General features: G+C 40.5%; 4 protein-coding genes, 1 long non-coding RNA gene and 1 pseudogene across 10 annotated transcripts; 3 read left to right on the forward strand and 3 right to left on the reverse strand.

The window, feature by feature from the left end:
• Positions 1-64,370: 64,370 nt before the first annotated feature.
• On the reverse strand, positions 64,371-67,646 carry LOC148835148 (uncharacterized). The gene is made up of 4 exons (XR_016091095.1): positions 67,552-67,646; positions 65,976-66,078; positions 65,771-65,884; positions 64,371-65,028 (listed from the first exon to the last, which is right to left on the reverse strand). It is a non-coding gene; the product is annotated as an uncharacterized LOC148835148 (long non-coding RNA).
• Positions 66,067-71,990, forward strand: LOC148835149 (uncharacterized). 2 transcript variants are annotated; one of them, XM_088917214.1, is made up of 5 exons: positions 66,067-67,411; positions 67,608-67,662; positions 67,846-67,912; positions 68,078-68,163; positions 68,652-71,990. In XM_088917214.1, the coding sequence occupies exons 1-5, from the start codon at positions 67,309-67,311 to the stop codon at positions 68,671-68,673; spliced, it is 333 nt and encodes a 110-aa protein (XP_088773340.1). In that variant the 5' UTR covers positions 66,067-67,308; the 3' UTR covers positions 68,674-71,990. The 2 variants fall into 2 exon arrangements, 1 of the variants encoding a protein (XP_088773340.1); XR_016091094.1 differs by lacking the exon at positions 67,846-67,912.
• A 25,357-nt stretch (positions 71,991-97,347) lies between these two features.
• Positions 97,348-140,850, forward strand: nisch (nischarin). Of its 4 annotated transcripts, none has more exons than XM_088916994.1 (21): positions 97,348-97,613; positions 100,023-100,106; positions 101,791-101,973; positions 104,644-104,692; positions 105,131-105,294; positions 105,502-105,597; positions 105,737-105,832; positions 105,970-106,122; positions 106,420-106,488; positions 109,233-109,418; positions 110,735-110,863; positions 111,429-111,542; positions 130,834-130,942; positions 132,544-132,659; positions 132,801-132,862; positions 133,160-134,488; positions 134,983-135,166; positions 137,131-137,281; positions 137,667-137,792; positions 138,975-139,136; positions 139,217-140,850. In XM_088916994.1, the coding sequence occupies exons 1-21, from the start codon at positions 97,530-97,532 to the stop codon at positions 139,843-139,845; spliced, it is 4,275 nt and encodes a 1,424-aa protein (XP_088773120.1). In that variant the 5' UTR covers positions 97,348-97,529; the 3' UTR covers positions 139,846-140,850. The 4 variants fall into 4 exon arrangements, with proteins under 4 accessions (XP_088773120.1, XP_088773121.1, XP_088773122.1 ...); XM_088916995.1 differs by having other exon boundaries at positions 137,670-137,792; XM_088916996.1 differs by lacking the exon at positions 137,667-137,792.
• LOC148835151 (general transcription factor II-I repeat domain-containing protein 2B-like) lies at positions 122,917-126,434 on the reverse strand (annotated as a pseudogene).
• A 4,303-nt stretch (positions 140,851-145,153) lies between the features above and the next one.
• Positions 145,154-219,726, forward strand: stab1 (stabilin 1). Of its 2 annotated transcripts, XM_088917338.1 has the most exons (69): positions 145,154-145,435; positions 146,013-146,149; positions 147,151-147,266; positions 147,639-147,724; positions 149,938-150,007; positions 150,206-150,301; positions 150,532-150,648; positions 150,907-151,103; positions 151,427-151,557; positions 152,353-152,480; positions 155,469-155,545; positions 156,252-156,374; positions 157,817-157,951; positions 158,029-158,100; positions 159,064-159,177; positions 159,327-159,380; positions 159,625-159,705; positions 160,404-160,562; positions 160,852-160,914; positions 161,745-161,834; positions 164,116-164,202; positions 164,743-164,854; positions 164,938-165,124; positions 165,503-165,596; positions 165,946-166,104; positions 166,302-166,397; positions 166,635-166,730; positions 166,964-167,011; positions 168,887-169,014; positions 169,159-169,270; positions 169,571-169,648; positions 173,301-173,402; positions 173,681-173,788; positions 174,090-174,224; positions 174,354-174,482; positions 174,818-174,871; positions 176,814-176,921; positions 177,674-177,869; positions 182,969-183,064; positions 183,535-183,580; positions 184,602-184,681; positions 185,194-185,319; positions 185,808-185,881; positions 187,510-187,581; positions 187,663-187,782; positions 188,326-188,373; positions 190,914-190,994; positions 192,442-192,588; positions 192,860-192,994; positions 193,792-193,851; positions 195,167-195,343; positions 200,642-200,728; positions 201,177-201,323; positions 201,770-201,826; positions 204,527-204,737; positions 205,230-205,379; positions 209,096-209,200; positions 209,702-209,809; positions 210,017-210,210; positions 211,471-211,615; positions 211,714-211,847; positions 212,033-212,195; positions 212,907-213,013; positions 213,479-213,598; positions 214,513-214,665; positions 215,056-215,160; positions 218,452-218,610; positions 218,928-219,041; positions 219,387-219,726. In XM_088917338.1, exons 1-69 carry the CDS (start codon positions 145,361-145,363, stop codon positions 219,432-219,434), a joined length of 7,719 nt encoding a protein of 2,572 aa, XP_088773464.1. In that variant the 5' UTR covers positions 145,154-145,360; the 3' UTR covers positions 219,435-219,726. The 2 variants fall into 2 exon arrangements, with proteins under 2 accessions (XP_088773464.1, XP_088773465.1); XM_088917339.1 differs by lacking the exon at positions 160,852-160,914.
• Positions 219,727-222,496: 2,770 nt separating this feature from the next.
• Positions 222,497-242,354, reverse strand: LOC148835153 (5'-nucleotidase domain-containing protein 2-like). The gene is made up of 14 exons (XM_088917126.1): positions 241,982-242,354; positions 240,771-240,955; positions 240,559-240,633; positions 240,173-240,228; positions 238,894-238,987; positions 238,357-238,485; positions 236,603-236,663; positions 235,886-235,988; positions 235,422-235,523; positions 235,013-235,094; positions 232,845-232,931; positions 232,350-232,490; positions 223,411-223,475; positions 222,497-223,174 (listed from the first exon to the last, which is right to left on the reverse strand). Exons 1-14 carry the CDS (start codon positions 242,223-242,225, stop codon positions 222,913-222,915), a joined length of 1,686 nt encoding a protein of 561 aa, XP_088773252.1. The 5' UTR covers positions 242,226-242,354; the 3' UTR covers positions 222,497-222,912.
• Positions 242,355-243,793: the final 1,439 nt, after the last annotated feature.

Raw genomic sequence — 243,793 nt, forward strand, 5'->3', positions numbered from 1 at the left:
CTTTTAATCAAATTCTAAAAGTATGCTTGTTGACTCCGGTATCTCTTTAGTTAAAGACTTCGATGCTTAAAATGTTTAGGGAGAAATGGAATACTGGTGTGTATTTAAGTACCAAGACCAGCCATATACTGTATGTTTATGTTCCAAAATTAATATCGTTTATGGCCTTCACATGCGTTACAGTATGCTCCTATTCTTTTTATGCTCAGCTACTAAGATTTCCCTTCAGTGGTAAAATTCAATATCTACAACGGGCACAGCAAAGACGTTTACTGTAAGTCCTTCTATGACAGACCAACGGACCACGAGTGCCCCTGTCGGTCAACCAATCACGTACTGCGGTGCCGCGCGTCATCTTGCGTCACAATGCGCGACGCCACCTGCGGTACGTGTCTGTAACGCGCACTTTGAATGGCTGCATCTGTATATATCAAAAATAAGAACACAAATGATGTTTTATAGACTCATACCGGAAGGACAAAGCTGCTCTATTTTGCAAAGCTCTGTACAGCAGTACTAGATAGTACCAACAAACATGGTACTTTTAATTACTCAATGTGACGAAAACAACGGGTGCAATTTGTTTCGGTACAATCCTCTTCTCGTGAATTGCAATTGTAATCTATATTCACAACTCTAACAATATTTTCAAGTTTCACTAGCATGTGTAACGAAAATGCTTCCCATCTCACACAAGCTGAAGTTTGAGTTGTATTTACCTCAAAAAAGAAATCTATTTGTGCTTCAAGAAATTTTAAAAAGTCCGGATCTTTCAACCAAGTTGTTTGAAAACGCAACCTAGAAAGTCCTCTGAGAAAGTTTGGACATAGATAGTTAAATGAAACACATGCATGGTCTGAAATAATTATGCTATCATACCAGCATTTTGAAATTTAAGGAAATAATTCTACGGATATCAAGAAATAGTCTATTCGAGAAAAAGTGTCTGAATAACAAGAGAAAGCCTTGAGTTCAGGGTTTTTAAATCTCCAAATGTCCAGTAGGTTAAAATCTTCTATACAGTGTTGTAGCTCTTTCCTTGTTTGCTGATGAGCAGTGTTGATACCAGTTGACATTGCAGGTGTCAAAGTGGAGCTCATTTAAAGTGTTTAAAGTGTTAGAGCATGAGCCAGGATAGCCTGCTTATCACAGAGGCTTGATTAATAATCGGAAACTTTTTGTCTGCCCTGTTCAGTTATAGCTCAAGTTGTCAAGTGGCGTGTTGGTGTAAAGGCTTAGGAATACGACTTGCCTGCTGTAGTAATAGTAAATATTATGTACACTATATTAACGTTTTTTTTCGTATATATATATTATAACATGTTGCCTAAAAAACACAGAATATAAAGCTCTCTTAGCAAGGTTCAAATACTTAGCTCCAACCTGGTCTAGCTCCAACGAAATCCTAAAATTCTTGGCAGACAGGATCCAACAGCTGATTTCAAATAAGGTGAAAAATAAGGAGCTATAGCTCCTTGCTAAATTCGGGAACGAATGAAATTGGTATTGCGTTCGTACACCATCTAGCGGCAAGAATAATGAATTGTGATCTGTGATAATTTGACCCCAGCGTCAGAGTTGAACTGATTTCTGATATACAATATTTTCTGCATCTTCAGCAAAGACCTCTTTGAAAGCTTCAGTTGTCGAGAACGTTATAATGATCATTACATATGCTAAGTGAAACTTGAAAAATATTGTTGGAGTTGTGAATATAGATTACATTTACAATTCGCGAGAAGAAGATTGCACCGAAACAAATTGCACCCGTTGTTTTCGTCACACCTATAATATTTGTGTGCGTCAGCAGTGAAACTGCATGTTGATTGGTGGAGGGCTGAGCGGGAATAACGGTTACTCAGGGTCACAGGTTATAGTGAATGTAGGAGCTAACAGGTTCGGAGTTACAGGTGAAATAAAGAGTTTGTTCGAGTGTCACATCGTCGTCCTGGGTTGTTAATTTCTACACTATACGTGTACGAGAAACAAGACATGGTGTCAGAATAAATAGAATTCACGTCAGGACAAAAGATTTAAAATGAATGTCGCTGGAATTCCCGCACCACGAATGGATTGGGAGGCGAACAACCTGCCCGAGGCTTGGCGCAAATTCAAGCACCATGGGGAGCTCATGTTCTCTGGTCCGCTCAAGAAGACAGGACAGAAAGAGCAATGCAGTTATCTTCTCCTGTGGGTCGGAGAAAAGGGCAGAGACATATACAACACATGGACACTCGACGAGGAGGAGGCAAAGGTACTCAAAACCTATTATGACCGTTTTGAAGTGCACGTTAAGCCTAAAACAAATGTTATATTTGCTCGATATAAATTTCACGAGAGAGTACAGGGAGCTAACGAACCATTCGAGCAATTTGTAACAGAGCTGCGGCTCCTTGTGAAAGACTGTAATTACTCTGATAGCGAGGAGATGGTAAGGGATCGCATCGTTTTCGGAATACATTCACTGAGAGTGAGAGAAAAGCTCTTGAATGTTGGTTCTGAATTGACGCTAGACAGGGCCATAGACATCGTTAGGACTCACGACTTAGCGCAAACCCAGCTGAGAACGATGGGCAGCAGCGCGAGCAGCCCGCGCGAGAGCGCAGTACTCGCAGTTCAGCGGCAGAAACAGGCAGCCCGTGGAGTGCACCGTGTCAGGGCTGAGAAACCCGCCCGAGCAGGAGACGCTAGACCGGAGTGGGGAGCAAAGTGCCAAAAAGAGTGTGGCTACTGCAGAAATAAGGCTCACGCCGATCAGGACGTTTGCCCGGCAAAAGGCAAGCAGTGCCTAAAATGTGGAAAATTTAACCACTTTGCAAAAGCGTGCCGCTCCAAACGAGGGAAAGGAGTGCACTCCGTGGCAGAGAATAAAGCAAGTGGTGAATTCAAAAATGTTGAGCTGTACAGTACGTTGATTCAGTGTCACACGAAAAACAGACCTCTGACATTGAACAGATTTTTGTAGACATTAAAATAATCGCACAAAAGGTTATAAAGTTTAAGTTAGATACAGGTGCTCAAGTTAACGTCATTCCTCTGCATGAATATGACAAGTTTAAAAGTGACGTTGTGCTACAGCCCACATCTCGCAGACTGTCAGGTTATGGCGGTGAGCAACTTGCTGTAAAAGGCGCATGTGTTACGGATTCGACCAGTGAAACCGAAACCAAGTAATGAACCCACTTGCAGGAGCCGATAGAAACAAGTCGTGATCCATATACCGTAGACGAAGGAGAGAGCCGAGAGTCCAGGGGAAGCCAGTGATCCAAACAGGGAGAGTAACCAAAGCCAGACCGTAATCCAAAACCGTAGACGAAGGAGAGAGCCGAAAGTCCAGGGGAAGCCAGAGATCCAAACAGGGAGAGAGCAACCGTAGCAGAGCCGTAATCCAAAAAACGTAGTAAAAGGGAAGAAACCAAAGTCGAAACCAGAACAGGACGAAGAGGTAGAAGGCGTAGCACAACTAAGTAGCTTGAAAGGAAAACCAATACTGAGTGAGGAGGTAGGGAAAGACTAGTGCTTAAATACAAGATGAAACGGAGGTGTGGTGGAAAAAGTGTACACTGATAGGTAGACTAATGAACTAAGACTATGCCTTGTTCTGCCTCTTTCGTTGCCGGGAGGCAGGGATCGTAACAGCATGCACCCTGAAATGCAAGTACAAGGACAGAAAAATGTGTCTGGACTTTTATATTGTAGACACTCATGCACCTCCAGTACTCGGACTAAAAGCATGTTTAGACATGGACCTTATTAAACTGGTCTTATCTGTGACCACCCCCCCCCCCCACTGAGACAAAGCCAATCTTACAAGATTTTGCAGATGTCTTTACAGGAATTGGGGTTTTTGCAAGTGAATGCACTATCCACCTCAAACCAAATGCAGTTCCTGTAGTATACCCACCGAGACGCATACCTCTTGCACTGCGGAGCCGTCTTAAGGAGGAGTTGCACAACATGGAGAAGTCCGGCATAATTGCCAGTCACAGAGCCAACGGAATGGGTTAATGCACTTGTGGTGGTGGAGAAACCTCGCACGGGTAAACTCCGAGTATGCCTTGATCTGAGCCCTCAAGGGATCTGAACAAGGCTATCAAACGTCCACACTACCCCTTGCCAACGTTTGAGGACATTACACCAAAGTTGGCTGGAGCGCGCTATTTCAGTGTTCTGGATGCTAGGTCAGGTTATTGGGCTGTCAAGCTCACAGAAGAGTCATCAAAACTAACCATGTTCAACACGTTGTTTGGGCGCTACAGATTCCTACGCTTGCCCTTTGGGGTAATTTCAGCTCAAGACGAGTTTCAGCGGAAAATCGATGAGACATATGAAGGCCTCGAAGGCATTACAGCGATTGTTGATGACATCTTGATCTATGGGAGAACCAAGGAGGAACACGACAGGAACCTTCACACTATGCTACTACGGTCCCGAGAGCGAGGAGTCCGACTCAACCCAGAGAAAAGCACGATCTGTGCCACTGAAGTCAGCTACTTTGGACATCTCCTCACCGTGGATGGGATCAAGCCAGATCCAGCTAAAATCGCTGCTGTGAAGGACATGGAACCTCCCAAAGACAAAGGAGAGCTTGAAACAATACTAGGCATGGCAAACTACTTAACAAAATTTGCCCCTAGCCTGTCTGACATCAACACCCTAGCCTGTCTGACATCAACAGGAAAAGGCTTTCCAGAAGATGAAGGACCTTATCACAAGGGAACCAGGTCCAGTTCTGGCATACTTTGACCCCAGCAAAGAGCTCCGACTTCAAGTGGATGCATCACAGCATAGCTTGGGTGCTGTTCTGCTACAAGAAGGCAAGCCCATTAGTTATGCATCTAAATCCCTCACAGAAAGTGAAACAAATTATTCTCAGCTCAAGAAAGTTATATGCTATCCTGTTTGGATGCAAGCGTTTCCATCAGTATGTCTATGGTCGTCACGTTGTTGTGGAAAGTGATCACAAACCACTGGAATCCATCATGAGGCAACCATTAGCAGCTGTAACCCCTAGACTACAGAGGATGATACTACAGCTCCAGAGGTATGACCTCACAATCCTCCATCGCCCAGGGAAGAGCATTCCTGTCGCAGACACGCTCTCCAGGAAGTCACTATCCTGCCAGGACGACAGCCTCAGTGAAGGAATGGATGTGCCAGTGCACACAGTGTGCAGCAGTCTACCAGTGAGCGACACAAAACTGAATGAAATACGTGCAGAAACTACAAAAGATGCACAGCTCGCAAAGCTCAGAAAAACTATACAGGAAGGATGGCCTGAGGAGAGGAGAAGGTGTCCCCAGAGCATTACAGAATTTTGGAATCACAGAGATGAACTGTCATAGATGAATGGCATCCTTTTCAAAGGTGAAAAAATCATTATTCCTGCCTCACTCAGAGCAGAGATGTTGTCACGCATTCACACAGGGCATATGGATATGGAGAAGTGTAAACAGAGAGCCCGTGACATCATGTTTTGGCCTGGGATGTGTAAACAAATTGAAGAAATGATTGGTAAATGTTCCATTTGTCTTGAATACCACCCAGCACAGGTAAAAGAGCCCATGATCAGCCACAGGATACCAGACAGGCCATGGCAAGTTATAGCAACCGACCTCTTCACTTGGGACAATAAAGAGTACATGGTTACTGTGGATTACTATAGCAGGTACTTCGAGCTTGACAGACTTTACAGTACCACGTCCACAGCCATAATACATAAGCTGAAAGCAGCTTTTGCCAGACATGGCATCCCATGGATATCCGACAATGGCCCCCAATACACATCTGCCGATTTTGAAACTTTTGCTAGTGCATGGGGATTCACCCACATTACAACAAGCCCACATTATCCTCAAGGTAATGGCCTTGCAGAGAAATATGTGCAAATTGCAAAAGCCCTGATGGAAAAGGCCAGATCTGACAAAAGAGACCCTTACCTCAGTCTCTTAGAGTACCGGAACACCCCAATTGATAACTTCAAATCCCCAGCACAGCTACTGATGAGCCGTTGCCTGCGTTCAATACTCCCAAGCACCAACCAGCAACTTCAGCCCCAGACCATCCGCTACAAGGATGTACTTGCGAGGAGGACACAGAGGCAGCAGCACCTGCAAAGGTATTACAACAGGTCAACCAAACCACTCTCTCTGCTGCAGGAAAGAGACATTATCCGCATCCAGAAAACCGACCGATGGAAGCCAGCAGTCGTCATTCAGCCAGCCAAAACTGAGAGATCATATTATGTGCGTACTGCAGAAGGTCGGGTGTACAGAAGAAACTGTCGCCATCTGCTCAGCACAAAAGAAATACACAATGCGCACACTGACACAAGCTTTGACTGTGATGAGCAGTGCAACCCCCAGTACACAGACGCTGAACCACTCATCCCAGAAGTGCCAGAGACAGATTCACACTGCGCCTATTACCGCACTAAATCCGGACCCATGGTGAAGCCCAGAACCATACTGGACCTATAAATGTAAAGGGTGTAGGTGGATCGCTGCTCTAATCATAATAACAAAAAACTGTAATGCAAACGTACTGATATATTATGAAAAGTTTTGGTGGTTGTTGTTGAAAGGTTTTAAGTCATTACATAGGAGTTGAAATATTCTGATGTCAGCAAATAGCTGAGTGATAGCCATGTTAAATTATTGTAAAGAGTTGTTTGTTTTTATAGCGTTATGATCCTGATGTTAAGTGAAGAGCGGAGTAAGCATTGCTTAACCAAATTTTTGCAAAGTAACTCATTAGGACTACAATAGGTAGTTATTCTTCTGTTAGTCATTAACTCAAATTAAAAGAAAGGGGATGTAATATTTGTGTGCGTCAGCAGTGAAACTGCATGTTGATTGGTGGAGGGCTGAGCGGGAATAACAGTTACTCAGGGTCACAGGTTATAGTGAATGTAGGAGCTAACGGGTTCGGAGTTACAGGTGAAATAAAGAGTTTTTTCGAGTGTCACATCGTCGTCCTGGGTTGTTAATTTCTACACTATACGTGTACGAGAAACGACAACACCGAGTAATTAAAAATACCGAGGTTGTTGGTACCTTTAAACTTTCTTGTAGACAGTCATGTGAGCACCTTCTTGTATCGTAGCACACTGGAAGGAGCACTTAATACAACACAAAGTTGGAAGATGAGGTATTTATCGAGTAAGCTAGAGAAATGTTACACAGAGAAAAACAACTGATTCATTTTCTGTCTGTAGGTTTCTGTCATGACTAGTTATCAGAGGCAACACTGTTACTGCAACCAAAAACACATTTTCCTTCTTTTCATAATTTTCATTCATATTCAAAATGATCCTGCAGGAATAGATAGTGAAATAAAATCCAAAATTGAACAAATGAAAATGGAAGCAAGTTGCCTTGTAACATACTGTTCAACAGTAAAATATTGTATAAAATAGTCTTTACCAGCATAATCTTCGTGTTAGGTCCTGTCCGGTATTTAGTCGGAGGCTCCAACGAAAACGTATGCCTTCCTTCTTTTCTGCAATTGCAAGTTGCATAATTCATTTCTAAAAAGATCAACCATATTTAGCATATTTTGTGATGTTTCATTTGTTGTATTTAGTTTTCTCATATTCCTGCCAATAGTTCTTCCGAACATAAACATCCTGAAAGCAAACCTTGCGCAATGTTTTTTTTCTACGGACGAATCATGTTCCTACGTTATGTCACATTGTACATTTTTTGTACTTTGGAAATTTTTCTCTAGAGGCGCAAAATACAACGAAAACTCATCAGCTCACAAACTGCCAGTACATATTAAAATGTGTAAAGCTGCAGTTTGATAAGTTTGATTGCCTTTTTGAGTTGTAGTGTTTGAGCGAAAATGATGAAGCAAAGAGACCGTAAACTACCGTTACCACAAGTAATGGGAGCATGATTATTTTTTGTACTTTCGCATTCAAATCTGCAACGCTAGAGTCAACGCGAAAAAGGGACTTTGTCTTTAACTAATGAAAAGCTGCAAGAGCTCATTTTCACTTGTTGCTTCTAACAATTCCAAGCTGCTTTTAGATTGTTTAGTCGTTTTACGAGTTACTCTGAAGTTAATATTTTATTACAAAACGCAAGATTCAAAATCTTTAAAATACCATGCAGGGTTTACCTTGTCTTTAAATATTCAGCGCACTTTGCATAACATACGTGCACGCACGTATGGGTTAAAGAGGAGTAAATGCATTGCCCCAAGGGTAATATGGAGTGAGGCACCATGAGAATAAAAACTGCGAAGGTTATTAAAATATAAAATTATAAAGATCTTGTTGGATCTTCATAATGCTTTTAAACTTGTATGAAACCCACGAAATTAGTATTCTATTTTCGATGCCAAAAGACACCCCATTTGGAAATTCGTGACTTACTTCCCACAAGACTTGACACTGAATTAGTATAGTCACATTACAGTGCTAACAAATTCATCGTAACTTTAATTGCAAAAATGGCCTGTTAATAAAAGCCTAAAATACATACTTTAGATGTATTTTAGCTCTGTAAATGTTGTGACTTAAAAATACTTCAGGGTGTTTAGAGGTGATATGAATTAGGGGTGTCACAGTAAGGTGAACCCTATGGGCGAGGAACGTCCCTGCCTCATGTACAACTACGCCACCTAGCAATACAAACGGGGTGCTAGGGCCCCTCTACATTACCACAGGTTCTGTTTATCTCCCAGCATCACCAATGCACACACAGACCAGCGACAAGCATTTGTATTGGATAAGTGCCCTTTTTATTTTCTACATACATCAACACAATCTACTATTCTAAGAAGCATAAAAAAGGAACATCCACAACAACAAGAAAATAGTTCAAAGGGGCACAATGAAATCCAGAGGGACAGCAGTCTTTTCTACTGTAAAGTACTGAAGGGAGGCCACTACCACATTTCTTCTTAATATCGGTGAAAGTCGTCGATGGCCTGGGACGTACAACCACTTTAAGGAGAGGGGTATCACCCAGTTCAATTTCCTGATCTCCATTTAGGTTACACTAGAAATCCTCGCTGTACTCTATTTCCGCTCAGTTTGTAGCCGTTAGCTGGGCCAGGTTCTTTGTCCTTTGCCTTCAGGTATTAAAAAGTCTCTGTACAGTATCTCTGTTGCAATGCCAATGTCTCCCATAGTTGTCAATTCCTGGATTAATAGGTCCTTGCCTCCATGGTCTCGCACTCTGCAGCTTCCCCGGCACTGCCTGCATCGTCTCCGGGGTCCAGTGGGAGTTCCGAGACCCCTCTGTCCTGTCTCAGGTGTTTTTGTCCCTCTGCTTAGAGGGAAAGATCTCCTTTCAGGGGATTTTCCACAGTCCCTGGCAGAATCAGGTTTGCCCAGTATTTTTCCAGGAAGCTTGTATTGTTTGAGGACCATGGGGGTGCCGAGCTAGGTGTCATGGGATCTTATCAGTTCATTGTTCACTCTCCAGCTCTCTCTCCTCCTCCCTTTGTCTGGTTAAACTGGCTCTGCGACTCCTCACACCTCCAAGTCTCGATACCTAATTGTTCCTGCTAGGCGGTATTCATTGGGACATTGACACCACCCTAGAAATCAACATAAACTAATCACACAGCCTTTCACTGCCTCAATGGCCCACATCCTGCAACACTAATCAACATAGCCCAATCAATTCCCACTCTTTGACTGCTTCAATGGTGACTGCGACACTCCCCACAACCAGAAGTGTGGTCGTCCCGACCACAGGTTATTCTCGGTACCTTGCAGGCTAAACCACCCTTGTGGATCTAGTTGATCTCCGCAGCATACCCTCATGCTCTGTCACCTCGAGTTCTCCTATCCTACTCTCTTCTTCAGCAATCCTCTCCTCAGGCTCGGGGTGGGTACTGGGCCCTGGTGGTGGCCTATTCTGTCCCTCTTGTGGTTCCCTGTAAGTTACCTCAGGTGGAGAAGCTACTCGGGGTGCAAACGTCCACAACAATGGAAACCCTCTGGTTGGACACTCGGCTCCTCTTTGCGCTCCTGTTACCTGCCCTGTGCCTTCCTCTGACACTGACCCCTCTTGGTCCCGACTGTCCTCTAACTGAGGGATGTTGCAGAGACGCAGATTATTGCGATGTAGTGTCCTCTCAGGACCTTCCCTGCCCTCAGGCCTAATCCTGTACACCGGACTCTGGTCTGTTACGGGTCCCACTACCACATGGAATTCTGGCCCCCACCGAGGAGCTAACTTACCCCTGGCTCGCCTCCTAAAGTTTCGGATGAGCACCCTATCCCTAGGAAGCAAAGGCATGTCTACAGCTCTCCGGTCATAACGACACTTGTCCCTTTCCTGACACTGCTGTACGTGGCCCTGGGCTTTTCGGTATGCCTGCTGCAGAGTTTCATGATGCGTATGCACCCAACCTTCCAAAGTTTCACCCCTATTCTCTGGGGGCGCACCCACCACCATGTCCACTGGCAGGCGTGTGTGTCTCCCAAACATCACAAAGAAGGGCGACAGTCCTGTGCTCTCATGAACAGTGTTATTATATGCATGGATCAATTCTGGAAGCTTTGCAGCCCATTGCCACTGCTGCTCCTCCCTGAGTGACCCTAGCAAAGATGGTACTGTCTGGTTCATTCGCTCTACTGCCCCATTACCCTGGGGATGGTATGGTGTAGTTCTGCTCTTTCGACAACCATACATCCTTCCTAACTGGGCTAGCACGGCAGACTCAAAGGCAGGCCCCTGATCTGAGTGTATCCTCTCAGGACACCCAAATGGCTGGATAACATGCTTCCACAGGGCCTTCACTGTAGTCTCTGCAGAGTGATCCTTGGTGGGCACGGCCCAGGGATATCTGGAAAATAGGTCACTCATCACCAGCACATATGGATATGTGTCCCCTGACCTTCCTAATGCCAGATGTTCTATGCCCAATACCTCTAAGGGGTATGAGGTTACATGGGGAACCAAGGGAGCCCTCTCTTGAGGACGGACCTTACTGAGGGCACACTGTCTACACGCAAGAACACAAACCTTCAGGTCCTCTGCCATCCCAGGCCAGTAAAACCTCCGGCGCAAAACCGAATGCACCTTTTGGCTACCTAGGTGACCCATTGCCTCATGGTATTCTTGACAGAGCTCATTTCTATATCTTGGTGGCACAATTACTTGTATACTCATACCAGCCCCCCCCCAATTCCCTCTGTCTCTAGGAGCAGTACCCCCCCTTAATCCTTCATCTGACTCCAAAGGGGGAGATACTTCTGGACCCCTGATCGACAACAGTGTTGCTTTACTTCCTGGCTAGATTTCCCCCGCTCAATTCCTTCCCGTACTACTTGCAGGTCCGGATCCTCTTGCTGTCGGGGCCCCCAAGTATAGAAACCTGGGGGTAACCCGGTCCCTACTCCTGTCTCTCCTGGAACTGCCTCCTGTGCTAAAGTGGACACCTTGGCAATGCCTGTTGGCCTCTTTGACAATATATCAGCATTACGGTTGAGCACCCCTGGCCTATACTTAATATCAAATGAAAAGTTTGCTAACTGAGCCACCCACCTCTGCTCAGTTGCACCAAGGTGTGCAGTATCCAAATGCACTAGTGGGTTATTATCCGTAAACACCGTAAACTCTGCTCCCCACAGGTAGTCCTTGAATTTCTCTGTAACTGCCCACTTCAAAGCCAGCAGCTCAAGCTTGAACGAACTATAGTTCTGATCATTTCGTTCTGCAGGATGAAGGCTACAGCTGGCATATGCAATAACCCGCTCAACACCTTCTTGCTCTTGGGCCAACACTGCCCCCAGTCCCTCGAGGCTGGCATCAGTGTAAAGCTTGAATGGCCGTCTGAAATCTGCATAGGCTAGGACTGGGGCACTGAGCAGCTTCTCCTTCAGTGTCTCAAAAGCTTCCTGGCAGGCCGGTGTCCAATCCACTTCCTTTCCTTTTCTCCCAAGGGCAGCTGTGCCAAACAATAAGGCATTCAATGGGGCTGCAATCTTTGAAAACCTTGGGATAAGTCTTCGGTAATATCCCACGAAACCCAGAAATGAGCATACCGGTGTACTGTCAAAGGATGCGGCCAATCTTCTGCCGCAGATAATTTCGCAGGGTCAGTCTCAACTCCAGCTTTACTGACCACATGCCCCAGGTACTTTACCTTTTTGCAAAAGAGAACACATTTCTGAGGTTGTAGTTTTAAACCATGCTCTTTGAGCTTCGCAAACACCTGTTCCAGATGCTGTAGGTGAGTCTCAAAGGTGGGGGAGTATACAATCATATCATCTAGATAGATCAGTAGTGACTCATTTATCATTGGCCTGAGGCAGCGCTGCATCAGGCATTGAAACATCACAGGGGCATTACACAATCCAAAAGGCATCCGCTCAAACTCGTACAGCCCCAGTGGGGTGGTGAAGGCAGTCTTTTCCCTGTCCTGTTCACTAACCTCCACCTGCCAGTATCTGCTGGCCAAGTCCAAAGTAGAGTACCACTCTGCCTGTGACAGAGTTGTCAGTGACTCCTCAATGCGGGGGAGCGGGAAAGCATCTTTATGGGTCACCGCATTCAACTTTCTGTAATACACACAAAACCTCCATGACCCATTCTTCTTCTTTACCAAGATGACTGGGGCTGCCCATGGACTACTGCTCTCGCGAATAATCCCCTTTTCCAACATTCCATGTAGCAACTGCCTCAACTCTTGGTATAGAGATGGGGGAATAGGACGATACCTTTCTCGGGTAGGAGGTGCTGAACCAGTTGGAATATGGTGAAGGACGGCATTTGTCCTCCCAAAGTCCTCATCATGGGCTGCGAATACTTCTTGCCACTTATCCAAAAGCTCATCCAGTCGTCTCTGTTGCGCTGTCGTCAATCCTTCACCTTGGACCGAAAGGGCAGGCAGTGTTTCACCCCTTCCGCACTGGGCAGTCCGCACACCCACTTCCACTACCCCTGGAGACACCCTTTGTAACGAGACATCCCGATCACTGTAAACATCATCTTCTGCAATTCTACTCACCTCCGCCAGTGGCTGTCGAGAAGGGAGTTCCAGGGGATATGGGTGTAGGTTCTGTATGCGCACAGGGACCCGTCCGTCCTTGGTCCAGCCCACGGACCTAGCCACCTGCCACTCCACTGATGCCTCCAATGGTTCCACTAACACGCAGTGATTCTCTCGCTGGGAGCACTCTGGCACCCGGGCCCACACCACCATTTCACTGTTTGGAGGAATCTGAACTTTCATCTGTCGTGTCAGCCTGGCCCTCCCGATTCATCCTTCAAATTCTCTTTGACATCCCATACGTTTGCATATGGTGAACATCCTCTCCCACTCACTCCAGGACTGCCGAGGGACCTGGGCTTGAAAGGCTTTAAGATAAGAGGGGGAGCCCTCCACTAATTCTTTCCATAGAGGGTCGATCACATTCATCGCTAGTACTCCTTGTTCTGCCCCTAAACAACTATCTCCTACAATAACTATTCCCTTAGCTGCAATCAAAACACCACCAACCCGGAAATCTGCTACTGCATACCCAACATATGGTATCTGTAGTCCATTTGCTGCCCGCAGCTGTAGCCACTTGATGTCCTCTTTCTTCCCTTGTGGTCGGCAGCCCAGGTGTTTCTGAAAAAAACTTTCACTAAACAAGGTTACCTGGGACCCGGTGTCCAGCATGCAGGGGACCATGATGCCATCCACTTCCAGCTCAACACTAGGGCTTTCTCCTACAAAGACAGGTACTGCTCCAGCTGGTCCTGTCTCTGTCTCCCCACCCACGCGCCCTACCGTGGCTGGCCGAGGTGATTTAACGGACAGGGATGTGTTCGTTTTAAGAGGGCAGTCGCGTCTTACATGTCCCGCTTGGTTGCACTGGAAACAGATAGGGCGGCCTAAATTGTCCCATTGTCCTTGTTTGTGAGGTACGATTGCCATCCCTGGCTGGTGTACCCTGCATTGGTCTCTCTGTGTATCCCTGGAGGGAAGTGAAGAAAGAGCTCCCCACAATTCTCCCTTTAAAGTCCGACCTTGCTCAACTACTTGCTGTCTTAGTTCTTGTGTGATTTCTCGCCAGAACGAATCCATCCAGGCCTCTCGATTCAACTGGTGGGTAAATTCTACAACACTTACCTCCGCCTCAGAGCAGACAGGCCTTTTGGTATCTGCAGTAGGGCATCCATTAGCACCCCGTAGCAATTAGCCTATCGCTTTTAATTGCTGCTGGAGCTCCAGTTGTAACTCTGTACGCAAAGCATCTGCCAAGTGTCCTTGTGTAGGTCCAGTGGAGGCCGGGGGGATCATAGAGCCAGTGGCACTGGCTGTAGCTTCGGAATCCTTCCCCCAGTCTTCCTCCTGTAGCAACAGTGCCTCCTGGGCCAAATCCTTGAAGTTCATATTGGGCTCCTGTCGGGCTAGACGACGTAACTCCTTCTGTAGGGGTCCTGGCTGCAGACCTGCCAGAAACTGTTCCCGGAGAGTGTTCTCACTGCTTATAGAGCTCACTGTTTCTTCATCCCTCCAATGTTTAAAGAGCTCACGCAAACGGAGGATAAAAGCCGACAAAGATTCCCCAAATTCCTGTCTGGCTGTGAACAACTCAAACCTAAGTCTTGCTATTGAAGGCTTTTCCTCAAACAGTTCATCCAGTGCAGTGAAAATCCCTACTACCGTTGCCTGGTTCATGGAGTCCAAAAGTAAATCCTCTCGTTTAGCAGTCCCCTCTAAAGTACTCATAATAAAATATATCTGTTGTGCCTCAGTTAATCTCTGTGCCCTCAATAATGCCTGCATCTGTGCCTTCCATTCCTCATACTTCTCTCCTTTCTCTCCTCTAAACTTAGGGGCCCACTGTACTCCCATAAACCATGGCCATACCACACTTGTGGGAGCCATATCTCCTGTTCCATTTCTCCTAAACTCTTCCTCTGAATCTCCTTGCCGGTCCATGGTTGCAATTGGTGTGTGTGGGAGATCCTGCCAACTCTACGCCAAAATTTATAGGGGTGTCAGAGTAAGGTGAACCCTATGGGCAAGGAACGTTCCTGCCTTGTGTACGACTACGCCACCTAGCAATACAAACGGGGTGCTAGGGCCCCTCTACATTACCACAGGTTCTGTTTATCTTTTATGTGGAGGTCCTGACAACAATGGTTGTAGTCATGTAGTTGATTGTCAGGTTGACAGGTTTAAAGTAAGAAAGAGGAGCACACAAGGAAATGCAGTACCTTCTAAACACAGTGGTCACAGCTGGTGATTATTTGCAATATCTTCAGTTGTAGTATCCTTTTTGATTACTCATGTTCCTCATTTATTTATCATCTTTATATGACTGACTGGTAACCTCTAACCAGGGTTTCACCAAACAGGCCTTCCTGCATTGGGGTTGTGGACAAATATCAGAAATCAGTTGAACTCTGATGCTGGGGTCAACTTATCACAGATCACAATTCATTATTCTTGCCGCTAGATGGCATACGAATGCAATACCAATTTGATTCATTCCCGAATTTAGGAAGGAGCTATAGCACCTTATTTTTCACCTTATTTGAAATCAGCTGTTGGATCCTGTCTGCCAAGAATTTTAGGATTTCGTTAAAGCTAGACCAGGTTGGAGCTAAGTATTTGAACCTTGCTAAGAGAGCTTTACATTCTGTGTTTTTTAGGCAACATGTTAAAATATATATATACAAAAAAACGCCACCTAGAAGGTCCTCTGAGAGAGTTTAGACAGTGTAGTGGTTTGATGGGTTTACTGAGACAATTATCAATTGTAGCAGTAACCACGAGGTTGTTCGTTGGGGCTTTTAGAAAATCAATCGTCAGAACAACTAACAATGCACGCACACGGGTTCAATACACGAGATACATTTATTAATATAAACTGTGCACCAAACATATACTAGTCTGCCTGGATACGAGCGGCAGACCTTACTGTGAGGGTTATCAATATACAAGGTATATAATCTTGAAGAGATGCAAACACAAAGAGATACACAACAGAGAATATATGTCAATATATATCGTTCGGTTACCAAATCGCTAATCAGTGTTATTACCCACTGTTACTCTAAACTCGGAAGTAAATACATTACTCATGAATTAAATTGATAACAACTTGTGTTGAGGTACAATTAAATTCTCGAGACGCAATGTAGAACATGGGGTTTAATTATCCACTGTGTTTGGATTTGGAATTTCCCGGCACGAACACCAAACCAGCTGACAGGCTCTGTTGTAGCCTCTGTTCCAGCGGTTGTCCAATGGGCATTGTGTCGGCGTCCTCTGGCTACCGGCCAACCAGTCGAGGTGCAGCTCGGAGTAGGACGGGCGGAGGAAGGGGATCTACCAGCAGTCTGGCTGGCTAGTAGAAAGTCTCTATGCACAGAGTGTGACCGCGAGTCCTCACAAGTCACTCTTTTGCCTGGGAAGAAACTGGTTCGTTCCCGGTCCAGCGCTGCTTCTGAATAAGCTATTCAGGTTGTCGACGAGGGTCCAACTGTAGGCTGCCGTTGATCAAGCGGAGCATTCACGTTGGTAGAATTCTGAGTACGTACGGGATCCTCGGCCTCGTGCTTAGAACAAAGTCCAAGTCCTTTTGCAGACAACAGCAGTTGTCACGTGATTGTCTCTGAGGATGCGCGAAAATGGCCAAGGAGAGCCCAGAACTGAGCTTGCGCTCCCTTTTTGATCAAGACCCAGATGTGTGCTGATTGGTTGAGAGTTTGGCGGGCATTGGAGACCCACGTGGTATTACCAGTCCCTGATTGGTTGGTCAAGGTGAGATATAAGTCACTTACTCTTGACACTTAGAAATGCAGTCCAGATGTCCATTCGGCACTCCCTAGACTGATAGGCGCCAGTGGATGACCATTGATCATGATAGCCAGGCTTAGCTAATTGCATCCCCGTCTGGGAGCTTGCTTCTTATCAAAAGAAAAACATCTTAAATCAGCTTGCATGAATTCTTTCTCTGTGGTTGCACCACAGAGATGGAGGGTGAGATGGGGCCTCCTTTAGGAGCATACCAACGCTTAATTCTGTCTTATTAACAAGCATTGCCGCTACATATCCCCCCTTTTTGAAGGTCACGAGGTCCTGAGGCGTTGTTCCCTTCAAAACAAAAACAGTGTTAAGTGATGTTTGTTGTACCACGGTGGATTCTACCACCCAATATTCACATTACCTCTCGAGAATTTGTACAGGAAATAGTGTTGGAAAGAACATTGCGTATACCTGCTCTCAGTTATAAGGTACCTAGGAATGAGGCATTGGGCATCATCATTAGCCCTAGACCTTAAACTTCCGGCAATTCACTATCAGTATCGGATAGCTCTGCAGCAGGCAGACGTTTGGGAGTGGTTACCTGATTTCGGTGATAAACCATTGCTCCCTTTGTCTCATTCAAACTACCCCGCAAGGCTTTGATACAAGAGAACAGCATCCAACACATTACCCCAGCCATGATCCAGCTACCCAGCAGCAGTGTCAAGATGACCACGTTTATTGTTCCTAGCGCCCCAGAGGATCCACAACGACTGTGCTTGGGACCTACCAGTGTAGTTTTTAAGTTTGTGTCGTTAAGAACAAATTCGACTACCTGTACACCCTCAAGACTTACTGTCTCTTGGATTCTCTCATCCAAGTCAACGCCGTGTCCTCTGAAAGCGTCCACAATCTCGAGTTCCGTTTCATACAGTTCTGACTCCAGGTGATACAGTGCTAAATCGTTGAGATGCACTATCGCTCCTTCAGGAACTTGTAGAAAAACTGTTTGGTTGGGTAGCTGCACTTCGGTAGCTGTATCATGCCTGTCATATGTTATTGTAACCGTTAACTGTGGTGTGCTGACCAGCCATTTCTTTCCCACCTGCTCAACCTGGGGTTCGTTAACCTCTCTTTTGCTCGTCACTGTGGCTTTACACTTTTCAGTGGTAGCCCCCCTTCTGATACCACACAACCTCTGAGTTGTGTCCCTAAGGAATGGCTTACTTGGACATACCCAGTGGATATCCTTGGTTGATATACACAGTTCCAGGTTTGGAGCAAGATACAAATTTGGATCATCCTCCTGGTAAGCTACGAGCGGTGGGGTGGTCAACTTCACATGCATGTCCCCCCTCCAGAAGCCAACGTTCGATATAGACTTGAGTCTATAGATATCCTTGCCACTCACGATGGGAAGGTTCAACAGGAAACCTATTTCCTTGGCTTCGGGGTTGACATGTATAGGAATGGCACTGCCTAGACTGTATGCAAGATGTACCTGTAATGGCTGCACCATCTCAGAAGTGGTTGTCCTAAGTACTTCTTCTACTAAGGACAGTGGAACCAAGTAAGTTGGAATCTGTCCCATGGCTAGGCTAGTTATCGTGGCACTAAGCTCCCTAAGCAAATCCTGCATCAGCATTCTGACCTGTTGCACGTAAGCATAATCCCACTGTAACACGTCGACAATCCTGCCCACGGTGTGGAGGGTGTTATTTAACACTGCTGCATGAAGGTTTACTGCTAATATTGTGCCCTGTAAGGTTTTCCCTAGGCTTTCCAGCCGCTGCTGCTGTTGATACAGCCTGTCCTGAATTTCTGGCATTTCCTTAAGTAACCCAGACACCTGCCTTCTCAGGGTGGTCAGGGTGACAGTGTTAGCAGCAAACAGACCAGCTGAAAATAGCGAACCCACGGCGGAGGCCGCAGCAATCAGACCCCCCAAGAACCTTTTGGGGCGGCTGAGGCCTGTCATCTCCTCCTGGCTGACTGTTGCCTTCCTCAGCTGGCGGAGCATGTGTATAGTGTCTAGCTGGGCATGCCATACAGCATCCTTAGCCCACTGCCTGCCATGATGGGACACCCTACTGTTCATGTTGATGTGCTTCCGAAACACATCACCTGGGTCCAGCCGCACATACACTCGCTGAGTATATGTTCTGCAATTTGTTAACAACAATCCGGGAGCGTCCTGCAGGACTATGCCGGTAGGAGGACCGGGTTCCACAACTTCAAGGGGCTGTGTCGAGGCGATCCACAGCACTGTCAGGACCAGCCGTGGCAGTTTTAGGATTCCCATTCTGGAACACAGATGAGGCACATGGTACAGTTCCACTATAATTTTGAATATATTTTCCTAGGAGGACCTACACTACAGTACCTAACTACCTGCAGCTACAAAGGGGCACCCCCCTCTTGATCGGGTTTAGACTTTTAACCCTATTCTGTGTCCTCCGGCGCCATTTGAGGTGGGCGATACAACCGGAGGTGGTTGCGATGCACCCACTTATAGACCAGAGATTGCCTTCCTTTTTCAATCCGAATTCGATAAGCTACCGGTGATACCTTATCGACAATCTCGTGGGGTCCTGTCCAACTGGGTAAGAACTTCCGGGCCACCCCTGTGGGTTTGGCAAATTGGAAGTACAGGACCTTGTCTCCTACTTGGAGTTCCTGGTTAACTGCCTTTCGGTCATAGTATGCTTTCCTACCCTCTGCACTCCTTCCCAGATTGTTCTGGGCAAAAGCAAAGGTTGCCTGCAGATGTGCTCGCAGGTCTGACACATACTGATGGGCCGTAGCAGCCCCCGTCGTGCTCAGGTCCTCCACCCCATAAAGACAGTGTAGGGGAAGAGTCATCTTCCGACCTGTCATCATCTCAAAAGGTGGGACCCCCGTAGAGCAATGGGGCGTGGCTCAGATGGCCATCAGAACCAGGGGCAGCTTAATGTCCCAGTCCCTACTGCTGGTGGAGACAAACTTTTTGAGCATACTAACCACCGTTCGGTTTGCCCTTTCTGCCTGGCCCGAGGATTGAGGGTGGTAGGAGATATGCAACTGGGCCTTGACCCCAAGCATATTCCACAGGGTTGCCATTACTGTAGCTGTGAAATGGGTTCCCCGATCTGAGTCCACGGTCAGGGGGAGTCCCCATCGACTGAACACATGGTTCACCAACAGCACTGCAGTTGTCTCTGCCGTGTCGTTGGGTGCTGGGAGGCACTCAATCCATTTTGTGAATGCACACGTAACTGTGAGGAAATATTTGTTCCCTCTGGATGACCTCACCAGCGGCCCCACCCAATCCATTTGTAGATTGGACCAGGGGAATGTCATGCCCTTTTTCTGGAGTGGTGCACGGTGCAAGGGCCGTGATGGTTGGAACTGGCTACACGTCAGACACCCCTTTACATACGCGGCGATGTCTTGGCCCATGTGAGGCCAGAATGCCACCTGCTGGATAGTGTCGTACGTGGCCTTGATTCCCCGGTGACCCCCACAGGGCTCGTCATGAGCGTGTTGGATCATGACCCCCCGATGGCAGCGGGGAACTACCCACTTTGGGACACCTTGTGCAACTGGTACACAAACCAACAACCCCTTTATAATTTTTAGGTTGTCTTTCACCTCTGCCAGCTCCTTCAGCTCTGGAGACTGGCTCAGCACCTGCTCCGAAAGAGGTTGACGCACTGGGTCAGCGATATGCTGATACATTAGCCCAATTGCTGGGTCCTGTTTCTGCATTTCTGCAAGATCGGTGTTAAAACCCTGTGACCCAAGCACTACAGATTGAGGGTCAGCTCCGACATCCTGTCTAGCCCTGCTTCGGGTGACCGCCTTGACCTCAGCCACGGTTTCTGGGGGTAGCCATTCCTGCTGGAACTGCCAGGGTTCACCCTCTAAGGCGCCAGATTTAGCCAGCCGGTCGGCCTCATCATTCCCGTCTTTGTCGGGTCCCTTCACCTGGGAGTGTCCCTTCACCTTCCTCCAGTAAACCATCATTCCAGCCTCGGTCGTGAGCTTGTCACTGGCCAGGAACAACTCTTTGTTCTTTACTTCCTTGCCCCGGGCATTTTTCATGCCGTTACCCTTCCAATACGGAAGATGGGACACGAAGCTATGTCGGGCGTAGTTCGAGTCACTACAGATGACAAATTGTTTAAGGCCATTTGTCAGGGCCTGCTGGAGGGTGATCAGCACCCCAGCTACTTCCGCATACTGACTAGTCTTTGGTCCTAGCTTATAGCGGGTCGGCCCACAGGGAGTATTGTCTTGCCAGACTACTCCTACCCCTGCTAGCACCTGCTGTTCGTGACGAAAAGAGCAACCGTCAACATAGGCCATGGGTAAGCCCTGGCCCACGTTTTCATCGTAGTACCGGTGATTGTTCGGTAGCTCAGCAGCGGGAATTGTTTCTGGAGCTTCCATGTCAGTGTCACAGCCGTGACACACTTGGCCCAAAGCCAGGCCCTGTCCCAGGTACATTTTCTTGCTCTGTGCATAACGTACCTCTATCTCATAGCCTTGTAGGGCCATCATCCATGCCACAATCCTGCTATTTGACACCCTGCCCGCTTTCAGTCTCTGGCTATGCAGGAATGTCACAGGTTGGTGGCAGGTTTCGATGATGATCTTTTGTCCCTCTACATAACTACGGAAGTGTTCTACCGACCAGACCGTAGACAACAGGGCCTTCTCGCAGTCCAAGAACTTTTGCTCCACTGGGCTCAGGGCTCGACTGGCATACGCCACCACCCTTCGCTCTTGGTCATATTCCTGACTCAGAGCAGCCCCAAGGCAGTGCTCTGAGAACCCTGCTTCAAGGTAGAAGACCTTATTTTTGTCAGGGTAGGCCAAGCACGGCGCACTACCGAGTCTGCGCTTCAGCTCCATCAAAGCCTGTTCTGAGGAAGGTCCCCACTCAAAGGGCACGTCTTTCTGCAGCAGCTTGTGGAGGGGCCTTGCTATTTCAGCGTAATCCTCAATGAACTGCCGGGAATAATTACATACTCCCAGAAAGCTGCGCAGTTCAGACAGGTTAGTGGGCGACTTCATATTCTGGATAGCTTGGACTCTGCTGGACTGTGGCTGTATGCCTTGGGCTCCAACCAATAGTCCCACGTACTCCACTTGGGTCCTACACCACTGTCCCTTAGCCAGAGACAGTTTGGCCCCTGCACGGGAGAGCTGGGTCAACACATGCCTGATCTCGGCCATGTGTTCTTCCCAGGTCTGACTCCGCATCAGAATATCGTCCACATAGACCAGGTTGCCCCTGGCGGCTGCATCACTCATGGCTTTGTGCAGAAATATGTTGAACTCCGCTGGGGAGTTGGAATACCCAAAGGGGCATCGATTCCAGGTGAACTGCCTGTTTCCAAAGGAAAAGGCCAGTTTGTACTGGTCTGTCGGTTCTACCTTAAGGGTCCAGAACCCATTGGCCACATCCACTGTGGTGAAATATTTCGCTGTTGTCACCTTGGCTAACTCCTGATCTAGGTAGATCATTGGCCATCGTGACAAAGGAACCTGTTTATTCAGCTGCCGGTAGTCAATGGTCAGACGCCACTTACCATTGGGTTTCAGCACCGGCCACAGTGGGGAGTTATAAGTGGAGTTACACTCCCTTATGATCTGACGCTCTAGTAGAGCATCCAACGTCTGCTTTATGGACTCGTATGCCGTGAGGGGAATGCGATACTGCCTGACATAGGTTGGGCGGGCGCCAGGGGCCGTAGGAATGTGCACTGTGTGCAAATCCGTCACCCTGCAGACATAGGCGTCCCGTGCAAACACTTCCTGGAAATCCTGGAAGATCTGACGCGGCTGCTGACGCTGGCTTTCCGTTTCCAGGGCATCTGCCTTACCAACCTGTTCCTGTACCTGCTCTAGGAACCCCGCTTTTGACGGCATGGCGGTATCTCGGGTCGCACTCTCGGCTGAGTGGTCCGTCGGAACCCCTGCGTGTACTGTATACACAACCATCTCATCCTTATCGCTAAGGTCCACTCTGCACACTTCCTGGTTGCAGAATCCCTCTATTGGCATAATTGCAATCATCCGCCGGGGGTAGGTGTAGTACACCTGCTCGGTTCCCCCCTCCCTGGCCAAGGGACCAGGGAGCTGCCCCAGTACTGGGATGGCCAGTTCGAAATCATAGAAACCATTGTCAATTACCAGTCCCATGTCAGTGCGAGCAGGGATTTTGACATCTTGTTTTGCTATGTTTTGCACCAACAGGCAGGTGGCTCGGCCATTCCTTTCCAGTCTGGGGGTACCACAGACTGCTAGGTTCAGTCTGATAAACTGAGCTGATGGTTGGAAGAAAACCATCTCAGCATCCATTCTCTGTCCCTTCTTTAGGACAAGGCGTACCAGAAACCCTGCTGTTGACGCAGGAACGATCAGGTCCGATTCGTTTACTACCTGGCAGGCCTGAGGAATCGTCTGACCTGACCGAATGTTCTCGGGGTCGCCGCTTAGAGAGTGGGCATCTGGGTTCACCCGTGTCCACAGCACACTGTTTACTGTGTCCAGCTGGGCGCCCAGTCGAACCAACAGGTCTGCACCAATACAGACCGAATGGGTCAGCTGAGGTGCTACCTGGAAGTAGTGAGCAAACTTCCTTTTTCCGATGGAGATGGAAGCTGCACAGCTTCCTTTGCTCCAAATGGACCTATGAGGTGGGGGTGCCCACCACAGAACCTGTGATTGCGTCACCAGGGTCACCTGACGGCTTCGCGACAGGTCCTCGAACAGACCTTCACTGATTATGGACTTCTCAGAGCTGAGGCTGAGAATTACATCATCAACCTGCACTTCTGCCACCTGGACCCCTCCCACCACCATGGGGTGGTAGTCCTGGTCCCCCTGAGGTACCAGGGCGCACAGAAAGGACTCCCATTCATTACCGGACAGGGAGATCCACTCTTCTTCAGGGATGAAAAAGGGGTGTGCTTTACCTGGCGGGTCAAGCAGCTGCTCGGAGCACTGCTCCTGTAGTTGGGAGACCGTGGGAGTGCTGGCCTGGGCAGGACTTCCCTGTAGTTTTGGAAAGCAAGAAGAGACATTTATTTCTCGTCCAGAGGAACCAGGAGGATCCTCCAACTCAGCTATAGTGTTCAGTGGGCACTGTGTGATCACAGCATAACCACTGAACCCCCCTTTTTGCTGTACGACAGGCTTAGGGTTTTTGACCTGAGCCCACAATTTTCCACGCTGGCAGTCCACCAGAGGCTCCAGCCTGTCAAGCAGGTCTTGGCCAATGAGTAGTGGCTCTGTTTTAAACCTAGAGATGTAAACAGGATGCACCACGTTCATTGGCCCGAACCTAAGTGCCACCCACACTCGGTGTGTGATCCTGGCATGATCCTGGGTATAGCTGGAAATATCTATCTTACACGGTTCTACCTTAAGTCTGATGCCTTTTCCTTTCGCTACTCGTTTGAGCTCGCTGAGTAGATCGGCTGACATCAAACTAATTTCAGCCCCAGTGTCAATCAGTGCTTCTCTATCTAAGACGTTTTCAAGAGAAACCTTGATATAAATACGCCTTGCTTTGCCTTTCTGGCTGAGATTCCCTAAGAATTGTTGGAAGCCTGCCTTTTCTTTGACTTCAGGGGCGGGGTCAGCGCCCAACTCAGAGTCACAGCCTTCTTCCAGGCAGGAACCCTCCCACCCAATCAGATAGACTGAGGGAGGGGTTTGGGATGGATCCCCGCCTCCTCCAGTGAGAAGGGGCGTGGTCCCCCTAAGCTCATTCACGCTTCCGGCATTCGGTGCGGAAGGTTTACCCTGTCCTGATCTCTCAAGCAGGGCTTGTTCAAGCCTGGCCAGGCGGGTTGCAGTCGACTCCCTTCGTCCAGCCTTCTGATAGGCTCTGCCTGTGCCCTTGCCTTCCCCGTAGCGCTCACGGCGGCTCTGACGCTTAGTGCGGTCCTGCCTGCCTATTTTGCGCCGGGGCTTAGCGGGCTCAGGAACCTCAGCTCCCTCGAGCTGAGGCGAGTCGTCAACCCTGCTGGCTTTGGTGGCGAACACGCCCGTTTTAGCAGGTTTTCGCTCTGAGGAAGCAGAGACTTCAGCTCCCCAGGCTTTTTGAGCCAACCTTCTAATGTCAGCCATTTTCATCGCTTTTGCATCAGTGTGCATCACAATCATTTTCCTGATTGAGGGATGCAGATTAGCAATGAATAAACCTTTGAAATTCACGTTCTCTTCGCAACCCTCTTCATTCCGCCCTGCAAAATAAGTGCGCCTAAGCCTCTCATAATAGTCGCGGGGGGCTTCAGCTTTTTCGTGCTTAATATGGTGCGCAGCGGCCACGGCAGCTATGGGATCGATAAAAGCCGAAAATTCTCCGATCATTGCCTGACACAGCTCCTCAAAGCTATTACAGACCTCCGGTCCTTGTCTAGACATCCACTCGTGGACCGCTCGGCTAGTAGTTTTCCTTACTAACATAGCCTTTTCCTGTTCGGACGCTCCGGGCATAAACTGCAAAGTATGTCTCAGCTCATCGATGTAGGTTTCCACATTATTCCCTGACACTGATGGGTCAAACCTTTCTACATCTTTGGCTAACTGCCTCAGGGAGTGGAGGTTAATTTTTACGGTTTCTCCGCGAGCAGGGGGTCTATGCCTGAATTGCATCGCCCTTGCGTCTCGCGCAGGACTCGGCGATCTCCCCCATGCCGATCCGACCACAGACCCTGGCCGGGAGAAACCTCCTCCCGGCGCGCTGGGTGAGCGCTCCGGGCTGCTAGGTGGTCTGGCATGCAAGTGGATCTAGCCTGTTTTGCTTCCAGTACGGCAGCATCTAACTCCTTTTGCCTTTCCTGGCTGAGCTCATTTAAACGCTCAATTTCTTTTTCTTTTTCTTTCAAGCTCGCTTCCAGGTCTCTCCTAGCTACCTCAGCCGCAGTTTCTCTAGCAGACAGGTCATCTAATTTACCTAAAACTTCCCTGAGTCTGTCTTCACTTTCCTCATTTTTCACTCTCTTTTCTCTGATTATATCCAACAACTCAACTCGCTCCGCCTTATATCTTTCTAGCTTTCCCTGAAGCTTTTGAAACTTTGTCAGCTCGGACAAAGACAGTTCCAGCTGTTTAGCTAGATTTAAGGCGAAACTCGATAGGACCTGAACTGCGTTCACGGACCCTCCTGTGTTAAGCTGGTTCGCTACCTTAGGTACTAAATCTATTTGCAGCTTCTCAATATCATCAAAGTTCAACTTTTCGATACCGCTCCAGTAACCAGGATTGTCGTCGCTAGAAATAGTACTTATAAGCGACTCCACTTCAGACATTTTAGCAGCCATTGTCATTACGTCAGAGAAACTTTAAGAGTATTACTTTTTTCTTTTTTTCCAAAATACAGTATGGAATCTAAACACCCGGGCAGATGGATTTCCAATCAGCACACGTTGCACTAAACGCTAGAAAACAGGGGGATTTCTTTACGCAGTTATCAGCACACCCGGTATTCGCGTATAGAAGCCGCGGTGCTGTGCTGAACTTGAACTCACAGCAATATCAGTTATTCTGTGCGATTGATTCTCATTTCATTCTAAACCAGCCCACCCAGGGACGCCAGTAAATGTAGTGGTTTGATGGGTTTACTGAGACAATTATCAATTGTAGCAGTAACCACGAGGTTGTTCGTTGGGGCTTTTAGAAAATCAATCGTCAGAACAACTAACAACGCACGCACACGGGTTCAATACACAAGATACATTTATTAATATAAACTGTGCACCAAACATATACTAGTCTGCCTGGATACGAGCGGCAGACCTTACTGTGAGGGTATCAATATACAAGGTATATAATCTTGAAGAGATGCAAACACAAAGAGATACACAACAGAGAATATATGTCAATATATATCGTTCGGTTACCAAATCGCTAATCAGTGTTATTACCCACTGTTACTCTAAACTCGGAAGTAAATACATTACTCATGAATTAAATTGATAACAACTTGTGTTGAGGTACAATTAAATTCTCGAGACGCAATGTAGAACATGGGGTTTACTTATCCACTGTGTTTGGATTTGGAATTTCCCGGCACGAACACCAAACCAGCTGACAGGCTCTGTTGTAGCCTCTGTTCCAGCGGTTGTCCAATGGGTGTTGTGTCGGCGTCCTCTGGCTACCGGCCAACCGCGAGTCCTCACAAGTCACTCTTTTGCCTGGGAAGAAACTGGTTCGTTCCCGGTCCAGCGCTGCTTCTGAATAAGCTATTCAGGTTGTCGACGAGGGTCCAACTGTAGGCTGCCGTTGATCAAGCGGAGCATTCATGTTGGTAGAATTCTGAGTACGTACGGGATCCTCGGCCTCGCGCTTAGAACAAAGTCCAAGTCCTTTTGCAGACAACAGCAGTTGTCACGTGATTGTCTCTGAGGATGCGCGAAAATGGCCAAGGAGAGCCCAGAACTGAGCTTGCGCTCCCTTTTTGATCAAGACCCAGATGTGTGCTGATTGGTTGAGAGTTTGGCGGGCATTGGAGACCCACGTGGTATTACCAGTCCCTGATTGGTTGGTCAAGGTGAGATATAAGTCACTTACTCTTGACACTTAGAAATGCAGTCCAGATGTCCATTCGGCACTCCCTAGACTGATAGGCGCCAGTGGATGACCATTGATCATGATAGCCAGGCTTAGCTAATTGCATCCCCGTCTGGGAGCTTGCTTCTTATCAAAAGAAAAACATCTTAAATCAGCTTGCATGAATTCTTTCTCTGTGGTTGCACCACAGAGATGGAGGGTGAGATGGGGCCTCCTTTAGGAGCATACCAACGCTTAATTCTGTCTTATTAACAAGCATTGCCGCTACAACAGATAGTTAAATGAAACACATACATGGTCTGGGATAATTATGCTGCCATACCAGCATTTTGAAATTTTAGGTAATAATTCTACGGATATCAAGAAATAGTCTATTCAAGAAAAAGTTTCATAAGTGTCTGAATAACAAGAGAAAGCCTTGAGTTCAGGGTTTCTAAATCTCCAAATGTCCAAAAGGTTAAAATCTTCTATACAGTGTTGTAGCTCTTTCCTTGTTTGCTGATGAGAAGTGTTGATACCAGTCAACCTATCTTTTTCAGGGCAGAGGGTACAGTTAAAATCTCCCCCTATGATAAAATGACCTGGCAGTAAGGCCAGTATCAGGAATAAGTTTCTGTAAAAATTGGGATTATCATCATTTGTTCCATAAACGTTTACTAGATTAAGTTTAACAAAAAGAAGTTCACACTGGATAATGACATACCTCCCTAAACGGTCACATATTGTAGCTTTTACTTGTAGAGGAATTGATTTGTGCATAAGAGTAATGACTCCTCTTGCCCAAGAGTTACACGAGGCAAAAAACAGCTTTCCTGTCCATCTCTTGCATACTCTATGTCCTCTGATATTAAATGGGTTCCCTGGAGAAAAACTATTTTCTATATATAATTTATATCTGGGTATATATTAAGAATGCATAACTTGGGGTTAGGAGGCAATTTCTTACCAATAATCTTACCAATAACTATACTTTAAAATTCTTTTATTCTGTGTAATGTTCAAGATAATGCACCGAATTATTGATAATTAAGATTTCATATGTGAAAATTAGATCTTTGTTAAGTGTTTTGTTTGTATAAATTCCTTTTTTTGTGACAGTGTTAACATACTGAATGATCCAGTCTCTCAGTGTCTCTGTATGAACCCCCTTAATTAGTTCCTGCTGTAGATCACTGGTAGTGTTCTCTGCTTGTGTGGAGTCTGCGTGTTCTTACATGCAGTTGGTGTTAATAAGTTGGTGTTCTTATTACACCACATCAAACATGTCAAACAGACAGGATACCTTCCAACAAGGAACCAGGATAATCTACAAAATGATCCAAACAGTCCACCATCTACAAAACACAGCAGTTTCTGGAGGAGAGAACCAGGCACCCGCCAGCCTACGATGGAAGACAGAGGAACTTAAGCACCTCATAAAACCTGCCAACCCAACCCAACTCACATATTTAAAGCTGGTAAGCAATGCCAAAAATTGGCTCCACACCACACTGCAGATCCTTCGAAGAGCACTTTGAGGAAACGTCTCTGTCCAGACTGGAGGATCTGGAGCTTCCCCGCTGGGAACAAGCCTTCAACTGGGCAAAGAAAAATTATGGGAGGAAAATACAGAAGGACACGTTGGACCATACACAAGCTATCATTACTGCTACGCTTAGCAACAAGGAATCCACTATCCCCAGGTCTCCAGATTCCAAATACTTGACACACTAACCAGGGAAGAGATAAATGGTGTGGGGGGGTAATAGTCGGGGTCTGAGTCAGTGTTAGGGTTAGAATCAGGGTTGGGGTTAAGATCAGAGTTAATGTCAGGGTTAGGATTAAGGTTGGGGTTGGGGTTAATGTCAGTATAAGTGTTAGGGTTAGGGCTGAGGTTAGGGTCAGAGCTAGAGTCCTAGGAGAGGTGTACCCTGGTGGTGCTGTTTGGGATAAAGATTCCAGTTAGGGTGTTTCTCTTGGTTCCGTCTTCTCGTTGGCTAATACACGAGTTCATCATCGACATGTTTATGTTTTACATGGTGGAGTAACACAACTGAACGCGGCAGTCAGTGGAGGAATACACATGATGCTCAGCTGTCCCACATGCTTTGTTTTGGAAGTGCTAATTGGGAAGTGCTCCTTAATTCTTGTGCTATTGTCACTAAATCTTCTGCATTGCTGTAAATATGAGTGGATAAGGTGACAAGAATGTGTCTAAGAGGTTGTGCTGATGATAACATTTCAGGTGGTGAACTTTTTTTCAAAGGTAAAGTTCTAAATTTACTGTAGTATTTATTTATTATTGTAGCGCCCTCGCCTGGTGTCTTGGCGGAAGCACACCTGGATAATTATTATGCGTCGTGGTGGAGACTGGGAACTTTCTACAAATGTTATGTTATAAATTTAACGTGTTTGAAGTGTGTAAATATTTTTATTAGTATAACTGATAAACTTGGTAAAGCTTTGGTTAGGTGTTTTAGTTAGGTTTTGAGTGGTCTGCCCCTAACTCTATTTTTCCCATGAGCCCTGTTATTTTTATTGCGTGATTTTGCATAACGCAAGGTTTTACAGGAGCGCATCTCTCGTGTTCAAGCAGAGATGCCCTGTACTAGTTTAAATGGGAAAAACCAACACAAATGGAACACAAATGAATGTGGGGGGGGTTTCATTGTTTGTGCCAACTTCAATTAACTTCACATACAGATGCAGCCATTCAAAATGCGCGGTAAAAACCCGCGGTACAGTAACCTACCCACAAGCCACCGCAGGGCACCGGAGGGCACCGCGGTAAGTGATTGGCTGGCCAAAATGACCGACAGGGGCACTCGTGGTGCATTGGTTGGTAGTGCAAAGATTTAATCATTTAATGTCTTTACTGTGCACATTTTAATCCGCTTAGTTTTGAATATTTATATGGATTTTACCACTAAAGGGAAATTTTAGTAGCTGAGCATAAAAAGAAGAGGAGCATAACGCATCTGAAGGTCATAAACGATATTAATTTAGGAACATAAACATTACTGTATGTATGTAAACTGTACTGTGTATGGCTGGTCTTGGTAGTTTAAAGAAAAAATACACACCAGTCTTCCATTTCTCCCTAAAAATTTTAAGCATGAAAGTTTTATGAAACGGTACCCAAATATGCGATTGCTGTATAGAATGAATTTTAATTAAAAAAATTATTTAACACGAACATTAAGCTGTTTACATCTTCCGCCTGAGAACAGTCACCCGTTGCTACCCAATGCAGAAACACAGCCACTAACTAGCAAAGAGAGGACATTAGCTACCCAATATGATAAAGAAATAAATGATTATTTTGTTTATTTGCACATTTTGCACATTTATTTGAACATTTCCATCGATTGTACAAGCACTTGGAAACTGTCCAATCCCTAGTTCATCAGGCATTTTACCGGTCTGGCGCTGGTCTGTGTCTTCCAGGATATAATGCCAGCGAACTCTTGTTTTTATGTCCACTATAACAGACAATCTCCTTTGCTTTTAACCGAGCGTTTAATAATTTCCTAAAATGAAAATGATTTACTTTATTTCCCTCACCGGATCAATAAAAGTATCTATCATCTGTCTAAACTATGGGACAGAATTCTGGGGTCTCCCCATACCAGAGATTATGGTAGGGCTTCAGAATGGTGATTGGCTGACACCATCTGACACCCCTCTGATTGGAGAAAAAAGACGTGCTGGTTTGCTATACATACTGTACCAGGAAGAGGATTTGTTTCTATTCAAAACGTGTATTTTAAAAGTTTAAGAAGTAAAAACCTTACAGCGTACACAGATTTCTAAACTGATTAGGATCGTTATCTTTGTCTATGCATAATAATGTTCACCGCTCTGTCCAGCAAATTAATAATAAACTTTATTTTATATAGCGTTTTAAACGAATAAGTAATTAGATTGCTCATAAACCTAATCACTTGCTTTTTATTTTTATTTAGTCTCAGATTTCAACTATAGATCGTATTATTAATAACCATAATAACAACCAACCAACAAAAACAACCATATAAACATAATACCAACCAAAAACATAGATAACAACCACAATACAAAATCAAATATATCAAACCATTTTACTCTCGCAAAGTCCTCCAATTATCATAATCCCGCCCCTTATGCAAAACCAAACCTTCCTCACATCCCAGTTTATCCTATTTATCATAAACAAAATCCACCTCAATTTTCAACATAAAGCATTACACAAAATCAATACCTCAACACTCCATACTCAACAACGATAATTCACAAACAGCCAGAACATGTAACTACACATTCCCAAACAGACCTAATTTCCATAGCCCCCCCCCTTATGCAAAACCAACATCCCTCCCCTGTTCTCTCCCTCCCCTGGCGGTTGTAATTGTTTTTATTTTCAAATAAATTTTAGCAAAGTCATGTATTTTAAAAATCTTAAGATTTTTATATTTATGTCTTCATTTAGTGGTTTCATTAGTGACAAAGGCTAAACTTTCTTGGAAAAATGTCTTTTATGTAAACCATGTTTGCTATTAATTCATTCAGGGCTAAAATATGTTCATTGTCTTCTAATGAAAGAAGGGTTCCTTTCGCCGTAGTCGGGTTGAAATTAGAAGCTTGCCACGCCCGGACTGTTACACCAACGCATTAGCATGTTAAAGCGATTTCATTGAGGAGCCTAGCCTTTAACTAGTAAGTACTGTACTTACTGGGTTTTTGAGGGGGGGGGAGGTGTCTTTCGCTGGAAATCTCGCCTCCTACTTTGAAAATACCCGTGAAACCGGTTCAATTCGTCACAGCCAGCACTCCTGCAGAGAGGGGGGTTGTACTTGGAGTGTATACAGTACACGCGTTATGCTCTTCGTTAATGTCTAAGTCGGAACATATCATTATATCTCATTTTGTATTTCTTAAAAAAAAATCGTTTTCCCAGCCTAACAGTATTGTTTTTAACCTGTAAAGCGCTTTGAGGAGCCACCTTTAAAGGCGCCATATACAATAAAGTTCATTATTATTACTATTGTAAATTTGCTGGACAGAGAGGTGAACATTATTACACAGAAGACAAAGATAGCAATTTACGTTGCATTGTGTATCGTGCTGCTTTAATACAGTTTTAAATAATTAAAAGTCTAAACAGTATCAGCTTTATTTATGGGTTTTAAATAAAGGTGATTTAAACGCGATTTAAATCAATATAAATGTTTATATTGTAACGCATAGGTGACTATTCATTGTTATTAAAATGACTTAAATTCGATCATGTTGTGATATTTAGAAATATACATTTGTTTGGTGCGAGTGAAGTTTTATTTAATCTCTGAGCCATACTGATTCTTCTGGAAGCCAGTTTCCGCCAGGGAGTAAAAAAAAAAAACACACTATGGTATTCTCTCCAATGCAGTGCAGTTAAAAACATACCTCTGATGCTGCTCCTAAATGAATATCGTTTATGACCATCAGAAGCTTTATGCTCCTTTTCTTTTTTCCAGTGGATTGAACAGGGAGAGGCATTTCATGATGTACTTTTCACTGATGAAACAACAGTGGCTCTGGAACAGTTTTTAACCATGTCGTTTTATAAAAAGGGGAGATATGTACACGTTACTGAAGCTAAAAGTTTAGCCTTTGTCACTAATGTAACCACTAAATAAAGACATATAGAAATCCCTACGTTACAGACTGTATATGGCTGGTATTGGTAGTTTAAAGAAAAAATACACACCAGTATTCCACTTTCTCCCTAAACATTTTAAGCATCAGAGTCTTACATGTGGTTATTTCGGAAACGTTTGTACGTGCTCCTTCTGACCATGTTACTGTTTACTGTTACTGACCATATTAAGTTTAAGTGCCTGTGGGCACTTTTCCTGTCCGTGGGGGGTGGACCGTCTTTCATTAGAAGGTTAGTCTGTTCTACTCTGAGAATGTAGAGGGGGTGGAAAGTGCCCGCGGTCATTTAATTAGTATTAAAATTCGCACTGATTCCCTTGCGAAGATACGGACATAGGAATATTCGTGCGTGGTCAAAAAATGGCATAAAAACGACAAAGTGAAGGCTGTGAAAACATTCACAATGTACTTTATACACAAAGCAAATATACCCCCCCCCCCTCTCAATTCAATTCAAGCTGCTTTATTAGCATGACAGATGGGTACAATCAGTGTTGGGTATTTACTTTGCTTTGAGATGCCACTTTTAAAAGTGATATATAAAATCAAGGTTTTAACTTGCTTTAACTCCGCAAGTCTGAGTTCTTGTGTCTGTCCTATCCAAACCCGAAAGTATTACAATATGTATCTTTATAGCAGGTGGTGTACAGCTTTTTAGTATAGATTACACTTTTCTAAAATGTATTTAAAAAATAAAAACGATTACAATCTAATCTTTCCACGTTTGATCCCAAAATAAATCTAAACGGGGAGAAAGCTATGCTGAAAGTTTATTAAGATACTTAGAAGACAAAGATATCAATTTATGTTGCATTTGTCTGATTGTGAATCAAAAAACACATATATTTAAACCCGCATTTGCGATTTAAATCAAAACGTTATTTAAATCAATATAAATGTTTATATTGTAACGCCTAGGTGACTATTCATTGTTATTAAAATGACTTAAATTCGATCATGTTGTGATATTTAGAAATATAAATTTGTTTGGTGCGAGTGAGGTTTTATTTAATCTCTGACTCAGTGATGGCCTGGCATGGTGAGGTGCGCTGGCAGTTATGTGGTGTTACGCAGTGGTGGCCTGACACGGTGAGGTGCCCTGGCAGCTGTATGATGCAGTGGTGGCCTGGCACGGTGAGGTGCGCTTGCAGCTATGTGATGCAGTGGTGGCCTGGCACGGTGAGGTGCGCTGGCAGCTGTGTGATGCAGTGGTGGCCTGGCATGGTGAGGTGCGCTGACAGCTGTGTGGTGTGGCGCAGTTGTGGCCTGGCACGGTGAAGTGCGCTGGCACCTGTGTGATGCAGTGGTGGCCGGGCACGGTGAGGTGCGCTGGCAGGTGGGTGATGCAGTGGTGGCCTGGCACCGTGAGGTGCGCTGGCAGCTGTGTGGTGTGACGCAGTGGTGGCCTGGCACGGTGAAGTGCGCTGGCAGCTGTGTGGTGTGACGCAGTGGTGGCCTGGCACGGTGAAGTGCGCTGGCAGCTGTGTGGTGTGACGCAGTGGTGGCCTGGTACGGTGAGGTGCGCTGGCAGCTGTGTGGTGTGACGCAGTGGTGGCCTGGCACGGTGAAGTGCGCTGGCAGCTGTGTGGTGTGACGCAGTGGTGGCCTGGTATGGTGAGGTGCGCTGGCAGCTGTGTGGTGTGACGCAGTGGTGGCCTGGCACGGTGAAGTGCGCTGGCAGCTGTGTGGTGTGACGCAGTGGTGGCCTGGCACGGTGAAGTGCGCTGGCAGCTGTGTGGTGTGACGCAGTGGTGGCCTGGTACGGTGAGGTGCGCTGGCAGCTGTGTGGTGTGACGCAGTGGTGGCCTGGCACGGTGAAGTACGCTGGCAGCTGTGTGGTGTGACGCAGTGGTGGCCTGGTACGGTGAGGTGCGCTGGCAGCTGTGTGGTGTGACGCAGTGGTGGCCTGGCACGGTGAGGTGCGCTGGCATATAATGAATATATTCATGTGCATCCAACACACAGTTCAACGCTAGCAACTACACAAAATCTAAAATATGAGCTCTACTTGCCACTTACAATACCAACAGTACCAGCTAACTTTAGTAGTGACATTTTCATGGATCTTTTTAACAATAAAATTTACAACATCAGACTTCAGACACAATTAAACAGGCCTCAAAAAAGTCTGGTACAAACATTTTCAGCATGGTGAAACATGGTGAACATTTCCACCACTGCATCACACCACACAGCTGCCAGCGCACCTCACCGTGCCAGGCCACCACTGCATCACCCAGCTGCCAGCGCACCTCACCGTGCCAGGCCACCACTGCATCACACAGCTGCCACATACCTCACCGTGCCAGGCCACCACTGCGTCACACCACACAGCTGCCAGCGCACTTCACCGTGCCAGGCCACCACTGCGTCACACCACACAGCTGCCAGCGCACCTCACGGTGCCAGGCCACCACTGCATCACCCACCTGCCAGCGCACCTCACCGTGCCAGGCCACCACTGCATCACACAGCTGCCAGCGCACCTCACCGTGCCAGGCCACCACTGCGTTACAACACACAGCTGCCAGTGCACCTCTACATACCCGACCACCACTGCATCACACAGCTGCCAGCGCACCTCACCGTGCCAGGCCACCACTGCTTCACATAGCTGCAAGCGCACCTCACCGTGCCAGGCCACCACTGCATCATACAGCTGCCAGGGCACCTCACCGTGTCAGGCCACCACTGCGTCACACATATTTTAGCGCCATATATTTCATGGATATTATGGAATATAATGGATGGATATCTTAGTTATCTTTCTAGTTCACAGGTTTGCATGCATAATTTAATTTTGAAAGCCACTGAGACATCAGGTACTACTGTTGTATTTATGAAAAAGAAACAAAACAAAAAACATACTAACAACTGTGCCATCCTACTCCTTAGTTAATACATTTTATTATTCATAAACAGTTAACATTGTTAGCAAAATATTTTGAATTATATTTAACCCTATTTTTTCTTTAGTTTTGTATTTAACTTATTATATGATAGTCAGACTTAATGTATATTTGAACAATGAAAATATATTTTTACAAGATTTTACATTAAGCACTTAAAATTAATATGGTTAATAATAGTAAACTGTAACATGCTGTAACAAGATCGGTTAAACTGCGAAGAAAATGCTTTCAGAGAAAATGTTTCAGGTGTGAAGAACATAGATCTCCAATGCAATTTCAACCAAACCTGTTCCCACACACCCTGCCCCCACTACCATTAGAATATACACAAAGCACTCAAATCTTTCGAGCTAATGATCAGGTGACCCGAGAGAGAGCGAGAGAAACACCAAGGGGTGCGGAACCAGGGAACTATTTACATGGAAAACGGGCGATCTCCCCAGACTGTCCGCCCGTTTCACTGTTACCTGGATACCTCTTTATTTAGAACTCACTAACACTGATTTTTAGTTTAGAAGGATTCAAGTAGGGTTTTAGATGAAAGGCAGCGACCTTAATCAAGCCCAAATCATAATTGAACCCATTCAGAGCCTACATTACATTTTAGCGTTTCATTCTGAGCAGAAGACCCTCACACCTGAAGAAGGGGGAGGTGTTTTTCGCTGGAAATCTCGCCTGCTTCTACTTTACAACCGGAGTGCTGGCTGTGACGAATTAAACCGGTATTACAGGTTTCAATCACAGACCATGTGACATGGGAGTCAGGAAACTAACACAGCGCCACCGGATTTGATAACGCTATAAAAACGCTATAAAATAATGTGACTTGGCACAGAACAAGTTTACAGCACAGTACAATAATAAATGCTGACCATGACTTTAGAAGCATAAATTGCCTTACACTCAATTTAAACACAAGCTGTCTTTAGCCCTCTAAGCTGGTTCATACAGAAATGTAGAGATCCAGGCTCAGAACACACAGCTTCATTAGCGAATACATATGCAGGACAACTAGAGAAGACGTTTTACAGAGGATGGATTTTTAGAAACATCCCATCAGTGACATCACTGAAGTCAACTCCTAGGTACTGTAACTGTCGTGTGGATAGTTTCACAAGAATCAGACAAAGGTTTAAGCATCGCTTGTTCTAGATAAAACTGCAAAAAAAAAAACAACAACCCATAATATACTTCTTTGCGGCTCTGTTTGCCCAAATCATATATTCACAACGTGAAATCTAGAAAATAATATTACGTAACCAAAATCCGCAATATGGAAACAGAACCTGTGTAATTGTTGATAGATGATGTACTCGTAACATTTTTTCAAGACGAACTACAACATTTAAAAAATGACTTGTATGTACTTGATATCTCTAATCAATCCACGGGTCCCAGCACAAAACGAAAGTAAAACGCATACCGTTTCGCGCTTCTTATTAGTTGCTCAAAAGTAATTTGACCGTATGAAATGCATAATATAAACCTAGAAACATATACGTGAGCAGTACTTAAGCACTGTAGTATCGGTGTTAAGACATACCTCTCAAATACTGTAAATCAAGTTAAAAATATCTCAAGACCGATTCTGGTCATAATGAAACCATGTTTCGTGTATGTTTTCTTTAAAGTACCGAGACCAGCCATATACTGTATGTTTATGTTCCAAAATTAATATCGTTTATGGCCTTCACACGCGTTGCAGTATGCTCCTGTTCTTTTTATGCTCAGCTACTAAGATTTCCCTTCAGTGGTAAAATTAGATATGAATATTCAATACTTAAACGGGCACAGTTAAGACATTAAATATACATATACATACTGTATACAGTACAGTTTGCATACGGTAATATGTTTATGTTCCTAAATCAATCTCTTTTATGAGCATGTGAAAGGCATGGTGAATCACTGTACTTTGCATGATTGGAAACAAATGCGTGATTGCGAAATGCTGTGGTGTTACTTTTACAAAGACGGTCAATGAAAAAAAGAATGTTGACCAGGGCAATACTTTGAGTTTACACTTACAGCTTGTCCAAGGTCATTCATTATTAATACTATTAGTAATATCTTCGTTAAAGACTTTGATGGCCACAGCTCAAACATGAGAGGTTGAGCTTTATTAGCTCCACCTTGCGGAAATTCCGGATACTATTATTTTGCTTGTCGTATTATAGGAGAATTTACGGTAACTCGCGGTATTTACCGGTAGCTTGCGGTAGACTGCGTACAGCGTACCGCAAAATAATGCGGTATCGCCCGCGCATTTTGAATGGCTGCATCTGTAGCTAATTTACAATTACAAATACAATTTGATCATGCCTTATGAAACTGAAAATCCAGACTTTTGTCAACATATTTGCAAAAGTTATCTGCTTGAATAATCTCACTTTCTTAAATAGTGCCCTGGTGCTCATAGAATCTTTAGACCCATAGTGTAATAAAAACAAAACACCTGCTGGGCAAACTGTGATCTTACATGCAGGGTGAAATACAGTAGGGTTGATAACTTCTGTTTTAAAAGATTTCAGATTTGTTTTAAAATTTGTATTTGTTGTAGCTGCTAATACAATGGCAAATATGATTGTAATTTTATTGTTTATCACCTGTTATCGCGAGGGATACATGTGCGTTGTTGGTTGGGTGTACGCTGTTACTCACTGGTTCAGTCTTGGCATGTTCACATGGAATTACATGTTCTGTGTTCTTGTTGGTGGTCCTATAATAAATCAGCCTGCTTTGTTACTTCATCATTTCTCATAAGCATTTCCGAAGACACCCGAGCGAGGCTCCTCTGTGAAGCTGCTGCTGGAGCTCGGCTTGCCCTTCTCCATGGCCCTAAATCTTCAGGACCACAGCAATAACAGTGGCTGTACATCTCGAGATAAAAGTAGCACAAACTATTTTCAACAGTGCATTGTTTGTGCGATTATAGGTGGTCCAACTCTATTATTATTATGAGATGGTACGGTCTCTTTAAAATGAAATATTTCCTTCACATTGCATACTACAGTTTTAAAATGTCGGCCACATGAATCGAATATATGCACAAAGACTACAATATTCACAGATATTCTGAAACAATAGCAATGAATACATAAAGTTCAGGTGGGTAGCTGCATCAGCATGCGTAGGCTGCAAATGAACAAGTAATAGGTTTATTCCATGCTGAAAAAAAGAAGAAAGAAAGCACAACGTTTCGGCCGTGGAGCCTTCTTCACGCCTGACAATGCAATATTATCATTAGACGCAGAGAAAGCATTTGATCGGATCGAACATCAGTATCTGTTTGAGGTTCTTTCCAGAATGGGGATAGGAAAAGGGTTTCTCAAATGGATTAAAGTCATTTATGCTAACCAATCCGCTGAAATTTTAACCAATGGTTTGATATCTACCCTTTTAATCTCAGCAGAGGAACACGACAAGGATGTCCCTTGTCCCTGTTGCTGTTTACACTAGCCATTGAACCACTGTCCATGGCTATTCGTAAACATACCAGCATTAATGCTATAAATATAGGTAATGTAGAATATTGGATAGCATTATACGCTGATGACATAATTTTATTTCTTTCAATGTTTTTTTAGACTAAATAATACCCAGCTGTATTCAATAAATAATGTTTGTGATCTCTCTGTTGTTATTTTCAGCTGCTTTTGAGTCTACATAGCTCATCTTGGTCTCTCTGCACAGTTGAGCCATTGGCATATTAGATGTAATCCAAACATCAAGAGGGGTCCAACTGGGGGAGAGACATCACAAAATTATGCTGTATGCTGATGATGTTATAATGACAGTGACGGACCCTGTTCACTCCCTACCTGAAATTATTATGGGAATAAAAATGTTCTCAACCATATCAGGCTATAAGGTCAATTTCAGTAAATCTGAGATTATGCCTTTGGGGAACATGGAAAAAGGAGATCCCGCCTAGATTAAACCATTTCACTGGAATCCTAAAGGTATCACGTACCTTGGGATTCAGGTGACCCCCCAAAATCTTGCATCTATATTCTGTAAATATAAGACACACTTAAAGGAAAACATGAACCGGTGGACAAACTTACCAATATCTTTCCTGGGCAGAATTAACCTGGTAAAGATGATAATATTACCTAGACGTCTCTATCCTCTATCTATAATATTCACTCCCATGACTAAAGCTGACATAAAGGATCTGAATAAAGCAATATCAACATTTGTATGGACAGGAAAAAAAAACAAAAATCAAATATAAGACTTTGCAGTTACCCAGGGATTACGGTGGATGTGCCTTGCCGAATCTGAAATACTATACCTGGGCAATACAAGCAAGAATCCTCCAGCAGTGGATTCATGCACCACCAGACACCACCTGGGTGGATATGGAGGCTGAACTCGGTAAACCAGCTTCTCTTGTAAACCTCTTAGGCAGCAAGATGACTAATGTACCCCCACTTCGTAAAAAGAACCCTTTAATAATAAATACTGAGAACATGGATCAAAACATGGACTAAATTCTTAAGTTATCCCTCTATTTATATGCTATCTTCACTTGTGGGCAACCCGGACCTACCTACTGAAAAGACAGGCTCCCACTTTACTAATTGGCAAACAGCAGGTATACATAGAATGTTTTACTTATTTGAAGGAGGGGGTATTTAAATCATTTGAGCGTCTTCAAGCACAATATAATATTTAAAGAGACTTCTTTAAATATCTCCAGGTCAGGCATTATGTGGGTACCAAGAATGGTGGTCTTGATTTGTTCAGCAGCTCACACACACTAGAAAAAAATCTTTCTAAAGAACGGGAACTCAAAGAAATTTCTACCCAAGCTTTACACTTTCTTGTCTAGGCATGAGGTAGACTCCCAAAAATCTTTGCAGACAACCTGGAGCCAGGAATGGAGGTGCTGTATAGGTGATAACACTTGGAAAACTATTCTTTCATTGCCTTCAACAATCTCCGTCTGTAACCAGTATAAAGAAATGCAGTACAGTTTGTTACATAGAACATATACAGTATACTGTATCTCCACAGATCTATAGCAAATTTAGCACAGTCACATCACCTAACTGCCCTAAATGTAAAACCCATGTTGGAATACTGTTCCACTGTCTGTGGAAATCTACATATATCCAGAAGTACTGGTGGGAGGTATGTAAAAAAATATCTTTGATCTTTTTATAATCTTTTTATCAACCTTTTGATCATCCTCTCACAAGCATCTTTAATAATAGTTACAGTGGGATGTAAAACGTTGCACAAAAAGAGTAATGAGATAATTAAACACCAAAGTACTGTACTTTATCAGTCTACCTTATCACCACGATCTTCCTGTTCTGTGCTGTCTGGTATTCCTTCTGAGATTCCTATGAAAACGTATCCCATGGTCCTTTTCTGCAATTACAAGTTCCACAATTAATTTATAAACATCAGCCATACAGTAAGACAAACATCACACAAGCATGCATATTTGTAATGTCTCATTTGTTATTTTAGTCTTCTCCTATTCCAGCCCATAGCTCCTCGAAACACACACATCTGCAAACAAGCCCGATACGTTGCTTTTTCTGCGGACGAATCATACCCAAACTCATGCGACACATTGTACAAAATGACCCCGATGTAATATTTGTGTGCGTCAGCAGTGAAACTGCATGTTGATACCGGGGTAAAGTTAGCTTGAAGTTCGAAAATGATTTTGGCACGCCTGTAGCGCTTTCGCGAAATCTCTTAGAGTTACAAAAACACTTGCTTTGTGTATAAAATACATTTTGAATGCTTTCTCAGCCTTCACTTTTTCGTTTTTATGACATTTTTTTGACCACGCTCGAATATTCTTGTGTCCATATCTTCGCAATGGAAGCACAGAACGCCTTCAAACCAAATGCATTTTAAAGACCACGACTTGTGGAAATTTCCACAGCCTCTACATCAAACTATCAGTGAACTAATTATCTTTTTTTAAACCTCCGGTTTTTCATCGATGCATAATTACGCACTAATTGGAAGCCGGGTGACCGCTGTATACACAAGTTCACAACGCGAGAAATACTGTTCAATACGGCTTCGTGCGACAAACCCGTATATGACCATAGGAAGCAGACCAGCGCAGTCTCCAATTACCCAGACTGTAAACACAGGAATAAAGCTTTGTTTGATTTCTGAAACCCTTCCTTTACGTCCTGTTTTCATTCAGGTAAGGGTCAACTATATTCACAATACTACTGACAGCAGGAAGATTAAAATATTCTTTACTCAGCAGCTTATTAAAAACAGCTCCCATGATGTTCAAACTGACTTTTTACACAGAACACTGACACAGCTTTGTGTTCTGAATCTCTTTTTCTCGTGCTTTTATTTAATGTGGCACAATCCACTGGGATAGGGGTATTCTGTTCACAAACCAATAGAATTTAAACCACAGCACCCACAATGCTGCAAGTAAGTGTTTTGCACACTAAGCAGGTCCTCTGACTTTTCCCAGCTTTGTTTTGGGTTGTGGAACCTTTCTTTATGTTTTAATGGTTTATTGAAGATAACACTACATGTAATACACTGGGATAGGTGGGTCTTCTTCATGACTCAATAGCAATTCAAATACAGCAGCCACACTGCTGAAACCAAGTGTTTTACACACCAGACAGGACCCCTAACCATAGACAACCTTGCTGTGGCTGTGGCCCCTTTCTTTATTTTTTTATGATTTTTTCAATATGGCACCATTCTGCAACCAGGTGTTTTACACACCAGACAGTCCCCCTAACGTTAGACAACCTTGCTGTGGCTGTGGCCCCTTTCTTTATTTTTTTATGATTTTTTCAATATGGCACCATTAGACAGGCGGTACATGGGGATAGGGGGGTGCTATTCACGAATCAATAGCTCTTCAAGCACAACAGCCACAGTGCTGCAACCAGGTGTTTTACACACCAGACAGCTCCCCTAACCTTATACAACCTTGCTTTGAGTTGTGGAACATTTCTTTATTTTTTATGATTTTTTGACTGTAATCAAGTGTTGTGCTCACTAGGCAGGTCTCCTAACCTTTCACAGTCATGCTTTGTTGTTTGAAACTTTAATTCTCTTTTTAGGATTTTTTGAACATGGCAACTTCCACCGAGATGGGTGGGGGGTGGGGGGTGCTCTTCAATAGCTTTTTCATCTATACACACAAACGGATGTAACCAAGACACTCAGAACCAACAGAATCAACCTGGGGCTCCGAGACACCTGCACCCCCCTCCTGGACCACTCTGGTATCAACACCCCCAAACCCATCCATACCAGCTAACAAGACTCAGAATCGGTGCAACCCTCCAACCTGGATGGGACAAGAACCTTCACCACACTACGTACACAGGTTTGTATTTTTTGGCTGAAGATGAAAATGTCTAACATAGATTTGTTTTGATTCTAGCAAACAATAATAATAGTTAAAATGCAAACACACATAATGAGATCACTCTCTGTCAGTATGTGTAACATTCTGGGTATGGGCTCCTCTGTATTTGGGCTGAAGAGAGTTCAACAACATTATTAAATGCACTGACAACATAATCTGACAAGAGACATTGTTTAGGGGAGACTTGACCACCCACTGTCCCCCTGGTATCGTGAAGCTTATTGTCCCTTAGCTTACCAAAACCAGAATCACTTGGGACTCCGGGGGGATCGGTGTATGCAAAATATGAATTCCTAATGCAAGAAATTGTATATGGTCAATATAGTGATCATATCTTATCAGCAGATGGTAATCTCCAAGGAACAAGTAATAGGTTTATTCCATGCTGAAAAGAGAAGCCCCAAATAATTCTGGTTTGTAATAAAAACGAAAAAGTGAAGGCTGAGAAAGCATTCACAATGTATTTTATACACAAAGCAAGTGTTTTTGTAACTCTAAGAGGTTTCGTGTAAACACTACAGGCGTGCCAAAATCGTTTTCGAACCTCAAGCTAACTTTACCCCGGTATTTTGATTGCTGGAGGGCTGAGCGGGAATAAGGGTTGCTCAGGGTAACAGGCCATGGTAAATGTAGGAGCTAACGGGTTCGGAGTTACAGGTTAAAAAATGAAGAGTTTGTTCAAGTGTCACATCGTCGTCCTTGGTTGTCAATTTCTACAGTATATGTGTACAAGAAACAAGACATGGTGTCAGAATAAATAGGATTCACGTCAGGACAAAAGATTTAAAATGAACGTCTCTGGAATTCCCGCACCACGAATGGATTGGGAGGCGAACAACCTGTCCGAGGCTTGGCGCAAATTCAAGCAGCATGTGGAGCTGATGTTTTCTGGTCCGCTCAAGAAGACATGACAGGAATTGCAATGCAGTTAGTAATCTTATCCTGTGGGTCGGAGAAAAGGGCAGAGACATATACAACACATGGACACTCGACGAGGAGGAGGCAAAGGTACTCAAAACCTATTATGACCGTTTTGAAGCGCATGTTAAGCCTAAAACAAATGTTATATTTGCTCTATATTTCTATATTTCATGAGAGAGTACAGGGAGCTAACGAACCATTCGAGCAATTTGTAACAGAGCTGCGGCTCTTTGTGAAAGACTGTAATTACTCTGATAGCGAGGAGATGGTAAGAGATCGCATCGTTTTCGGAATACATTCACCGAGAGTGAGAGAAAAGCTGTTGAATGTTGGTTCTGAATTGACACTAGACAGGGCCATAGACATCGTTAGGTCTCACGACTTAGCGCAAACTCAGCTGAGAACGATGGGCAGCAGTGCGAGCAGCCCGCGCGAGAGCGCAGTACTCGCAGTTCAGCGGCAGGCGCCGAAACAGGCAGCCCGCGGAGTGCACCGTGTCAGGGCTGAGAAACCCGCCCGAGCAGGAGACGCTAGACCGGAGTGGGGAGCAAAGTGCCAAAAAGAGTGTGGCTACTGCGGAAATAAGGCTCACGGCAAACAGGACAGTTGCCTGGCAAATGGCAAGCAGTGCCTGAAATGTGGAAAATTTAACCACTTTGCAAAAGCGTGCCGCTCCAGAGGAGGGAAAGGAGTGCACGCCGTGGCAGAGAATAAAGCAAGTGGTGAATTCGAAAATGTTGAGCTGTACAGTACGTCGATTCAGTGTCACACGAAAAACAGACCTCTGACATTGAACAGATTTTTGTACACATTAAAATAAACGCACAAAAGGTTAGATAATTAAGTTTTAATACGTTAAAATTAGATTTTTGTTAAGTGTTTTGTTTGTATAAATTCCTTTCTCATTACAGTGTTAACATACTGAAGGATCCAGTCTCTCAGTGTCTCTGTATGAACCCCCTTAATTAGTTCCTGCTGTAGATCACTGGTAGTGTTGTCTGTTTGTGAGTAGTCTGTGTGTTCTTGCTGTGGCTCTTTGGTACTGGTGTCTGTCTGTGGAGTCTGCATAATCTTGCTGAGGGACAGTTGGTACTGGTGTGTGGAGGTCCTGACAACAATGGTTGTAGTCATGTAGTTGATTGTCAGGTTGACAGGTTTAAAGTAAGAAAGAGGAGCACACAAGGAAATGCAGTACCTTCTAAACACAGTGGTCACAGCTGGTGATTATTTGCGATATCATTAGTCGTAGTATCTTTTTTGATTACTCATGTTCCTCATTTATTTATCATCTTTATATGACTGACAGGTAACCTCTAACCAGGGTTTCACCAAACAGGCCTTCCTGCATTGGGGTTGTGGACAAAGGCACTGACTGTTGGGCATTTCATCACTGCAGGTGTCAAAGTGGAGCTCATTTAAAGTGGCCCTTGTTTGTGTTAGAGCATGAGCTAGGATAGCCTGCTTATCACAGGGGATTGACTTATAATCATAAACTTTTTTTTGTTGTCAAGTTGTCAAGTGGCATGTTGGTGTAAAGGCTTAGGAATACGACTTGCCTGCTGTAGTAATAGTAAATATTATGTACACTATATTAACATGCTTTTTTGTATATATTGTAGCGTTTTCAGGTTCCCTCAGGACAAAAGACAAGTGGAGATGTGATAGTAAACCAAGCGACTACTTTATTCTCCTAACGAAACCACACAAAAAATACACACACATGAGGAGACTGACGGAACACGTACACATATTTAGGGTGGTGATTACTTAACAACATTCTATACACTTATAAGGCTACACAGGACACTAAAACTACTATGACACTATTTACATATGCAGGGTCAGCTGCTGGTCATCGTGCTGACCCTCAGACTCCCCCCGACTACAACTCCCAGCCTGCTCCACGTTACTATGAGCACCTAGGTGCGCTTCCTCCTCGCCACCGGGCGAGGGCGTTACACTGCCCCTACCTGAAGCGTCTGGCATCCCAACGATGTCGCACACCCCCCTCAGGCTATACTCATACTCGGCTAAAGGCTGTGGAACTCTGCGTGAGCGGCTGCTGCGCCACGGTGGCGGCTGGCGGCCCTCGGACGCCCCATTGTCGGCCGGCTCCGGCCCCGGCTGCTCCTCCGAAGCCTTCCCGCGGGGCTCCTCCTCCCAGACCCGGTAGGGGGCTAGGTGGTCTCTGTGCAGGACCACCACTCTCCCCCTTGTTTGCAACCGGACCCGGTAGCAGATCTCGCCCACCACCCCGAGGACCTCAGCGGGCCCCTCTCACGACGGCGCCAGCTTAGGGCTGAGGCCTTTGCAGCGGCGCGGGCTGTACACCCAAACCAAGTCCCCAGGCTGGAAGGCAGGCCCCCTCCAGCGCAAGTCATAGTGCCGCTTCTGCCGGACTCCCGCCTGAGTCAGGTGGGCCCGGGCAAAGCTGTGCACCTGCAGCATCCTCTGCTGCAGGTCCCACTCGTAGTCCGGTCCAGCCAGTGGTGCCAACTCGTCTCTGGGCAGCAGGCCGAAGACCAGGTCCACCAGGGTTCGCAGTTCCCGGCCCAGCATGAGCGAGGTAGGGGTGCACCCGGTAGATTCCTGGACCACGGTCCGATACGCCCAGAGCGCAAGGGGGAGGTGGCAGTCCCAGTCCTGTTGGTGCCGGGACACCAGGGTGGCCAGCTGGCTGACGAACGTCTGATTAAACCGCTCCACCAACCCATCGCTCTGGGGATGCAGCGGGGTGGTCCGCGTCTTAGAGATCCCCAGGCGCTGGCACACTCTGGCGAAGACCTGGGACTCGAAGTTACGCCCCTGGTCACTGTGTAACTCCTCCGGCACCCCTAGACTGGCAAACATCCCCTCCAGTAGTGCATCGGCCACCATGAGGGCACTCTGGTCCGGGAGGGCATAGGCCTCCGGCCGCTTTGTAAAATAGTCTATTGCCACCAGGACATAGCAGTTTCCGGCCTCGGTGCGTGGAAATGGGCCCAAAACGTCCACCCCCACCCGCTCCATAGGAGCCCCCACCTGGTGTTGTTGGAGGGGGGCCTGAGAGTGCTCGGGGGACCCTTCTGCGCCACGCACACCGCACACGTTAGGCAATACCGCTCCACGTCCCACTATTAAGACAAAACTATAAAGTTCTTAAATGTCTAACAATCCCCTTCGTGTGTAAGAAAGATATATTCTAATGATGGGAAAATATATTTTCATACAATGTAATGACCCAAAAAGTTTTGCTTGTCCTGCTTCATGAAGTTGCCCACCCGCCCATCGAACAGCACGAATGACAAAACTCACTGCAATCGTTTGTGCCAGTTTTTGTTGCAGTAAGTAGCGTTTGTGCTGCTTTCGTTTCGGAGATATAGCATCTTGGTTTTTCAGGTAATCACGTGACTATCTACAAGGAAGTTTACAGGTACCAACAAACTCGGTACTTGAACTCCTGATTGTGATGAAAACAATGGGGGCAATTTGTTTCTTGGGTCTGTCTGGTCGGATGGGGTGGATGTTTCAGTATATTTCAATATAGCGCCTTCTTTTCTGGTGTCGTGGATTATTCTCAAAAACAATTCTCAGACTCCGGAGCTTGTGAGTTCAGGATAGACTTTATTACAAATGTAGTTGGTCCATGGAGCAACTGCCTATCCCAACTCAGAAGTTTTCTTTTATACAATTTCATTCTTTTATAACGTATACAGTTACTCCCTCCTGGCCTTGCGCCACTATTGTCTCCAAGCCTTGACCATACCTTTTGAGGTGGAGTTTCCCCTCCTTCTTATTCCTTTTATGTAAGTATATCGGTGGCGAAACCTCATTGGCTTTATTAATAAAAACGTGTAAATGTTGAGGTATACCACAAAGTATGCATTCTTAACAAAGAACATATGTATATGTTGGAAGGAATACCATAAAGTATGATTGCCAAAGCAAAGAGGTATCTTATAGTTAGCTTATGTGCGTGCTTCTCAAAGGTGGTAATACAGTGCCTTTTATGCTCATAACAATTCTATATGTTACTTTTCATGCTTCATAATATGTGCGTCAAAAATCACCCATATATTCCCCCCTTGGGACTTAGTAATAATAAAAACAACATAGTAGCATAAAGCATGCGATCATCAGTCTGGAGCCTTACAAAGCAATTACATGACAAAAACATATTCTTTAAAGTCCATGAGTCCATGAGACCCCACATCAGGGGGTCGAGGAGCCCAGTCTGGGGTTGGGTAAAGGTCAGGGAAGTCTTCAAGCAATGCTTTTATGATGTACGTGTTCTCCAGAGCGTATTTAGGAGATGAGTCTTGTACTGTCATTTGCTTGACTGTGGACTGAATAAGGAAAGATTTTAACAGAGGTAAAACACAACAGAAGATAATTCCTATAACAATTAATGCCACACTTATCATGATTGCCATTTTGGTCAACATAGCTTCCAATTTTCCCAATTGTATGTCCAACCAATCCCAGACATGCACATCTCGTCCAGCATTGTCCGTAACCTCTTGTCGTAGTCCTTTAAGCTTCGTCATCACTTCCGTGAATGCTCCATCTGGGGCGGTGTTATTGGGGATTAAGGTGCAACATTGATCCCCAAACATAACACAAACACCTCCTTTTTCTGCTAGTAACCAAATTAAAGCTTGTCTGTTCTGCTGTGTCATTCTGCTGGTGGCCTGGAATTGTTCTCCTAATGCTGTCAACGCAGAGTCAGTATAATTTATAAATCTCTGCTGATTATAGTAAATATAATTGATCCACTCTAGATTTTTGTTGGGTGTTACCCAGATGAATATTGACTCAAAACCTGATTTGATCTAATTTCTTGTTTTATATTCATCAGGAATTCCCCGGGGTTGTCCAGTCTCATCTAGATAAACCCTAGGATCATTTTCATAAGCTCTCCTAACTCTGATGTTTCTGCTATTACTTATTTTCTCTCCTACCTCCTGCTCCAGCTCTTCCCATTGCACAAGTACTATCTCTTGTATCAGTCGTACTCGCGCACATATCCCCTTCCATTTATCTGGTAATGTGGCCCTGAGTCTCTTGCCACCACATAGCCAATAGTAATCTGCTACTGCCTCGGACTGTACTTCATATGGATCTATTAGTGGCGAGGCTAAGTTTTGGTTGCCACATTGATCTGGTGTGATAACAACTCCCTTAGTTGTTCCTGCTGCTTGGTATGTGGCTGTTTTCAGGGTATTTGCATTCCAATCTGTGTTCCTATCTAGATGCCATGTGACGTCACATATTCCCCTAAAAAAGCCAACATCCCTATCTCCGTGTGATTTGTTAAAACACTCATATTTTAGTCTTCTGTCTATACGATATTTGTCTGGTGTTTCTCGTTTTCCTATATCGATTTTTATATCCATCTGTCGGCACCAGTCACCCCAGCCCACTTGATTTCAGTAGAATTTCTGAAAATTCAGATTTCCTAGATAAGATAGACACTCTGCGGGGCAATATGGTCTATCTATTCAAGTTACAGTAATTTTGGTTAAACATGAAAATGATGTTTTGTCACGGTCTGAACATTCTGGCTTAGATCTGACTCTGTATGCAGTTCTGGCCACAGGAGTTACAGTGGGATGTAAGAGGTTGCACAAACGCATTTATTTGAGCTGAAAATGACGTTTTGTCACATAGTGAACATTGTTGCTAAAATCTGACTCAGGATGCAGTTCTGACCACAACAGTTACAGTGGGAACTAACAATTAGCTTTTGTGACAGTGGAACACACCTCCCACTGCACTCCCCAGTCCGCGGCGTGTAGATATGCGCAGCTACCACACCTGTGGCTATTCAGCTCTGTGCTTTAGGATCCCCATGCGTCTGGCATTCAAGCTTAGAACCGAATGTGTTCAAAAGCTGGCTACACAACCGATTGCTCTCAGGTACAAGAGGATTGATTCTTCTCATTCGAAATCGATTCTCTCATATAACGGAGAACAGTCACCTTCCCCGACGACTACACACCGGCACACCACATAGGGATAAGAAGCGCTCTGCCGGTGCTCAGGCAGCACCCTATTGAATCAGACAACTCTACAAATGTAATTGTTATTTAATTAATACATAACATATTATTAGATATACAAGTGGAGAAGGACATCCGGGGAAGGTACAGCAGGATTGGACGGGTAGGAAGACAGGGGGCGTGATGACAATAATCCGGTGCTCGGGGCATGGCAAGAGCAAACAGGTCCAGACAGTAAAAAAAGGGGAATCCAGGGAGCAGTCCAAAGTCCAAAACCATGGGATCCATCCAAGACCAAACACAGTTAAAATCCAGAACGGGATTCGGAACAGGGACAGGGAATAAAACCGAGGTAACGAGGCCAGGCACGGCCAGGCGCTCCGAGCCCCGGACTCAGATGGTCAGGACGCCGCGATGTAGTCTATGCCATTGGGTCTCTCCTGGACCCGCTGGTAGGTGGGCTTCCAGGCGTCCGTCTCCCAATGCTGAGCAAGGCATAGTAGGAGCGCCCGCCTTAAATAAAGACGGACAAACGGGACAGGTGTACGAAATGAACTAAAATACAAAAGGGTCAGAGCACCTTTAAGAGGAGGGAGGAGGATCGTAACATGTGTTTGAGAGCATGTCCCATGAGGACTTGCTGTGCTGTAAGCTGCTGCCAACAAGAACTACAGGAGAGCACATATTTCAGCTTCTGAATGAATTTATCAAAGAGAATGGCATAGACTGGAAAAAATGTGACAGAGTTTGTATAGATGGTGCTAGAGCAATGACAGGCCGACACAGCGGTGTAATTGCACAAATTATAATAATACACTTATATAGCACTTTTCTGAACACTCCACTCAAACTGCTTTACAGGTAATGGGGACTCCCCTCCACCACCACCAATGTGCAGTATCCACCTGGATGATGCGACAGCAGCCATAGTGCGCCAGAACGCTCACCACACATCAGCTATTAGTGGGGAGGACAACAGAGTGATGTAGCCAATTTATAGATGGGGATTATTAGGATGCCATGATTGGTAAGGGCCAATGGGAAATTTGGCCAGGACACTGGGGTTACACCCCTACTCTTTTTGAGAAACAACCTGGGATTTTTAATGACAACAGAGAGTCAGGACCTCGGTTTTACGTCTCATCTGAAGGATGGCGTCTTTTTACAGTATAGTATCACCATCACTATACTGGGGCATTAGGACCCACATGGACCGCAAGGTTGCTGCTGGCCAATTAGAGAGGTTGCTCCAGATATGAAGTGGAGCATCCACCACATGACCTTGGCAGTCAAGAAAATGCCTGAGGATTTAAAATCTGTTTTAGACTCTGCTGTCAAAGTTGTGAATTGTATCAAGGCTCATGATGAATTCACATCTGTTCAGCGTGCTTTGTAATGAAATGGGCAGCGAACATGTGCAGCTTTTGCTACATACTGAAGTGAGATGGTTATCAAGATGCAAAGTGCTGACGAGGCTCTTTGAACTGCACTCTGTGGTACAGATGTTTTTACATGACCAGCAATCTCCCTTGGCAAGTCTATTTGATGATCAAGTGTGGCTGGTAAAATTAGCCTACCTGGCTGATATATTATCATATTTGAAAGACCTTAATATAGAACAGCAGGAGCTCTCTTTAACAATTTTTGATACGTCTGACAAGATCACTGCTATGAAGAAAAAGCTGGAGCTTTTTGTTAATAAAATCAACACAAGTAATGTCTTTGCTTTCCCAACTTTGAAGAACTATCTGCACACATATGGTGTGGCACTTGATGCTGCTGTTCGTGATGTGATTGCAGTGCACCTTGTGTCAGTTCTCAGAGTATTTTCCAGTTGGGGAGTGAATAAGGAACCCATTTACTGTTGATGTTGTAGGACTACCCAAGAATCTGACCTGTGCTGAACAAGAGAAGTTATTCGAGTTATCATCTGATGCCACTTTTATGTCAGAATTGAAACGACTGTCACTGTTGGATTTCTGGATCCAAAGACCCAGCCCTCTGATGGAACCTGCTAGCAGCTTTTACATGCTGAACTGTGACCATTACGCTTGCTTGATCACAAATGCTTCCCCCCCTGTACTTACCCCCAAATGGTGAATGTTTACCCAAATGGTGAATGTTTACACTAAACTCCGATTAGAAAGAAAGGTTTCTATTTCCTGGAGTTACATCAAAGACAGGTGGGGGAGGGTGTGGAGAAAGGTATATATAAGCTGTGTAGAGCCATATCCCCTTTGAGCTACGATAGGTACTATAAATATTATGGTCCATATTGTGGTTCCTTGTATGCATACAATAAAGCTAAGCTGGACGAACGAACACTTCATGCTCGAATTTCTTGGTTTCTACAATTTGGCGCTGCAAGCAGGGTACTCCAACGACACGAGACTTTCCCACCCAGCACCCGAGACGGCATTCTGTGCACAAAATCAGAGGTAAGGGCTCCTCTTTCCAAAAGTCCCGACTTTCTTGTGCTGTGGTGGGGAGGCTCCCTTGTCTGGCGAGTACAGCCTAAGTGTAAGTTTGCCGAGCCAGCAGGAATTCCCCTGGCCCAAGGGAGGCACCTATCCAGGTGCTGTAAGGCCCGACTCTGTCCCGGGCAGGCATTTTCTGTTTGGTGCTGTAAGGCCCGATTCTGTCCCGCGCAGGCATTTTCTGTTTGGTGCTGTAAGTTCCGGTTTTCTCCCGGCGAGTGTCCGTGTTATTTGTTGGGAAGCCTAGGTGCGCTTCGGTGTTTTATTGTTTCATTGTTGTTCCGTTGTTGTTTTCAGAATGGATAAAAAGTGATGTTGTGTTTATGAACAGTTATGATGTTAAAAGAGATACATGTAAAGGTAAAACAAAATATAACGCATTATAATTAAATTATAACTAAAATGTTCATGAAGTATAAAACCTAATCTTAGACCTTAAGGATGTAATACGAAAAAATATATATTCTTGATGTGTATGTGTGTCTTATGAACTTGTATGCCGGCATATTCATATACAACGTATGTGTGTGAAAGACCTCAGTGCGTAACTGTGAAGTTTTGGTACAGTAACTGACGGTGCAAGTGTGTCTAGCCAGCAGGACTAAAGAGACTTGACTAAAGGAAATCAAAAAGCAACTTAAGTGACTAGAAAATATAAGAGCATCTAAAACATATAAGTACAAATACCAGCACAGTACAGGTTGACCTAAATGGGTTATCTAAACATTTTATTTGTATAAAATTAATTGAAACAAAGTTGAAATATATGGGGAGAGTACAGACCTGCAGTGGTGACCATTTATGCTTTATATTGCTTAGCTTTAAGTTTAATGAAAGGGGTAATTCCCCATTGGTAATTAAGCAAATTTATTTAATGGCTTGAAACCAGATATTGCTAATATGCTGTAGATTCAGAATCATGACTGGTGGATAACACCACCGACATTTGCAGAACTGGTTAAACTCTGCCGACAGATGGAGAGAAATGTGTACACTAAGGTGGGAGCAGTTCACATGGGGTGTATTCAACAGAAATTGGATGAATCTCAGAAACTAAATAGACCAGGGGAGATCTCTGGTTCACAATTATTGTAAAAGAATACAGGTCATTTTAAGAGAAACTGCAGAAAGCACATGCAGGATGTAGAAAAGCAGGGACCAGTCCTGGGGTTCATCTGACAGGGAAGACCCAAAAAAATGTATCTCCCCACTAAGAAGTTTGTCTAGGGAAGATAAACAGTCCTTTGAGAGTGGGGCTGGGCAATAATTCGATAACGATAATTATTGCGATATAATTTTCCTCGTTATAATTTTAACAAAAGTTCGATAAATGTTCGATATATGTTTGTGACAACTGGAAAACAGTTAACTGGGAGCCTGATGAAACATCAAAAATATGGTATCCCAGTGGCTGCAAGTATTCTGTGTACAGTAGTAATATCACTTTTGGAGGATGGTATAAACCTCCCTATAATGTCACACGAAGAATTAATGATGTTCCGGGCTTAAAATTGGCTTACAAAGCTGAAGGGCTTCTCTTTTTATGCTAACAATGGCACTGTCTATATGGGAAATAGTTCCTGCAATTATACCCTTAGTTGTTATCAGAATGTTACCATGAAGATAGATAACCACACCAACCCTTCCTCAGTTTTTTATGCAACCCAGTACTTCAGCAGAGGTTGTACTTTCAAGTCCTCTGGAATACGAAGTTACAATGGGACTTATTTCACTTGTGGGGATCGAGCATATCCCTGGCTTCCACCTGACTGGGCAGGGTCATGCTACATAGGATACATTACCCCAGCAATGCGGCATTCTACTGTTCTCCCTTTTGAGCACTATGATAATTGAAACAAACGGCCCATCTCTGAAGGAGACCGGCTGGCAGCTGTTCTGTTCCCCATATACGGGGTTGGCAGGGCCATGAAGGAAATTCGGCTCCTCGCGAGCATCCTGGAACGTGTCAGCAATGACACTGTAGAAGCCCTCAACAAACTGTCTGCCGAGCTGGTAGCAATGTGAACCATGGTTTTCCAAAATAGGATGGCCCTCGACTTTATGTTGGGTGCAAAAGGAGGGACCTGCGCCCTCATAGGCTCTGAGTGCTGTACTTACATTCCAGACAGCTCAGAAGAAATCTCCGATCTTACTGAACAAAGCAAAGAAGCTGCCAAGCTACATGAAACCCCAGGATGGACCTTATGGGGCTGGGTCAGTGGTGCATTAGGAAATCTAGGTGCCTTTATATTGCAGGGATTATTGCTCCTTTTGGGCTGTGTAATTGGAGTATATGCATGCTTTTCAGTTATTAAATGTTGTTGTACTTGCACATCAAAAGAAATCCAAGCCCAGATGTCTAACACAGATGTAAAGCTAATGTTAATTAAATGTAAAGAACAAAGGAGACAAGAAGAAGAGGAAATTGACAAGCTGATGCAGATAGGCATTTAAAGAGTAGTAGAGTAGAGTAGTAGAATAGTTTTATACCATATGTACATCTACTTTGGAATTATTAATTGCGCTGATCTCTCGGACATACGCAGTACAATGGACAAACACAACGCAGACAACAGGAACAATTATAATGTAGACAACGGAAACAATAAAGTCAGATGGTTGTGCTTTAAAGCACAAAAGGGGGAAGTGTGGAAGACCGAGTCAAAAGGTCAAGACAGTGACTATGCGCGGGAAAGGCTTTCTGTGACTAAAGCCTGTGATTCTTCACACCCATTCAACCAGAGAGAAATGAAACAGATTGTAGGATGCCAAATAGCATCTTTCTGTTCTGTTTGTTTGACTTCTGACACTGCCCCTTTTCCCTGTATGTTCCTTTGATATGTTAAAGTCTTGCCTACTTTTAATGTATAAAAAGGAAAGTGTAACTTCAGTCCAGTGAGCATGTCTTGAGTGCTAGGGGAAACCCTTTCTCTGTGATATGCTCCCCTTCAGCTGATTGAATTAAAGATCTCTGTTGACAATCTCCTAACCTGAGTAAAGACAGTTTTCTTCGACAGACCAAATCGCTCTCCTGTTGCTTCCTGGGTACAAACAGAAGCTGAAGACCTTCCCCATTGCAAGCAGGTCAGTGCATTGTTGGTCTGTGGAGGCAGAAAGCAGGTTAGTAGACTGCTTTGATAGTACAGACTGGGCCACATACAGAGCTCCCAACACAGATTTAAATGCGTTTACGGACGCGGTCACCAACTATATTAAATATTGCACTGACATTTGTGTACCAGAAAATAAAATTAGGGCATTTCTCATTTAGAAACTGGTTCAACAACAACATTCACAATAAAATAAAAGATAGATCCACAGCGTTCAAACTGGGGGACAAAGAGCTGTACAGGGAATCATGGTATGCATTAGAGAAAGCCATAAAACGCTCTAAATGGAGCTACAGAGAGCAGCTTGAAACGCAATGTGCTGACACCCGGAGGCTCTGGCAGGGATTACAGTCAATCACAGGCTACAAGGGCTGCAGCCAGGAGATCGACATGAACAACACATCCCTGTCGGACGAGCTGAACCATTTCTATGCCCGCTTTGATGCTATGAACACGGACACTGCTGAGAAGACCCCAAGTGTGCAGGGTGAGTTTGTTCTGAAACTCTCAGAGCAGGACATGCAGAAGACTCTGAGCAGGGTGAAAATCCATAAGGCTGCAGGGCCTGGTGGGATACCACCCTGCGTGCTTAGGACATGTGCAGCCCAGCTGACCACAGTGTTTACAGACATCTTTAACTCCTCCCTGTCACAACCCATTGTCCCCACCTGCTTAAAAAAAACACACTATTGTTCAACTCCCCAAAAAGGCAAAAGTGATGTGCCTGAACGATTACCGCCCAGTAGCATTAACATCTGTGTCACACATCAACTTCTCCATCAAGGAGTCCCTGGACCCCGTGCAGTTCGCCTACCAGAACAACAGATCAGTTGATGATGCTTTCACCCTGGACACTAAGAACTCGTATGTGAGAATGCTATTTGTGGACTACAGTTCAGCATTCAATTCCATCATACTCAGTCAACTGGTGACAAAGCTCAGGGGATTCGGTCTATGCAACTCTGTCTGCAACTGGCTGCTGGACTTTCTAATCGAGAGACCACTGGTGGTGCCGATAGGTAATAAAACATCAACACCACTCACCCCGAGCACTGGAACCCCACAAGGCTGCTGTCTGAGTCCAAGGTTGTACTCCCTGTTTACTCACGACTGCACAGCAAGACACAGCAACAACCACATCATTAAGTTTGCGGATGACACCACTATAATAGGCCTGATTAGCGATGATGACAAGTTCACTTATAGGGATGAAGTCATACAGCTGCTTAGGTGGTAACATAGCAATAACCTGGACTTGAACGTAAAAAAAAATGAAAGAGCTGATAGTGGACTTTCGGAGACACAGGCCACACACTCACAGCCCACTCAGTATTGATGGAACAGAAGTGGAAACAGTCACCAGCTTTAGGTTTATGGGAATTCACATTTCTAATGACCTAACCTGGACTGTGAACACAGACTCTATCTTGAAGAAGGCTCAGCAGCACCTTTATTTCTTGAGGTGCCTCAAACGATGGGGGATGCCAGTACCTGTGTTGGTGAACTTCTACCGCTGCACTATCAAGTGCATCCTCACCAACGGGATCACCATGTGGTACGGCAACAGCTCTTCTTGAGAAAGAAAGGCACTGCAGAGAATGGTCAATATGGCCCAGAAGATCATCGGCTGTGGTCTCACCGAGATTAAACAGCTCTATGAGGACCGCTGCCATGGTAGAATTCTGGCCATCACAGAGGACAGTCACTACCCCGGGCATGAGCTCTTCACCCCACTGCCCTCAGGCAAGAGATACAAAAGCATACAGACACTTACCAAGTTGGGGGTTATGAATAAATATTGCACTTATTGATTTAACAACTCAGTCAATTTCTGATTTTCACCATTTTAACCCCCATTTGTAACAATATACTTTTGCAAATTCATAATGAATGTAATAATTTACATATTCATTATACATATCACTACACCTAGTATGCTAGAATACACAACCAAACTACCATTATTCTGTTATAGGAAGTATTGCACTGCAAAAATACATGCAAGGCTGGATGGAGATTGCGATACTAACTACAGTTAAATGGTGATTGCATGGTCAGACATCTTTCTTACAAATGTGTTTTATTACGTCTTTTTTTCTTTTTTTACTGGGACTGATCATTTCAGTTTTCTGTCAACATTGGAATTTTATTTTTCAGAATAGAAAAAGGTAGACACAAAGGTAGTCCTGTGTCTACCTTTTTCTGTTCTGAAAAATAAAATTCCAATGTTGACAGAAAACTGAAATGATACATTGAGTTTTCATAGGCAGGATGAGTACAGCAGAGGTGGTATATTTATTAAATGTACAGGTGATGTGATTTCTTATCAAAAATGTATACTGGTTGTTTTGGGTATTATTTGCAACATTTGTAATTATAATTACAGGGCGAGATCCAGGCAGGTCCACAATCACTGACACTCCCATTACAGCCTGTTGGGGAACTTTTTAGACGAAATTTTCCCTTAGCATACTGTGTGAACACAGTACATTTCAAACTACAATAAAAGTAAAATGTAGAACTTGTAATGTGTAAAACCTCCAATTTAACATAACACAATATATGAAATTTCCAGGTATGCACAGCACCATATTCTGTGATGAGGCAACAAATATTCCGGAGACGTGAAGTGGCCCTATTACATTGTAAACAAGCAGGCTTGCAAATACATCTCTTTAATCCAGTAGAAATAGTGCTTTTGACTTCAAGTTACTGTAACGTTCGTAAACCCCTCCTCTTAAGGACGCTCCAGCCCTTCCTTGTTTTCTAATCATCCACCGCACCTGCTCCCCGTTCCAACCCCCTTTTCAGTTCTCCTTAAAAGCCAGGCTCTCACTCTATTCCGGGCTCTGCTCTGGTTTCCGTACCAGGCGAGTCTGGGACCTGGAAGCGCCTGGTCCTGTTAAGGTTTTAGTTTCTGTTCCTGTTCCCTGCCGGTTCCGATCCGGTTCCTGTTTTTAATCGTCTGTCTAGGATAGACCGCCTGGCTTTGGACTTTTGCCTCCTTTTGGATTCTCCCTCGGCCACACCTCCCCCAAACACCAGTGCACCAAGGACATGCCCTGTGTTTTCATCCCCGTATCCTGCATGCTTTTTCCTCGTGTTTTCCCCACTCATTCGTGGCTTGTGTCACCTGCATAGGGTCCTGAAAGAACTGTTCGTTCGAAATAACATTCCCATCTATGGTATCAAAAAAGACTCTTACAGATTCAAAGAGCACACAGGTCCCTTATCCTGAAACCTCAGGGCGATGTAGTGCCGAGGTCCACTGTGGTTAATTTTCAACAATTCAGCACGAAAGAACTCATCCCAAAGACAGCATGGGCTAATGAAATTACCTACAAGAACAAGGTGGTTTCTTTTGGACACAACTACCCAACTGAGGTGATCACGATGCTCGAGGAGTACAAGGAGATCAAAAAGATTCTTAAAGCTAAAAAAATCTGCTTTCAGACATTATATCCAACCAAGATATCCACTGGGAGAGGGGAACACAGATTTATAATAATGCCAGCGAGACAGCAGAGGACCTGAAGAAAAGAGGATATAATGTGGAAGCAATCCGAGATGTGAGTGTCCCCTCTTGGGAGGAGAAACTCACTCAAGCCCCACACTCACAGGCGGAGGGGATAAAAACAAACGAGAATTTCAACAGCGCTTTAGGGCTGTCTTTAAATTGCTGGATACGTGAGTCTTTTTATGACAATTTCTTTGGTAATGATAAAGGAACTAACATTAGTGTAAAACAAATTATTTAAATGTTAAACATTTAAGTTAAAATGAACTCTGTGTCACAAGTACTGGAAGGGATGACAGGAACAGGGCACTCTGGTCGGTGTAAACCAGGAACTAACTAAGACAGGGCCCAGGACCTCAAGGAGATCCAACAGGTGGAGCACTGTCAGCTCAGTCTTCCAGGTTCATCACTCCAACAGACGCGCCTGGGTGTGATCAGCATCAGATACCAAGGTGCCCTTGGACTAACCATCTGCCAGGAGTGGGTGACACAGTGTCCCGTCCTCTAATCCCCTTTCTTCTTCTGAAGCCATGGGTCAGCATAGGCACTGGGGGTGCTCCCAGTGAGAGCCTGAAAGTACAGGAATCCTCAGGGAGTTCTGGCTAATGGGGCTGGAGAACCACCAGGATTGTGCAGGCCCCTGGGCTAACACAGCACTTCATGAGTCCAAGTGCAGTGCCGCCAGTGCACATACTGTACCAAGGGGGGAATGCCATGCTTACTGTGGGAAAATGTAGCACAACGATGATCCAGGGAACCAGAAGCACCTTGCACTCCCTGCAGGAACACTCCACTGTGACATGGGTGCCCGGGGGAACACAATTGTGCACTGACAGCAGGCAGCCACCGCACAAAGAGCTATGGAACTGTCCTCCCTTAGAATACAAGTATGGACAGTCCAGGTAGGTGGGAATCAGGAGAAAAATGGAAAGCAAAGGGAATACAGGCAGACCAGCAATGGGAGGAAGGCAGGGAAAACTCCTCTGGGAAACTGCAGGCTGGTGGTCTATAATTGCAGTGCAGGAAAAGGACTGAAATCCAATGCCAGCATGCCGAGGAGAAGCCAAACAGGACTTATATAACCTGCAGCACCTGATCTAGACTGATTACTTATTGCATTCAGGTGATATGAGTATATAATCTGCTCAGCAGCCAGTGAAGGGCCCACAGTCCCTCAGCTTCACAGTGGGGTGAAAGTAACACTGACTTTATAATTAGGTATTCATAAAAGATTTAATAAAATCTTAAGATAAATTGATTGAACAAAATATAATATATATTTTGATTATTTAATTAGAAAAATGATCCATAAGAAAATATAGTCATGTTAAACCTTTAGACTCAATAAAAGTTGGCACCTCCTTCAAGGCAATAGACTTCAACTAAACATATCCGGTAACTACTGTTATGTCACTTGTATCAACTTTTAGGAATTTTGGCCCGTTTAATGAGCTACTTTAAGTTTGTTTACATGTGAGCTCAAAACACAACATTTCTTCTTCTATAGTCATTCTGTTACTATATAGTAGGTGGACAAAAAATTGTAACACCAATGTACAGTCATGTAATAGGACACATGTGTGGTTTGCATGCACTGAAGCATATGTATAGCATCTTCCTTCCAAGAGAAATGCAATCAACACATGGAAGGTTGATGGAGCTGGAAAATGCTGTCTTGGGTGTTCAAGAATATCCCAAAAATGCTTGATTAAGTTCAGTTCTGGTGCCTAAGCATCTGTGTCATGCTCATCAAACCGTTGGGCAACTACACTTGCTCTGTAAAAACAAGTATTACAAGCATGAAAGAAATGTTGTAACATGGGATAAAGATTATCACTCGGTACAATGAGGAAGCAAAAAGCAATAAGGACAGATGTGGTAATGTGGTCCCCAGAAGTGCGAAATATCATTGAGCTCATGGTGCCATGGGAGGAAGTCTTTGACAGGAAAAGTGCCAAATATGAAGATCTGTTACAACACTACTGAGGGAAAGGGTGGCAGATGTGGTTGTTCCTGTTGAGGGTTGGATACAGAGGATTCCTATACAAGCAGTGTGGAGAATGCTGACAGCTGTTGGGCTAACTGGGAACAACAGAAAGACACCAGTGTGAATGTTGGGAGAGGCAGCTTAATGTTGGCTCTGGAACAAGTGGAAAGAAGAGAGAAGAGTTAAGCTGGAGAACTGGGAGGAGATGAGCAGAGACTGATGACATCCATTCCTGCACAATAATAGTCAATGCAACTACTGACTAAGGAGAGCATCAGTAGATATTTGTAAGTTAAATATTTTAAAAAATATTTTAAACATAAATTATCTGAAAAATACTAGGCACAAACTAGTATCAATACATCCTGAAAACCTGCTAAAATCAAACAAATTCTTCAAGATTGCTCACCATTAACCTCTACCCTTATTTCTCTATCAGTCTATACAACTCTAACTGAAAATTTATTTCAAAACAGTAGCTGACTCATTCCATCTCTCCTTCAGAAGCACCTAAGACGTAACTTACATTCCTCTGCTTAACAAATTATTCCTCAAATCTCCAAAACCCTAATATCTTACCATTACCTCCAATCGTTTAAGAGCCAAGCAACAAGGGACAACAACCATTCATATGCATTGTTAATGTTTGCAATACTTCTCACCAAGTATTACAAAAATTGTCCAGTCATTTAATAGGGCACATGCGGCCAGTATGGCTTGCATGCACTGTAGCATATGTATAGCATTTTTCTTCCAAGAGAAATGCAATCAACACATGCAAGGTTGATGGAGCTGGAAAATGCTGTCCTGGGTGTTGTTCAAGAATTTCCCAAAAGTGCTTGATTTAGTTCAGTTCATAAAACTGTTGGGCATCTACACTTGCTCTGTAAAAATGGGTACTCAATACTGCAGGTTTGGGTTAATCCCCTTGATTAAAGGGTACCCTCCTGATCATAGCACAAGGAAGCTCAAAGATCATTCAGAAAGAGTGAACCAAAGGACAGCTGCAAGGTGGAGATGGAGTGGGGTGCTTTAGACAAACGCAAAGGAAAGTCTGTGTTCAATACATGAATAGCTAATTTCGTAATGATGGTGATTAGGTACAGCTGTGTGTGATTGACTTGTCCTTGTTATCCTTCCTGAGCTTCAGTTAATAAACTTCCATTCAAATAGACCACATAAAGCTGCAATATTCTCCTACTTCTTATACTGTTTTTTACTACATTCTTCTTTAGTCATTATTAACATTGCAACACCATCTGATCATGTCCACTGGGAAATTTCTAAGCAGAGAGTGCCATCTTCCTTAGCAATTCTCATTCTCCATTCTGTCTTAAAAGGTAGAGACAGTAATATTTCTGTAGGAATGACACAACTACTTTTATTTCTTCTAAATGAGAACACTTTTAGCTCTCCTCAGTGACACCCTACTCTCTCACATCAATTAATTATTTTGCATACATTTGGTATGCAAAATAAGAGTCATGAATAACCATGAATAAATGTAGCTCAAGTAGGTAGATGCATCAGCATGCGTAGGCTGCAAAGAAACAGGTAACGGGTTTAACCTGTTCCTTTGCATTAATAATTGATCCATTTTTAAATCCCATGAAAAGAAAAACCATCACTTGCCACCTCCACCTCATCTTCTGATCTTCTAAATCAAACTTTTTTGGTTTAGCACCCCCTTCAAAACCACGAGCAAACTTGCTTTGATAGGTCTAGGTATTCTTCCATAACTTGTGCCCAGAAACCCAGGTTGTTTCCATTTGAACTATAACTGCAGTCCCCCATCAGACATCATGTCCAGCATTTTCCCGATTGTGAAATGACGGCTTTGGAACCGAGGGTGTAACTTCAAATGAATTTTGTATTCAGCTCTGAGATGTGTCCATTGTACATGAGTATTTTTGCAGTAACAAACTTAGAGCATTTTGATTAAGAGCGTTTTGTTTGTTGCAGTGAATTCTGTCAGCTCAACAAGAAATTCAGTTTTTTTATTAATGCTTCAACACCCTGGAGGCTTAAATTCAGTTTGTTTAAACTGACAACCAGTGCAATTCCATTTGTGGAAGAAGAGTCTCATGTTACTCCCCACTGCTTTGCACAATTTTGGAAAAATACTTTAATTCAGTGGGTGAGATTTAATGAAGTTAACTGTTTTCAAATAATTATTTCACAGAATTATTTAGTATGGAGTCTTCCTGTCATTTTTAGAGGTGAGGACCTCTTGATGAATACTACAGTGTACCAAGGAAGCCAGTAGAGCAACCTGCATGATCTGAGCCAAAAATACTTGTTTCCACATCATTGACAGAGCCCCATCAATACAAATTTCCAAACAGCACACCTTGTCAATTCTGTTGGCTTAAGTGAAAATGTCAATTAAATTAAAAATATTGTGTTGAGTTCTACCCCAAACCCAGTTCAGCAGTGGACAGTAGTAGTAGTATAAAGCGACACCTTTCGTCAAACTTTTTTGACAGGTGCCATGCCCCCTTTTTCAGCCACTGGGAGTCCACGGTTGGCGGATGTCCTGCCCCCTTGCCAGCCAATGGTGCGTTGTTATGGGTGCATGTCCCGCCCCCTCAGGAGCCAATGGTGTGTCGTTAAGGGTCGGATGTCCCGCCTTCCCCCTGCCGGTCAGGCCTGAGCCTCAGGGTCCAAAAGCCCCGGCCGCCGCAGCCCTCGGTTTATAAATAAGTGTATGAAAGTGTGTGTTAGGGTTGGAAGGGGACCATGTCTTCCACAGGGCTGAGCGCTCTCTATTATAACCCAAGGGAATCGGGGAGTTAAGGCGGCATGGGGAGTCTGGTGAGGGCCGCGAGATCCCGGGGTGTGAGCGGCACCAGCCGCGGCCGGGTGGCCGAGTGGTTGACCCTGACAGCAAGTCTCCAAAAACATCAAGGGCGTGTAAGCACTCACACACACAGTGACCGCGTAAAGTCTCATGGAAAGAACTCGCAGGACAAACAGCATGTGAAATGTGAACCACTTTATTTCATCAATAGGTTTTCAAACACAGAAACACTCAAAAACATCAAGGGCATGTAAGCCCTCACACACACACACACACACACACACACAGTGACCGCGTAAAGTCTCACGGAAAGAACTCGCAGGACAAATAGCATGTGAAATGTGAACCACTTTATTTCATCAATAGGTTTTCAAGCACAGAAACATCGTAGTACACACTTTTCACAAACGTTACAGACTCCTGTTTTCAAGCACGTGAAATGTGAACCACTTTATTTCAACAGTAGGTTTTCAAACACAGAAACATCGCAGTACACATGCGTTACCGGCTCCTGTTTGCAATCAACAATTAAATGTTGGTGCAGAAAATTAGTTCGGTACACGTAACTACCACCCCAACATTGCTGAGAAACTTTGAGGCATCTGAAAAAGCATTCATAATCCCCTTCCGCTCCCCATGTCTAAAACCATGCGAACCGCACTGGGCGATCCAATCTAACAGAGCAAAAAAATTTGCCTGCGTAATCAGCGGGATGGTGTTACCACAGGTTCTGTGCAAAACACGTATTTTGGAATACACACTGCAGAAGCCACCAGGCTTCTGTTTCTGATCTGAAAACATCAGATCTGCAATAATTTCACTCATGTTCTTGACATACACATCTATCTCTTTAACAAATTTAAGGACATTAGCATTCAACTCTTTGTTTTTCATATCAAGCTTTGTAGAAAGAAGTGTGTAAAGCACTCTTTGTAAGAATTCAGACGTATACATTCGAAATTCTTCATTCTTCGGACGATGGCACACCCGGGTCTGTAAAACATAGTGAAAGCTCTATTCACATGGCGTGTATTTCACATTTTACATAGATCTTTTTTTTTGCGTCTGTAAAAATAAGAATAATGTTTCTTTTGCAATGCATCAAAAGTCACGTCTACTAATTTTTCATCTAGCTGTTCAAGTATGGAGCGTACATGCACGTATGGCAAGCAGTCGTCAATTATGTTTTTCAGCAAGTGTTTTATGCCCCGCTCAGTGTCATTTGTAATGGTGTACGAACCCAGACACCTGGCGATGTACAGAACAGCCGATAAAATTCGGGCTAAACTGAGAGACTTATAAATTTCTAACAAGGCAAACGTCACATCTTCAAACCCATCTGTGTAGCCGACAGCCAGGCATGTGTGACCCCGTTGACCGGGGTGGTCAATCAAACAGACCGGGCATTCATCAACCAGAACCCCCTTTAAACAGTGTTTGAAGATGCAATAAACTACTGCTTTCACAATCTGGGCCATAACATCGGGCTCATTAGGGACATCGTTAGCAAAACCTGGTTGAGCATCATCATTATTAACATTTGGACGAACACACAAGCATAGACACGAAACATTCAGTCGCGATGGTAGTTTGAAGATTGATGCGTCGACCTCTTCATTATTCTATTAAAGGAAAAAGAAAAGGAAGGCTTAACAAAATAAATAGACATGCTTTGTACCTAAAATATCTATCATTTAACACCTCTTTTGAGTTAGGGTTTTTCGTTAATATTTACCATTTGTAGCGACGTATCATCACCACTACCAGGCAGTTCTTCATTACCAGGTTCCCCATCCGAACTCACACGACAGCTGCTGTCACACGTCGCAGAGGGCGAGGTCGGGTTTTGCTAAAAAGAAGACCAAGTATTAAAATGACATACGCTAAGTGCCGATTGAAACAACAATTCCACGATCAGAAAAAATATTTTAGCAGCCTACCTCTTCACTTTGTAGAGCAGAGGAACCTGATGTTTCTCCACACAAAGAAGCCATCTTTGTAGCTACCAACACCGGGATGGTGTCTGACAGCTCCAGGGACACGCTGCGCCAGTGTCAAGCCAGAGCGTTTAAAATATGAACCAAAGGTGTAACCACGCCTACATAACACAAGACATTTTTCAATTGGTTGTGGTGTTTTAGAACGGTTGCTCTTAAAGTTTTAAAATAATGTAATAAGACACAGCTTATTTTTAATAACACATTCGTGACAGCTTTTTCAAAAGTTTGAAATGAATTTTCACGCACCGCGCGCGTAAAAGTCTTTAAAAGTATTAACAGGCAAAAAATGATGTGTTTGCGCAGAAAATAATTTTTTAAACACGCGTGGATTGGTCTTAAAGTTATAAAATAATGTAATAAGACACAGCTTATTTTTAATAACACATTCGCGACAGCTTTTCAAAAGTTTGACACAAATGATGTGGTGTTGGTCTTTTTTTTAACGGACTGGTCTTAAAGTTTTAAAATAATGTAACAGAGATCTTTGGGAATCGTGTGGGGGTCGGTGTCACGGTAGTTAAAGGCTCTGGAATGCAGAGACAATGTATGGTTTTATCTGGCAAACACATGCGCACACCGTCCGGAGTCATGGGGGGTGGGGGTGCTAAAATTGACCTCATAACGAAAGTTCATAAAATTTTAAAATTTTAAGCGGGAGTGACAATAAACGGACGGCCATAGGAGTTATAGTTTTTCATTTGTTTTAAATGCTGTTTTGTATATACATTTTAGGTTTATATTAATGTAAAGTTTTCTAATTTATAATCACCACATGTATTTCACGCAAAAATGTAAATGTTTTTAACATCGCATTGGAAAAAATAAAACCTCAAAACGTCAAGGTTGGTTTGTGAACACGTCGCTATAAAAAATAGATGCATTTTCTTATAGTGATATCGTTAATAAAAAAACATTTTTCTTAATAATATTCTTAGTGGTCTGTTGGTGAATCAAACACAGACACCAGGACACATTTTCACCACGTTTTAACAGCTATGAAATTTAGACACCATTGTATGTTTTAAAATAATATAGATTTTAACATTATAACGGTCTAAAACGTTTTCTAAAAATGTTTCTTAAAATAATTTCTACAGCCCAGCACGTGCATGCCCCATGATATCTAAGGTTAAAGGATTTATGGGGGGAACATGTGGGAAACGTGTTTCTTAGAGGATGTTTATCGGGGGGTATAAGAACCAGCGACATAACATGCGAACTTCTGGCTGGATTCCGATTCTTTCAGTCTCGCGTTATCGACTAACTTGTCAGAATGGATCACACCGATCAAATTCAACAGTCTGAAGACAGTTTATTTACGGAATTAACACTGCTCGATTTGATAGACGAAGACGAGGATTTCCAGAATTACCCAGGTATATATATCTGGCTTATTGTGAGATAAAATTACAACGTCACGGTGCATGTCTCATGTTGACGTGTTGTTAGCTATAGATGCAAAACGTTGTATAATATTTGTATATTATGCAATATTGAATTATTATAATGGAATTACCAGGGAGTTGTTCCATAATGTGGCCGTGACTGCGCGTATCCATTCTTTTCCATTAGACACCGAAAACAACAGCTGTAAAAAGACCACTTACGGCAACACACTGCAACGCCGGTGAGTAATTACGACAATGTTTTGAATAACGCTTTACGGCCATGTCCGTCTTAAAGGCACACGGGTACTTTCTCCGCATCAATACACGCGTGTGTCTATTTCACAGACGTTGTGGAGGGAACGAGCTACATGTTTAAAAAACCTTGTTTGTGCTTTACAATACGTCCTCAAAACCTTGTGTAGACTCAAGCAGATGTTCACGTTATACCAGAGGTTGCGGAGCATATTGCCAGATCGCCTGGGAGAAGAGGTCGGTATTAGTTAAGAATTGTCTGTGCCGTGTTATAAAACATTCTTTTAACATACATATTTAAAGGTGTCTATAACTAATTAATATAAATTCCCACCGTTTTCTATTTTTGGTAATTTGGGGTGTTGAGTTCTTTCACTAATGGTATTTTCCCTCTCCGTGCAGAACCCGAACCTTCAAAAAATAAACTACGACGCAACGCTAAGACTTCAACTGAAACAGCGAACTCAAAACGTCTCAAATCAACAAAGGTTAATATAATTTAAGCGTGGTCAAGATGTGTTATGAACCACTTTTTGCAACAGTTACTTCCTTTGTTAGAATTTTAATTCGTTGAAAGATCCTAGTTCACATAGTTTCTGTTTTGGGTTATTAAAAAGCCTTATTTTAAAACTGCTTAGCCTTTAAGACTTTAAAGTTAAAAACGACTGGTCTGCGTCTGGTATCTATATGCCGTTAACCTTACTGCTTGTCCTAGTAGCGCCATCACTGTCTTAAAGGAAACCGGTGTTTCCGGGTAACTTGTTCCATTCACCCACAGCCCTTTGTGTAAGGATGCACCACATGTGTGGCATTTTTATCCTAGTTAACGTAGTTTTCTGATTTTGATCGTTTAGATTGCATTGGCTGGTTTGTTGGAAAGTCTTTTATTTTTATTTTTATCATAGTGTAGTTTTCTGATTTTGAGATATGGTACACTGGCGTGGTATTAAAAAGTCTTTTATTTTTATTCACACAGCAGCTGTATTGACGAGCGGTGAAACAAATGTGGTGGAAACGTCGGACCCTAAGGTGGTGACAGCATCGAAGACGGCCGTTAATACGCTGACCAAAACCAAACGTGTCAAGCCCTTTGGAGAGAAATAATAACGCAATTAGAGACTTGGTGTTTGGTGATGTGCGAGACTCAGTGCGGTATATTGCACAGTTACTATCAACGGTGAGCACTAATGAAGTGGATAAAAAGCGGGATTTAGAGAATCTAAGAGCAGCTTTAGCAAGTGTACATTCTGTGTTTCCAAAACCGATCCAGGTTTACGCTGCTAGCCTCTTAGACATAATTTCTAAAGAGGATGCCACTCTGAACTCTGGATTTCATAACCTGATAATGCTATTTCATGGTTCATTAGCGTAGATCCCCAGGGATAAATGACTAAGCATGCGGTCTAAAAAGTGTTTAAAAGACCGACCTCTTGCCAACATCAAGCGTTTGTACATTAATAAAAGAATTAAACTGGCAAAAGCATGTTTGTTGAGACGTAAAAGATTCAGAGAGAGGCATCAGATTTCCCAAGGGCAGCCCGAACCACACAATGAGAATGCATTGGTGGAAAATAACTTAGCGGGCTGTGGTGCTGTAGCAGAACAGGATGGCGGTAACTTTGAAAACCGAGAACCGATTGTGATGAACGATGTGAATCAGGTTGGTGACGGTGTCGGTGCGAATAGAGACCCCTTAGTTTTCCTGGAGCGTATACGTAGTTATAACTGGTCTTATAATAATTTTAGAGCAACCGAGCACTATGAAGAATTTCGTTTTGTTAATCTTGACAGAATAGTCTTGTATGTACAGGCTATAGACGCTGTGCATGGTGCAGTCCAGAGAATATTGGATGAACTTTCTCCAAACTTAGGGGTGAATGATTTTGTACAGCTGCGTTTGACTTCAGGTGGTTTTAACAAACCCTTGTTCTCACGCAGAAGACGGCCCGGAGAATTAAATGCTGCCGATTTTTTAAACCACATCTCAGACCTCTTACAGAGCCACACAAACCCAAAATTTCAAACAGGTACATTTTTTTCCGACTTTGAATGCATGCAAGAAACGGGGACGCACATACCAAATTACATCCATGCCCTTCATATTAACAATAAACGAAGCTGGGAATTTTATGGTAAAACTTGTCTAAAGGATTTTGTGTGTAAATTTATCGATAGTCGTTTCAAAAACCATACTTTCATATCGCACAATGGCAAGGGTTATGACAATTACCTAGTAATCAGACAGTTGTTAGATGAAAAGATGGACGTTGAACTAATTAATCAGGGTGGTAAGATTATGTGTATGACCGTAAAAGCTCTGAACATCAGATTTATCGATTCTCTAAACTTTCTCCCTATGAAATTAAGCAAACTGCCATCAGCCATGGGGTTCCCCGGGGCTAAGGGTTATTTTCCACACTTGATGAACACTTCAGAAAACCAAAATTATGTAGGCCCGATGCCACCGCCAGAACTTTACGGCGTTAACTGCATGCTGCCGAGCGAGAAAGCCGAGTTTTTGGTTTGGTATGAAGAATGCAAGGTGAAGAAAGATGTGAAGACGGGGGTTTGAATTTAATCCTTTCTGTATGTGGTTTAGACTTCTAAGTCACAAGCTGGGGTTTATGGCAGGAAAGGGGGTTAACTGATAAGGATTGCAGATGCAAGCTAGGAACCCCCCTGGGTGTAATCTTAAACTGACCATTTGGCCAGGACATCGTAAACTGGCCAAATACCATGAACCCCCCTCTTTACCATCAGACCGAGTGACGTCAGAAACGGAGAAGAAGACACTATATAACCCAAAAGTTTGTACCAGTACGGGGAACAATACTTCGGTTTTGTTGTTTCTTGCGGGAAACAAGACTTCGGCTTTATTGTTCCTTGCATGCAATAAACTCATCTGTTTTACTTCATCTCGGGATCAAGAACCTTATTTCTTCTGTTACAACAAATTTGGCGTAGTCGGCAGGATGCTCCAGAAGGCGCAGAACTTCCCATCGGCAGGAGAGACGGTCAGCGCGCACATTACTAAGAGGTAAGGACTCCTCTTTTATTTAAAAGTCCCGACTCTCTCTGACCGATTGGGAAGTCTCTGCTCCCTGCGAGAATCGCCCGAGATGACAGAGTAAACGTGAGTTCCTGAATTCTTCTGGCCCGGGGAAGACACCGGTGTATGTAATGGGTTGTTTGCTGTAAGCCCAGAATTTGGTCTGGCAGGCGGTCCGCGGTATTGTGTACAGGCGTTCGAAGCTGGTGTATGCCTTAATTGCGCGTGGAGTTTTTGAACGGGTTTTGGACCTTTACCGCGAAGTTCAGGACTGGTGTGGGCCTTAATTGCGCCCGGAGTTCTGAAGGTCAGGACTGGTTTGGGCCTTAATTGCGCCCGGAGTTCTGAGGCTCAGGATCGGTGAGGGCCTAAATTGCGCCCGGGGTTCTGGAGCAAGGGGTGCATTAAATGCACGTAGTTCAGGACTGGTGTGGGCCTTAATTGCGCCCGGAGTTCTGAGGCTCAGGATCGGTGTGGGCCTTAATTGCGCCCGGGGTTCTGGAGCTGAGTGGTGCATTAAATGCATGTAATTCAGGACTGGTGTGGGCCTTAATTGCGCCCGGAGTTCTGAGGCTCAGGATCGGTGTGGGCCTTAATTGCGCCTGGGGTTCTGGAGCAAGGGGTGCATTAAATGCACGTAATCCAGGATTGGTGTGGGCCTTAATTGCGCCCGGGGTCCTGAGATTTGCTACGCCTTGATCCTGCACGGATTGGCGTGGCGTGGTTTTTTGTTTTAAAGGAAACAGAAGTAGAAGAGATATATGTATATGTATGTATGTTTTTTGGTGTTTTCCTTGTTTGTGAAATACATATACACACGCACGACACTAACATAAACACACCTAATAATAAAAGAGCAAAGCATTAAGTAGCAGGATTTAAAGGACGTTGAGACCCGAGAATCGCCCTGATTGAGCTCAGTGTGTAAGTCCACCCCGGGGCAAAACCAGCGATGCTGGCGTTCTGGGGATGGTGAATTACTGATCAAGAAAGGGGGTTTTCGAGGTCTCGTTCCTTACCTGTGAACAGTGCGGTGTAAGTCCTCTCTAAAGTCTCTGAGAGGCATTTAGATCTGGAGGTAACAGACGCCCTTAGCTGAATGAGTGCAGTAATGCACAGGTTTTTCCAAGTGAAAACATCCCCCTACTGAATGAGCTGTTACCTCACACACGACAAAAGTAAATCTTAAAGAAACCAAACATGTGTGCTAATTGGGTGTTTGAGAAAGTGGTGGAAGTATCTGATTATATATCGGAAAAGTGTAAGTTAACTGAAAGGGAAGAAAAATATAGGAAGAAGCTGAGTCTGTCAGAAGGAGTTTGGGGCGAAGATGTCTGTAAAAAAGCGTATGAACATTGGAACAAAAACAAAGATTTAGCTGCAGCCCTGGTGATCGGCCGACACCTGAGGTGGCAGATTAGCATGAAGGAGAAATCAGAATGGGATAAAAAAGAGAAGGAGTTCACAGAAAAAATAAAAGCGTTAAATGAGAGAAAAGATAATTTATTTGCGGCAAAAGAGGAACTAGAAAAAAAGCTAAAAGAGGCAGTACAGGAGAATGAGAAACTAAAGAAGGAATTAGCTCCTGGTCACGCTGCACTGGTTAATGTGCTACAGCCGGCGACTAAGTTATATCCTGCTCTCCCACAGGGGAACAAACAGGCAGGAAACGAAAATAATTGGGATCAATTCCCACAGTGGCCATATGGAGATGGGGGGTCTGATTGGGATAACACTTGGTATGTGTGTGATAAAGACGGATCAGGGTCTCCCCTGTTAGAGGGAGGGCGCCCGCAGATCTGTACTCTCACTCGAAGTGGGAAAGGACTTGATGTAGCAGGGGCTGGCGCTGTTGATGACAGCGCCACTCTAACTCCGTCTCGCACCCCGCCGAGGGGGTTCGTTCTCGCACATACCTTCCCTGAACCCCCAATACGATCAAATCCAAAAACCGGAGGATATTGACCGGTGGGATAGAGAAGTACCGCACCCAAAATTAGGGATGCAGCGAACCTGGAGTGCGCTTCAGGAATTAAAAGATACCTATGGTATCTCCCCCCTGACTGCCGCTATGATCCTCAGAAGGACAGGGGAAAAGCGTGTCGGAGAACTTAAACAATTGTGTGAGGATAACGGCAGGGGAGGGCGATGGGAATGGGTTTGGCGATGGCTTAAACAAAATTATCCACCAAAGACAGATTGGAAAAAGATATCTGCGTGTCAGCAAAAAGAAAGCGAGGATGTGGCTGACTTCACTGACCGCTTCGTCACACTCTGGCTGGAATGCTCAGGACTAAGTGACGAAGATGATGTGAATAGCGACGCCTCTGCTGTGATTAAACAAATTTATTTGAGCGGTCTTAAGCCTGATATATCCAAAGCCCTTCAGTTAAAAGAGCCCGAAATAGGGCAAGATACGAACAAACAGTTTGAGGAAATAGTTAAAATGGCACAGCAAATCGAAAGAAATATGTATGCTAAGGTGCGGGCAATACAAACAGGGTGGACACCCCCCATACTGAAGGGTGGAGCTGGCCCTGACACCCGACTAAGTCCAAAAGGCGAAATTACAAATCGGTGCCATTATTGTAAAAATTTCGGACATTGGCAAAAGAATTGCAAAAAGCGATTAGCCAGTGAAGGCAGGATTGGAAGATACCACGATCGCCCTTTCAATCCCTCGAATCGAGAGGGGCAAAAAAGCCTGTTGTCACAATTACAGGATTTGAGCGAAGCAGACAAACGCGCTATCAGAGATCTTTTAAACTAGGACTCCCCCTAGTGGCCTCCCTACGCTCCTCCCTATCTCAGGAGCTGAGTGAAAAAGAACTCAAATTACAATGCACGATTAATGGGATTCAAATGTCACTTTTATGGGACACTGGGGCTCAATTATCTTGTTTATCTGAACAGTCAGCCAAACGGTGTGGTGTCATGTTCACAGGGAGGGAGCTGGAGGCCACTGGTGTAGGGGGCAATCGAATAACACTCAGAGAAACTCAAAAACTCAGGATTAGACTAGGAGATGGGGAGGTAACATTTAATGCTGTCATGTGGGTAGGACCTACCCCAGATCTGTTGGGATGGGATGCTCTGAAATACCTACAAGGGGTTACATTAACCATACATGAGGAGAGGGTGGAGGTAAACATCTGGTCCCTCCAAAAAGACGAACTAAAAGGGCATTCAATCTGGACTATGGATAAGGACGAATGCAGGCTTCTGGATATGGAACCCGCCACATTTACTGGGAAATCCCCGCCATACACAAAGCCATATAAAATCAACAAAGAGGCGGAGGAAGGGGTTCGACCAGTAATACAAAAACTATTGGCTCAAGGCATTGTACGAAAAACACATAGTACAAGCAACAGTCCAATATGGCCCGTAAAGAAAGCCAGCGGAGCATGGCGATTCACAGTTGATTACTCAAAAGCTAATCAACACATCAACCGTCTTACCCCCTTGGTAGCAGATCCCTCTGCTATTTTTCAACTGCTGACCCCTGAGCACCAGGTGTTTTCAGTAATTGACATGGCTAATGGGTTCTGGTCTGTTCCTCTACACCCAGAGGTACAAGATTGGTTCGCTTTTGTTGTAGATGGAGAACAATATACTTGGACCAGGTTACCACAGGGGTTTCATAACAGCCCCACCGTGTATCACATGGCACTTCGGAGGCATCTCCGGGAGTTGCCTCAAGTGTCCTCCGTCGTTATCCAATATGTGGATGATATTTTAATCGCGTCTCCTGACGAGGAAACCCACAAGAAAGACCTCCAAATTATTCTCGACCATTTGGTTAAAAAAAGGACACAAGGCTAGTTATAGCAAAGCACAGTTATGCCTAGACACCGTAATTTACTTGGGACAGAAGATTAGTCAGGGAAAAAGGGAATTGACAGAAGATCGGGCCCAGGCAATCCGAACACACCCTAGTCCCAATACGGTGAGAGAGCTCCGATCATTTCTGGGTCTGTGCAATTTCAATAGAAATTGGGTTGATGCTTTTTCTGAAAGGGCCAAACCACTTACAGACCTATTAAAGGGGGGAGGGAGGTCCCTTGATCCTATTGCTTGGGGTCCTGAAGCTGAACACGCTTTTAATGATTTAAAACAAGCTCTGTTACAGGCTCCTGCATTGGGGTTTCCTCAGACAGATCAACCATTCTACCTCTACGTAAGTGAAAAGAATGGATTTTGGACAGCTGTACTAACACAGGAACATGGGGGTAGGTACCGCCCGGTAGGGTATTACTCTGGATCCTTGGATGAGGTAGCCAGGGGCTGGGGACCATGTCTACGAGCCGTTCAGGCCGTCTGTCTAGCAGTACAGGCAGTCAATAACATAGTGCTAGATCAACAACTGATTGTTCGATGCCCACATGCGGTACACACCCTCATGTCCCTGAATCGGGTCAGTCAGGTTAATGCGATACGATGGAGCAAGTGGCAGGTCTTGTTAGAGGCTCCAAATATTACCATTGAACGTGAAGGAGCTCTAAATCCAGCCACATTGTTACCTGACCCATCAGAAGCCTATATGTTAGAACACAGCTGTGATGTTTGGGCAATGGGAGAAGATGAGGGCATCAAAATAGCCGAGCAACCACTAAGGAATGAAGACCTCATCCTCTTCACTGATGGAACTTCGTTCATAAATTCTAGTGGGGAGAGGAAAGCGGGTTGTGCTGTGACTACAGAACATGATATCCAATGTGGGGGAAGATTTGAGGTACCCACGTCAGCACAGCGAGCTGAACTGAAAGCTTTGGTGGAAGCCTGTAAATTAGCAAAAGGCAAGACCACCACAATATACGCAGACTCATATACGCATTTGGAGTATGCCATGACTTTGGAAGGTTATGGAGTAATAGGGATTTTTTAACCTCTGCTGGCACTCCGGTAAAGAATGCGGATCTGGTGTCTGAGCTGCTTGCGGCTCTCCAACTCCCAAAGCAGGTAGCTGTAGTCAAATGTAAGGGCCACAGCAGAGAGGACACTCCCGAGGCCAGGGGCAATAAGCTGGCAGACTGGACAGCACGTCAAGTTGCCCTGGGGCAATGGGAGGAGTGGTCTATAGAAAAACCTCTTCAGATTATTTCAGTTTGCACAGTGAACATACAGGCACTCCGGACGGAACAGCCCAGCGAGCTCCAGGCCCAGGCCCCAAGGATTGAGAAATGGACCTGGATGGAATGCAATGTGGGGCTGCAGAAGGATGGGACCTGGAGGTGCCAGCGTACAGGCAGACCCGCCTGCCCCAAGCAACTAATGCCCTACCTGGCACAGCAAATACACTCCACAGGGCACCCAGGTGTTAGCCAAATGACTCGACGCTTTGCTCAGAGCTGGGTGGGCACAGGCTTCACACCCTTCGCAGCTGATGTGGTACAACGCTGTGGAGAGTGCCAAAAAGCCTCTGGAGCACCGCCGGTTCGGGCTCCTAATCTTCGACGTCCTGCACCCGAGGGGCCCTTTAGACACTGGCAAATAGACTATTGTTCACTGCCACCCTGTAAAGGGAAAACAGGCCTCCTAGTGATGGTGGACCAGTTTTCTAGATGGGTGGAGGCTGTCCCTGTCAAACGAGAGACTGCGCAGACAACTGCCAAATATCTTGTGACAGAAGTAATTCCCCGATGGGGACTCCCGTGTCGCATAGACTCAGACCAGGGCACACATTTTACTGGAAAAGTGTGTCAGGTGGTGGCAGACCTACTAGGGATCAAATGGGACCTGCATTGCCCTCATCACCCGCAGTCCTCCGGCATGGTGGAACGGGTGAACCGAACTTTGAAAGCTAAATTGACAAAGTACCACCTGGGAGGGATCCCCTGGGTGGATGCATTGCCCGCCGTACTGTGCAGCATCCGGGCTGGGACAAATCGAATAGTGGGGCTGAGCCTGTTTGAGGTGATCACGGGGCGTCCCATGAGACTGAGTGACTCTCCAGGACATGACAGAGTAGGCTTGAGTATACTAACTGATTCTCTGTTACAGTATTGCAAGTTGCTGACAGAGGCCACCCAAGGAGCCCGTGAGCAGGTCCTGGAGGCGTGGGGACCACCACCTGAAGGAGGGCACGAGAGTGGGTGTGGATCAGGAAATTTCCCTCACAGGTTCTCCAGCCCAGGTGGGACGGACCCTACCATTTCCTGTTGACAACCGAGTCTGCGGTTCGAGTGGAAGGAAAAGATCGCTGGATCCACGCGTCACACTGCCGACGAGCCTCATCCCCAGTTACAGACTCAGAATGAAATCATTTCTGTTAATAACGATAATTGTTGCTGTAGGACTATGTTCCACAGGGATTAATTATCATCTCTCCCACAAAGGAGAACATGGAATTAATTCCTTTTTAGGCCTCTCCTATCTGACAGCTAAGAAAACCAACTAAAGTGCCTGCTGGGTGTGTGCCGCATTACCCAAATATGTACAGGGAGGACTTCCTATGGGGGCCATTCCTTGGCGTCTCGAGGAAGTCATAGGAATGATCATTTGGAGAGATAATATAGGAGATTTTAATATGACAAACTATGGGGGTTGCCATAACACGACTTTAACTTGCACAACATTACAATATCTACAGGAGCGAGGCTTAGAGCCCACGAGTTTCACAGGCTCTTACGCTCCTAAGTATAACAGAAGCCATACACCACCATACCTGACTCTAAATAAGGAACGTGAGGGAAACATATGTTTTCAGCACACTAATGGTCTGCACTTGGTTGGATGGAGTCGTTGCAACCTTACCATCGCTGCAGATATATCCACATCTACCTTCCAAATTCCAGGATGGGATCGGCACACCCCACAATTCGGTATAAGCTTCTTATTTTCAGAGGCATGGGGAGCGCCAAACGGAACATACTTCATTTGTGGAAAACGAGCCTACCCATGGTTGCCAGCCCAGTGGTCTGGCTCATGTTATTTAGGATATGTGGTTCCTCATATCCGTGTTCAAACCCACAGCCCCTTCGGACCTAACCACAGACCACAAAGAAAATTGGCTGATTGGGAATATTATTTAGGTATAATATTTCCACAAGCCGGCATGAACTTTCTGAGTCGAGAGTTAATTCAAATGGCCTCGACTTTAGAGGAATTAGCAAATTCTACCTCATCTAGTCTGAAGGCTGTTAATGATGAGATGGTAGCCCTCAGAACAGTGGCCATGCAGAACCGACTAGCTTTAGATTATGTACTGGCGGCCCAAGGAGGAACTTGTGTAGTAATTGGCACTGAATGCTGCACATATATTCCTGATAATTCTGAGCACATCTCAGATCTGGCCCAACACATTTACAATGAGGGACAGAAATATCAGGACTATTATACTGAAAATTGGGGAATTGGGTCTTGGGTAAAGTCTGTGTTTGGGGCCTGGGGTGGAACCTTTTTACAGTGTTTATTTGTAGGAATAGTTTTGCTTATATGTGTAATTGTAATCATCACGTGCACAAAAACATGTATCACATCTTGCTATAACCGTGGAACGTACAATGTCATGGCAATACATACCTGTTCACCTAGAAAGGAAAGATCTGCCCTGACATTGTATGTATAAAATAGGCTACACTGACGTGTGCCGTATTTTATAAGGGGGGAATGAAGAAAGATGTGAAGACAGGGGTTTGAATTTAATCCTTTCTGTATGTGGTTTAGACTTCTAAGTCACAAGCTGGGGTTTATGGCAGGAAAGGGGGTTAACTGATAAGGATTGCAGATGCAAGCTAGGAACCCCCCTGGGTGTAATCTTAAACTGACCATTTGGCCAGGACATCGTAAACTGGCCAAATACCATGAATGAAACCATGGTTTCGGGACGAGGTCATGAATATGACCAGACAGGCGCGTGACTGAGTTGGGTGGTGCCTGCGTTGTGTGCATCGACCCCTTTCAGTTTGTGACCATCGCTAGTGTCTGCATGGCCATGTTCAGACTTATGTTTTTACAGGAAGAGACGATAGCGTTGCTACCCCATGACAATTACCACCGCCAGCAAAAACGATTTTCTACACCCAGCATTCAGTGGCTTATGTACATCGAACACACAGAGCACGTTAAAATCCAACACGCGTTAACCACACCCGGTGAGTTCAAAGTTGGACCATATTTTCTGGATGGTTATGCTGTAATTGATGGAGTGCAGACAGCCTTTGAGTTCAACGGTTGCTTTTTTCACGGTTGTAGTGTTTGTTATTGTGAAAATGATTTTAATCCGCTGACAAACACTACTTTTGGTTGGTTGTACAGAAAGACGATGGTGAAAATTAATTTTCTCAAAATGAGAGGTTTTAACGTGCGTGTTTTGTGGAAGCACGAGTTCAGAGACATGCTTGTTGAAAATGGAGACTTGGGTAAATTTCTAGCAGTTGCGCAGTTACCAGAGCCTCTGCAACCGCGCGATTCGCTTTTTGAGGGGAGAATAAATGCTATTTGTTTGCATTACATCGCACATCCCGGTGAAAAAATTCATTACTATGATTTCACCAGTCTGTATCCGTTTGTGAACAAAACTAAAAAATACTCGCTGGGACACCCCAGAATAATTTATAACAACTTTGGAGATTTAAAACGGTATTTCGGTTTAGCGAAGGTGAAAGTTTACCCACCTAGACGTTTGTACTTTCCAGTTCTAACAACCGAAATTGACAAAAAACTGTTTTTCACACTGTGTCGTATGTGTGCTGAAACAAAACAGACCACTCCCTGCGAGCACAGTGATGAAGATCGTGCTTTGACTGGCGTCTGGTGCACTCCGGAATTACAGACGGCCTTAGATCTGGGGTATAGAGTGGGTAAAATTTACTAAATTGGCATTTCGAAAAGTCCTCACACAATCTTTTTTCTGACTACATCAAGCTGCATCTGAAAGGGAAACAGGAAGCTTCGGGGTTTCCAGAGTGGTGTACGGCGAAACAGCAAAGATATATCAGCGAATATTATGAAAAAGAGTGTGTCCGACTGGACCCCGGCAACATTAAAAAGAATCCGGCCAAATGGCAGCTTTCAAAAACTGCCTTGAACAGTTTGTGGGGCAAGTATAGGCAAAGAGACAATTTACCACAGACCACCATTGTGAGAAACCCCGATGAATTGTTCAGGTACTTATTTGCACCTTATCATGATGTGTCAGCCTGCGAGTTTATCGATGAAAACACAGCCTGTGTTACGTGGAAACACACTAAAGACCACTATACAGGTCATTCAAACACTAACATTTTCATCGCTAGCTTTACACCAGCCTATGCCCGCTTGGAGTTATTCAAGCTGATAAATGCTTTGCAAGGCCGCTGTCTGTACCACGACACAGATTCCGTTATCTTTGTGAGCCAGGAGGGTGAGTGGAATCCGGAACTGGGTGACTACTTGGGTGAGCTGACCAGCGAATGTGGACAACACATCACAGAGTTTGTATCAACAGGACCCAAGTCATATGGGTACAAGCTGTCTGATGGGAAAGCCTGTTTAAAGGTGAAAGGTATTATGCTCAATGTGAACAATTGTGAAAAAGTTAACTTTGAGAGTCTGCGGGACTTGGTTTTTGACTATGGCGTTAACCCTTATGCTGAGTGCCGGGAATTTAAACATATTTCTATTCAACAGCCGATGATCGTGCATGTTAAAAAGGATTGGCGCATTGAGACGCGGACCTTAAAGAAAACCCAGAAGGTGGTGTACGACAAGCGGGTGCTGCAAGAAACTTTGACATCGTTGTCCTACGGATATGAACACGATGGATGTCAGGTTAAAACACGCTTTTTCATGCATTTTGTCCGGACCCTTAAATTGCGGTAAAAGTTATTTTATAAAACAACTCTTGGAGAACGGTGATACCGTTATGACTCGTAAACCCGAAAACATAGTCTGGTGTTACAGCTGCTGGCAACCTCTATACAGTTGCTTGTGAAATTTCCATACATTCAGTTTATAGAAGGGCTACCGAAGTCGTTTTCCGACAACCAGCTACTGCCACCTGATAGCAGAAATTTGATTATAGTTGATGATTTGATGGAGTCTGCGTGTGAAAATAATGAGATAGAAAAAGCTTTTACCAAATACGTACACCACTGAAACCTTAGCATCATGTACAGTATATCGTCCAAAATGTGTTTTGTCAAGGCCGGAAAAGTAGAAGCATAGCGTTAAATACAAAGTACATGGTGCTGTTTAAAAACCCTAGAGATAAACTACAGATTACAACCCTGTCCCGGCAGATGTACCCCGGTAAAGCCAAATTTTTTTTGGAAGCTTTCGATGACGCTACTAAAAAACCTTTCGGTTACTTGTTGGTGGATTTAAATGCCGACATCCCAGATGACTATCGCTTGCAAACAGGTCTTTTCCCCCCAGATGTACCCACGGCTTATGTATTTAAAAAATCTAAAAGTCGGTGATCTCGCAACCATAGACTCAGTCGAAAAAACACGTTCGGACCATCGTCATGTCTTCACGCGTTCAGAGAAACCTGACTCTCTTACATTTTCTGGTAAAAGCCGCCCCCAATCAGCGGAAAGCTATTCTCTGTGGGGCTTCAAATGAGCTTGTACAGGCCATAGCTGAAATCGCCTTGAATACCTTGAAAGGGAACATACCATTATCTGCTAAGCAGTTTGGGACCCTGAAGAGAAAGCGTAAACTTATAAAGACTTTGAGTCGAAAGGGTCTTTCTCTTAAAAGAAAGACAGTCTTGGTGAACCAGTCCGGCGGTTTTATTGGGACCCTGTTGAGTATTGCAGTACCATTGATTACGGGGCTTCTACAACGTCAATAATGGAGCACGCTGAAAAAATGTACCTGGTACCTCAGAAACAGCTCAATCGGCTCCGAGAGGGGTCCGGCATTGAAAGCGATGTAAGAAAAAAAATAACCTGCCGGTTGGATGATGAAATGAGAGACATTCTTCAGAACTCACATCTGGCCGAATATGAAAAAGTGAAATTGTACAGTCAGGTGTTACAACGGTATTTGACATTAGTACGCCAGGAGACTTCTGAAAAGGGGACTTTAACTGTTGTACTACCCGAAAATGCACCCGCCGAGCTATCACGCACGTTACCACAACAGCCGTCATCGAGCGACGCTGACTTTGGGTATATTTTGGACTGCGTGTCTCAGCGGTTCTGGAGAAATGCAGAGATATTGTTAAAGACTATGGCCCGCAATGAACCGATAATAGCCTGGAATGAAAAAGGAGAATTTGTGTACAAGGGGGCACCCGTTGAGAGCTCCCACATGATTGATCTTGTCAGGGCTCTCACGCAGCAGCAAGCAGTTGCAGCCGGTAAGAAGCCAAAAGGTTGGGATGTGTTCATGGAGGCTATAGCCGAAATCAACGTACCTGGCACCTTGCTAGCCAATGCTGGTAACCGAGAGCTACTTGAAAAACTCAAGTCTGCCCCGCTGGGGTGTGCAGTGTTTGTCAAAACTTTAAAACATCCGGTAGAGATGTCGACGCCCAACCCGGTCTCTAAGATAACCGCAGAAAGGAGATGATCATTAATACCTAGACCCACATGGTTGTCTTTGTAACATTTTTTCTCTCATCTGTGGGTATGTGTGTTTGTGATAAATGACTTGAAATGTATATTAAAAAGCGTGAGCAATATAGTTACGTTAAAAATGTTTTTAATAAAATGGCTTGGATGTAATGTGTATTAAAAAAAGCTTGAGCAATATAACCTTATATAACCGCAAATGTATAATAAAAATATTGTATTGATTTTAATTCATATTTTGTGTTCTTTTTTAAATAATAACCACACAGACAATGAAATGGTTCGATTTCATTTTTATTTTAGAAATAGAGCAGCGTGTTGTTTAAATCTAAATAATCTTCTCCGTTGCCTGCAATGTAGAACTCCAGAGGTGCGTTTTCTGTTAGGGCCGTGAGGGATGGAACTTCTATGTAAAAGCTTTTCTCGATGCTTGTTTGGGTCGGAGCTAATTGAAATATATCCAGCTCCGACTTTGCGCATTCTGCAGACCTGCCATGAACAAAAGCCATATTTAAAATATGTCTCGTTTCGTTTCTTGTTGATTGCGGTGTGTCACAGCCCTCTTCTTGGTCGACCTGAAGCTTTTATGAGATGACTGTCTTCTCCTAGCCGTTCTTTTATCAGGTTTCGGAGGCCTCCGACGGTGAGATGATGATGTCTGTCTTTTTCTCTTGACACCTCTGCGGATGTATGCTAGACCCGAACCTTCCTGCTGATGTGCAGCCACCTTAGACATGACAGAGCTTGTAACGTTGCTAACCACGTCTTTGGCGATGTTTTTAGCTGCCGATGCCATGTGCGGCTTAGCTATTTCAAACCCTTGTTTCAGAAAAGGCACGGCTTTTCTAAATAGTGCTCTGAAAATACTGGTAATTCTGGTAGCCCAGAAAATCCTGGTAATCCGTAACCAGCCTGTTGTTTGTAGTAGTGTGTATACAAAGAAGGATCCCCGTAGCTCTTGATGACCATCATCCTTTTAGATGTTTGTCGCTTTCACAGGTCTGAAATGCAGCTTGACGATGACCTTACCAAATGCAAATGACACGTGCTCGTTTTGATCTGTCTTTATTTCAATAGTGATGTTGTTAAAATGATCGATGCTCACCAGCACATAATGGGGTTTGTCATACAATACTGTGACGAATTCACCATCCACGCCTCTGAAGGGCACACAACGCAAAAGCGGTGCATAGACGTCTCCTATTAACTGGTGTTCTATGATATCTATGTATATATACATAGTGTTAAATCCGCCAGTCATATCGACGGGGTGCGGTGATTTTACACTTCCGACACCCGATTTGAAACCCAACATCCTCGCCAGACGGTTATGCACGTGTATAACAAACCGGTTTTCACCAACAATCTTTACTGACCGGCTAATGGGGTTGTATTGAAGACTTACAGTCGTTAACGTGGATTTTTCCGCAACCCATTTCATTTCATGCAAGAGCTGCTCGATGTTGCTGTAGTACCCTCTAGGTAAGGTACATGTCCATATAGTTTTGAGCTCTTCGCTGACGAACAGAAAAACTTCGTCTTCATCAAACGTGTTTAGCGTATGCAGATAGTGTAGCTCGACCAAGCCCACTTCCCAGCTCCCGTCCAGGTCAATCGCCTTTGCTAGATGCTCTGTGAAGCACGCGCTGGTGTTCTTTGGAAACATCTTTGAGGATGAATTACTGGCCAGCGTAACATAGAAGCCATTGGGGTTCATTTTTCACCACCTCTATATGTCTCGGACCTCGGAAGCCTTTACTCAACTATTGAATTTATCGCTCCAGCCGCGCCACTTTACCAAAAGCTGTTTATTTTTGCCACGCCCCCTGGCTGCTAAAATCTTTTGGATGCGGTAGATGTTCTCAACATTGGGGTTTATCTTCTGTAGCTCCTCCGCATAGAAGGAGCCCTTAATGTCATCGCCAGTGTAGTCATGCAGTTTGTAATAGGGTCTCAGAGCCGAGGCCCGCTCTTTGACAATGAAAATTTCATCTGTGAAGGTCTGTTCATATCCCTTCTCAAACACTCCCTTTATTTTGGACACCCGCACGCGATCACCCACATTAAATGAAAACTTTGACGGTTTTCTCTTAAAGTGTTCGTCATAGACCATTCTCCACACATCAAGGGAGTTGTCGGCCGTAACAGAAGCCGGGGTTCGTTTAATAGACGTGTGGTAAGATATGGTTATAAGATATATGGTTATAAGAGTAAATAAGATCTGATAGGACGTCGATATATCGAAAGGTGTTTTTGTGTGTCAGGTACCTCCACGCTAGCCTTCACATCGCTGGCCGTAACGAAATGTTCAATATTCTCACGTTTGAGAAACTTTTGGAAGGTCCTGTTAAGAAATTCTTTACCCTCATCCGTTTGTAGCTTTTTAGGAGCACGCCCCTCTTGCAGTATATTTCGGAAGGCGCCTGTCACGGCCCCTCCAGACTTGGTTTTCAGCGGCACAGCCCAAGCATATTTAGACAACATGTCTACACATGTTAAGATGTAACAGAAACTGTCGTTGAACTCGCAGTGCTCTCTCATGTCCACCAAGTCGGCCTGCCATTGCCAGTCCATTTCAGACACCAATGTCCTGTTTCTCTTAAAGCGTACGCGCGCCGGCTTGTGCAGCATATAAGCCACCTGGCTGGACAACCACTCGGCCACCCGGCCGCGGCTGGTGCCGCTCACACCCCGGGATCTCGCGGCCCTCACTAGACTCCCCACGCTGCCGTAACTCTCCGATTCCCTAGGGTTATAATAGAGAGCGCTCAACCCCGCGGAAGACATAGTCCCCTTCCAACCCTAACACACGCTTTCATACACTTATTTATAAATCGAGGGCTGCGGCGGCCGGGGCTTTTGGACCCTGAGGCTCAGGCCCGACCGGCAGGGGGAAGGCGGGACATCCGACCCTTAACGACACACCATTGGCTCCTGAGGGGGCAGGACATGCACCCATAACAACGCACCATCGGCTGGCAACGGGGCAGGACATCCGCCAACTGTGGACTCCCAGTTGTTGAAAAAGGGGGCATGGCACGTGTCAAAAAAGTTTGACGAAAGGTGTCACTTTATACTACTGACAGTGACAGAGGTTAGGCACAAGGCAAGTTTGCAACTACCCAAAGGCAGAGGGTTTATTGGCCTTGTAGTTACAGAGGTGTGCCATGTGGTGCAAAGAGGGCAAATGTTATGGGGATCCCCATTTTATAGGTTGCTGTAGGGGAGGAGAAGCTGATACAATTTAGGTCTGGAGGCAATGGCATAGTCCATAACTCCAGGGGGGCAACAAATATTGCATAGCCCACCTCCTTCTATTCCTCATCCTGAGAAACACTTGGAAAGAGGAGGAGTCACAGGAGGCGATTGAGAGAGAGAATTAAATCTTTTTTAGCAACTTCCGGGTGTCATACAGTGCTAAAAGTGTACATCGAGCCGCCTAGCAGATAAATAGATTCCCCTCTGGAGTCTACCTAGGCCTCTGGAACCCCTGAAGAAAGCCTAACCCCAGTGTGCATGTCTCCCGAATGGGGACGACCCAGATTCCCATGGCAGATTCGTGCTTCCACTATCATGGTGTTCAACCCGAACAGGGTCTCTTCTCCTGTTTCTGTACTCAACTTCAGATCAGTTCTAACTGGAATGTAGTAGTACATTCAGAGTCTACTGCAGACATGGACTACAGGTTGTGGATGAAAGGACTGGTGCTCATCACCCAGATGACTGACTGAGGGCCCACTGAATTCCCTCCAACACTGGTCCCCATTTGCTTCCCTGCTGTGTGTGCCTGGTGTTCCTCTGGTGTCACTCTGGTGTTGCTCAACTCAGCACACTCCTCACATTTTTTGGCCTCTGCATGGGGTTTGGAACACATGATGCGGGTTAGGATAGTTTATTTTACTTACTTATTTATCTGCTTGGTCATTTCTTGATGCTGCTACATACAGGTCAGTGAGCAATCACACAGTCCCTACCTGTGGTAGGGAGAGAAGAAGTCTACAATATCTTCCCCTGTTGTAAGGATGATAAGGGGCCGACAATGTGAAAAATCCTCACATAAACCAGACATGCAAAACAAGAAAACAGCAGGCAGTAAGGTGTGTGAGATAAAAGTCAGGGAAACACAGTACAGATATATTGTTCATGAAGGCAGGGTCCAGGGCCAGGTGACGTTAAAGCACAAGAGGGAAATACACTAACAAAATAGGAGGAAGCACAAGGTTCATCAGAAAATCAAATAAAAAGACTTGAGGTCAAAACACAAGGTTAAGAATCCAAACAGAGAGCAAGACAGGGAAGTAGGAATCCAGAGACTATGGACTTGAAAGACTCAGAGTTAAACTTTCTAATAGAGCCCCAAGCACTGCTCTGTGAGACGTTTAATTGTCTGCATCCCCAGGAGACAGGGAGGGAGGTGATTATCCACAGGTGAGACAAGCCTCCTGTCTGATTGTGTTTCCATGGCAATCTGCCTGACTGACAGGTGGAAGAGATGCGTCCAGGTGCTGCAGTAGAACTAGCTTACTCTGCAGCTCTCCCACAAGGACAGGCATAACAGTAACCCCTTCTCAAACAAAACAACAGGGGGAAACCAAGTTTGGGAGTTGTATACCAGAAGGAGGGCACAGAGCACTTTGAAGCAGATCACCAGAGAAGCAGAAAGTCTGATAAGCCAAAAACCCCAGCCCAGATTCTGCACCTTCCCTTCCCCCTCTTTGGAGTGTATGGGGAGATCTTTCACCAGGAGGGTGGATAAGTGATCTTTTAAAAATTCTGTGGAGCAGTCAGTGAGCTACAGATTTGCCATTGCGTCACTTATCGGGGTGAACTCAGCTGCAGGTCAAAAGTCCTTGGAGCATGGAAATACTGAATTAAGACCTTGAGTGGCTTACAGTTAACTTTTATAACAGACTGCAGAGCACTGCTTAGTCAGACCTTAAATAACTTGCTTTACAAGGAGACAGAGAAGGAGGCGATTACCAACAGGTCAAGCAAGTTTCCTGTTTATGTTTTTGCAGTTACTCACAGGTGGAAAAGGCATGGTCTCTATCTTTCTTGCTATGTGAAGAGATTTACATTTCAACTGCCAAATCGAGATCCATCACATGAGAATACACCTTTGTAAGACAGTTTGTCCTTCTCTGGAGGAGATGTGCCATGTGGTTAAAGATCCCTTACAGATGGACAGCCATCAAAGGACACAAGGCAGGTTTGTTCCTACAGAAGGAGATGCACTACTTGCGAATTGAGGATCTGAAACTTAAGCAATCCCCTTTTTGACTGACATATAGGAGGGCCACTGTCATATTCTCTGTCCATGCAAGAAAATCCCATTTTGGAGCACTTAAAGGAAGTGCTAATGGTCCAAAACACTGCCCCAAGCTACATAGCATTGATGTACTTTCTTGCCCAAAACTCTTGGTTCTCTTTATACAGTATGAAGCCCTTGACTCCATGGTGCTTGTGGGGCATCAGTGGAGGCTTGAAGACCTGCTTCTGATTCTGTCAAAAGTCTTGTTGCAGGGGTATCCCGCAACACTGTTTTAGAGGTTCAGTACAAAAAACTTTGAGGTGAGTATGGCAATGGCAAAAGGGTGCTGCAAATGTGGTTTTTTTGTATTCTATGTGGCAACAAATAATTAAATATTAATTAAATAACAATTGATTACAAAAAATAAAATTTACATTATGTCAGAGATTTTTTTTTCTATCAAAATATAATTAATTTCCAAATGCAACATCTCACAATAGAAATATTCTCACAAATTTAGTAAACATTCTAACCAGGTATGAACTTCACATGCAATAAAACTTTCTGAAACGGGGGTCATCCTTCTTCTTAGGTCTGCAAAGATCCTCTCCTCCAGCTCCCCTGCTCCCCACTCTGCGTTGTGCTGGATGTGAATGGTCCTCTCGTTCCACAATCCTTGTTTTGTTAGGGACAGCAGCAGCCACAGCAGGAACTGAGTCCCCTTGTCCAGTCTGGTTGGTGCCAGCCCCAGCAGGATGTACTGGTAACTGAGCGCCGTTCCTGCTCCCAGGAGTTGCATAATTTTTTCCATCTTGCCCCACACCGCTTTGACAAAGGGGCAGCTCCAGAACAGGTGCTCCTGAGTCTCCTCGGCGAAACATGTGGCCCAGGGGCAATGCGAATTGCTGGTGATTGAGTGTCTGTAGAGGACCTCTCTGGTTGCCAGCCTCTTGTGTACGGCCATCCAGTTTAGGTGCTTCAGCTTGTTGTCTAATTCCTTTGACTGCGTTCTTTCCCAGACTCTGGCAACCAATTGTCCCCTCACCTCCTTGTGTAGGGCTCTGTGATTGGTGCAGAGCTCTGGCTGTCTCGTGGCCTCATACTTCCTGCTCCACTTGACAGCGTGAGTGTAGAACTCCGGTCACCTCTCTGCTTTGGACCCAGTGTTTGTCCACTGGACCAGGTGCCTCATCGGTTCACAGTTATTCACCATCACCCCTTTCTTGAATTGATCCTCTGCTATTGTCCATCAAGCACTTGGTGTACATCAAAGTATTACCTTGTTTTTAAAGTTCTTTTCTGCTTATCTGGCTTAGTATCAGAGTACCATGTTGACAAAGTTCTTGTAGAGGTTGCAGAAGAGGATGCAGTTGAGTTCAGGGGGAAATGTGGTACATCTCTACCCCCTTCCTCGACTGGCTGGCACATCTGCTTCCTCGTGATGTACTCGTACCTGCCACCCAAAACGAATTTGAAGACCATCCCTTGCAGCGCTCGTCTGGGTCTGGCCGGCAGCGTCTACACCACTGCCAGGTAAACCAAAACTGGCAGAAAGTCTGCTTTCAACACCATCAGTTTTCCCGTGAGGGAAAGCGACCGTGTTTTCCACAGACCCAACTTCACGTTCACCCTGGCGATCCTCTTGGTCCAGTTGATGGTCTCGTTGTCCTGGCTCTGGAATGAAAGCCCCAGCATTTTGAGGGGCCCTGTGCCAAGCTCGAGACCCTCCGGCACCTTCGTCATATCCTTCTAGGGTCTGAAGAACTTCAGTTTGCTCTTCCGGCGGTTGAGCTTCGACCCCGAGGCTCTGGAGTATTGCTTCATGACCTGCAGGGCCATCCTCAACCCCCTACCCAAACTCCAGAACAGCGTTGTGTCTTTTGCATACTGGGACATCTTCAGGGTTTTCCCCGCGCCTCCCGGAATCACCAGGCCATCAATAGTCCTATCTAACCGCCTCTGTTAATGGCTCTGTGAAGAAAACATAGAGAAGAGGTAAAAGAGGACACCCTTGTTGTACTCCAGACTCCTGGGGAATGAAATTCCCCAAGTCTTCTTACGTTGACCCTGCTGTCCACGTCAGAGTACAGTGTCTTTATCCAGCGGCTGAAACTTTCTCCAAAGCCGAAGTGTTCCACCACTCTGAACAGATACTGTAGTTGTGGTTTACTCTGTCGAAGGTATACTCTTTCTCCTGATCCAGGCTCACCACCATCATGGGCACGTTCCGGTCCTTGGCCCAAGCCATGGCGTCTCTGGTGAGCTGGAGATTCCAGCTGATGGATTGCCCTTCCACCCCACACGTCTGGTTGCTGTTGATGATGTGGGGCAAGCTGGTCCTCAGTCTCCCGGTCAGTAGCTTGGAAAGGATCTAGACATCCACGCAGAGCATCATGATCGGCCTCCAGTTCTTGAAGTCTGCACCGTCCCCTTCCTTTGTAGGGCAGGGTGATGCCAACTTCCCTCATAGTGTCTCCGAGTTTCCCCTGGCGGAAGATCTCCTGCGCCACTTCCACCAGATGTCCCGCCAGCGACAGAAGCAGGTGTAGAATTCCTTGGGCAGTCCGTCCGGCCCCGGCACCTTGCCATTCTACATGGACCAAAGCTCCACCTTCAGCTCCTCCACCATGATCGGACCCTTTAAGTTTTCCCTCACCTCGTCCGATACTCTTGCCTTCAGCACCATCAGAAAAGCGTTGCCTGCCTCCATCTCTGCTTTTCTGAAAAGAGCTCTTTGTAGAAAGCAGTCGCTGCTTCTACTTTGTCGCTCTCGTCCAGCACTTTCCCTCCATCTCCCCCTCTCAGGCTGTGGATGACCCTCTTTTTCTGGGCTCCCCGGACCTGATTAAAGAAATAAGAGGAACAGGTTTAATTATTTTCATAATGCTCCTTTTGTGCCTTGGCTTTCTCGGTGTACAGGTTGAGGAGCCTCTCCTTCAAGTACCGTGCCCGGGCTTGAATTTATGGCTCCTCCCCCATTTGCTAAGCTATATTCCTCCGCCACGCAGCTTCCTTTCTTTCCCTGGCTGCCTTCTGTCTGCAGTACATATGTGCCAGGGTTCTGGTCCTCTCCTTCACTGCTTCCCACCATTCCACAAGAGCTTTAGCTGCACTTCATATCAGCCCAGCTCTCAGAGTGTTCCTGGAACAGTGCCCTGAAGCCGTCTTCCTCCAGTATCTCCTGGTTCAGCTTCCAGTACTCTCGGCTGAATGCTGTGTGTTAGTGTTAGCCACCACTGTCATGCGGTCATGGTCAGAATACCACACCGGGGACACCGCTGCTGACCAGGTGTGCATGAAGATGTAGTCCAGGTCCCCAGGAGTTTCACCACATCGTTCCCGTGTCGCTTGGGCAACATTGTCTGAAGCCATCCACTAGGGAGAATCTGCTGAGCTGGTGTTGCTCCCCTTCTCTTTGAAGTCCCCGCCGAGTACCACCTGTCTGTTTGTGGTGCAGCAGCTTGCCAGGTCAGCAAACACTTCCTTCCGGACCGAGGGTTCCGTCGGAGCATAGACGTTGATCGCTCTCAACTTCTGCCGCCTCCAGTTGATGTCCGCGACCAGGATCCGGCCTTGCACCACAGAGAAGGAGGAACTCAGCTTCATTTCTGGGTTTCAGAGGAGGATTCCCATTCTGGAACAGTGGAAACCTCCTATGCTCCAGCATGATCCCCCTTGGTCCATTTGCTGGAGAATGCCAAATGCCAGATGCCAAATTCATCCCTCACGTCCCGGGGCTGGCCCTCCACGTTCATGTACTTCCCCAAGAAGGCTGTTACCAGCTCCGTTGGTACATAGGGGTTGTACGTGTGTACCGTGATGGTCCTCTGGTTCGTTTTCCTCATTGGTTTGGGCCTGAAATAAGAGAAAGCAGGTTTGTTACTTATTTCTTTGCATCTTTTCGTTGCCTTGTGGTAGCAGGCGTCTGAGGCCATGTAGACCTCCATGTGCTTTCCTGCCAAGTTCTCCTGGATACAGTAGAAGTCCACACAGGAAAGTCATGAAAAAGTTACAGCGGTATGGTATTCCTTCTCCTGCCTTCTACCAGTGGAACTTGATCAGGTTCCTTTTGTCCGCCATCTCTGTGCCTGAATCAAAGAGAGGTAGCAAGGAAAGGTAACAAAAGAAAACCCAGTGGGGGGATGGTAGGGGTGTTGGCTGCTAAAGGAGTAGCAAGGCAGCTCTGGCCTTTGTCCTTATGGGCTTAACCCAGCTAGGTGCAGGAAGAAGCCTTCGCTTGTCTCAATGAGGGAGACAAGTGCTGCGGGCAAAGTAGTCAAGGTGTTCTGTTAAGAAGCAGAGTGCAATTCTTGGAAGAAAATGAGAAGTGTACTCGCTTCTTTTTCAGGAAAGTGGTAGGCTCTAAGTCTGTCATGGAGAGCGTAGTTGATGAGGAGGGAAGAGAGAGAACAGACCCTATTGCTATCCTTTCCTGCATGGAGACCTTCTACTTAAGACTGTACAGCTCTACAGAGGTAAAGGATGAAGAAATTCATTTTTTTACCTCAAAGCTAGAATATGTTTTGAGCGAAGAAGAGGGAAGTACTTGAGAAGGATTTGGCAGTAGAAGAGCTGAGACAGGCTATGGAAAGCTTACAGAAGGGGAAAATTCCGGGTGCTGATGGGCTCCCAAAATAATTTTATTGCACCTTTTGGGATCTGCTTAAGGATCCGCTACTGCACCTATACAAGAAAAACTTCAAGACAGGATCGCTGCCTGACTCCTTAAGAGAAGGCACTATCTCTGTCATTTAAGAAAGGAGAGAAAAACGATATAAAGAATTGGAGACCCCTCAGCCTGTTAGGCATGGACACTAAGATCCTGTCCAAAGCCCTTTTCCTGCACCTACAAAATGTAGTGGCCTCGCTAGTAGGGAAAGAACAGACTTGTGGGATAGCAGGACACCTAATGAGTGACAACCTGGCCTTGTTGAGGGATGTCTGTCTGTACTCAGAGGACTGCTCCCTCCCTCTGTGCATTTTAGGTGTAGACCTAGAAAAGGCCTTTGACTGCCTAAACTGGCAGTACTTAACATTGGTACTTGAGCACATTAAGTTTGGCCCCATCATTAGAAAATGGATTAACCTGCTGTAAACAGGTAGCAACAGCAGGGTAATGCTAAATGGCTATAGATCACGCCCCTTTGAAGTCTGTTCTGGGGTGAGGCAGGACTGCTAATTATCCCCCTTGTTATTTTTGTTTGGCTATGGAGCCCTTAGCCTGTGTCTTGCACCAGGATAAGGCCATTAAAGGGATACCAGTGCCTGAAAGCTGGGGAGGAGAGGTAAAGACGTCTCTATACATGGATGACGTCACTCTCCTCCTCTCTGACAATGCCTCAGTTAGTAGAGCTTTGCAGTGCTGTGACCGGTTCTCTTTGGCTTCCTCTGCAAAAATTTATAGACCCAAGACAGATTTTTTATCAGAACATGAGCCAAAAGAAGAACATAATCTCAGGCTGCAAGAGAAGAGAATTAATATCCTGGGAGTGTATTTTGGAGAAGAGATGGTAACAGTGAATTGGCAGAACAAACTGCCAATCTTAAATAAAAAACTAATGCAATGGAAGGATAAGACCTCATCATGAGACGGAAGGTGCTGGCTATCAGTTGAGGTCTTGCCCATCTTGTAATTTCTGGCTTCTACCTTCCCAATCCCACACCGAATTGCGGCGGTACTGAGAAGAGTGATGTTTAAATTTCTATGGGGTGGGAAGCAGGAAAGACTCAGGAGGGAAATAATGTACAGGCCGCTACCCTTGGGGGGGGGGAGTATGTCCCAGATATTGCTATAAAGCTGCTGTGCATTTTCCTGGCCTCTGTTCTGAGAGGCTTTGCGACAGCACCAGAAGCGCATACCTGGACTTATTTTGCCAGGCTCTGGGTAGGTAAGGAGGTGTTCAGAGTGTGGGGTATCAGACCCAAGCTGAGTGTCCCATTCTCTGACACATGCCCTGCAATTTATGGGACAGTTAAAAGTTTTCTAAGATCTCATCCAATTGGCCATATTCCCTTCTGAGATGTCAGCATCCAAAAACTGGAAGATATCGTTGCACCTCAGAATAATAGGCAGACCCCTGTGGACATTTTAACATCAGCCCAAACAAGGAAGGTGTGGAAACACACATCCTCTAAGTTTCTGTGCAACATTCACAAAGACTTAGCCTGGAGTGTCATCCACCAGTTCCTACCGGTCCGAACCTTCTTGTGCTGCAGCTCCAGGCGAATGAGCTACACTGCCCCCACCTGAGACGTCTGGTGTCCCTCTGACGTGGAATAGCCCGCCTACGTCCAGCACACAATCCTGCAGCCTATGCGGCACTCGGCGAGTGCACCCTCTGCGTCAAGGTGGAGTCTGGCGGTCTGCCCCCTCAGCCCCCCGGTCCAGCTGCTCCCCGGGCTCCTTCGCGCCCTCCCGTTCAAACACCCCCTCGCGAGCCAGGTTCTCTCAGTGCAGGACCACCACCCTACCTCGCTTCCCGAACCGGGCACGGTAGCAGACCTCCCCTAATACCTCCAGGACCTCCCCGGGTCCCTCCCATGCCGGCGCCAGCTTCGGGCTGAGGTCCGTGCAACGCTGCGGGTTGTAGACCCAGACAAGGTCCGCCGGTCTAAAAGGGGTCCCCCATCAGCGCAGATCATAGTACCACTTCTGACATACCCCCGCCTGAATCAGGCAGCTTCGGGCGAAGCTGTGTACTTGCAGCATCTGCTGCTGCAGGTCCCACTCGTAATCCGGCCTGTCTCCTCCCAGTGGTGAACCGAATGCCAAATCCAGCGGAGTCCACCCAGCAGTCCGGTACGCCCAGAGGGCGAGGGGTAAGTGGTGGTCCCAATCCTGCTGGTGCAGCGAGACGCTCTGGGGATGCAACGGGGTGGTCTGTGTTTTCTTACCCCTGCGAATACCCGGGACTACAAATTCCACCCCTGGTTGCTATGGAGCTCCTCCAGCACCCCCAGCCTGACAAAGATTCCCTCCAGCAGGGCGTCGGCTATGGTGGACGCTCTTTGATCCGGGATGGCATAGGCCTCAGGCCACTTTGTAAAATAATCCATCGCCACCAGGACATAGCGGTTGCCTGCCTCAGTGCGCGGAAATGGTCCCGGCTCGATGTCGGGGTCTGCCCCCTGCTGCTGCGCCCACACCAGGCCAGGCCCACACCAAATGGCCCGCTCAGGAATGTGGCCAATGTGCTTGCCTTCCCTTCGCCGCGGGGGGCCTCCCTAACGCTGCTCCCGCTGGGTGCAATTGCGGCAGTCTCCATGAAGCGGTGCAGCGAGGCTGGTGAAGTTCCGGACAAACCTCCAGTAATAAGACACCAACCCCAGGAAACTGCGGAGCTCCGCCACGGTGCGGGGCACCGGCCAGTTGCGCACTGCGGCAACCTTTCCCGGGTCCGTGGCCACCCCTCGCGGCCCGACCATATGCCCCAGGAAATTGACTTCCCACCGCAGGAGTTCGCATTTTCCAGGGTTGAGCCTCAACCCAGCCCACCGGATGCAAGCCAACACTAACTGGAAGTTCGCCAGGGTACACCACGCACTTGCTCTGGGGAACTGACGCCAGCACTCGCTCTATCAACCGCTCAAGCTTTGCTGGGGCATTACATAGTCCGAAAGGCATGACTGTGAACTGCCAGAGTCCTTGGCCGATGGAGAAGGGCGTCTTCGGGTGAGCCTCGGGGGCGAGTGGAACCTGCCAGTAACCGCAGCGGAGCTCGAGTGAGCTAAACCAGGTTGACTCGGAAATGTAGTCCAGTGCATCATCCATCCGGGGCAGCGGATAGGAGTCCTTCCAGATGACCTCGTTCAGCTTCTTGTAGTCCACACAATGAGAGCCGTGCGGGTTCAGTCCTCATCCCTCGCCGCGAACAGATCTTTTGTTCTCGGCAAGGAGAGACCGCAGCCGCCGTTGCTGGTCTCGAGTGAGGCCCTCGCTGCTACGCCGCAGCAGCTCCCCCGGAACCTCCCACCCCACCTGCCACGAGACAGATTCGTTCCCCCTGCCCCACCAACTATCGCTGGCCCAAGTCAAGGCAACCACCCACCTGCTGCAACCAGTCCAACCCCAGGATATAGTCCTCGCAGATTGGGGTGAGGTAGAAGGGGTGCTTTACCCTCGCAGCCCCAAACTGCACGGTGAGCGCCCGCTTGCCGAGGACCTCTGTGCACTGCCCCGTCACTGTCCTAAGGCGCAGGCTGCTGGTTTCCCATCCTGGGGGTCCAGCTGCCTTGGTGCCCGGCAGGACACCAGGCCGCAGCAGGGTGATGGTGTCGACCAGGGCCTGGCAGGGTCTACCCTTGATGAGGCAGGGAATAAATAAACCCCGGCTGTGGCCAACACTTCCTATGGCAGCAGACGGGGTGAAATGCTCCTTCTGGCTCTCCGGAGCAGGGGCAGCATCGTTCAAGGGCAGCCTCCCCCCTTTAGGCCGCCCTGCTCCCATTCCCCAGGGCTCCGGCACCCGGCAATCCCAGGCGAAGTACCCCCTCTCCCCACAGCGGTGGCAGATGACCCACCATCATTGCTCCCCCGGCGTCACCGCGCTGGCTATCTCCTTCTCCCTGTCTGATTCCCTGGGTGCCGCCTCCACTGCCAAGCAGGGAGCGCCCCTCTAGTGGTGCCCACCAGTGGTGTTCTCCTCGAACACGGCATCAGCCTGCTCAGCCAGAGCCAGGGCCTGCTCCAAGTGGACCGGCACGGCCAGCATCATGTGGCGCTGCACCTCAGTCAGCGAAATGGCTCGAAGGAACGCCTGGAGCGCTATCTCCTGGTGGGCCTCCTCTGAGAGTAGTAGGGTAATCCTGGCGGGCTAAGTAGGCCACAACTGCGGCAACCGGCCCCAGTGGCTCTCCCGCTAGGCGGCGGAATTGGGCCAACCTCGCCCACAGCAGTCCCGGAGTCTCCCCTTTCCCGCCGAAACACCTCCGGAGGGCCGACGCCAACGTCGCGAGTTGTATCGCTAGTCCCCGGGTACATCCAGCAGCGCCTGGCAGGCCTTCTCCTCCAGGACCGCGGCGAGGTGGCCCGCCATCTCCATCCGAGAGCAGCCATTTGCAAAGGCCGCCATCTAGAACTGGGCCTCAAAAAGTTGCCATGGAACCTCCCCATTATATCGGCTCGATCGCACCGGTGGGGTGGCGTTCCGGCCCCTGGCAGCTGCTGCTCGCCTCCAAAAGGCACTTTTGCTGGGGGAACCGGCGATTTTCCGAGTCCGACATCAATGGCATCCTCCCGCTTCTGACACCAATGTAGTATTTTCGAGTTTGGCGTGGTAGGACACTCAGATCCAGCACTCCAGGGTGGCAGTTGGGTACAAGTATATCAGGGGTGCGAAACCAGGGAACTATTTACAAGAATCCGGACAATCTCACCAAACTGTACACCCGTTTTTCATAGGGTCAGCTGCACTGGTCAGCGGCTTTCCTAGTCCCCGCCCTGACCACTACTACTCTCGCTCTTCGGCCGCAGCTCCAGGCAAATGCTCTACAATACTGTATATTAATATAAAGCTTTCTTTTTTGTGATTATCTGTATTTATTTGTGAAAAGAAAATAAAGTTCTTAAAAATCGAAATAGGAGATTTAATGATAGGTGTTTGTGTCCCCACGTGTTGCCTTATTTTTTCTCCGTAAACCGTATTCGCTCCAATATTATTAACCCCTTACCTTGTGCATACAGCGCAATTCAGTGATCAACAAGACATCTTCCTCTTCACAAATACTTAGTTACAGCTGTTATATTATAGGATATCCATAACTGGGTGATTGCTAGATTGTTAGTCAGAAGAATCGACTCAATGGAGTATATTTTAGTCTTTCTTTGTTAGTACATATCCATACTACGTTGGGCGCCCCCTTCGTCCCTATCGGCTCTTGTGCTTTGACACACAGTATGTTGTGAATAAAGTTTACTAGATTGAATTTACTCACTGCTGAATAAAAAAAAGATGGGAGTTGGGAGGAAGCTAGTGTTTCCGAAATAGAATTGTTTTCAAATTATTTTATTAACATTCTTTTTATTTCTTTATCTGTTTTTATATTTTTTAAATGGAGTCTTCCGTGTTTTCCGAAGATATGAACGAACCGAAGAAGATCTCCATAGTGGGGTCTGAACTGGTGGAGAACTACACGGTATGTAACATAAAACATTAACTACATTCCACTGCTTACAAGCTGATAATCGTAATGTCTCCAACACTTCTCTGGTTTGTTTCTTCTGTTGTGGTGTACTGTATGTTGTTCTTGTTGTGGACTTGTGGTAGTGCTACGTTGCGAAATGTATTTTGCAAGTGGTGGACTCTGCATTAGGTTACACGGACTTGCATTTCTACATTATATTGGTTGGTGTCACGGGCTAAATTGGTTTTATAAGGGTTAAACCAGTAAGGTTCTAACAAAAAGTATAAAAAGAGGAAAGGTATACATTAGATTATGTTTTAACTGTGACGCCTGTTACTCTTTATGACCGACTTCCTCAACCGAAGTCGGTCAAAAAGACCGGAATGATTCATCTTCTTTAAAAGCCAGGTAGGTCCCCTTTTCGGGCCATAAAGGCCCATGGGGGAATGGGGGGCAAAGGCCACCATTTTTCTTAACCATCCGACACTGGAAGTGGAGGTGATGTGGTCAGCATCACGTTCCGGCCGGCCTATAACCCCCAGAAGGCTTAACCCCTGGTACTCTTTTGGAAAGCAGGCTGAGTGGACCTGGGAGCCGTCTGGAAGGAATCAGAGCAAGCTACGTCGCCTACCCTTACCCGGGATTTTCTAGCCCTTGCCGTCTGAGCTACCACGGCTGTATATCCACTGTTGCAGAACAGTATTCGCCATTTGAGTCTACAAGCCGTGCTATGTTGGGAAAATGCTATACTGAAGCTGTAAGGAAGTGGGAGCCAGCATACGTCACTGCTGGAGAGCTGGAAACCACAGCGCTGTGAAATGGTTGCTGCGTTTTCAGTGTGTGCATGAGATCGGCTATGAATTTGTGTAGTTCGCAATTCTAATTTCATTGTTTAAAAATGATGAATTATTAGCACACATTGTGGCGCTTCTGACAATTTTTGTAATCATGTAGTAGAGAAGCATGATTGCTTGCTTCTGTTGGAACTTTGCCTCCACTCAAAGCTGAATAATAGATACAGTAATACAGTTTTTCAATTTTATTTTTACTTCTGAGAAGTTTTCTTTTTACTGAGCCTGTTACTGATAGACAGGTAGGATTTTACCACAAAAATTAAGATAAGATCACTTTATAAGCCATATACAATTTCTTGCATTAGGAATTTGTCTTTTTCACATACCCCAGCTTGCTCTCCATGAGACACACACACACAGACAGGCAGAGAAGCTTGGGGTCAGAGCACAGGGTCAGCCATTGTACAGCGCCCCTGGAGCAGTTGGGGTTAAGGGCCTTGCTCAGGGGCCCTACGGAGTAGGATTCCTCTGTTAGCCGCGGGACCTTTCCAGCTACAGGCGCAGATCCTTAGCCAGAGTGCCACCGCTCCGCCTTTAGCTTCTGATATTAAAAAATGAAGCTTGCATAATCTCCTGTGTGGGAGTTCAGGGTAGCTCTTTGTGGAATCTCATGTTTACAAGGATGACCGTGAATAACTATGCTAAGAACCAGATCTCTTATCTCAATTAATGTACTGTGTGAATGAGTGTGGAAAATGCAGTGTTACTATGTGTCAGTAATGTACAGACCTCTTATGTACCAATACTCTGTAGCACCCCCATGTTGGATGGATGGGTGTAAATTTGTGAGTTTTGCAGATTCTGAAACTATTTCTGTTTTGTTATTTTAACCTAATCTGAGACTGAACAGTCAAAACTTCTTTCATTTATACTTTTCCATGTAGTTTTCTACTTTTCAACCTTTAATTGTGACTTTGGTCATGATGCTGTTCTGATACTGTTTTACTGAATTAAATCAATGAATACCACCAGTCTTATAGTTCTGTACAGTATGATTAATGAGTATATGTCACTTTTTAATTGTGCTTTTAAAGCAATGAGCAAAACAGAAATTCATACCACAGGCACAATTCACTGCTTTATGATGTTCACACAGATCTCCTGGAGCATTATCATAAACAGGCTAATAGGTAGCCAGTCTTATTAAATCCTATTAAATTCTGATATTATATTCTGATCCAAAAGCTGTTTTCAAGGTATAAGTCTTATTTAAAAATAATTGTTTTAAAGGAAATTCGTTTATTTTTAATTTAAAAGTGTGCTGTAAATGCAAAAAAGTAAACTGAAATTACTACTCTTTTTAAAAACAATGTTTTGCGGTGGCTAGCTAGCTGTGGCTGGATTTCATTGTTGTGCTCATGTTTTTTTGCAAACGATGAATTACATCACTGGTGGTATCACAAGATACTGTAATTTGTTAATGAGGTAAGAGTCAAGTCTGTAACATCCATCACATGCTGCTGTCTTAAAATTGCTGTGCACTGGCTCCTGCAGCTATTTCCTGCAGCTATTTCCTATATTATATATTTATTTGTTATCTCTGAAATTTATTGTGGGCTGTTTTCAGGTTTACATAATTGAGGTGAAGGTCGGGGACCACCAGTGGACACTCAAGCACCGCTATAGTGATTTTCATGATCTACACGAAAAGGTGAACCTTCCATAGTACTGTAATACTCTGCTATACATTATGTACTTTAATTTTCATCTGCCAGGTATTTGCCCCACTTTCAGTTTTCCTCCGATTTTGGGTATCATCTGCAAACTAAACCAAGTTGCTAATTGTACCATAATCTATAGTATTAATATAAATCAGGAAAAGCAGTCCTGGTCTTAATACAGATCACTGTTTTACTCTGCTAATTACATCATCTCAATCAATTGGAGTATTTGCCCAATACTCTATTAAATGTTTTTTGTCCAAAAATTTCTCCAATATTTACTTACAACAAAATTGGGGGAGAGCAGTTAAATAAAGTGTACATGAGCAGTATGTAACACATACCTCAAATTTAGATATGTCATGTGAGTTTTTCTTCTCTGTCACAGCTCTATTGATAATATATCAGACAATACTTGTATACAAGTCTATGTGTTTCAGAGGCCTGTGACCTACACAGAAACCCAGAATATTTGTCCTGAAATACTATGCAATGCCTTATCATACCAAAATCAGGACTAAATTTTTTTTGGTACAAGGATGCCTAAAAGTGAATGGGAATCGGTCTTTATTCTAAAAATGCATCACTAAATTAGAAGGTAATCTTTTTGACTGAGAATTCCAGTAAACAGTAAATTAGATTTCTTAAATAGGATGCTCTCTAAAACATGGTCTCCAAGACTGGTCATGGGGCGGTGCAGTGGCTCTGTGACTAAGGATCTGCGCCTGTGGCTGGAAGTTTGCCAGTTCATATCCCGCGGCCGGCAGAGGAATCCTACTCATTGGGTCCCTGAGCAAGGCCCTGAACCCCAACTGCTCCAGGGGTGCCATATAAATGGCTGACCCTGCGCTCTGACCCCAGGCTTCTTTCTGTGTGTCTCATGGACGCAAGTTGGGCAAAGTAAAGTAAATTGGAAGCAAGTATGCAAAAAGACCAATTCCTAATAAAAAAAATTGTATATGGACAATAAACATCTTATCTTATAATAAGGTCCTCTCACATTCAAATGCTTAGAGAAGGAGGGGGTATGATGGTATTTTTCCTTCTCTCTGTGTTTTCCCTCTCATTCTCTGTCATCTTTTTCTCTGTTATCTTTTCCTCTTTATTTATGCTGTGTTCTGTAGCTGTTTAATGTTTATAAGTCAGTATAGTTAATCTGAGTAAATCAACATAAAATCCCATTTGATCATCTGTGTTTTCATGCCTCTAAGCCCACCTGCAGCTTGACATTATCTGTGTTTTCTGAATAAGCCCTTGAATGGTGAGTGCATGATGGTGCAGTGGTCAGCAGTGCTGCCTTGCAACGCTGGTGCCCTGGGTTCCAGACCTGAAATAATGTGTGTGGAGTTTGTATGTTCTCCCCATGTTCTCATGGTTTTCCTTCAGGGTCTCCATTTTCATTCCACAGTTCAAAAAAACGCCCTGCGAGGGACCAGCATCCTGTCCACAGCATACCCTGCCTTGTGTCCATTGCTTGCCAGGATAGGCTTCAGCTTCCCTGTGACCCTGAATTTTAAGAAGTGGTTAGAAAATGGATAAATGGCCATTTGAATAGTGCAATTAGATGCAAATTGTGAATGTTATTTATTTTATGGCCAATACATGGATCCTTGGTTGTAACATTATTTTATGTACTGTACATGAATATCTTTTAACATTTGGTATTTTTTTTAGCTTACTACAGAAAAGAAGATAGACAAGAATCTGCTTCCGCCTAAGAAGATCATTGGTAAAAATTCTAAAACTTTGGTGGAGAAGAGGCAGAAAGAGCTTGAGGCCTATCTACAGACTCTGCTGCTCAAGTTCCCTGTGGTTGCTCCGAAAGTCTTATCCTGTTTTCTTCATTTCCACTTATATGTAAGTTTGCTTAGTTCTACTATTCAGTTGCATATTCAAGTTGCAATTGCAATGTAATGAAAGAAGCTGGCACACCTACAAACGGCACAAACAAGGACACCCACCTTATTTGTCTGTGCTGTTGAAAGTAGTGTTTGTGCTGCTTTCGTTCCTTAAAAGAAGCATCTATTTTTTCAGGGATGTGATGTCAGTCCCCCCCCCCCATAACGGTACTGAAGAACCAAACTGGTCCAGTTCATTTGTGCTCTCTCTGTGCTGGTTTGTGCTGTTGAAAGTAGCATCTGAGGTGCTCACATTCCTGAGATATAGTGCCTCCTTTTTCGGGGAGTGACATGACTCTCGTTGCAGTTGTAGGAATCTGAGTGATGTCACGATAGCAATACCAATAGCAGTGAACTTGGCTGCTGAATAAGTCTCCAGCTCCGTACTAAAAATGTTTTTAGTTGTAATGAACCCAAAGTAACCGCCCACTAGAGGATACTAAAGAACTGGACTAAGTACAGCTCTTGCTATAGACTAAGTAATTTAATACCATAGTAAGCACAACATTGGATTGCATGGGAATCCAAATGTTACAGCAGTAGCTTTTTACTAAAATAATATAATTAATAATAATGGCTTACACTTATATAGCGCTTTTTCTGGACAATCCACTCAAAGCACCTTACAGGTAATGGGGACTCCCCTCTACCACCACCAATGTGCAGCATCCACCTGGATGATGCGATGGCAGCCATAGTGCGCCAGAACACTCACCACACATCAGCTATCAGTGGGGAGGAGAGCAGAGTAATGAAGCCAATTCATAGATGGGGATTATTAGGAGGCCATGATTGGTAAGGGCCAATGGGAAATTTGGCCAGGATGCCGGGGTTGCACCCCTACTCTTTTCGAGAAGCGCCCTGGGATTTTTAATGACCACAGTGAGTCAGGACCTCAGTTTTACGTCTCATCCCAAGGACGGCACCTGTTTACAGTATAGTGTCCCCATCACTATACTGGGGCATTAGGATCCACATGGACTGCAGGGTGAGTGCCCCCTGCTGGCCCGCACAGGGCCGTGTAATATGATTATTATAATATGATAGTCATTAATATGTAGTGATTTTAGGCATCTATCACTGTGAAATGTAATATTCAACTAATATTGCATTCCAACCAGAATGCAGTAGGCGTATGCCTTATCGTTTAGCCATGAATGAAGTTGTCAATAGTATTAAACCTACTAATCCATGTAAAGCCTGTAGTAAGGAGCAATTATGAAATGTATATTTGGATAAACATTCTGGAGAAGGTTGCATGCTGAAATCTACACAAATAGAAGTAAAAGTGACATGACTCTTAGTAAGTGTGTTCAGTCACATCTGGGTGTCACTTGAGTATTTGTTCTGTTGTTTATTTTGATGGAACTCCACACTGGTAATTCTTAGAGTACAGCAGGAACGGTGTGTTATTTTATGTAGTTAAATGTAAAGCTACGTAAAAAAAATAGATCCCTTGGATCAAACTTGAGTCTTCATTAGTTTGACCAATGGAAAATCTGGGTCATTATTAAAACTGGAGAGAGACAGCTAGTCCGAAGCATCAAGATCCACAGACATAAACTGGAAAACACCTTCAGATCAGGTTCAACAAATCTAGCACATGAAAGTGCATGAGGTTTACATTTATAGTATTTTGTACACATAAATGTAGCCTAAGCCTATTGTAAAAAATGAATTGCCAATGTGTTCTCTTAAGCATCTAACATGTCTCAGTCTGTCTCTTTTATTAATAAAAATGAAGGCCACTGTGATGTGTGTACTCATTTCAAGGTGCATTGAAATTGAGAAAATGTTGTATAGCTAGTTATGTGCCTTATCTGAAATATTTTAACATACATATTCTAAATGATTTTCCAATTCAGGGTTACAGGGGAGCATTCCAGTAAGGAAAGGGCACATAGCACGTTACACCCTGGATGGGACACCAGTCCATTGCAGGGTAGACACACAGACACAAACATGGACATGCACACTTTTAAACCTGGGGGAGTTTCCTTGCAGCCAGTTAACCTACCATTATGTTTTTGGACTGTAGGAGGAAACCAGAGCACCTGGAGGAAATCCGCGTGAACATGGGGAGAACGTACAAACTCCACATAGATAACACCCAGGTTCAGAACTGAATCGTGGGCCCCAGTGGTGCAAGGAAGCAATGCTCACTACTGCTTTACCTGTGCTGCCCCATACATTTATTTATTAAACACTAACATTAAATTACTTTGAACATTCCATTTAAATACATCAATATATACAGTATATTAATGGTGGTGCACATTTAAATGACCCTCGAGTTCAATGCATTTAGGAAGGAGGTCTGTGAGAGAAAAAATCACTTCAAAGTATCACTTCCTGCCACCTTGACCTGAGAAATTTCCTCATGCCATGGGAAGGAATGAAAGATGGGGACAACAGGCCACTGCCACCATTACAAGACCCTGGGATCAGGATGTATAAGAGGACTGAATTTATTTCCCTGCAACTCTTCTTTAAAGAGCCCTGCCACAACATTCTACTTTTACATAATGTTGTTGAACATATTAGTTCTGTTACATTAGATACTCACATGTAAAAATAATTTTAGTTAATATCCCACCTAAATCTGTATATATTTGTCTGTTCTTTGCAGGAAATCAATGGAATCACAGTAGCACTGGCAGAAGAGCTATTTCACAAAGGTAAGGTGTTTAAAAATGATAAAAACTCTGGTTGTTGATGCTACAGAATGTTGTCAGAACCCAAATTCGCAATGTGCTGTATAAAGAAAACAGTTTCCTATAATAATTAATAATAATTATTTACACTTACACTGATGATACTCCCCTCCACCACCACCAATGTGTAGCACCCACCTGGATGATGCTATGCCGGCCAAAGTGCGCCAGTACGCTCACCACACATCAGCTCTCAGTGGGGAGAAGAACAGAGTGATGAAGTCAGTTCATAGTTAAGGATTATAAGGTTTAATTGGTAAAGGCCACGGGAAGTTTGGCCAGAACACCAGGGTAATATCCCTACAGTTACATCATAATTGTCCTGTCTTAGTTTTGTTGTAGGAAGGATAGCTTAACTGCCAAACATGAACGAATAATGACCTGCTGAGTGTTCTTCCCCAGGAGAACAGCTGCTTGCAGCAGGACAGGTTTTCCTTCTGCGGCCCATGCAGTTATATGCCATCACTCAGCAGCTGAGACTGGCCAAACCCACATGTGCTAATGGAGACGCCAAGGCTGACCTGGGGCATATACTGGATTTTACATGCAGACTCAAATATCTGAAGGTATTCTTAACTGCTTTTTAACTGTAGTTCAGTGATAACTGAAAATGTGGTTACCAGAAGTAATTAGTGCAGTATCTGCAGTGTATAGTTTGTGTAAAATCAAGTTTTTTGAAATTATTAAAAATATTCTATTATTTTCTGTAAGACCATGTTTCCTTTTAAAAATCTGTCAGTTCACAAACATTCCTTCCTTTTTTTCATGTTTAGATCCCAGGCTCCAGAGGCACTGTGGGTACTAGCAACATTCAGGAGCACCTTCTCCCATTTGACTTATCAGTGTTTAAATCATTGCTTCACATAGAGGTAGGAAAAAACTTTATTCTGTTTGTTAAGAAATCAGTACAAGAAAGGATGCTCCATTCTAACAGAAATGTTATTTTTTAACATATATTTTACTGTAATTCTTATGTCCCTTACTCTTATCATATGTTATGCATTGTAGATTGCCCACTGTGATTTCAAACAGATAAATGGACTTCCATCTTTAAAACAGACCTTGGCTACAATGAGTGTTCATTACTCAGCATCATCAATGAAGGTTGGTCTTTAGATTTGCTTACTAACAAATACTTGAAAATGACAGGTATTTTTATTTGTGGAATTGCTCCTCATTAGTGGGAGAATTAAGAATGAAACCATCACTTTACATTAATGATCACACAATGATTATTTCAGGAGGTACTTGTCCCAGAAGCATTGGAATTTGCACAGTGGGAAGCTGAGGGAGTTGCATCAGGCAGCCCAGTCACTGCCATTATACCAACCTGGAAAACCCTGACAACACTTGACATGAGTCATAATCGGATATCTTGCATTGATGAGTCTGTGGTGAGCAGTATGCCTTGTTCTATTAATTTCACTGGAGTTGATCCATGACAATGGCACATTTTCTGCAAATTAAATGTTTGATGTGTCATTTCTGTAAGTTATTACTGATGGAAATGATTATTTGGAGATATTTTCCTTTTGTACGTGTGCTAATTCTGTTTACTTTCTTAAAATCTAAGCATTATTATGCCATTTTTTTATTTTAGAATCAAACTAGTCTAAATATGGTGTATGTTCTGTAAATAATGTATAGTTTCTTAGGCTTCATTATGTACAACATTTTTGCTTATTTTTCAGAAATTGATACCAAAAGTGGAATTCCTTGATATAAGTCACAATGAGCTGTCTGTGGTTGGGAATCTGCAGGTAAACCTTTTACTTATTTCACTTTTTAATTTCACTTTTTAATAATAATAATTAATAATTGCTTACACTTATATAGCGCTTTTCTGGACACTCCACTCAAAGCGCTTTACGGGTAATGGGGACTCCCCTCCACCACCACCAATGTGCAGCACCCACCTGGATGATGCGACGGCAGCCATAGTGCGCCAGAACCCCACACATCAGCAATCAGTGGGGAGGAGAGCAGAGTAATGAAGCCAATTCATAGATGGGGATTATTAGGAGGCCATGATTGGTAAGGGCCAATGGGAAATTTAGCCAGGACACCGGGGTTACACCCCTACTCTTTTCGAGAAATGCCGTGGGATTTTTAATGACCACAGAGAGCCAGGACCTCGGTTTTACGTCTCATCCGAAGGAGAGCCCCTACTCCTACTCTACACCCCTACTCTTTTCGAGAAATGCCGTGGGATTTTTAATGACCACAGAGAGCCAGGACCTCGGTTTTACGTCTCATCCGAAGGACGGCACCTTCGGATGTTTACAGTATAGTGTCCCCATCACTATACAGGGGCATTAGGACCCACATGGACCGCCTGCTGGCCCCACTAACACCTCTTCCAGCAGCAACCTTAGTTTTTCCCAGGAGGTCTCCCATCCAGGTTCTGACCAGGCTCACACCTGCTTAGCTTCAGTGGGTTGCCAGCTGTGAGTTCCAGAGTGATATGGCTTCTGGCCATATTTTCATTATGATAATTGACTGTTGGTCCATATAAACAACATAGGGAAAAGTAAATTAAGTCACATAAGACTGTAGATGGGAAGAAGCCACCTTGCCTATCTTTCTAGTCTGGTTGCCTATACCTTATTGAATAATGGTCATCAGTCAGCTATTTTTTGTTGGATTTGCTTCCATAACTTCAAATTCTTCACTATAGGTTTTCAGGTACTCCTCTTCATTTCACTATCTGTCCGTTTCAGGATTTTGAATGCTTGTATCAGATAATTAGTAGTTATGTTTGAGGTCAATAAGAATAAGTACAGTATAATGTACAGCTTTGGTAATTCCATGCATACATTTGATTATATTAGAATAAAACATACTGTGTTCAAACCATTAATTTTAAGTGAACATAATTATTAGGATACATTCTTTTAAAATAAATTTCAAAGCATAAAATTCTACACTTTGAATATTGAGATGTTTTTGCTGCAGCCATTCTTAGTTCTTGCCTATTCTTGGAATGTGCCGACTTCTTCAGCATGTAAAACACTGCTCACTTGGATTTAAATCCGGAAATTGACTTAGCCACTCTAAGATTGTGTTGGCAGTATATTTTAGGTCATTGTTGCACTGCAACAATACACTCCATAAATATACTGAGTATTTGTCTAAACTAGGAATGCACACAGCATTTAATAATCAACTAATAAATCAGCTACAGTTACTAATTATTTTTTACTGGTTAACCATTTAGCTCTCTTTGAACAAGTACATGCTCTTAAATTGTGTAACCTGTACTAAACTGACATCATACATTGAAATATGTTATTTACCAACAAAGAGGTGAGAAGCAGTACAGAAAGAGCTCATTTAATTGGATGTTTTATTTTAAAACAAAATGCCAAGAACTCTTGTGTCACTTTGTGTACCCTTTAAGGATTAATCTTTAAGAGTGACTCATCCTTATGACTGGATGTCTTTAGACACAATTTCACTTAGTTCCTTTAAAAGGGAACTGCAGTCACAATTTCTCAGACCGGTTAATAAATCTTGATAACAGAAGAAATTCATTATTTCATTAGATGGTATAGAATTGTTTTTTACCAAATTTTTGAATTAAGTACAAAACTGTGAACTTTGTGAAAGTACTGTAAGTCGCCATGTTCTCATAAACCCTCGTTTTGCCACTGACAAGAGTGAGAGTTCCCACAAACTGTGAAGTGATGCGGCCCCTTCCTGCTCACTAGTCATTGTAAAGGATGTGATCTATGAGCGAATATGTACAAGTTGTGCTGCAGACTTCACCACAGAAATGTTCCTACATGATCTGCATGGATACAAGCAGTTGCAAGCAAACACAAGCAGTATTTGTTGGCAAAACTGTCTCGAAGTTGACAGCAATATTTCTTTGTATAAATATTTCTATTATAATTTTTTTTATCTAGAAATTGTGTTGCCTCATTCTGAATTGCAGAATATGGCACTGTGCATACCTGGAAATTTCATATATTGTGTGTAAATTGGAGGTTTTAAAAGTAACTATGTACATTTTACTTTTATTGTGGTTTGAAATGCAGACATTAATGCTGATTCTAACCCCGAAATATAAAAATAGTGTTGCAGTTCCCCTTTAAGAAAAGAGTAATCTTAAAATATTTTTTCTTTTTTCAAAACATTGTAGAATCTCTTATACAAAACCTGAGAGTCCTTACCTTTCGCTGTTAAAGTTCTGTTGAAAACTTTGATATGTTGACAATTTACAAACCACTCCAGCTTCTTTCTCCTCTTATTTTGTAGATGTTGTGTGGCAATTGATGTAGTGAGACTTGAGCCCTCCTGAAGCTTTGATAGCAAAGTACAGTGTTCTTTATGGTCGACAAAATAATGCGATTTTTTTCTATTATAACCGAAGAACCCATTTTAGTTTGGTTGTGCGTACACAATATTATAAATAAGAGCATCTATTGTTTAACTATTTAATCTATTACATCCAAGGTCATTGGAGAAAACTATCTAATGGTTATTATTGGTTTCATTACAGCACTTGTATAACCTGATTCACCTGGATCTGTCTTATAATAAGATTGCAGTGCTAGAAGGTGTTCACACCAAGGTGGGGAACATTAAAACTCTTAATCTGGCAGGCAATCTGATAGAGGACCTGTCTGGTCTAAATAAACTGTACTCTCTTGTCAACCTGGACTTAAGCAACAACAAACTGGCTCAGGTAATGTATTGTTTTCCTCAGCTGTCAATGTTTATTTGCCCATTTCAACAGTTTTCGGATGGAGTGTTGTGAGAATATTGGCAACTAGCGAATGTAGACTTCTCATGCTTTCAAAGTGGCAATTAGTAATGTATTATTTTAAGAAAACCGTGAAACACTAATCAGCAGCCTGTCTGTGAAGTTATGTATGGGCCTACTTAATATAATATATTAATATACTTAATATAATATAAAACAAGTATTTTAAGTGAGTATTTTCTTTGATAAATTCCTTCTTCTTATTACACCCGTACCTATTTTGACTAATTTTCTTTTTATGAAAATTCGATGCATGCTACAAAGCATGTGAATTTTTACCAACATTTCGAATAACAAAAGCAAACTTCAAAATTACAAAGAAGCAATACAAAGAAAAATGACAAAACCACCAATTGTAGAGAGTGAAGAGGAAGGTGTCACACAACTGTTTTCATATTGAACGTACGTATCGCATTCCACTAACTAGTGTGGGTGAGAGCTAGCACAGAGCCTACAGAGTGGCACGATAGATGTGATACAGCTGTGTGCGCTCTTACTTTTCATATAAGACAATTGGTGGTTTAGACTGTATTATGGACTCTAAAGGTGTTAAGAAAATGAAAATTGGGAGTGTGTGTGTAATTTCAAAAGAAGAGTAAAATAAAGAGGTATGGTTGTAATTGAAAATACAAGCATTTTAAGTGGTTTTAAAGAGTGTTCTTCAGATTATATCAGCTAAAGTAGAGACATTTTATTTGTATCATTCATTTTTTTGTTTCAAAGTTAGACACTGGTCATTCTCAAATAGTGTGCACCCATACATTTTATTTAGCTCTGTAAGTACTTTTGTTTATTCCTAGTGTGCACTTCATGATTTCCAACATTCATTTTCCATGTTATGGGTGGCACAATGGTTTAATGACTAGCTTTGCGGCTTCACAACTCTGGGGCTGTGGGTTTAATTGTTTGTATATTTGTATGTTCTCCACATGTTTGCGTATGTTTCCTCTGGATGCTTAGGTTTCCTCCCATTATCCAAAGACATACTTGTAGGTTAATAGGTTTCAGGGAAAATTGGCCCTGTTGTGAGTGTGTGTGTTTGTGTCTGTGTGTGCCCTGCAATGGACTGATGTCCCATCCAGGATGTATTTTGCTTTGCACCCATTGCTTGCCAAGATAGGCTCTGGCTTTCCTACTACCCTCAATTTGATAAACTTGTTTATCCTGTTGCCTCAGTACTGTTTTGTGATTCATCTTAATGTTTTCTTTTTGTTGTGCATGGTATTAAAATATTTCAGCTTCAAGAAATTAAAAACATAGGGAGCTTACCATGTTTGGAAAAGCTGTCGCTCCTCAACAACCCCTTGAGTATAATTCCAGATTACAGAACCAAGGTTCTGGCACAGTTTTGGGACCGGGCTTCTGAGGTATGTAAACTAATATCACCTTTATCTTGCCTTTGTTGTTCAAGCAGATTATGTGTTGAAATTGTAGAATTTTAGCTTTTGGTTTCCTCCCTTGTCTTCCTTTAAACTTTCTATCTGCACAAAAATAGTATTTTTTTAAATGAAGAAATGTTGTTTATTTCTTTACAGCTTTATCTCATTTCTATATTTTAATATTTAATAGTAATTCAGTAGATGATACCTTCAGTGCTTATAAATAAACTGAATTGTTGCTACACAATTCAAACTATACTGATTGAATAGTATTGCAATATTTTACATGCGTCTAGTCACCTAGCAAGCCCCTTAATGCTCTCTGTGCTCATTCTGAGCCACAGGCTTTATAAGCAGAATGGGACAGAATCTCGGAAGACAGCATCTAGAACCTGGTCAAAAGCATGTGCAATGGTTGATTCCGTGTATTGCATCCAATGGTGACCGCTCACACAGGGAGTTTTCGGAAGAATAAATGTTCAAATGTTGTAGTGCTTAATATGAGTAATTAGCAATACATAGAAGTTGAAGTTTCCATCTGTGTTTACACTAGGTATGCTTGGACAGCATTGTGACAACAGAGAAAGAGCTTGACACTATAGAGGTGTTGAAAGCCATTCAAAAAGCCAAAGCTGCAAAAGACAGAATGTCTAACAATGAAAAAAAGGTAGGATATTTATAAGATGAACAGTTTTAATTATATGGATGAATTTGCTGTTTGTATTTACATTTGTACTCGATTTGTACTTGTCCTTCGGATGAGACGTAAAACCAAGGTCCTGACTCTCTGTGGTCATTAAAAATCCCAGGGCGTTTCTCGAAAAGAGTAGGGGTGTAACCCCAGCATCCTGGCAAAATTTCCCACTGGCCCTTACCAATCATGGCTTCCTAATAATCCCCATCTATGAATTGGCTTCATTACTCTGCTCTCCTCCCCACTGATAGCTGATGTGTGGTGAGCATTCTGGCGCACTATGGCTGCCGTCGCATCATCCAGGTGGATGCTGCACATTTGTGGTGGTGGAGGGGAGTCCCCATTACCTGTAAAGCGCTTTGAGTGGAGTGTCCAGAGAAGCGCTATATAAGTGTAAGCAATTATTATTGTTATAATTATTATTATTACATTTTTGTACAGTGTATTTTTTGTGTGCATGCATATTTTCTGAATCTTCTTTGCTTCAACAAAAACCCTTACTAATTTTTTTCAGTTTCAAGATACTTTCCTTTCTTTTATTAATTGTCCAGTTGATGATTAAGTATCAATTCAAGGCCCTAGAGGGCAATTGTCAGCAGGGTTTCATTCGGTCTCCACTAAGAACATTTTACATAAGCCCCTTATTTTCTTAATTTGACCAGCTACATCAGGTTTACTTCACCTGGAGGGGCACTGGACCTCTGGGACCAGGATTGCACACCCTTGATTTAATATGTCAATTCTTTTGAAATGTATAATATAATATGAAAACACCAGTGTTTTATACTCAGAAAACAGCTGGGGAAACTGTGAAATTTTGTTTAAAACCAAATGTAACTTGGCTAGTAGCGGTTTTGTATTTTGAGGTCCACAACAAAAGGGTTTGTTACATGCTTTGTAATAAATAATGGACAACACTCTCTGTATATTAAACAAATTACTTCAGTATTATATTCTGATTTTTCACTTAGTGTTTCAAGCCATGATATATCTGCATTATTAATAGTAAGGTATCCTTCTGTAAAAAGGTCAAATTGCTGCATCTGTTGTAATGCCTCATCACTGAATTGTAGTCTACAGACTGTAATCTAACATGCTTAATCTAAAAATCTATATATCAAAATCAGATTCACAAGGCTTTTCTTTTCACACCAAAAACTCAGATTGAAGTACCTTTTGAACTGTAAGGTATATGCTAGAACCAGTGAAGTAGGTTGCCAAGAATATGAAATAATGCAGTTCTGTAATACAGGTGGTTTTCTAAATATGATTGATTGCATGCAAATGGAGTTGTGTTAGATATTACAAGTTCAGGCTTCCTGCAGGGTTTAGTGGGTGCCCTTACTAAGAAATAGAAAAGGCTGTAGCAACATCTTTTCATGGGGACACTACACAGCATCACTAAAAACACAAACTGAAACATCTTTCTTCACTCTAATGCTTTCTACAGGAACAGCTGCCATGCTCCTTAGTAATGGCAGAATTAATAATATTCAGATTAGTGTTTCCAAAACAAATTAACACAACTGAACAAAGCTTTGTGCAGATCCTTTGAAACTCGCTTGAAAAAAATGCCTTAAAGTTTACTTTGGGTTATTGTTCAAGAATAAAATTGTACTACTTTATCATGACTTTGAGCAAATGTGCAAATCCCATTTTAAGATTATTCTATATAACTTTTTTTAAGAAGGCTCCTGGAAAGTATTTTCCAAAATGTAAAAATATATTTTCTAACTGCTTCACTTCACAATACACAATACTTTGCATCTTGCAATACAAAGAAAATCAAATAGCAAATTTTAGAAGTGCTACACAAGAAGTGTTCTCTGACAATGTAGTCCAGAATCAAAACGTACTCTGGTATTGTCAGCACATGCAAAAAGAAATAATGGTCATATTCTCATAGCACAGGAATTGCTGTACTGGCTGTGCAAGGTCACTAGCTGTCTGATGGCCTGTTTTTTTCCAAGAACATTTGTAATGTTTTCCTGTTATGAAATACTGTTATGTTTACACACTACGCAGATTCCACACCAAATTAGTTTTGCAGAATCTAAACACAATGAATCTCAGCTCTTATTTTAAAATTGTCACACATTTCCTAAGCACAATTGACAAGTCATGTGCAGTTCCTAAAAGCTGCTGTTACAGAACAAATCTGACTTCCAAACCATGAGGTGTGCTACACACAGACTTAATATTGAACTTTATGATACCTCAGTTGTGCCAAACAAAGGGCATCAGCCGAGACTTTGTGTGTTGAAATTTGTCTTTGTTTCATATGCTCTTGTACACAAGACTCCAAAGACAACGCTTACAGTGCTCTTTTATATAGTGAAACAAACAATTCAAGATACACTCCCACGTGACTCTCTGCTTGCAGTGTGGCTATATATAAAGCTGACCAAGTACATACAGTGGTGTGAAAAAGTGTTTGCCCCCTTCCTGATTTCTTATTTTTTTGCATGTTTGTCACACTGAAATGTTTCAGATCATCAAACAAATTGAAATATTAGACAAAGATAACACAAGTAAACACAAAATGCAGTTTTTAAATGAAGGTTTTTATTATTAAGGGAAAAAAAAAATCCAAACCTACATGGCCCTGTGTGAAAAAGTGATTGCTCCCTAAACCTAATAACTGGTTGGGCCGCCCTTAGCAGCAACAACTGCAATCAAGCGTTTGCGATAACTGGCAATGAGTCTTTTACAGCGCTGTGGAGGAATTTTGGCCCACTCATCTTTGCAGAATTCTTGTAATTCAGCCACATTGGAGGGTTTTCGAGCCTTAACCGCTTTTTTAAGGTCATGCCACAACATCTCAATCGAATTCAGGTCAGGACTTTGACTAGGCCACTCCAAAGTCTTCATTTTGTTTTTCTTAGCCATTCAGAGGTGGACTTGCTGGTATGTTTTGGATCTTGTCCTGCTGCAGAACCCAAGTGTGCTTCAGCTTGAGGTCACGAACAGATGGCCGGACATTCTCCTTCAGGATTTTTTGGTAGACAGCAGAATTCATGGTTCCATTTACCACAGCAAGTCTTCCAGGTCCTGAAGCAGCAAAACAGCCCCAAACCATCACACTACCACCACCATATTTTACTGTTGGTATGATGTTCCTTTTCTGAAATGCTGTGTTACTTTTACGCCAGATGTAATGGGACACACACCTTCCAAAAAGTTCAACTTTTGTCTCGTCAGTCCACAGAGTATTTTCCCAAAAGTCTTGGGGATCATCAAGATGTTTTCTGGCAAAACCGAGACGAGCCTTTATGTTCTTTTTGCTCAGCAGTGGTTTTCGTCTTGGAACTCTGCCATGCAGGCCATTTTTGCCCAGTCTCTTTCTTATGGTGGAGTCATGAACACTGACCTTAACTGAGGCAAGTGAAGCCTGCAGTTCTTTGGATGTTGTTGTGGGGCTTTTTCTGACCTCTTGGATGAGTCGTCGCTGCGCTCTTGGGGTAATTTTGGTCGGCCGGCCACTCCTGGGAAGGTTCACCACTGTTCCATGTTTTTGCTATTTGTGGATAATGGCTCTCACTGTGGTTCGCTGGAGTACCAAAGCTTTAGAAATGGCTTATAACCTTTTCCAGACTGATAAATCTCAATTACTCTGTTTCTCATTTGTTACTGAATTTCTTTGGATCGCAGCATGATGTCTAGCTTTTGAGGATCTTTTGGTCTACTTCACTTTGTCAGGCAGGTCCTATTTAAGTGATTTCTTGATTGAGAACAAGTGTGGCAGTAATCAGGCCTGGGTGTGGCTAGAGAAATTGAACTCAGCTTTCCAAAGATGTGATAAACCACAGTTGATTTATGTTTTAACAGGGGGGGCAATCACTTTTTCACACAGGGCCATGTAGTTTTGGATTTTTTTTCCCCTTAATAATAAAAACATTTACATTTCATTTAAAAACTGCATTTTGTGTTTACTTGTGTTATCTTTGTCTAATATTTCAATTTGTTTGATGATCTGAAACATTTCAGTGTGACAAACATGCAAAAAAATAAGAAATCAGGAAGGGGGCAAACACTTTTTCACACCACTGTATATTTTCTTTACTGCCAGCTTGCGTAACAAGCAGCCCCTTCTGCTGAATAGATCATTTGTTCCAGGAGAGGTCCAGGTTCCAGCTGGACGGCCACAGTCCTTCAGGTGTGGTGTGTCTTTTCAAATTGCTGCCTGGCCTGGCCTGGAAACACTTTATCTTGTCAGGTCATTTCCCTGAGAACTATGTTATCTTTTGAGACCAGACATCCTGAGACGGAGTTAGTAAAATATAATAAGTAAAGAAATACATAGTCAACAAGATATAATACAAACTTTTAGTAATTTTTTTAGTTAATTCCCCCAGTCTCCCCTTTAGAAAATATTGCAAATAACCAGTTGTTTTCTTAATGTATCCTGTGATTACTGATGAATTCTTTATGGGACAATTTTGGGATTCTTTATGGTGTCCTAAACTAGTGATCAGGACTGAAGTAGTAGCTTTAGCGCAGAGGGATTTAATACAAGTTAGTATGACAATAGTTATTAGAAACAGTACCAATCCTACTAGTACATATTGCATCAGTGTCCCCCCCCCCCCCCCATGACCTGAATACAGAATTCAGCCAGCTCACTATCCCCCAATCATCTGGGTTGTATACTTTATGATACTTTTGTCCTTCATAATAGATATGCTGTGCTAGGTCTGTAATGTGCTTGGCACATGTTCCTCCTTGAGCTGCTAACAAATAGTTTAAAGCCAGCCTGTTCTGCATGACAGTTCTTAAGGCTACCATTTCATCATTTACTGCCTTAAGTCAGTCTGAAGTCTCATTAGCTAATTTTTCCAATGAGGCAGCCATGTTAATGACTTCCCTTGCTAATTTGCCAGTACCATACCAAGGGAACGCTATAGCAAAGAAACGTTCTGTCTCGGTAATAGCCCTAGGATATATTCTGGAGTGATTTTGAGAGAATGGGCTGTGTGTCTGTATTCTCTCATGTGGTACTCCAAAGCCTAAATAACAACTCCCCTTCCAATTAGTGGGTAGCCAAGGGTATGCATTATTCTTTCATTTCCACCAGTTATTGTTCTGTTGAACAGTAGGCAAATAAAAATTGGAGAAGTTGGTATGTGTAACATTATGGTCCCTTAACCATTTAAGAAAATTACAATCTGAAGTATAATTACAACCCCACCATCTTATATTACTTATGTTGTCCAGTTTCAACAAAGCCCTTAAATAGTCAGATAAATTGTAAGGCATGGGCTTGACCCCCCTCTTATATACGTGGGAATTGCTAAACACACCCATCATGAACTCTTGTTAAAGTCTCGAGTCAGCTGGTAAAAAAGATCCAAGAATGTATTAACATCATGCTCTACAGTGTCCATGCTGTGCTGTGCATGAGGTTCCAAGACATCCCCCCTAGTTACACTTATTAAGCACAGCAATATCAACATTTCATCAATCTCCTGCAGGTTGCGATCTGTCGACAATGTGAATCCACCGGTCCCGTCCTTCTATTCGAACTGCTGAATCGGTAGTCAAGAGCACTTGGAAGGAGCCCTCCCAACACGGTTGTAGTGTCTGAGATGGGATATTGTTTATCCTAATGCACTCTCCTGGAATCAGGTTGTGTCCTCTTTCGGCGGGCGGTCCCCAGGCTTCCGACACCTGCTTCCTGGCACCTAGTACTGCTTCTGTCAGGCAATGGCAATACTGCAACACACAATCATTTAATAGACTCAAAGACCATTTGGATAAGTCTGGTGTGTCTGGTAGCCTCATGGGACGTCCAGTGAACACCTCAAAAGGACTTAAACCGATAGAGCGGTTCGTCCCTGCCCTGATACTGCACCACACAGGTGTCAGCGCATCCACCCATTGAATTTCCTCCTGAGTGATAGCGCGTGAGCTTATTTTTCAGAGTTCTGTTCATCCGTTCAACAGTTCCAGCTGATTGGGGATGGTGAGGACAGTGCAGGTCCCCCCTAATACCCCATAGTTCTGCCACAGCTTGACACACTTTTCCAGTGAAGTGTGTTCCCTTGCGTATGTGGCAAAGCCAACTACTGCACAATTCTGTACAAACTTTTGAACCATTTGCTTCTCCTCGGGGTGTCCCACAAAGTGTATTAGCCTCGCAACAAAGGGTATCAATGACTTTGGGCATGCCAAACGGCCAGTCTTTTTGGCACCCCCACAAACCATTTTCCCCCACTTATGTTTCTCTCCAACCATGCCCATTTTTCCTCTTTTGGGGATTTCTTTCTAAAGCTCCTTAATTGAACTCTGCTGAAAGGCCAATGATCTCAAATATATCTCTGACTCCTGATCGGGCCACCCGTATTTCATGGCAGCTTACCTGGCTGCCGGGTCTGCTAAAGCATTTCCCTTGGCCACCGAGGAGTCTTCTTTGTTATGACCTTTACATTTTACCACAGCTACTTGTTTTGGAAGAGACAGAGTTTCCAATAACTCTGACACTACCTTAGCGCTTTTGACCAGAGTCCCGGTAGCTGTAAGGAAGTCCCTGTTTTTCCATAATTTCCCAAAGTCATGACAGACTCCAAAAACATACCATGAGTCTGTATAAATAGTTACAATTAGATCTTTCGCATATTTTCAAGCTTCTATGAGCGCCTTGAGCTTGGCCTGCTGGGCCAGATTATTCATAGCTTGTACAGCCTGGCAGGTCACCTGCACAGCCCTTAAACATGGCCCCCGCTCCTTAGCCACTGCATCGAGGGGTCCTGAATAACCCACCGGGCAATGCCTACCTCCATGCTCCTGCGCCAACCTATTTCTTTCATTTACATACAGACATAAAAACACAGTTGATCTGTCTGAGGGAATCCATCCCATGGCCATTTCCTGCAAAGAACTTGTTTCACATCCTTAAAAGCGGTTTCTGCTGCAGGGGTTAAGGCAATTTTGTCCTTAGACTGCACTACCCCCCCTTAAGCAAGTCCTTCACCAGTTAAGCATGTTCTGAGAAGGAATCCATCCAGGCTCTGTTAAATTTACACAGACCCAGAAATCATCGCAGTTCCTTCACAATCTTTGGTACTAGAAACCCTCGAATAGCTTCAGTGAGTTCTGTTTTCCCTTTACTAATCTTACGTCTCGGATAGATCACAGTTTCCAAACAGATTTGTGTTTTATAACTGGCATTATGTCCTTTATTTGTCAGAAGATCTAATACTTGAAGTAGCTCTGCCTTATGGATTCCCTCATCAGGGGAAACAATCAGAATATCATCAACAGGTGTCCCCCACCCACGTTGGCAAATGTTATATCACACCTTTTGCCGTTTTAGTCGATAAACAAGACAATTGTGCTCTTGTGTCCCACAATAGGGGAACCTGGACACCGTTTACTGCAAAATGTAAGATTATTTTGGATTTAAATCCTGCGATAAGTTTAGGGAGGCTACAAGGGGGCTTCCTAGTAAATCTATTATTTCATGCAAGGCTCTTTTCAGCTTCTGGCAGGTTCTTTAACTGAAATCAAGCCTTTTTCTTACAATTTCTCCAAAAACGCCCTGGTTTTTTACAGTAATTGCACGTCGACTTATTTGATAACTTATCCTGCTTGATTTGGCTCCCCTCGCCCTGCCAACCAGTGGGGGCTCTCCCCATCTGAAACGCGCGTACTTGAGCATACACTCCATTTTCCTTGCTTCTCTATTCAGACATATTCTATTCCTGTCATCCTCCATAATATCAGGAAAGTGCAAATGTAGCGTCTTAGCTATATCTGGTTTAAGCCCGTTCAGATAAATCTGTTTTATTACTACAGATGTATCTTCGTTAACCTCTTCATTGTTTGCTAAGAGTATTTAAACCACAGAGTAACAAACCTCTCTATGAAATCTGACACATCCTCTCTCTCTTTCTGTTGACATGCTGTAACTTTCTTCCAGTCTGTCCTGGGTGGGTAGTATTCTTGTCCCATTCTGTTTTTTCAATAATATTTTTGTCAGGCTCTTAGATGTTTCCCTAAAACAAGACCCGTTTCTGTTTGTTTGTTCTTATTCCAGTGTTCATACACTGTCCTACATTCTTGTTCAGATCATATACCATCTGATAATCTATATTTCTTTTTTTGTTTTTCTTCACATTCACCAAGTTTTTTTTATTTCTGACATCCAGTTAGAGACCTCTACTAATTTGTCCTCACACAACACATTCTGTCTAACGTTCGCATCCCACGTGTGCCATGCGAGGTCTCAAGCGAGGCAAGCCTTCTGGCTAAACTGAACCACACGGACTAAGTTCTTATCCTTAGCTTTAACAAACCGATTTACCATCCCCGGCTCCCCTGCAAGTACAGTCCAAGGATACAACACCTGAGACCACGGCTGACGAGGAAGAACACAGTATATAGCAATTACTTTTCTTATCTACGCCTGACTTCGATGCAAAAGCATCCAAGTGCACCAGGTGCCTCAGTCCTGGGTTTACCGCTCAGACTGGGCGGAATGCTATCAAGACAATTCCTCTATTTCGACCTGATCTACAATATTGTTATTGCCTAGGAGTTTCCAGACGTTTACACACACACACCTCAGCTCTTTACATTCTTTTGTACTCACTGCAGTTCAGGAAATTCCGTTCGAAGCAGTGGAGAGGAGAAGGGACTTATATAAAGAGGAGTCTTTACCTCTTCAAAGAAGTGGCACCTTGCTTTTCCCCTCCACTGCTCAATTGGAGTTCCGTCACTGAGAGTACCCTGCTCACGGCATCAAAATTGTTGTGCCAAACAAAGGGCATCAGCCGAGAGTTTGTGTGTTGAAAGTCATCTTTATTTCATATGCATATAGGAGTCTTGCTCTTATACACAAGACTCCAAAGACAATGCTTGCAGTGCTCTTTTATATAGTGAAACAAAAAATACAAGATACACTACCGCATGACTCTCTGCTTGCATTGTGGCTATATATGGTCATTCTGGAAAACTGACCAGTACATAAGTTTTCTTTACTGCCGGCTTGCGTAAAAAGCAGCCCCCTCTGCTAGATCATTTGTTCCAGGAGAGGTCACTCTATCATTTCCCTGAGAACTATGCCAGCTATGCGTAACACCTTGTAGCTATGTTATCGTTTGAGTCCAGACATCCTGACATCGAATTAGTAAAATATAAGTAAAGAAATACATAGTCAACAAGATATAATACAAACTTTTAGTAAAAGTTTTAGTTAATTCCCTCAACTCCAAGGATAGAGTTATAAATAATGCAGAAATGGCATGTTTTCAAACTATTGTTAGTGAAGATAAAGACATTCTCTACTATTGTATTTTCTTGGAGATTTAAAATGAAGGTAGTAATTTTATTCATAACTATCCTTTTGCTCATTGGCAAACATTGTTACAATGTTTTTATAGTAATGATAGACCAGTACTAACCTTACATTTATACTTCTTAGAGAGATTTATTAAATTTCATAATGAACAGATTTTGTTTCAAATTTACTGTTTTTATTCAAAAACATTTATAAGCGAACTGAGTACTTAACACTTAAAGAGGTTGATTAACAGCCAAACCTGCAAAGATACAGAAACATAAAATTTAACTTCCTGTGAGCATTCAGCCCACTAAGCCAATACTTTGTACAAGCACCTTTAGCAAGGATTACTGTCTTTTACTGCCAGCTTTGCCCATTTGTTCTGCCGAAATTCCTCCAAACTATCCCCAAAATTGCTTTGTTGCAGATAGATAATGGGTTTTCAAGTCAAGATAATCTGCTGCTCCTGCCGGTATGCGTGTCAGTTTAGATTGTGCTTACTGGGTGATGGGTTGTGTTGGGTAACACTTTAACATTTTATTGTATTTAGACCAGGGAATACAGAGTGAATTTGTTAATATTGCCTTGTATTTGGCAGCAACAAATACAATATTACTCGTGCAGTATATTTAAAGAAGAAAACACATCACTTAACACAAAAATGTGAGGTTTCTTCTGTGGGATGTTTGAACTGATGATAAACTGAGCTATGAATCTGCCGCTGGGTATTTTCTTCTGTTCTGTTAAATGTTGTTAAATGTGATGTGTGATGACTGAGGTGGAACGTCAGAGCATCAGGTACACTTTTGAAGAAATATGAAGTGGTTGTTATTGACAAGCCTGTCTCAGTCACTGGACTTGAACCAAATTGATGTGCTGTGGACAAATGAGCAAGAACAGTAATGAGGCATTTGGAGCTGAAGGGTTTGGAAAACAAGGTCCCAAAATGCCGCATGCGATCTACCCGTTTGTTTGTTTTTGTTCTACACCAAATATTGTCTACATGAAAAAAAATTAAGGGAAAGTTGAAAATACTTTAATGTTCATGTATTTAAGTCGAAAAACCTGAAAATTGCTTTTTATTTATATATCTAATGCAAGAAGAGAACTTCTAAAAATATACTTTGATTATTATTTATCCTTAACTGATCTATAAGGTAGTGAGAAGTTGGTTTGTGAGAAAGGGTTTCAGTCTGGAAATCGGGAGTGTGAGACCCACAGAGAGGAGCTGTGCTTTCTTACAGGCCTATGTGACTCAGTGAGTGAGGCTTGAAAAATACAGCTTAGACTGTACTGAAGGTTGTAAGAGGTCCCGGACAGGTGTGGTAGCTCGTTTGCCAGACTCAGTGGAGATAAAGTGCACTGCAGAAGAACAGGATTTGCCAGCAGAACCTGGCCTGACTGGAGGCATTAGTACCTGGAGAATTGGGGCATCGCTTGCCAAGGTAGTAATGTACGTTCTCCCCACAGCTGAGAGAGAGAACAGTCTTGATAGCACAGGCTAAACCAATGTACTGCCTTACCATGACAAGAGGTTGCTCTCACAGGGTGATATGAAAAAGAGAGCAAACTGGATGCTCTGGTGTCTGAGACACCAGTGTTGGTTGTGTTGGTTGATTGTAGAGAGCATCACTATCCAAACAGGATCAGCCAGGAAAGTTAGTTTTAGTGAAGATCCAGTGAAACTGTGTAGCGGGCCACTTCAGGCTGCCGTTACAGATAGCCTATGCCCTATGTAAGTTTAAAATCCAACATAAGCTTATTAGTTCAATGTTAACAATAACCTGAGAGAAATACACTCACCCAATAGGCTTCTTGATTAATGAGAGCTATGCAGCTGATCATCTCTTTTTGCTAAAGCATCAAAATCCGTTGATAGCTGTGTTGTGACAATCCGTAATACACAGCTCAAGTGGTGGTCACTCAGCTGTGATCTGTGACATGATTTGTTGATGTTCATCAAGATGAATGTTTGCTCACACACGTAAGTAGATCCGAATAACACCAGTATATTTTGTGCTGCTTGTCAAATACGGGGAAACAGACTTGTTCAGTGATCCATAGAATTCATCCAGCTTTTCCAGTTATATCACTCTGCAGATAGATCAGTTCCAGCTGCAATTCTTGTGCTGCCGTCTCATAGTTGAAAGTCAGGGGACACAGAGACCTCTCAATTTGATCAAAGTCAGAAATTAATGGGAAAATTCTCCATGCAAGTCTGTGAGGGACTAGTTGTTTATTAGTGCTTGAGCATGTGACACGTCTAGTGTCCCGAGAGTGGAGAAATATGAGCTTAGCTCTGAATGGGTTCACATTCGAATACAATTCTGGAATAAAGACATCTTTTCCTTGCAGTTTTACGTTAAGCTCATTCAAGTGAGCGAAAATGTCCACAGTGAATGCAAAGTCGCAGGGCTAGTCTGAATCTCTGAGCTTGGGGAAATCCGTGGCTTTCCCCAGGTTCTCCAAAAAGGAGTCGATCTCCCCTCTCAGCTCCCACACTTACTTGAATACTTTTCCCAAGCTGAGCCAACGAACATTTGAACGATAGAGTAAGTCATTATGATCTGAGCCAATATCTTAAACTGAATGAACTGATGATGATGATGAAGTCCCCTCACATGTATGAAGTTCACAAGTTTCACAACAGCTTTCAAGATATGATCGATGCCCAGCACATTTTTGCACAGGGCTTCCTGATGAATAATGCAATGGAGAAATATTACTTCCGCCCTAGGGTAATTTTCTTTCACTTTGTCCTGTATTCTCTTCAGTAGTCCAGCATTTTTCCTGGTTAGATTCAGTTAGATCTGTGGTAGCACTTACTAATTTGCTTCACGGTAGCTTTGTTCAGTCAATACAAGTCCGAGCCCTTCATTGTTCTTTAAATAGACTCCATTTATAAAAGTTCCTCTGTAATTTTGAAATTATCATTAATTCCCCTAACAAAAATTAGAAGTTGTGCAGTGTCCTTTATATCAGTACTGTAACACATATGGCCGCCATTGCAGGTTGTTTGAGCCGGCTTACCAGCGCGGTGACGTCACCACCCTTCCCCGTGAATAGCAGGGACCGCAGCAGACGGGCTGAAGGGAGATTTCCCTTAAGCTCAACTGGCTGGGTCCCTGTTGAGTGACGCCGGAGGCCCGGGTTCGAGTCCCCAGCAGTGGGGGGGCCGACCTGAGGCGGCAGCGGCGAGGGCGCATACCCACGTGAACCCGAGAGCGCTACTGTACTTTCATCCAATGTAATTGAATAAAACTTGAATAAAACTTTTTTTGGTTAACTCACAAGCCAAGTCTTCACCGATTACCTCGAGCCGACGGGTAACTGTTCTGCGTGATACTTATTTGCTCAAATTTGCTCTTGTTCTCTGGACAAAATATCTGCGAGTTCTATCATACACTCCTTCAAAAACTCCCTTTCAGAGAATGGCTTGCTTTGTTTAGGAATTTTCTATGCAAGCAGGTAGCTTGCTTTTGTGCTGGCCTCTTGGATGGAAGGGCGGAAAAATGCATTTTGCTGAGGCTTTAAACTAGCGGCTAGTTTGGAAGCTCTATTGGACTGCTCCTCGCATGACAGATTGCTAGCATAGTTGGCATGTTTGGTAGAAAAATGCCCACTGAGATTGTATTCTTTGAACACTGCAACACTTTCCTTACAAATTAAACATTAGCCTTTTTCCAACCTCTGTGGAAAAGTATTTTGCAGTCCATTCGATGTTGAACACTCTGCATTTGCTGTCAACTTTCCGCTTCTTCAATCCGCTCATTTTGACACCGGGTCCATCGCAGTATGATGCACCCATTTGTTGAGAGGGTCTCTGTGCAATTCGTACACACCTTTCTTGCAGAGGGTGCAGTATTTTACAAGGTGGACATTTTGAACTGGTTTGAACTGGATTGGGCACAAGGGCTACTATTTAATTCTATACCATTGTATAAGCATGCGTGCTAGGAACCTAAGTAACCAATTGTATCAAAAAAAGTTATCTTTAGTGAATAGGGAGGTAGGAGGTTGTGCGGATTTTGGAACACTGCTAATCTTGTAAGCATAGGAAAGTGTGATAGATAAAAGAAAAATATTTAAGGACTGTTCTGGTTTAATTACTTTGAGAAAAATACACAGAGCATCTCTGTGTGTTTCGCTCCCATGCACATTAAATAAAAACGTCTTTTAACTTCTGAGATGGATTCTCCGACAAATCAAATTGGTATTGCATTCGTGCGCCATCTAGCGCCAAGAATGATGAAATATAAGAAAAAATAGCACCCAAACAAGGTGGAAAATGGCAAATACTGACAATATTGATAATTAAAATATTTTTTTTCTGACCTCAAGGGCCGGTTAAAAGTGGCTGGTGGGCCGTAGTTTGCCCAGGGATGGGTTAGTGGATACTTATAAGTTCTGGTTATTTTAACAGTAACACACCATATGCATATTATCACTGTATCTGGGAAACTAATGATTCTTTTGTTTTAATATAGGGCACATAGTCTTTTTTTATATAATTACAGAAATAAAACACTGCACATTTTGATTAGGTGTAAGCAGTATTTTTGCTAGTGTTGTCTATAGTTTTGGCAGTTTCTAAACCTGTCACTAACCTCCACAGATTTGTGTTACTGATTAGTATTTATGTACACATACAGATGCAGCCATTCAAAATGCACGGTACAAGCCTGTACCGCGGGCAACTACGCGTGTGCCACCGCACCGTACTGTGGTATGTGATTGGCTGGCCAAAATGACGGACAGGGGCACTCGTGGTGCATTGGGCGGTAGCGAAAAGATTTAATCATTTAATCTCTTTACTGTGCACATTTTAATCCGCTTAGTATTGAATATTTATATGGAATTTTACCACTAAAGGGAAATTTTAGTAGCTCAGCATAAAAAGAAGAAGAGCATAACATATTTACATATTTACATAAACATATGTAAACTGTATATTGCTGGTATTAGTATTTTAAAGAAAAAATACGCACCAGTATTCCATTTCTCCCTAAACATTTAAAGCATCAAACTCTTACATGTGGTTATTTCGAAACTTTTTTATGTGCTCCTTCTGACCATATAACTGTACGTTTATATACTTTGTGAAAATTGATCGTTTTAACCTTTTCTGCGAATACGCTCGTTATCGGATTAAACAAAAGCATACATTTTAGAATTAATAGGGAATATAATATGGATTCACGTGTCAAAATAAATTAATAACAGTATAGCTATATTCATATACTGTTGCACAAACAGTAGTATAAGACGTTCCATTGATACAGTATGTGTATGGCTGTTTCAGTGGTTGTCACATGACTTGCCTTAGTGGCGTGAGAGTTTAAGTGACTGATTTATAACCCTGAGGTCGGGTGTTCAAATCCAGCTGTCGCCATGAGTTTTCTTTTAACAAATAAACATTTCTTTGAAAAACTAAAATAGCAAATATTATTGCCATTTTATTGACCTTTTTTATATTTCTACATGTCACAACATGTTCATACTGTATGTACACAGCGGTACCACAGGGTGTAGGGCACAAATCCACGTGAGCCTGAAAACCCTACATTAATGTTGTGCATTCGCATGGCGCTGCGTGGTTTTTATCTCTCTCTCTGCGGGAGTGCTGACTGTGCCGAATTAAACCGGTTTCACAGGTATTTTCAAAGTATAATAGGGCGAGTCTTCCAATGAAGGACACTCCACCTTCCCCCACAGACATGTTTTCTTAGAAAAACAGATTCACAACGCGAAGCTGTGTCAGTCTTCTGTGTAAAAAAAATCGGTTTGAACACCATGGGTGCTGTTTTTAATAAGCTGCTGAGTAAAGTATAGGAATTTTCCTGCTCTCAGCAGTATTGTGTATATAGTTTGATGTACATACTCTGAAAAGTTTCACAAGTAGAGGTCTTTAAAATTAGGCTGGGCAAACAATTTTTTTAATTCTTAAAAAATAAATCAAAAACGAGATATAATGATGTGTTCCTGCTTAGACATTGCACGACTTTAAAAGCTATAAAAACAGGTTTCAATAGGTAATAACCACTTTTTATGCGCGAAAAACGCGTGATTTTTCTTCCTCGTGATCAGCTTAGAATCTCTGTCTACGTTGTAAGGTTTTTACTTCTTAATTAAACGTTTAAAATACACGAATTTCATAAAAACAACACACGTTTCGAATAGAAAAATCATCTTCTGTTGTCTTCCAGGTATGTAGAACAGATCAGCAGGTCTTTTTTCCCCAATCAGAGGCTCTGAAAACAGCGTGCCGCCCACTGTGCTGCGTCAGAAGGGGAGGTAGCACCGGGAAGGACGAAGCGTGGAGCTCAGTATTGCACTATGGCTGTAAAGCGTCTGCGTTCATAACTTAGTGTTTAAAATTAAACAACGTAAATCATTTTCTTTGACTTCTAAGTCTCTTAATTATCATTAAGCACAGGTTTCTTTTTTGATACCATCGTTAGACAAAGCAAGAACCTATTGTACTTTCTAATGACATTAGATGTGGAAAGATTACAGATTTTAATCGTCTTTAATTTTGTTATACATTTTAGAAAAGTTCCATCTATACATTCACCCCAAAACTATTCTCGATTGTATTTCTGAATGCTATGTTACACATTGTTTTAAGTACATTTAAATAAGAAAGTTAGGTGTTAGCTTAAACTATTAGTAATCAATAATATTAAATTTAGCACTGTAATAAATTGTTGCTGAATCACGGCTTCGTGCGATAAGAACCATAGGAAGCAGAACAGCGCAGTCTCCAGTCACCCAGACTGTAAGCACGGGGATAAAGCTTTGTTTTGATTTCTGATACCATTCTTTATTTCCTGTTTTCATTCAGCAGGAAAATTCATATTCTTTACTCAACAGTTTTTTTAAAAACAACACCCAATGATGTTCAAATCACAGAAGACTGACACAGCTATATTCGGCTAGTGTGTATTGGTTTAATTAAACACGTGTTCACGATTTGACATGTTCCTTGTAACTAGACTGCTGTCAATATTGTAGCAATAGACAAAATGAAACGCTTGGAGTTTGTAATGTAGGGATTTCTATAGCCTTTATCTAGTGGTTTCATTAGTGACAAAGGCTAAACCGACCTGCCTGCCACACACACACATGCCTCAGGACGGTGACGTCACTGCCTTTCATATGAATCCTTTCATATGGAAATATTTTGACACTGCGCTTAACAATCTTAGGAAGGTTACAAAACAAGCCTGTTAGCCTGGATTTTGCCTAAAAAAATCACGCCCTAGAAAGTGAAGTAGCATTAACTAGCAAAGGTGTTTCGCAGACGTAGGCATAGTACGTAATTCAGGCTTTATGAATTCTAATAATCAATAACCCTATTTAATCAAATCCCAGGTTTGTTCTTAAAGCCTGAATTACGTACAATGCCTACATCTGCGAAACACCTGATCATCTACTCTAAAGATTTCAGTGCTTTATGTATATTCTAATCACAGTGGGGGCAGGATGTGTGGGAACAGGTTACCGGAGTAAAGTTAGCTTGAAGTTCGAGAATGATTTTGGACACCTGTAGCTTTTTCACGAAACCTCCTGGAGTTACGAAAACACAGTACATTGTGACTGTTATCACAGCCTTCACTATGTCGTTTTTAAGCCATTTATTAACCATGCTCGAACATTCTTTTGTCCATATCTTCGCAAGCAAAACACAAAAAGCCTTCAAACCAAATGCATTTTAAAGACCACAAACTCCGGTTTTTCATCAATACGTAATTACGCAATTACTGGAACCCGGGGGGACCACTGCGTACACACGTTCACAACGCAAGAAATACTGCTCAATACGGCTTTGTGTGAAAAACCGTATATAACCATAGGAAACAGAACAGCGCAGCCTCCAATTACCCAGACTGTAAGCACGGGAATAAAGCTTTGATTTCTGAAACCCTTTCTTTATGTCCTGTTTTCATTCAGGTAAGGGTCAACTATATTCACAATACTGCTGACAGCGGAAAATTCATATTCTTTACTCAGCAGCTTATTAAAAACAGCAACCATGGTGTTAAGACTGTTTTTTTTTACACAGAAGAGTGACAGTTTCGCGTTGTGAAGAGAGAGAGAGAGCGTTCCTCGGCTGCAGTGCCAGGTGCATGCACAACATCGGCTTTGCACCCTACACCCTGCGGTACCGCTGTGTACATACAGTACAAACATGTTGTGATATTTAGAAATATAAAAAATGTCAATAGAATGCCAATAATATTTGCTATTTTAGTTTTTGAAAGAAATGTTTATTTGTTAAAAGAAACATCATAGCAATTGCTGGATTTGAACACCCGACCTCACGCTTATAAGTCAGTCACTTAAGCTATTACGCCACAGACACAGTGACGTAGCATGGTGGTGAACCAGCTGTACACATATCAATAGGAAATCTTATACTACTGTTTGTGCAGTAATACTACAGCAACACTACAGCTACAGCAGTACTACAATATATATTTCTAAATATCACCTATGTGGGTTGTTCCCACGAACATGTATTGTGAGTATTTCTCGCATTGTGAACATATGTACAGTACACAGTGGTCCCGCAGGGTGTAGGGCGCAAACACAAAGCGCTACATAATTTATAATATCTTCCGTGTCGTATTAACATTGGGATGTTCTTTTTTACAAGTGTAAAAAGAGGCGATACACAACGTGTCTCCTCTATAACTCTTCAGTTTACAGAGAAATTCGGCCAGAGCCTCACAACATTGTCCAATAATACTCTTCTTGTGTCTAATTTTAGTTAAGCAGGATTTGAGCTACAGACCATAACAAAAAACAGGATTCACTTTTTTCTTTCTCACCTGCAGCGATTCGGGTGTTAATAAAACTTGTTTACAATGAAAGTGTAATACAGTAATACTACCTGCTATATAGATACATATATTTAGATATTTAGATCCTTAAATTAATATCATTATTAATTTCTTTAGATATGCGATTCCATATTATATTTCCTATTAATCAAATTCTAAAATAATACTTTTGTTTACTCCGATAACAAGCATGTTTGCAGAAAAGGTTAAAACGATCAATTTTCACAAAGTATATAAACGTACAGTAATATGGTCAGAAGGAGCATGTAAAAACGTTTCCGAAATAACCACATGCAAGACTTTGATGCTTAAAATGTTTAGGGAGAAATGGAATACTGGTGTGTATTTTTTCTTTGAACTACCAAGACCAGCCATATACAGTATTGTTTACATACAGTAATATGTTTATGTTCCTAAATTAATATCTTTTATGAGCATGTGAAAGGCACGGTGAATCTGAGATTCTCAAGACTAACTTTGTATGATTGGAAACGAATACATGATCGGATCAACGAAATGCTGTGGTGTTACTTTCTGTCAATGAAAAAATAAAGTATTTTCGTTTACAAAGACGGTTACAAAGAATGTGGACCAGGGTAATACTTTGAGTTTACAGCTTGTCCAAGGTCATTCATTATTAATACTATTACTAATATCTTCGGTAAAGACTTTGATACATAAAATATTTCTGCATAATTAAAATATTTATGATAAAGGTGGTAGGTTGTGTACTTTTGTCCAACTGAGCAATACTGCTTTCATAAAATATACCAACTTTTTAATGTATAATGATTAAAATGCTGTAATACGCAGTTTAAATGTAAAAGTCTAAAGAGTATACAACTTAAATTCTTAATTGAATAAAGATTGTCCCTCAGCAGTGATCAGGGTTCGAAACCGAGTGTTTTCTGGTGACAGCTCAAATGCTGTACATGAGAGGTTAAGCTTTATTAGCTCCACCTGGCGGTTTTACAAGGTGATTCCAGATACTATTAACATAATCTAATTTCATTACGGTACAGCGCGGTATGATGCGTTTAATTGCGACACGCCCACCGCGTTGTACCGCAGCATACCCTGCTCATTTTGAATGGCTGCATCTGTATGTACCCTAAAAAGTCCATGGTCTCTTCGTCAGATCAGTGAGGAATCAGATCTTTCTGCTGCTGGATCCAAATCCAACTGTTGCTCTTCTGCTGCTCGGCCCTCTTCTCCCTCCCTGTCCCCATCAGCTAGCTCCAGCCAAGGTAATCAAGTATGTATCCGGCTGTGGGCTGGGCTTTTCTTGGCTGTGCTCTCTGTCCTGCATTGCTGTGCTTTAATGCAAGAAGTTTAGTGACTCCTTTTGCTGCTGAAATTACTAAATCTGTTTATGGCTATTTTTTCAAATTGGCCTTTTAAAAAATGTGCTTGAGCTACATGTTTGCTGTTATCAGGAATTGTTATTATGCTATATTAGTGAAGAACCATATCTTTGTATTTAAGTTCCTGCTTTTATCTGATTTGAATGCAGAATATACATTTTCTCACTTTTATTAAACTTTAAACTCTAATTCAACTCGGTGGTTTCAGTAGCAGCAATTATAAGCTTGTTTATATTATTTCATAAAAGAGATGCATATTTCCAATTACTGACTTCATGTGGAAATTTGCAAGAGCTACTGGTCCTTCTAAGTGTGTCCTTAATTATTAGAGTGCTTCCTAATGCTTGCTTTGGTATAGTATTGTAAATGTTTCTTCCAGCCTTGCCCTAATTTGCATGCGTTAAATTACAAAGATATTGTTCGAACAGGTAATAGTAAAAACAACAAATGTACTCATCAACGTGCTTATTTTACATAGTTGCTTTTGTATACAGGTATTACTCAACTAACATAGTTTTGACCAACTCAAACATGGTTTATTATGATTTTAGAAATAAGCCTATCCCCATATTTTAATCCACTCCAGGAAGGGAAAGGTAACTTCCCTCCATAGAATAATTCAGAGCCATGAGATAAATATTAGTATTTGTGCTACTGGTTTGAACAAAGCAATGTTGAATCCATCCCTGCAAATCAGAAAATGTCCAAAAGTATTAAAATTGGTTAAAACGTAAAATATTTAGTGGCAAATTACGTGTGGCTTAACCATTTTCTCTTCTTTATTACCACCTTTCTCTTGTCCACAATTTAGCCTTAATTTACTTCTATTATCTTGTCCCAGCAAAAAAGGCAAAAACTAAAAGTCCTGATAAATGTAAGAAATAATTAATAATGAATTTATTAATTAATGAAAATAAATGATAAAGCAATAACATTATGAATGTATACACAAATTTGTACATTTTTATTACAGGGAAATTTACACATAACACAATTTCAGTGTCGGGGAATACCTGTATGTAGGTAGTTTCGTTTTTTTTCCTTTTTAGTATAGCTAGTGAAACAAAAGTAAAATTAATTAAATTATCTTTACCTTTTCTGTTCTTATCGTTCTTATTTCTACTATTTGCACTGGGTACATTGAAGACTTTTTATTGTGGTGGGATTTAGTTCTGTGCTGTTTGCCTTATAAGTGAGGTTTTCCTCCTGAAAAATACTTTTCACAATTATAACTACATCTTTCCTGTGAACTGTCTGTTATGTTCTAGAGGTTATATGGCTCACACTTTTCTACACAACAATCAGAAATAATAAATTCTTAAAGTTTGCCTAGTCACATACATAACTAAAATTAGTAATGAATCTAACATGTTTGCATGTTACCAGCAGTGTTCCTTCTGTGTAATTGCAAGAACAAATTAAAGAAATGTTATGACCATAATGCATTGAATGCATGTGTAAAAACAAGTATTTTTCTGTTTCAGAAATAATATGTAAAGAGACCGCTTTAGATAACATCCAAATGTCAACTTCTGTGGATTCTGCAATTGCCCAGGAATGCTGCAATTATAAAATCCAAGTCTTTGAGGAAACAATAGAGGTACTGTAATTGAGTAGGTTGCCTAGTAAAAGAACATACAGTAGCTCTGTATTGGGTTTTGTGCCTTCTCTAAAGATAAAAAGTAAACAAAACTAAAGCTTAAATATTAATTTGGTTTCTTGATTATCTGTTTTTTTACAGTATAAGAAACATACACCTTCTTCCAGTTTGTTACAAGAGAATACCAGTGATCATCAGTCGAGGTAGAAGTCACTTAATATCAAGCCATAATATGTCAAAAACTCATTACTGAGTTTTGAATGATACCAGTTAGAATGCTGTGTGGAGCCTTATTAGAATTTTATGGCCTTGAGCTCTAGAGGGCACCACCTCACTATTGTAAACATTGAAGATTTGCATTTACATTGAAAACTAAAGCACTTGCCCACTTTTGTTTACTATATACACTAGATAAAACTTTAAACCATTTCACAGTTTTGTCAGCACATTGTTCTGTGCTTAAGACTGATTTGCCCATGGGTGTTTTGTCTTTGTTACAGTTGTTGCTGCTCTGGAGAAGACAGAAACATATGGAAGGATTACAAGTTCACCCCTGTGCTGCCTTTATCTTGTGTGTCTCACACTGCCACAGATCTGGACTTTACTGCATATCTAACTGGTCTCATCAGCAAAGCTTTATGGGAGAGTAATCAGAGAGAGTGCCGTACTGATAAGAACAATGGTGGGCCTAACGAAGTGAGGAGCCCATGTTCTAGTGATGGATATTTTGAAATGGATCTTGGTGAGAGAGAAGATAAAACAGGTTGCTCCACTTCTTCTGATGTGTTGGTAGAAGGTCCCGAGGATTTAGATAGTGAGGTTGTTCATATAACCAAAGTTCACTGGTTATATTGCATTAAAGTCAATAAAGGAATGAGGCAGAGAACATCTTGTGTTGTGTTGACTAGCAAGTTGCTGGTTGTGTTAATAATTACCCAGGAAGAGGTCACTACCAGCTTACAAAGCATCACTGACCACTTAAATATTGATCTAGCTGTGCCATACACAGAAATAGAAACTGTTGGATTTTATATTCCAGACGTATGTCTTTCCTTGAAGATAAAAACTTGCGATACTTGGTGGTACTTCCTTTCAGATTCCCAGAGCCTCAAAGAGATTTTCTGTTTAATGAGCGGGTCTAATCCTAGCTTGAAAAATTCAAGTTTTGGGTTAAGCTATGGAGATGTTTCACAAAAAGACTTCATTAGTCACCTTTTGGAATCTCAAGAATATGAAGAAGGTGACATAAAAGGTGCCTATGCAGCTCATCTTTTGGACTCTGCAAAAGTTCCTCCTTGTAACCAGCACACTCAAAGCATCTTTGCAGATTTCTTGGAACAAGAAGGGAACTCTCCACATTCTGATCTTTTTTCACAAGTGTGGCAGTCGGAGACGGAAAAAGAACTCTTCTGCATTCCTTGTTTTTTGTTTTTATCTCCACGGTACCTCTACATTATTAAAGTTGACTTTTTTGCACTTGCCAGGACTTCTAAAGATCAGATGCCAAGCGATTCTTGTGTTAAACTTACCCAAATCCCACTGGCCTTTGTGCTTCTTGACTCCCAACAGAAGTGTTCTAGCAGTAGTGCCCTAGTAGCTCACAGATTTCATGATAGCCATGTTCTTCAGCTTTTGACTGGATACAAGTTTGTCACTGCAGTCTTTGTACTGCCTCATGACAACTTCTTATTTCGTAGACTGTTTAGTCATGTCCGATCCAGCCTGCGAGATGTGAAGACTGTCGCTTTTTTCCAGACAAAGAACTGTAGTAAGACAGCAAACAGTTGTCAGATGAACTCCACAATAACCAAGCAGACTCCTGAGTGCAGGTATAGTGGACTATTAATTGCCTTATAATAAAAAACCATAGTGGAATAAATAGGTTAATCATTCACAGAATGTTTGAATACCAACAAGTTGGCAGCACTGTGATTAAATTTCTTCATCATAAGCTGAAGGACTTTTGTCAGACACATCCTGAATCATGTGATTTTCAATCATTTAAACCTTTTGTGCAACATATAACTTCTTTTTAAGTAATTTATTTGTTCACTCCTGTTCAACCTACTCTCACAATTTTTTTCAATTACATTTATTTTTCAGTATTGTTTTCTGTTGTGTATATTTTAACAGTGTAGTTGCCAGTTATGGTCCATTATCAGAATTGCTCTAGTAAGTGAAGCTTTTATTGTCATTATAATGCATTATTCAGAAATGTTTTCTTTTTGGTTAGTTTTAATTTCTCAGTGTATATTATTGTATGTTTATCCAAAGCTTTTTGGTGTTGTAGTCCTTAAATTTGTTTCTTTTTTTTCTTCATCAGTCTTCAGGATTTGTCGAGGCCTCGTTTAACCCTTTCACTGCTGTATCCCTCTGATCCTTTGATACAGAAGCTGAGTGATGAAAATCAATGTCCATTTCACCTATCTGTTTCCCCATCTCTTCATTTTCTCGCCAGTCTGAAGGGGAACGATTTAGTGGAGTTTTTCTATAACAGCATTGCTGAGGTAATTTATTAAAAAGAAATGTGCTTACAGTTATTTCATTTTTTTACTGTTTAACCAAGCAGTGTATGTATGCATTGTTCGCTCTCAGATTCAAAACATTGCTGAATGTGAATCTACCCATTGTGTAATTCACTGAAAAATGTTGTCCAGCCAAGGGTTGTCTCCTGAAATTCATGTTGTGTTGGTGCAGTGATCTGTGATCATTTGAAGGCATTTCCGCTGAATTCACTTTTGGCGCCCATGTCCTCACATAGAAATTCAAACTCAAACAGCTTCTGAATACAGAAGTTCATTGGCTATTGTCTTTTAATTAAAAGTTGTAGATAGTTTTTCAGACAATGATCACCATTATATTTTCTAGGCCCATTTCATATGCTGATAACACAAATGGCCTAGTGAGTTCAGTCATTGATTAGACCAATATTCGTTATTCTGAATAAGCTCAATCTTTTGCTGCAAAGTAGAATGACAGATCTGAATCAGAATGTTTTTAATATGGCAAATAAAACCACAGTCTTCAAAACCAAGCGTGGGAAAAAGAAATGAGGATAGAAGTTTTCAGCATGTTTCAGAATGTTGTATTTCAATTTGGTTTAAGGTGATGGGGGCTTGGATGGAAAAGCTGAGTGAAACTAAGCCAAAGGTTTAGTGCTGTTTTCAAATTAACAGCACAACAGACTATGATTATGAGAATAATCTAGCTATTGAGTGAGCCTCTCCATAGCCCCTGCCCAAGTACTCATTACCCAAAATCTGCATGGTCTTGCTTTTATATTGTAAAAAACTCTCCCAGTTCTGTGTCAGGGGTCTGGGGAGACTGGAGATGACTTTACAGGATCACTTTATTGTGCTTTTCACAGTGGGGCATGCTAAGCGCAGAGAAATGGTTGAGAACTCGAAGATAGAAAGTGCAGGCATCTTCTGGATGCTGAGGAGGGATTAATTTGGTTTATTTAAGCTGATTACTATAAGTTTGTGATTACTTTTGTTTTAGTTGCTCAGTGTTATATTAAACCAGTGTAATAGTACTTTATCATATAAGGAAGGTTTACTTATGTCTTTTAACTTTGCTGTATATAATAGAAGTGGTATAATAGTATAAGTGAAGTGGACTTGGTTTTATGACAATTTCTGATCACAACAGTACCGTACAAGAATTATATCATAATAAGGAATTAATATATGCGTAGCATAGCAGATGCAAAGCACAATAACAGACACTATGTTAAATGCTTCAGTAAAAAATGTCTTCAATTGCTGAGAAAATAACTTCTATTCCAAACTTTGGTGATAAATGTATATCTGATGTGAAGAAATGACACCGGAATATGTTTAAAAGTTTGAAGCTAAAATGAAACTGTCATTTGTTACAAATTGCATGGATGTTGAAAGCAGTTTCTTCATATGGGCAGCTTTTCACACAGAAATCTCAGTCCTTTAAAAACAGTTAACATATATAACCCAATAGAGGCTTTTCACTGAAATGTAAGTGATGCATTTTTACATTCTGAAGCATTTACTACTTCTAGTACAATGCATTTTCTTTTACTTTTTAAACTGCTTTTACTGTATACAGGCTGCTGAAAGTCTAATAGTGCATATGGGCTCTAACAAACGTTTCTCGAGCACCTGATCTATAAATATGACAAAGATGGAACAATGTTAAAATTTAAATCACCATTCTCTGTGTAGACAATGTAGCAATAAATCCATAGCTCTGGTCAAAAATAGATTGAAATAGTGTTCTTTTGTTTTTATTGACCTATTAATGTAGGAGGATGTACAGTTTTATCATCACTGAGGGAGTATAAAGAAAAGAAAAGTTTTGATCCAGAAGAAGTATGAATGTTGAATGTTTCTATTTTTTAAACCCCTCTTGGGCTACAAAGGCAAAATTATGGGGATTTTGAAGACAGTTTCCTAGCACTGGAAAATTCTGGATGATTTTTTTCCTTCAATTACAGGTGGAGAATGAAGAACTTAAACACATATTGTGGTCATCGGTGGTATTTTACAGATCACCTGAAATGGAAATAACTTCCTGCATCATGCTTTCCACTAAAGCACTATACTTTGTGCTGGACAATTCAGCCTCCCAACTTGCTGATCAAACATGTAGGAATTTCTAAATTGTTTCTAATTAACTCATATATGTACACATATGGAGATATGATGTTTTAAGGCCATTTTTAAATACAAAATAGAGGTCACATCTTTCCAGCACTTTTTTGATAACATTTACCTTATTACTGTTTTGCAGAACGGGAAAGTAATGATTTATCATTTTGTTGATATACAATGGAAATTTACACTCCTTTTAGAATATTGCCATATTTTTTTTCAAGTTTTTTTACAGAATGTTTTACTTTTCACAAAAATGTGTAATGAATGATAAGTTATTCAAGAAACGCCAGTGGTCTTGTGTGTAGATTTTATTGCTTTCTGAGATTTGTGTAATTACTTGTCAAGGCTGGTGTTTTATGTTTTTTGTCCCTGCCAGTAGCTTGGAACTGGAAGCCTGATGTGAACAAAAGAGACCTCATGCTATCATACTGCTTTGCATTGAAGATGAATGATCTGATATCTGTTAACATTGGGCTTTTTGATCAGTACTTTAGAGTAGTGGGTGAGTTTTTAGCTTTGTTTTCCTTATGCTGTATATGACAGCTGCTATTTTTCCAAGGCAACATAGAATCATGATAAAAATAAGGCAACATACAAAACAGAATCTTAAAATATTGCATAACACAATACATACTGTGTGTACATATAATAATAATAATTATTTACACTTATATAGCGCTTTTCTGGACACTCCACTCAAAGCGCTTTACAGGTAATGGGGACTCCCTTCCGCCACCACCAATGTGCAGCATCCACCTGGATGATGATGCAACGGCAGCCGTAGTGTGCCAGAACGCTCACCACACATCAGCTATTAGTGGGGAGGAGAGCAGAGTAATGAAGCCAATTCATAGATGGGAATTATTAGGAGGCCATGATTGGTAAGGGCCAATGGGAAATTTGCCCAGGACCCCTACTGTTTTCGAGAAACACCCTGGGATTTTTAATGACCACAGAGAGTCAGGACTTCAGTTTTACGTCTCATCAGAAGGACAGCGCCTGTTTACAGTATAGTGTCCCCGTCACTATACTGGGGCATTAGGACCCACATGGACCGCAGGGTGAGCGCCCCTGCTGGCCCCACTAACACCTCTTCTAGCAACAACCTTAGTTTTTCCCAGGAGGTCTCCCATCCAGGTACTGACCAGGTTCACACCTGCTTAGCTTCAGTGGGTTGCCAGTTGTGAGTTGCAGGGTGATGTGGCTGCATATAATCATGAATGTATTTTACACTGGCAACACTGGCATTAAGACTGTGTTGACAGGTCTTAATACTTTCACAATCAACATATTCCAGTTTTTTTCTTTAGTTTTTGCTGACATTTTCTATACCTTATCTTACCTTTAGATATTTTCAATTTGAGCTTTCAGAATTTGAATAAAATAATACATTTAAAAATAAGTGTCTGAATCATTTTGAAATTTTACAAAATGGGACACTATAGGAAGTGTCTGAATAATTTTGCAAAGCACCCTGTAAGAAAATATAAGAAAAAGTTTCAGCAAATACTTAGAAGGGAGGAATGGAACCAGAGGCGCAAAATGTACAGTAGCTCCTTATTCCACTACAATAATGGTATGGTACTGTTACTGCTAAAATCTATTGCATTATACTGTCTTACCTGAGGTGCCTTGAATATGTTTCCCCTCTGTAGTATGGAGATTAATGTCTTCTATTTTTCAGGCCCATCTGCTGATCAGATCATTTCTTGCCTGACCAGAGACAGTTATGGTACTCACCGATTCATGCAACAGCTTATGACAGTTCTGTCTTTACTGGAAAAACTTCCATCTCCAGAACCACTGGAACAGGATTTTTACACTGAATTTGGAAACAAAAATAGAGGTATTATTGTTAATGCTTTTGTTATTTCAGTTCCATAAGATATTTCAGTTCTTATTAACTGATTTTTTTTATAATGGCAGGTAAAATGGAAAACTATGAGCTTGTTCACTCCAGCAGAGTGACATTCATATACCCCAGTGAAGAGGAGATTGGGGACCTCACATACATTGTGGCCGAAAAAATGGGGGAACCTCATAACCCACAGTCCTTTAATATCCTTCTATATATGCTAGTTTTTCAAGTGCATCATTGTGAAAGCTCAGAACTAGGGAATAAATATCTCCTTCAACCCAAAACTTTAATTCTTACCAGTTCTAACATATTCCTGTTTGATGAGGACTATATCAGCTACCCACTGCCAGATTTTGCTAAAGAGCCCCCTCGGAGAGAAAAGTACTTCCTGACGGATGCTAGGAGGGTCCGAGATCTTGACAGGGTTTTGATGGGCTATCAGACCTACCCTCAGGCCCTCACCTTTGTTTTTGATGACTTCCAAAGTCCTGATATGTTATGCAACCTGACGATGGACCATTTTGGCAATGAGCTCAGTGCTGTGGGGAAAAAGAGAACTGGCTGCAGCAATGACAGAGAGGTCCAATGGTGTGTATTCGTCCCTGCAGCTGACAGCAGAGAAAAGCTGATTTCTTTACTGGCTCGCCAGTGGGAGACACTGTGCAGCAGGGAGCTGCCTGTGGAGCTAACAGGGTGACACATGATGCACATTTTAAACTTGTCTAAGAGTAAAATGTCAAAGATTCTTCTAATTGAAGTCCTTTTTTTACAGTTTCCTCACAGCACATACTGGGAATTTGTACATAGAACAAATGAGTCCACAGAATTTAATATTTGCTGTTGTCTGTTGCGGAGTTTTCTCTCTTTAATGCTGCTTCAAGTAACAATTTAGTACAATCTGTATTATGTAAATAATTTACATTGTTTGGTATCAATAGTATTTGTAAACAAAAATGCATTATTTTGTTTGGAATTCTGACATTTTCTTTTGATTCAGAGAGAGGAAGGCTGACATCCTCAAAGATTCTTGTCTTTTTATGAGAAATCATTTGTGTTTCTGTAAGATTATATTTGTAATCTGTATTTATTGTTTTATGTTGAACTGGAGACTAGTTGTTTGGATGCTATATATGAAAGCCAATAAAAAGTACATAGGATAGCCTATATTAAAGTAAACATATCACATACTGTAGCGTATATGTGCTATGAAGTTGCCCATACCACAGTTTCTGGAATGCTATTTTAATTTTTCTTTGTATAAAGGACAATAATAGTTATATACAGTATAGGAACTAAAATGTATTTTTAAATTGCTTAGAAATGAAGATTCATCACACTAGTTGTTGCAAGTCGTGTTAAAAAGTTTGAAACTTGTGTATGCTTTTTTTGTTCACATTATGTAAGCACACATTTAAAAAACAAAATTAGTATAATTTTTATGTCCCACTACACAGTGAAGCTATATACATTCACACTGCCTGTCTTACATCATTTATACCTGTGAAATATATAAACATTTACACTCAATTGCCAGTGTTTGTTTAATTATTTACATTTTCATTTTTTTTTGTATATGGGTTAGTTTTTAATCACAGTAATTGTCAATGTAAATTACATGTTGTAAACTTGTGTAAAGTCTTCTGTCTTGAGACAGGATGACCCCATAGTCTCTTAAAATAAATCAAATTTCTTTTAAATGCCATGGAAATGTGTTCAGTAGGTTATTTTAAGTTGTTTTATGTTATTCTTATTAACATATATTGCACTAAGAGATATAAAAATGCAACAAAAGTATAGGAACACATGGCACACATTGCATATTGCTTCTTGGAATATTTAAATTGAAATGTTAGGTCTTGCAGCTTGCCAACATCTCACCTTCTCTGTTGTGGTAATGTAGTTATGCTTTTTACTTTATTTTAGTTTTTGCTTTGTTTCCAGATTGAGACCCATATTTGTCACCTGAAACACAAAATTATTTTAACTGTTACATTGCTGCATTTTTATAAAATCATGAAATCACCTTGATTTTTTCACAATTAAATTAATGATGGAAGCACCAGGCAAGTCTGGGTTATTTGGGAGATGATGGTTGTTTGAACGCGGAGAGTGAAAACAGGAAATGTCTGCCTTTCCTTGGAGGTGGAAGTCTGCATTTGAAGTATTTTTGGCAGTGATCTTATCCCTGAAATCCTGTTTTTCTTTTCTTTGCTGAACATTTTTAAGATTGGGAGAATGTGGAACACAAGAAAAACACATGAAAACAACTTTTTTGTCTAATGTACTACGTGATAATAAATTGGGCGGCACAATTCGATACTCTAATGGACATTTTTCTGTCAGCAAGACAAAAAAGTATACATGAAAATGAAAAGAGTCAAATCTTTATGTAATGTACCATAGTAAAAAAATACTGATTAAAGATATAACAGGAAATCATTTTCAGGCCAAGACCACAGACTTCATCTTTAGTTAATGCTGCTGTTTTCTTGGAAATCAGTTGTAAATGTTTTCCTCTGCCTTATCGCTTTGTCATCTTATTTCAGGAATCTTCATTTGACTTGTATCACAGCAGAGACCTGCTGAGATCTGCTATTTTTGATGTTTTTCATGAGCTAAAACTCAACTTTGCCATTTGACCTATATTTAGGTAAACACTACAGTACAGTTTCATTATCAAGCATTATGTTCCCTATCCTACAGCTCTCCAATCCTGAAGAATATTTAGATATCTTTAACAAATGAAGAAATTATTCATATTCAAGACAATCTTGGAACAAACTCAGTCATTCAAGTGACATTAAAATAAAACCAGAGACATGAAATAAAACCAGACCTTATTTTGCCCTTTGTAGGGCTTTCTTGATTAATCCAGATGATCAGTGAGTGATTGGGCAGTGCCTTCTGTATGTTTACAGTAGTGTTGCTTACTAAAGCTGATTTACTGTACAAAATTCCTTTTAATCACACATTGCTATTTTCAATTCCAGTTCCTTATTCCAGTTGTTCCTTTAATCTTTTTTCACTGTTTCTGTTATGTTTTCTGCATATTTCAACTTAAATTCAGTGATGCATAAAGCAGATATATAGTGCCCTCCAAATAGTTTTGGGAAGCATTTTTTACCCTTATTGCCAAGTAATTGGTGTGATTATGATGAATAAGTACAATTTAAAATGTATCTCATTTTTATGCAACTCTGCATATTTTAACAAAAACATTTTTGTAATTCTGGTGATTTCAAGGAACCATAAGTATTGGAACACATTTAATTTACTGTACCTTACAAGTATAAAAGTCTGCAATGGACTGCGTATCCCTTTAAGTCACTTAGAATGTAAAATGCAGCTCTGTTGGATTTAAATCAGTTGGAGTTAAATCAGATTCTCCTGATAAACTGCTTAGTTATACATTGGTCATATGTTTTCAGTTATTGCTTCCTGCATGGTGAATTAGCAAACATTTTCTTTTATATAAGCAGACAAGATGATTCTGTAAACATCAAAATTAATTCAGTTGCTGCCATTATAGTTTAATTAGTTACATCATCAATAAAGATGAGTTCCAGAGGTGGTCATACATGTTGAGTCCATGATATTAACTCCATTATGCTTCTCAGATGGGCACATGATATTTGGAGCAGCTTCATTTTCCTTCTTCGCAATCTTGGTCTGATTCGTCCATAAAATATTCTCCTGGTTTATCATTCTACTTCCAAGCAAATTTCTAATCTGGCGTTTTTTTTGTTCTTGGTGTAAAATCTCTTCTGGGTTTATTATCTCACAGCGTAACCTTTGTAATTCTGCTGCCTCAGTCTTGTAAAGTGTAGATTTTTATATTGTCATTCGTGTACTCGAATACTAATATAAAAGTACTAACGTGTACTAATTCCATTAACTGCAATGTTTTTCTTGGCCATTCCAGTCTGGTCTGATTGGTACTGTATTTATACTTGTGATTTTTAGCTTCTTGAGTACATTCCAAATTGTTGATTTTGGATGCCTAGTTTCTGTGTTATAGTTCTGATTGCATTTTCTTTTCTTTCAGATTTACTGTTGCCTACTTTTTATTACAAATATTTTTGGTTCAGGGTGGCATGGTGGCACAGCGGTTAGCATTGCTGCCTTGTAGTACTGGGGCCCTGGGTTAATTGTGGACTTGGGGTGCTCTCAGTGTAGGATTTGTATGTTTTCCCTGTGTTCACACGAGTTTCCTCCAGGTTCGCCAGTTTCCTCCCACAGTCCCAAAATATACAGGCAGGTTAATTGGCTTCTGGGAAAATTGGCCCTGGTTGTGTCAACACTCATGGATGCATCAACTCTTGCCTGCCCTGTGATGGACTGAGTGTACCCTGCCTTACGCCTGTTGCTTGGATAGCAGGATAGGTTTCAGCTCCCATACAACCCTAATTGGAAGAAGATTAGAAAATGGATGGATGGGTGTTTGGTTCATAGTGAAAATCCTAGTTTAGAAGCCACAGTTTGTTTGGAAGGCACTGTAGAAGGAAGTACTGAAATATAATTTTGAGAGTTTCACTTTTTTTAGAAATCTGAACTCAAAAGTCTTGAAGGATATGTACACTGATTCACTGGATGTGCAGGAGTAGTATAAGGAAATGTAGCACCAGGCTACATTCAAACACTTTTTACATCGGAAGGCCAGTGGAGGTGGCTCAGCAGATCATCATTCAAGCAATTGTGAGAGTAGGCTATGCTCTCAGAGCATCCTGTGGCCTTTCAGGATGATATGCATAACAAGCTTTTCAGAGTCAATACTTACAGTATGGCTGCCTTTTTAGAATGAGCTTCATAAGTGATTTTTAGAACTGAGATCTAGGTTCTCTGTACAGTTTTTAACAAAAGCAGTTAAATCAGAATAAAGTAGTGCGGTAAGAACAATTTCTTACTGCAAGCAATTTGGCATGCGTGGAAAAAATCTCTTGCAAAACCAAGATCATTTCTCTTGGCCATGAGATGTTTGTGTAACACTCACGGATGCATCAACTCTTTCTTCATATTATACTAACAACCATTTAAATTGAAATGTCATTGTTAAAATTGCAGTTTCAGCAGTTCTTCTAATTCTCCCATTTCAGCAAAAATTAACTTTTACTTACTCATCAATTAAAAAAGAATAGGCGGAAATGTCTCTCAACATTCACAAGCAATAAATGGCGATGAAGCTTTTTTATCTAGGTGGAAGAGAAGGGCAGAGTAGTTCTACACTCCCTCATTGTTACTATTTGACCCTGGAAGTCACAAAATGTTTGTCTCCATTGGAAGATCAGTATTTAGACTTGCTAAGAAATATTTGTATTTCTTCATTTTTCAGTTCTTATTTTACTTCTGACAGATTACATATTACTATACGTTCAATTTTGAAAATAGCTGTAAAGAAGACTATCTCAAAATTCTTATTTTGTACATTTTATTCTATAAAGACACATCTTAAAACTTTTCTATTATGCTTAATTTTATTAAAAGTAAATATATTCTCACACCTATGCTCATTTTTTGTTTTGTGGTTCTATATCAAATCCTCTTTATTGATCAAACTACATCTTTCACATCTAAAATAGACTGAAGGAGAAATGTGTATTGAAGAGCAAAAATGGCAAGTCTAACAAGAGCTAGACAAAGTATCCAAGTAGAATATCAATTTATCATAAATTAGCATTAAATATACTGTAGTATTAAAATAAAAAAAATTGTCATTTTAAAAATGACTTTATTGGTTTTATAAATATGTACATAATGTGATCATATGTAAATATAAAAATCAGTTTATTATGCATTCATATCCTGGTATAAAAAATAATCGTTAAGATTACCAAATTCAAAAAAATTGGTAGACACCAAGCTATACTTATTTTTTAACAGATCCTTTGTTCTTTAATGGTGCTGAATTTTGCAATCTTATCGGCTGACAGGCAAGGATTTCCGCCTAATGCTTTGAGCTGATATAAAAGAGGAAATCGGTAGACTTTCCTGTTTGGAAAAGATTTTTCTACTCTTTTCTCTGTTGAAACATACATTCAGTTATTTCACCTTGCAGTAACTCAGATAAGTTGGAATGTGTTAAAACTAGATTTACTTCTTAAAAATAAAAGGTGGAATGTGAAATACACAATATATTTTCTACAGCTTAGTTCCTGTTTATGTCTCTCAGGAACTTTTGAGGGAAATTTCTCTGATGCACTCTGGGCAATCACTGTATGCTTACTGGATACATAATGCATTTTTTTCTTATTTTAGGTTTAATGGTTTCATCTAATGCACAAAACAATGAGGTAAGGCTATTTATTTTTTCATTTAGAAATGTTCCACCTTCTTTGTGAAATTTAAAATTGTTATGTTTTACTGTATAGTTTTTATATGACAAAAAATGCTTTTGTCCATTTCCATTTAAGCTACACCTGTAAATATCAATTATAAACTAAAAGAAAAGCAATTTTGAACTTTTTCCTCTTCTTGTTACATGGCTTTAATAAAATAAACCATTAGGTTTAAATATGCTGTTTCTCACTCTGGTTATAGGAGGTTTTCCCCATTGCATAAGACATCAACAGCTTAGTACCACAGAGATTGATGAGCAGTTTACCTCTCCTCGGGGGTTTAGAACTTCCTAAGACAAACAACACCTGTTGGATTTTGTATCTTAAAACCAGAGATGGGAACTCCTGATTTTAAATTTATAAAATTATTTTAAATGCTGATTTGAATGTTTTCATTGAAGACCATAGCAGAAGATTCTTAAAAGTAATTTTGAGCAACATGCAAGAATGGAAAGAGATTGTAGATATTTTCAGTTCACCACATTTATTTAGAACCCTGTGCTCTGTGGTAAAAAAAGCTCATTTTTTAAAGACAGCACCAAATCGCTGTGATGTGGTCAGTACTGTCCAGTTCATGACTCCTTGCACATCCTGTGCTGCATCACCAACTGTGCTGTGTCCCAGAGGCTCACGCAAAACAACAAAGAACATTGGAATCAGAGACTGCAGGTAAAACTTGGTGTTAATTCTCAAGTAGTACTGACAAACCTAAGAAAAATGTGGAAATGACTTTAGAGCTGGTAAACACATTGGATTAGAGGACATACAGTATATTTAAAACAAGTAATAGGTTTATTCCATGCTGAAAAGAGGCAAAAGAAAACACAACGTTTTGGCCATGGAGCCTTCTTTAGGTGTGACACCTGAAGAAGTCTCCACGGCCGAAACGTTGTGTTTTCTTTCTTCTCTTTTCAGCATGGATTAAACCTATTACTTGTTCCTTTGCAGCCTATGCATGCTGACACAGCTACCCACCTGAACTAATACAGTATATTTTACATGCAGACATTGTTGGTCCTCCTTAGCAGCTGATCATATGTGAAATACAATTTTAGATTAGCATGCCGAATGACTAGAATGTTTTTAAGATGACAAAGTAAATTATGACAATATATGATATTGCGACCTAGGTCAGGGTTTTATAGTTCTAGTACACAGACCTTGTAATTTTGAACTGCCAATTATTATACCTACCCAATCTGAAATACTGGCTGTGTTTTTCACACTATGGGCTCGCACCTATGAACCTCACAACTGCAGGCAGGGTAGAACAAGGAATTGCAGGCTCACTTCTCCAACCAGCCCACCTTCTAGGCACCTGTCATAGGTAGCACAGCCCTGTAACGCAGGATCAGATTGGATGATTGCCATGTCCTTCACCAGCAGCACTGAATGCTTGCAAGCACATGAGAGGCTATATGGGATGCTATTATGGCAGATTAATCCCACTTTTCCCTCAGTTGGACTTGCAAAATGCTGGTCAAAGCTTGAACTGGATCATAGAGCTCAAAGTACTCAGAGGAGTCTCTTCAGCACATCGGGCTTCTAAAATCCACACCCTGGTCTAAAGAAGATGAAAATTTAAATTAACACATGAAACCTCTGATGACAACAGATTTTGAGGTGCACTGCTGGTTGTGGCCATGTTCTTTCCCCCTTCTGTATTCCAGTTATTCCATAGAACAGGCAGGTGACAGCATTACCCTGCCTGGGTGCAGACACTCCTGTGAGAAGACTATTACTGAGCGCAGGTGTTGTCCGGATTACTGGGGTCCTGACTGTCTACGTAAGTCATTAATTGCTTTTGTATAAATGTTTTTCTTCACAAGCATTATTTATTTTGTAACCCCCGCCGCCCGTCAATTTCTTACAGCTTTTCCCTTCTGGCATTAATGGATCTGATAAAGTATCTGTAGGAGTTAAAGTTTTGCTGTAGTTCTGGAAGGGAGAATGAAAGTGGTTTGAGTTGTGATTTAAGAGGAATTATGCCACCATAAAAAGGATGGTTTGGAACTGGGATTTTGCAATGGTTATATTTTCATTGCTGTAGTTGAAATTTCTGGGACCACCTTTACCCCGGTGTCTAAGAATTACTGACATTTAAACAAGCTATAGCAGTTTTTCACCTGCATTTTTTCTGTTTATCTTGTTTTGTCAGCATGCCCCAGCTGGTCAGGCAGAACATGTAATTGGCATGGCACCTGCATGGATGGAGCCACAGGCAATGGAACATGCAAGTGTGAGGTAATAAGAACATGAGAATGGGTATAGACTAGACAGGGCATTCAGTTCATTCATCCTGTTTAGTAGTTATTAGCTATTTGATCTGAAGATTCAATGTACAGTAGCTGTATCTTGACAGATGCCGGGGTATCTTTAACAGCATGTCTGGGTAGTTTGTTCCATACCCCCATTTCTCTTTGCCTAAAGAAATGCCTCCTTTTATTAGTTCTAAATGCACTTTAAAGTATTTTCAAACTTTTTCTTTATTTTGTGTTTTGGATCTACTGGCTTGACCACTTGAATCAGGTCTTCCCTGTTCAATACTAAAAAGGCTCAGTTCCTTCAGCCATTGCCTTACGTTTCATAATGTATCTGGACTGATTCCACAGCAGCAATATCTTTTCAATAATTTGGTGATCAAAACTGTAAAAAGTATTTTCAATAAGGTGCTACTAGTGCATTGCACAATTTTAATTTAAAAACACTTGATGTAATTGATTTAAAGTACATCTTTTATCTATATATCCTAATATTTTGTTTGTCTTTTAATTGCTTCCCCACATTTTTAGCAGATGATGGTCACACATAAACATCTAAGTCTCAGTATTTCCCATTTTTATTGATTGTTTATGCTTTATTGTTACCAGCATGTACAGTAGATCTCTGCACATTTACATTCTAAAGCATCTGCCAGCTGTTTGCCCAGTACTGAATTTTACATCTTTTTGAATCTCATTTATTGCTTTACAATGTTTGCTAATCATCTCATTTTGATATTGTCTATTTCACTGGGTTCCTAACTGTACCTAAATCTGGATTAATTTGAATCAATATAAATTAGGACGAGCAGTAAGACAACAGTTCTAATACAGATGCCCATAGTATCCTACAAATTACTATGATACCATTTGAGAATTCACCCCCATATCTGTACTCTCTATTTTCTGTTAACCAGTTCTCAGTCAAAAACTATTTCCCTGAAAGCTTAATGCCTATAAATTGAGAATTATTGTTTTATGAGGAAGTTTGTCAAGAACATTCTGAAAAGGTCAGTACTGCATACTTTTTGTGTGTCCACTACTTTTGTTGCTTTTTTAGAAACAGTTAAATAAAACCTACATTTTTTTACATAACCATTCATATAACATGAGTAAGACTCATTGGTTTTAAAGTACTTAGTTTAGTTTGTCACCCTCTTGTACGGATAGACTTTGCTTTAGTAATTTTTATCATGGCTACTTCTCTGGTCTTGAGTGCCTGTTGGAAGAGTTGTGTCAGTGACCTATGAATAGCATTTGTTAATCTTAAGTGCTAATAATACCCAAAACACAGTGGCCTATTCTATGCAATTACTGTTTAATACAGAACTTTGTCCTTCCTCTGCCCAGGGCATGGTGTTTGACGTCTTCCTTGTTAAAACACCTGAGTGAAATACTTAGATAATCAGCTATTTTCCTTTCATTGTCTTTTAAGTTTCCTGTTATTAACCCAGATAAATGTTAGTTCATCCTTTACTGTTCTTTTGCTGTTTTAGTACTGAAAAAAAAATTATTTTAGCATCCATTACAATATTATTTTTCTTGGCTTCTCTAATATGCTTTTTAACTTACAATTCATTATGTTCATTTTCTTTAACAGAAGCCTGTTACTTTTTAATTATTTCACAAAATTCTTTATTCATATATTTTTCAAATCAATTTGCTGCTGCTTTGTAGCTATTTTTTGTTAGATGATATCAGAGCAGTTTCTTACTCATGAGATACATCAGTTTTGTAATTGAATTGTTACAAAAAATGTAATTGTCTTTTATCGTACATTTTATTACATTAGCATAATTTTACAGTACATGATTTACAAAAATTACAGAATACAGTCAGAATTGTGAAACTAGTAAACCAACATTCTTTGGATGTATGTAGAATCTTTGGATTCTTTGGTTCTTTGGATGTACAGTATGTAGTTCATACTGTGTTGTATTTGAGGAGTCATAAATGTTTAGCTATGCAACAGATGAAAACCAAAAACTGGAGAGTTTTTCATTGTAATTAAGAATGCAAAGTACATTTTTCTCTATATATACTTTGCACAGACCTGATTTTTCTAAGAATTCAGAATAAACTTGTGGCAGAAAACCACACAGAATCAGAAAAGTAAAATATGTTTAGGATGTTAAAGATAACTAACTGTTCATCATCTTTTCAACCTGCTCTTTTTCAATATCCTTGTTTATTTAGGATGGATTCTCTGGCATTGCATGTCAAGAGTGTAAGAATAAAAATACTTATGGAGAGCATTGTAATTCAGGTGAGTTAATATGATTTTTAATTTGAAATTTCTAACGGTGAGATCCATAACCATAATGGTTAAAACACTCTAGATATTCTTGCCTCCCTATTAAAATCTGAAGCAAATAAAACTAAATAAAAAGGTCATATTAACTTAGTGTGAGTGCTAATGTTCAATTATCCATGAACTCACAATAGCTTTGCTGCTCCTCTGCAGAGTGTGACTGTGGCGGTATGATGTGTGACACTGGCCCCAGTGGAAGTGGAATGTGCTTTTGTCAGGCTTCAATCAGTGGACCAAACTGCAAACAAGGTAACCCAAAGACTTACTCTTTTTTTATATCCTCTTTCTACTATCCTGTCATTGTGATGACAGGATAAGGATATTAAAAACGTTATACAGTATGTACTTTAACTTTCATTGTTCATTGTAATGAATTTTTAACATAAACTTATCAGTTTGTACATAAGATCATTTGTATTTTACTAACATTTTTACTAACAAGTATATTGTGCTTTCCAACATATTGTTCTTTCCTCCAGAGAATCCAGCCTGTCTCCTGCTGAACTGCAGCACCTACTCATTTTGTGTGGTACATGGATCTACAGTAGCCTGTGAATGTATTCCTGGCTTTGAGAAGGTTGGAAAGATATGCACAGGTGAACATAAATAAATGTTTCTATTATGATAATGATGATGTTGATGTTGATGATGATGATGATTATGATTATTATTATTATTGTTGTTGTTATTATTATTATTATTATTATTATTATTATTATTATTATTATTATTTTATTATTATATTGCACCTTGCAAGTCAAAGAAAATGCAAAACCCAGTGAAGGTGGTAGCATCTTGATGTTTTCTGTTTTAAGTAAATGCTGCTCAGTGAATAAAAATGTGTTTGATTCTAGATAGGAATATTTGCTCGAAGAATGTCTGTGATCGGAATGCTGAGTGCATCTATCATGGACCACAGAAATATGATTGCATATGTAAAACTGGTTATAAAGAAGATGGCAAAGTGTGTATCCCTGTAAACCCTTGTGCCACGGACAATGGAGGGTGTCCTACCAACTCAACCAACTGTGTATTTATAGGCCCTGGCAAGGTAAACAATTTTACGTGCACAATATTTATGATGCATTATGAAATGATTTAATGTGACTGCAATATTGGATTACTAACAGAATAATACTAGTATTTGTTAATTTTGTTATAATAATATTATAACAATTTCCAATATGAAAACTACGTGCTTGGGTGTTTGGTATTACAACCATACAGAAATAGTTCTAAAGCTGGCAAAACCTATTTGTTGGGTGATATCAGAGCAGTTTCTTGTAATTTAAATATCTGCATTTACAACACAATACTGAAGAAATATTTATCAGTCGCCACAAACCAGTAATTGCCTGCCTGCTGTTGTTTCAGTCTCGTTGTGCTTGTAAGAGTGGAATGGAAAGGTCAACACCCACTGCTGGCTGCACACTGAGGTCTGCATGCACTGAAAAGTCCTGTCACAAAAGTGCAACGTGTGAAACCGGCCAGGATGGTACAGCCAGGTAATACTAAAGACTAGGAATAAACAGAGAGCATGTTATTTCTGACCAGGTTGAGAGACAGCAAAGAGAAACAAACCCTGACACTGGACATCACAAGCAGGCCTGCCTGGAGAGGACACTGTCCCACTGCCAACAGAGAGAAGCAAAGACAGAGATGCACTTTCAGCTGGACTGTGAAAAAAAAGAGAGATTAGACGGACACTTGGCTAAAATAACAAATGTAATCACAAAATTATTGCCAGAATCTGAAGTTTCCAATCATACTAGGGGATGGGGGAGGAAATTAAATACAGCTGCAGCCTCTCACAACCTGGGAAACAGACAGTGAGCCTGTCTCACAATAATCTTTTATGTGATGCATGTACCTGTCCAGTAATACATGCTGAAAAGAGAAGAAAAGAAACACAATGTTTCAAATGTTTCTTTTCTTCTCTTGAACTACTGTCCAATAATATGTTTGTGCTGTAGACGTCTCTAAATATTGCACTAATTTTATCTGATTTGACAACACTGTAATTCATTGGTAATGCCAGTGAAGGTTTATTGATTTGTATTTACATTTATAAGAATTTTACCTGGAATCCAAACTTTCATCATTTAAAAAAATAGATCCCTTGATTTGAATGATTTCTGCTTTCAACAAAAACTACATTGCAGGTTATTTTCCTAATTAGAAAGTGTTCAGTATGATATTCTTGATATTAGGATGTCAGGATGATATTCATTATATCAAGGCCTTCAGTGTGAAGATCTCCTTTGTTCAAATAAAATACATTTTAACCTTTTCATTTGAAGCTGTGTTTGTCAGAGGCACCAGATGGCTGATGGCTGGCGCTGCTATGGAGACATTATGGAAAGGATTCTGGAGCTGGATAGAGAGAGCGGACAGAAAGGGAGAATCACTGGGAGTATTCAGCTGTTTGGTATTTCTCTTTGTTAACCTGTTCTGTGTATTTAAGTGAAACAAAAGTTTGTCTTTTGAATTTTTGGAAAGTGAGTATTAATAAGTTCCTCACATGTCACATACAAAAAAGCAGAGACATCTAAGTATATTTCTAATTGTGATTTTGTATTAAAAGTCAAAGTTAGCAGCTGATGTCTGTTATGTCTATTTATGAAATTATTCTTTTAATACCAGTATAAAGTTGTTAACATTTATTTTAGGAATTCTTTTGGGATACAGTAACATGTTACAGTGACAAAAATGAGTGTAGGGCAATATGTTTTTGGGTGGGGACTATATTGATTATAAGTATGATATAAGTATTGCTGGACATTTAATTAGGTCAAGACCAGATGTCTCTAGAATGGGAAAGGAACTATGTAACATACATAGTTACACCAGGGAATCTACAATTAATCTAAAGTAACCCCCACCCTTTAGCTCTGCCTACATGCAAGACCAGAAATACTCCAAACCCACATTTTTTAGTCCTGAGCCTTCATAGGCTTTGGTCAGGAGGACTCACGGCAGCATAATTCAAGAAGAACTTCTGGGGCACATATTAATCAACTGGACATAGAAGAGGACACAAACATCAGAGGGGGATTCTACAAAGAGTGTCAGAGGAAGTCTAAGGCATCATCTGCCCCCACCCGATATTGCACTCTGAGAAAACAGGGTAGGGGGGGGCTTATTAGGGAAAATAGGTAGGGTAGTCTGGATGGCCACAACTGAAGAGAAAATTTTGGTGGAACCAAATTACAAGATGGAGTGTCATTGTTTCTTCTATTTGGCTGCAAGGGATAGGACATCAACCAAAGCTGTTTTTGGAGGATATCTCTGCTGCAGGGGCGTAGCCAGGAATTGATTTTTGGGTGGGCCTGTGCAAAAGTGGGTGCCCCGAGCTCTAACTGACCATCCTGCCAGCATAGCGGCACCCCTCCAATTTACAATCCAATCCTCGAGCGGTATATTCAAACATCAGAATTAGCAGAGCCGTATACAGTATATATACTGTACATACTGTCTCTCTCTTACACACACACACAGGTTAAGCAACAATTACCTACGCTGCCGAACGCTACTATGCCAGGGCGGACACACACAAAAAAACAATCAGTGACTACCTCTGTTGTGAGATTTTGGCCTTCTAGACCAAACGCAGACGTCGGGGCTTGGAATTGAATATGGCGATAATCTCGTCACTGTCTAGAGTCGGCAAATTTCCCGTTCAAATGACAGCTAGTTTGCAAAGGTGTCTCATACGAGGACTTTGTCTTTAGTTCAAGAAAAGTTGCAAGATCTCATTTTCACTTGTTGCTTGTAACAGTTCTAAGTATTTCGTATGCCTGCTTTTAGATTGTTCAGTAGTTTTACTCTGAAATTAATATTTTATTGCAAAACACAATGAACAACGCAAAACGCAAGATTCAAAATCCGTCCGAAATATTGTATTGAAAAAACCATGGAGGGTTTACCTTGCCTTTAAATATTCAGCGAACTTTGCATAACATACCAGAAGAACTATGGGTTTCGGAGGTTGGAATAAATTCCTCGCCCCAAGGGTAATATGGAGTGAGGCACCATGAGAAAAAAAACTGCGAAGGTATTAATATATTGAGTTCTGAAGATCTTCTTTGATCCTTCATGATGCTTTTAAACTTGTATGAAACCCACGGAATTAGTATTCTATTTTTGATGCCAAAAGATACCTCATTTGGAAATTCGTGACTTACTTCCCACAAGACTTGACACTGAATTGGTATAGTCGCATTACAGTGTTAACCAATTCACCGTACCTTTCATTGCAAGATTGGTCTGCTAATAAAAGCGTCAAATACATACTTTGGATGTATTCTAGCTCTGTAAACATCGTTCACTTAAAAATACTGCAGGGCATTTAGAGGCGATATGAATAGTTATCTGTAAAATGCACACTCGCATCTATCCGTCAATACTATCTTAATGTTATTCATGCATTCCAAAACTTGTAATTTGCTTACAGGAGAAATTTTAGAACCTCTTCTTGCTTAACTCCTACAGGTCGAGCATGTATCGAGCTGCTACAAGCAAACGCGTGCACTGCCCCTTGCGTTCCAGAAACACTTGTATTCAGAAAGCCAGGCTGTACTCCTTAAAACCCAAGATGCCTGTAACATCTCATGTGTCTTATTTGTTTCGGGACTGGTCTAGTCATCTACACGTAGCTTTTTGAAAACCGCAGATATACAGTATGCATTTGTTTTGCCATGTTGGCTAATAAACCAAAAACCTAGCCCTAGATAGCTCAAAGAGTGTCTGACGACAACGATAGCCAATTGGGCTATGGCTACGCATGCACCGCCCCACTGCATTTACATAATTTTCTTATTGGTCACAAAAGATACAGTGAGCGAATAGCAAATCACGATGAAAAAATCAAATACGTAACATTAAAAAGCAGATCATGTAACGCAAACAAGGGAAAAAATTAAATTACTTTGGACTAATTGGGTTGGCCTAGGATCAATCAGGGTGGGCTTCACCCCTGCTCTGCTGTATTTCCCATGCTGTGTCCTTCTTTGAGATTTTCATTTTGGGTTACTAGGGTCCATGGGGATTTTGTGTATTTCTGTGAGTGTGTGTCCCTTATGGATACTTTTTTGTGTGTTCTTTTTATGAATATATGTTAGATTGTAGTTGATAAAGGAATAAAACTCCAATCATGTAGTATTACTGTCTATTACTGTCTCTGGAAGATAGAAAATAACCTGTTGTGGGTAAAAGGGTCTTCAGGACCTTCAAATCGATAGGTGGCTAAAATCTACAAAGTTTATGCATTTTGAGGTAACTATATACTAGCTTTTACAATACTATTTCATTCTCAACCTAAATTGCATTGTTTCTTTAGTTGGCATTTGATAAGCTAGTTATTGAAATGTATGTGTACATCTAAACAATTGCTTAAAGTGTTTATATTTTATTTCAGAGAAGGGTTGTCCTCTGACCTTAAGTACACTGGGGCCATTCACAGTATTTGTTCCTACTATGAAATCACCATTGTCCGTAAGTCATTACCAAGGTTTTAATTGTGAACTTTGTGAAAGTACTGTATGGTCGCTATGTTGCCATGGGTGAGAGCTACAGTTTGAGCAAATTGTGATGTGAAGCAGCCCTTCCTGCTCACTAGTCACTGTAATGACTAATGAAATGCGATGTACGAGTGAATAAGTACATGTTGTACAGCGAACATTTCACCACAGAAATGTTCCAATGTGATCTGCATGTACAGTTAAGTTGTATTTGTTGGCAAAACTGCCTCAAAGTTAATAGGAATATGTCTATTGGATTAAAAGAGGTGTATTCAGAAGCCTGCATGTTTACAATGTAATAGGGCCACTTCACCTCACCGAACTTTTTATTGCCTCGTTCTGAATTACAGACAATGACGGCAATATGGCGCTGCACATACCTGGAAATTTAGTCTATTTAGTGATGTTAATTGGAGGTTTTGCACATTGCTTTATACAGTACATTTTACTTTCGTTGTGGTTTGAAATGCACTAATCCATGTTGATTCTTTCTAACACTGAAATATAAAAAATAGCGTTGCAATTCCCCTTTAATAACTACAGGAAAGTAGGATATCAGTGTACCAAAGGGAAAACTAATCATGATGTTAAAGCATAATTGATCAATGCGAAATATCAAAAACTTTTAAACAGTGTGTCTGAGTTCAGTGAATATTTTGACGTTTTTTTTTCTTATGCAGGGAGTCTCAGAAACAAGCCTGTGCAAACTGCATATTATAATTGGCCAGCATCTCTACAGAGACCTGCAGAACAAAACTTTTTGGACTCTTGGCGGTGAAGAAATTAGATTCAAAGCCAATAAGGTATAAACAGTTCTGACAATTTGTGTTCATACGGTGTTCATACCATAAATCCCTGTGTCATAAAGAGTCAAAAAGAAATAAGATGGTAGTAAAACTGACATTTTTCTACAGAAAAAAAAACTTAATGCCTTTTTATTCCACAGATGTTATTAAAATACACTCAGTGAAAAAAGTAATTAAATGAAATGAAATGCAAATGGAGTAGCATTTGAACATTTTAATATGAAGTGAATACATGTACATTTTGGAGAAAAAGTACACTGTTCACCTAGTCCTTACCGAGTTCTAATAGTATATTTGACAAACAACTACAAAAATCTACTTTGTCATTATTCATTTAAAACAATCACTCAGCACTTGTGCTTGCATCTTGTGCAAAAAGTAAGTTATTGATTCAATAATGTGTGGCACCCCCTTGAATTAAATGTTTCCTTGAATGTTTCTTCTTTCACATTGCATGGAAGGAAATCTGGCCCACTCTTCCTTACAGAATTACTTCGAATCGGTAATGTTTCTTGTGTGCACAGATCTATTTAGGTTCCACCACAGCATTTCTATGGGATTTAGGTCGAGACTTTGACTTGGCCATTCCAAAATCCCAAATTTCTTCTTTTTGAGCCATTCTGTCATACTTTAGATGTGCTTGTGTGTTTTGGATCATTGTTCTGTTTTATGATATGCTTTTGGTTCAGCTTTAGCCTTCAGACAGATGGTCGAACATTTTCTGCTAGAATACTTTGGTATACAGGTACAGTAGTATGGATATCATGGTAGACTCAATGATAGCAAGGTCTAGCTCCTTCAAGAGGCCCAAACAATCACACCACCACCATCATACTTGATTGTTATGATTCCTCTAGTGAAAGGCAGTGTTTTATTTTCAACAAATACGACGTTTAGCACTATGGCAAAACATCTCCACTTTTGACTCTGTTCAGAGCACATAGTTCTAGAAGTCTTTGTTTTTCATTCAAGTGCTGTTTTGCAAACTTACATCATGCAGCAGTGATCTTCTTGGAAAGCAGAGGTGTCTTTCTGGATATTCTTTCATGAAACCCACTTATCATACATGGCCTGATAGTGGCCACATGAATTCTCACATTTACTGTTGTTGAGGGAGGCCTGTAGATCCGTGAATGTAACCTTAGTGTTCTTTGAGACCTCTAGGCGCATTGTAAGGTCTATCTTGGAGAGAATTTGGTAGGAGGACCACTCCTGGGTAGATTGGCAACTGTCTAGAATTTGCAGATTATCTTTCTTGATGGACTTCATATGGTGTGGAAATAGCTCGGCAAATTAACATTCATCTGCAATCACTCCCCAAAGGCTATCACATTATTCATTATATAATTATACAATTTTGGATTTATTAAATATCTATAACTTAATAATTGTCCTGTATGTTTGTCATGTCTTTGTCTTGTTTTGCTGTTTTCTCATAGAAATTTATCTTCAGAAGAGACCCAGACACCCAATATTCAATTATTCAGAGTGATGTTGCCGCAGCCAATGGTATTATCCACATTACCGATAAGCCTATAACAAACATTCATCCTAAGTATTCTGAAAATTACGAGGTAAGGGTAATTTTACCTACTTGCTGTCAGATTTGTCTGCTCTCCATGTCGTAGTCAACCTGTGTTTGTTTCCACAGGATGCCAATAAAACCATTGGAGAAATTCTTGCAAAGGATCCAAAATACAACAGATTTCAGTCCTTGGTAGATGTAAGTCCTCAACCATGAGATGATCATAGATAATATGTGGTGAAAATAATACTGTCATATGAAGTTCAATAGTTTTTACTGTCAATGTATTGGATGCCAATAACTTATACCTGTAACTCTACAGATACACATGACTTTGCAGATGTAATCATTGATAAATGTTCCAGTAATTCAGTGTAGTTAGTGCAGTGATTATCAAAACATTATATTTAACAAAACACATAAATGAAGCTTACGAATTACTTGTTTTCAGATACCCTTGGGAAATCAGTGTCTTCTATTGTACTGTAGTTACCTTGTATTTTGTAATCTGATTACACCTTAGATATTACTTTCAGGCAAACATGGACTATACCTGCCAAGCTCTATAGGGCATGGTGAGCAGTAGTTCAAAGCAACATTTTCTAATGACAATGAGACTCTATACGAGATGCAGACAAATTCCACATGGTGTGCAAAACTGTCCGATCCTAAATATTTTATCTCTTGCCAGTACGGTTGTCATCCTGCAGAACATTTTAGCCAGCTGGCATACAGCATTTTTCTTTCCTGACATAATGTCTCTGTGAGAAAACTGCTTTAACATTCATTTACATTTTACAAAATACATTTATGATCATTGCAATAAACTGGTGCACAGTGAACAAAGAACAGTGTATGACTTTTTAAATAGTGAACAGAAAGTTTTATTGATTGTATGGTACTGTGGTATTGGTCCAGTACTCATTAGTTATGTTTCTAAGGCTATCAGAATATATATTTTTAAATTATGCTGTACTGTATAGATGCAGACTGTTTCACAATTTAATTTGTTTTTTTTATCTTAACAAGTGGTAGCATGCACCATATCGGGTATTCAGAAATAATTTGTAGGGCTCTTAACAATAGGAAATATCACTACTTCCGAATGACAAAAGACATGACTTTATTGATGAGATACATTTCTGCTTGTTGTATTTACAGAACTGTGGCACATCTCTACCTTTGAAAAGCCCTGGATCTTTCACTGTCTTTGTGCCAACTAACGATGCAGTGGATCAATTTAGAGATGGCAGTTTAATATACATGCTTACTAATGTGAGTACGGCTTGGTACTTTTCAAGGTATTTGCTGTACCCCCAAACACTAGAGCATGAAACAAAATCTTATTTTATGTTTATACTGTTCTTCATGTAGTTCCCGTATGATGTCATCATTGTTTTTGTTTCTTTTTCATTTTCTTCAAGGCAAAACACAAGCTTCAGGAACTTTTGAAACATCACATTTACTCATCTGCTGCGGTAATGAATTTTCACATTTAAGGATTTCTGTCATTTTGAAGATAAATCATTTTGTGTAGTTGTGTGATATTCAAATTACAAGTAAAGATTACTGTTACTATTTAATATTATGACACCAATACAAAATATTAATGTGTAAAGACTAGACCGAGTAGCAATTGTAAAAAATCTTTTCATGAAAGATAACAGTACAAACACATTACTGAAATTAAAGCAATATATTATTTTCTTTTCCCTTTTCTAGGTTACAGTGGACAAGCTTTCAAGTATGTCTCAAATCCAAACCATGGCACATCAAGTGATCTTGGTTAATGTCACCAGTGATGTAAGTTGTTCGTTTTTAAAGTCATTTTTTGATATTTTTACTACAAACCAGATTGGTTTGTGGGATTTGCATTTCAGCCATGCACGCACAGGAAGTGCATTAGGGACTCTCTATGCAAATCAAATATTTTATTGTTTATAAGCTTGCACATATAAATCTTGGTGCTTTACATTCTTCTCTAGGGTTCTGCAACAATAGATTCAGAGTTATGAAAGTGTTAAAAATAACAGTGGAGTCTCACAGAGATGAATAATGAGTGGAACACTGATTGCTTTTGGATTAATTTTATTAAATGTCATTGTTCATGCCAGATAGTACCTAAACCAGAACAAACTGTACAGTATTCTGATGACTAAAACTGTGGTACATTTGACATGAGGTAAACAAACACAAGTTGTGGCCTCAAAGCATTTCCTGAGAAGGTCACTGAATGATGCAGAATTATTGTTTTCTTTCTTAAGGAAACAGTTGACCTAATTTAAGGATTTTGACAGTTTTAAAATAATTTCATAAATGTTCATAAATAAAAACACTGACATTTCTTTATGCATATGAACATTTATTTTTAGTTGATTTTTACTATCAAGGAGTTATTATACACTAGGTAGGTCGAAATATTAAATATTTTACCCTCTAACTACATAGCATACATAATAATTCTGTTATTCTTTTCATTGTTTTTCTTTTGCTGTGTGCAGGGAAGACTCTTGTTGGGTGACAAAGGGGTAATGTTAGATACCCAGGATATAGTTGCCTCCAATGGAATAATTCATCTGATAAATGGAGTTTTTGTGCCTCCTTCCATTGTTCCAATCCTGCCACATAGATGTGATGTGAAGGAACACAAAATTACAGTGGTGTGTTGGGTTCTCATTTTATTGTTTAGTCCAGCTGTTTTTTTTTCAAGCCTGATGTTTACTTAAACATACTATCTACCTTCTGATAAGTTTATACAATATTTGCTAGTGACCTTCTATTGATAGTTTACTAACAAATAACTTACTAATAAAATAGCTTTTTAAGCATCTTTTGTGGAGTTTCAGAGTGAAGCAATTTTTCTCATTCTCATAAATACAGTACCCTTGCTGTTTGCTCTGTGTAAAATAGATTAAAATCTTAAACAAATTAAATTATATTAAATTTCAGGGTCCATGTGTTAGCTGCAGTTATATTTCTTCAACTCAGTGCCCAAATGGAAGCATTGAACTGGTAAGATTATACTTCTAAACTGAATAAAAAATTTAAATATCCTTTTTTATCAATTTAATGCATATTTAATTAGTTTAACCAGGGTGGCCAGTATCTGGATGGGAGACTTCCTGGGAAAGATAAGGTTACTACTGGAAGAGGTGTTAGTGGGACGAATAGGGGGCACTCACCCTGAGGTCTGTGTGGGTCCTAATGCTCCAGTATAGTAATGCAGACACTGTAAAAAGTATGTACTTTAAAAAGGATGAGATGTAAAACCGAGGTCCTGTCTCTCTGTGATCAGGGGTGTTACCCCGGCGTCCTGGCCAAATTTCCCCCTGGCCTTTACCAGTCATGGCCTCCTAATAATCCCCATCTATGAATTGGCTTCATTACCGTGCCCTCATTCCCACTGATAGCTGATGTGTGGCGAGTGTACTTACACACTTTAGCTGCCATACCATCATCCAGGTGGGTATTACACTTTGGTGGTGGAGGGGAGTCCCCCTTACCTATAAAGTACTTTGAGTAAAGCACTATATAAAGGTAAGTATTATTAAGATTAGTTTTATGCAAATACAGTGTGACCTGTTTTTGCAACAATATTAACTTCACTTGCACACCACTGTTCAAAGGATTACAGTGATTAATTTAAGGATAAATTTAGGCATATAATTTTCTAACTCCTCTGTCTGCATAGCCAGTGGTGCTGTAGACATTATTAGTAACACTACCCAGTCTGCCACATGGTATAAAAAGTCATTTCATATCTTTCTGGCTGTTTGTGTCAATAATTGTTGTGTTGGTTATGTTATGTAATGGTTGTGACTACATATCTTTTAAATCTGCAGGATTATGTTGACTGTAACTATCAGTCTTCTCCATTAAATACTGTTCTGAACAGGAAGGGATGTGCCAAATACTGTAACACAACTAGAATGGTGAGTTCTTGTTTTCCTAGGTTTCCTAAGTTCCCAAGGTCTTCACCTGGTGTTAATATTTCCTGAGATAATCTGAATTCTAATATGTCTTATCTCTATTTATTTCCTTCCTGACAAGATTTGAAATAGTTGTAGTTTCCCCAGAAACTAAGAAGACACCATTTCACTGAAGCACTTGACTTGCAGAATTTAATGTATTCCACCAACTAATAGGGTACTTCATACCTACTGAGATTATTCAACCAGCCGGAAAAATTATACAGTATATACCCACCAAATGTCTGCCATTAATGAGGCTTATGTTACACTGTTTAATATAGGAAACACAACAGGGAAAGACAGTCATAAAGAATATGCTATCCATATATTTTATAAGGAAAAAAGCAGATTAAAAGTCTCCACAGCCAGCGTTGTTTCTTTTCTTCTTTTTTCAGACTGGAATAAACCTTTACTAGTTCCTATATACAGTATTGCTATGTTTATTAAAAGTCATATAGTAGATCCATTATGCTAGATAGAACTTTAAGGTTTCAAAAGTGAAGTGGTGATCTGGCCATTCTTGTTTGTTCATTAGTTTAGTATCTAGTTGAATCTAAAATTTCACCTTGCCCCTTTTAAAGAACCCCAAAGATTGGGCCTCCAATACCTTGTGACAAATCTTGTAAACTCTGTGTAAAGAAGTGTTTCCTATTCTCTTTCACTCAAATTCACAAACACACATCCACACCTGGGTCAATTTTTCCAAAACCTGTTAATCTACCAGTCTTTGGACTGTGGGAGGAAACCAGAAAATCAGTGTGAACACGGGAAGAACATACTAACTCCACGCAGATATACAGAAACCCAGTAATTGAACCCAGGGCCCCCACACTGACAGGCACAAGGTAGCACTGCAAAGCACCCTGCTCCCATATATGATTTCCTCTCTGGAGGAAATCATATAATAATAAAAATATGGAACTGTGAAAAACAGTTCTATATTTCTAAATACACAATGTTCGTATTTATTCATGACCTGTACATATATTGAAAATACATACTGTAAATGTAATCGTCTGATGTTTTTAGGGTAGTTTCACAGAATATTTTCAGATATTCATAACCTGGTTATTTTGGTTATTCATAATTGGAATTGGTTATTCATAACCGATATATTCATAACCTGTACATATATTGAAAATACATACTGTAAATGTAATCATCTGATGTTTTTTAGTCTTTGGGTAGTTTCACTGAATATTTTCAGAATAAGCTCATGAACTCGGTGTCCTTTATGGAAGATTATTAGAAAATAAATACATATTTTTTACAGGATAACTGCGTTAAAACATTAAACGGAATACACTGAACAGTAACAGTAAACCAACAGTATGTATAAGTCTTACTTAAGTCATAGAAAATGTATTGCGTTCAATGTTTAAAGAGTAGACAAAAATCTACGGCACCTTTCTCTAGTTTCACATCAAGAATAACGTACAGTACGTTTGGAAAGCATTTCTACTTTTCACATAAACGGCTGAAACTACGTGTTTAACCTGCAAATGCTCACTATCACTGTGTTGTACTGTATATATACTAAAGACAGTAGTACGTGACCTTTTTTTTCAAAAAGAGAAGTGTGTCAATATTCTTCTGTTGTTAAAATCAGTGCCACTTTGCATTTGACAATATTATTGAATATACAATGCAAGATATTATCATACAGTAGGCAATATTGTTCAAAAATTAACTATCGAGTTTTAACGCAGTTATTTCGTATAAATGCAAGTTTCTCATTTGAATGCAAAGTAATCTTGTATAAACTCAATAAGTTTCTTGTTTAAATACTATTTAACATAGCCTTCAACAGAGTTCCAGGGAAATTAAAAAAGGAAAGAGGTCACTCAACTAATTGGCTTGTTTGCTTTGTGCAACTAAATTAATTTAGTTTTTTTATAGCAAGGGTTTTGAATACAGTACTTATACAATCATGTTTTTTCCATTTTTATTTCATATTAATTATTAATATTAATATTTCATATTAAATGATATTTTTTGTTTTTGATTAGAATATGTGGTGGAGGTTGTGTATATAACAAATATTAAATGCTTCTTCAACCTGTCATGACTGCAAGCTTTAAAGTAACAAATTATGAAAACTGCAAGGGTTTGAATATTTTGCTAGGCACTATAGCCTTGCTGTCACCTCAGTTATAGCTTTCTGTCCTTACATTATAATTACTTAACTTAGTTTAAACATATAGCAAATTAGGTGACAACTTGTTTAATTTTTCACTTGCAGAGGCAAGAATGCTGTAAAGGGTTTTATGGTCCTGAATGTAAGCCTTGTTTAGGAGGATTTCAGAACCCCTGCTATGATCATGGGACTGTAAGTAAAACCCCGATATGTTTCTAAAACCAGGTAAAACTTTTTTTTTCTTCAGCACAGCTCTGCGAAGTATTGATCAAGGCCAAACATGGGTTTGGGGAAGCAAAACCTCATCAAAGCTTTAAAAATAATTTGTAATTATAGCAAATATTGTAAATATTAATAACTGTGAAATATATCTAAACCCAATGTAGCTTGCTGGGACAGCTAGTGATTCTGTTTATTACTTAAGAAGCTGTGACAGGACAGATCTTCACGGAAGAAATACCTCCATTTTCTTCTTCCTTCAACAGGGTCATGGCCAGGTATTGCACAGTTTGAACAACATAAACTGTAGTTACCATTTTTATATCAGGAGCTAGTGTTTGTTATTAGTGCCATGTTACCAGAATCAGTGCTATGAAGTGACCTTCTATGCATTTTAAAGTTTAGTTACAAAGGCAATCCATTTTCTTTTAAATGAATCGTTTACAATCAAGTGATGATTACCATGCCCTGACTTGCTATTGTAAGAAAAATGTTGTTCTCTTGCTTTTGCAGTGCAATGACGGGATTGAAGGGAATGGAACATGTAACTGTGCTCCAGGCTTTAAGGGCATTGCCTGTCATATATGTTCAGACCCAAACAAACATGGAGAAATGTGCGATGAAGGTGTGTAACAAATTAAAGAATATTTTCATTGTGACATAAATTCTTCAGAGACATGTGACCATTCCTGTTTCTCTGCCTGCCAGATTGCCAGTGCCTGCATGGCGTGTGTGACAACAGGCCAGGCAGCCAAGGAGTATGCAGGGCAGGGTCATGTAAGGAGGGATATACAGGAGACTTCTGTGAGAAGACTTCAAAGCCCTGTGGCCCCGTGGGCTTGCTGGAATACTGTCACATTCACGCTTACTGTAGCTACACTGGAGACAGCACAAAGTGAATATTATCTATTTCTTTATCTAATTACATACTTATATATACAATATTTGTTTGATAGATTACTTGCTTCATATACACTATTTGTATATGTAAAGAGAGAGAATATTAATTATTCAAAGTTAAAAGATGTTAAAGCTTATTCTTTTTTTTCTGAGGACAGTTTTTAAAAAATATGCTGAAACGAGAATAAATCAGCACAATACATTAGATAACAGTATATTAAATTCACTAATGATTATTACATTAATCAACCAGAAGACAATTTAATCTAGAGTGGCATCAACCAGAAATGGCCTGAGTGCTATTACATCATGAATGAATGAAATGAGAAGAGCTCTAAATAGATCAGTATATCTTGATCTGTCTCTCCTGCAGGTGTGTTTGCATGTCAGGGTATGAGGGAGATGGACATTCCTGCCTGCCCATTAATCCTTGTAAGAAACCCAATAGAGGTGGATGTTCAGCTAATGTAAGTCACAAATGTATTGGCAAGGTGTTTATGCCATTGTTATTTGCTCTTGTGTTTTTGAGATTTGTGGTTTCAAATAATTCAAATCAGTTCTAGTATCAAGGCTTCATTGTGAGTAGAGGTTTGCTCTGTGCATAGATTGAGAGTTATTTAAGGACTAATAATCAAATTTCTACTAAGGATCAAAGAAGCAAAAAACTTTCTCTTCACTATTGCTCTTAATTTATCAACAACACTGTATTGGACAGAGATAATGTTTTTCAATGGAAAATGCTGAAGTATATTAAATATATATTACTGAAGAATATTGAATTTACATTTTTAATGATATCACTGTCTTTGCTTTAAGGCAAATTGTGTCTATGTGGGCCCAGGAAATGCCTCTTGTGTGTGTAATGAAGGCTGGTCAGGAGATGGACATGTGTGCGCAGAGATTAATAACTGCCTGCTGGAGAGCAGGGGTGGCTGCCATAGCAATGCAGATTGCAATTACTTAGGCCCAGGACAGGTATTCTCCCCTTCCTTTTACAGAAAAACTATAAACTTTGTAAATTTAAATTTGCTAGGCTTTTCAATACATACAGATATCAATAATGCACATTTATTTTGCATTTAGCTTTATAAAAGCATATTCATTGCAGTTGAGAAATAACCTGTATTTTCACCAACTAACTTACCTCATACTGTTCTACATCTATTTTTTAGAATGAGTGTGTTTGTAAGAAAGGCTACATGGGAGATGGTACAACATGTGATCTTATAAATCCTTGTTTGTCTGACAATGGAGGCTGCCATTCATTGGTTTGTATAACTATTTTGACTATTTGCTTAAGTGCACATGCAAGGAAAAGTTTTAAATGGTTTCTTTTATAGTACAAAATTATTTTTCCTTTGAAGTCAGTAGATGTATTTTCTAAAATCCATAGAATAAAAAACTATTATTAAAATCACGTGCCACTGATGGGGTAAGAATGAAAATAGAATGGAATGTTTTCCTTTTCTGACATGTTTAGTCATTTGCATTTTATTCCTGCACAGGCCAAGTGTAAGCCTTTGGAAGATGGTGGACGTGAATGTGTTTGCCCTCAGGACTATGGGGGGAATGGAGAAATATGCTACGGCAACATCTTAATAGTAAGAAAATTACATAATAAAATATTCTAATATTTTAGATAGAGAAGAAAGCTTCAGCACAATGCTTACATATACTGTAAATGTCTGAAAAATAATAGTGGTATAGTGCTTCTCATACATCACTGCTACATAACCATATAAAGTATGTACAATTTTTGTCCTCATTGTTTTAACAAGTCGTTCTTGTACAAGATAATGTATGTTTAGAAATGTGTTTTTTGTCATTTATTTAGGAGCTGGAAGGCAATTCAGATTTTTCCAGCTTTTACCAATGGATCAAGGTGTGTATTTATAATTTCTCTGCATCTCTGAAAGGCAGCAACATTGTGGTAAGTGCTGCTGCCTCACAGTTCTTAGATCCTCAGTTCGATTCTAGCCTGGGCACATGGTTCTCTCCATGTCCATATTGCTTTTCTTCTGGTGTACCAGTTTCCACCCACTCTCCAAAGATGTGCTATTGAGGTTAATTGGCCTCTCCTAATCATCTCCAACACATACAGTATTTGCAGGTAAAGTTGTGTGTACCCTGCCATTGACTCTCCCATACAGGGTATATCCTGCCCTGTGCCTGGTCTGTTTGGTTCATCTGTGCTTCACTGTGACCCTGTACTGAACTAAAAGTGTTTACTGGAAATGGATGGAGACACATTACAGCTGTACAGTATATTTTTTTAACTATTGAATCCTTTTCTTTCATTGGATTTAGAATGCAAAAATGATTGAGACATTCAGACCTAATGTAACTTCAGTAAAATTTTTTATTGTTTTTCAAGTTCAAGTTTATTGTCATTATACTCATATACAGGTATATGGTATACTGAAATTCTATTTAGCTAGCTCTCAGACGATAAGTAGTACAAAAAAACAACAATACAATTGTATAATAAAAGACAGAGACAACAGGCAATGTGCAAAACAACAAAAGGTAACAGGTAATGTGCAAAACAACATCAGATGTGCAAAAAACATACATTAACAGAATGAAATGAAGGATAGAAAATTATGGGGAGTCAGCTTTTTGACATGTAAGGTAGAGGTAGATTTCAATGTATGTTTCTGGTAAGAAAGAAGGCACTGTGTGCTCAGATCGTAGGTGAGAGAGGCTGGGAGTTTAATAGTTTGAGAGTGCGGGGGTAAAAACTGTCTCTGAGTCTGGTAGCTCTGGTAGTCTGGTATGCTCCGGTACCGTTTTCCAGATGGTAGAGGGTCATACAGTCTGTAGCAGGGGTGTCTGAGGTCTTTGATGATGCTTAGAGCTTTCCTCAAGCACCTTCTGTCATAAATGTCCTGTATGGATGGGAGGGCAACCCCAGTGATGGACTGGGCAGTTTTCACCACCCGCTGTAGGGCTTTGCGGTCAGCAATACTGCAGTTGCCATACCACACTGTGATGCAACCTGTCAGTGTGCTTTCTGTAGTGTATCTATAAAAGTTAGTGAGGATCTGGGGACATATCTTAGCCTTCTTCAAACCGTCTTAGGAAGTACAGGCGCTGTTGCGCTTTCTTGATCAGACAGGTGGCATTGAGACACAATGTGAGGTCCTCAGTGATATGGACACCAAGGAATTTGAAGTTACTGACCCTTTCCACTTCAGTCCCTTTGATGTGGATAGGGGCATGTCTGTTTTGCAGTTTCCTGAAATCAACGATCAGCTCCTTGGTTTTGCTGACATTGAGGGTGAGGTTGTTGTCTTCACACCACATTGTAAGGAGATTGACCTCCTCCCTGTAGGCCCTCTCATCATTGTCTGTGATCAGACCTACAACTGTGGTGTCATCGGCAAACTTGATGATGGAATTGGTGTTGTGTTTGGCCTTACAGTCATGGGTGTAGAGGGAGTAGAGTAATGGACTAAGCACACACCCCTGGAGGATCCCAGTGTTCAGAGTTAGTGTGCCGGAGGTGTGGTTTCCAAGCCTGACAGCCTGAGGTCTGCCTGTCAGAAAGTCCCGAATCCAGTTGCAGAGGGTGGTGTTGAGACCCAGTGCACCGAGTTTCTTGTCTAGTTTCTCTGGAATGATAGTGTTAAAAGCTGAGCTGAAGTCGATGAATAGTAGTCTTGCGTATGTGTTCTTTTTATCCAGATGGGATAGAGCAGTGTGTATGGAAATGAAGATTGCGTCATCTGTGGATTTTTGTTGTATCTTTGAGCAGAAACTTTCCGATTTTGATCCTGGAAGCAATGTAACAGCTCTCGTTCCATCTGAAGATGCTATTAGAAGTTTAAATGAAGAGGACGTGCAGTTTTGGACAGACCCTTATTGGCTACAATATTTAATTAAGTAAGTGCTAGCAAAAAAAAATTAAGAATTTATTTAAGAATTTAAGTATTTGTACAAATAAATTTTGTACAAACTAATTATGTGACTAAAAAAGCATCATTATTGTCATTTCTTTTTGCTAAGAGTATGGTTCTCTATTCCTAGAGTACACTTTTTGGAAGGGGTATTTACCAGCGATGACCTAAAACTTCCAGCAAATAAGAATCTTTTGACACTCAACCCACACACAAAATGGGAAATAAAGAATAGAAGTGGGGTATGTTGTGCAATTTCTTGCTTTAAAATGGAGAAACAAAAGTTTTTCTTCTAATTTTCAAGGAATCTCTTTCATGATGTCAATAGATCCCTCAGATTAAAAACCTCTATTACTGTAGAACATTTGTGTGGCTCATAAGCCAGATATCTGTAATGTGAGAGAAATTATTTTTTTGCTTACTTTCTTACAAATATGAAGGCTTTCCTGTCATTAAAATGTACACATTGAGATATTATTCTTTAATGATAACAAAGATGGATCAAGTTAATAGTTTTAAAGAGATGTACTTTGCTTTTGCAGGAAGTAATGATACAGAATGCAAGTATTTTCATTGCTGACATTCCTGCAGTGAATGGAATGATTCACATAATAGATAAGGTAAGCCCAGATTCTTTTGACAGCACTACACCAGACTACAGACAATAGCAAACCACTCTATGTTTCAAAGGAAGGTGAAGGTGAAGGTACATCAGGGCTTTGCAAACATTTATGAGCAAGGGCCACTAAAAGTTTTTTACTAACCTTGCTGGGCCACCTGAGTGAAATCCCCTATCTAGCCAATAAACTCACCGACTGGAATAGGTCGCGTTCTCCGAGCACATCTCCTCCGCGACGTCTTGCATACAATGCTTAATAAACTCACCGTCCGTGAAGGGTTTGGCAGCTGCTTCTAGAAGCTGTGATACTCGATAACTAACTCGGGTATCCGCAACATTTTCTTCGAATTCTCTTGAAAAGTTTTTGCTGCCCCTGAAGCGACTTTTTCAACTGTTCTATTTTTTCCCTCGATCCATCTCCTGTTTATTCCGAAAACTGATGTTTTGTCTCGTTATGCCTTTTTATGTTGTATTTTTTTAATCCTGACGGATAAAACAAGGCTGAAGTTGGCTTCTTATTCATGGTTTTTCGTTCCACCTTAAATGCTGTTGCTGTGTTGTTATGTCGCCTTTCACCTGTAGATGGCTCTCTACAGTCATTTTTAAATGTTCTAATCCGGATGGATTAATGTACGTATCATCAGTACAGGGAAATATGTAAGTAAATAGTGACTGTCCAAATTGCATTTTTGTATGAAACACATTTCAGAAAATCGAAAACCAAGTTTCAAAACTCACAATAACACAAACAGCCATTTTAGACAACGAGTAAATAAGACAAAGGCAAAACGTGAATTCACTGGCACTTTCTGCATATTTACCACGACATTGCCTTCTGATCTTTAAAAGTCTCAAATTCTTGCATTTTACAAGACATTTTAATATAGCAGTATTAAATGGGACATTTAGAACATGGCATATGAGAATAAATGGTTAACTGAGGATGAGCAAAAGGTGTTCGCACTTTCTGCTTTTGCTATGAACCTACCCCCTGGTTATAAAAACGTCTCACAATTCTAAAAGTGAGGTAAGAGAGACAATGTAACAGAATATCAAAATCCTGAACTTCAGGAAATTTTAAAATATGACCCTCTGAACATGGCATGAGAGAATGCATTGGGAAAACCTGATTGCACTTTCTGCAGTATTGCTATGGCCCTCCCTCCTGATTACAAACTTGTCTCACAATTCTGACACTGAGCTGTGAGAGACAACGTAGCAGACTATCGAAATCCTGAACTTCAGGAATTTTTACTGTACCATTTTTTAAATATGATCCTCTGAACATGGCATGAAAGAATGCATTGGGAAAAAGTAATTGCACTTTCTGCTTAATTGCTATGGCCCTCCCTCCTGATTATAAAAACGTCTCAAAATTCTGACACTGAGGTGTGAAACACAATGTGACAGACTATGAAAGTCCAAGAAAATGTATTGTACCATTTTTTAAATATGACCCTATGAACATGGCATGTGAGGATTTTAATATCCATCATGGACAATGTCTCCCACCCCCTCCATGACATGCTTGTTGGAATAAAGAGCACTTTCAGCAACAGGCTGATCCTAGCACGGTGTGACAGGGAGCATTACAGAAGATCATTCTTCTTCCTTTTATAATTAACCTCATCAGATCCCTCAACTCCCACTCTATCAGTTTCTCACTTCAGAGAAGGATAAAAAAACACAATCATCTTATACCGGGAAAAACCATCAACACCCCTCCCACTTCCACCAGTCCTAACCTTGTTGTTATTATACCCTCTGACCTTTCCCTTTCGCAGGTTGAGCGATCTCTTCTCAACAAAAGCCTTAGTTTTGTACTAGCCCCCAAGAAGCTGGACACCCCCCAAACCCAAGTCAACCTCAACTGCTTTTACCAAAAGATTATCGTTTCTGACTGCCCTGTCTTTCTTACACCTGAAGAAGGCTCCACAGCCAAAAAGTTGTGTTTCCTTTCTTCTCTTTTCAACATGGAATAAACCTTTACTTGTTCCTTTGCAGCCTATGCATGCTTACGCAGCTACCCACCTGATATATAACATTCCTATAAACAACTATGAATGTCTACTGTGGGCATTTTTTCCATGGTTATTTATTCTGGCATTGAAGCATATTTTAAGTCATACTGAAATGTCATAATCACGTTTTTCATTCAGAAAGTAAGACAATGACAAATCACTATGAATTGCAGTTAGCCTGCCCTGATCTAGGTTTTCTATATACTTTAACATGCCATGTTCAGAATGTCACAACTCAGAAATGCAACAGTGAAGTGTCCTAATTACAAATGTACATGATGAGTGATTTTGTCTCTCTTACCTTTGTGTCGTAATGTTAGGATGTTTTGGTAATGAGGAAGGAGGGACAAGGCAAATCAGCAGAAGGTGCGCTATTTTGTTGACTATAAATCCTCACATGCCATGTTCAGTTTTTATAATCAGGAGGGAGGGCCATAGCAATACAGCAGAAAGTGCAATCAGTTTTTCCCAATGCATTCTCTCATGCCATGTTCAGAGGGTCATATTTAAAAAACGTACAGTAAATTTTCCTGTACTTCAGGGTTTTGACAGTCTGTTACATTGTCTCTCACACCTCGGTGTCAGGATTGTGAGACGATTTTTTAATCAGGAGGGAGGGCCATAGCAATACAGCAGAAAGTGCAATCATTTTTTCCCAATGCATTCTCTCATGCCATGTTGAGAGGGTCACATTTAAAAATGGTACAGTATAATTTCCTGAAGTTCAGGATTTTGGATCTGTCACATTGTCTCTCACACCTTGGTGTCAGAATTGTGAGACGATTTTGTAATCAACAGAAAGTGCATCAGTTTTTCCCAATGAATTCTCACATGCCATGTTCAGAGGGTCATATTTAAAGAACTGTACAGTACAATTTCTTGTACTTCAGGATTTTGATAGTCTGTTACATTGTTTTACATGCCTCAGTGTCAGAATTGTGAGACATTTTTATAATCAGGGGGAGGGCCATAGTAAGAAGAAGAAAGTGCAATCACCTTTTCCAAGTGTAAGTTTATGTTATTGTGAGTTTTTAAAATTGGTTTGCAGTTTTCTGAGATATATTCAATACAAAAATACAATTCAGACAGTCGCTATTTATTTGGAAATTCCCTTTCACTCTGGATGTCTACAGTATTCCATCCGGATTAGTATTGACCGAAGAGAGCCATCTACAGGCAAAAGGCGATATAAAATCACAGCAGAAGCATTTAAGGTAAAACGAAATACGCGAATTAGAAGCTGGCAAATATGAAGCCAACTTCAGCCTCGTACAGAAAAGACACATTACACATCTGATGCAAAAAGTAACACTCGAGATTCAGACAGTAGTGAGCTGCGGGCCTCTCAGAAAAGTTCAGCGGGCCGTAGTTTGCCGACCCCTGCTGTACATGAATGAATATACTGTATGTATGTATAGCTATTTAGAAATAATAAGGCAAGGTAATGTTATTTTTTTCCATTTATTTTTTAATTAGTAAGAAGATTTGGAACCAGCTTATTAGGAAAAGTGACATGATTTTTGATAAACTGGTAGTAACTTTTGTCTCAACAGCACCAAAAAGTGTTGTTTGAAAATGTCTACACTTATAAGTATGTAAATATAAGCCTTAATGGCATCTCTTTGTTTAAAGGTTTTAAGGCCACCGATCACAGATATCCCCCCGCCACCCCTACCTCTGATGGAGGTCCTTAATAAAACACCTGCCTTCAGCCTCTTCAGAGATGCCTTGTGGGTAAGACTGCAGTACCCTAAGCGAGATTGGTATTTGGTATTTTGGAAAGTGTACTGTTCATTTTTTTTAACCCGATTATGTTTTATTAGTATGGTTATTTCATGGTCTATTTAAACAAATTCAACTAACATATGTTTTTAAAAAATACCTTTATTATTACATATATTCTAACTAGCAAATTTATCTCTGCAGTTTTCGTTTGGTAAAGCAATCTTGCATATTGCTATATAACTCCTAAAAGAAGATGATACAACAGTTCTCTTTCCTGTTCCCTTTAGCACTACAACCTAATGAGTGAGATCCTTTCATCAAAAAAATTCACCATTCTTGTTCCTTTTGATAAGGCAATTGAGAACCACCTCAACAAAACAAATTCCAATGCTCTGGTAAGTTAACTGTTCCTAATAAATCATTATGGTTTAGACCTTATTCTTGGTTTAAGTACAGTAAGTACATCTTAGCCAATTCCAAACTACCTTTTTCTAGACCAACCAGGGAAGATCAATTTTTAATCAATACTCTTTAATAAAGATAATAATCCAGGAACAAAAAACAGCTGAAGCAGTGTTGTCAAGGAATTTTACCAAACCTGTTATAGAATTCACTTTATCTTGGTCTTTAGTATTATGAAAAGAAAAGAACAAGTGATAATCTTTAGCTTCTTCAATTCATGTTGTGTATCAACAGGATGAAGATGTGTTAAGATACCACATTATAGTTAAAGAAAGACTTTTTCCTGAAGACTTGAAAAATGGAATCCTAAAAAGCACTTTGATGGGTCCATCTTATCAGATTATGTTTCACAATAATAAGCAAAATCAGGTAAGTCATACCAGAAAGATGTTCTGATCCAGTTTAGTTTCTGTCCACCTCCTAAAAGTGACCCCTAATTATTGAAAGACATTTCAAAAACATATTTTCTGATTACTATTTTATATTCCCTCTTTTTAGACATTTGCCAATGAAGTTCCGATGAATGGACATTTTAATGAAACAAGAAATGGTGTGTTAATAGGCATAAACCAGGTTTTAGAAATTCATAAAAACCGCTGCGACAAGAACGTTACATTAAGAGCCAAGGTAAATCTGACACTTCCCTTTAAAAATTTGTCCTTTTTGATCAAAATGGGAAACATATTACCAATTATGTTTCTATTTTTCAATGTCATAAAATGAAAATAAAGTATTAAACAACATGCTATTCCTACTGATTATTTTCAAAGTCCTGTAGCATTAACTCTTTTCATTTCCAATTTAAAACTGGTAGGCAGTGCAATCATTGTTCGGTATGCTGTTTCAAGCAACACATTTGTTTTAAAGCAGGGTTATAATCTAATGTACAGCACCACTCTACATGTGAGAGTACCTCATCATATCTTGTTGATATCTGCCTTTCCTGGTGTGTGTATTTTCAGGGGCGATGTGGTGCTTGTGATGGATATCCCAGGTGCACAGAAGGGTCCACTCCTGTGAGAGTTACTCATTCCCTAGTCTCAAACTTCAACACACAGTATTGTATAAATCTGTGGCAATGGTTCTATCTACAGTGGATATAAAAAGTCTACACACCCTTATTGAAATTGCAGGTTTTTGTGATGTAAACCCAGAAATCAAGATAAATCATGTCAGACATTTTTCCATCTTTAATGTGACCTTGCAACCAACAAAATTCAAGAGAAAAACAAATAGATAATTATTAGGAAAAATAATTGAAATTAAAAAGCCTACAAAACCCTGGTTGCATAAGTGTGCACACACCCCCCCAATTAATACTTCGTGGAAGCACTTTTTGCATTTATTACAACAGTATGTTTTTGTGAATAAGTCTCTATCAACTTTGCATACCTGGACTTTGCAATTTTATCCCACTCTTCCTTGCAAAAAAAGTTCAAGCTCCTTCAAATTGCCAAGGCATTTGATGTGCACAGCCCTCTTAAGGTCATTCCACAGATTTTCTATGAGATCGAGGTCTGGGCTCTGACTGGGCCATCCCAAGACTTTGATCTTCCTTTTCTGAAGCCATTCCTTGGTTGACTTGGGTGTGTGCTTTGGGTTGCTATCATGTTGGAAGCTGAAATTCCTCTTCATCTTCAGCTTTTTGACAGAGGCCGGCAGGTTTTGTGCCAAAAATCTCTTGTTATTTTGAGCTAGTCTTCATCCCATTAATCTTGACTAAAGCCCCTGTCCCAGCTGAAGAGAAGCAGCCCCAAAGTATGATGCTGCCACCACCATGCCACCACCACAATGAGAAGTCATTAGGTGTGGTGTTCTTTGGATGATGGGGTGTGTTGTCTTCGCGCCATACTGTACATATCTTTTAGAATTAAGGCCAAAAAGTTTAACCTTTGTCCATCAGACCATAAGACATTTTCCCACATTATTTGGGGTGATTAGACGGGCTTGGATGTTCTTTTTTGTGAAAAATGGCTTCCGTCTTGCCACCCTACCCCAAAGCCCAGTCATGTGCAAAATACAGTATGGGAGATTGTCACATGCAAGGAGTGACCAGTACCTGCCAGAAATTCCTGCAGCTCCTTTAATGTTGCTGTAAGCCTCTTGGTAGCCTCCCTGATAAGTTTTCTCCTTGTCCTGTCATCAACTTTGGAGGGTCATCCTGATCTTGCCAAAGTCCCTGTGTCTCCACTTATTGATGATAGTCTTCACAGTGCTGCATGGTACATCCAATGCCTTTGATATTCTTTTATACCTCTCTCCTGATCAGTACCTTTCAACTATAAGATCCCGAAGATGTTTTGTCAGCACCTTGCGGACCATGGTTATCCCAGTAGGATGCAACCAGAAAATTTCAAAGGAAATCCTACAGGAACAACTGATTTTTATTTGGGGTTAATCAGAATCATTTTCATTGATGGCAGGTGTATGCTACTTACCTTTGGACATGATTTTGAATGTGATTGGTAACTCTAAACACAGCTACAGCCCCCTTTATAAAAGGGTGTGCACACTTACTGTATGCAACCAGGGTGTTGTAGGTTTTTTCATTTCAATTATTTTTCCTAATAATTATCTATTTGTTTTTCTTTTGAATTTTGTTGTTTGCAAGGTCACATTAAAGATGGAAAAATGTCTGACATGATTTTTCTTGATTTCTGGCTTTACATCACAAAAACCTGCAATTTCAATAAGGGTGTGCAGACTTTTTTTATATCCACTGTATCTAAAGCAGTAATATTTTTAAAACATTGCATTAAAATGTGAAAAGGCAAAGAGGCATTACAGTATGTATCTATTGTATTTCAGTATTTTATACAATGACTATTTTATTACACCTAAACTTGATTTCAGAAACATACCTGTATAGACCGAGGTTTGGGACATTTCAGGAAGTTGTAAATTTGACTTGCTGTGCCTAATGTAAAGTTCTAATTCTTTATATCTGTTCACTAAAAGCTAAAGCCTCTATCAGCGACTGACTGCAAATACAGAAAACCAAGAAGAGGGAAAAAAAAAACAACATGGCGGACAGGTTGCGCCTACGAATGTTTGAAAACAACTCTGGTAATTTGTGGATCATAAATATTTTTAATTACATTAAATAGAGTAGTCTCTTTTACTGCTGAAGTAAGTAATTCCCTGCCAAAGTAAATAAAAAATTTAATAAAAATATTTTTTAGCAATGGGAGTGTAGTGCATTACATATATATACGGTATACAGTATACGTTTGTGCCATTTTCTTAGATATATTTATATTGCCATACATTTTTTAATGTTGATCAAGTAAAATAAACGGAATGATGGTTCATCAGATATCTGCAAAATTATTTTAATGTAACTTAATACTGCATATATTTGCTTTGAAAACGTGTATCTTGATTTATTATCTGCACAGTTTACTTTTTCAATTATACAAACTGTATATGTATGTTGCTCCAATCAGATAATGGTCAGAACTGTCCAAAATGGCTGCCACTCCCAGCCACCTCTGTGAAGGGAACAGGGCACAAATATAGAAGACTGCCAAAATGCATTTAATGAAAATAGTCTTGCAGTCTTACAAGCTGTGACCTGATGTGCACGTTTCCGCTGTGCTCTGTTGTGCACTTTCAGTGAACCCAGTCTGAATAACATTGAGATATGAATGCAGTTAATGAAAAAACTGTGGTTTCTGTTGGTTCCTGATTGCACTGCACAGACTGTCTAGTGCAAATTGAACAAAATGTATAATATCTATTTTTAAATTGTTATAACAATTATAATACTTTGCTAGTGAGTTTTCATAAATGTTTTGTCATATTTTTGCATTTGAAAGGACCACAGCTGTTGTCCAGGTTATTTTGGACATTATTGTTATAAATGTCCTGGAAAACCAGGAAGCTGGTGTTCAAACAATGGCAAGTGCCATGATGGCATTTTTGGGAATGGAGAGTGTCTGTGCAATGAAGGTTTTCATGGTACAGCTTGTGAAAACTGCGAACCTGGACGGTATGGAAAGGACTGTAAATCAGGTAATTGAAGTTTTCTTGTGGTTTGTGGAGTATAAATCCATGCGTTTGTTCTGAGGAAGGGTTACAGGCATATCACATATTTCAGGCCCTAATATTTCAAATAGTTTTTAAGATGTGGTAATTTAAAACAGTTTTTTGTACAGTTAGTGCCTAGGATATAGACATGGCATTGTAAAACACTTTGCCTGCCCTAATACAGGGGTTCTTGATGGTACTGCAGGGGGTTCGTGAGTTTGTGATGGAAACGTCAATGTCAAATTCAATTCAATTTTAAATATATATATATTTTAAAGTAAAATACATTACATTAAAACAATCAAATGTAACACTTTACTCTGACTCTGAAAAACCAACGACCAATTAGCTGATAGAATTAGCCTGTCATGTCATGTGATCATACGTTGCTAGCACGTTTTCATCATATGTGAATATGTGTATCATGACATGAAAGATGAGATGAGAGTATGTCTGTCAAAGATTGCCCCCAGGATTGATGATCTGTGCAAGACTCACAGATGTCCAATTAAAAAGGTAGGTCTATGCCAGTGCAATTGACCCATTGAGTGAGCTTTAAATGCTTGTTTTGAGTTGTTAAATAGTCCCATTAATAAATAACAATGTAATAATAAGAAGTAGTTTTTACAAAGTAAAAAGAAGCATGTTAAGATGGTTGCTGTAGCATTTATCTACATTTATTGAATGGTTTGATTTAGTTAAAATCTCAAGGGGGTACTTGAGGCAAATAATCTAGGTTGAAGGGGTTCAGCTGACAAAAAAGGTTGGGAACCCCTGCCCTTATAGACTACCAGTCCTTGACTTTATTAAGAAATTATGCGTATTTAGTCTTTCATATTTTAAAAATGGTTTTGAATCTTTCAAAAAGACTATATTGTTGTTTATGTTCAGTCAGATGTTTTGCAGACTCTAATGTATGAGCGAATAAAATTAAAATGCTCTTTTACTAATCACAATATATACTGATGGAAAAAATAAACACAACATTCTGCAATGAGAATATAGTTATAGCTTATGTACTTTCACAAAAAGTTGTCAATTTGTTTTAAGCCCTCTGACCAGCAATACAGCTTGTGCAGTGAGGCATTGCAACCTACCAATCACACAAAAGCTCATTAGGTGCACTTTTACCCAACAAGGTCTAGGTGGAACAGTGCCTGATCAGTTCACCTTTAAAAAGGCCTTAATTCAAAGCTTAGGTCACTGCAAGAAAAAGGCCAAACTTTCAGTTTTCTGTGCATTCCATAATGCCTTGAATGTCACCAGAAGCAAGGGAGAGGGCCATTGGCATGCTGCAGGCAGGCATGTCATGTGCCAGCGTTGCCAGACACTATGGAGTAGGCAACTCCACTGTGTCTCGACTGCAGAGAAGGTTTCAGCAGACCGGCAGGACAGATGACCATCCAAGATAATTATAATAATAAAAAACTTTATTTTATATAGCACCTTTAAAGGTGGCTTCTCAAAGCACTTCACAGAATGACAATAACAATAAATAAAAATAATACACAAGATAAAACACAATTACAATATACAGTACAGGGGAGACAGTGGATGGTGGTATTAAGAAAAGTAGAAGCAGAGGGGTAAAGAATGGAACCAAATAAGTAAAAGCTAAAGAAGTAAAGAAGAAGGTTTTGAGTCTGGATTTGAAGGATTTTAGAGAAGGTGACTTTCTAATATCCTTGGGCAAAGAGTTCAAGAGCTTCAAGGGCATAACAGGAGAAGGCCCTGTCACCCATAGAATGTAGATGGGCTTAGGGGACAGTAAGGAGACCAGAATTAGTAGAGCGAAGGTTGCGAGGTGGGAAGTAGGGCAATAATAGTGCAGACAGGTACTGAGGTGCCAAGCCATGTAGAGCCTTATAGGTGAGCATGAGGATTTTAAAGTCTACACAGAATTTGACAGGAAGCCAGTACAAGGACTCCAGGACAGGAGTAATGTGATCACTTGCACTAGACCTGGTCAGGATTCTGGCTGCCGAATTTTGATCCAGTCACCCTCGAGTGACCACACCAGAGCAGGACCGGCACATCAGACCGGTCCATCTGAGAGATTGTTTCAGATCTGCCACTCATACTGCTGCAGAAACTGCCAGCAGACACAATGCCTGCATCAGTGACAGGACAGTGAGGCTCCATGCTGTCGGCCTTGACCTGTCAGAGATCCTCTGCTCAGACCTCCTAGAGGTCACACCCGACTGACTTGGGCCAGACAGAGGCTGCAATGGACTCTTCATCAGTGGCATCAGGTCCTCTTCACAGATGAGTCACTCTTCAGCCTGTTCCATGCAGATGGGAGCGGCAGAGTGTGGAGGAGAAGGTGTTGCCTTTCTTTTTTCCATCAGTATATAATGGGGTAGGGGTGATGTAATTCAAATTAAGTCAGTAAGTTATTTATCACATGCAGGAAATTCAAAACTCTTGATCCTGTAATTCTTACCATCACAAGCATATATGTAAGATTAATATTAATCAAATGACAATTAATCTAGTAAGGCGTACAAAGATCTTTAAAATGAGACAAAGATTCAGTCTTGATCAGAAATTATAATATTCTTCAAGCATGAGTAGGTACAGAAATTCCTAAAGAAGACCATATCTGTTTTGACTGTGCCGTTTGAGGTATTAATATTTAATTTTGTCTCATGTCCTTCCTCTACTAGACAAATTTATTTACAAGTTATGCTTTAATAGGCTGGTTATGAAACAAAGGGGTTAGGTATTACGTTTTTGTGTTTTTGTGACCTTTACTCAGTGAACCAAATCAAAAATAAAAAAAACATCTTCAGCATGGTTGACCTCTCTAGGCACATTGGTAGGAGAGGGTTATTTTCTTTTCATCAATATCGATCTACTCCATTTTGTAGCAGGGTTTAAGAAGACAGTGTAACAACACAACGATGAAACACAAATGTCAATGTGCCCTCCTTTCTTTTATGCTGAACACAGTGTGTCCATAAATTCCTTTTCCCTTATGTTTTAGGAAAAATCAGAATGCAGGCTGTATTGGCTTTCTGGTTTTTATGCATTTTTGAGACTTAATTCTGTATGTACATTAAATATTGTCCATAAATTCTGAAAGCATGAATATCTATCAGGTTTTTTTATATATATATATTAATGTCTTAATAGCATACAGTATATCCTTTTACCTTAACTATACTGTCTCTCTAGGCTTTCATCTCTAAATATTCATAACTCTGTATCATACCTCTGTGCATTGTAACTCAAAACAGGAGAACTACACAATGAAAACATTGCAAGCTGCTAATTGGCTGCCCTCATAGCGGCTCTTCTGTAGCTCATTGCCTGGTCTCTTTTACTCTTTCATCGTCAACACTGCTAGTCTCACCCTCAATGGCTCTGACCTTCAGTCCATTTGTTCTGTCTCTTAGTTGTTCTGTCACTGTCAGCCACTCTGATCACTGTTTCAGCAGCTTGGGTCTTCTGCTCATGAATCAGTTCTCCCTCTGTAACTCTCCTGCAGAGCTCCTGGGTGTGTAGTTCTCACCCCGTTACTTGCTAACTCACACTCCAGTTTACAGAGAGCAAACATTTAAATAGAGAGGAGAACAGCTTTCAGGTTTGTAAGGACTGACAGCTTTTCTCTTAAATGATAACTGGGCTAACTGCCTTTCAATGATGTATAAACATTTTTTTTTAATTAATGTGATTCAATACCTGAATGTTCAAACTGAAGACCCCTAAGGGTAAGATAAGTTACACTAAGTATCAGTAAAAACTCAAGAGAAAAAAAACTGAAATATGTTATCTGTGTAAGTATTCAGTCCTGTGAACTCAAATTGTGATAGAATCAACGTTGGTTGCAATTATAGCCACAAGTCTCTTTGTTTAAATCTTGATTAATTTTGCACACAAACTTGGTGCAATTTTTGCCTGTTCTTCTTGATAGATTTACTCAAGTTGTTCGGGTATCGCTTTTGGACTGTATTGTTTCCACTGATTCTCAAAAGGATTTCAGTCAGCACTTTAACTGGACGGCTCAAGGACTGTTACTTTTGTACACAGTCCTGTGTACATCTGGCTTTTTGCTTTTGGTTATTGTCCTGCTGCAAATTGACTTGTCATCCCAGTTTTAGGTCTGAAGCAGGTGTTCCTCTGTAAATAATTTCTCCAGTAATTTATGTCCCAGTCCCTGCATATGAAAAGCAGAGCTGTAATATTTTTAGGCCAAAAAGTTTACATTTTGTCTTGTTTGACCTTTTGTCAAATATTTGTGGGATATGAGATATGTTTTTCACTATGCCATACAGATCAACTTTGTGGATTGACTGGAATATTGTTGACTCATGGAAAGTTTGTCCTATCCCTGCCGTTGAACTCAGTAGCTGTTTCAAAGTCACAGTTGGTTCACTATAGAGTATGTGCTAAATCTAAGAAACAAATCGAGATTTAGGGGGTGCCCCACTAGAGTGTATCCTACTGCACCTTGCACCTGTTGCTTGCCACAATAGGCTTTGGCTCTACCACAACCCCATGTTGGATAAAACAGTTAGAAAATGGATGGATGAATGGATAACCCATGAATTAGTAAAGTTAATATACACACAGTACCTTTTTGTTTTTCATTTTCTTTTACAAAAATTGTTCCTGTTTTTTCATTGTGTTAAGTATAGGACAAAGGAGGATGATATAGATCTTTAGTTTATAATTTAAAGTAGGAAATGATTTACAATTGGATTGTAGGTGCCTAAACAATCTGCCTTGTATTACCTTGTAGTAATCCCTTCTTATTATTTTATATATCACTTCTTATTTTCTTGTGAACACATCTGTTTTAGCAGAGATATGCACATGCTTAGATTACTCTCTTATGGACTTCAAATTTGCAGTTGTGTAGTGGGATCTTCCAGGAAAATCCAGGAATAAATTACATAGTCATCCACTAGCAATATTTAGTTTTATGATACCACAGCTTTTATCTACATTAAATTATCTGTTTAAATATATTGTATTCTTTTTTCATACTCACAACTGTAACTCTATTTGTATCACCTAATTTCCTTCTTGCCAATATGGCAATATGGTAAACTGCTTTGCTTTCATTTGCCCCTTCTTAGTATGCACCTGTAGTCATGGAAAGTGTATGGATGGGATAAAAGGAGATGGGAGATGTCTGTGTTACAAAGGTTGGAAAGGAGGGAATTGTACGGTGGGTAAGTATGGGGTAGGTTAATTTCAAGGCACACAGGAGAACTTTGACTATTCTGTGTGTTTAGTTTGTTTTTTAAACTTTAATATCTGGTAAAAGCATAAAATTGATCCTTATAGCACACAGATTCTTCTAGGCATGCAATGTGAGATAGAGGGTTCTCTTAAAAAAACATCTTTCAAATACTTTTCTCAAGGTTAGATCAGACCCACTCAGTGGATATCAACAACAGCTAAATATAGTGTTGCTCACCAAGTTGTTTTTTTTTATTGTGGTCTCCCACAGATATAATTAAGAATCAGGGCCTCACTTATATTACTTCTTTGCTGTCTTGTTATTATGTTAATAATATGATGTTATTATGTTTATGTAAGTTAGTAAAAAACAGTGCCAATAACTGCACAAGGAAACTTGTTGAAACCAATCTTGAAAGAGGTAGTATTACATTGTGTAACCTGTTTCATTCTTTTACAGAAATTGTTGCTGATGCATGCAATGGTACCTGTGACCCAAATGCCAAGTAAGTGGCAAGGTTTGAGGATAACTTGCACTCAAGCAGAAATCTTAAGACTATTTTGCAGTATTGGAACAGTTACATTCACATAAAATCTAGGGTGCTGGAAAATTTAGAAATGAGGTTATTACACTGTTGGCAAGGTTAACCTGCAACAGGACAACAAAAATCAATAAATTAATAAAGGATTAAACATTCTCAATCATCAGAATCTTGTTCCCCACAACCTAACACAAGGTGTACATAGTAGATTAAATCTACATTTCCAGTGCAGTTTTCTAGCTACTACAACTGTTATCTGAAGGTGTTTATGCAGATATGTGACCCTGTCTTGTTTTAGGGTTGTTATGGACATCCTAGATGTGCATAGCCAGAAAGTGGCTCTTAAGTGGCCATAATCATTTACACTATGGCTGGTTTTATAAGACAGTCCAATAATGGTGTTCATGTGATATCACTGGATGAACATAGCATCATTGTGCCTGATAATTTTTTTGTGAAAAGTATTTCTTGTCATGAATGTATCATCTTGTCTTCCAAAATCCTACACTTCTACCACATATGGTGCAATAATTAAATTATGTTAGCATTTTATATGTACAATTTAAGTAATTTGAGATGTCAAGCTTCTACAAAAGGGAGGAGGTCAGCCTATTTGTTTCTAGTTTCCAATTTGATTGGTTTGATGATTGGTTTCTATTTGGTTTCTGCTACCAGCAAAAACCCATCCAGTTATTTTCTGAAAGAAGCAATTGTACCTTAGTTTTCATTTGTAACTGGTTTATGTATCAGGAACATTTTGGTGCAGAATATTCCTGACCTTCAGTGAATCTTCATGCTCAGGTATAATGACTAATCGTGGTACTTCTTCCATAGTCAGCATACTGTATGTATTTATTATTTATAGTGGCTAATAGTGGTCCCCAGTTTCCACCTTTGGTCCTTAAACCTGTAGATCAGAACTCTAAAATCCAAATCACAGTTTTTCCAAATGCATTGCAATTATACAATTTTTCTTAAATTTCAGCTGCATCACAGAAAGATTAGGGGCAACTCCTACCTGCTCCTGTTCAGCTGGGTACCAAGGAAATGGGACATTTTGTACAGGTGAGACATCTGTAAATATATCAGTTTAAGATATTCATCCTGACACCAAGTATTTCATAAAGGTTATTGTTGATTAGTTTAATAAATTTCAGCACATGTAGAGCATAAAGTACATATACTCTGAGCTTCAATGTTAAGATCCAGATAGATAAAAATACCGTCATTTTCACAAAATTCCCAGGAGCAAGAACACTGTGAAAAATAGTGTAAGTTAGTTAAGTGGGTCAAAACCAACCATTTGAAATATAAAACATGGCCCTGACTACTTAGTTATTGAAGATCAAGGCATTGTTCAGAAGGGTTCATAAAAGTAAGGTTGTTGGTAAGTTCCACAGATGTGTTCAACACAATCTGGCCTCCATAGTTTTTCCTTAAATTTGACCTAATCTGCTGTGTGGTGGAGTTAATGATGGAGAATGGCTCTACAAAAGTGTATTTGCAGTGATACAATTGTTTTGTATTTTTAATTTAAAATAACAGTACATTTAAAAAGTGTAAAATTTCCCTCTTAGAGATCAATCTGTGTGACACCGATAATGGGGGCTGCTCACAATATGCAAATTGTAGTGAAACAATACCTGGGGAGAGGAGCTGTACTTGTCAAGAAGGCTATACTGGAGATGGTGTCGTGTGTCTGGGTATGTACCAAAATAGCATTTCTTTTCCATTATGCCATCTTTCAACTGTAATCTGTATCTGAGGTATCTCTGAGGGGTACATCCTGATAGGCGTCCTTTCAAACTACTCTAAGTGTTTGACCAAAAAGGTGCTTCTGGAAAAATAAGAATATTTTGGTCACCTTCTGTGCCAATGCCAAATGGCAAAGAGTATTATTTTTATGGCTGAGTTACCCCTTAAATGACACATTGATAGAAAGAGGGGTGTGGGAATGGGGTAGGTGGTGAAATAGAAAAGTTGACTGTGATTAATAGAATGATCTTTCTATAACTAGACCAAGTTTGCAAATAATCATGCAGTACACAGTCACATCCATGGTGATTTAAAAGTAATAGAAATATACAGACAATAAAAGCCAGTGGTTTAAAAGATCATACATGAAGACTTCTACTCTGACATTGCCTGTGATCAACATGTTCATATCCCCATTTGCTCTTCTGTACTGCAGAGATAGATGGCTGTTTGGAAGACAATGGAGGGTGTCATCCCAAAGCTGACTGCATCAAAACTGGGCCTAATTTAGTAAGACTTACTTTCTCTCTACTCTGTGCTGGAATATATGTGTATAATTGATTTATCTGTCTAATCAATTAATTGATTATCAATCATACATGCTTCACAGGTGTAGAAGACCTTGGGCTTCATTTTTATCTCGGAAGCTCCAGCCTCAGAGAGCTTCTATCATCAGTCCTGAGTAATTGTCATGTTTCAGGATAATATCCTTTTACCTCAGAGAACACAGCTCTCTGATGTTGGAACTTCAATAATGACCCTAACGTCCGGGTGTAGGGAAAGGAAAGGCATAGCACTACTTCATTACAAGAACCTTAAGAGTATATGGATATGTGAAAGAACTATTTTGAAAAATAAAAGGTCTGTGCTCCATCACTGAATTCTGGTGCATGGTTCCTAAATTCACTTTATTAATTGAATTACTTTCTTATGTATATGAAAATATTAAGGATGGAAAAAAACTAAGCATGCTGTATAAAGAATACAATGGAGACAAATTCAAGTACAGTAGACAAGGGAAAAAAGATCAGATCAGCCAAGAGAGAGATATACTCTAAAAAAGACTTAATGGCAGGAACAGGTATCTGTTATTGCCGAATGTCCATTAAATCATGATTAACCTTTTTTTCAGCCCCAAAACACACTATTAAATCAGAAATACATATATACAGATCTTTTGACTTATGTGTTATTTGTTAGATAAGGTTAGATCTATCTACTCTTAGGATTTGGTTGATGTTTAGATATGTCTTAATATGTAAAACCACAGAAACCATTATTTTTACCTTGCGTTATTATGTGTGCATTTCCTTGTTATTGCAAGGAAAGCCCTGTATCTCTGTACTTACAAAACTCACCTTTAGCAGATTTTGACCGGTCAATCCGAAATCCGCTAAAGCAAAGTCTATTAAATGAAGGGTTTACTGTACTCATTTAGTACATCAGCCATTTCTATTTCATTGTCTAGTTTCTATAACATCTATTCCCTTCATTTTATCCTGTTTTTTTTAAAGATCAAGTCAATAAGAACATCTCTCCTTTTTGCTGCTTTTACAAACTGGAGATGAAATAATCTTTAGCCATTTCAATCACATCTATTTCTGCTTCTGTGTTCCCCAGCGCAAAAGTCCAATTTATGTGAGGAATGTTAAAATTTCCCAGTAATATACAGTAACATCAGTGTTTAAGTAGATTCCAGACAGAAAAGATTAGATACTTTACACAGAGGACTGTGTGGGTCAGTCACTAGTCAAGTTTCTCTCTAGTCCAAGTGGTTGAAGCTAATGAGTTCCTTGAGTTCCTTTAAGAACCTCATAAACAAAATGCTTATTAATTAAAATCAGAACTTTGCTATATTAATTTGTGTCTTATATTCCACATTAGAAAACATCTTTTTTAATTGGAAAGTGACCTTGATTTGAGATCACTTTACAATTCACACGAATGAAACAATGGAAGTTACTTATTCGTATATATTTTTGTATTATTCATACATTTTGTATATTTTTGCATTCATTAATACATATTCATGTGTTTTTGTATTTCATAGTAAGTAGATAATTCCTTCTTACTTTAACTGTAATTTGTTTCTATGTATGTTTGCAAAAATACATCTTGTTTACCCTTTTGTGTTATAGGTTGGTTGTAACTGTAAAAGTGGCTACTCTGGTAATGGAAAATACTGTTTTCCTGTCAATCCCTGCAGAGTGGTAGGTATCTCAAGTTACACTAGAATTTGCTGTTGACCATTTTTTTCTTCCAAGATGCCTTGATCTTCTCTTGTGTTACAGCTCAATGGAGGCTGCAGTATACATGCCTGGTGTGAGTACACAGGACCAGGGACTCGGAACTGCACCTGTAGAAGAGACTACATAGGAGATGGCTTCAACTGTAGAGGCAATGTCAACCAGGTAACATGTCCTTAGACACTCTTTTTAATTAGACTTATTCTAATTCAGTTCTGGGACAAAAGAAATGGGGAGTTGGAACAGTTTTATAATGCATTTATATCACACAATAATGTCAACCATTAATTTATAGAATCATTTAAACCTTATCCTGAGTGTAAATCCCATTTATTATTTTGCATAATACATTAGTATGTAGATAAACATTTAAATATAAAAGTTAATAGCTAAAACCCAAGAAAAAAAAAGAGCAAGGAGCAGGAGCAAAACTTGGAACAATCTATTAGCCATTCTAATAGGAGTCAAGTGAAGTGGACATTGTTTATCCTTATTAGTTTGAATCTATTGCAATGGCTTTGTTCTTCTATTTTAATATTAGAATGAAAGAATATTAAGTCCTTTAAAGCCTGAAAATGTAGTCTTTGCCTAGTATCCTTCAGTATCTGCAGGCTCCTGACTGTAGTCAACACAGATGTTTCCTACAGTGCCATAGAAATATCTGGTCTGCTTTGTCCACTAATAGATGTTTCATTGTTCTTGTTCTAGGAAATCTTACGTCACCCGGCAGCTGCTTGGTTCTACAGACATCTAAGGGTAGGTATTACATAAAAGAATTGGATTGGGTGGCTAGTCTCTCATGGATACTATGCTGAAAGTATAAATAAACCAATAAACCAGCAGCCATATCACCCTGCAACTCACAACTGGCAACCCACTGAAGCTAAGCAGGTGTGAGCCTGGTCAGTACCTGGATGGGAGACCTCCTGGGAAAAACTAAGGTTGCTGCTGGAAGAGGTGTGAGTGGGGCCAGCAGGGAGCGCTCACCCTGCAGTCCATGTGGGTCCTAAAGCCCCAGTATAGTGACGGGGACACTATACTGTAAACAGGCGCTGTCCTTCGGATGAGATGTAAAACTGAAGTCCTGACTCTCTGTGGTCATTAAAAAGCCCAGGGCGTTTCTCGAAAAGAGTAGGGGTGTAACCCTGGCGTCCTGGCCAAATTTCCCATTGGCTCTTACTAATCAGGGCCTCCTAATAATCCCCATCTATGAATTGGCTTCATTACTCTGCTCTCCTCCCCACTAATAGCTGATGTGTGGTGAGTGTTCTGGTGCACTATGGCTGCCGTCGCATCATCCAGGTGGATGCTGCACATTGGTGGTGGTGGAGGGGAGTCCCCATTACCTGTAAAGCGCTTTGAGTGGATTGTCCAGAAAAGCGCTATATAAGTGTAAACAATTATAATAATAATAATTATTATTATTATAAGGCAGAATGCAGATAAGTTGCACTTTAGTCTTTTGAATTATGTGAGATCTAGATATTGAGCTCTATTCTCAATCAGTTTTTTTCTTCATTAAATAATCAGAGACAAGAGCACATTCAGTTCAGGTCTATCACTGAAAACCAAATCTCTCCAAATCTAAATTCTTTAGAATCTGACCTGATCTGACCTGGATCTCCTGTTGCCTTATTTCATAATTCCAGGTTCAGGTCTAACTTTAACTCTGTTTTCACACCTGAAGAAGGCTCCACAGCTGAAACGTTGCGTTTCCTTTCTTTTCTTTTCAGCATGGAAAAAAACCCGTTATCTGTTTTTAAATTATAGTTTTCCTCTTGTACCTGTTTTTGTTGTTTTTTTTAAATCCAAAAACAACTTCCTCTCCAAACTAGGAGCGGATATCCTTGTTCGTACTGCCGTGTTAGCTAGATGCCTGCTTCTGTTCATGTGGAAGCAAGCTGATCCCCAGCCAACACTATTGTAATTTGTATTGGCATTGTAATTTACATTACAAAATATTCTCACTCATCACTACAGAGTATAGAACAAAGTAATATGGTTTCTTTTTTTTCTTGTGAATAATTTTGCAGCTTAGAAAGTAAAAATGTAATAGTTTAAGCAAATACTGTATTTATTAAAACTACAACACAAACACTTTAACTACTTGCCACACATAAACTATTTTGCAAACTGATCACCTGGATAGAGTTCCAAAGCTCAGAGAATACATCTAAATCTCTACAGTCTGAATTATACCCACTGAGTTACATTTCTAAAACAGTGAAAAGCAGACACAGATACTTTATCTAGGAATAATTAAATGTCTACAGACTATCTGACTCTCTGTGGTAAAAAGGAGACCATTAAGATTACAAGATTACAAATAAGAGTGAAAAAGTTTGTCTGGCAGAATTTAATTAAAAAATAACTACATTATTTTGACAAATAGACATACAGTATAGCTTTTTTTTAAAAGTCACCTCTGTGCCAATGGTCAGTTTCGATTCATTTATGATTTTAGATGATGAAGATAACTGTATAGTGAAATTATCTTGCTTTTTGCATGCATCCTTCTCTTCTTTCATCTCTTCTGTCCATCCATTTTCAACCACCTTTCTACCACAGGGTCAAGGGGAATCCAGAGCTTATCCCTGAAAGCTTTTTTCTTCTCTTATACTTAAATATTAAGTTTCTAAGTTAAACACGTGAGTGGTCAGACAAACCTGACATCAGAACCAGGTTAACAGATTTCTGAGATTTCAGTGATTTATCATTATTAATATACAACAAACTCATTGTTTGGAGAGGGTACAACATTTGGGCCTCAGATCCCTATGTATATTTTCTCCTACTGTGCGTTTGTGTTTTCCTCTCCTCAATGACCACATTGCTGTACAATATGGCCAACTGCTGTATAATTCTGTAAAGCACTCTGTTTCAAACGGTTGAAAAGGGCACTAAATAACACTAGTTGGTTGATTGATTGACAGACCAATCAGTCCCAGTGAATTTGCTCAGAATACAGCATGCTTGGCTAGTATGTAAACCAATATTTTAGTTTGTGTCACTTGCTTGTCTTTTTCTATTTTGGTTTTATCTTGGGTTTTTTTCCTTGAATTATTGATGTGATTGTTCTTGTAATAATGATAAATATTTTTGTTTTATTATTGCATTCCTTTAACAGATGTAAATAGAGATAATCTAGATAAAAAGTTATGGGTTAAAAAGTAATTGCAATTTGTTAATCAGACCTTAAAAAGGGCTTAGGTCTAAGATCATAACGTAATGTGATATAAAGGCATTTATAGTTTGTACTAATGCTGGTGTGTGTGGCTGTATGTTTTTTTCAACAGAAAAACAGCCTCAATGACTTATCAGGCAAGGGGCCTTTCACAGTCTTTCTTCCTCATCAAGATTATGTTCAAAATGTCACGGTATTGCAGTTTTCTCTGATAACTTTCTTTCATGTCGTACTCTTTTCTTTTTATAAATGTGGAACATTCTGAGATGCAGTGATAGATTGCTTGCTTTTCAGATTCATATTAAATACTACAGATTTTACACACAAGAGCATGAAAAAATAAAGGGTCTTTAAAGAAACATCTCTGATGTTTATAGCAACAGAGAAAACCTCCATAGCCATGTGTCACCAAAACATGTACAAATGGTTAGTTGATCATCAGGAAGTGAGTCCACATGTACAGTATATAAAGTCAGACACTTTGTGAGTTTGGTCTTAGGTTTGTGGTAACACATCATGCACAGACAAAAGAAATCTGTGACAATCTTAGAGAACCAATTGTTGCTGCTTATCAGCCTGAGATGGGTTGCAAAGTCATGTCCAAACAATAAGAAGTTCATAATTCCACCATAACAAAGATCATCTACAAATTTAAGATTGTTGCTAAGCTACCCAGGAGTGCCCATCCTACCACATTCTCCCCAAGCTATGACCATATGATGCACCTAGAAGTCTCAAAGGAAGGCTACATCCAGGGATCAACAGGACTCTCTTGCTATGACAAATGTCAAATGTCATGAGTCCATCATCAGAAAACAGTTGAATAAGAATGGCTTACATGAAAGGATAGCCAAGAGGAAAGTTCTCTAAGAAGAACATAGCTGCATGGCTAAAGTTTTGAAACAAGACTTCTGCAACAATGTACCCTGGATAGATGAATCAAAAGTGGAATTGTTTGGCCATAGTGCAAAACGTCATGTCTACCATGATATCCATACTATACCAGAGTATTCTAGAGGAAAATGTGAGACCATCTGTCTGATGGGTAAGGCTAGAAGGAAAGTGGATCATGAAAAAGGTCAACCATCCAAAACACACAAGCAAGTCTATGACAGACTGGCTTAGAAAGAAAAAAAATCAGTATTTTAGAATGGCCAAATCAAGGTCCATAACTCCATAGAGATGCTTCTAAACATCTAAAAAGATCTGTGCATGCATGAAAGCCCTCAAACGTCACAGAGTTGAAGCAATTCTGTGTCATTTCCTCTTAGGCAATATGAGAAACTGATCAAACCTTACAGGAAATGTTTAATTTTAGTTATTACTGCTAAAAGGGGGTATCTACTATTTCTACTATTAGGACTTTAAGAGGACTAGGTGAAGGTAAATTATGGCTAAATGTATTATATCATAAAAAAGGGGTGTACTTATTTTTTCACCATATTGTATGCTGTGCGTAAATTTCAAGTGGAGTTTGTGTTAGAATGATCTTCCATTTCTGAGAATATGATTTGGGATTTTAAATAGAGAAGTCTCTCGAGAAATACTGTATATATTCAATAAAATCCTTTTCAGGTACTACACAAATTGTACGTGTTTTGTCTTTCTCAATTTTCAACCACAAGTCTCTCTTTCTGCAGCTGGAAGACTGGACAAACACAAATCGCACTCCTCACCTGCTGAGGTATCACCTTGTAGGCTGCCAGAGTCTACAGCTGTCTGACCTCCAATCTGTAAAGAAACTCATCAGCCTGTCTGGACACTCCCTGCACATCTCTGTTAAAGAGGTACTTCTGTTGTGTGAGTGAGGGTGTTTTTAAAGTTTGTACTGAATCGTTAAATTCATACTTCCCATATTCCCATATTTTTGTTAACATACCAATGTGAGCTCAGTTGGAAGAATGCTGCTATCAAGCAAAGGATATATGTACTGTATGATGTATTAAAAATGTTCAAATAGATTTGTCTATTGTCTAAAATAAAGAGAACAATACATTGAATCAAAGATCTCTTTTGGTATAGCTTAATGAAAAATTAAAGTGTTTTTCATCCATACAGGACACTGTTTACATAAATGAGGAAACAAAGATTGTCATCAGTGACTATGTTACATCCAATGGGGTACTGCATTTTATTGATAAGGTTTTAATACCTTATGATTTAAAGAACACAAGTGGAGCACTACAGACCTCGGTATGTGATATAAGAAAGATAATGTTTCTAAAATGAATATTTTATGTATCTTTTTGGTGAAAAATCATAACTATACCAAATGTTGTGGGAATACTTTGAACAGTCTTTCATTTGTCTTCCAAAACCTTTCAGTAGGCTTGCATAAACCGTTTATCTCCTGACACCAGTCATTGTAGCAATAGCTTTACCACCCTGTAGCCAGTATCTCAGAAGCTAAGTAAGGATGTGTTTGGTCAGCATTGGTGATACTGCTGTTGGAGGTGTCATCCTGAAAAATGCCAAGTAGCATTCACTCTTTTCTCTGTGGCCTGTCCCTGGGACACAACCAATGAAAGGTTCTTCAGATAAGATGCTCTGTCTTTAAGATGAAGTTCTGGCTACATGGTCATTAAAGTTCCCTGGGTATCTTTGCAAAAGAGTACAGATGTTATCTCCATCTCATGCACAATCTGGTCTACCTAAAATTCTTCACTCAACTGGTGAAGCAGCTTCTGACTTCTCCCCATTTTCCACATGATCTGCTATGTAGTGGGGTTGCTGGTGCAGAATGGCTGCTACCTGTCACCCAGGTGGGGCTGCACTTCTTAGAATTTCCTACTTTAAATAAAGTACTTTGGGTTTCTTTGAGATGAAACACGCTACACAACTTTAAAGTTTATAGCATTTAGAATTATTATTGGGTTAAGCTTTCCATGACAACATTAACACTATTGCACCAATGAAATGCATTAATCTTACAAAAAGTACTGACCAAATGGAGCTATGTTTTAAAGCAGCTATATGGCTTTTCATTTCAGATGAATCTTACTGCTACAGCAGAAGCTCATGGGTACACCATATTCAGCAAACTACTTCAGGTATTTAAGACGTTTTGTTCATCCTTTCTTATCTAATATCTATGTTGATATATTAGTATTGAATAATTAATATCAATATATTAATATGATATTAATTAGCTCTGACCATTGTTGTGAGTTAAATGCTTTGACCATACAGCTGTCTCGTACACCTGACTAAATAACTTGCTCTTCATTGATAATATAATGGTCCCCCTTATTCTGGTTTCCAGTGAAGCTGCAATGGGTATCAGCCCTCAGACCAGGCTCCTCTGTTTCCTCTTTTACTTTTCCAATGTCTATTCATTTGAAAGTGTAAACTGTTTTTAGTTTTTATATTTTAAATGTCATGAAGTATGGTTGTTAGTTTGTTGACTCATGCTTTGACAAAATTTGTGGAAGATCTCCAATATGCATACTGTTGCATTTGAGAGTAAATACAAAAAACATTCCACCGACAGAATGATTTAATTAATCCAGATTTTGTTATGGGCATCTTCATTTAACCCACTATATTATTCAAATGTAAAAAATATTATACATACAGAACAACAAATGCCTAGCAAGGGAATATACACAAGTTTTACAGACCTTCTCATTTCATATAGCAAGTTTCTTGGGTAAGCAGAAGAACTAGATACCTACAGTTTTACCAGTGACAGCTTTCAGGATACCGTAACCAGGAGACTTCAAGTTTTCCTTGAAGTCAAGGTTTCAATTTCCATGTACTGTGCTGGAAGGAGTATTTAAGGCTTGTTTGGTCCTCTTGTACAGCCACATAAAGGACCTGGCTTTGAGCTTTGAGTCTGTCAGACTTACTGTTTATGTTGGCTGTCTGGGCCACACTGCCATGCCAAGCCCAACCCTCTAACCTGACACTTGATTATCTCAAGTCAGCCTGTAACACATTCTTCAAATAAGCAGATTAGTTAAATAATATATTCTTGTTTATAGCGATTCTAACCATCCAGAAATATCCACAAATGTCACAAAATAAAATCTTTTTTTTTTCTTTGCTGCAAGGTAAGCAAGCTAAGGCAGACGGCAGCGATCTTAGACTTTCTCTGATGATCATTTACAGTTCAGGAGCTCTTCTTTATGATCTTGTTCTGTAGAGTCAGTTTGACTGCAAGACACCTGTAGATAAGGTGCTGTTTTATTTTCTGGGTGTGCTGCTATGATGCTTGCGGATAAAATTATATGCTGTTATGTTACCATTTATCAGCTCTGATCTGCCCATTTATTGTATCAAAATGTTCAGCCTTTGAAGTATTTAGTATGTTGTTGCAAGTTGAAGCATGTTTAAATCTCTAAACTGTATTGCATTTTCTGCTAGGATGCTGAATTGCTGGGTATGGTGCAAAATGCTCTGCATCAGCCTTTCACAATGCTCTGGCCAACAGACGAGGTTTTCAATGGTCTTCCTGAGGAAAGGAAAAAATGGCTCTACAGTGAAGATCACAGGGACAAACTAGCAGCATATATCAAAGTGCACATGATCAGGGATGCAAAAGTAAGTGTGTGGGTGATGATAAACTTTATCAGTTTGTTACAGCCCAGAAAAGGGAAATTTAACAAGCATTAGATGTTCATTTGTTGTTACTGTGATAGTTAATTTTGTAAAATTCATAAACTGTAACTGGTAACTTCTGAGTCCAGGCACAAATTCATTGGGGAATGGGGTGCAGGGATTTAAATAAATCAGTCCTAATGTGACATTTAGCCTTTAACTGTATCCGTCAATTGGTCAAGATCAGAAATTGAATGCTTAAACAAGTCGCAATCTTTACAGTCATAACAATCCTGCAGTCACTGTACAGAAACCTCGGTCCAGACTGGAAGTACCCTGCATTCAACTTTACTTGTCTTCAGGGCAGTTTTGTAGGTCAGAACCAAATACACCACATTGTTGTTAGACATTAGCAGTGGATTTGTACGCTTCATTCATTGATACTCTATTATGCCTTGTTGGACATACTGATGAAAATGATTAACAGACTTTTGCCAGATACAGAATTTAAAATCTCCCATGATGAAATTAGGAGCGTCGGGCGATTTTCTCTACCACCCTAATCGTGTTGGCTTTAGGATGAATGTAAACCACAGGTACAGCATTTTGAGGAAACGCTATAGAAAGGTAAAATGGATGCAGTGAGACTGATATGCAGTGAGACTGGTTGCACCAGCATTTGTTGATGTACAAACAGACACCTCTACCATGTGCCTTACTGGTCTCACAGGCATCTCGGTCCTGGCACACAGGTGCTCCAAAGTCATCAACTTCCATATCAGTATCTGAATCCTGCTCTTTTAGCCATGTATGTTCTCCCTGTATTTGCTTGGGTTTTCTCCCACACTCCAAAATTAATTGGCTTCTGGGAAAACTGGCTCTGGTAGTCATGTTTGTGTCTCTGTATGCCCCCAAACATACAAATGGGGCACCACAGAAAAGGTCTGAATACTTTTAAAGGTATCTAAAGCTATCTAAAGATGAGGCATTCTGTATCTCTTAACACTATAAAAAATACTATGAATATTAAAGGTTTTAAGATTAGATTTCAATACTTTTCTATAAATAGAAGCTCACAAATAAGTTTTAAATTGTAAAATAAATGGTCTGTTTTCGAGGGGTGTGAAGCAGGGGCGTAGCCAGGATTTGATTTTTGGGTGGGCCTGTGCAAAAGTGGGTGCCCCGGGCTCTAACTAACCGTCCTGCCAACATAGCGGAACCCCTCCAATTTACAATCCAATCCTCGAGCGATATAATCAAACATCAGAATTAGCAGAGCCTTATACAGTATACAGTATATACATACTGTCTCTCTCTTACACACACACAGGTTAAGCAACAATTACCTAGGCTGCCGAACGCTACTATGCCACGGCGGACACACACAAAAAAACAATCAGTGACTACCTCTGTTGTGAGGTTTTGACCTTCTAGACCAGACGCAGGCGTCGGGGCTTGGAATTGAATATGGAGATAATCTTGTCACTGTCTACAGTCGGCAAATTCCCCATTCAAATGACAGCTAGTTTGCAAAGGTCTCTCATATGAGGACTTTGTCTTTAGTTCAAGAAAAGCCGCAAGAGCTCATTTTCACTTGTTGCTTGTAACAGTTCTAAGTATTTCGTATGCCTGCTTTTAGATTGTTCAGTAGTTTTACGAGTTACTCTGAAATTAATATTGCAAAACACAATGAACACAACGCAAAACGCAAGATTCAAAATCCGTCCGAAATATTGTATTTAAAATACCATGAAAGGTTTACCTTGCCTTTAAATATTTAGCGGACTTTGCATAGCATACCAGAAGAACTATGGGTTTCGGAGGTTGGAGTAAATTCCTCGCCCCAAGGGTAATATCGAGTAAGGTATTAATATATTAAGTTCTGAAGATCTTGTTTGATCCTTCTTGATGCTTTTAAACTTGTATGAAACCCACGAAATTAGTATTCTATTTTCGATGCCTCATTTGGAAATTCGTGACTTGCTTCCCACAAGACTTGACACTGAATTGGTATAGTCGCATTACAGTGCTAACCAATTCATCGTAGCTTTCATTGCAAGAATGATCTGCTAATAAAAGGGTCAAATACATATTTTGGATGTATTTTAGCTCTGTAAACGTCGTTCACTTAAAAATACTGCAGGGCATTTAGAGGTGATATGAATAGTTATCTGTAAAATGCACACTCGCATCTATCCGTCAATACTATCTTAATGTTATTCATGCATTCCAAAACGTGTTATTTGATTACAGGAAATTTTTTAAAACCTCTTCTTGCTTAACTCCTTCAGGTCAAGCATGTATCGAGCTGCTACAAGCAAACGCGTGCACTGCCCCTTGCGTTCCAGAAACACTTGTATTCAGAAAGCCAGGCTGTACTCCTTAAAACCCAAGATGCCTGTAACATCTCATGTGTCTATTTGTTTCGGGACTGTACTAGTCATCTACACGCGGCTTTTTGAAAAACACGAAGATACAGCGAGCCAATAGCAACTCACCTACAATGAAAAAAATCAAACAAGAAACATTAAAAAGCAGATCATGTAGCGCCAACAAGGAAAACAAATCTTAAATTACTTTGGACTGATTAGGTAGGCCCCTGATGTGAAGTAACTAGAACTTCACTACAGAACTTAAGTACTTGGGTTCGGCGAGGACGGACACAGTGACTCAGACTTCGTGGAGTGAACAACAGCGCTTTATTTATTTCGGCATACCCAGCCAGCCTGCAGTCCCGCGCACGGCAGCAGAAAGAGAGAGACACACAGAGGTCTATTCGGGTAGTTACACAGGTATAGGGTGTGAATTGGGTACAAGCATAACAGGGGTGCGAAACCAGATAACTATTTACACGAATCCTCCCGTTTGGCAGTGGGTCAGCTGTGGGACTTTCCTAGCCCCCGCCCTGACCACTACTACTCCCGTCCTGCCCCTCGCCGTGTACCCCAGCCGGGCGCTCTTCGGCCGTAGCGTCGGGCGAATGCGCTACAGTACATTTCTCCAGATCTGTACTTTACTTAAGTGTTTTTTTTATACTTTGACTTTTACTTAAGTACGATGGTTAAGGAAAAAGCGGTACTTTTACTGCACTACATTTGCAAAAAGCATCTCGTTTCTTGTTACCTTTGGTATACAGAGGTATTTTTAAAAAAAAAACATAACCATTCAGAAAGCACACCAATACCCAGGAATTAAGTGGTCCACTTGTAACGTCGTTAATGTGTACCGTAAAACATTGATGTTAAGTGGGAATTATTTCCCAAAAGAAATAATGGGTAGGATTAATAGGGACTGGGAGGACGTAAATATTCTTCTGAGGCTCATGTGCAACATATTTGTAAGAATCAAAGTATTCCAACATTAATAATAGGGACCAGGGCATGACAACGGAATGTCATATTTACATTCACATTTTCGAGAATAAACAGAACGCTCTAATGACTACTTAAGTTGAGCGCGTAAATGTAGTGTAACCTTATTTGAAAAGTTTTAGAAACGCTCGGAATTTTAAAAATTACCATGGTGTATCACGTACAAAAAGTACATCTAATGCACGGGATGATAAAAGCAATATTAAAATACTTGAATTTTTACGTATATTATAAAATTTCATTATTCTGCTAAAGTATTAAATTGAATTAAATACTGTAAATATGATTAACAGGGAAATCCTATACAGTATAGAGTAAAATTAGTTCAGTTTATCCAACAGCGTAGTCTGTGCTTCTTGACTGCTCTGTGAATTTTGTGAGGAAGCTTTGTGTTTAGGGGACGTAAAGTCGGAGCACAGAGAAATGCAAACATTACATATACATCTTAAACACATATAGTAATAATACATACCTTTTATCCAATACATAGCAATGATATTGGTTGAAATGTGCCGTTTTGTATGGTGCGTTTACATTCAAGTTGGGGAATTAATGTCCACAGTCCGTAATATATACCTCTGTTTATTATTAGTGCAATGAGTGCGAGTGATGAAAGTCTTAGACTTCATTAACTCACCAGCAAATTTAAAGAAACATGGAGTTATGTGCCATTTGTTCTTTAGCTAAAAGGTTTAATTTAAACAGCTAGCCAACACGATTAGGGTGGTAGAGACGCTCCCAATTTCATCATGGGAGATTTTAACCTCTGTATCTGGCAAAAGTCTGTTAATCATTTTCTTCACTATGTAGAACGAGGCATAATAGAGTATCAGTTAATGAAGCGTAATTATAAAAGGTTGGGAAAAGTAGTAAAAATAAATAAGTAAATAATAAAGTCATGGTAACATCAGAAAGGATGGCTACGGTTTACTTTCTAAAACTTGAGTACTGATAAGATAAGATAGTTTTGTACGTTTACTTGAGTAATTTTCTTGAATAAGATACATTTTTGGCCGAATTGATTTTTTTTTATTCCATGATTGTTTCTTTATGTAAGGGGCTTTCTCTCACGTGGAATAGCAGCAATTAATGAATACTTGATTATATAAGATTCTTATGTAGCCAAAGATGTATGTCCCAATGAAAGCTTATACAGTATATGCCCCAATATTAATTGAAATAAAAAATAATTTAGAACAGAGAAAATGTGTGTCCAGTAAATCTTTTCTACCTTTTACTGAACTCCACCTCAACGATTTTTTTTGTTTTGCTAAAAACAAAAGACCATTAAACAAAGAACAGCTAAACATTGCAGCTCTATACGGTATTTGACCTTGACAATCGTAAGACAGGAGATATTTAACATTTAAAGAAATATATTCAATTGCAGTGTACATATTACATAATTAAGCTTTGTAAATGAATGTTTTAGTAGTGATTGCTACCAATATTAGTGTTGTTTATTCTACCTTTTAAGAGTTGTGAACACATTATAATACTTGTATAGATACTTAAATTAATTATTCATTTGTATGATTCAATTAGTTATTTTGTGTATATTTATAATAGACTAATTCTCTATTAGTTTAATTTAGAAATCTTAATCTTAATAGAATGCCTTTATCACACCAATATATTTTAGGCAATATAAGATCTGTGTTGATCCTGATACAGTATGTGTACAGTATGTCATAATGAAGACCATTTCATTCCAAAACATTGACAATGTTTAAATTATTGTGGAGCATAGAGTGTTTGTAGAGTGTAAAGTATTGTGGAGACATCCGACTTTTGCAATTGTTTTTGATTCTCATTGGACAGCACTTCATGAACTTTAGGTGTACATTCATTTTTTTTGTTTTTGAGGATGCTCACACAAAATAAAAGAAAAACCTAATGTCAGTTTCCTTTCCCTTTTTACTTTTTACAGCTTTTGGCTGTGAATTTACCTCATCAGCAGAGTCTCAGAACTATGTATGGGTCTTCGATCTCATTTAGTTGTGACAAGAATTTGTATGTAAGTACATATTATTATTGTCTTTTTTATTTGCTTTACCACCCCCTTGAAAAGCACTGTGGTATCAAGTGCATATGTTCACTCTTCAAAGAGGTGCCACCCATAGTGGGGGTGGGAGGTGTTTTCTTATACTGCTTTGTTTTTTATGTTCTGTCTTTGAACAAAATTGATACTTATAATGAATCACAGAAGTAATGAATCACAGAAGTGTGCATATGTTCATTAAGAGGGCGGTAATTAAGATGTGGCATTTCCATACTGTATATATACAAGTCTATTTCTTCTGCAGAATTACAGATTGGTGCACTTTTATTCATCTTGGTGAAGTTATATGACAGTATAAACATAAAAGAGAACTATTCTTTTCAACAGCTTTTATGACATACATACAAAGGTCTTTGTATCAAGTTTCAGGTCTTTTTTTAAATAATCTTTGATTTTGTTTTAGGGAGATGTTTTGGTTGATGATGGGAATGCTAAAATTATTGAACGACACATCATGTTTGATGTTGGAATCGCTCATGGGATTGATCAGCTCCTGGAACCTCCGAATCTGGGCGCTCGTTGTGACAATTTTACTGAAACAAAGTCTTATGTGAGTCCTTATCTCTCAAGTCTTTTGAGGAGTGGAATGAACTGTCACATTTTGTAAGGAAATCTCTGTTGCTGTTTTTATAACAATATTAAAAGCACTTTTTTATAACCCAGAATATTGACCTTTGCAAAAGGTGCCTGTTGTTTGATAGTGCTTTTAGTACAATATATTTATTTTATATTTGCATTGATGTTGTTGTTGCTCTTCTTTATTCTTGTCACTTTCAATTTCAAGGTAGAAGACTTTTATAGTCCTTTTTATTTTCTCTCCTGATGTTACAGTACTTTAAATATTTTCCTTTTTTGGTCTGTACTTCGGGATGATCCTTTTGTGATAAGTGCTGTTCAGACATATAGATTGATTAACTGATTAATCCAGATGCACACAGGGTTCGGTTTTTGGTAAGATAAACCAACATTGACTAAAGACTTCTTATCTCTTTTCAGGGACGTTGTGGCAGCTGCCTTTATCCCCCATCCTGTTATTACGGAACGGTACCAACTGTAAGTATAACAAAATTTGCTTAATCATCTTTTTATTTTTTATTGAGCTGTTTGATGGAGCAGTGGTTAGCATTGCAGCAGTGGAGCCTTGAATTCAGTTCTGGACCTGCGGTGTTATCTGTATGGACTTTGTTTGTGCTTCCCATGTTTGTGTGGTTTTTACTGGGTACTCCGGTTTCCTCCCACAGTCCAAAGATACTAGCAGGTTAATCAACTTCTGAGAAAATTGGCCCTGATGTGACTGTGAGTGTCTGTGTTTGTGTCTGCGTCTGTATCTGCCCTGCGATGAACTGGTGTCCCCTCCAGGATGTATCCCACCTTGTGTGCATTGCTTGCCGGGATAGGCTCTAGCTTCATGAGTGGTTTGATGGATTTTTCATTTAATTATATTTTAAATGCAAAGTGCACCAGACACTTTTTTCATCAGATTCATGTTTTGAAAGTAGAAGTAAAAAGTGCCCTATCACTGTCATATTATTTACAAGGGTAATGCAAGTCACAGTTTCTGCCATTGAACAACAGAAGCAGCTATGGCTCAGTTTACATGAGGATTTTGTAAGCAGTGAGCTCACAGTCGCTGACTCAGTTTAACAAACTACACCTGCTGGTCATTGACTGTGTAAAGGGGGGTTGCTGGTAGGAGAGGGGTACTTGCTAAAAAAAGAATAAAACAACACTATACTATCAATAGAACGTGACCTGCACTGCAGAGGGCTTAATGAATGCACAAATAGCTTTCCAGATTGTCACACCAACAGGACAAAAACAGTAAGAAAATCAAATAAGTAAGCATCTTCCATCTTTTTTCTTCCTTTTTCCTTCCTTAAATCTCTAAATTTACTTAGTAGTTTAAGTTTCTCTGTAGACCACCCACAAAAAAATACAATCCAAGCCAGAAATAATTCCAAGTTTTAATCAAACCCTAACAGTTCGTGTATACAAGGATTAAAACTATCATCAAAAACATACATAAATTCCCACAACGCCAAACATTTGGTAAAGCAATCAAAATGATCCCATATATGAAGCCAGTAAAAATTAATATAACACTGAGCACAATTAAAAAGGACCAGACATATAGAGAACCTGAGCTGGGAGGCACTAGCATCAACTAGAAACAAACAACTTAATTTACCAAACACCACCCCATTGTAATACTGCATTTCAGTTTCCCATCTACCTCTCAACAATCACACAGTGCTTCCTCCCAACTCAAGTTCCCCATAAAAAAGAATTGCCAGCTGACAGCTATCCCAAACACAGGTCCATTTATTTAGTCAACCCCATCTTTTAGTCATCATCACAGTATAAACAACATCAGCACCTAATTATAGCAACCCAATCACATGGCTGCTCATAATAAGAAAAAGAGAAAATCTATTGCTTAAACATTTACAACTCTTCCCCCCTTAGAGCAGAATGAGCAGTGAGGCCATTTTATTTAGTTCAGCATAGTCAAAGTCACTTTCAAGTCAAGTCACTTTCGAAGGAATAAGTCTCCGCTGAGCCCTGTTTCCATCCAGGGTGAGGACATAGAGGGGGTGCAGTCCTACAAGTACTTAGGGGTACACCTGGATGACAAGCTGGAGTGGTCTGGTAACACTGACACCCTGTACAAGAAAGGTCAGAGCTGACTCTATTTTTTAGGAGGCTCAGGTCCTTTGGTGTGTGTGAAACAGTGCTACACATTTTTCATGAATCAGTGGTGGCAGCGGCCATCTTCTACGCTGTTGTGTGCTGGAGCAGCAGAATCATGACAAGAGATGCAAATAGGCTCAATAAACTCATCAAGAAAGCTGGCTCTGTGTTGGGGCTGAGCCTTGACTCCCTGGAGGTGGTGGCTGAGAGGAGAATGCTGATCAAGCTCACAGCCATCATGAACAACGCCTCTCATCCACTTCATGGGACTGTTATTGGGCAGCGGAGCACTTTTAGCAACAGACTGCTCCAGCTACGGTGTTCAAGGGAACGTTTCTGCAGGTCTTTCCTCCCGGTGGCTATCAGGGTGTATAACGCTGCCCTAGGATAGGACTGTTAGCCCTTCATTTACTCGTCTATGGACAGCATGTTGCTCCATTATACCTTTTTTGGACACTCAATCTGTATATGCATATTTTGCACATATTTTATTGTTTTTACAGTGACTATGTATTTATTTATTTTTATATTTATTTTGTATTGCTGTACGTATTTTAATTTTTCGTCTATTCTGATGTCTGTTTTTTTTTTTGCTTGTCTTGGGCTGGACTGCTATAACACATCAGTTTCCCTTTGGGATCAATAAAGTCTCATCTATCTATCTAAATCTGTTCAGCTCTTTCTTAAAAATGGAAGATTCGAGCAGAGAAACAGTCCTAGTGGAAATTCATTTTTTTGGTTTTGTTGGGTTGAGTTGAAGTTGATTTTGTTTCATGTAGCCCAAGATGGGGGTTGCAACGTGGGTTCTGGAGAATACCAGTCTGGCAGTTTTACAGATTATCACTGAATTGTCAATAATCAAAGACATGGAACAGGGTCACTGTGATTAATAACTTTCAACAAGTGATAAAGGGTGACCTACAGTGTAAGACAAAGAGGATTTCTAGCATGCCAGGACAAGGGCTGCACGTCTCGGTTACCAGACACCTGTCTGTTATCCAGCTTGCCTTTCCCCTGTTAAACTCAGAAATATTGTTCTTCTTTTATCCATATTCTTTTCAGGGTGAAATTGACAGATGCAGATATGAAGATTTCCTATTCAGTCACCCATGGAGAAGAAGATACAGTCTGTTTGATGATGACATCATACCATATCGTTATGGTAGACACTTTGGGAGATTCCGTACTCATTCAGAAGGCTGTAGGAAAGAATGTGTTTATGTCACCTGGGTCCCTAAATGCTGCAAAAACCATTATGGAAGAGACTGTCAAGGTAAGGACAAATGCCCTGCATAAAATGTTCATGTATTTCATCTTTAAATATTTAATTTTAAGCTGTAGTATTATGTTTAAAAGTTTTAGAACTAATATTGTTATTTTTAACATAAAACAAATTATCCACTCAATGTGTAGCAGGAAAAAACATTGAATACAGAAAAAATGTCCTAACATTCTCTTTATTTCAAATATTATTTTTAATATTACTGCTTGATTTGTAGGCAGTTTTTAAAACTTAAATTAGTTCATTCAAATTTATATTTCTGAAAGGTATGTAGCATTAATGTTTCTCAATCATTTTTTGGAATTAAGTCTGAGTGGTGCTATGAATAAAAGGTCAATGTCTCTTGATGAACATTCTCAATAGCAAGCACAAGGAGTTGTTGTAATTCGTTTTTGCCATGTGGATGCTTTACTTGTTGAAAATACATTGATACAAACTCCATTTTACTGCAAAGTCATACTCTTAACACCCCTGGTGTTGCAGTGTGTCCTGGAGGTCTGGAGTCTCCTTGCAGCAACCATGGAGTTTGTACAGATGGGAAATATGGGACAGGGAATTGCACTTGTGAGGCAGGCTTCACTGGGACAGCCTGTGAACTCTGTGTACCCAAACGCTATGGGCCAAACTGTACAGGTATCCTTTACTGCCCTTTTTCTTTCATTATAATTAACAACTTAATGAGATATTTTATAAATTGTATTAATTTGTATCAAAATAATTTTGTTTTGAAAAAATCATAAACACTATTACAAATGTGCACACAAATTATCTATTCAAAATTAACTAAAGCTCCGAACACAATTTGTCAGTAGTACTCTGTGGCCGTAGCCGTCTCAGCTCAGTGTATTTACATGTATAGTGAATCATCAGTTATTATTAATTAAAATACTAGCTACTCATGATCAAAATCCTGCAGTAACAGCAGCTGTGAACCTTTTTAGCATTGAACAGAGAACTATGAGTGGACCTGGTTCAGGTATTCAAAATCAGTGCAAAAACATTGTGAGCCAACCCCAGTGAACTTGTTTAGTATCAACAGTGAAACACAAACCAGAGACAAAGCTTTGTGGGAGTGTGGAACATTAACCATTTTGTTGAAGCTGATACCTGCCATATTTCAGGTAACCACTAGCTGTGATCCTTCCTCTTTATCCAACAGTGTTATGGGAGTATGGAATGAGTTACCCAGGTATGATACTGAAGTAAATGGGCTTGTTTTCAAGAATCAGCTGGATAAGGTCCTTGCAACAAAATAAGCTAGATAGTTGAATTATCACCAGTGTAAATAGTTTGGTGATAGTAAATAGTTTGAAGACAGAGGACATCCTTGTCTGAACTGCTGAGGTTTGGGCACCCCTGGCCAAATTACATGTTTTGTTGATTTTCTAAGTCAAAAGAAGTTAACACAACCTCTGCAGTGAATAAACTTAAACTTGACATATTTCTGCAAATATTAATGCACAGTTACTATTTATTTGCTGAATTTAACAGATAACAAACAAAATAGTACATGTGGCATGTGAAAAGGTTTGGGCACCCTATCAATCCGTACTTAGTAACACCCCCTTTGGCAGAAATCACAACCTCCAAACGTTTCTTGTAGCCAGCTAACTTGAATATTATTGAATAATATTCAATAATATATAATGAATAATATTATAAATATTGACATTTCCCCTTCACTTCAATTTCTTGATGACATTTCGGACAGTGGAAATCGCAAGCAGGAAGCGTTTAGATATTTTTTATTCCCTTCCCCTGCTTTGTAAGAGTCAATCATCTTTATTTTCTGATCCCCAGTCAGCTGCTTAGAAGAGCCCATGGTGTTGAGTGTAAGCACAACACCCTGAGTGGTTCAAAGAGTCAGAGAATTCATTAAGCTCTGGAATTGTCATCACCTTACTTAGATTAAGGCTTAATGAGTCAATTAAGTTATGAGACCTTACAAAAAAAAATAACACTAGTGGAAGGGTGCATTAATATTTGCAGAAATATGTCAAGTTTAAGTTTATTCACTGCAGAGGTTGTGTTTATGTGTACATAAAACTGTAGATGTGTGTTATATAGCGTTTGTGCTGTGTTAATAAAGTATATCCAGAGCCAAATTTAAAAATCTAAAAGAACACACTGAATATCACTGGAATCTAATCTGCCTTTCATAAAACTGATCCGACCACTTAATTAGACTGACTTAATTATAAAACGAAATATATATCAAAATTTCTAGGACCTCTGAAATAAACACATTAGAATAACAAAAACCTTAGAAACAGAGAAAAACTCTTAGGTTCAATATAGTTAAATAAATGTACTTTCATATAGTAAATTACATACCTGTTTTACCCTTTTCTCAGTAAACCATACAACTCTGGTAAATCAAGGTGGAGATTTCTTTATTGTAATAGAGAAAGGAAGACAGACAAAGGTATTGAGTAAACCTTGTCTCTCACTCACTTTCAGCAATTGACTTTTGTTCTTGAAGATGAGCAAAATTTCCATACAAAAACATACATTTATAATTGGTCAGTAACAGTTTGTTAACATTGTTGTCCCAAAAAAAAGGGCATCAGCTGAGAGTTTGTGTGTTGAAAGTTGTCTTTATATCATATGCATATGGAAGTCTTGCGTTGGGACACAAGACTTAAAAGACAACGCTTACAGTGCTCTTTATACAGTGAAACAAACGATACAAGATACACTCCCACATGACTCTCTGCTTGCATTGTGGCTATATATGGTCATTCTAGAAAGCTGACCAGTACATATATTTTCTTTACTGCCAGCTTGCGTGACAAGCAGCCCCTTCTGCTGAATAGACCATTTGTTCCAGGAGAGGTCACTGGTCATTTCCCTGAGAACTATGCCAGCTATGCGTAAAGACCCCATATGGCTATGTTATTTTTTGAGACCAGTCATTCTGGGACGGATTTAAGTAAAATTAAAGTTAAAAGATACACAGTTAACAAGATATAATACAAACTTTTAGTGAAATCTTTTAGTTAATTCCCTCACATATATAGTATAAAAAAGGTCAGAAAGTTAAGTAGTTTGGTCAGCCTTGCACTGTTAACCAAGAGTCATAATTAGCTAAGACCCCCATTCCCTTTCATGTTGCTAAACCCATATGTAGCATACTTGTGTTACACCTTCACTCAAAATACCTTTCTAAATGTTTCTAAATAAATAAATATTCATGTAACAAATTCAACACTGAAATGGGCTTCCATCTCATAAAAGTTCCAGCCTCCCATGACAACAACAACATCATTTTCTTTAGGAAAATTGATTTAGGTATTTTGAGTGTAGCAACTCAAGAAAACTTTCAGTCCCTCTGTCACTAACTTCTTCCTGATTGATGTAGATTCCCTTTGAGTATTACTGGTTTTACCATGTCCTACAGTGACAACAGAATTCCCCCCTCATAATATGATCTGTCACTATAAGTGGATTGAATATCAGCAGATGACAGTTCACTTTATTATTCTTTGTAGAGCTGTACAATCTGTGCACCTTTTCTATGCTTAAGCATGCCAGTTCTCCCAGGAAGGCATCCACTATGATAGCACCCCTGATTCAGGCTGATTCTATCCTTTTGTTTGACCTCACTGTAGAAATATAGTGTGAAAATCTTCCTTAAATCTTTTAATCCTGTTACTTGAGGTTTATTTGTCCAAGTGTCAAAATGTCCAAGTTCCAAGGAGTTTGTCTTCGTAGTATGAGTGTCTTCCAGGTCATCTCTCCTGGTTTGTCTAATCAATACAACCTTATCATTCTCAGTTCCTATCAAAAATATCATTATGGGTTAAAAACAGTTGACTGCTGTGAATGCTTTTATAAATGTATTTAAGTGAACAGCTTGAAATGAGCCTTGGCTTAAGCACATATCCCTGTCAGAAGGTCACTTAGTCTCGCTCTTCTTTTTTATAGGACTCAACCAGAAATATTTTCAATATTTCATGGTGTAAGATATATAATATATAATGGTGTGAGATATAATTAATGTTTGGGGAGGTAGACAGATAATTATTTTTTATGTAGACTACATGCTTTATAAGTTTTTCTTGAGTATGGTGAGTTCATCCAAGCACAAATGACTCATTTACAATAGCCACCTGAGGTAAGGAATGTGGAAGTGTAAGCTGAGTCAATAAAAAGAAGGAACCAAAAGGCGTTCTACCTACACAGATAAATGAAGCATCAGGTTGTACAAAATGTCAGCTCACGTAGTTGAGTAGATGACCATTACATTGGATGCCTGCATGCACAGATTCTCCAGCCTTTTCATTCAGAAAGCTACTGACCCATCAAGAGCACTTGTGTACCTAACCAAATGGTTTTCATGGTCTCAGAATGTACATGTGCTGAAAATGGCAAGTGTGATGAAGGCCTTGAGGGGGATGGAAGCTGCTTTTGCCAAGAGGGATGGACTGGGGACCGCTGTGAGATCAAACTGGGTAAGGAGACAAACAGGGTGTGTAATACTGCTCTACTGAATAGGAAGTAAGGCAGGTCTGCTGAGATGTTCTGCAGCTAAATCTTTCCTCAGGAGGTTTAGTCAAAAGTGACAGATCATAAAAGCAGTAGAATCTACTAGCGACACAATATAACATAATATAAATACAGACAGGTTGTTGCAAGAAATATACAATAAAGTTGTGTTAACATAAACTCTCTGCCAAAAATCATCTCTGCATTTTCTCTATAGATCGAAATTAGTGTTTGAATTTAAAATTTAGGAAGTCATTAACTTACCAAGAGTGAAATAATAGTAAAAGAGACAGTTGCAGCTGAAGTGTGGGGATGTTGTATAGTTGGTTACGGAGCTATTATTATGCTTGTAGATCAGCATAGTTGCTTCAATGGAGAGGCAGTGGTGGAACACATTTTATTATTTAATAAATAAAGATTGGAATGCATTCTAAATATTAAAGTCTTTTCTTTTAAATAATTTGTAGGAATGAAGCCTATTTGTGAACCCAAATGCGATCCTAATGCAGTTTGCCAACCTGGAAACATTTGTGTTTGTGATACATTATATGAGGGGGATGGGAGAAACTGCACTGGTAAGACTGTGTTTTAATTTTCTACTTTATAGCAAGCAATTGTGTACATTTTTTTTTACAATCTGGTGTAGCAGCAAAAGAAACCTTTTATTGAATCAATCATTGTACAGGTGTGTGTTTAGACCAGTTGTTAATCTATCCATTTCATTAGGAGATGGAAGAAGAAAAAATGCGCTAAAGACACTTTTGTTTTTGTTTTATGAACAGCTCCAGATTTCTGCAGCGATAACAGTGGAGTGTGCCATGAGCATGCTGACTGCACTCAGATAGGTGTCAATGTCACATGCTTGTGCAAGCTGGGCTATACTGGGGACGGCTACTCCTGTTCAGCTATTAACAGATGTGTGGAGGAAGACAATGGTGGATGTGATGATTTTGCTACGTGCATTTTCACTGGTCCTGTAAGCAATTCAGTGTAGGACATTGGCAATGATCTCAGCATATGATTTAAAGAAATAGTTTAATACTAACTTTCTAGAATAAATCACACAGTTAATTCAAATAACTCTTTACTACATTGAACTGAACATACTAAGAACATACATGTTAAGAAGCCACATTTTCATTTCAATTATCTAGCAACATTTAATAAGCATAGAATTTGTGCAAATAAACTTTCACAGTTTGTTTTTCTTTTTGTTTAGATAATATGCACAGCAATGCTTGTAAAGTTAGGAGCAGAAAATCTAAAGTGTCTTCTCAGGGATTTGATCAGTTTGACTTGCCAATTGCAGCAAGTGGAAATATGTAGATTTAATATGTGGTCTAAAGAATAAAGGTGTAAAGGGTGGTGTTAAGTTTTAGAGGCATTGGGGGTATCTCTGGAAAAATCAAGACCTGTAGAAGCAGGACAGGGTGCATATGAACACTGATTTACAGGGGAAGAGTATGTGTAAAGTAGCTGAGAAGTATTTAAAGTAGGGAAATGGAAGCTTAAAATATGTCAGTTCTGTTGAGATCAGGAAAACCTGGACAATACTAACAGCAAATATAAATCAAACGACACATCAAATAAGTTTGGTTTTAAAAGCTAAATGCAAGAATGTATAACATGTAGTTCTGATATTTAGGAGGAACTGAAACATAACTGGGGGAGAATCACAAGAATGAATGTAAACTGGGTTCAGGCAATATATCAAAAATAACCTGCAAGCTACAGTACTGAAACAAGAGGATACAGTTCAAAATCTATATGCGTGAAACTTAACAAAAGACGTAACTACTGACACAGGCACAGGTGCAAACAGCTTACTGTATATTGCAATCAGAAATGTAAAAAATGTGATGTTCCTGGGGTATTTGAACATCTGAAGAAGCAACAAGGACAGTCGATACCTCTAAAGCAGATAGCATTAATAGATTTCCAGGACGTTTTTGATAAAGTAGATAAGGAGAATTAGACCAAATAACAGACCATGTAAACACTTGGCAAATAAAATTTAATTTACTTACAAGAAAAATAATCCACACAGGAAGTAGAATTATATACTTTTCATATTTCAAAGTGGATTATGACCTGTAGAAACAATCTTTTGCAAGGAACTTGATTGAACTGCAATTGATTGCTGAAAGATCTGTAAGCAAGACCTAGAGTACCCTTTTGAAATCCCTGTTGACTAATCCCCTAGAAGCTTCACTTCTGTGCGTGTCTTGTTTTACAGAATGAGAGAAGATGTGAATGTAATGTAGGTTATGTGGGAAATGGCATTCAGTGCTTGGAAAAGGCTGTTCCACCTGTTGATCGGTGTGAGGAGGAGAATGGAGGCTGCCACCCTGAAGCCACCTGCACTGATGTGCATTTTCACGGTGAGGAATCACTGCCTAAAAATGTGGGGATTTTTCTGATAAGCCTATTTCTGTCCTAAGGTCTTGACTTTTCGGATCTGAAATGATCTTTGTTTTAGAAAGAACTGCTGGGGTGTTTCACCTAAGATCTACTGCAGGAAAGTACAAATTAAACTACACTGAAGCTAAGGCTGCATGCCAGGCTGAAGGAGCTACGTTAGCAACATTTTCTCAACTGTCTGCAGCACAGCAGGTAAATTAATGCATTTAAATATGTCATGTATCACATGATTCTTTAGTCACAATGCTTTTCTGTCTCTTTTGTGTGCTTCACACTATTGTTTTAGAGGAAGTTATACACCACAATTGTTAATTTTGTTTTGCCCATCTGAAACATTTTTTTAACGCAGTGTGAAATAATCTTCTTTTTACTCCAAGCTTGGTTTCCATTTATGCACTGCTGGCTGGATGGATGGCACACGTGTTGGGTATCCAATCACATTCCCTTCTGTCAAATGTGGCAATAACCATGTGGGAATAGTTGAGTACAAAGATCCAGTTGAATCAAACAAGTATGATGCTTTCTGCTTCAGACTTAAAGGTATTGGAAAGTTATATTGTTCTCATAATTCATTAGGAATAACAGGAAGATAAAAACTCTTTACATAAATCTGAACTAGAAGGACTACTGGCTATTCTGTGGTATTAAAATTTATTAGTCTCAAACATTAAACCTTACTTATGCATGTATAGTAAGTGTAACTAAAGTATGAGCTAGTCTTTTCTGAAACTGGAAATTATTATTAATGCAAATCTTGAATGATATGGGTATATTCTCACAAATGTGCTTTGTAATCACTTTAATGCCACCAGGGGCAGTACTAACATGCTGTCCTTTTCTGAAAATATAGACGCACACTGCGCACAAAACAATTGCTACAGTGGTAAAAAAATGGTATTGTAAAAGCACATTTGCTCGGTTTGTGCTTCATAAGCTCAAAGCAAGGGCCCAGAATTTTGTCCTGACAAATGCCAACTCTGAAGCTGGTATTTGGTGGCAGATTTAGCATATTAAAGACCTCTTTCATCTACCCAAGGGACATCAACCATCAATCAGCGAGTTCGTTTCAGAATGGTGTGTGGTTCAAAATTTTTATTTCATCCATGCCTTTGTTTGGGTTACCTTTTTCTAAGAATAATAAAACTGATAAACTTACTTTTGCTAAAAGAAAATATCGATATTTAATTCTAACCTTCAGGCTTTTCCAAGTGCAGAGTGAAATGTGAATCACTATACTCTTTTTTTTTCCAGAGGTGAAATGTGTTTGTAGAAATGGATACATAGGTGATGGAGATTTCTGCAATGGAAACTTTCTGAATGTAGTGGCTACCCAAGCTAATTTTTCATTGTTTTATTCTGTGAGTATTCATCTTTACTGTTTGTAATGTGCTGCCTTGCACTTCTGGGACCATAAGCTTAATTCTAGACCTGGGGGGTAGTCTGTGTGGAGGTTTATATGTTCTCCCCATGTTTGCATGAGTTTCCTATGAGTGCTCCGGTTTCCTCCCACATTCAAAGAAATACTAGTAAATTAAATGGCTTCTGGGAAAACTGACCCAGGTATGAGTATGTGCATGTCTATGTCTGCTTGCCATGATAAGCTCCGGCTCCCCCACAACCCTGAATTTGAAAAAGTGGTTAGAAAGTAGATGGATAGAAGCACATGGATTACCTCATTTTCAAGATATCATCTTAAAAGACTGGCATTTAGGTAGAAATAGATAGCACAATTATTTTATTACTTAAATACCGATGTCTTTAAGGCTATGCAAAAAGGATGTTGAAAGTTCCAGTCCTTAATTTCTTCTTGTGTTTTTTTCTAGAAATTGTTGGAGTATGCCAATTCATCTGTAAAGGGAGAAGAGTTTATTAATTTTCTTTCCAATGCATCTATATTTGAAACCTTGTTTGTACCTGCAAATACTGGATTTGGAGGAAATGAGGTAACTTATTTGGTGTAGCTTTTAAGGATGGACTTTGACTGGATGAAATAACAGTTGGATTCAATCCTGCAATCAAATATAGTTCAGATCTCTGATAGCTTTTTAAATAAAAAAAATATTAATAATAATAAATTTGTATATTATTAAACGTTCATGACGCTTTTTTTGGAGACTCCACTCAAAGTGCTTTACAGGCAAAGGGGACTCTCCTCCACCATCACCAATGTGTAGCCCCACTGGGGTGATGCAACAGTAGCCAAAGTTTGCCAGTGCGCTCACCACACTCCAGCTATCATTTGGGAGGGGAACAGAATAATGAAGCCAATTCAAAGATAGCAATGATTAGGAGGTATACATAGATCAATTGGTAAAGAGATATTGAGCTTTCACATAACTAAAAGTAATGTGGAGTACTTTATTTTATCTAGTCAATTTACAAACACTTGACAATATTACTGTACATGCATTTCATGAATATGTCATTTATGTAATAAATGCACGTTTGGCTTTTACATAATTCTTGGCCGAGGAAGAAACATCCTGGCCAAGCTGTTGAAAGGTGGGGATGAGGGGATGAACCTAAAAAAGTTAGGTTACCTCGTTACGTATTCATATTTAATCAAGTGAAGTTGAGTAAGTTGCCTTCAAACTTTTAGGAGGAATTCTAACTTAGAGAATTTAGTCATAATTCCACAGATGGCAGCTCTGCAACACTGGCTCCTCAGCCGAACATAGACACTAAATTTCTGCACTTGTGGTTCTTCTTTTAACACACCAAGTCGCTAAGTGACTGCACTGATCACAGTGCAAAAATTCACTGAAGAGGAAAATACCATAGCCTCATCCTGGGAGGTCAGAGGGCTTACTCTGAAGGTTTATGATGAATACTTTGACAATGTGAAATATTTTTCTAGACATTATCCTGGAGGGACCTGGAGTATCATGTCTCTGTTAACAACAGCTTCACTTTCTATGCTGACCTATCCCATGGCAAAGTCATACCTTCTAGACTGGGTTACAATCTCTCTGTGGCAGACTCTAGCCTCATAGGCAGATCACTCACAAATGTAAGTATCACTGTGCATTCCTCTTTTTGTCTGTACAGGGGACAGAACTTCCATGCAAGAGTATAAACTAATAATTTCTTAAGTTTTGAGTGTATTGTTAAGTGACAAGGTTTTTTTCATTTTTGAAAATTGTATCTATAGACATATTAAAACTTCAAAGCTAAACTCTAATAAATGATGACAAAAATACCAGAACAACACTATTAAATCCATTATACTGCTGGCTGGTAGTAGCCGGTTAGTTTATTACAATGCCATGCTACGATGAGCAACAAACTGCACCTTCTGTCTTAAGAAAGAATATTATGAGGTTTTAAAACATGCATTCAGGTAATCAAAGCAGATGATAATTTAGTGAAGTGTCACTATGAAGCTGTCTTTTGTCTATAGGGCTCCAAACTCATAAATGAACAGCTGATCATAGAGTGGGATATCCCAGCTACCAATGGAATCATCCATGTAATTGAAAAGCCACTGAGGGCACCACCTGTACCAGTGAGTATTGTTGGTATTTTCAATAGATTCCAAAAATATGCATATGAAGAAGTAAAAATGTTAAATAGGTTCCATATCTGTCTTGTATTTATTGTTAATTATATGCAGTACAATCCTTTACAGAAATGAAACCATGCATAGTGTACTTTACCTCAAATCCAATTTGGTACCCTGTGCACACATAGCATACCTGTACAATGTATGTACTGTATGAATCGTTCCAACATTTTTGCAATGTCACCATGTGATCTTTGTGCTAATGATACTGCTGAATCTACTGCTAACTACAGAGGCTCTGTAACTTTGAAAACAAGGGCAGTGCAGGGCAGATGTACTGATTATGTAATTAAATAACTCAGTAAATGATCCAAAACCAAAACAATCCAACATTAAAATATATCTATAAATATATTTAAAAACCCTTAGTAACTACTGTATATATGTAGACTGATTAGAAAAATACATAACAAAAGAAACATTTAAACATGCAATCCAACTGCAATTTGAATACAAAATACACATCACCACTTTTATTTTACACTGAGTTCATTAATGCTTTCAAAGCAGTTTTGTACTATTTCAACTCTTTGAATTTTCTTTACTCAGTGCAACACAGCACCAGAAACACAATCCAAAATTTAAATTTAGATTCACAAATGCAACAAATCAGTTCAATTGAATTTAGTGTAACAATCAACATGTCATGATCAGTAAATGCAAAATTAAAATTAAATGTAATATTTATTCTCAATGCTATGGATTCCTGTGAATAAAACCCAACACAAACAAATCCACAAATACTTTCTGCTCTTTGGAAATGCAGTGTATGTCTCCAGAAGAATATTGAGGCATTGAAAGGTTTTCTGTTTCCTTGGGGTTTAAAAGGAATTGTCACATGAAATACATTCTGTAACAGCAGGCATCATCATGGTTAAAAACAGACATCTGTTCAAAGATTGCTGGCAAATGGTTATTGACCTCCACAGTTTGAAATACGGCTTCCACAAACAGTAGAATCATCACTTTCACTTTCCACTGTATTGTCCATTATTAAGACATTTAAAGATACATTTATAGTGCCCACCAAACCAGAAAGAGTACTTAAGTGTATCTTAAGCATATTTTATCTCAACAAGCTGTGAAACAACCAGTTTGGGAGGCAACTTAAAATCCAAAAGCAACAGCTGGAGAGCTCCAATACACACTATCTTCAGGATACATTGTGTTGAAAACTAACATCCGAAGCTGTCTGTATGAATGCATCATTCATAGTTGAGCAGAAAATAAGTAGCCTCTTCTTAGGGCAAACCACAAATAACAGATGACTCAAACTTAACTTTTTGGACACGCTCATCGGCATTGTCTCACTTAAGAAGGTGAAGCTGATATTGAGAAAACAGTCATGCCCACTGAGAAATATGGGTTTTTCATCTATGGGTCCTGAAGCCCTTGTTAATATAAGGGCGGATCATGAACTTCAACACCAGGTCAAGCTGGGCCAAAAATGGACATTCCAATGGAACTATGATCAAAATAGATAAGGATGTTTTAACTGCACACATAAATAAATAAATAATGAACAAGTAATAGGTTTATTCCATGCTGAAAAGAGAAGAAAGAAAACACAACGTTTCGGCTGTGGAGCCTTCTTTGGGTGTGAGAAAGACAGGGCAGTGGAGGATGTGGGAACAGGAGAGAGGCAGAGAGGCCACTCAGGTGGTGTGAAGTGGAGAGAGGTACAGAAAGGTGTGAAGTCGAAACCTGCATGAGAATAGAGAAGATTACATGAAAACAAGTCTGTCATTGAGAGAAGGGGGAAGGTGTGAACCAAGATTCAGGATAATTTTTGATTCTGATGTCTTTCTGCTATGTGAGTTAAGAAACCCTTCTTTGAGAACACAGACAGAGAGATCAGTGTGATCATGGCTGTCTGAGGTGAAATGAGAAACTATGGACTTGGAGAAATCTTTAATCTTCACAGCCCTGACATGTTCTCTGAAGCGGTCTCCTAGTCTCCTTTTCTGCTTTCCCCAACGTAGATACTGTAACTGGGCATTTCCTGCAAGAAATACAGTAAATTAGGTTGCTAGAGGTACAAGAGGTTCGCCTGGGTGATCCAGAATTGTCCCGAGGGGCCTTGAATGAGTGTGGTGTTAGATGTGTACTTGCAGGTGATGCAGCAAGCTCTGTTGCACGGGAATGTACCTGGTGTCGATGATTGTTGAGGGAGTCAAGGGAGCTGTGAACAAGAAAGCTAAACTACTTCCACATAAATAAATAGTCTCCAAAGGCAATCTCAACAACCAATTGTACCCTTAATCCATTTGTGATTCATACTCAAGATGGTTGTTCAAAAACAAAAACCAAATAATCTGAAGCATGTAGAGCATTTCTGTCTGGAGCAATGGTCATAAATACACTCTCAGAAGTGTATTCTGGCTCATACAAAGTGTATAGAGGCTCATACAACTCTACAAGAGTTGTATTGTTAGTGCAATCCATTCCAGAGGAGGATTTACAAAATGCAAAGTATGGGATATAAATGTGCCCCTAATGTTTTCTGGATTTAATTATATATAAATGAGACAGGGTGCCAACTAGTGCTTGCCAAGGAGAACACAGCTGTCAATAATTATGGCTTGATCAGCAGCAGCTGTGGCCGTCCTTATAAATTCCTTGCGCTCCCTTGACCAGTTATGAAGGTAGAAGGTAAGTGAACAGGACTCTGCAGGAGAGCAGAGTAGCAGCCTGAGGAGCTAACAGCTATAAGAGAGATATAGCTATAAGATGCACACAAATTAACAAACCACACTGAAACAAGCTTATTAAATCAGCTTGAGGGTGAAATGGGTGAAAGACTGATGAGCTAGTAGAAATCAAAACAGTTTTTCTGTTTCTTTTTTCTTTATTTTTTCTGTTAGGAAATAAGGAGTGCTGCCAAGTCATACACTGTCATTATTTCAATAACTGCAGTGATAACATAGTTACAGTGATAACAATGACCTTGCTTGTGCTGTGCTACAGAGATTACAGCATAACATTTTTTAAGTAAGACATTTTCCATTCAGTAGATTTTTTTTGTAATGTTTTCAGTTCCTATTTCATTATTTTCAGTTCTATTTCATTAGGGGTAAGAATAGCAATGGAGACTACTGTATATTCCTAAACTCATTTTATGAGGCATGGGGAGCATAAATGTTACATAATCTTATGGGACCTAAACACTTCTTAATAAACCATCCATATCAAATCCTGACCATCACAGTAAAGAACATGTAATTGTTTTTACAGCCTCTGGCCAACACAGAAGACCCTCAGACTCAGTCCAAGTCTCCTGGTCCAGCTGTTGCCGCTGTTCTGGGTGTGGTCCTTTTCACTGTAATTGTTGGAGGTCTTCTGTACTATTACTTTAAACACAAGAACGATGGATTCCAGTTTCACTATTTCAAGGTTTGCAATTAACATCTTCTAAACCACCAAACTGATTTTGATAAATCAGTTCTTCTACTATTAAACTGAGAATAATAAATTGAAAATCTGTCAAAGACTTGCTTTTAATGTGTTAAAGAGCTGCTAATTTAACTGCACAGTATATTCAAATATCTGCTTTGACATATGCCTTCTTTTAGAATACAGTATATACTGAATTTAGAGTCCAATAAATAATTCTTTAACTGGTTTAAACTGACTGGAACTCTAACCCTGACTGTGTGTTTAGTTGTGGGTCCTCACTGACTAATATTAACCCTGAACTTTGCAACAATCAGAGTGATGAGGATGATGATGACAGCTTGCCCACGGGAAGAGAAGAGAATCCAGCACTGGTGTCCATTCCCAACCCCCTCTATAGTGGATACAACTCATTTGCAGAGCCTTTTGCTGTAAGTTTAATTCTTATTTCTTACTAAGAAAAGAAGGAAACACAAAAGCCACTTATCTGATTACTCTTATTGGTAGTTCAAAAACATGCACCTTTATAAAGTGAACTGCAAACAATGTAAGCTGTACCCTCTTTTTGCAAGCCTCAGTGAAAACACCTTTTCTGTCATTTATAATTTAACGCCAAATGCATCTTAGCAAGTTTAGTGGCATAAAAAAATTTCTGATATCTTCCTAAAATATGATTTAGAAAAAATAAATGTGTTGGAAATGAACATGTTTTTCTCCTTAGAAAAGAGGTGAGGTTCATAACTAGCATATTGCTTTTCAAAACCACTTTTTTCCAGGAGGAACCAGAAGGGGGTGTTGCAGACACACACCATATTCTTGACTAGCCTGAGGAATATCAAGGACAAGATCACTGCTCAGTTTCCTGTTGGAGTGCACATCCTGAGGAGAACAGCCTTGACCTCCTGGAGTAAAAATAAAATGCAATGGCTACAGTGTTTATCAGGCATCACTGGAAATAAGCTGGAAAATAAGAGATACCAGATCAATCATTAACACAGGATTGGTGATAGAAGTTGATATAGTTGGTAACATAAAGCACTTTTATCTAAACGGTGCAGAACGTACAAACTACATATAAATGTAAGTGACTAAACACTTAATAAAAGCTGTTCTATAGTCTTGTGTGAGTTTTTGGTGATATTTACATTAATTCTGGAAAAACAGGATGTTATTCTGAGCAGAGGCTCTATTGCACAATCTAAAGGGCACTTTGCTCAAAAGCAAACTTCTTTATCACTATAAAGATATATTGTCAAACAAAGATAAATTAAGATAACACTTATAAATAATTTTAATAAGACGGTTAACAATTGCAAGTGCAGAATAAAAACATCAAGCAGTTTTCTTTTTTTCACTATAGATAACTTTGAATTCACTACATAGTTTGCAGCTTAATATCTGTAAGAGCACATCAAAGCTCTTGGTATGTAGCAGTCAAGAATTTCTGCTTTCAATGTTTAGCTTGTATACAATGAATGTAAATTCAAGGCTAACAAGCTAAGGTAGTTCTACCTAGGCATAATATTAAGATAAAAAAACAGGATTATAGATTACTACTTATCTTATTCCAGTAAAGAACTTTTTTTGCTTTTTAAGCAGCACAACCCTACAAGTATTGTAACAGTTATCGGTGACGTGGTTCAAAGAATAAACACTTCACCCTTGTGAGCAGCTAATTTTGCAGCTACTATAAATCCTAGATAGACCTACAAATGTATGGGATGATTATACTGTAGCAGGATATGAGGAGACCACAGACAAAGGGTCACTCAATGGTATAGCACAAAAATGTAATAACATCACCCTGCTTATTAAACTTGTTCTGAGTAGTACTCAGAAGACTATCTAAAGTAGATGTTTGTGTGACACTGGTATTGACTTGTGACCATGTTTTCTCTACTTCAAGTGATCTTACTACCTGTAACAACATTCAGAGCTCTGTAGTCTAGATGACATTGCTTTGATGTCAATCTGAGACACTCTTCTCAGGACTCCCAACAGCTCAGTGTCAAGGTCAACGTCCTTCAGGCCTGAGGACATCAGAAAACTGTAAGAGCATCAAAACCAGGAAACTCTTCAACAGTCTTGATGATATTAACAGGAGAAAGAATCCTCCTGCCAGCTCCTGTCCTTGCACTCTTCCCTACATTGCTATCTCACACAGCCCCTGTCCTTCCAACGACCACACAATAGCAGCTACTACAAGTCCACCAGCTGTTCTCTGTGCTGGGCTGTCTCATACTAGCCTCAACATTAACACCCAACAAAAATAAAAGCTTTATCATAGATCAGCAGTCATCTGTGGCTAGAGATTGTTTCAGTGTCTTTTTCAAGACACTGAATTAGAGCATGAGCAGCTACTGCTTCATACTGATGGCCGGTAGCTATCCTGTGGCACAACCCTAGTGAGATTGAACTTCACACTGAGGTATGTGCTTTTCTGAAGGAGCACCTGCACCCCCTTGCTTCACTGAGGACCCAGAGTGGGTTGCACATCTGGCATATCTTGCTGATATGTTCACTAAACTGAATTAACTCAACTTATCACTACAACTAGGTAAAGACACACACATCCTGAACATGTATGACAAGGTGAAGAGATTCATAAGGAAGGTCAAACTGTGGGAGAGGAAATGTGAGGATGGAAATGTGAACTGTTTCCCACAGCTTGATGCCCATCTTACCACCACTGACAGACAGAGCTGCTGTAGTGAAAATTGTTAAAGCACGTGTATCTCAACAGTGAGTTGAACTCATACTTCAGTGACATTGAAAACAGGTCCGCTAAACTGGACTGAGTCAGGAACCCTTTCAGTATGACTGAGAGCAGCAGCAGCCTTCCTGCCAGACTGCAGGAACACCTGATGAATGTGTCCTCAGACCGTGGGCTGAAGATGAAACACAGTTCTGGTGTGATGTGGAAAAGGACTAGATGAGTTTATCAATTAAACTGCATCGTTCAAAACACCAATACCCTGAGTTGGGGAAATATGCACTTAATGAACTTTTACCCTTTGTCTCTACCTACTTATGTGAAGTGGCTTTCTCAGCTTTGACCCAAATCAAAACCAACCAGAGGAACAAACTCAATGTGGAGAACTGCCCCGAAAACATTTGAAAGACAAAGAAGCTCAGGTGCCTCATTAAAGGGAGATTAATCTACGTGGTGAATCTGACCCACAGTATCAATAATTGGTCTGGTTTGGTGTGGATGAGGAAGTACTTGAGCCATACTGAAAGGGCTTTGGGGGTACATAAGACAAAAAAGGTTGGGAACCACTGCCCTAGACAATGTCTTTTTAATACAGTCCAATTAATGGTGTTTTTGGAATTATAACATTTATTAGTTTTAAAATACAAAGGAAATCAGTTCAAATAAAATGTGTCCACTTGATGTACATAACTTGTGCTTCTGCTTAGTACAAAGTTATTTTTCCCAAATTCTACCACACAATAAAAAAATTCAGCTTTAAATATGTTTACAGTTCGAAAAAATATTCACAAAGCTATACATTTTAGAAGACTGTGCAGCTTGCTTCATGTATATAATTTAATTCATACAAACTATCCAATTAATAAATTCAACCTACCAATTTAAAAATAAACAGTGTAATTCATTAATACCATCTAAAACTGCATTCAGTATATAAGAATTCCAACTATTGATATATTTGATTCAATTTTGATCTCAAAGAAATACCATTTGAAATCCTATTTAATAATTTAGTAGAATTTTTGATTCAAGAATAATCTCATTTTCAGTGCACCACGTTCTTCTTTAACAAATAATGAATGCCTAAGGGCACATTTTAAACCACCAGAAGCATTATTCATCTTGAACCAAAATAACTTGATAAAATTCTTCAGGGTTTGTCTTGGCACCAAACCTTTTATTTTGGATGAAAATATTATGCAGTTTTGCATATAAGAAAACATGCGTCATGTGTCAAATGTGGGGCTTAGCTAAAAAGGATACATTTTTGGAATCAGGCTGAATACATTTCAGGGTTAATATCTTCAATAAAACCCCACTTTTAATTTTAACACATTTTCCTGCTTTTCCCTTCAAAATTTGTAATATAGCATTCCTTATACTCCAGGTCATGGAAGCAAAGTGATTTGCCAGAGAAGTGGTTATTTCTTTTCTAGCACGGAACATGTTTCAGAGGCCTCATGATGGAAGAAAGTGTGTTGAAGTGTTCAGAAGAGGGGTCAGAAGTGGAGACAAGACAAGCGAAAGTGTGGTCAGAGTATCACTGGTGCCAAATGTTGCCAGCCTCACATGCTCCCTGGCTGTCACTATCAGCGGATGTGCACCATCTCCTCCAAGAAGGGAGTCTTCATGCAGCCTGTGCATAGCTGGTCCATCCACAGGGGAGCTTCGTGCTGCAGGGGTGTGCGACGGGGGTAGAAGGTGTACTGCAGGTCATAGTTGAGCAGGCAGCTGATGGATGACATGTAGAGGTCAGAGAACTGGCACAGCCTTCGAGAGAAATAGGTGGGGTTGTGAAAGGTCCTGAAAATGCTCCCAAACTGACGATTGAAAAGGTTCTTTGTTAGAGACCTAGAAAAGAAAGGCTCTTTTAAAAAGCATAAAAGGTTCTAAACAGCAATGATATTTTTGAGGTAATACATACTTTACACCAACTAACTTAATTTTAAATGAAAACAAAGGATAAGACCTTTCTGTGCATCCTAAACATTAACCAAAGCCTTACTGTGCAAACCATGACCAGGTCACATAATTTTTTTGCTTATACATAATGTTTGCAAGGGTCCAGAAATTAAAAGGATTTTCACCTTAGTTCTTGCCTCTCCTTTATCCACTCCTGTAAGACTTTTATCGATTCCGTATCACGGTGCACCTGAAAGCACAACACTCACTGTGAGAAGAGTGATGAGAACACGACAGATTAAACTACTCTTTTTCATTGTACAGTATACTTTGTTTTCTCTAAAATAGCATAGTTACACTTGTTTTTGTAAATATATTCAGAATGTAATAGATCAAATGCAAAACAACCCCGGCTCCATCACGTCTTCTCCTGTCAGTGGTCACACCCTTGCAAATTTTCTGCCAAAAGACTCCAGAGAAGTTACAGAAGTGCAGCAATAAAGATCAGCAATGATACCAGGGAAGAGATGCACAAGAAAACATCAACAACCTGGGTGAGACCAGCCAACTAGATCCTTTTCTAGTAGTTCAGGTTGGTAGCTGCGCCAGCATGCGTAGGCTGCAAAGGAACAAGTAATAGTTTTTTTCCATGCTGAAAAGAGAAGAAAACACAATGTTTCGGCTGTGGAGCCTTCTTCGGGTGTGACAAAGATAGGGCAGACAGTAAAAATTAAATAGCATAGGAGAACAAAAGCTGGGAGAGTGGAGGAGGCGGGAGCAGGGGAGAGGCAGAGAGGCCACTCAGGTGGTGCGAAGTGGAGAGAGGTGTGAAGTCGAAACCTGCATGTGAATAGAGAAGATTACATGAAAACAAATCTGTCTTTCAGTAAAGGGGTAAGTTGTGAACCAAGTTTCAACACCTTCCTGACAGCCTGATGAGACTGCTGGTTGAAAGGCTCCCTTCATTTATCAAGGACAGTAACCATACCCTCCAACTTTTTAACAATTTCCAGTTTCAGGGTCCAGAATGCTACATTTTTACAATGGATATCACGTCTCTCTACACCGTTTTCCTCACAATAACGGTCTTACAGCCCTCAAGCACACACTGGATAAATGCATAGTGCTCGATCCACCCATCCACACCCGTGTATGCGTTGCAGAATTGGTTCTCGCACTCAATGCCTTCTCATTCAATAACCTTTTTTACCAACAGGTGAGTGGAGTCGCCATAGACACTAGAATGCGACCCAGCCATGCCAATATTTTTATTGGCTGGGTAGAAGAATGCTTCTTCACTTCCTACACTGGCTTTGTCAGTGCTGCCACATGCTCTGTTAGAGTGTTAGAGCATTTCCTGCATCACTTCACCAATTTCCATGTAGTTAACATATCTTTCACTACTCTTCCGTTTCTAGGCATAAACCTATCCACTAACCATCCCCGACTCTCTACTTGGGTTTATTACAAACCCAAAGATTCACACAACTATCTCCTGTACAGCTCATTTCACCCCAAACACACTAAATACTCTCCCTTTTTCACAGTTCCTTCGGCTACGACAACACTGCAGTGATGACTTAGATTTCTAGAACCAAGCACTCAAATGCACTCCTTTTTCCATCAACAGAGGATACCCCATCCATGTTACTGACAGGACCCTCATCCGAACCAAAAACAGCCCCCAGACCATCAACTCGATCAGGAGCCCCCGGCCTAACAACCGTATTCCTTTGGTGCTTCCCTTCCACCCTAACACACTTTCTACCCCCAGGACCATTAACGACAACTTTTCCATCCTACAGGATAAGCCCTCCATTGGGGCCCTCTTTTCTGACCACCCCATCATCTCATATCGCCGACCACCTAACCTGTGTAACCCTTCTTGTTCACAGCTCCCTTGACCACTCTCAACAATCATCCACACCAGGTACTTTCCCCTACAACAGAGCTCGCTGCGTCACCTGCAAGTACATATCTAACACCACACTCATTCAAGGAAGACCCCTCGGAACAATTCAGGATCACCCAGGCGACCTCTTGTACCTCTAGCAACCTCATTTACTGTATCTCTTGCAGGAAATGCCCAGCTATCTAGGTTGGGAAAAGCTGAAAGGAGACTAGGAGGCGGCTTCAGAGAACATGTTAGGGCTGTGAAGATTAAAGATTTCTCCAAGCCCATAGTTTCTCATTTCACCTCAGACGGCCATGATCACACTGATCTCTCTATCTGTGTTCTCAAGGAAGGGTTTCTTAACTCCCATAGCAGAAAGACATCAGAAACAAAAATTATCCTGAAACTTGGTTCATGCCTTCCCCCTTCTCTCAATGACAGATTTGTTTTCATGTAATCTTCTCTATTCACATGCAGGTTTCGACTTCACACCTCTCTTCACCTCTCTCCACTTCGTACCACCTGAGTGGCCTCTCTGCCTCTCCCCTGCTCCCGCCTTCTCTACTCTCCCAGATTTTGTTCTCCTATGCTATTTAATCTTAGCTGTCTGCCCTGTCTTTCTCACACCCAAAGAAGGCTCCACAGTCAAAATGTTGTTCTTCCTTCTCTTTTCAGCATGGAATAAACCTATTACTTGTACCTTTAGATCCTTTTCTTACCCTTTCAGTGAAAATAGGTATCCCGTATAAACAGCACCTGTGAAGAACACTTAATTTTTACCACCACTGCTGAGCAATTGGTGAACAAATTACTAAATCAGATTAGAAAGCCTCATGTTGGACTTTCGGTTAGGACGCGGACAGGAATGGCAGCACAATACGGATCACCACCCGACAATTTTGTAGTAAAGCCCTGAAAAAGTTTTTTTTCTACACTATGTTTGAAAAATTAATAACTATGGCTGAAGGGACTGTCAGGAGAAGCAGGAAAAAACTACCGACTTTGGAAAATGTCAAAACTGCGACTTCTGGCCGCAGTCGGAGCAGCTCGGCATGTTCTGAACAAGATGGCGCAGACGCCAGTCTTCAGAAAATATTTTATGAACTTAGAGACTTCAGACAGGACAATAAAGAACAGCTTACAGATATTAAACAGGAGCTGAGCAAGGTTAATAAGAGACTGGATAAGGCAGAGGCACGGATCGCAGAAGTGGAAACAAGGGTCTTAACAACAGAAACTGTGATAAAGAAACTCATGCAATGACAAATTACTTTGGAATCTAAATTAACAGACCAGGAAGGAAGATTGCGCAGAGAAAACATTCGGATTTACGGAATCGCCAAAGAATCGGAGGGTCGCTCCATGGTCACCTTCCTTGAAAATTTGCTATGGGGGGGATCTTGATTTACCAAAGGATGTGGAACTGGGAATTAAAAGGGCACATAGACCTAAAAGGCGCATAGACTATAGACCTAAAGGCCCTGACGCCAAACCACGCTCCATTGTCGCCAGGTTTTTAAGCTACAAGATGAAAGAGGAAGTGTCGTAAAGCTTGGCAAAAGAAAGAACTTTTCCAAATTTCAGACTCAATTTCCAGCGAGGCTATGGGTGTTTTATGAAGACGGCACCTGCCTATACCATTCAGCAGCAGAAGCCACAAAGGACATGGCAGAGCGGGGACTTAAAGTACAAGTTATACTGCCAGGGCCTTCACTGGAAAAAGAAATCAAGCGACTGTTTACTTGGCAGACGGGGTGGCCCTGGGAAAGACCAGTCCTTGAAAAAGCAATATATGGAGAAATTACAGAGTTTCAGGCAGAGATCCCCCTCGCAAGATTGAAGAAAATGGATACAGTGAGTTGTTAAAAGTCGGTCAGGATTTAATTGTTTAGTTTTTTTTAAATAAATTTCCTGCGATCTTTAAGAGAATTTGTAAATGTCGGGATAGATATCTGGTGATTACGACTAAAGTGACTTTTTATTTTTCTGGTTACCCTCTTTTTTCTTTTTATAAGAAATGTTTGGATTTGCCATCGCGTCGCCTGCTTGCCCTCCTCCAGAGGAGAAAGAGGACTTCCCTCACGGACATTCCTTTTTTTTTAAACAAAAAAAGAGAAGCCCATACAAGGTTCGTTTGAAAGAACCCCACAGCTGGAAGAAAGTACTATGAATGAGACAGAGATGGATACAGTTTTGTTTAAGATTGTTTAGTTAATGTTTTTGTTTATTGATGCATTATTAGAAAAAAAATGATGGTAAGAGGATGTTTAACTATTTGAAACATATGTCTTATGGGAGAGAGTTTGAAAGTTCTACCACTTACATAAAATATGTCCAAGCAAGACCTTAAAATAGTTACACTTAATGTTAATGGAGTACTTAACCCTATTAAGAGAAGTAAGATTTTGCCTAAAATTAAGAATGAAGGGGCTCATATTGCATACATTTGAGTGTTGGAACGTGAGAAATTAAGGAGAATTAAGGAGATTTTTCTAAAAAAATCTCTTTCTCCTCATATAAATCTGGCCATAGGAGAGGAGTGGCTATACTGATATCTCAAAAGGTTCAATTTGAGTTGTTTACAGAAGTTAAAGATAAGAAGGGGAGATATGTATTAGTATTGAGAAAAATGGAAGGGGAATTACTAACATTACTTAATGTATATGCCCCACCTGGTAGTGATTTTAATTTTTATAAAAAAATGTTCGATTTGATGGTTAATGCACAAGGAATACTGATTTGTGGAGGTGATTGGAATGTGTGTCTTAACCCCAAGCTCAATTCTACAAATATTCTACAAGAAGAAGGTAAAGCAATTACAATTGTCTGATCTGAATATTAAGTTAAAAGAGTTGGAGAAAAAACATCAAGAAAAACAGGATTCAAAAATCATGCAAGAAATAAAGAAGATTAGAAACAAAATAGATGTCTTATATACAAAGGAAATTGAAAAAATATATATATTTACTAAACAAAAATATTACGAGTCAGGGTCAAAATCACTAAAGCTGTTGGCAAGAAAATTAAAAAAACAACAGACCGATAATACAATATATAAAATAAGAGACCAGAACTGTAATGGTGTATTACATAAATTTGAAGAAATCCAAAACACTTTTACAAATTATTACAGAAAACTATATACACAACCCCATTCAGAAAGTGAAGAAAAGATGGATACTTTTTTGGAATCTCTCAGTTTACCAACTCTTACGGAAGATCAATATAATATATTAAAAGCGACGATAACACCAAAAGAATTGAATTCAGTGATTACGAGCCTCAGAGCTAATAAATCACCTGGAACTGATGGGTTTTAATTCGGAATGGTATAAAACCTTCCGAGCAGAATTAATACCAAATCTTCTTTCTGCTTGTAACTCGGCATTAATTGATGGAAAAATGCCCCCATCATGGAAAGAGGCTGTTATCTCAGTTATCCCTAAGGAGGGGAAAGATAGATTAGATTGTGGATCGTTCAGATCAATCTCAGTCCTTAATGTGGATTATAAAATTTATACAGCAATACTGGCTAAAAGAATTGAAAATATTCTCCCTCATTTGATACACTATGATCAAACAGGATTTTTTCAAGATAGACAATCCCATGATATCATTCGACGCACATTGCATATCATGAACTATATTCAACAATATAATTTAGAAGCTTTTTTGATGAGCCTAGATGCTGAGAAAGCTTTTGACTCTTTTAGTTGGGTAGGTTTGGTTTTTTTGAAAATATTATCAAAGGTATTCAAACCTTATATGATAGACCAACAGCACAAATTAAAATAAATGGGTATTTATCTGATAGATTAACTTTAGAACGAGGGACTAGACAAGGCAGCCCTTTATCTCCATTGCTTTTTGCTCTATATATAGAGCCACTAGCTCGGTGGATATGACAAAATAGCAAAATAAAAGGTATTTCTATACAAGGGAATGAGCACAAGATAGAACTGTACGCAGATGACGTTTTGTTATATCTGGAGGATTCCACTGGTTCATTTCTAGAACTAATGAAACTCTTAGATAGATTTAGCTTGCTGGCAGGCTATAAGCTAAATGTTCAAAAAACACAAATTCTAACTTTTAAATTACAACCCTCCTGATTTTTTAAAAAGCAAATACCACCTTAAGTGGGACCAAAGTTTAATGAGATATCTAAGAGTCTATTTACCAAAAGATATTTCTGTATTAGCAACAATTAATTATGGACCCCTTATAACTAAAATTAAAGCAGATATATTGAAATGGAACCTAATCCCCTTTATGAGTTTCAGTTCTAGAATTGAATCTGAAAAATGAATCTACTGCCCCGATTACTCTTCCTATTTCAAGCTCTCCCTATAGAAGTCTCTGCAAAACAATTTTCAGAATGGGATAAGATGATTTCTAGGTTTATCTGACAGGTGAGAAAACCTAGAAATAGATTCAAAACATTGCAACTTTCAAAAGATAAAGGTGGTATGGCTTTACCAAATTTGAAATATTATTATTATGCATCTCAAATTAAACCTCTCATTAATTCTTGTAATCCAGAATATCAAGCCAGATGGAAAGATATTGAATTATCCCTTTTAATAGCCCCCCAATTCAGGCATTATTAGGTAATAGGAATTTAGACAGAATTACTGAAAAAAAATATTCAATCCATGGATAAAGTTTCAACTAAGGACATGGAAATCACAAAAGAGCATAATTTAAATGAGGCAGTAAAGATACTCAGATGGTGCGCCTATGATACAGAGTTTAGACCAAATAAATTGGATAATAGATTTAAAATTTGGATCACAAAAGGAATAACTGCATTTTGTAATATAATTGATAAGAATCAGTTACAAAGTTTTCAGTATTTAAAGGAGAAATACAATTTGGAGAATTCAGATTTTTATAGATATCTTCAAATGCACCACTATTTTAATAAGAGGAGATTTAGATATTGTTAATGATGTGGTAGTGAAAATAGTTACAGAAGCCTACAAATCAGAATTAGGTAAAGGTATTATATCTAGATTATATAAAAGTTTTAGGAAAGGAAATCTTTTTCTACAGAGTATATAAAAGATAAATGGGTGAAGGAAAGTGAAGTTAGAATTTCGAATGAAGAGTGGTTTAAAATTTGTGAATTTCAATGGAGATGTACTAACTCGCATTTATAGAGAGAGTTTTGCTGGAAAAACATTGTTCGATTTTTCATTACTCCGAGTCAGAAGGCGCACCATACTGAGGAAAACTCTAAATGCTGGAGACAGTGCGGAAACCAAGGTAATCATTGGCATATATTCTGGAACTGCCCTAAAATAAGGCTTTTCTGGAAGGAGTTACTGTAAACTAAATCTGAAAGGAATGTACCCTTTACATTTGAGCCTTTATATTTTGGTAAACTGGATATTGATTGGAGGGGAACTGACGAATATTTATTTGGAATCCTTTTATCAGCAGGGAAGAAAGCTATAACAAGAAAGTGGCTTCTCCCAGATTTACCAACAATGAATGATTGGATTGAATTAATAAAGGAAATATATATAATGGAAAAAAAATCACTAAAATTACAAATGAAAAAAATTGTCAAATATTGGTCTAGATGGGTTCAGTACATTAAACCTTTAAGGTTGGATTTTATTGAGATACAAAATAACTGATCTCCTCCCTTTTTATATTCATAAATGTATACATCTTCCTTCTTTTGAATGTATGTAGTTTTGTTTAAAAGTTATATAATTGTAAAATACTAGGGGAACAAACAGGAATAGACCATTTTTGCCTGTGATGTAAGGCTGAATAATGGTGGGTTTTATGTAAAACGGTTTCGTTTTGTTCACTAAAATAAACAATTTAAAAAAAAGAAAGCCTCATGTTACTACCTGAATCTACACAGACTTCCAAGCACATTTCCTTATCATGAAACACCATAAGAGTGCCACCCACTTTCCCCATCTTTGACCTGATGCATTAAATAATAATAACTGAAATTAGTAACAGGAGGAATCACGATTAGAGAACAAAGAATTAAGTCATTGTGATTTGCAGTCTCACATGGAGGAAGGGCTAAAAACTTTAGTTACTAGTGAAACAGCAACTGACTTTGGAATGAGATCAAACATGTGGAAAAAACAAAAGTGATGAGTTTGTCCAGAAGCAAAGGCAGATAATTAAAGATTAGCACTGAAGGCAAAAAAGGAGGAAGATTTGCCTCTGTTTAGTTAACTTTATTACATCAGATGGAGGATGCTCTAAGGGTGGCACAGTGATTAGCATTCCTGCCTCACTGTGCTGGGGCCCTGGGTTCAATTGCAGACCTGAGGTGCTATCTGCATGGAGTTTCTATGTTCTCTACATATTCACATGGGTTTCCTCTGTGTGCTCCAGTTTCTTGCCACAATCCAAAGACATACAGGTAGGTAACTTGGCTTCTGGGAAAACTGGCCCTGGTGTGAGTGTGTGCGAATCTGTGGCAGTATTTGTGGCAGTGTGTGCCCTGTGATTGACTGCCGTCCCATCCAGCATGTACCCCTCCTTATTTGGGATACGCTGCTTGGGGTAGGCTATGGGCCACCGTGACCCTGAATTGGACAAAGTGGTTAGAAAATTGATGGATGATGCACTAAGGAAATAAGAACAAGAACCAAGATGACCAAATAAACCTTTGTGAGTGGGGGGAAAAGGAAGTGTTAACAAATTACTTCAATAAGCACCTGAAAACAGACTAATAACAAAAATATTATGTATACTGTGCAAAATAAAAAGCCTGGAAGCATCTGAAATGTGGATCTGGCGAATGCTGATGAAATTGTGTAGGATGGAGAGAAAAACAAATGAAGAGGTTCTACGCCAAGTGTGAGAGAAATGTGAACCTGTCTCTTCGTGAAGAGAAAACAAGTCCTGACTGGAAATATGAAAGAAGCAATTGAGGAAAAATTCCTAGGAAGAATGTTAATGTTCAATAACATCTAAAGAGAGAAGAGAGCCGCTGGAGAAAAAGAAGTTATTTCATGCTGATGATGTGTTACACTCACAGCCCTTGTGTTTCCTCTGTTAGCTCCTGTAAAAGGTGAACACAGGTGACAGAGGGAGGAAAGAGGGCAAAAGAGAACAGAGGGCACTGTTTAGGAGACCCAGTGTTCTCTTACAGATTTCCTATTTCCTCATGTCAACAGACTACAGCTTTTGAAAGGAGGAAAGACTTACACACTATAACTTAAAAGGAAATTTCCCCACATTGTGTACCTGCATTCTTTCCAGCAGTCCAGTGAGGGCTTGCAGCCAGGTCAGCGAGTGCATGTACTGCTCCGTGTTGATGATCCGGATTTCTGCCTGCAGTTCTGGCACAATTGCACCCGTCCTCCACCCGTGACGCAGCATGAGGTCCTAGATAAACACCACATTGCAGTAACCATCACAACAATGCTTGGAAAGCAAACAAAAATATTTATTGAAAAAGCCTAGTATTACCACTGTGTAAAAAGATGGGTACAACATCTTGGAAAAAACACTAAACATGGAGTACTTTTCTTTTTTGGAGTGTTTTGTATAGTTTTAAGTCATGTCACATATTGGAACAGCTCTTTTCCTATTATGATACGATACCCTACTGTGTAGAAGCTGCATTACATATCCATAACCAAACAGTCTATGGAACTACAGGCTTACAGACACTGACTCCCCCCGACAGGCATTTCACCTGGAAACCAGTAATCACTGGAATAGATCAGCGATACTCACTGCCAGGTCACTGTACAAGTGGTCACCGAAATACAGAACTTTGGATCCACTCCAGCCAGTCAACTGCAGAAAATCAAACAGATTTCCCTACACAGAAACAAAGGAGAAGTTTACAGATAATTCAGGTACATGCACGTGAAGGTCTGGCCATCAGCCATTAAACAAACTTACTTTAGTAGGGTTATTAAAATCGGTGAAAAGTATTCTCTATTTAACATCTATTCTTATCTATTATCTATAAAACAGAATAAAATGTAAGACCAAAAGATGTTAGAAACACATAATCTGTACAGAGTATCTCATTTCAGAATGTCACAGGACAAAACAGATATCAGAACTTTATTCTGAATTCTTTTTTGAAAGAATGAAAATCTAACATTGATGAAAAATGACTAAAACGGTAAATGTCTCCCATAATATATTCAAAAGTAGGACGTTCAGTCTAAAAAAGTAATTCTCTCCTGATGTTCCCAAGTATCTTGCTCAGCAGAATGTACCAACACAAGATGTTCAGTTTCAGAATTAAATGCATTAGATATTAAATCACCACTTCTGTGGCACAGTCTTCAAAAACAGAGGGTATTTTTGCTTTTAACCAGGTATACAGCAAATGAACATATCCAGTCCAGCAGTCTCATCTAATCAGTACTTTGGCAACGTGAGAAAATCAAAAGTTGTTCTGCAGAACCACCAGGACTCCTGACTCCTCAGAAAAGTTATTTATTGGAGATCTGCTTTATATCACTGAATTCAAACAATGACTTACATAAGAAATGTAAGTACTGGACAAGTAAAGCAAAAACAAATATTATTTTGAGGAAAATGCATCTTCAAAGTAGAACCTATTGTGCTAAAATATAATAATCTATAATAAAATTGAAGGAAGACAAAAAGAACATTTGTAATATCATTTCAATTCTTGTAACAGGTGTTAAACTCAGGCTAGAGGCATTATTTAACAACTGTACATTAAATAAACTGTGTTCAAATGTCTGTGTCTTATCTCTTATCTCCTCTGTAGCCTGAAAGCTGTTTCTATATTAGGAACGAAGGTGATGTTTTTCCCACCTTTAGCAGAATAAATTCAAGAAACAGTGAAAGAAATAAGGAATGTGATGAGTTTCTAGCTCATATGACTGTATAAGACTATACATATATTTTTTTATTTACTTTTGAAAAAGAGGTTAATACGTGTGTGTATGTGTACGTGTGCTTGTGTGTATGCATGCGTGGGTGTGTACGTGTGCTTGTTGTGTATGCATGCGTGTTTGTACAGTACACATGCTTATTGTGTACGCATGCGTGTGTGTGCACAAGTGCCTGTGTGTATGCATGTGCGCGTGTGTACATGTACATGTCCTTGTGTGTATGCATGCATACAGTATGTGTATATGTTTGCATGTGTACATGAGCTTCTGTGTTTGTGTAATGGACTGGTGTCCCACCCAGGCTCTATCACTTTGCTGCCTGTGCTCTCAGGATGCTGAGATACATAAAAGGAATAAGCAGCATTTTAATAATGGAAGGATGAAAAAAACGAAACAATATTGTGATGAAAGGCAAAAAAATCTGTAATTTCAGAAGATGAACAGTACTGTTCTAGTAAATTGTAAATATTTGCCTAGTTTTAGATATCTGCACTGCCTAATGAGACTGAGGGCAACTGTTCCAGTAAACAGTTGACTACTTATACTGTCTCTCTAAGTGAGGGAGAAACATGCTTTGATTCGACAAATTGCCTACCACTCTACTGCACCTTCATGGCTAACAGCTACAGAAACTGCAGTTCTAGCAGCACAATCTCATTAATCATAAGCATGTACAAGGTGACATCCCTTAAAACTGCTACTGTTCATGTTACAGCATAAAATCTAACAATTAGTAAAAAGGGCCTGACCTTGCAGTACGAATTAAATAAAGTTTAAAAACACAAACTAAATGCAAGTATACACAGAAGTTTTTTTCCAGCATGAAAAGATGGTTCCATCTTGTCACAGGACTGTTGTATAAAACCCTTGACTGTAGCTGTCCCTTGGACCTTGGTAATAAAACCTTTCACTCTAGTTCAGATGGTTTCTGACGTTTACTGTGTCCCTGCTGAGCAGTGCTGGAACAATGCAATATGTTACCAGAGTTGCAGAGTAAGTTTTCAATAGTTGCAATCTCACCTGTCTATATATCTTCCCTTTCTCCATTTTAGTGATTCTGTCCCACTGGAGGGACCCGCTCTCATCTAGTTTCCTGAAGGGACTTTGAAAGAACAAATAAATTCACAATTTTTCAAGGTTTTCAGAAGCAGTGACTAAGTATTATTTATGTATGATGGTCATGTTCATCTGGGTACCAAAATTCAGTCAGTTTTGCTGACCATAATTTCATTATAGTGTAATAACACTATTTTAAGAAATGTTCTTACTGTCTAGTAATATTTGATAAGCTGATATAACTGTAGAGATAGCAGAACATATGTTAAATAAATATTTACTTTTTCCTAATGGGTTTCTTTTAGACAGACTCATGAAACCAGGATTTCACTAGGATTCAGTAAAGTGCCAACCCACAGAAAGTTTCACATACTTGCGTCTGTCTGTGAAAAAGCTGGGTTTGTCAGCTTGGACAATGACAGCATCGAACAACTCCCTCCAGTTCTTTCCAACCATGTATTTCATCCCTTTGTCACTAGCGCAGAGAAGAAAAGCAACATTCAGTTCCTGATTTATTATGTTGCTACTTGCAAAAGCTTACCTGTGTTTTGCTCTTAATATCATTGAGATTTTGTACAAATGTCAAATGTTGTTTAGACATACAAACTAGATTAACGACAATGTTTCAGAACAGTGCAGGGCTTTAAGCAAATTACTGTAATGCTTGTTAATGTCTCTGAAAGACAAACAAGGTGTTCTTCATCTGGCACAGAAAGTTTAGAGAAAAATAAGAGTTAGAAAATGTATTCCAGAATGAACACGATCTCACTTAACCGTAATCCCACAGACACTTCACACAACACTGCAGCAGGCAAGAGCATGAAGCCTGGCACTCACACAAAGCTGAAAGGGCTGTTTGTAATGAGAAAAATTTTCTTTCCGTTGTTCACCAGCCTATTCAATACAGCATACGTTTCATCTCCATGGAGAATGTATTTCTCTAAAAGACATAACAAACAAAAGAAGCTGAAAACACTTCCTTTTACTTTGTCACTAGTAATACACCAACTATACTTTGATATTTTCACTGTAACAGGTATTTATATCCAAACAGGGCTTCTGTGGGGACAGCTAAGAATCTCACACTGCTGAATATTAGAAAAGGGTTTGTACTGGTTTGGAAAGCCAGAGAGTGAATTGAAAACTAAGCAGTGACTAGTGTAAAAGAAAAAAATGGAACAACTAATTTTATTATATGTACAGTACCTTTTTTCTCTGTACTGTATTTGCATAGGAAATTGTTTACCCTCCTAGCAATGCCTTCACAGTAGGTTTTCAAGTGTAATTTTCATCATACCATAATCAGCTTGTAAAACATTAACAAACTTCTTATGACTAAGGTGACTTTTTAAAGAGAAGACCATGTAACTTTTTTACTCCTACACAGATCCTAATTACATTTTCAGCTGCTTTTTTTTGTTAGGCAGATGGGCTGATAAATGTCGACAACTTACCCAGTCCTATAAAAGCATTTTTAATCCTTCACTCTCATAATGTGGGACCAGAACTTTATAGACAGAGATCATCACATCTGCAACAGCAGTTTCCTCTTACCCATGTCTCTCTCAATCCATTTGTGCATCATTCCTTTGACATGGATGTCCTTGATGGCATCCTGCAATAACAGGGGGAAGGTTTTTTTTATTCTTCAGTTTGCATCAAAGATACCTTCACATTTTATAGGACCATCCCTGCCCTGTATCCCCTCTAATCTTCGGAGAGATCAGGCAGAGCTGTTCTTCAAGATCCCTCTCCATCCCTACAGCACATGACCAATTTATATAGCCTTCCAGACCAGCAACACTTTCACATAGTTCTTTGCAATAATTCTAACTAAGATGCATTGTTATAATTTATTAAAGATTACATACCAATTTATATTTCCCTTATATTAAATCCTAAAAATGCATAATTCAGTATTTTTTCTTTAACCCACAGGAATGAGAAACATTACTTTTTAAGAAGTAATATCTTTCTTTAACATAATATTGAGAATAACAGCAGCTGTGCAATGAAGGCCCATGAAAGGCTTCTGTTCTAAATATTTTCTCTCTTACTGCATAGTTCACATCATCTCAGATGTAGCTGTATGGGAAGAACTACTGTATCAAGACTAGTTTGACATTTTAAATACAATGATCGGAGAACCAAGCCAGAACCAACTAGAAAAAAATATTTTAAATATAGTTTGTATTATGCATTAAGCCAGTCTTACAATGTACTGTTATTATGCAGTGGTGAAGTATCAGTTTAATTTTCCCACTTTTGTTCTGAGATACTTTATAAACCTCTCCTCAAGTCAGACCGGCTATTAAATTGAAAACACAGACACCTGGCATCCATTCAGGCCTGCAGCCTTTTTTCTGTAACTGCAGTCATCTGAGTATCCTAAGTGATTTTTCTGTGCTAAATGTGTATTAGAGCTTTTAGTAAAATATCATTTAGCTAAAATGATCACTTTTTTTCTCGGCAAACCTAATTTGACTCATATGTTTCCAATCGAAGTTGAAGAATATAGAGAATTACAGAGCATACATATTTCTCTATACTGCTGTTAGCAATTATTTTCTGATTGTCTGCAACATGCAATACGTGCTAGAACTGGATTTGATTTAAACAATTCTTTGATTCGAGACAAACATTTACTGTATACAAGCAATAATCTATAAGAAGCAGCTAGATGCAGATAATACAATTAAAGCAGCATGGTGGCACAGTAGTTAGCATTGCTGCCTTACAGCCTTGGGGTTAAATTCTGGACCTATCTACTGTATCTGCATGGAGTCTGTATGCTCTCCCTGTGTTCACATGAGTTTCCTTCAGGTACTCCTGTTTCCTCCCACAGTCCAAAGTCCAAAGGCATTCTGGTAGGTTAATAGGTTTCTGGGAAAATTGGCCTTGGTGTGACTGTGTGTGTATTTGTGTCTGTTTGCACCGTGTTGGACTGGCTTCCATCCAGCATGTATCCTGCTTGGCTCCAGCTACCTCATGTCCCTAAATTGGATGAAGCAATTAGAAAATGGATGGATGGAAAATATAATTAATATAGTGATGTGAATGTTACCATAATTCACAAAGTTGGAAAAAAACAAAGCTAGAAAGAAGTTAAATTAAACCCCAGTCATTTTACAAAAAGGAAAAAAGTCTCTAACAATGTTTTACCTTTTTCAATTTCATAAGAGAAAAGAAAGCATTTTCATAGAAGAGGAAAGGTCTAGTTTTGCAAAGACATTTTTGAGACAATGACCTAAAGTTTTTAACACAACACAAGAATTCACAGCTGAACTGAAAGTGTTAGTTTCACTTACAGTGACATCTTTGAAGAGGTGAGCTGGGTCAAACTCAATGCTATGAGTGATGAAATAGTCATTGACACAGGACAGTAGAGTAATTTCCGGAAGAGAAAATATATCCATGAATTGTTTGATGGAGGGACCCTGAACATAAAAATATCAAGTCTTGTACTTGTCAATTGGTTTTAAATATAGGCTCTGTTACATTGCTCTGGCTAGATTTTCTCTAGATATCCAGTGCAACCTAAAAACCTTCATGATCCTTCTTTCCACACCTGTCAAAACACAGGAATTTCAATAAATAAAGATTACATCTGGAATAACCAATTCTTTTTTTAAATATCTACAAGTTTCAATGTAGCAATAAGCTTGTACATATGCACAAAAACACCCCTAAAACATGGAAATTGTAAATGAAAATGTATCAAAACTACTTTAATCAAAACTGCACTTAAATCAATACGAAAAGAAAGTACCTGCCTGTATTACATGTAGATTGCAAGCTTTTTTTTTGTCACATTTCATCATTACGCAAAATGATATACAGTATACCTTCCCATAGAAATCGCTCATCTGATACAAGGGGATGTGCTGAGTCCCTCCATACATCTCAGCAACTTCTTCATCAGATACAGGCTGCAGGCCCCTATCAGAGATTGGTACAGGAAATAGCATCTGCTACTCAGCACATGGTTAATAATAATAATTAATAATAATTGCTTACACTTATATAGCACTTTTCTGGACACTCCACTCAAAGCGCTTTACAGGTAGTGGGGACTCCCCTCCACCACCACCAATGTGCAGCATCCACCTGGATGATGCGACGGCAGCCATAGTGCGCCAGAACGCTCACCACACTTCAGCTATTAGTGGGGAGGAGAGCAGAGTAATGAAGACAATTCATAGATGGGGATTATTAGGAGGCCATGATTGGTAAGGGCCAATGGGAAATTTGGCCAGGATGCCGGGGTTACACCCCTACTCTTTTCGAGAAACGCCCTGGGATTTTTAATGACCACAGAGAGTCAGGACCTCGGTTTTACTTCTCATCTGAAGGACAGCGCCTGATTTTACAGTATAGTGTCCCCGTCACTATACTGGGGCATTAGGACCCACATGGACCGCAGGGTGAGCACCCCCTGCTGACCCCACTAACACCTCTTTCAGCAGCAACCTTAGTTTTTCATTAAGCAGGTGTGAACTGACCAGGCTCACACCTGCTTAGTTTAAGTGGATTGCCAGTTCTGAGTTGCAGAGTGATATGGCTGCTGGTTAATGTATATCTTGTCCTCTTCAGGTACCACAAAAGCCATTTTAAGAGACACAGCTGATATAGTTCATGCAGCCATTATATTTCAAAGCTTCTCAGTTGGCTTTTCATTTCTTTGGGTCAGCACATAAACTACAGAGTTCTGATGAGTCATGTGATGGGGCTTTTTTTCTTTTTTATCCCAATGTGTATGAAACAATCCTCCGTTGGCTCCTTTAAGTGCAATTCCTTTAAGTGCAAGTGGGAGGAACGGTGTCTTTGTGGCAAAGGATCTGCGCTTGTGGCTGGAATTTGGAAAGTTGGGGTATGCGAAAAAGATTAATTCCTAATGCAAGAAATCGTATATGGCTAAGTCTGGCAAGGGGTGCCTGAATTGTACAGAATTCACAGTTGCAAAAAACTAAATGTTAGATAAAGCTGCAACCCAAAACTATTTATGTCTGCAGTAAGTGCCAATAAAATGGAAAATGTGTATCATCATGAAAGGCAAACAGAGGTGAAGTTAAAACATTAACAACCAAGGAAATCATTCAACTGAAGTAGCAGGCAAAGAGTTACCTATATGCCGTTCCAGACTGAATGTAGTGGAAAGCATCGATCTTCATCAGAAGGCTCTGTAAAGAAGACTGTTGTTTTATTGATGGAAAAGTATTTCTGATCAAACGTTTAAATACAATAACCAATGAACCTCAGAGTTTCTGCCACTATGCTAATATTTGCTAAAGCTTTTTCACTTACGTGACAGCTTGTTGTGAAGGGCTCTTTAAAAATAAAATTTGATTGAAATGTTTATGTCACTTGACAAATGTAGCACCTTTGATGCATAAAGAACATTATTACATTTGTACATTTGATAAATAACGAACCCATCAAGACTTGTACAGCTTTCAAGACTCAAAACCCATCTAGAGAACTTATGACATAACAATTGAAAAGTCAGTTACCTTCTGCACATCATAGTGGAGACCTCTTATAGCAAACATAGGAATATATTCATAGGTCCTAATGCCTTTTGGATACTGCAAATAAGAGAAAAGTGACTATAAATGCAAAACAAATTAACCATATTTAATTAGCTTATTCTGAAAAGACAAAGACAAAAAAAGGAGCATGCCCAAGGCAGTAACTCTTCATTAGTGCTGAGAGTGTATTGTACCTTGTACTGTTCAACCAGGATTTCTTTGGCAGTACTGAAGATCATTTTGTGCAAGGAACTTGAATACTGAGCGAGGGTGTAGTCATAGTCGAAACCATAGATCTCAACTTCACCCAGGCGGATCTCATTGTTAGCGTATATTGTGGCTGGATTCAGTAGGTTACACACACCAGGGGGCAGGAGATCTGAAAAGTAAAGCATTTTACAATTAAAAGCATTTTACAAACAAGTCCATAGACCTGTACCGAGGATTTTTCACATATTATGGAGAACAAACTTCAAAAATATGTTTAGCTAGATGTCCTGAGAAACAACAATTTCACTTTTATCAAACAATTGTTTCAGCATATACCTAAAAGACATCATATTACTGAGCAGTGGTAGAGGTCATATCAGTGACTGTTCCCAGCGCAAACTAAAGCACTTTATGTCAAGGCTAACACAGTTTCACAATTAATACCAACTGTGGGATTTCATCTCAGAAAGCCTAAGGACAATCAGAAATGTTCTCCATAAATGAAGATGAATTAGAGGGCAGGAAACTAGTTTTAAAATCTGAATTGAAGATTTTAAAATATACTAAACAGGGTTACTGTATATGTACTGTAGTTATGGACAGCAAAACTGAAAACTTTGTCAATTTTGTCAGCACACAATTACCACTTTCAGTTCAGGCCTGCTGACGCCAGTGTTTCTCTCCAACTACTGTAAAACGGTATAGCCTTTTGACATTGGGATAACAGTTTGCTTATCAATGATTTATAACTATTATTGTTCTCTAAAACACTGCAATAAATACTTAAAGATCAACCAGAATACTTGCAGAAAGTATTCAGCAGTTAACAAAAATGTGCCTGCATCTGTATTTTTATCTCGATCTTAAAAGAAGTATCCAAAATCTCAAAAGAACTCTACTAAAATAAAATAGTAATTTACATTGTAAACTAACATGGAAAACAGACAAAAGTGCTCTGTATGTTTTAACTTACAAAACTGTGTGGTTATGTTTAGTCACATATCCGCTGCGGCACGTCCACATCGCACAAAGCAGCACTTTGTGCAGCACACCAATTGTTCAAACCCAACACAATAACACGCTCTCGTCTACTGTCCTCCAATGAAATGGAAAACGCTACCAACACTCCAAAATAAATAACACTTAAAGGGCAACATTATACTGTTTTTAAACATCGTTGCCTGTCGAGACTTACCATAAACAAGCCTTTTCATTTCATTATATCTTGCCCAAAGATACGTTGTGCTATCTAATCTTTCAGCTGCACTGCTAGCCGAGCTGCTGTAGTCGCCAGTCTTCTTCAAAGCAGGGTGGTGGTGATGCGGGATGCACCCTGTACCCTTTCCTTCTGCAGCAGCTGGGCGGCTGGCTTTCGTGCTGCATCCCGCCGCGTTCTTCTGCAAAAACCGATGGAACGGCTTCAACACCCAAGTTGCCATTTCTGGGTATGAGGTAAAAGGAGAGCGTGGCACTTTTTACAGCATTATGCTTTTAACTTGATAAAGGCACTTTCGCTTGAATGGGCAATACGTGGCACAACCCCCGCCGGTTCGGGCAGCCTGAATGTTATTTGACAGCAAGCACACCGAGGCTAGAAAGGGTTTCCAGTTGTTTATCCAACAAATTGCAGCACCCAATCAATACCTCGTGCTTCAACAGTATATCAAACCAAGTAGAGTCGAACACGAGATCTCCACCCCGCCCTCCCTGTCCTGCCGGGACTTGTAGTTCTTCAGTTAACAGACCAAAAAACACCCGCCCTGATGATGGCAATGGAAATTTCTGCAATTAGAAAAACTCACCCCCAGATAGCTGCGTAACGTTAGACAGCATTCATGATAAGTATTCTGTTTCTGTGCGTTTGAGATAGGCACCATGGTCTACTTTAATGTTCCGTCTTATTTGATTAATTTGAAAAATGCTGTCTTGTAAAGCCAGGTTTAAATTAATGCATTAATGTAATGAATTAATGTAAAGCCATTTGAATTAATATATAATGATTTATGAAAAATACCTAAGTTCTTAGTTTAAAAAATTGATCCATTACGATATTATGTTCAAAATATACGGCCGTGTATTTTGTGTCATGGGGTGCTGCTTGGGGGCTGTGTTTACTTGAGTTATGCAATCATGTTCTGTGTTTTCCTAAACACAGCAGAAATAATATAACAGTCATCACAGATTGGCAAACTGTTTGCCTGGACACTCATCACTTACCACACAGTTACAGGCAGATGGAGAGACAAAAAACAAAGGAAGGAGGGACAGTGTGCTGTGACCCATGATAACTGCACTGCATACAGCCATTTCATGTGTCCCCTATTTAAGTCCTGAGTTTTGGCCAGAAATATAATATTATGGGGACATCCAGGCGAAAGTGGAGCAGGGTCTGTGTCTTTTTCTCCTATTCTTTATTTGTTGCAGACAGTAGAGTAGGGGGAGTATAATGGAAGATATTGTTTGAGACTGCTGGAACTGAAGAGGACGCTATATACAATTGAGGGACTGTGCTGTTTTGTCTCTGTCTTCAGTGCAGAGGAAGGATGTACACTAAGATACCAGACTGATCTGAGCTGGTTTGGGACAGGGGTGTTGCTGGATTTTTGGGGGACTTTGTTTTGGTTACTCTGCACCACAGTGTTCATGTTTTTGTGTATATGTCCCTTATGGATCTTTTTTTCCTGCATTCTTTATATTGATTACACTGTGATAACATTTTGTGGTTGCTAGAGGAATAAAAACTATTATTTCATATTCCTGCCTTGGGTGTGCTGACAGTTCTGTAGAATCCAATGAACCTGCGTGGGGAGAAGGGCCCCAGAACCTTTAAAACGGCTAGGTGGTGAATTCAGGACTATATGTGGCGATACCTTTAGCACACATGCTTATTTCCCCGATAAGTGTACAATTCCAAAAGATCTTTACAGAGTCTTGTTCAAATCAAAATGTGTAAAGTCACTCCTGAGGGGAAAGCTCTATACAGGCGCTGCACTCCATGCGCCCCAAT

This window comes from Atractosteus spatula, chromosome 5 (assembly GCF_055471065.1).
Source record: "Atractosteus spatula isolate fAtrSpa1 chromosome 5, fAtrSpa1.hap1, whole genome shotgun sequence".
Lineage (NCBI taxonomy): Eukaryota > Metazoa > Chordata > Actinopteri > Semionotiformes > Lepisosteidae > Atractosteus > Atractosteus spatula.

What these genes read in the sequence shown, in the direction of transcription:
- nisch (XM_088916994.1), top strand. Translation starts at nt 97,530, where the DNA reads ATGGAGTCTTCCGTGTTTTCCGAAGATATGAACGAACCGAAGAAGATC. An exon ending in TTCATGATCTACACGAAAAG is followed by an intron (nt 100,107 to 101,790) that starts GTGAACCTTCCA and finishes TATTTTTTTTAG; the next exon opens with CTTACTACAGAAAAGAAGAT. An exon ending in TCTTTGAGGAAACAATAGAG is followed by an intron (nt 132,660 to 132,800) that starts GTACTGTAATTG and finishes GTTTTTTTACAG; the next exon opens with TATAAGAAACATACACCTTC.
- LOC148835153 (XM_088917126.1), bottom strand. Translation starts at nt 242,225, where the DNA reads ATGGCAACTTGGGTGTTGAAGCCGTTCCATCGGTTTTTGCAGAAGAAC. An exon ending in AATGAAAAGGCTTGTTTATG is followed by an intron (nt 240,956 to 241,981) that starts GTAAGTCTCGAC and finishes TTTACTTTTCAG; the next exon opens with ATCTCCTGCCCCCTGGTGTG. An exon ending in GACTGCTGGAAAGAATGCAG is followed by an intron (nt 223,476 to 232,349) that starts GTACACAATGTG and finishes TTGTGCTTTCAG; the next exon opens with GTGCACCGTGATACGGAATC.
- stab1 (XM_088917338.1), top strand. Translation starts at nt 145,361, where the DNA reads ATGCTTACTGGATACATAATGCATTTTTTTCTTATTTTAGGTTTAATG. An exon ending in TTATGGAAGAGACTGTCAAG is followed by an intron (nt 204,738 to 205,229) that starts GTAAGGACAAAT and finishes CTGGTGTTGCAG; the next exon opens with TGTGTCCTGGAGGTCTGGAG. An exon ending in AACTGTCTGCAGCACAGCAG is followed by an intron (nt 211,848 to 212,032) that starts GTAAATTAATGC and finishes TTTTACTCCAAG; the next exon opens with CTTGGTTTCCATTTATGCAC.
- LOC148835149 (XM_088917214.1), top strand. Translation starts at nt 67,309, where the DNA reads ATGGATCACACCGATCAAATTCAACAGTCTGAAGACAGTTTATTTACG. An exon ending in GGATTTCCAGAATTACCCAG is followed by an intron (nt 67,412 to 67,607) that starts GTATATATATCT and finishes CTTTTCCATTAG; the next exon opens with ACACCGAAAACAACAGCTGT. An exon ending in CAGATCGCCTGGGAGAAGAG is followed by an intron (nt 67,913 to 68,077) that starts GTCGGTATTAGT and finishes CTCTCCGTGCAG; the next exon opens with AACCCGAACCTTCAAAAAAT.